The following is a 287,467-nucleotide window of genomic DNA, read 5'->3' on the forward strand; positions in this document are numbered from 1 at the left end:
GACGCCAGCTGCAGCGGAGCGCTCAGCCCAACTGCCCTCCCCCGAGCTCGCCCGCTCTCACCGACCCCGGGCCTCCGCCGCCCGCATTGGGCAGAAGGGCAGTCACTCTCCTAAGCGTTTCCCGCGCGGGGGGGGGGGGGGTTGTCAGGCTAAGGAAACCAGTCAGAGGGAGGGTGCGCGAGCGGAGCGGGCTCTCGCCTATGGGCGTTCTCACGACAGTCAGTGCTCGCGCGCTCCCGCCCCGCTCCAGGCCGCGGCGCCGAGCGGAGCCGCTTCTCCCGCCGCGAAGCCGTCCCCGCCCGCCCCAGGCCTCTCGCAGACGGGACCTGCGACGCCCGGGAGCCGGCGGGCGGGGCGGGGACCGCGCGCATGTGACCGAGGCGGGGGAGGGAAGGGGGGGGGCGGCCCCGGCGGGGGCTGTGCCGCGCCGCGGCGGGGCAGTGCGGAGCGGCGGCGGCGGTGGCGGCGGCGCGCCGGGGGATGTGGAGCGGCCAGGCCCCGGGCAGATGATGGCGATACGCGAGCTGAAAGTGTGTCTGCTTGGAGTGAGTAGAGGGGACCGGTGTGCGTGGGGGGTCGCTTCCCTCCTTTCCTTCCCGCCCCGCAGCTGGGGGCTGAGGGAGGTGGGGTGCTCGCTGAAAACCGGGACGCTTCCACACACACGCACCCCCCCCCCCCCCCCCCCCGCCCCGGAGGGGCGCAGCGTCTCCCGGTCCCGGGCGGGGGGGCTCGCCCGCGGTGAATCTCTTCACGCCGAGAGTTGGCAGCCGCGCACCGGCCGGCGGGGGGGGCGGCTCTGGTTTTGCTTTTGTCTTGTTTCTGAACTCTGGAAAAGTGAGAAGGGCGTAGTGGGCTCGGGCTCGGGGGGCGGGCTCGGGGCTCTCTTTGGGGTCGCCTCCCCAGCGCTTCCCGGGCGGGGGCCGCCGCAAGCCGGCCCCAGCCGGCTCTCGCCGGCGGCGGGTCTCCCTCCGGTGCCGGAGCCCCGAAGGGCGTCCGGGAGGGCTGCGCTGCCCGCCGTCCCCGCGGCAGGCTGTGAGGTCCTGTCAGCCGCAGGTCGGGCTTCTCCGAGCCCCCGCGGCGATGGTGGGAGGTGAAGCCGAGGAGGGCGGCAGCGCGCAGCCCGCCCCGAGAGGTTATTTCGGACGGCCACCCGCTTCTGCCGGACGCCTCGGCCCCTTGTCACCGAGGTGGGGTGTCGGCGCTTTGTTTAGCTGCTCGCCTGGGCCCATTCAGAGCTGCTTTTGCTCGGCTCCGTACAGGAACGTCCTTTCTGCCGTTGCTTTTTCTCCTTTTGCTTTTGGGCGAGCCCGTGTGCGCGTTTCACATTTGGAGTAGCAATGTGCTTAGCTTTGCAGTTTGTCTCGGCCAGCCCCCACTCTGACCTGCACGCAGGGAACTTCGCAGCGAAACGCGCTCGCCGAGTTGTTACAAACGCCGCTGGGAGAACAGAGCCATCTCTCTGCACAGCGATGAGCAGAGCATCACTGCTTGGGCTTTTGTTTTGTGTTTTTTTTTTTTAAAAAATCAAACATCTCAAATTACCGGGTGTGAGTTGGGCTGCTTTTAGCTCCGTATCTCCGTAAACATTCAGAAAAGCTGCATGAATGAAGGCGTTCTAGAGTAAATTCCCTTTCATGCAGTACAAGTGAGTTGAACATGTAAAAAACAGAGACACTCCAGTTCTTTCCAATTTCTGTTGACACTTAGGCCAGCAGGAGTGGGTACCTTGCCCTGGAATAAGCACCAGGGCGCTGGAGAGTTCAACCCAAAGTATTTGGCAGTGACCGTTCCTCCTTTCTCAGTTAGAATTCTTGCCTTCAACTTTTAAAATGGCACAGAGACAAAATAAGTGTGGTTTATACAAACGTGAGGAGTCTGTGGTAGAATATGTGGATGTGTCTGTATTTTTTTTCTTTCCCAGCAGAAAGCCCTGTCATCTTATAGAGATGAAGTGTCTTGTGGAATGACATTCCTCTTGCCCATTATTTATTGCTGTTGCTGTTTTGTAACATTAAAACATACTGGAGGTTTTGCAAGGCAATTGTTTACTTCTTTTAAGACAGGAAAAGAAACCTATAAAGCAGCTCTGTGTTACTAGGAGTATGCAATTACTCTGTAGATTCATTAAAATGATAGGGTGCCAGTGGGAAGACATAGGAAGATGTAAGTGTAGTTTTAGTTGCTTAGTAGTTAGTGAGATGTTCCTTCCTGAGTTTTAATAGGGTGTAATCCTAGAAAACCATCTACTTCTGATCACAGACACCTCATTTACCATGCAGGTTGACACTGTTTTCCCAAAAGAGAGGAATCCCTTGTATGATGAATCCCCTCTGTAAGTTCAGACAGATTTCCAGAACAGAGAAACTCCATAATGGTCTGGGTCAACAAGTGCAGGCATTAATCTTCTGATCTGCTTGAAAGCTAGATGGCAACTCAAAAATAAGTTTTCAGACCTACCAAAAGGAATCTTGACAAGTTGCCTTTTCGGTAGGTCCTGGACCTGGTAGGTTAATCTGTATTGTATCTAGTAGATTCCCTGATAATCAGCCAAGTCTGGCGTGTCCAAGTCCCAAGATGAGTTCCAATCCTTGTTATAAATAGGGATAAAATCAGTTTGTAAACCTGTATCCCTTGCCCTGTCCCACTTCTGGACAAAGCCCTAGGCTGCACCTCCAAATCAGACAGGAGGATCAATGATGGTCAATGGCCCTCAGCTGTGCAAAGGGCCTGGGCTTGGGCTCTTTCTGCCAGCTCAGAATTCTCCAATGAGGAAAAATTGCAGCTGGCACAACGTTTGCAAAGCCAGCTTCTCCACAAGCCCTGAAGCCCTACTTGGCTGTAGAGGGTCCAGGTGGGAGGGTGAGGAGGGAGGGGAATAGAGAAACAAGAGCTGTGCTCCATGCTGCCAGCCCTATTAAGCTAGTGCAGTACTCCAGGCCCAGTGTTTGGCCTGGAGCCATTGCAGAAGAGATGGGGAATCAGTTATCCGCTCCTGGATGTAACCCCACATTGCTAGGAGGGAAGCTGGCCGGTAATTTGTAGCATAAATCTAACAAATCTGGGATTTGGGTATCTGCCTTTCACTTCCTTCTCCTCCTCCAGAGTATATTGGTGTTCTTAAAACTCTCTGTGGGTGTGACGGGAGCAATTTGGAGCATCCTGGAGTAGTGCACAACAGGGGGATGGTTGTGGGGTTTGTGGGTGTTGGAGGAGACACCAGAAAGAGAACAGAGAGGAAATCTGGAGCAGCTCAAGTCTCCCTGTGAGTCAGTTTGGAAGGCAGGCTTTGTTGATGGCAGGGCTTTGTTATTCATGAATTTGAGAAGGCAGTGCTCTTTGAGGAGAGATCATTCCAGCTTGCTGGTGGGCTGGCAGGAATGGGATGCCTGCCTAATTGTTCAGGGCCTCACAGCCTTAGGTGTAAGAGCTACGGAGGCACAATTTTAATAGCTCTCTTGAGTATGTTGCCATGCAAGTGGCCTCAAGCCTGCTCCTAAACTACTTCCCCCAGTAAGTTATGGGCAGCGAGGTATCTGCACGGAGAACGTGTTGGTCTTCGTAAGTACAAACTCTTGAGCATCTGCTCTTTTCACCCCAAACTCTTGCTGGTCTCTGGGTCTGGTCTGTTGTTTGTTCATAGCAGTTGTCCCTGTGTTGGAGGCCACCTACTTCTGGGGCTGAGCAAGTTTTAGCGGCAGCTCGGTTTATGTGGTGAAATGAAGTGTAGCTCCCATTTGACTTGTGCAGTGTTTCTGTCCTGAGTGGGCACCCTCTTGAGGGGGTGAAAGAGAGGGGCGGAGGGGGCTGGTGTGTTCCTGAGCCATACTTCAGTGCTGAAATGTGGCCAGGCGTGCAACTGCCAGGTTTCCTAATCTGGCTGTGGCTACTGAGTGCCATGTGCCTTGGCTCCCAACGTTTTCTTTATGCAGGCTGGAGGAGCGATTTACAGCTCTCTGCCAAGTCCTGACATAATTGTGTGTGGCAACCGCAGAAGAGATTGGCAGGTTTAGGACTAAGGCAAAAGTTTCTTGTCTTTGTCACTTCCTGAGGAAACTTTGACAGCCATTTCAGAGAGGCTTTGGGGGGTGGCTTGCTAACTACCATCTAAAGTGACCTCCATTAATCTTTTCCTTTTGTTTTTGTTTATTACATTTTTATGTTGTGACTGTTAATCACAGGACTAAAGGAGTTAGGATTGAAAGAGGCTCAGAGGTCATCCCTTGGCCCTAAAGCTCCTCTTAGAACTTTCCTGACGTACATTTGTCTCGCCTGTTCCTAAAAAACTCATGATGAAGGTTTATGTTCTCCCAGGGTTATGTCTGTATTGGCTTTGTGTGGCAAGGTTTTGGTGGTGGGGGTGGGGGGGGTGAGGTGCGTTATAGGGGTGGCTTCTGTAAGAAGCTGCTGGAAGCTTCCCCTGTGTTCAAGAGAGCCTATACCAGCCGGCTTTAAGATGGATCTGCCGCTGGCCAAGGCCGAGCCCATCAGCAATAGTGGTAATGCCTCTGTGATAACATTTTTAAGAAGGGAAAAAAAAGTTGGGACAGAGGGAAAATGGCAGCTGGAGAGAGGAGTGAGAACATGTGAGAGAAACAACCCTGCAGACCCCCAGGTCAGTGAAGAAGGAGGGGGAGGAGGTGCTCCAGGCGCTGGAGCAGAGATTCCCCTGCAGCCCGTGGGGAAGACCCTGGTGAGGCAGGCTGTCCCCCTGCAGCCCACGGAGGTCCATGGTGGAGCAGATCTCCACCTGCAGCATGTAGAGGACCCTGTGCCGGAGCAGGTGGGTTCTTGAAGGAGGCTGTGACCCTGTGGGAACCCCGCACTGGAGCAGGCTCCTGGCAGGACCTGTGGATCTGTGGAGAGAGGAGGCCATGCTGGAGCAGGTTTTCTGGCAGGACTTGTGATCCCATGGGGGACCCATGCTGGGGCAGTGTGCTCCTGAAGGACTGCATGCCGTGGAAGGGACCCATGCTGGAGCACTTTGTGAAGAACTGCAGCCCGTGGGAAGGACCCACGTTGGAGAAGTTTGTGGAGGACTGTCTCCTGTGGGAGGGACCCCACGCTGGAGCAGTGGAAGAGTGAGGAGTCCTCCCTCTGAGGAGGATGAAGCGGCAGAAAATAACGTGTGATGCGCTGACAGTAAACCCCATTCCCCATCCCCCTGTGCCGCTGGGGGGAGTTGGTAGAGAATCCGGGAGTGAAGTTGTGCTTGGGAAGAAGGGAGGGGTGGAGGGAAGGTGGTCTGAGATTTGGTTTTATTTCTCATTATGCTACTCTGGTTGATTTGTAATAAATTGAGTTAATTTTCCCCAAACTGAGTCTGTTTTGCCCGTGACGGTAATTGGTGAATGATCTTTCCTGTCCAGCTTTGTTATATTTTTTTTCTCCCCTGTCCAGCTGAGGAGGGGGAGTGATAGAACAGCTTTGGTGGGCACCTGGCGTCCAGCCAGGGTCAACCCACCACAATGTCCCAGAGCTTAACTGCTCTTACTGTAGAAAGTTTTTCTCAAACATAGTGCCAACATCTTCCTTGCCTGAGACTTCTTTTCTTCACCCTGCTGTTTGTGTTTCCATTTTCTTGCTTGTAAGAAGTCAGTTGTTGGCATGCATTCTGCTAGCATGTAGTCTGAAAATACTGTCTGAAGTTGGTAAGCCTACATTGGCAGAAGGAGTGACGTTTCCTCTGTGGAGAAGGAGGTTTCCTCAGGAGTTTCTCCACAACTGAATCCCAGTCGCTAGGTATGGAGAACAGTTTATTACCTTGCATGTCATGCACCTCTGTGTGCAGCGTCTGCATGTGCAGGCTGTGGAATTGAGCTCAGAATTGTTTGATATTCAGAGTAATTGGGAGTATGATAATAGTTTTCTCAAGGGGAATATATCTCTGATTTTCTTATCTGCATGTCATGGTAATATAAAGCTCTGGGTTCTGCTGGATGGAGAACAAATTCCTGTAGCAGAGCATATGCATGCGTCAGGCCTTTCAGTGCAAAGCTGAAGTACTCACTCTTCTTTTCTAAGTAGTTATTTTACTGAACACATATAACTGAGACTCTTTTAGTTTGTGTTGGTGTTTATGAAAGACAACAATTTTATTTCTCTTTTGTCTCTAAAATGTTTGTCATTATTAATGCTCTTAGTGCCTGGATGTCCCAACCCAAATAGGAGCACTGCTATTAAAAACAAAAATGCAGCCCTCGAAGGGTTGTACCAGTTAAGGATCTTTCTTCTCACTAGGTATGTGCAAGGGGGTCTACATGTTCAGATGAGCATCCTACTGAAGACAGTAATGATACACAGGTGCAGAAGCTGTGAATGCATCAACAGCTGCAGTGCTGTAACCTAAAATAGAACAAGAGGGACCGAAGTAGTGCAGACAGCAAAGGTGGTCGTGAAAAGAAGAAAATTGTACTGATGCAATAAACGTATGCTTTCTAAAATTTTGTCCACAAAATATCCATCTGAGAGAAGAGAGAGAACAACAGAGGCTGACAAGTGATATTTTTTTCCCCCATGTTAATGGTTTATCATCATCTACTTATTCATTCATGTTTTATTATGTAAACAAGTAGCTATCATGAGACGTTTTTGTGTCATGACTTTGCATGGCTGTATGTCTTGTGGAGTCACTGGTGTGAAGTGCTCATCGTTGCAGTCTTTCATTCAATGGAGCCCTCATTTGTGTGTCTCTCCTAGCCACTTACCTCTTTGCATTGTAGTGAAACATAAAATCACATGTAAAACTGGACAATGACTTTAAGTCCACAGGGAACTGAAAGGCAGCCAGCCAGACTCACAGCTGGCATGACTACATATGCCTCATTTCCTTGGGAAAGGGTTTTTTTTGTATTCTTGGTGAAGAATACTCTGAAGTTTGCACTTAATGTGTGCGCATAGCACTTCCATACTCCATTGCCCTGCTTTGCCATTCGAAAGAACAGTCTACTGAAGGAGACTGGACAGGTGATTTTGTGTTTTTTTTGGAAAATATTGCATAAAAATCCAGTTACATACAAAGTGAGAAATGCCTTTTCTCTTGTATCAATAAACGTGTGTTCAGAAGCCTAAACTAACCTTTTCCTATTAATTTATAAAATACATGTAGATAAACAATTTATCAGAATTTAACAGAGTTCAGGATTTCATATTCACCTTGCCCTTACTGCTTTCCTGATGTATCTACAAAAATTTTTTTATTTACTCATATCTTCCAAAAGTTTTGGGATTGCTTAGGAGAGTGAGCAGACTGCGTTATGACTGGAACATCATGCTAGGAAAAGATGACTGTGGAGGCCACATTCTACTTTCATTTCCAGCAGCACAACCAAACTGGAATTCTGAAGCAGCAGAAGGCAGGACTCGAAGCAGGTTTTACTTTCAGTAGCTGCATTGCCTCTGAAGGGGAAGTTTGTTACTACTACTCAACTGGACAGCAAAAGAATACCCGGTGCCTAGTGCCTGTTGCTGCGTGTGATTGGCTCCGATCTGCTGATAACCAGGCACTGCTTGTAACTTGCTTGTTGAATGAGACCATGCTATGGCTATCACCCAGAAATCATATGCAGGCTGTAGTTTTACTGTCTCTCAGATTGTATTTATCTATTTTGTTTATAGTGTTACCAATTGGGGTTTTTTAGGTTTCCCCCGCGCCTTGCTTCAGTCCCTCTTTCTTAGTATTGGCTGAAAATTTGTGAAACTTCTTGTTTTACAGTAATTTTGAGGAAAAAGTAAATTCATTCTTTCTACCAAAATAGGGATGTTGAATTGGTAATAGACTTTTTTTTTTTTTTTAACTTGGATGAATGCAGTTTTAGCCCTACTCAGTGAAGTAGTGCTGAGGCAGACTATGTGAAGCAACCAGAAACTCTGCATGCAAGAAATGTGTGGGGAAAAGAAAAACCCTCTCATTCTCATCAGGCAATTCCTTTTAATTGGCTTAAGTCAAGCCATGTTAAAAGGCCATTTTTAAATTTACATTTCAAGTATGTTTCCTGAGACTCTGGTTGATGGTATGACTGGTTTTTAAGGTGGTAATTTGCCTTATTGATGGGGTGTGTAGCAGTTAGGGTGCAGTTTGAGGAAGTGGCAAAATAGGCATTAGCTGAGCTGGTCATGAGCAAAGACTTCTGAACCTGCAGGGCTTTTGCATATGGTAGTGTTTATAAATTACAGTGCTGGTAAATTTTGCTAGTGTTGGGTTGTGCCTGAGCTGGGTGTGTGGGTGCTGCAGACTGCAAGTGTACAGACCAGATAGACATATTCTTTCTAAAATTTCTCAAGCTAACTCTTTGTTGAGAGAAGCATTTAGAGGGAGGCTGGAGCCACAGCTCCACTCCCACCTTTTCTTTTGCCTCACTTAGGCTCCTTCTTCCAAATGCCATTTGCCCAGTCTCCAGGGCTGTCAGACCCTCCAGGGACTGTTGTTGATCATGTATCTCCTGGCTGTGTCCCTGTCCAGATGAGATCAGGGCGGGCACCATTTTCTTTGTTACCTACACATTGGTTTTGAGGGGGAAGACAGAGGGGTGTGTTGAAATGGAACATAGCTGGCTTTAGCAGGTTTGCAGTGTTGACCCCACCTTCTCCAGGGTTCAGGTGCTGCCGCAGAAAAGAAGCTGTTGAGAGCAGGGCAACTTGTTTCTCCTCAGCTTCATTGGCTCATCAACCTCTGTTGATGGGGGGGCTGTAGTTTGACTGCCTTGCCATAGTCTCTGCCTCCATCTGGAGGTTTGGGGCTTCCTCTGCTCATGGTTTTCCTCAAGCTGCTTCTGGACCAGCTGAATACCCAACACATGGATGGATGGATACCCAGAGGTACCCCCAAAAGGGTCAGGCAAGGTGGTAGGAAGCTGGGTGGGTTCATCTGGTCTGGTCTACTGGGTCCTGCCATCTAAGGGAGCAAATGGATTTGCCCTGGCTAAATTAGGTAGCGCGTCCATCGGGCATTTCAGTCTTTCTCTGGGTTGACCTCATTCTTTTACAGAGCTCATCTGTAAAGCTGGAAGCACCAGAGATCTCCTTTTCAGGGCAATGACCATTTGCTGTCTCCAGAGCTGGCAGTGCGTGTCAGTTCAAGAAGTATCTGTTCCCTCTTCTGTTCCTCGGTTTCTTTGCCCGTGCCGTGGATGCCGAGTGCTTCCTACTCTGGATCGTGGCTCCAGCTGCTCCCCACCAACTCTGCAGCCCTTTGGGTGAGCCATATCCGTGGCAGCTGACACGGGGGGGGCTGTAGCATGCAGTCCACCTCGGGCATGGCTGAAGCTCTTGGTTGTGGGTTGCGCTGGCATCCCTGGAGCTTTCTGCAGGGGTGGCACAAGACGCAGGTGGGAACAGCTCGTCCTTGGGCAGTGGCCCTGCCTGCTGGGAGAGGAGGAAAAGGAGCGCTTGCCACTTCTGATCTCTCCTGGAGTTTCTTGCTCTGATGGGCTTTCCATTTGAAAGCTACTACGAGCTAGCATGCAGCCTGGTCTTTTCCTTCTAGTTTATATGGCCTGGTATTTCTAAATGCTTAGCCTACTAACCTTTACAGCAGATTTAAGCTGGTTTATTTTTTCCCGTCCACTTCCTTCGGATACTTGGCTGCATTATAAAATATTAAAAAAAATCCTACCTCCATCCAGTGCTAATCACACCGATGGGTTAGATCATCCCACGCTTTTTGGACAGGGCAGAACAAGCCTGCATTGCTCTGCTCCTTGTTGGGGCTTGTCATGCCCCCCACTAACTCACATTCGCAGCATACGCTTGTGTAAATGTAACTCTGTAGCCCCTCACCAGAAGGTGTGTGAGAACTGGCATGGGGCATGGACTCCTGAAGTAAATGAGAATAAAAGATGGTTTTATTCTCATGGAGATGTTTTTCTTCTCTCTACCTACCTTGTAGAGACTGGGCAATAGTGTATGGGTCAAGGTGAATGGAAATTTTTAAAATTCCATCTCGACTTGTAATACACCAGGGAAGCGACATGTTTCAATTTTCTTCTGAAACATCTCATACACCCCTCCCGTGAACACACACAGTTTTGAACACCACTGTAAGAAGACAAATCCAAGCTTTAGAGAGTTACCAGCAGAGATGGATGGGAGGCCAGCTTGGAGCACAGCCCTGTGTAAGCAAATGCCAGTGGTCTGATTTAGTCTCCAGCCTTGCAGGGCTGCTTGTGAAAGCTGAACAACAGGCAGTGGAACAAACGCTTTTTATTTTTGCCTGGCTATTTTTAAACATAAATGCTAGTTAGTGTGTGGTTTTTATGTTTCTTGGAGGAGAGGGTAGAGCAGTTACGGTTTTGCACTTTTTGTTTTGGACACAGCAAGTTCTTATTTGGGCAACATGTGGAAGTACATGTGCAATAAATCCAGCTACTAAATACTTCGTGTTCCCGAGTTATTGTTTCTTCCTTTGTCAGCAGAGCGACAGGATGCTGCAGGCGTCATCGGGTGTCCCGGTTGGACCGGTCAGCCTCTGCTGTGCACAACTGCAGGGGACTATAAAAAAACTGTAAGAGCAATCTTACAAAATGGTAAATATCAGCCTCTTGCAGGAATTCACCTACAGCTAGGGACTCTCTGGTGCAGATTTTCCTCTACTTTAAAGCCTGTTTATAGAGTCAAGTGAGTTAAAGAGGTTCCTAAAATGGGTATAATTTTGAAAAAATAACAGGTTTTTTGTCCGTTTAATTCTGCAGCAAACAAAGCTTAATAGGTGTTGACAAGATCTAATGGTTCATCAGCAGAGCTGTGCTCCAGACTGGTGGGACATACCTCAAGTCATTTACATGTCCTCCCATGCTCGCTGGTGACCCATGAGATACAGCAGGCATTGGCGTAGCTTTAACTTTCTCTATCTTATGCTTGTAATCAGTAGCTGGTACCTTGTCTCCAGGATTGCTGTTGCGTGTATTTTCCAGATGTACTGATTTTTTGCTTGTGACGCTGATGCTGGGGATTCAGTGGCAGAAGAGGAATCCTTAGGTATTCGGTCAACGTCTAGTGGGTGCCAATGCAGAGAAGCTGTAGTAAGGATCACCAGGCTTCCCAAAGAGTGATGTGAAAGCATCCCTGAGAGGACTCCCTTGAATGCGGTGTGGAGTCACACCAAGGCTCAGCTTGGCTCCGAGGTCTTTAATTTGTTTTTAACTATTTGATTTAAGGGAGAGAAAGCACATCATCTCTATGGTTAGTAGTTTAGGAGCTAGAAGCATATTAAAACTGAAAAATTTGAGGTGTTTGTCCATGCACAGTCACAGTTTTAATCTCAAGCAGCTTCTGCCATCTGTGGAAGCAAATACTACATTTGCTTAAGACAGTCTTTGTTAATATAAAAAAAAGCCTCTCACTGACTGACACACACCACTACCAGTCTGTAAAGGCACACTTCCACTTTGTGACTGGGTAAATCTGGTGGTTGGTTAATTCCTGGAGGGATTTAGGCAATGAGAAAGAACAGATTCTCTTTATTGGATAGGAAGTCCATTATCTCTTTTTCTTCTCTTTTTTTCTTTTTTTTTTCCTTATAGCATACTAAATGTAAGTGGGTCTATTTTAAGAGTCATAAAATGAACACTTGGTGATATATCTTGTTAAAGGTGATATGAACAGGAAGCTTTCAACCACATTTAGGCCAGAAGTCCTTCATGGTGCATAATCCATGCTGACTTCAACCTTTGCAATACTATGCAGACAGTCTTACTTTTAGGCTATTCAGTTCTTGAGTGTGCTACAAAAAAGGTGTTTTCTTATGTTATCGCTTAAGTCAGCATTTTTCTTTTTTTGGATGATATCGGTCTTGTGGAAAATTCAAGGAAAGTTGGACTTTGTTTTTGTCTTAGTTTGCTTGAATGTCAACGAAGGAATTAAACAATGTCTTCAACTGTTATGACTCCAGCAGCAGAGTGTAGTTTGTGTGAATAGTCTTCAGAGTCAATTGTTCTGTTCATTAATATTTCCCACCTCCCCACCCTGCCTTGGATATTTTTCTTTATTTTTTTTTCCTGTGGGGTGCACTTGAAAAGAATAAATACATGCCTAGGCATCAGACAGACAGTTGGAGCACAATTTATGTGACAAAAATGGCAGTTGTATAAAACCAGGTAACATAAATGCTGATTCAAGATTATGTTACTGAAACCCCTTTAAGTACATATTTAATTCTAAGCATTGGGGTAATCCCTCTTCAGCAGTGTATCAGGGTACAGGCTAAATTGAATCCCAAGCTTAAAGCTCAGTGTATACTTAATATAGAACTGAATGCAGTCCTGTGTGGAGGACAAAGATAAAAAGTTTATGTAAATTAATTATTTGAGATAACACAGCTCTTGAGTGATTCCTGTTGTTTAACATTAAAAGCAGATAAAGTAGCTCAGTTTTACCTCTGCTTGGTTTTCAGGATGGTGCTTTATTTGACCAGGTAACTAAATTGATGCAGAATTTCATGTCCAGCTTTGCCTTCTCCTTTAGGCTGGTGTGGCGAAAGAAAGAGAATGAACTTTTGGCAGTTATAGAATAAGTCCAATTTTAAAAAGTTTGTCTGAAGGAGAGTGGTGGTAGCCCTACAGCCTATAAAGTTTTTCAGGAATAGTTTAAGTGATGACCAGTAGAAAAAAGGGTGCAAAAGTCAGTGTAGAGGAGATTTGGAGGAACAAAGTGATAAAGAGACTAATGGAGGAGGAAGTGGAGGACTGAAACTGAGAGACCAGCGGAAAGCATTAGAGGAGCATTGTGGCGGACTCGTGGGAGGGAATGAGGAACACGGCAGGGTGGTTAAAGTCAGAGAAGGAGTGAAGGAAAGAGAAGCTGTAAATAAGGAAACAGAAAACCACACAGAGCAAAACAGCAAAGGGAGTAATACATACAAAATAATAAGGTACAGTGAAAAAATCCTGCCACCTCTCCCTTGGTTTTAGCCTTCACTTTTCTTTTTTTCTTTTAAAGCTGTAACTTAGTATTGTTTCATCTATGTTTCAAAACACTTTTGTCCAGGTGAACCTGCAGAATTGTTGATTACATTGCATTAAATTAAGCTGGACCACTTTTGATCCGTCAAGAACACTCTGTTGCAGATCTGGTAACTGAAAGGGAAGGTCTGGTGGGATCTCATGGGCCACTGGAGATGTCATCCAAAATCGCTGTGCCTGTTGTTCTGCCATGTCCAGGGTCTGCAGGAGCTTTGGACTCGGCCCCAAGCGCTCAGGCTGCAACACAGAAAGCGTGTTTAGCACCCAAACAGCCTGTCCTGAGAGGGACTCCGCAGCACCCTCTGTGTGGCTCAGTCTCTTCCTGCTTTGGAGGGAAAGACCAAATCAGCTCTTCCAATAGGCCGCTATTCTTGTCCCTTGAGGAGATGTCCTTAAACGTACTAAACTTCATGGTTTAACATTGCCATTTGAAATGCTCCCAGCGTGTTTCAGCTGAAGATTTGCAAAGTCTGTATGCTTTTGACCATTTCTGGTTTCTGATTTCTAAGTGAAGATGAGAAAAATTGGCCATGTGAATAAAAACTTTCTTCTGTGAGTCAGTTGTAAGTTAGATACTTATTTCCTAGTTATTTTTGTGGCGGAGAGAGGACCGTGCCTTAACAGTAACAGCAACAAAACCTGTTCCTGCCCATTTAAAAGGCTTTTCCCTAAATAGTTGAATTCCCTGATGCTAGTGGTACCCGCTTCAGGAGCTGCTGAGTTTCATTCCTGCTGAAATCAAGAGGAGGTGAAAACATTCAAGAAGTCAACTGCTTAAGGGATACGACCTTGCACTGATGATTTCTTCCATTTATGAGCCTGTTTGGTGCAGATAGCTTTGCTCTCAGTAAGTTCACAGCAGCACATAGTAAATCCACAGATAAAAAATCTCAGCCCTGGGTTTTATTATACCGTGCTGCTTGTTATCGCTTCTGTTTACTTGCATGGGTGACAGAGCAGAAAGCACCAGCTGGGTCCTTCCTATGATGCTGTTTAAAATAAGCGGTGATATTTACTGTATTAGGGAGAACTTCAGATTCAGGCAGTAGGTGAAATGAACAGGAAATCACCATTAATCTAAGCTAATTAAATGTAATCCTTTGGTTAAAAATTTTCTAACACAGATTTAGGTTTATGCAAACCTCTGATTGTCCATTCCCAGTCCTGCATGTCAATTCAGGAAATGAAAGCCCCCAGTTTCAAGGCTTTTAGACCACTCCTTGTTGCTATTTAATGTCCATGTAGATCTATATTATCTATGTGTTACCTACATTTAACTGTAGATAACAAATAATGGCAAATTCCAGTAAATCTCAACTCACCCCCCTTCCCCTGATGCCTTGGGGGAAGGTGCATGTGTTAATGTGTCTGGAAGGCTAATGAAGGCAGGTTTCCAAAGGCTGCAGGTGGGCTGGCAAATTACAAGGGCAGCCTGCATAAAGAAGGTGCCTTTAGCAGCTTGCCAACCTTTAGGCTGCTGATAAAGGAGACTACTTCAGACCTTTGGTGGTCATTGGAGACTGCTGATTTTACAGGTTGTTGTGTCAGCTAAGAGGAACTGATAAGCAGAGGCAGAGCTTTTGGCAATAAAACTGTGGACTAAATCCTTAGCCCCTGTCCCACCCACGTGGCGTTTCCTGAACCGCTCAAGTTGCTGGTGTCTGGCTGCCTTTGGCCAGTGGAGAGGCAAGGAAGAGTTGTTAGGTGACATACCCTGTACTAGGGCTCTGCTAATTTGGAGCAAAGATCCAGGGCCCATGAGGCATGTTCCCATTTGCCAGGAGAAATGTCTTTATATAGCTGCCCCCTGAAACTCTGCTTTCTTCCTCTCTGTCGCCTGTTGCTGCAAGAGAGAAGAGATCAGGCTTTCTTTTCTCCAGGACTGAAGTTTTCGACTGGTGTTTCAGTTGGCACTCATAATGTACGTGGCTTTTTTTCTTCCTCTTTGGTTTGAAATGCAATAATAAGTTGCAGGTGGGGTAGTTACAAATTGGGAGTGGAATGTCTGAACATTGAATTGAGTTGCTTACTGAGCTTGGATGGCAAATTTGAAGGTAATTCAGCCCTTTCATGAATTTTTTAGGCAACTGCTGGACAACTTTTATATTACTGAAATAGTAGACTGAACACCAAGAGCCATTTCCTCAAATGCTGTACCTAGTTGATGTGCATATAGTTGACTGCATAAGAGCCACTGCCTTCATTTAATAAAAGAAAATGACTTTCTTGAGATTTGTAGGCAATCTGTAATATGAAACTATAATGTTTGGATTGGATTGGATTATCAATTCCAGACTGGCTGGAAGATTTTGAATATCTTCTATGTGAGGACAGGTATATCAAATCCTTCCTTCCCTCCCCATTTAGTGACACTAACAAGTATTTTGAAGTTATGGCCACTAATGATAGGATTTGACAAGGGAAGAGGCAGGGTGTTGGGTTATGAACAGAAACTTGTGTCAAACAGCAATTCAGGTCAAAGATTATCTCCTCGTCATAACATTATTTTGAAAGTTTCAGCTGCTACAAATATATGTGGGGAAGGTTCACCTGGAAAAAGAATTTGGTTTGGAAAGAATAACACAGAATTGTTTATCCCATTTTTTGCTGCCAAACTGTACTCAAAAATAACATTTGTCAGGATGCTGTTGCCTAACATGTTTACTGAACTATGAAAGCCTCAGGTTATTTATGTATTTAGTCTGAAAGTTGAATTTAGTTTCTCTGATCACTGCATTGCACAATGATGATGAATGATATTTAGCTGGATTGTTATGCTGGTATGTGTGCATGTGGTCCATAGAGATAACAACCACTGCAATCAATACTTATTATCATTGACAATGTGATATATAGTGACTTGTAAGTTACTTCCTTACACTTACACCTTAATTTTTCAAGTTCAGGGTCAATTATCAGGATTCCTAAGCAGATATTCTTCACGCAGATTTTTACTGTATTTTTAATAGCAATTTATCTGTGGGAAGAGTGGTACATCAAGTGGATTTTTGTAAGTGTATTTATATTTTGAGATAGAGTGGGTAGGAAAAGGATGGCAGCATGCAGATATTAAAAAGTCTTCCAAGTGTGTCCAGAAAATAAATTCTGACTGTTTGAGTTGCCAAAATCAGGTATTGCTGTCAGTAAAATTGCACAGGCGTTAAAGCAGGACTTGCAATTTTTTTGTTTTACTAGGGCTTTATTTAGCTCCTCACTGTTGAGGTTTCATATGCTGGAGAGATCTGTTCTGTTTGTGCTTGGTTCCTGCTTTGTTGGCAGGGGGGATGATGAGTGGTGACCACCACCCACCTGTGGCACCACAGTAGGAATTTTCCCATGGTAAACCAAGGCTCTCGTTTCTCCTTCTCACCTGAAAAATGAAGTGGTAAACATGGAAGTGATCATACTTAAGTGTCTGTGGTGGTGCTTAGGTGGGAAATCAGCAAGCCAGTAATGGGGAGAGGTCATTAAGGTGAACTGAGGTGCTGGGACTGAAGAGGTGGGAGAGTATACCATGGAATGTGAAATAATACACTTTCTTATCACTTACAGGGCATCTGGCAGGGTAGGTTTACCTGCTGGTCTATGTTATGACTTGGTCAGGAGGATCCTATGATTCAGTGATCAGTAGAAGGCAATTAGAGGTATGATTCCTGTTTGGATGGTAGTGACTCTAAGTCCTACAGCTATAGGTGTCCTAAAAATGAACCAAAAAGAAATCCCTCTGCGGTGTACAATGTTGTTGATGCTGTGCTGGTTTGGGTGGGTTTTTTCTTTTTCCTTTCTTGGTTCATTAATTCAGTGGTTTATGTGTGGGATATGGGCATCCCTTTCCAGCTGCCTTTGCTATGTTCATACCACTCGTTGTCACACAGGGCTCCCAAGTTGGTAGCGGCAGTGCGAGGTGCCCGTGCTTCCAAGGGAAGGTGCTCAGGCACTCTTCTTTCCATCTCTTTCTGTCCCACCATCTAGTTCTTGTAACTCCATCATGCAGTCCTCTTTCTCTCCTTACCCAGGGTCTTGGTTCCCAACACACTTGAGCAATTTAGCCAGTGCTCCTTCCTCCTTTCCTCCTGTCTCAGTACAGCCCCGTTGACTGTCTCCTTCTCCCTTAGTACCAGGAGTCACCAGGTGGTGCTATTTCCCAAATAAATGCCCTCCCTTGCATTGCAGCACAGTCCAGCCCTTGTAGGAGGGTGTTATGGTGTCTGATTTTGTGATGGAGCTTTCTTTGGTGGGCAGCTGTGTCAGGTAGTGAGGGGTCTTGCTTCCCACCACGTGTTGAGTCTTGGGTCAGTTTTTTTGAAGCAAAGTTGTTCTCTGTGACTTAAATCAGCCAGTGCCTTGTTTGATGTTGAGGTCCCCAAAAGGACGGACTGCTAGTACACAGCTTGTGACCACACTGTTGTACTCAAAAGCTGCTTTACTGTAGTGTAAAGCACGAGCAAGTCTCACTAAGGATGGCCTCAGGCTTTGCACTGTTGGGTTGCCCCATCCAGTGGGAGGGGTTTTTGCTCATTCATTGGCATGTGCTGTGACCCCAAAGGAGATCTGTGTGTGTGTGTGTGTGATTACTCTCTTGAAAAGTGCTCCTCTTGTTCCTCCTTTCATCCTCTCATCTCATTGAGTCAGCTAGATTGATACCACCTTATTTGCAGCTGCTTTTTATATCATGCTCTTTCCTGAAACTGTAGAGGCAGTTCAAAACAAGGAGTTCAGCATCTTAAGTGAATAGCCAATGCCCCCAAAAGCCACAACTTGAGATGAAGGAATGCAAATAAACTCCAAGTTCCTGTCTTCTTTTTCACCAGGCTAAGCAGTTCTTCCTCCACAGCCATCCATACCACATGCTGTCAAGGGCATAAGAAACTGATTGATTGAGATTCTGCTCTTTGATTTCAATTTAATATCCTCCATTTCTCTCGGCGGTTCAGCTACTGTTCTAAATTTGGTAACTTGTCTGGAGAGGGGAAGGAAATGTGTAAGAAAAGACACAGAGAATTAGCTAGAAATTTGATGTGGGGAAGCAGTTTCTAAATAATAATGATTGAAGGCTGTTATCTTTGCTGTCCACACCCATGCTAGCATGGCGGTGTGGTTAGCTTGCACTTTGTACAGTAAGATGCAGTGATTAAGCAGATACGTTTGAATTAGAGTATGGGTTTGGGTGGGTTTTTTACTGAAATATATGAGCTTTAAAAATTGCTAAGTTGGACATTCCAGAGCTAGGTTGGCTGCAGTGTTAATTTGTTGTTACCATTTTTTAATATATTCGACAGTGTTGCTGTTCTTGAGTCATGTTGCAGGTAGCTGGAGTACTGACCCACAGGCTATGTTTTCTTCATCAATTGCATTTCTGTTTTGCCATGTTTTATTTATTTATTTTTATTCTATTGGAGTTACTTTAAAGAATAGCTTTAAAGGAAGCTTCTTTGTTCTCCCTTTCCCTCCACAGCCCCCTGTCTCATAAACAAAGATCTCTTTATATTCCCATGCCAACTTCACACACAAAAGAGTTGGCAAGTTGTGGAGGAGCGACATGGTTGGTAAGCACTGGGTGAGTAAACATACAGCAGCCACGTGCGCCACTTTGTGTTTTCTTGGGTAGTAGATAGTTTAAGTGACCGCTGATCCTGCCACCCACTGCTAGTGTGGTATAGAACAAGGATTTGTTCCTTACTGCTGATTTAATGCCATGCCAGTCACTGGACTATGTACGAAGGAAAGATAGCTCCCTTTCTGATTAGGTCATCTTTCCAGCATCATCTCGTGCCTTCTTTCAAGGTAATAACGTTCCTTCTCTGGAGTCCACACATTTGGAGAAACCTTTCCACACTTGGAGTCAAATCTTCAGCTGAAGTTAGTGAAATGCCTACTAGCTGCCAAATGAGGGAGAGTACTTTGGGCGAATCGTTTTGAAAACCAAGTGTTGGGGGAAGAAAGAGGAGGGAAGATAGGGCTGGTCCGCTCATCTTGAAGTTCTTCAGTCTGTAGTTGTGATTCTCCATGCCTTCAACTCAGCATGAAAAGCTTGCGATTGGACCCCTAGTTATGATAGCAGAATAATGCCAGATATCTTGGAAACAGTCTAGGACAGACTTTGGTTTCATATAGTATTACATATAGAAATATATGACTGTTTCTAGGAAAGTGAATTTATTGCTAACATTAGTTACTATACAGATAATAGCTGCTCTTCAGTCTCTCTCATTTTGCACATTGCTTTGATAGGATGATAAAGTGCTTTTGGCCATCTACGCTTGCTTTTGTACTTTATAGTTTGATGAGGCCATGGTGTTGTTTGGGGTCTCTGGCCTTATCTCTGAAAAAAAGTAAATAGCTTGAGAGATGATAACTAATATTGAAGTCCAGGGGTGGGGGAGGGCTGGAAATATTCTTTTTTTTTTGTCTGTAAGAGAGGAAAGGATGCAGCAAAATATTCAAGAAAGTGTGCGTTTGTCTCTAAAAGATTACTGGGCTGCGATCTGGTGGAGAGCAATGGACCTGTGACAGTGAATATGGAGAAACTTATTAATTCCAAAGAAGCCTATAAAAATGGCAGGACAAGTAGGACTGCATTCCTTGGCTCCAAGTATGGCAGATATCAGAGCAGCTATGCATGCCTGAGTTTAATTCCACAGGAGGATGTGTGCAGGATGTGTGTGAAAGGAAACCACATGCTGAATAATCACACTCGTAAGGGAGCCAAAACCTGGCAGCAAGCATTTGGCTTTAGTGGCTGGTTGGGAACAGGAGGGGTGGACAGGGCTGCAGATGCATCCAGCTCAGAGGCGAAGCAGATGGGCAGTCACTGTACGTGTTTTGCTAACCCATGTGGACTAAAGGAAAACAAATGGAGAGAAGGGATCAGATGATAAGTCATACATTCAGAGGTGTATTGGGTTTGCACGGCAAGGTTTTGGTAGTGGGGGACTACAGGGGTGGCTTCTGTGAGAAGCTGCTAGAAGCTTCCCCCATGTCTGACAGAGTCAGTGCCAGCCGGCTCCAAGACGGACCTGCCGCTGGCTAAGGCCAAGCCCATCAGTGACAGTGGTAGCATCTCTGGGATAACAGATTTAAGAAGGGAAAAAAGAAAACAGCACAACAGCAACTGCAGCTGGAGAGAGGAATGAGAATATGTAGGAGAAGCAAGCCTGCAGAAACCCAGGTCAGTGAAGAAGGAGGGGGAGGAGGTGCTCCAGGCACTGGAGCAGATATTCTGCTGCAGCCCGTTGGGAAGACCATGGTGAGGCAGGCTGTCCCCCTGCAGCCCATGTTGGTCCATGGTGGAGCAGATCTCCACCTGCAGCCCATGGAGGACCCCATGCTGGAGCAGGTGGATGCCCAAAGGAGGCTGTGACCCTGCGGGAAGCCCGCGCTGGAGCAAGCTCCTGGCAGGACCTGTGGCCCTATGGAGAGAGGAGCCCACGCTGCAGCAGGTTTTCTGGCAGGACTTGTGACCCCGCAGGGAGACCCATGGTGGAGCAGCCTGTGCTTGAAGGACTGCAGCCCATGGAAGGGAACCCTGCGGGAGCAGTTCATTGAAGAACTGCAGCCCATGGGAAGGACTTGCGTTGGAGAAGTTTGTGGAGGACTGTCTCCCGTTGGAGGGACTCCACGCTGGAGCAGGGGAAGAGTGTGGTAAGTCCTGCCCCTGAAGAGGATGAAGCGGCAGAGACAATGTGTGATGAACTGACCCCAACCCCCATTCCTCATCACCCTGTGGTGCTGAGGGGCGAGGAGGTGGAGAAAATCAGCAGTAAAGCTAAGCCTGGGGAGGAGGGAGGGGTAGGGAGAAGGTGTTTTGAGATTTGGGTTTATTTCTCATTACCTTACTCTGATTTGATTGGCAATAAATTAAATTAATTTTCCCAAAGTGAAGTCTGTTTTGCCCATGACAGTAATTGCTGAATGATCTCCCCCTGTCCTTATCTCAACCCATGAGCCTTTTGTTATATTTTCTCTCCCCTGCCCAGCTGAGGAGGGGAGTAATAGAGCGGCTTTGGTGGGCACTTGGCCTCCAGCCAGGGTCAACCCACCACAAGAGGTCAGATAGCATTAAGCCCTGGCCAGCAGATATTTTTCTGTTTTCAAATGGTGATTAGAAATATACAGATGGTATTGAAAATGCATATAAATACCAAACAAACTTGGCACTTGACTTATCTCTTAAGACGCTTAAATGGTTCTTTGTCACTCTACTGTCTGAACACTTTAGAACTATCACTGATTTAAATCCCCATAATGCTGCTACAAGGTAAAATCAAGTAATTATTGTTTTCATTTAACAGCTAGTGAGCTGAGAACGATAGGGCCAAGAATTTCTGTCCCAAATGCAGTCCTTTCAGCAGTAGGAGGAAGGATTGTATTCTGATATAACAGGACTGACCTGGTTGGGGGTAGAAAAATGTCTCTGAGAACAAGCGTAGCACTTCCTACGTGTAGAGGGAATTAGACTTAATCTAATTCTAATGTGTACCAGAGGAAAAAGCCTTATTCTGTAGCTAATTTGTGCTTTACAACACCAGCATTGGCCTGAAATTACACTAGGAATTTGAAATGATGTGTAGGGTGTTTTGCTGTGGGAAGATTGACACAGACTGTCCTAACTTTATGGGAGTAATATACTGACTGACTTAAAATATACCAATATTACCACATATTGAGTTTAAAGAAAGGCATGCAACAAACAGGAATGCAGACAGGGATGTTCTTGTAAGGTTCACACACGGACAGATGACCAAAAGAACTGTGGTGGTTCCTACTGAAGAAGTGAGACACTGCAGAATAATCATCCCCCTCAAAACACAGTTACATTGAGATCTGTGTGTTTGTGCTGGGATCTTGGGGAACTCTGTTCCAATATTCAGTGGGAGTGTTGCTGTTCATTTGGCGAGTACCCTTCACTCAGGAAAGTGCATGATAGCACACTGACACTCCTGAAGGCCAACTCTGGTTCCAGTTTTTCCCTTTCAAAAATTTGCTATGTAACTGAGTACCCTTGAGACCTTTGCAGAAACTCCTTGTAGATCATTGGTAGTATAAGGCCATGCCTGATGTTGTCTGGAGCTCTTGTTACAGAAGTACATTGCCAGGCTCGGTAATGAAGAAAGTCAAACAATTAAAGGTGGTGGTGATGGTGTAGAGAGGAAAAACACAACAGGCATCTTGTTTGGTAGAGGGCCTGTCAAGGAGCTGAAAAATAGTAGTGCCACTTTGGGAAGCAGGTGTGCCCCTGGGTCTGTTCTGTAGCCCTGGAAGAGAGATCCCAGCAAATCAACAGGAAAAGGGTCTTCTCCGAGAATCACGTTGCTCACAAGGCAAATAATCTATTTCTCGTTGTACAAGGCTGTAACGAAAATGGGAATTTACAAAAATTGCTTGTGTCCTGAATGAGATGCGTGTTCTTTTGAGGGCAGAAGTGAGGCTTCAGAGCACCTCCCCCTGGTTCAGGCTGGAGCCTCAGGCAGTTTTCTGTTGGTGAAGCGGCTGAGAGCCAATGTGTCAGTCTGAGAGCTGCTCTTGTATTTGCATCTGTGCACTTATGCGGTGGTGGGATTTGCTCACTTGATACATCTTGCAGATGGAAAAACTGAATACAGCGAGAAGCTATTTGCACTTCTTCCTAGACACCACTCCGCAGTGCATGGCTCCATTTTTGCTGGGACAAGCCTGATGCTTGGCAGGTTCAGTTCAGTCCCAGGGGTGTCTCTGAACCCAGGTCTCCTGAAAGGTATTTCTCCTTGTAGCAGTGTTTTCAGACAAGTAAGTGATACCCAAATACAGGGAAGGACGAAGGATGTGTTTAAGGCTAGCAAAGAGTTTATTGGGTAGAGCAATTCTTAGATGAAAATACTGCCCTTGGAAACTGTGATCAGGAGTCTGTTGTGCATAACTCTTCCTTGTATGTTCCTATGGTTGATAAAAATCCAGAGCCAGTTTCAGATGCTTTTCAAGCTGCCTGCCACAGCCTTCCAGAGCAGCTGTAACTGAATTAGTAAGACATGGAAAGTATTGCAATGCTGCCTGCATCTGATTGTCTGAGTAATGATTAAAATTTTAATGGCAGGCATAGAGGACTAAAGCAGGCTGCAAATTGCAATGCTGTATTTTGTTGTTCAGCTTGTTGCTTTTTTACCTCCATTGGGATTTAAAAGGCAGCTGTAATCCTGTACTCAGCCTTACCACATCACATGCCTTTGGGTTAAGGACTGGCATCTCCGAAAGCATCGAAGCTGCAGGTCAGATATCTCAGTGCTGCATGCCAGACCTTGCCTGAGGAGTGACATTCCTCCTAGATACCAGGCTTGACCAGAGCTGAGAATGCATTTCTGCAAAAGCCCAGCAATACTTTACGGTACAGGCCTAGCAATTTGTTTGATGATAGGTAATAAAATGCTAACCATCTAGCAGCGCTGTGGTGTAATTATGCTGCTGTGAATTTTCAAATTCCATCAAAGCCCTGCTGAGGATAATGGGAATGGGCCAGGGGGATTCAACTATAAATCAAAAACTAAAGCATGGCCAATTCTGACAGTGGAAAGAATGGCTATTTTAATGTGCAGAAGCTGAACTGCCAAGTCAAAACCAGCTGCGCTTTACAGAGCTACTAGAATGAAAGGTCTCTCTGCATTTGCATTTTTTGTTAAGACTCATTGATTATTTTTCTTCCCCTAAAGTTTAAACCATGTCTTTCTACCTCATATTTGCCTGGCCAGCTGCAGAGGTTTTGAGTGCCTTTTTTTTGTATTTAAAATATTAAATGCATTGATGATAAATGACAGTTTTCTCCTTTCTGGCAACTTCATACCAATTCAAATGTTTTCATCTGTATGTCTTAATTACTCCAACAATGATAGTTCTGCACTGGGCAAAGCAAAGACCTCTCCTTCTTTGCTGCAGCACTGGCAGGAGTCAAACTGGTATAACAAAGAGGAGAATTTAGCTTGGGAAATCTTCAGCGTAAACTGGCTCCTCTGTTACTCTTCAGTTAGTAATGAACTGGCCAAGAAGTTTGTCCGGTGGCATGAATATGTGACAGGGAGCCAGGAATTGTTGCTTCTCTTAATCATGAGGAGCAGCCAGCTTCCTCTCTGAGCAGATTCTTTTCCAGGAGAGTGAGACAGCTTTTTGACTGTACCCTTGTTCTGTATGTTCGATCAAGCCCCCCCCCCCCCCCCCCCGCTGTCCCATATCTGAAGGATGACACAAGGCAGCATTATCTCACTGGAAGGTGCTCTGAGAAGATCATTAGTGACCCATATTTGACCATGGTTGTTTCTGGTGCGTGCACTTAGTGCACGTCTTGATGCTAATCTCTCTCGAGAAAGCTTCAAAACAGCTTGCAGGTAGGGTCCAGTCTTGCCTTCTGCCTGGAACCCAGGTTTTCATTGGTGTGAGCAGCTTTGTAATTCCAGCTGTACGCCTGATGAAGCAGTTATGCACGAGGGGCTGCCGGGGGGTTACACTAAATCAACCCTGACTGCAACGGTTGCACTTTTTTCCCTCTTGATCAGGGGTCCTCAGAGGAAGGGCTGAGCTGCCAAATGCTCGTGGTGCCTTTGCACTTAGGGTGGTTAGCAGGTCAGCTTTTGGGGAGCCCCAGTGCAAGCGGGCTCTGAGGGGCAGATGCATTTCCACTGTGAGGTGCAGGGGAGTCCTGCTGAGTTTGGTGGAAGCCACATGAGCCATGAGACCAGTTTCTTGCTTATGGGAAAGGATAAAGACTTGTCATTTCCAAATGTTTCTCATATTATTGTTGAAATAATATCTGCTTGACTTGCTTTTTTCGAGCACTTGGTATTAATACCCTCCAGGTTGCTAGGGCGTGATCATTCTTCCAATATGTACGACAACGCGTGTTAAAGCCAGTGAATTTTAATGAGACCTCTGCCTCTAGATCGTGTCTCAATGAATCTTGGTTATTATGAGAAATGCTTTGGAGAGACAGACATTTTTAATTTGTAAAAAATTTACACAAATTAAAATACCATGGATTAAATCCTGGCTTTGTCTAACCTGATGGGAAAACTTCTGTCCTTCTGAAGGAGCCGTGTGTTGGATCCCTGTTTTATGGAGATTGGTTCTCTGTTACTTTTCAATGCAGATTTTTGTGGCACCCGTCTCCAGGGTATCTCAACCCTCTTCTAAAGCTGAAACGGGAAGTTAGTCATGAGATCTGTGGTGGTTACAAGCCAGATGTTTGGGGATTTTTTTCTTATTTTGCAAGTGGGAGGACAGAAGGCAGTTTCTTCAGTATGTTAATTCTTAGTGTGCCATTTCTTCGTGTGAAGTGCTATCTAGTATTCTCGTTTTATTTGTGTTTCCAAAATCCTAGAGTCATAAAAGGATTTTTGTGTGGTTTATCTAATCTTCCATATATTTAAAAAGGCCTATGTGTTAACATAGCACAGATTCTGCGTAGACAAGAATAAAAAAGCTCTTGCAGCAGTGTGCAATTATGCAATTATGGGGCTGCTGTTTAGTCATCAGTCACAATATGTGTGCGTTTTTTTGTCAATTCAACATTTATTCCTTTTCGGATGTAAAAAGAATTTACATGAAGAGTTTAGTTTGCTCAGCACCATAGGGCTTGACCCATTTGAATCTATTAAAAAGCTATTGTAATATCATGGCTAAAGACTAACATCCTAATCAGGGATGTGTTTACAGGGTAGTATAGTTCCCTTCAGTTTGGAAAAGTGCTTGGAGGACTGGACCCTATGGTTGTGCAAAGACATAAATAAGACATCCAGATTTAAATTAAAGAGATAAATTTTTCTTCATTAGTTTTTTTTCTGCCAGGATAAACGCATCTGGAACAATGGACAGAGGAATATTCCAACTGCCTGTTCATAATGGGAAAATGGTTTTCTTTATTAATACATTGCTCATTGAATTTCTGCTTGCCTTTTTTTTTTTTTTTTTAAATCTCCCTCTATGCTGCTGCAAATCAGCCAGAAGAAATCAGCAGCTCAGTTGTTTTTTTGCCTGTAAATGAGTTGCCAGCATCCTGTAATTCTGCTGGCTTGAAATACAGCCTCATCTCCTTTACAGTAATGTGAGCGGAGAAGAGCCAAGTGGGGTGGTTCTCTGCGAGCAGGAGTGTGGGTGGAAGCACTGTTTTTTGTGGTGTGCTGCTCTCCATTCTGGTGCTCTTAAAATTCTCATTTCTAAATCTGTGGGTAAGGGATTTTAGAAGAATAGAGAATGTCTTTTCAAGGTTAAAGGGTAAAAATCAGGAATTAGTCACGCTTGCATTGGTTCCTTGTATTTATTGGAAACATCTGATATGGCTTCAGTTTCCATATCCATTTTGCTGACCAGTGGGAGATTCTGAAGTTGCAGTTACTTCTTCTGGTGAGCTAATAGTGGTTCATTTACTGTGGATTACATTGCTACTCCTTTCCTTCCTCCCCACCCCTTTTGCTTATCTCAGTACAATGCAGTTTATAACTGGTATTTTGTAAGTGTGCCACAAGGCTTATGAGACGAAAGGAGAAAAGCAAAACATGCAGTTGGTCCCATGAGTGACTCATCAAATGCATCATGAACACCTTGATTCAAAAGAGTTTATTTTATATTTATTCCTTTCTTGCCATTCCTTTCATGGAGTGGTATGCTTTTGATCGTGGTGAGTCAATTAGTGTAGTGCTGAAACCTTTGGATTTCCCATGGATAAGGATTTTGCTGAAGAATTGCAGGACCTGCTCCTTAAAGTGTGACATAACTCCTGAGGACATGTTCTCAGTTTCTGAAACTTGTCCAATCCACTCAGCTCAATACTGTTGTGACCTTTCACATAAGCCAAAATGTTATTCCTTGGTGTATGTTTGATGTTATATGTACACCAACATGGAGTAAAACAAAAAAGAAAAACAGATTAGAGGGTATAAAAAGCTGGCAAAAAGCAGAACTTTAAGAACTGAAAAAATAAGTCATCTGCATGCCTGAATGTTACCCAGGCATGTGGCTCAACCTTTGAAGAAAAAGGAACAAAGCAAGGATGACCATCCCCATCAGATGTTAGAAAAATGGATGTATGCAGAGGAAGACCATATAGCAAAGGACAAAGCAGATGGTAGCAGGAAAGCTTTGTACAGCCTTAGCAAGGAGGTTTAATTTCAATGCATTGCTAGGAAGTGAATGGCTTTTCTACTTCTTTGAAGCAACCATGCTTTCCTTGACTTCTGCAAGATTGACCTGATAGTTCCCTATTGTCAGTAGAAGATAAGGTCTGATTAGCAGTAGAAGACTTCTACTAAGTTTTCAAGTTGTGGTGTAATGTTCATGCACCATGATTTGCTTTGCTTTCAAGCAGGTGAGCATCTTGTTTGATGGGCGCGAGTATGGTGACATGGACTGAAATCTGTTTAAGTAGTTTTAAATCCCATGATGAAATGATAATCACTGCTTTAAGTAGGAAGCTCTTTCTTTTTTACTTCCCTCCACTCCGTGCTCTAATTATACTGCAGTAGCCGGCTGTTTGTATCCTCCAGGCAACAAAACAGAAGCGGGGAGTGCTTGTTTCAACTGATGACTTTGGTTCCAGGCATTAAATTGCCTGTCTCCTGGAAAGCACTGGCAGCTGGCTGCAGCCGTGGTCATCCTAAAGACAGGTTCATTTGTGGTTCAAGTCCATTGGTTTCACTGGAGTTATACCAGCGGTAAATTTGGCCCTCTTGGTAGTCCAAGCAACCTCAGGAGCCAAGTATAAGAATGCCTTTAAGCTTCTTGAGGGCTATTGGTGTGCCTGGCATATGCTTAAGTTGTTGCAAGAGATGCGAGAGCAATAGAAACTTTTAAAGTTCCTTTAACATTAGCATGAAATGTGAAAGCCACAGACTGAAAGATGAAGAGGTAGGAACTTCCAGGAAAATGAGCTAAGCTTTAATCCAGTGCTTGTGGATGTCATGTCCCTGCCAGAGACAGGGCTCCTCTTGCTCAGGAGCTGTAATTGCAGTTGCCCTTTTCAGTGACCTGTCAAGGGAGCTGAAGGAAGTACACGGAACTAAACTAACATGGGAGCTGATGTCTTGTTTCGAACATGGTGGCAGAAACTCTGTCCCCGCAAGAGGGAAATGTAATTCTTCACACCCAGTGGGTGGTAATTCTGGTTTCTCCATGGCGTTTAAAAACTGGAATAATAATTAGATCCACAGAGGACTCTTTTTTTGTTTTGTTTTGTTTTGTTTTTTGTTTTTAATGTGTTCTGCCCTCCTGGTCTAGTAATTATACAGAGATGTCAGCTGGAGTTGATAATGAAGGCAAAATTTGGGAATAGCAACAGGGTGTGTGGCTGCAGTTGATCAAAGGCTACAGGCCTGGTTTTAAACACTGCTCCTCTCTTTGATCTTTTTTTCCTAATTGAACACAGTAGATAAACAACCGTCTGTGTAGCATGAGCATTTATTATGGCTTTTAAACTGACTGAGGACAGCTTTGAATTAAATATGAGAGTTTAAATGATGCTTTTCTAATAAGTGCTGTCTATAAAGACTCGCTTGCAGTGGCAATATAGTTTCACTTAAGTATGGTGAAAGGAAATCTAAATACAGGCATTCTTTTTCTTTCATATTCAAAAAGAAGATGAAATTTTGCAAAATTGATTACACGAAAGGCAAAGGCTTTTTTTTTATATGTAGTTATGTGTGGGCAAAGGCTGCTTTTTTTCTTTTTTTAATATGTAGTTATTGGTGTAGTGCTCTCAATAAACCGTATTCTCTTGCCTTGGCACTTCTTGATAACTTTGTCTAGTCAAGTGTGTTAAAATGTGGATACAAATGGAACTACCAAATGCAATCTGGTAGTTCTGTGGTCACTTCCAATGAAATTAATAGAAAACTTTCCACTGACTTTTTAATGAGTTAGATTGGACCCTGGGCTGTCATTGTTAACGTCTTGCAAAGGTCAACATCTATTTCCTGACATTCCTTTTGTCTCCAAGGATGCTCTTTGCAGTTCTATGGGAGACATAGCAATATTGCTATTCCTCTTCCTTGATGATTCTCTGTATAATTTAAGTTGTTCTGCCATCCAAGGCTTTGTGGAATAACAGAGACAAACTGAAAAATGCTGCATTTTGGGGAAGTTGTTCATATCTTAAATGCCTAAAATAGTATTTCTGCATAATGTCAAGCTTTCCCCTGCTCTCGCCCAGATTATTCTGATTTTTATTCCAGTGCTGTACTGCTGTTATTTTTCCTTACTGATTGGGTGGGGGATAAAATAAAAGACTATTCCTGCAAGTGAAAGCAGCTTGCCACATTGCAGTGCAGAGAGCAGGTTTCGTTGCCTTTAATGTAACGCTGTTTCACCACAGTCCAGTAGCACAACCTGTACAGGGATAACTGCACATCTCTGGGGATCCAAATCTTTGGATTCCTGCCTTTTCAAAACCACCTGAAGCCTCTGCAGAGTTTCTACCCAGCAGCCTCATTTGTCTTGCCATGAAAAGGTTAGTTCCACTAAGTTAGTGCTGTCAGTTTACTAAAAGGTTGGTCTGAGTAAACTGTTTTGGAGTCACGCTTGGTTTGCCCTTGCGACAGGCCTGAATGAAAGTTTCTCTGGCTTGGCTGGGTAACGCACCATGTGTCTGAAAGCACAGGATTTTCTCATGCAAGTGGCTATGCTTGAAGTACTACAGTCCTTGCAACAGGAATTTAAAATCCACCCAAAAAAATACAAGGCTTGGAGAGAAGGGAGTGTTGGGAAGAGGACCAGGGAGTTCCATTCACAGTGCTGACTTTTGAAAAGGATAATCCATGTGCTTGCTTTTCTTTTGAAATGTTTAGCCTGCCCCGCTTGCCACTAGAGAGGATTTACTTTCACAAATTAATATTTGGCTGTTTCTTCAGGTGAAGTATTGATATCTAGGGTCCCCGGAACTCACTGTCATGCTTTCCTTTATTTTCAGGATACGGGGGTTGGGAAATCAAGCATTGTTTGTCGATTTGTCCAGGACCACTTTGATCACAATATTAGTCCTACCATTGGGTAAGTACCATGCATAATACCTTTTTTTGTTCTTCTATGTATTTTTTAACTTGCTGCCTTCTGCTGAGCTCCTTTCTTTTCCTTACTTTCAAGGCTCAGAATACTGTATTTATCTTTTTTTTTTTTTTTTCTCCTGCTCACCAATCTCACTCAACTCTACTCCTTTTTAATGGCTTTCAGCTCATGTTACATGTTTAGAGAGTTTAGGGCAGCCACAGAATCTCCCACTGGCCAGCAGTCTGGGGCTGCCCCAAACCAGATCTGCTTTGCTCTCCCCGTGGGAATATAGAGGGGCCCCAAATTTACTATATTTTAGCATACCCTATTATGGAGAGGCTGACAGAGCTCTGCTATTCTCCTGTGAATGGTGTCTCTTGAAATAGCTTCTTTCCTGGGGCTGTCCAGAGCCATGCTGTATTGACTTGTGTTGTGCATGGCCGTGACTTCCAGCTGTTCTGTTTTGTTTTTTTCTTCACTCATCTTACATCAAGACATTCTTAGATGTCTTACTCAGCTGGTGTCCTTTTGGTTTTGTCTTGTCAAGAGCTTCCCACTTTAGACTGTGTTTTGGTCATAGGACCTTAGGATTAAAATCCCTTTAGTTCCCACTGGTCAATGAGGTATCAAACCTGATCCTTGGAGCTTAAAGAACCGAAACCCCAAAATCCAAACGGCTGTGATCTGCACAATGACCAGGGCACCCCATAGCTGCGTAATGGCAGGAGGACCGTGGGGAGCCCTTAACGTACCTACGTTGTATATCCTGCCAGGCTGGGCTGGAATGTGGGACTGTCTGTTCCCAGGTGTGGACAGAGCATGTCCTAAACCTCCTAGGTTTAGGACACGTCACGTTATCCTGCCTTTCTCGAAATGGGAACAGTGCAATTTAAAGTACGTATAATTAATTCATTCTTGTTCTTTTAAAAACTGCCAAGCTTCCATGTGTCAGACCATCAGAAGCCTGTAAGTCCTGTAGTTTATTTTAATTCCAAATTTTTTTCTTTTAACATCTTAGGGACAAATCTGCCAAGTCCAGTGTTACCTGGAAAATTTTGAAAATTCTTCATCTCTTACGGGAAAGGAAGCTAATATGTACTATTCACAGAGGAGTAATTTGGGTGGGAAAGGCTGATCTGGCTTGTGTGTTAGAGCTGTTTTAAATTATCTGTGAAGGATTGGTATTGATTGCTGTGTGTTGTTCAGAGGGTTAAATGGTATCTTCCAAAACTCTGCCTTTCAATGCATGAAGGAGTGTTAGGTGGAAGTTGCACATTGAAGTTCCAGGACAGTTTTGGGTGCTCCTAGATGTAGTGACTGGAGAAAAATAGACAGAGAGAAAACAAGCATGTAATGAATAACATTACTGACTGAAGGGCACTTGTTTGCAGTGAAGGAATTGATGGGAACTTGAGTGGTTCTTTACTTCTAAATCGGCAGCAGCCTTTTTCCCCAAGTAGCTGCTGTTGCTAAGTAGGTGTTTTCTGCTCAAATGGAAAGAAAAAAATCCCTTTAATTTTTGTAATTCTGATAACAGAGGGAAGATATTTTTCTATTTGAAGATTAAAACGTGAAGGCTAGCTTGCATGCAGGTGATATTACTTGTCTATATAGATAAGGTTTTAATTTTTATTTTCTTCCAAATTAATCAAATGTTTTAAATATACACTCCTTGCAACCTACAGTAGCTGCTGTGGCTCTAAAGTTCCTGGTTTTGAAGATGTAAAGTCTTGCTTAATCCTTTCAGAAGGAGAGTGACAACTGAAAGCACACAGCCTGAAAACAACCAAAGAAAATGCTGCGCTTTTTTGCCTTACTTAATATTTTTATAAGCAGTGCAGCATTGTTAAATTAGAGCAATTTGCAGGTGTCTATAGAGGAGAATTCTGGTATATCATTCTCAGGAAAAGTTTTGATCAATCATATGTCATTTGATGTCATTCAGTGCTTTTGTAATAACAGTGCATGGTATCAAATCCATCTTTATGAGCCAGGAAAAAAGTTGTCACAACAGAAATTGTTCAGCAGTGTCCAGATAGGATGGGGGAAAAAAAGAAAATCTACCAGAGTTTGGCAGTCTCTCCTAGCCAGCTTTCAACTGAAATGCTGTAAGGTAGAAAAAGCCTATAAATTTGTAACCTACTTTCCTGAAAGAAGAAAAATCACACTGTGAAAACCTAGACAAATCACATTTCCTACAAAAAATACAAGAAGCCACAAAGACTTCTTCATCTGAATTGAGAGGGGGAAGAACTTTTTTCCATTTGTGCACCATGTGCATTTTAGCAGGTGCCTTTTCTGTTCCCTGGTGATCCAGTCTCCTAAGTTTAACTGAAAAGTTGCACATTTGTTGCCTGGTATGATGCTGGCTGATGCCTTTTCTCAGGTCCGTATCACCAAGAAGATGGAGCTAGCTAGCAGCAGAAGCATCTGTGTTCCTGAACATCAGAGGCTTTTCCCTTCTTTTAGAATACATATATAGGCATCATATATTTTATCTGAGAAAAGGGAGACTTTCACTTCTCTAGGCATTTTATCAAGGTTTTGGAGTTTCCCCACATGCAGCCTAGCCCGGCAGAATTGGCTAAGCTCTATAGGTTGCGTATTCAGAGTGTCGGTCATGTCACAAATTTCTGCGGCTTCCTTCTTTTCAGAGCATCCTTCATGACTAAAACCGTGCCTTGTGGGAATGAGCTTCACAAATTTCTGATCTGGGACACAGCTGGTCAGGAGCGAGTGAGTATTACTTTGCAATATGTCTTTGTTATCCCAGTCTCTTTTAATGTGTTGTGTCTTAATGCATATTTTTCTAAACCTTTCATCTTCAGAAGACTTTGTAGGTATAAACCTACTGAATCTTTGCAAGGCTCTGCGAAGCAGATGGTCAACAGTCACCAACTATATAGGTTCCAATTTCACAGGTGGGGAAAATACACAGGCAGGCTGACCATGCCACTTACCTAAAAAAAAAAAAAAAGCCTAGTGTGGATTGGCAGCCACTTTCCTCAAAACTTTCCTCGAGTAGTGCCCAAGCAGTCTCCAGCTCCCCTCTGGTTTCATCAGATTTACATGTGACAGCGTTGGAAAGCACTTGACTTCCAGTGTGTGGGCTGGTGAGTGGTCTGAGCTTAGGTGGTGACTCTGGGATTGTTCTGCGTTGGGACATTGTATATGGGCATGGGTTGTGTCTGCTATTATTTTGAAAATTAGCACTGGCAACCTGAACCACTTAGGGTTTTTGTCTTGATTTTTCAAGTGTGTGAAGTGAATTGTTCAAGTTAAGTAGCTTTTCCTTTGGCTTTTCAGTAAAGCCATGATGGAGTTTGTGGGCATTAGTTCACGTTGACTGTATGTAAGCCTGGTTGGTCACTTGTTTCTTTTAAAAGCCTCAATGGCAGTGGTATGCAGTAATAGGCTGTAGAACAGTAGAGTTCTCTTAATATATGCCCACATTTATCTTGAAGTTTGAAAGAAATTGAAAAGCCCATGCACACATTTTAAAATATCTTCAGTCTTTCTTGTGAAATGTCACTGTTCCTGTTCATAGAAAAATGTAGCTATGCTCATGTTAGGTTGGGGTAAAATGAGATGCTCATGTAGGCTGTAACATCAATCCTGATACATCCCACTGTATTCTCCATACCTTTTATGTGAATTGCAGACAATGAATATTTTTGCTCTTAAGTGCAGGAAATGCTTGTGCTTTTATTTACAATGCACAGCATGATGTAAAGTGGCCCTGATGAAATCTGTTGACTCTTAGCAATTCAGCATGTTATTTATGATGGGAAAATGGATCTTAAAAAACATATTTGAAATGTAGCATAATTCCTTCCCTTGAATCTTGTTTGTTCCGTTTCTGCATGGTCTGGAGCTGATAACTGGCTAATTATTGCAAGAGGTAGCAAAGGTTCCATGTTCTTTCCCATGGTTTGAGTTTCCTTGCTTATTCTCTCTCTCTACCCTCCGCTGCCCTGCTCTGTTTTGTTGTTTGGTTTTTTTCTTTTAGCTTTTTAGCACACAAAACTCAGTTCTTGACATTTAGATGTAAGTATTAATCTATTTTCCCACATAGTCTTAAGACTTGCAAAGCTTTTTTTTTTTTTTTTTTTTAAAGTAGGTGAATATTAATAATGTCATATTTACTGAACTAAATGATGCCTCATTTGAGGCAGGAAGTCTGTGACTGAGCTCTGACTCTTGGACACAAAATCCATCCTTCCCATCTAGTGCCTTATGTTTCCTCTCATTTTTTTTGTTAAGCTTGTCATTTTTCAAACATCTGCTTTCCTTTTTCTTGTGTCCAACAATGATGAGCAGTGACTGCCACAAACCTTGTTAAATTGCTCAGAATCTATGACGCGTAAGTATGTTACAGTTTTTCATGTGTAATCATGAATTATAACCTCTTTAGGCCAGGGACCATCTTTTTCTTCTTCTGTGTTTGCACAATGTATTCCTGATCCTTCACTAGGACTCTAGGAAACTGGGGTGATACAGTAACCAAAGTTGATGGGTGTTGAGTGCTAGCTACAGAGGCATGCAAGTTTCCCAAGGTGAGGTCCATAGTGTTCCAGGTTGTTCTCTGTGCTAGAACATCCCCATTTTACAGCTAAACACCTGATGCTTCTCAATAGCTTATTCCCTTTAATTTCTATCTAGGATTTTGGTTACTTTGTCTTGTGTTGCTCCTTCTGATCTGCTATTCAAGAACAAATGTCTCCCCCTGTTAATTTCTTTCTTGTTATCCGCTGAACAACAGTGATGACCCAAAGCTTCCAGCCTACCTCAGCCTCTGGGTCTATTGCCGTTTTTCATAGTGTACTAGTAAATGTCTTCCGAGTGGTGTTTCTGCTTTGAGAGCTGTTGTCCTTCCCTTGTTCTTTGTGATTTTTTTTTTGTTTTGTTTTTTTGTTGGGGCTCTATGTTCCACTGCTGAAATCTGGAGGATTCATCAATGCCCCTACTGTCTATACTGCTGATAACAGTGTTTAGGACTTCCTGCTCTTTCAACATTGCCTTCGTTTGGCTTCGTTCTCCTAAACACAAGGCAAAGTGTAGGACTTGCATATGCTTATTCTGGAGTGGGGGCACTCAGTGCTTCCCCAGGTGTGCCAGCTGTTGCTGTGTCTGCGTGCTGATGTGGAGCCTTCACAGCAGAAGAGCCCCAGGTGAGATTTAACTGAAGCCTTACTTATGCCATGAAAGTTAAGCTCAAACCTTAACCATGGTAGAGCAGGCAGGCAGAAACAACAGCAGCAGCACTTCTGTGCTCTGTGTTCATGAGTTTCTCTGGGCAACAAACTGGGAAACTGCCAGCATGGAGAGTGTAGAGAAACCACTCTTAAATATCTTAGTCCCAAGCCCCTATTTAATCAATGCTCCGTGAGAACCAGCATGCCTCCTGGCTGCCTTCAGTCAGCTGGGAGAAACTGGAAAGTCAGGTGGCTGCTCCTGAAAAGGAGCTGTGTCCTGGGTGCTGTGAGAAGCCAGCTGGAAGCACTCAGCACCCCCTTGAGGCCTTAAACCAGCTTTCAGATAGCCACTTGTAACAGTGTAAGCCTTCTGAAATGCTAGTTGTTGTTGGGTTTAAAAGCTTGTAGGAACACCTGAGTTCTTCTGATTCAGATGGATAATAGATATTTTATTTCTTTTGTGCCAGGAAACTTGGAATTATAGGCAGAGTAGAGAAGGGACCAGAATTGCCATTTTGTGGGAAATACTGAGCAAAGATCACTTCTGCAGAATGACCATAATGCAGCAGAAAATGGAAATCAAAAGCATTTCTATCGTAGCCTTGGTGGGAGCGAATGCTCAGCATGCTTCCTGGAGGTGACACTGGAGACGGGTACGTGGCTCTCCAGCAGCTCTCACTGTGGAAAATTTGCACTGTACTTGATTACAAAAGGAGAGAGCTTCTTCATCCTTCTCCTTGTTTTTTCTTTTCCCTTTTTTGGAGTAGGGAGAACCTTAAACTGGCAGCAGACTTAACAAACTCCCCTGACTTTTCTGTGCCTAAGTACTGGTCTCTGCAGACCCAGTTGCTTTGTGTTGGTGTGCTATCAGACAACCTCGCTTCATTCTGTTTCTCAGAGTCACTTTCCCTCCACCCCACTATTTTCCAAATGGTGCTTTTTTTTCCCTATCTCAGGTTTTGCCCATCAGCTTTAAATTGTTGCTGTGGACTTCAGGACTTAAATGCATGACAATTATGTTATTGCTAGCAAGGATTCCCTCCCCTAAGAAGAGTCTCTTCACAAGTTAGTTAATGATGTTTTTATTAGCATATATTTTTGTTCATGGTGCCCTAAGTAGCTTCTAATTACAATGCTTTGTGTGAATACCTTGGGTGTCTGCCAGCTTTCCATTTCGCTAGCTGGGGAGTATTGTAGCACATAGTTAAGAAGCCTGAGGGCCATGTTTCTAGGCCAGGAAAATTTATCTGTCCTTTTAAAATTTACTGTGTTGAACTCTGGGATTTTAAATTTTGTTTAATAGAAGGACCCTCAATTACTTGAGCCCAATTTAAACCTTGATAGGAATTACCCTGAGCTGTGGGCTTTTTTTTTTTTTCTAACAAGTGCTCCATTTCCAGGAAAAGGCTGACTGATGAGATATCTGCAGTGCTTTATAGCCCCCTCTTTTCTGAGTGACACTGTTGTCCTGGTGATTCAGAGACAGTGTCACAAGGTAGGGGGTGAAAATGCTCCTTGAGAGGAGGACTTGTCCTTGCTGCAGTCTTAACTGGGACGTTTCCCCCTAAGCTGAGCAACTTAATCACGGAGCTTATGGGTGCTTCCTCTGAAACCAGACTATTCTGAGAGGAGTTAACACCAACTATCAGTGACTTGAATTACTTCTGTAGTCAAGACGTGGCCTGAATTTTGCTCTACAGTTTTATATAGGTGACTGTGATGGTAGCCCACAGCTCAGTCAGTGTGGAGGTGGTTCCTTGTATGTGGTGTAAGGATGTCCCTGCAGTGAGCTGCTGCTTGCATGCTGCAATGGTCTGCAAGTGATTTGGTAGTATGTGTGTTTGTGAGAGCACAAGTGCCATTAGAGCTAGTAAGTGAATATGTTCTTTTTAGTGAGTGTAAAGCGTGGTAAGTCATTTAAGAGATGCACGTGGATGTGTGCGGAAGCTTAAAAAAACCAAACCTTGCAGCATGTGTAGCTTGACAGTGGGCCACGGTTTAGGTGTAGGGTCTTCTGCATCCTTTGTTTAATGACTGTCAACTTTAGAAGCGCTAAGCACAGGTCACTTATGTGATGTTGCAAAAGTTTGTTTTCTGCTTATTTAAAATAACTTCAAAAGATTATCCTAAAATGTTGGAATTTTTCCCTCTTTAAGAATTCTTACATATTTGAGAAAAATGCTCATTCTTGGATATCGATCTTCTTCAATTTAACTTGCAAAATAATACTTGTGGTTCGGAGACAGACAGATCTTTCCTGATTTATTCAGCTTGCAAATCCTGAGAACTGGAATCTCAGCCTTCAATCATATAGGGAAAACTACTCGAGGTTATAAAATGCTAAATGGTATCTGATAGTGGCTTTTGTGGATAATGTTTTTCCATTTGCTCTTTGCCAGCTGAGAATGTCAGGAATTTTGTATCCCTCCCTGTGCTGCTGCTTGTACGAGAAGCTTATGTGTCAGGATAATCTGTTTGATGCTTCTGGTTTTTGCCTTTGCTTCTTTCTGCACCCCAATTTTCTGTTTGTTGGCAGCTGCTGCCTCAAAGGTGACAGCAATGGGGCATGTAAATGCCCAGATTTGGGCAAGCAGAGGCTCCCAAGCTGTGGAATAGGTACTGTTCGTGGTGCACAGACCGCTTCAATGAGCTCCTGCAGTGCAGATGCAGCGGTGGCAACCTCTGGTTCTTCCCCTGTGGGTGCTTACCTGATCCACGGAAGCAGTTAAGGCAGCTCTCCGCAACAGGCTGGTAGTAACATGTTTCTGGCACTGGTCTACCATGCTCTTCACCACGAACACCTCAGTGGTTCAGGTTGTAGGTATGGGGGCCAAAGCATGAGGAGGAATGTGCTTCAGGTGGGTTTGGGAACAGGACTGAGGGGGTTTGCTTGTGGCGTGCTTCCTCTGAAACCAGACTGTTCTGAGAGGAGTTAACACCAACTATCAGGTGTGGCAGGAAGGGCCAAGGACAGGAGAACCAGGACACCCAGAATCACCTGCAGAAGGGCTGGGCGTGGACTGCTGAGTGAGGGGACCGAGGTGCAGGAAGGTCCTAGTCTAGAAAGGTGAGCGTGTGTAATAGGAAGGGGGAGGAAGTTGCAGAGCTCCGTCACTGCCCACACATGTAAGCAGTTAGCAGAGAGCCAGAAGCTGTGGCTGTCCTTACCATTAATGGCACTCAGATAAGGACAGGGGTAGGGATCTCTGACCTTGAGAGGAGCCAAGTGGTTTGGTCTTGGCCACTCAGATGCAACGTACGTAGGCAGAGAGCAGCTTCTCAAGAAGGGGAATGAAATCTAGTCAAATGATTACAGCTGTCGGGAAGCAAATCTTGTGCTGCCATGCACCTGAAGGTGCTTGAAAAGGCACCACGTGGAAAAATCTTGGCTGAATTCAGCCCTTAATGCGAGAAGGCGCGCAACACTTGCTGAGCACTGGTCTGATTCTGCTTACTCTGTGCATCCTTACCCTTTCCAGCCACGCTTATAGGCAGAATTATAATCCTTCTGCTGCAAGAACAAGTGATGTTCTTTACAGTCTAGGATAGTAAAAGCAACCCAATAGAGGAGTTGTGGGGGTTTTTTTGTTGTTGGTTTTGGGGTTTTTTTTCCACTTGCCTGTGGAGTTTGGAAGAGACGGCCCGGCTGTGGCAATAAGCCAGTGCTGGGGTGTAGCACTACAGGATGGTGCAAAGAGCTGCTGACATGAACTAGTGTTCCCTGGTGTGCCTGGCAGATTGAATGAATCCAGACTGTCTTCAGTAGCATTTGTCAGCCTCTATATAAATAGGCAGGAGTGGTAGTTTTTTATTTCTGTATTTAATTGGCCTCTCTTTTGCTTTCTACACCAACATTATGTAAGACATGGTTATGAGACTTTCACTACCACAGCTCGGGTGTGATTTGTCTTGTGTTCCCTTGAATTTGTTTTTCTATTCTAAGTGTTGCGATATGGCTACTCTGTGGGTTTTTCTTCTTCCTCATTCTGTACTGTTAGTACAGAGGAGATATGAAAAGCATCACCTACGACCAAATATACCCCTCCATGATGACGTTCACAGGAAGCAGAAAGCCAAATACTACAGAGCTGCTAAATAGGTGGTAAATTCCTTAATGGCTGGTTGGTTCCATTCTTCTGCCCTTTGCAAGGGCAAAGCTTCTGTTGACTTCAGAGAGATGGCCAGATGAGGGGTTGCAGAGTCTCAAAATACTTCTGGAATCAGCAAGAGCAACTCTAGTTAGGCTGAACTTGCATTTGCACCACCTAAGACTGAATTTCTCCTCCGTGCTGCAGGGCTGTACAGCTGTAAAGGTTGGGCAGCTTCTAGTCGGATCCTGAGAGAAAAAGGGGACCTGCTTTCAGAGGAAATTTCATAATTCACTTGTGGCCTCACTTCTTCCTTAATGGCGGAGATGATGAACTGCAAGTACGAAGTGGGTGTGTTGGTGAAGGAGCACGAGTACGAAGGTGCTCTGAACCCACGTAGCATTGCACCAGTACTTAGGCGACTCTGTAGGTATGTAGCATGCTGTGTGGTGTGTTCTAAGGAAGAGAGTCTTAAAAGTCTGCATGAAGCTACACAAGTCATTTTGGTTTTTGGCATGTCTTTGGTAAGATAAGTTTCTTACTTGTATTTCGAATGGCCCTTTCGGCCTGGATGTAGCTGTTGAGTTGGAGAATGTACCCTTACAACTTAACTGTTGCATTGCATGGTTTAGTGACCGCAGCCTTACAAGTTGTTATCAATCCCTACAAAAGCAGAACAGGCCTAATGAGTGATGACGTGGGTCAGTATTTGCAAACAGGCAAACTTTTTGGGGATGCTGAATATGATGCACAGAACTTGTAAACTTCCACAGTAGGTAAGCTGCTAAGGATGGTTTAATCATTATACAAAGATGGGAGGTATTCTCAGTGCCTAGAAGGACATGGTGGAAAATGGAGGGAAACGGTGGGGATGAAATTCAGTAGTATAAATAGCAAGTCCCTGTACCTTTTGACTCCCAACAAAAATGTATGCTGTAAAGTTGTAGGTGATTTATTTGGAAACAGAGGAAGAAAGCCACCTGTGAGTGTATTTACTGGTTAAAGGATGATCATGTGTGTATGATGCAGCCGTGAAAAAGGTGTCACATGTTAGGGGAAGTGGAGTTAAGGCTGTTTTGTCTAGAGTGCTGCATACAAACCTAGTCACCAGCAGCCCGGACAGATGAACTGAAGCTGTACAAGGTGCAGACAAATGTGCTTAGACCCTGCTTTCTCCCCATTACCTTACCTTCAGACTGGAAGAGCCTGGTTTAGCAGACTGGCGAAGTTAAGACTGCAGACTGCTCTATATTCATGCTTGAATTTTAGTAAGTCAAGGTGCAACTAAATTACAAGTAATTTAATAATCGGGAATTCAGAATTTTATTCATCATCAAAACAATATGATGCCTGTAGAAGTATCATGGAAAAAAAACCCGAATGATTTTAGGCTGGACCTTGATCGGCTTTTGAAACGGGTTAGGAGTGTGGTTATTTGTGATGGTGGGAGTTGACAGAGGAACTGTTTCAGGTTTGTGTTTCCCTGTTAGCCCAACGGGATGTGAGCTGCTGCTGGCTGCAGGTAGGGGTGATGTCTGCCAGAGCGCTGCTCTCAGCTGCAGGTTACAGAGGGGCTGACTCCCCAGCAAGTTGGGATTGCGACCTGGGTGTCTGTGTAGAGGAGCTGGGGGTGCCTGCCTGAGCGTTTTAGGTGACCCTTCTCAAGAAGCAGAGTTGTTCTCCTGCCAGATCCCAAACTGTTCCTGGTTCTCCTAATTTTCTTGGAAATTACTGGATACAGAAATACTGAGCTATAAAATCAAGTTTATAGACACTGCAATTTATAATACAGAACGTACTCCCGTGAGATGTAATTTTGCGAGCTGATTTTTTTTGTGTGTCACTTGTTTTGGGCATCTGTCCCACATTTGGTCCTTGGCAGGTGAAAAATGTGCGCCTTGGTATTTCGTATCCATTTAATTAATTTTGCGTGACTCTTTTTCCAGGTAATTAGGCCAGGAAAAGGTTCAAGAAGACTTTGCTTTTGGGCACTGATTTAAAAGAAAAAAAAAAAAAGAAGAAAAAAAAAGAAGGATCAAATAAACATAATTATTTGCATAATATTTTTACAGTATGCTTGTGATATTGGAAAAATCCATGCTCATAAAACACATTTGTTAATATTCTATTATTGGATCATTAAACTTCCTCAGAGTTACAGTTTTTTCAACCCCTCTTGATTCATTCAGTGTTGCAAAGAGTCTTTTCCTGTTTTCTTGTGGACAACAGTCTTTTCTTATGACTAGGACGTAGTGTGTCATCATGTTTGTTTATTAGACTGTAAAAAAAATTGACAATGGGGATTTAATTTTGGTTTTATTTGGTATTTTGTACTGCGATAACTGATAATAGTTGTTACTACTGTGCTTTCAGTGTTATTAAACAATTTCAGGGTACTTCTTTTCCCTCACAGACTGCAGGAAATTGCATTGGGATGCATTGTAATCCCTTGTCCTTCACCTTGTCCAATGTGAAATATGAAATTTCGAGTGTCAGGTTTATTGAAATAGGAATAGAAACTTACATGCCAGATGAAATCTATCACTTGATATTAAAAAAACCCAGATCCTGAAGCTCCATGCCCAAATATGGACAAAACGTCCTCTCCTCTAAAAGGCCTTAGAGCTAAAATATTACTATAGAATCATGAAAGAAGAAATAACTGTCCTGTCAGCTGAGCAAGTAAATAGATTTTCAGTATAGTAGAGTAGGGAGGTCATACTTACTTGTTAACAACAACTACTAAACCCGAGTGCCTTTCAAAGGCAGTTGCCTTTCTGAGCCTAGCTTGCTGTGTTCTTGCCCTCCCTCTTTCCAAGCTTGTGAGGAGTTGGAATATTTAAGTAGATTATTTTGTTTTACATAGCAGAGGAACTGCATTCCTCCCACATGCTGCGCCTCTGATCGCCACTTTTTATGTTTCTTGACACAAGGAGCAAGTCATAGTTTGACGTCATTTGGCATTTCTGTTACTGAAAGGCAACATGCTGTTGAAGTGATTAATTAATCTCCAAAAATGTTTCAAAAGAAGTTTTCTTTGTTTCTGCATATTACCTGCACTGATTTTAAATGATTGTTGCTTCCATTATAGGAAAAAAAAAAAAAGTAAACCTGCTAGTGGCAGTAGACCGTACCAGCAGAGATGTGCACAAAGTAGTTCTGCAAGTGCAGAGCTATTTGAATGTGGTCTAAATTGATGTGAATCTGGCTTCTAGTGGTCCTGTCCTTCCTTCCTCTCAGCCATGCTTTCCCACCCCTTCCTTTCAGCTGAACCTGGGGCTTCTCTGATGCACAACAAGCTGGTTTGGGAATCCAGCTAAAAATTAATCCTACCCCAAAAATGGTAGTTTGCATCCTGGTTCTAGTTTGCATCTGGTTCTACTTGTCCAGGATCCAGTGAGAGAGGTCTGCTTTTTTGTTTGTTTTTTTTAAATTATTAATATTTTTATTTTTACGTTCATGCCCTAACACTGGCAATACTCTTCAGGAAACAGCTATTATGGCAAGTGTTCTTGTCACCTGGTCAAAAGAAAAGGGAGAGAAATTCCCAAGATGATGTACAGGTTCTCAGTGTGCTTTCTGGGCCAGTATTGAAGGAATTTGAAGCATGGGAGTTTAACTGCATGGCTCCTGTGAAGTGTGATTACTGTTATTTGAGAGCTCTTTGTAAATTCATGAATACCATGTAATCTAGATTAAAACCAAACCGTCGTGTGTGTGTAGGGTACGTTGTGGGTTTTTTTCCAGGAGTTTACAGACTGGGGGGAGTGTGCGTACACCATGAAGGGTCAGATCTGCCCTCCACAATTAAGATCCCTGATTTTCAGGCTACTCTAACACAACACACGTGTTGATGAGCAGGTCTTGGAAATTCTTGAAGTTTGTAGGAGAGAACTTCTTGTCACAGGTACTCAGTGAGCCAACTAGGAAAGATGCCCTCCTAGACTTGCGATTTGTGAATAGAGAAGGACTCGTGGGGGATGTGATGGTAAGTGGCTGCCTTGGCCACAGCGATCATGAAATAGTTGAGAGTAATGAGAAAAAAGGACAGCAGAGTTGCTACCCTGGACTTCAGGAGAGCAAACTTGAACCTATTCAGGGAGCTATTTAGCAGAGTGCCTTGGGAATCTGTTTTTGAGGGCTTAGAAGTCCACAAGTGCTGGTCAGTCTTTAAGAACCACCTTTTAAGCACAGGAGCAGGCAATTCCACTGTGTCTAAGTCAAGCAAGAAGGGCAGAAGACCACCTTGGCTGAACAGGGAACTCCTCGTGGACCTCAAGAGGAAAAAGGAACTGTATGATCTCTGGAAGTGAGGTCAGGCTTTGCAGGAAGAGTACAAAGCTGTGGTTTGTTTATGCAGGGAGAAGGCACAAAAGGCCAAAGCTCAATTAGGGTTGAAACTGGACAGTGTTGTTTCAGGTAACAAGAAGGGCTTTTTAAAGTATGTTAATAGCAAGAGGAGGTCTAAAAAAACCATTGGTCTGATACTTGTTGAAGATAGTCATCTGACTAATAGGGATGAAGAAAAAGTGGAGGTATTCAGTGCGGTTTTTGCCTTAGTCTTTAGTGATACTGATAGACCTTGGGCTGCCCAGTCCCCTGAGTTGGAGGACCATGAGTGTGGGAACAGTGACTTTCCATTTGTGGACACCGAAATTATAAGGGACCAGCTGTATCAGTTGAATGTTTGCGAGCCCATGGGGCCTGATGGGTTTCATCCCAGACTTCTGAAGGAGCTAGCGGATGTTATGGCAGGACCCCTCTTTGTCATCTAGCAGAGGTCTTGGGAGTCTGGGGAGGTCCCTGCTGACTGGAAGCTGGCCAGTGTTATTCCAATTTACAAGAAGGGTGTGAGGGAAGACCCAGGGAACTATAGACCTGTGAGTCTAACCTCAGTTTCTGGAAAAATTATAAAGATTATACTGGGTACTGTTGAAAGGCATTTATGCAATCATCAGGCACAGTCAATGTGGGTTTGCAAGGGGAAAGCCCTGTTTAACTAATTTGATACCCTTCTATGATAAGGTCGCCTGCCTAGTGGATGAAAGGGAGGAGGTGGATGTAGTTTTTCTGGATGTTAGTAAGGCTTTTGATAACTGTCCGTCACAGCATCCTTCTGGAGAAGTTGACCAACTGTGGGATGAGTGGGTTTACGGTGCGCTGGGTGAAGAGCTGGCTGAAGGGCAGAGCTCAAAGGGTTGTTTGTAGTGAATGGGGCTGCATCTGGCTGGTGACTGTCACCAGCAGCGCGCCTCAGGGCTCAATTCTAGGGCCAGTCTTGTTCAGGATATTTATCAATGATCTGGATGCAGGAGTTGAGCGGACCATTAGCAAGTTTGCTGGTGATACCAAACTGGGAGGTGCTGTTGACTCTCTTGAGGGACAAGATGCCTTGCAGAGGGATCTAGATAGATTGGATCATTGGGCAGTGATTAATGGGATGAAATTTAACGAGGAAGTGCTGGATTCTGCAACTAGGATGGATTAATGCCAGGTGCAAGTATAAACTGAGAGAGCAGTGGCTGGAGAACAGCCCTGCAGAAAGGGATCTGGGGGTGCTGGTTGGGAGCAGTGAGCCCTGACAGCCAAGAGGGCAAACCGCACCCTGGGGTGCATCAAACACAGCATGACCAGCCGGTCAAAAGAGGGGATCATCCTGCTGTATTCAGCATTGGTGCAGCCTCATCTTGAGCACTGTGTGCAGTGCTGGGCCCCACCATTTAAGAAGGATGTGAAGGTCCTTGAGCACGTCCAGAGGAGGACAACCAAGCCGGTGAGCGGGCTGGAAGGCATGTCCTCCGAGGAGCAGCTGAGGACTTTGGGTTCGTCTCATCTGGAGAGAAGGAGGCTGAGGGGAGACCTCATTGCTCTCTGCAGCTTCCTGAGGAGGGGATGTGGGGAGGGAGGTGCTGAGCTCTTGTCCCTGGGATCCAGGGACAGGATGCATGGGAAAGGTTCAGTGCTGCACCAGGAGAGGTTGAGATTGGATGTCTGGAAGCATTTCTTTACCGAGAGGGTGGTCAAACCCTGGAACGGGCTTCCTAGAGAGGTGGTTGATGCCCCAAGCCTGTCAGTGTTTAAGAGCCATTTGGACAATACCCTTATGTCGTAGTTTAACCCCAGCCAGTAACTAAGCACTCTGCAGCTGCTTACTCCTTGCCTGCCCCTGCAGTGGGATGGGGGAGAGAATTAGGGGGGGTGAGGTGGGGGAGGGGGAGAAGTAAAACTCATGGGTTGAGATAAGAACAGTTTAATAGAACAGAAAGGAAGAAAATAATAATGATAATAATAACAATATTAAAATGACAATAAGAATAAAAATAATTGGAATATACAAAACAAGTGATGCACAATGCAATTGCTCACCACTTGCCAACTGATGCCCAGTTAGTTCCTGAGCGGCGATCCCCCCAGGCCAACTCCCCCTAGTTTGTATACTGGGCATGATGTCACAGGGTATGGCATACCCCTTTGGCCAGTTTGGGTCAGCTGCCCTGGCTGTGTCCCTTCCCAACTTCTTATGCCCCGCCAGCCCTCTTGCTGGCTTGGGTGTGAGAAGCTGAAAAATTCTTGACTTAGTATAAACACTACTTAGCAGCAACTGAAAACATCAGTGTGTTATCAACATTCTTCTCATGCTGAATCCAAAACATAGCACTATACCAGCTACTAGGAAGGCAATTAACTCTATCCCAGCTGAAACCAGGATACCTTAACAACATGCTTTAACTTTTGGTCACCCCCGAAATGGTCAGGCAATTGGACTAGATGATTGTCGTAGGTCCCTTCCAACTGAAATAGTCTATTCTATTCTAAAACACTGGAAATTTCATGATCTGGAAGCCTTACAAATTCTGGAAAGCATTTATTGCAAGTAATAAAGCCACACGCTAAAGGCCTGGAAAGAACTCTTCTATCCAACTCCCTGAGGATGTTAGCTGATCCCTTTTCTTCAGACCATGCTTCTTGACTGAATCTTCTTTCTTTTCTCATCCTCCTTCCTGCTGTTTTCTCCTATTAATGAGCTCTCCCACCTGCCTTGCTCTCCAAAACACTTCAGCACTTGACCATCTGTCACTGCTGCTGTGCATCCTTACTGTCATAAGAGAAAGTATTGACCTTGAGCTGGAGTGTGTGATCTGTGATAAATAGCTTACAAACTGGCAAATGAACCAATATTAAAAATAACTTGATTTATACATTGTATGTGAAACAGCAAGAAATGTGGAGGCTGCTAGGTCTAAATGCTCAGTCTGTAAGTACAGTTCTGAGAAAAAGATGTGTCCAGTAAATCTGCAGAGGTTTGCAACATAACACATGGATCCGTGCATGTTCACTGGGCGGTGGGATTCATACCCTGCCCTAATAATGCATTTGATTTACGAGCTGACCTCAGTTATTAGCTGCAGCTTTAGATGAAGCTTTTGCAGATCACTTTGCAAATGCAAATTTGTAAAATGGCTGCACAAGTGCAGTGAGACTAAATGTATTTTCCAAGAAAGATTATTATTTTGTTTGCTTAAGACTAGGTTTAGTTGAATCAGCAGAAGGGCTTTTTGACTTCCTTTCTCTGTGTAATTATAAGCTGAAATTCTAAATCGGCTGCTTAGTGATGGTAAATTATGAAAATTATGCTGTTCATTGGCAAGCTGTTGTTATAATAAACGTATTTATTGCTTGGGGTTTTTTTTCTTAAAGGATGTTTCCTTTGAAACAAAAAGCTGCAGAGTAACTTAAACTGCAAGAACCCATGTTTTTCAAAATTTCTGTCATAGTATAGGATAAGTAAACATGATGGGTGTTTAGAGTTTTCTGACAAGTTAATTTTATCCAAGTAATTTGCAATGTTTTCTAAAACTCAAGCTGAATCCAGTCTTTTAAAACTACAAAGCAAAATGTTGCAGTTTGCCAGGGGAAGGGGTCTATATGCTATCAGGTTAGGCCTCCAAGTGTCGGGCATCTTCATGTCCAAACTTGTCCTAAGAGTCCATGTCCTGCAATGGAAAAGACACATTGAACCAGTAAGTGCTGATTATGTAAATCCAGTGGGATGAAGAACAGCAGGAGATAAGGGAGCTCTGCCTCCTTGTCATTTAAGGAAAATATGAGGTGGGTGACCACTGAAGAGGTCTGTTCTGTATGGCATGAAAGAAAGTCAGAGGCCCTGCCATGGCAAGTCTTTGTGACCTGACGAAGTGTGTGATAATTCTGATTTATTAATGATATTTTTTGTTGTGGGGATTATGTTTTAACAGTTTCATTCCTTGGCTCCAATGTACTACCGAGGTTCAGCAGCAGCCGTGATAGTTTATGATATCACCAAACAGGTAAGACCTTCTGTACCCTTTTTGTCTGTGTTAAATCCTTTGCTGGGGCCAGAGGTGGAGTTAAAACCCCAGGAGTATTTGTATGTTAGTCCCTGTTCACATCAGTGGGGTTTATATGCTTCAGTAGTTTGTGTAGATTTGGATGGAGGCATCCAACTGCCTTAAAAAATTAAAGTCCTGCTTCTGTGTTATTTCAGTGTCATCTAGACAAAAGGTTGGAGGCTACATTTTGCCAAAGTTTCTTTGCATTTCCTCTGGCTAAGTAGATGGGATAATATCCTGCAGTATCCCCTCCCACCACCACTACCACCTATGTTCTCTGTACATAATTGAACTGTTACTGCAAAAAGCAGCTGGCTGCTTTATCAACTGAACAGAAATGCAGTTGTTCGCATATTACTGATTTTAAAACTTATTATTTTTAACGAAGCATATCATCTCATGTTTGCATTGCAGGACTCACGTCTTAACTTTGAAACCAGTGATGAAATAATAAGTCTCTGACCTTTGTCTCAACATTCTTCATTTGGAATCAAAATTCTTTGTTCAGATCCTAAACTGCTCTTGCTCATTGCTCAGGCAGAGGTGGCTAGGACGTTCTAGCTGAATGCCTCTTCCACTGCTTTTGAAAGAAATCCCTGCTGATAAAGCTGAGTTAGAAGAGGTGTTAATGGATGGACGGTCATGACAGTTCACTAGCATTTTATTCCTTTCCTGCCAACTGAATTATTTACTACTAGGTTGAGAGCGCTGGGTTGGTTCTCCAGTGCATTAGTGTAATGATCTGTGGCTGGTGATGGTGGCCACTGTTGCACAGTGGTACTGTTCTCCTTTGCTAGTTTGCCAAAAAAAGATGAGAAAGAGTGGGTTGATACTTATTTTTAATTTAAGTATCTTACGGTTGATCTTGTAATGCGTTGTAAGAGTAGAATTTTGTTTTGCCAACCTTTCTTCAAGCTTATGTGGAACACCTCTCAGAATAAAGAGGGGAAAATAGCAGAGGAATGTGTATTTCACTTTCTGATGCTTAATATTCAGTGTTGATCATTAAAGCAGAATGGATGTTTTTTTCCCAAATGACAGATAGTGCTCTCCCTTCAGTGATACTGATACAGCCATTGCTGATTTAGACACAACCCCTACGTGCATTTCTGAAGGGGGGGAAAAAATGATTTATAATGTATTTGGGAGCTCACTTTGAGTTTCAGTAATGATTTCAATCATGCATTATAATGGAACAAAAGTGATTCTAATGCTATTAGTTCATTAATGTAAAGAAATAAAAAATTTACTATTAAAAGGTAAGTAGCATCAAAAAGGGTTTGAATTTTGTATTTGGAAGGAAAAAGCCAAGTGAATTGTCACCTGTCTCTGGTTTCATAATGACTAAATCGCAGTTTACCAGATCACAGATTCAGAAATGCTGGTGGGAGGGGGTCACAGTGAAAGCTGCCCTGGATGTTACCAAAAATATGACAGTGGTTGAGATGGTAATCCACTGGGCAGAAGTTGAAATTGGACAAATGAAGCTCACATTGAAAGTGAAGGAACTTAGCTACTAGCCAAGCTTAAAAGAGCTGTGGTTGTTTCTTCATCTCTGAGAATTTAAAAAAAACATTCAGTGCTGCTTTGGAGGAAGGCCAAAGGGGAAGTGTCCAAGTTCAAGAATTAATCTGAGGAAGTCTTCTGACCTGAAGTTTGAAAAGCAGATTACACAGATACAGTAATCTTCTTTTGGTCTTATGATCTATAAAATTATTATTGCATTAATACTGTCAAAGCTGTGTTCCTCTAACTGCAAAAAATAAGCAAATACATCAACAGAGGCTAGGGTGTTAGTATATTTGTTATTTCTCTGACTTAGGATTCATTTCATACTTTGAAGAAATGGGTGAAAGAACTAAAAGAACATGGTCCTGAAAACATTGTGATGGCCATTGCTGGAAACAAATGTGATCTTTCTGATATCAGGTAGTATGTCCATTTTCATTGTTGCTTTGATTGCACTAACTATAGTGTTTCCTTCTTTCAGGTAACCGATTTGTTTGGTTGTTATAATAGTATTTAGTTTTGGTCAGCTGTATTGAGTCTTTCCTAACACCAGTGGTTCTACCAATGTACCACCTCACCAGGAGCAGCACAACTTGAATCATGTACTTTTTTTTTAACCTCTCTTGTACTGCCCTTCCTGTGTATTTGTACAATCTACACCCTTTAGCTGCTGAATCATTGGGAATGGAAAAGTATACTTTTGTTTTCCTTCCATTCGTGTTAAAAGGTGCAGAATGTATTAAACCGATGAGCAAGACCAGCAATGGAAAGCTAGAAGGATGGGCCCGAGGTAGAATAATGTTATTCGTAGAGAAGCTTTGAGAACTTGTGCTTTGCAACAACTGAAACTGTTCCGTAATACTGGGTGTAGAAAGTGTATATTTGGTGTTTTAAGAGCATAACCTCAATTAAAACTTGCATCACCTGCGTGAAGCAAAGAACCTCCTGGGTATAGGAAGAGAGGGTTGAATCTGCCCTCCTGCAGAAGAGCCAAGATGATGCTATTTGAGATGAGAGTGAAGCTAGAGTCACTTTTCTGCTTGTTAGCTCTCTTTTGGCTTTGCACTTATCTGTTCTGCAACTGGAAGCGCATTTTGCTGTACAGTAGCGATCCTTTGTGTCAGTCCATGACTGTTATTTCTTCAACTAGGAGTACAGACTCAATGGCTGTATTTGATGCTTTCCTCTTAGAACCTCATAGGCTCTCATGGTTGTTTAAAGATATGCCCCTGTTGTTTTATAATCATTACTTTGGCCCAGGTTCACCAGAGCCCTGAAGCACATGCGTAACTTCAAGTAAGTGATGCAGTGCTTTATTGCATCAAGGCATATACAAGGATTGGACCTGTGTGGTTTTGGGTTTTTTGTGTGTGTGTGTGTGTGTGAGTCAGCCACGAACCAACACAAAACTGTGAGTCACTGCTTCCTGTAAGACCTGAACAAGCCCTGATGCTAGAAGACTCCTGGTTTCTGTTGGGCTAAGAATCAGGGACACAGACAGTATATTGGCATGTCCTATGTGATGATGTGATATACCTTGTCAACATGGTGAAACTAAGTCCTATAAGACAAAACTAAATGTTTCCAAATATGAAGTAGAAAAAAAAGAATAAAGGATGATTATAAAACAAAAAACCCACTTAGCACAAACTGGAGTTTTCAGTTGCTCTGAGAGTCACTTTAAATTTATTGCTTAAGTGTTCCCAGCAATACAACTGCCTGATTAAATCGAGGGTACTAAGTTGGAGATTGTGACAAATGGCACCAATTACAAATGAATCCATAACCAGCCCTCCTCCTGCTTTTGGTAGTATTTGCCATGGCAGCAAGCTTTTAAATGCTATTCCACTAGAGGCAGGTTAACTTGGGGACACGAAGAAAAACCTGCACCCCAAAAATGTTGTGAGAATACTGAGGTTCCTCACAGAGCAACTGTGATCTTCCCACCATGTTATTCTCAAACACTACCTGTTGTTTACAGATTGCTGATTATCTGTTTCTTGCTCCTGTTCAGCCAGTACAACTCTTCTGTACACAAAATGTTCTGGTGTTTGCATGGTCCTTATTGTCCATTAGATAATGTCTCTTGGGTTTTTTTTGTTTGGGTTTTTTGGGGGGGGCGGGCAGGAGAGACACTGACTTTTTTCTCCCCATAATTATGAATAGTTTTGAGAATTATTTTTTTCATGCCATTATTCTTTCTGCATCCCCCAGCTTTTTTTTGGTTTTGAAGTCGTCCAGTGATGTCCAGCTAAAGAGATTTTGGTGGAGAAATAGAGAGCAGACTATCTTGCATGTGATATGTTTTCACAGTTCTTCCAGAAATCTGATTGTTTATGCAATACATGCAGCTGTATGCATTCTCTGGCTGCTTTGTGTCTTCAATTTTACTTCAGTAAAGATGATTTCAGGTGAAATGTGTCACCAATTTATCAGATTGTTTCCAATGGGTAGAATACACACATGCCTTTGGGCACAGAGAATTTAAAAATGAGATGATGCGAACACACAGGAACAAGCTGCTGTTTGTATGCTTTTTTGGCATCTCTCTTTGGTTTTGTAGAACTTTTCACAGATGTTTTGCTGGATATCAGAGGGACAGCTGCTTTTAAGACCAATGTGAATAGATGCAAAAGAGGACAAGCTGACCCGTTTCAAGTTGATTTGATTCTGCCTTCTCTACAACTGTAGGAGATAGTGTAAGGAAGGAATGAATGGAAGCAATAAGAACTGATTATCTTCCTTTGGGAAGGGACTGGCACTATTTCTCATAATCACTGACCATGTTACCCTTCTCATTTAGCATCTAAAATTTGGTTTTGAGCTGCCAAGATGGATTTGGGATGCGCAGGAATCATGCTTCTTTTCTTAGTGTTGTTAGCCTATTAGGCTACCAGCAGTTTTTGGCACTCTGTTGAAGTAAATTTGTTCTCCACTTTGAAGGAATTTCTGCTGGTAGACAGGGAATTTTGTTTAGTATAAATTATCATCTTTGTTACAGTACTGTCAGCTCTAGTACTGTTGAGTGTTTGGCAAACTTTTAAGTAATAGACTTTTCCTTCCGATATGTGTCCTGTCCTTCTGATAGGTCATTAAAAAGTAGTTTCAAAGACAGGAGCTGAGATTTCAATGTTAAAATGTTGTAAGTGACCAAAGTATTTTTTGAGCATTATAGAAGTCAGTAGTCATAACAGGAAGTGTTTACTTCCCTGAAAACATGGTGCACCTTCTTAACAAATCATGTTCACTGGAAATTGCCAGATTCTTGGTTAAGAGATTGCAGCAGAATTTCATGCTCAGACCTTCCCTCTATGCATCCAGAATACCTCTTTATTCAGTAATTATTCAGAAAATCTCAAGGGAGACTGAATCAATAGAATGATTTGGAAAGGATAAAATGAAATATTTGACATCTTTCAGAATAGGAATCCCTCTAACTTTCCCCGTAGCCCTGGAATAACACTTTCTCAGCACTCCATTGATGGTTCTTGCCTTCTTCCCTCTTCACCCCCGTCTTGTGTGTGTTCACCTCTCAGCTTAGAGTTCAAGCATTTGTGGTTTTTATTTTTGACAAGGTAGCATCTGATCAATGTTGACATCCAGATTATAACTCCACTTGATGTATGCAGCCATGTATGCGGCCTTCTCAGTGCTGGCAGCACTGGATGGCATGATGCTTATTGCCCACGTGCTGTGGACTTTTATAGGCTTCCTTTACAAATGTTATCAGAGAAGGTATTGTGACGCTTCCTTGGAATTCTCACTTGCTGCTGTTTTACCTTTCCCTTGATTCCTGAAGCTTGCTTTCTCATCTAAATTACAGCAAGTTGAAAGTTCTCATTACATAACCCTATGCTCTCAAATTTCTTTCTTTACTGTTGTTTGAATATTATGTTACATAGTTTTAAGTTCCTTTTTTTCTTATCTGCGGGGCCATGTGCAGATGGTGGTACCTTTCATAATAAAGGCCAGGGTGCCATTTCGGAAATAGTAAGGGGAATGCTGCCTTTTCTGCATCTTCTGCGACAAAAAGACATGTAATACAAAGAAGCACATAATGGAAACAAGCTCTGAATCCAGATGCTGGAATTGCAAGCTAATTTTCTGAAAACCATTTGTAGTAAATCAGGCAATTATTTTGCCTCTCTGCATGTTTCCCCTAAGCAGCAGATCTGATTTATTTAAAATATATACCTCCATAAACTAATTGTGAAATTGCATTGCTCTGCTCCCACCTAGGTCCCTTCTGTTAAAGTCCAAGGCACTCATACTAGGAGGAAATTGTGCTAGGAGTCTCTGGATTGGTTCCTCGGAGCTGTGGGGTGAAGGAGTTGGTGCAAATTCTGCATGAGCAACAGACAGCTATAAAGCCATACAAAATACGCCAGTTGACATTTTGAACAACTGGAAGAAAAATAGGGCTGGCACCTTGGTGTTCCAACATGTGCTCCCCTGATTGGGTGTCCCTTGGGTGCCTGTTAGCGTTTTCAGTCTCTGATTCTGAGCTGTTGCTCAAAAATCAGGAATAGCAATGGTTACAGACAGCAGCGGATGCAGGCAGATTCAGCTTTGTCACCTGGCTCAGGCAGATACAAGGTCAGTGTGGGGCTTGCTTTGTGTCTGAAGCAGAGGTCTTTTGCATGTTATAAACTGCATTTACCAGCTTTTGGCATACGAAGTATTGGCTACAAAATGAGGATGTTCTACCAGTGATTTTAAGATGGTGTCACTTTGGTGACATGGCACAGAATGCTGGCCTTTCCCCAGTGAATCTGGCACTCCCAGATTGCTCTTGCCAATGTGCTCCATGGCTTTCATATCTCTTTCAGAATCTCTCGTTTTCTTGCTGCTTGCAAACACTTAGACATACGATGCTCTTACCATTTTCTTCCACAACAGCCATATGCTATTTTGTTTGAACACTTGGTGTGGACAATGCTAGCTGCTGCCTGGATCAGCAGAGTTGTATGGCTTTTCTCTAGTGTTTTAATGCTTTTCTTATTGGGATTGAGTTTAAAAAAAATCAAACAAATGTGGTTGTCATTTAAATTATCTTCCTTTTTTCCATGAAGGCATGGATTCAGCAGCAAGTCCAAGAAATCTGCAGACTGATGATTGGTGAAATTTTGATATTTTGAATATGATGATCTCAATGCCATAATAAGAAGAAAGGCAGTACTACTTTAGCAGGGGAAAAAGAGCATGCTAATGCTTTTCTGATTAAGCTGTGTTTGAGGTCTTTTTTTTTCTTCTGTTTTTTTTTGTTTTGGGACTTTTTTTTAGCCAAAATTAAATTATTTTTTGAAAATTTGGTTTCTTTAATTTGTAATTTTTTTATATTTTTTTTTTTAGAGAGGTTCCTATGAAGGATGCCAAAGAATATGCAGACTCTATAGGTGCAATTGTTGTTGAAACCAGTGCAAAGAATGCTGTTAACATTGAAGAACTTTTTCAAGGAATAAGTAAGTAAATGCTCCCTTTATTTATTTATTTAATTATGATTGTTTGGAGGTCTTCTGAAAATAGCTGTCCGTTTTGGGTCTAAAAACTTCTTTCGCAAGGATATCAAGAAAGCCACTGGGCCAGTAGTATGGTTGCTGGTTTTGCAGCTGTAAACTAAGAATGACATTGAATACACCAGAGCAGAACACAGTAGATATGAGGTAAGCCTATTCCTTCTAAATCTGTATATAAATCCTGACCAGGGTCACATCTTCTGTTTCAGACCAAGCCTGCTGTAGAGGTAATACTGTTGATCTTATGATCATGTTGATAAAAACTTAAATGTTGAGAAATGCGCCTGAAAGGCTATGATAAGTAGAAAATAGTCATTGCAGTGGAATCCGTTTAAAAAAAAAAATATTTTGTCTCCAGGTCTTTTAAACAAGAGGAGGCTGACATTCCTCATGAGGAGAAGAAAAAAGGTCTTGTTCAGTTTGCCTAGCACTAGCGGTTCCACTTTTGGTCTCTGGCTGCAAGTGGGAAGGACCTTGCAGGCTGGAGGGGACCTCAGGAGACCTTCAGTCCAACCTCCTGCTCAGAGCAGACTTGATAGTGAATTCTGACCAGGTTGCTCAGGCCATTGTCTGGCTGGGCCTGAGAGCAGAGGTCCCACAGCCTCCCTCTGGGCAGCTGAGTCCAGTGTTTGAGTAGTCCCTCACAGCGGCATCCCCCTGGCATATCAAGTCAGAACCTCTCCTGATTCAGTTCACGGCCACCATCGCTCGTTGTCCCGGATGCACATCGGCAAAGAGCCTGGCTCCCTCGTCTTAGCGGCCCTCCCCATAGGCACTGACGGGCGGCTTTGTGGTCCTCCAGAGCCCTCTCATCTCCGGGCTGAACAGGCCCCATTTCCTCAGCCTCTCCTCGCAGGGCAGGTGCTCCAGCCCCCTGACTGCCTTGGCGGCCCTCCTCTGGACTCGCGCCAGTTTGTCGACGTTTTCTTGTATCGTGGGGCCCAAAACCAGACGCGTTGCCCAGCTGCGTTAGACTGTATCTAGATGGGGATAACTGCTTCACCTGATCTACTGGCTTGGCTCTTGTTGGTATGAGTTAGGATGCTGCTGACCGTCTCTGCTGCCAGGGCAGGCTGCTGGCTGGTGCTCAGCTTGCTGTCCTCGGGTCCTTTTTAGGAGAGCTGCTTCCCGGGCAGCCAGTCCCCAGCCTGTCTCATAGCAAGGGCCTCTTCCTTTCCACAGACAGGGCTTGGCATTTGTCCTTTCTGAGCCACATAAGGCTCCTGTTGGCCCATTCCTCCCTCTAGCCTAAGGCCCTCTGAACAGCAGCCCTGCACTCAAGGGTATTGAATGCACCTCTGAGCTGGGTATCATCTGAGGGTTGAAGGGGGTGTGTATTTTTTCCTCCTTCAGGCCACTGATAAAAGGTGTTAAGCAAGGTACTCCACTTGTAACTGGCCTACAGGTAGACACATTCTGTTAACCACTGGCCTTTAATCTGATGATCCAGCCAATTTTTCACACAGGTAACAGTCTGCCTATCTAGGCTATAACATCCCAGCTTGGATATACCAGGATGCTGTAGGAGAAAGTATCTAAAGCCTTACTAAAGTCAAGGTAGACAACATCCAATGCTCTCCCTCAATCACAGATCCAGTCATACTATGATTTAGGGCAACTGGGTTGGCTGGACATGGTTTACCCTTGGTAAGTCCATGCTGACTGGTCCTGATCACCTTCTTCACCTTCATGTGCTCAGAAGCAGCTTCAGAGAGAATGTTGCCCTGTGGTTTTTCTAGGAAGCAGAGTGAGGCTAAGCAGTCTGTAGATCCATGGCTTGTTATTGCCCTTTTTGAAGTCAGGTATAACAATCCCCTTTCTTTGGTCATAGGGCACCTCCCTCATTCTCCACAACCTTTCAAAAAGGATAGGAATGATAAAAAAACAGCCTTGCAGTGATATTGGCTTCCTCCCTCTGCATCCTCAGGCTTGTACGGGTTGAGATTTCTTAAGAGCTCCATGACTTGATTCTCTTCCACTGCTGGTGGTTCCTCCTCTCCCTGAATCCTGTTTTGGGGTGGAGAGGCCTAGGAGACAGCACATCCAGAAACTCAACTTTGTTTCCCTAAAGTATTTTATTTCACACATTCATAATCAGCTCATATTATCTACCACACTTTGCTTGAGACGGGACCTGTTCAAGTGTTTGCTTCACTTGCATGGGATGTATTTGGAATGGTTACTGAGAACTGATATTCCTAGAATACGCTACCTTTCTTTTACGTCCTTTAAAAAAAAGGAGGAGTATGTAAAATGGCTGGCTGGAGGAACCAGTTCTTCCTTGTGATAGTTTACTTGATTGTCTGCGTCTGATGGTTGTGAATGTTCTCAAGGAGGAACTCATCCTTGCCACATAATTAGATAATTAGTTTCTGTCTTTGCTAGGCAATGCTGCAGCTGGCAGCATATACTGTCCCTAATAATGGCTATAATAGACGAGGAAAATCAGCTAAATTAAGTTTAGTATGAACTAGATACCCAGGCAAGTGCACTTAATTCCACAGGAAATTATTTCTATATATAGAAATATTTGGTCTCGGTGGATGTACTCGTGACCTTATCAAGTACTCAGCAGAGAGAAAGGAGAGAGTTGGTAGTGTACGTTTATAGAAATATAGTGGAAACCAAGTGAAAAATGCTTAATTAGCAGGAGAATTAATTAGTATGATTGTGACTGGGCAGAGAGTATGGATAACTTTCTGATGTTTTACACCACTTCAGGCTTTGTGCAATTTTCAAAAAAGGTCTGTCTATGCCCAAGTTGCATGGCAGCATTTCTGCCTTTTCAGTGTATGAAGTCCCTCTGTGGCCATGTTTCCTACCCTGTTGTCCAATTTTATTTATGTGGTGCCCTATAAGTCATGCTGCAGCTTCAGTTTTGCTTTCACACTGCCCAAGAGTTCGCACCCTTCTCTTGGTGCTGCTGTAGAAGGGCATGGTGCAGCTCCCCAACCTCTGATGAGGGAGACAGCAACTTCTGTTTACAATGGATTTTGTAGGTAAACTGTATGTGTTGTCTATTTTACAGCCTGGATTTGGAATCATAGTCCAACATGTGTAGAGAATTTCTCCATTAAAAACCTTGACATTGATACCCCAAACAGAAAGGGTAGACTACATTTTAATTTAGCCAAAAAAATTACCTCCTGCTTGCTTATGCTTTTCATTTCCCAGGGGTATTTTAACATAATAATTTTTGCTTCCTAAGGTGTCTAACAACTGTCTCTTTTCCAGGGAAAATGTTGTGAACAGAGTGAAATAGTATAATGGGAAAAAATTACTCAACATAGTGATAGAAAGAAGGCAGAAAATAAAAGGGGAACTGGGATGTTTTGCTGACAGCCAGATAAATCTTGGAAAAATTATAGAGATTATAGACAGATCACTTCATTTGTAAGCTTATTATATTACAGTATTTTTAAAAGATTTTTTTAAAGTAAGTTTCTCTTAGGATTTGAGGATTTGACTGCTTTGAGGAATGTCTTAATAACACAGTCTCAACACAAATCCATTGTCCTTAATTCTTCTCAAGAAAATACAAGATGTGAAAGACTAGAATTGGTAAAAGTTTCTGATTTTTTGAAGATGGAGCAAATCTGGCAGGAGGCTGAGGATGAAGTCTGAGCACAAGAGTCAGCAAAGTCAGTGTTCTCTGCGCTGGAGAGTTTTCACTGAGCTGTGTAATGGGATGCAGCTCCTGGCTGTCGCTGAACCCCTGTGATTTCAGGTGGCAAGCCACTACACCTATCCTGGTTACATTTAGCAGTGCCTGACTGAAGGCTTGCTGTGATTGTGAAACATCACATGGCTGTTTTATTTCTCTGCAAACAAGACAAGAATATTTTTAGTACAGTTGTATATTCCCCACTTGGGCTGAATTTTTCCCAATATCTTTCTTGAAAGGTTTTTGACATAAAAAGGGCTTAAGATTTTAGTGGTTTTTCATGTGTTTCAGTAATTCTTTTTTGATAGCTGAGTGTCTATAGGATCAAATGTTATTAATTTTTTATTCCAAGCCTTATAAGAATCGTAGGCACAGCGGCTCCTTTTTGCTGGTTTATACTTCAGCAGCAGCAAAAATGCCAGGAATGTATTATACCATAGCAGTATAATACAGTATAAAGTTGTACCTGTGCAGGGGGTTGTACCAGTTCTCTATTACCCCTTCTTGGTTGTGGGGCTTTAGTCCACTGACCGCTGCTTGTGCCTGAGAAGGCAGCTTACCTATTAAAACTGGCTGGTTTCAATGACAGGTGCCCCAAGTGTACTGTCATTTAGTAGTGATCACATCCTTGCTTTCACACCGTTCATTGAACGTTTAGTAGCAATCACACCGTTCATTTAACAACTCAAATAAGCCTTTGTTACCTTATTCAAATCTAGTACACGCTCAGCTGTTTCTCTTCAGCCTGCGTGTATTGCCTATCACCTTAGCATGAAGGTGCCCCAGATACAAAAGAGAAGATTACATAGAAGCCATCCTCTATAAATGATAGAGCTGAGACTGTACCTCCCAGGTTAATACCAGTCTGCATCAGTAGGTCCAAAGGTAAACAGGCAGTGGGATAAGTAAACTGCTGAAGAATACCTAGCCAAGTGAAATACGAAATAAACCTGTGCTTAAGCAAAAAAAAAAAAACAACAAGGGCATGCATTACTTTTTTGGAGTCTGGCAAATGTTGGAGGTTGGTGTAAACCAAAGGGGGCAAGATTGAAGCATTCCAGCATCTTTTGTCGAGGGTGAGAGGGAAGTGAGGAATAAGGTTATCATAATTGCTCTACAGAAAGTGTGTAAAGGGTCGTTAGCAAGCTCGGTCTTACTGATGCTAGTACTACCAGAAGGAGAGACAGGCTAGTGTTTAAAAATCCAGATTAGGATGTTCTTCCTAGATGAGACTTCCTAATTAGAGGAGAGAGTTTCTGTCTCAGTATACCACCTTTCATGTGGTAAATGCTCAGTTATAAATGTGTGAAGCTATTGATTTTCTGATGCCTTGCCAGCAGTTCATATATTGAATATTTAACGTAACCCAAATATTTGTTTCCTAGAAATACTGGGAGATTAAAAAAAAAAAAAACAAAACCAACCTCTAGAGTTTACAGTTTAACCAGTTGTATACTGGACAAACTAGAGAGGGATGTGTGAAATGTCTGTCACTGGAAGGGGGAGGGATCCTTTCTAGTGGACATTCGATGTTTGCACTGACTCGAATGGACTTGGATGGGTGGAATTGCAGATGGACAATTTTTGAGCTTTGTGGAAGACAAGTTTGGTGTTTTTTCAACCTGTTACCTGCTGACGTGCAGATATCTGTGAACTACTGTGAAGAGGTCTATGAAAGACACTTTAAGAAAAGCAAGGATGTTTATGTTGCAAAGCAATTCATACATGCCATTTTTAAGGCAGCCCAAGCTCATAACTGAATTTTTGTAGAGGGTATTCACCTACTGTGAAAGGATGGAAAAACCTTGTCCTAACTTACAAGTATTTGAGATTATATTCTTTACAGTTTATGCTCCCTGTATTTCTAGGATTAGTTGTCATCTTGCTTTCAAATTTTAATAAATGAAGGAAAACTTACTGGCCTTACTCTTAAACTTGTGAGGTCCTGGATTTCTTTCCAACCATAGGAGAGCTCTTCAACATAAGCTAGTAAATAAACCAAAACAGCCCAAAGTTAATTACAGCAGGACCTCAAATCAAGGTTGGATCTCTTAGTAATTAAAGTAATTAGGAATTCTGTTGTTTACTTTGCATGTAAGATTTAAATCTTGGTGGGGTTTTTTCTACAGATTTTAATTAAGTGGGCAAAATTTAGTTGTATTGCTGCTTCCCTAGCAAGAACTTCAGTGTAAGCAATCTATGCAATATCTTTTAAAAAAAAAAAAAAGCTGCTTTTTTTTTCTTGCATGGAGATGCTATTAGATATGCACTAGAAGTATTTAAATAATTGCAACTTAACTATGTTTAGTTATGCAATATCCTTTATTGTAAATATGTGCTATCTTGCATGAAAACTTACATCGTGAAGTATACAGCAGTCATCTCTGTCAGTTGGGGAGATCCTGCTTCACTGCAAGTATGGGGGGAGAAAAAGAAACTAGAGACTGACTAGTGGGCCAAGCTTTATAAACTGTGTGAGAGAGATGGGGAACTTCTAAAATACCAATGAAACTGGCTTCAAAGGATGAAAGGATTTGGGGAGATAAGAAGTGTGACTGTTTTAAGTCCTACAGGTGCAGAATGCCAAAACTGTTGGGTAAGACGTGCCTGCCTCATTCTGCCATGCCTTCACAGATTGCTGTGCTTTATTGATGTGATTTGTAGAGAGCAATGCTTTGCAGGGGCTTACCTTGCTGTGATACAGCCAGCAATTTTACGAGGAGGTTCTGGCCATTGTATATCTGTTGTACCACTACTTGAAGAAGTCTGCCTTTTCTCAGGCAAGCCACAGCAGTCGCATCCTCAAGATGCTGTGGTGGCTGTCACACTGCTGCTCTGGAGCCAAGTGAAATGGATTTCACATCCAGCGCTAGCAAAAATCTCCCCTTCCTTCAGTTCCCTAAAAAAAAAATCAGTTGTACATGATTTTCAGACAGAGAACAGATGGGACCAATGTGCAGAAAGCCACTGTGCAGTACTGTGATGTCTGGTCTCTTACCCTTAGCAGAATTGTGGTAGTTGTGTTACGTATTAGGACTGTGTTTCTTTGGGACTTGGACTTCATCGTCTGGATGTGCCAGCTCAGGTTGATCACATCACATCTGTTTTCCTTTCCACTACACACTGAATGAGTATCTGTTCAATCCAGTGTTGTGTTTGTCCCTTTATCAGCATGGTAACCAGTTGGGTTTTTCTGTTACACTCAACTTTAAGGCTGTTTCCAGCTTTTCACGCAGTCTTGTACAGGTCAATAATGAAACTAGTTTAATGTTAAAAAAGCAAACAAAATTAAAAATCCCAACTCCAAGCCTGATTTTTCTGAGCTAATGGATGTCACAGCTTATAACTGGAGCATTGTGTTCAAAAAGGAACAAAGCAGATTTTATTACTGTGATGATGTGTCCTGCTTCTAGCTGCAGCAGAGCAATCTCCATCTGCCTGCCTTCAAGTTCTGCTTGCAGAGCTGTCACCCAGTCCCTGCTGTCTCTCTTGCTTCCCTGCTCCAGTCTTCATTTTTCTCCCTTCCCATTTTGTTTACCTCATCCCACCCTCCCATTTCCCAATCTCTTCGCCTCTGGCACTCTCAGAACCACAATTCCCAGGGTGCCAATTAATCTCTTTACATTAACAAGTCTCAGATTCAATAGCAGGAGTTGGAACTCTAGCAGGCCTTGGAGAAGACTCTGACCTTCATCCTGGACTGCCTCAGCCCAACTCAAATGTGCTAGAAAGGAGGAGATGCAATTGATTTAGTGCTTCCCACCTGTTAACCTGGATGGTTCACTTCAGAACCATGACAATTTCTGTAACCTTACATTTGAGCAGTCTCTTGTGACACTTATTATTTTTACACACTGTGGTGTGTTTGCTGGAATGAGATCATGGAGGACAGCAAGACTTCTGGAAGAATCTATAGAGATGCATGTTTACAAACAGTTTTGGTGTACAAAATCTGTGAAACATGGTCTAAACATTAGTGAAATGAAACCAAAATATATAATCAGATATTTAATTAATACAAGTGAAAAATCTAATTTTTAAATTGCAGTCAGTAGACCTCACTCCATAGAAATATCAGCAATGGGAACCATATGGAACTTTTATACTGTCTCAGTAATAATATATCCCCAAGTTCTTCATTTCACCAGTTCAGCTGCAGAGTTCTTAGATAAATGTATGTGCATCTGTTTTTCTCTGTGCGATTGACCGTTTCAGTTGGAATCCTAAGATGTGTTGGTGGTGGTCTTTGGAAGCTGGCTAGTTGTGTCTTGCTCTGCAAAATGGAGAAAAGACTCTATTTATGGTCTAGTTTGTCATCTTTAAGTTAAGCAACAGAAGATTTCAATCTCTCATGGACCATTGGAGCTGACTCTGTCTTAACAGAGCTGTCTTTGGTTTGAAGAGGAATTGTCTTAATCTTTGTTACTACTTCAGTGGCAGAATTGCAGGGCTGGATGTCAGAGCACTACTGCTCCTTTCTGGCGTCAACTGCATGAAGGAAATAGCATAAACAATGTTGTAGGTTATCTAATACAGGGGGATTTTTTTATTGCTTTGGAACAGAGATTATGTATGCCAGAGAGATATACGTTTTAAATGAGTAGATACTTTCTAAAATTAATTCAGTTTATGACCTCTGTTGATCCTGACTCAGTGCCAGCTATATTTTAGTTGGTGTCAGCAATATGATGCCATGTTTATCACGAGCTGAATGACAAGATGAGATGATCACAGTGTTTTTAGGTAGGAATAGTGATTGAGCTGGTTTAGAAGCAGGAAGTGTAGATGCAGGCTTAGCATTTCACTGCTCATCCTTAGTGTTCTGCTGCTACTTAAACCCTTCTCTGTTACAGCTTCTACTGTGAGACTAGCTGTCAAGGAGGCCCAGGGAGAGAACATTGGTCAAGAAGCTTTCTGACTGATTATTTTTATTCAATTCCCCTGACTGTTGGTAACAAATCACTGTATTATTTGCTGTGGAGCTTGTTCTCAGGTGTTGGTGACCAAGTTTTATGCTCCAAGAGAGTTACTCCTGTCAGCTGCATATCAGGTGGTAAAAGCTGCTTCAGCAGGGATAAGTCTTGTTACTAAAACTGATTTAACTTGATGGTTTAATAAATCTGGTAATAAGAGAAATAATAAGTGAGAGAAAACTCACCTACTAAAAGAAGATATTCTCAAACTTGACTGTTCAAAGGTTTATTTCCTTGCATTGAATTTGGAGGGGGAGGGGGGAAGTGGTGGGTGGTATCCAAACAGCAGAAACATGGCTAGTAAATGACAAACACTACTTAAGTTTAAAGGCCAGAATAACTAATCAGCAGATATTATGTCTAGAGACTTTTTCTCTTTATTATTTGTCATTATCTGTGTGGTTTTTATCATCTTGAGAAATGAAATAAATCAATGTGATTCTTAACAACATATATTGTGTCCTGGTCTGAACTGGACAAAGTGCTCGCTGACCTTGAAGCCTGCAATGTTTTTGCTCTGAAGATAAGTTTGCCTGCTTCTTTGCATATACATCAAGAGTACTGTAGAAAAGACTTGAAGCTCATAAGAAATATGAAACGCTGATGAAAAAAACAAATAGAGGTAACATCATTGCTTAATGCGGACTTTTAAAATCAAAGTTAAGGTAGTTTGCATGTTAAAGCTCTCTTCCAAACTTGCTGTTAGAAGAACCAAACATTTAGAGAGTATTTGCCTAATGGTATCCTATGGAAACTGTGTCTGTAGATTCCAACTGTTTCAGCTACATCGTGCTCTGAGTCAGGTTGACAGGGCTTTGTTTTAGCTGGCACTGAGTTGAAAGCACTTTGGAAATAGTAAGTACCTAATGCAGAAGTTCTCTGCAGGTCTCTACAACGACAGTGTTACCTTCTTGGAAAGCCTCTCACAGATACTACATTCTTAATATTCTCTAGAGTTTTAAGAATCAGTGGATTCTCTTTGTCTCCAGACAAAGCCAATGGAACTAATACAAGTAACAGCTGTCTCTATAACCACCCATTCTGCTTTTCATTTTACTTTGGAAGGGCACTTACAAACATGAAGTCCAAACAGAATGTAAGCAGAGTGTGAAGTTAATATTTTAGTGACCTGAATTGAGTGCAGCATTGTAATGTCAGTGCTTACACATGCTTCAGCCTTCAAGATACCCATTTCTCACTCTGGACCAATTACAGTATCTTTAGCTCAGTAATGTGAGGAATTTCCCCCCTCTTAGCCAGTTGTACAAACACCCAAGATTATCTGCTTCACAAGTAACACTTTTGTTGTATAACATACCTGTTCAGAACTGACTAAGAGAGGTGAGATTTTGATGGGCTTGTCCAAAGGTAATTTAGGGACAAGTTTTACAGATTATATTTTGCTGTTTGATTTCATTGTGATTGGGTTTTACCTAAATGCTTTTAACTCGCCCTGCCACAACCATTCCCCCAAGAAATTTGTAGGACTTGGTCTTCAACATAGGTACATAATTCGTAGAACATTTGGCAAGAGAGAGCTGTGAATAAATGCAGCAAAGGGTGGGGAAATCTAAACTGTAAAATCCACCTGGATTATGATGAGCTGTTCACAGGAACTTTATGCTCTCTGAAAGTGGCATAAAACAAACAAACGTTAAATATTTTAACTCTGTTATTTAACATGGGTAATAGTAAAACCAGGAGCAATTCATAGAAAGTAGATTCAACTTCAGAAAAAATTTCCAGGCAATCCACAAGGTAATGAGAAAGTATGTTAACCATGACTGTGACCTCTCTGAGATACTGATGGAGGGATCGTGCGGTGGTTTTAAAGGAAAAGCCAGGCCCACACCAGAGACAGATGATAGATGGGACCTGGGAAGACCTTGTTTTTCCATTTATAATTCTAATTATTAAGCACATTGTATGTAGTCCATGAGCAGGAAGCCAGTTAGACAAAAGATGCAGCAGTACTGAAAGTGCACACAGGGGAGGGAGTTGGAGTAGTGCCTTCTGCCCCTGGGAGAGATCTCTAGCTCTCCTGTGATGGCTGAAATTCTTTCAGCACTTAAAGTAATCGCCCCATAAGATGATTAAAAGGTCAGGAGAGTTTGGGGGTGGGGGGGTGGTGTTAAGCAATCAGAGCTGTCAACTGGAAAGACACGGGTACCCCTCAAAGAAGGGAGGGATTCAATGAAAAGAACAGATTTGTTTTTCAAGTATAGGCAGCATGTGTTTAGTTACAGTGCTTTGTAAAACTCGAGTGTACAAGGACTAAATGCCATGCAGATTTAGGACAGGCAAGATATTGTTAAACTAGCACCATTCACATTTAAGTGGAATTAGGAGAAAGCCAGGTATTTTCTCGTAGTTGTAAGGTGCTCAGTAAGATAACTTTTTTTAATACATGGATAACATAATTTCAGTGTACTTCATGCATTCTCAATAGCCATATTTCATAAATTTTTTAAAATGTGAAAATCTTCTTTCATAAGCAGGATGCAAGGGAAAAGATTCAAGGTACACAGGAAACAGTTGTTTTCTGGTGAATTTTCACAGATGTAATTCTTATGCAAGCTAAATCATTCTGTTACCTGCATGTGTTGTTTACTACATTATGAAAATTGAATTCACTGTCTCCTTATGTGTTTCAGGTCGGCAAATTCCACCCTTAGATCCTCATGAAAACAGTAACAATGGAGCAATCAAACTTGGAAAGCAGACTTCACAAATGGGTAGGCGATGCTGCTGACCCAACTTGGTCTTTTTAGATTTACTTGAAAAACAGCACCATTTGCTTTTTTCACTGGGAAAGGACTTCATGATCTCAGCGACATCACTCCTTATCTTGAAAGCAGTAATTTCAATAATTCCCATGAGCAATAATGCAAGGACCAGAAGCAGAAAGCTTTACTTCAAAGGGATTTTGTAAAACCTAGTTGGAAAATCCTCTCTAATATCCTGTCATAATTACAATGACGAAATACTCTGATTCTCTGTTTAAACCAATGACTGTTTTTTTGGTTTGTTTTTTTTTTTTTTTAATAAAAAGATCCTTTTATATATAAAATATAGATTTGCTGCAAAAACTTCTCTTACATTGCAAAGTGGACTTGGCATGTTTTTTAGAGTTCTTTCTGTAATAATAGGGTGAAAAAAAACCATAAAGCCTGAATTTTTGCTTACAGTTTCTCTGCCATCTTTCTAGCTGGACTCTGCTTTGGTATTTTTCTAAATCTATAGCTTCATCTCGTACTTTCAGTAAACATCAAGAAGTGGACTCAATTTGATAACCAGAAAAAAATGGATCCAAAGGATGAGCGAGTGCAATTTATACAGGTCAGAATTCAAAATCTGTGTCAGGAGGTGCTGTGTATGTGAAAGGAGGAGTTGTCATGAAGGAGACTGCTGGACCCCGTGCAGTTTGCTCCAGAAAGAAGCAAAGATGCAGCTGCTGTGCTTTGCCTGAATTGATTGCCTTTCCAGCAGGGCATAGGCTTCATTAATTACTAAAATTGTAAAAAGAATATAAATGCCAGCTTAATCTCCACTACTTACCAGGTTTCCTCCAACTCTCTGCCCCAGACCAAAGTTGTCTCTGCTCAAAGATGCCGCTTCCTTCGTTTCTAAAAGAGGGTGTCACAGTGCCCCACTCCTTATGGTCCCACTGCTGCACTCCAAGAAGTCTTCAAGTTGGACAAATGATACTTCTGTACAAAAACAGTTTAAGAGAGCACAATACAGTTTGGGGTTAAAGGCTGGAATCTAATAAAACAAACCAGAATGTTTCTTTACAAATGTAATTCCATGAATTTGTGGAGTAGTCTCCTCACTTGTGTGGGGATGCAGTATGGAAGACCCACTGCATGATACCTTTGAAGCTTGATGCACTTGAAAGTACAGTGTAGGAAAAAAGAATCCTAATAGGTGGTTATGAACTAGAAATAATGTAAAACTGTATGCGTTCTTCATTTCCATCTTTTATGAATGTGCGTGACTGAGATGATAGAATCCAAATTTATCATCTTCATCAGTTTCACTGGAAATCGGAACTAGGGTAAGAAATGCAGGCTTCAAAACCAAAGCCCAGCCTGCGTTCCACAACATTAATTTGCTCTCTTAGGAGGAAAGTTAACCTCACTGCACCTTTGTTGGGGGACTTATGAAAAGCAAACAAAACGGAAGAACAACTTTCCATAATAAATCATGAACAGGCAGGCTAGAGCTGGGTTTCCATGTTTATACATAAAAAGCAGACCTTATTGCCTGGTTGTGAGATTGCTTTAATAAAATGACAGTAATTATTAGGGCTTGGAACAGAGCCAGATGAAATCAATGGGAACATTTCTTTGTCTTCAGAGGGCTTGAAGTAGTTTTAGGTGGGAAATGTCCCACTGGATTTTATCTAAGAATCTAAACTGCATCGTTTTTTTCACATATAATCCATTTCTCAGATATTTTGGACTCCTTTGAAAGTACTCATACTTAAAATACCCCCGGGATAATACACAGACTCAGATAGCTACCATGAGAAAGAATATTTTGGGTAAACTTTCAGTTGTCGCCTGTGCTGAGATATGATCTGTGCTGCTGCTTCATTGCAGCAACTATTTTACAGATGGTCCAGCAAAATTCAGCAATCGTCATTGCTGGTAGTTGGGGAGTGGGACAGGCTCCTTTAAGGAACATTTCATCGCATCCTAGTACAAGCAAGTCTGCCAGTGGTGCCTGTCTCTTTCACCTGGCTGGGGAGGGAGAAGTTAACCTGGCCTTCAGCACTAAAGAAATATCAAACTTATCAACATCACAGATTCATACAATTCATGGGATCTCTGACCCAATGCTGCAAGAGATGTGGTTCTTCCTAAATAAAACCCAGTAAAAGGCTAGACCTATTACCAAGAAAACAAGGTGAGGTCAAACCCACGTTTTTAAAAATGTCATAAATTTTAGTTCAACCTATAATAGTTATGCATAACTGATTTTTAAGCTTTCATAAATTTTTGCAGCATGGTTGGTTGTTTTTTAATGTGACATCTCAAAACTCTTTAAACCCTACGTGAGATGCCTGAAAGCTTTGTAAGACAATTCTACAAATACCTTGTACACTCTAATTTATGCTAGAACTGGCAATTGATGCTGATCTGTTTGGGATATTGTCCTGAACAGCCAGCTCTCACAGCTGCCGTTGAGCTGTATGTGAATCAGAACAGGTTTATGAGTTATATGTTAAAATAGTTTAAAATTGGAAGTTGTTACAGTGGATCTCTGGCAGATTTTAAAATTCAAATGCTGGCTAAGTAGGCTCAAAGATTTTTTTGCATTTGGTGGGCCAAATCTAAATTACCTTATTCTGCTTTTAGTCAAGAAAAATATTTAAATTAATAGGGATTCTGATTGTATAAGTTCTTGAGCTTTGGGTTACAGTGAGTTTCAGTAGGGATGGATCTCTGAAGTCACAGGTGAAAAAAATAACAGGCCACTGTGCTGTGCAGAGCAGCTCACATTTTTGAAGACAAGGCTCTCCTTTGATGATGGGGCTGCCTCTCTGCTCTTTGTCAAAGCTGAAGTGCAGCTTGAGCATGCCTCTTAAATAGGGCAAAAATTGTGATTTCAAATGTAAAATTCATGATTTCCGCTTCCTTTTGTTGCCTGTGTTGCTTGGAAAGTACACCACCCTTCACAAACAGCCATAAGAATGACATACAAAAAAACCCCAAATGTGGAGTCAAAAGTTTCAGCAGCAATCGGAATTCCTCTTACAGTTAATGGCTTGTGAAGAGCTAAATTACTGTACAGGAGCACCTGACTGTAGCTGATTTACTCTAATAATAATAGTAATGATTAATAATAATAATGCTGCAGTTCTAGGTTGGCCAGCTGGTGCTGAATTTGTCCAAGATTTGTTTTCTCAAGAGAGCTGGCAGCAGGACTGAGGCACAGGCTGCACTGCCAAGGATGTTTGGTGGAGCTTGTTTACACCGTGACTCAAGACTGTGACTGTCCAGTTGTGGGTGACTTGCTTTTATGGCTTGTCATGAACTAGTTTAAAAACAAGGTTATGAAGGAACTAGTTTTCATATATGCTCTGCATATGTGTGTATATATAAGTACAGTTTTATATTGTTATGCTGACATGTAGTGTTTTTTCACTATGTCTGGTTCTCGTATACTGCACGTTGTATTCTGTACGTCTATTTTTTTGTTAATGATCATTTCAACTTTATGAACTTAAAGTTACAGATCAAAGGTAGCAAGAAGATGGAGACATGCATAGGTACAATTGTTGACTTGCCATTCTTATGCATGAAAATGGCATATTGTAGAAAAAGTTTGTCTTGCAGACTGAGAAATCTAAAAAAGGCCACTATTATCCAAGAATTATTATCCTCAGAAGTAATAAACTGACACTCCAAAGGAAAAAAAAAACAAAACAAAACAAAAAAAAGTTGATCATTTTTGTTCGTGGTACAGCAGGTTTACCTAAAGTGCTGCAGTGTAACATGGGTATATATCAACACCTAGAAAAGTCACCTGTCATCCCTTCTCTTCCCTAATCCTTCATGGCACGTGGTAATACGCGTGACTAGAAAGACTAGACATGTGAGCACTCTGACTACAATCAGACCTTTTCAGTACAATGATATACGTTTTACTATCCTACCCTTAATTATTTAAACCAGAGTCAGTGATAAATTGTCAATTTAAAACCACCTGCTAAGTACTCTTCCTCTGTTTTGTTTATATAAGGGCTTTGACTGGGCTGGACCCACTCACTTCATGTATGGAATGCTGCAATCTGTTAATACTTTACCTTCTGTTCTACATATTAATTGTATCATACCTAATAATATTTTTTCCCTAAAATGTAGGTTTTGTGTCTTATTTAACCTACAATGATTAACGCTAATAAATGTTTTAAATAACTCTGATTTGGGGATGTCTCTGGTTTCAATAAAGCAGAACAAAATAGGTCCCATTTTTCACTTTGGTTGCTCTTGAAAAAGGGCTGTCTGCAGTCTGTGGATTGCTTACCTGGGATTTAAATGCTGCATGAAACGTGTGGCTGGCCTTTTAGCAGAAACTAAATGCGTTCCTGAGGGATCCTGCAGTGCAGGTGAACTTTCAAAAATCAGAAAAAGATGATCTGAAAATCCCTTTGCTAAGTTACTTGATTTATCCATTAGAAGAGAGGTACCTGAGTGGCCAGTTACCAGCTTGGAAATTCAGAATAGTAGCTGTCAGTAAAAAGTGAGCTTGCAGTTAACCACTTGCTTTGAATAGCAACCATGACTAGGCTCATAAGACACTTTCTCTTTTGTATGTTTTTGTTTCGGCGGTACGTTTAATTTTTTTTTCCTATTTTATGTCCCTCAAACTTGTCTTTAGGAGTTAAGAATTAACATTTCATTAAGAAGCATGCAGTATTTCATACCTCTTGGTGCTGCTGTTTCAAGAGGTCTTTAAACTCACCAGAAGTTTTTTGCACTGGCTGGCTCGTATTTTCAAAGTTGTTATCACAACTATGAGGACTATGAATAAAGGGTTGGGTTCTTAAGGATAAATGGGGTTTTAAGGAAAAACAGGTTTTTGGAGTAAGGCTTTTCTGACTACTATGATAAATTCAACACACACCAGTACACAGGAAGCACAGTAACTCAAATAACAGCACAGAACACCATCTCTTTATGTAAGGAGAAACCAGTATTTCAAAGGGGGTTACACAGGTTCTGAGTTTAGTTACTGCTTGAAGATACCTGGCAGGATCTGTTCGCTGCTTTAAAGCTTTTATAATCACATTTAAAAAAATCATGTATCTTATCTCCAGCTATGCATAAACAAAAATGAACCCAGGTGCCTAACCGTAAACTGGAAAAGGTGATGTATTTAATTCAAGGAAAGCCTAAGTAAGCCCCTCTTCACTATTATCAGTGTGTTGGAAAATCAGAAGTGAACGCTGTTTGTCCTTTCAGTCTGGAAAGAGTTGTGCCCCTTGATGGATCAGTCTTTGTGTTGTCAGTGGGGTGTTTCACATGGCTTGAAAGCATGCTCCTGTAGTGCCTGAGGTTAGTTTAGAGTAGAATTTAGCAATGAGAGGAGAGTAGTACAACTGCCTGGAAAATAAACCTCCTCTGCTTTTCTTTAAAAGACTGATGGTTGTATCTCAGGGTACTTAAGGAAAAGTATTTGACATTTCGGCCTTCAAAATCTTCACAACTGTGGCTTCAGTCTTTCTGCAAAGAGCATCATAGGACACCCTGCTGTGATCTCCTGAGTGCTGTTCTGAAATCAGGACAGCAAGGCTGATGAAATAGTCCGTGTATCCACTCCGTACCTCCACCCCCTCACCTAATCTGTGTTTAGGCTACTACCAGGTTTGTGAAATGCCTCCCTTCCCTGACAGGAGAACAAGCTGTAGGTTTTTGGTTTGTTGTGGGGTTTTTTTTTACCCCTTGATGTTGTTTTACACAAGACTACAGAGTAATTTCCTTAAAAGCATTAAAACTCTCATGGGAGGATAGACTGGCTAAAATTATTTGTACAAATGTCTCCGTTAATTGGCGCAGGTTACTCCCTAAGGACTCTGTGTCAACGATAGGATGCATTCATGTGTAATGGGGTTCTTGACCATTAATAAGGTCCACTTTTGATTACATCTATTTTTTAATAACTGGACCAGGGGTAAATTCATTGCTTGATATAAATGCTTTCTCACTGTCCAAAAGTAAAAGTCTTCACTCAAAACTGTAAAATCAATGGTTGACCGCATTTAGCAGGTTAGATGAGAAGGAATAATAGCATAATGTAGCATAATGCAGCCTTTTTGATGTCTGAAAAATCTATTTCAGTTGGGTTTCTTCTCTTTCAATTAAGAAAAGTCCTTATTGGAAAAATGCGTGTATTTCTAATACTACCAAGTGGGTCTTGATGTAGGTTAGTTTACATTATCACTTGTCACTGCTGTGTATTTTGTGGGAACGCGAGGACAGGCTTGTGCTACTAGCATTCACAATCACTGTGTTTTCAATAGATATGGTGTAGAAGTGTTACTGAAATTGTTTTGTAACACAGTTATGAAAACTTGAAGACAGTACACTGGCAGAACTTGAAGTATAAGAGACCTGTACTAACTTGCATTTAGTGTCACACCAATTAACAAGTTTTTAATAAGTTGTCATTACTCAGTGCAGAAAAGTGTAGCGCTAGGGTGGAAGAGAATTTTGAGGCTGCTGGTTAGGTATTAAACATTTATCAGCTTGGGAAGGATTTCTTTTTTCTGGCTTTTAAATTACTCCAGCCAGAAATCATTTTTATCCCTCAGACTCCCTGAAGTACTAAAAAAAAAAAAAAAAAGCTTTCTTTGAAAAGTACTCACCTTGTTTTCTCAAAACCTCCCTGAGAACCCGAGCTTCATCTTTGCCATCATCTCTCAGAAGTTCTTTGAGACAGACCTTATTTATGATGAAACACTCAACCTTTCTGATTGCCACACTCTGGGAATTCTAGAAAACAAAAATGCATTTTCCCCGAAGTCCATTTAATTCAAATTTATTTTACCTAGTCAGTGCCATTCCTGCTCCCTCCATGACAGTAAAATACATATTTAAATTAGAAGATAAATACCTAACAACTAAATAGCTGTTCCCCTACAGCAAGTAGGGTACTCTAGGGAAATGATCTGTTACGGACTAAGAGAGAGACAATCCCTACGGTTCTGATTACATATTGAGAAGTACCAATCAATAAGGAAGTCAGCTTCCACATCTAGGAGATTCCCTTGAGGAAAATGAACATCACGTTCCTTCCTCTTTGTCAATATAACATGACTTGGGGGCTAAGCGATAGCGTTGCTGTTATTGACTTCAAATAAATAAAAAAATGAATAAGAGGATAGTAACAGTTTCTCTTCACTTGTTTAATAGGGTTGAAATGTAGGTTAAGCACCTTATAAAAAGAAATCCCTGCTTCTTGCCATCTTCAAAGGATCTGGCTGCTTTGCTGACAAATATATGTCAGGAGTTTTCACAGAGGTTCAGCAAGAAAGAGCAACCTGGCTGACACAGTGCATTTCAAAATCTCTTTCCAATATTCTAGCTCTGCAAAAACAGAAGTCATCAGCAAACCTAGAATCACTATCAAGTATCCAAGTTCCTGTCTGTGTTCATCACTCATCACGTGGGACAATTTTGCACTGTAGATATTTACCAAAAAAACATAAAATGTGTAGTAGGAATCTAATAAGAGCCCTCAGAAAGAAGGACGTTCAAAATAAAGACTTAAATTTTCTGTGCTATTTCTTGAGACCGTCAGGAACCCAAGTGAGAATTAAATAGCTTTCCTGGCACCATTCCCTTTAGAGATACCGTTTGTCCTCTGAGTTCTACCACACTCTGTAGGTCATTCCTGGATCTCAGGGAAAATTTGCTTTCAAGGTGGCAACCTGAACTGCCTGCTGGCACCGGACCAGCTCTCCTCCCACGGCACAGCCTTTGACACCACAATGGTTCTCCCCATAGCCTCCATCCGTAAGGAGGGACAGAAGCCATATTAGCAGCTGATGTTTCTTATGGAGGTGACTCTGTTTCTTGGCAGTTTTGAATACAAAGGAGGCTTTTGAGATATGCTGGAAATATGAACTCATAATGATCTAGGAAAGGGCTCTCAACAGATAAGCTTGTTTCCCTCGTGACAGAGATACCAGAAAAGGAAACTTTGTTTTTTTTTTGTAAGTTTAGAACTTGTCATGCTTTAAGCCCTGCCAGCAACTAGGCACCACATAGCCACTTGCTCCTCCCCACCCACAGCAGTGGGATGGGAAGGAGAGTTGGAAAAAAAGTAAAATTCATGGGTTGAGATAAGAATGATTTAATAACTAAAGTAAAATAAACAGTAACACTAACAATAATAATAATAATAAAATATACTGCGACTACTAGTAATGGAAAAGAATATTAAAAAACCCACAAACCAACAAGAGACAAGTGATGCACAAGACAATTGCTCACCACCCGCTGACCGATGCCCGAGCAGTGAGCCGCCCCTCCCAGCCAACCCCACCCAGGTTATGTACTGTGCATGATGTTCTATGGTATGGAATATCCCTTTGGGTAGTTCAGGTCAGCTGTCCTGGCCATGCTCCCTCCCAGTTTCTTGTGTACCTCCTCACTGGCAGAGCATGGGAAACGGGAAAATCCTTAACTTGGGATAAAAGCGACTTAGCAACAACTAAAACATCAGTGTGTTATCAACATTCTTCTCATACTGAATCCAAAACATAACACTATACCAGCTACTAAGAAGCAAATTAACTCTATCCCAGTCAAAACCAGGACAGAACTGAAAAGAAGGGACAAACAAGATGATGATGTCCTACTCTGGAAGATACTCTTCGTGGTGGGTCACAACCCCATCGAGGTGATAGAGAAGGAACAAAAGCCACGTCTGAAATAGAAAATTTGGGTTTAGGATAAAAAGGATATCACATTATAAATGGGCCAAGAGTGCATATACATGCATTTCATGGCACAGCCACCTTAACACCATTGTTACTTGAGAATCCCAGCTAAAAAATGAGCATAAACAAATAGAAGATTAAGACTGCATCAGGTGCCTAGACTCCACCTGTAAAAAAAATGATACCATATCTTTACCTGTGAGTATGCCTGAATTTACATAGTACAAAGTCCACTGAATAAAAGACGATACCCATTCACATAATACATGACACATCAGTTACTGAGTTGGAGCCCTGAACAAAGGGCTTTGGCTAATACATTCCAGTGCACTTACGCAGCCACCCTGCCTGCATGATTCGCTTTTCATGAAGCTAGATTCTGGCTGAATGATGTCTTGGAATGATGGGTAGTTCTGCATGAAAAGTGCAAATTGTTCCAGAGAAGACAAAGGAAGAAAGAATAAGGTTGTGATAAATGTATCCAAGTAGATTTGCATTGACTGATTTAACCGCAGCATGCAGTATGTACTTAAGTACTTGCTGCTGGGAGTAGAAAGGCTTTACAATAAGACAACATCCATCATCGAAAGATAAAAATGGAGGGATTTTTATTTTATTTTTCCCTGGGAGGAAATCAATGCCTTAGAAAATCCACAAGACCTGAGTCATCAAGTCATCGCTGTTAGCGGGCATGTCTTTCAGACACCACGCCTCATCTTGCTGTGAATCACACACCAGTAAAAGATGCATACCACGGCAGAAAATTGCACCCTTCCTTGTGTGACAGACACAGTTTAAAAAATGACAGGGCCTGAAGCAGCTACCAGATGAGAAGGAGAGCCTGAGAAGTCTGTTTGGCATCATACCAGTGACAGCGAGGTGAGGATGTCTGGGAGCTATGGGTTTCAAAGCTCTGGGAAAGTGGTTACTGAGCTATTTGGCAAGGTGGGTCAGCCCATGACTCTGGTCATGCAGGAGAGCCTGCTGTTACTGAGGCTGCCTTCTGACAGGTCTGCTTTTGAAGAAAGCTCCCTTTTTTGGTGAAATGGTGCCCAAATTCCCATGAGATGTCCCCATTTCCTGAGGCGTTTGAGGAAAGTTCTTGTGTTCCCTGCCATTGTCAACCAGCATTGGTAGTTTTCCTTCCCCTTAGCGGGAGCTTGAAGGCATAGCTAAATCCTGGATGTGAGATAATTCCAATGTGTATTTTAAACCAGTCAGCCACAGGCAAGAAATGTGAGTTCAGGAAGTTGTGATTTTCTTTTGGTACCTTCAGGTCATGCTGGAAATGTAAGCAAGCCATGTTTCAAGCTTGGTGGCCTACCTGACTTCATACACAACCACGTCATAGAAAGTGTGTGATGAGGTGATACAAAGATTCTCTGTCAAATTTCACAATCATGTGCAATTTTAAACAGAACCATTACTATAATGTCACAGTTGTCATCTACCTACATCTTTCGTACTCGGAGCTGGTCTATGGAGAGTGAGATTTTGACTGATTATTGACAGAGTATAAATTGCCTCCCTTCTCCCACCAGGGTAAATGCCTCCAGTTTAGGTATCCATCCTCTCTTCAGCTGCCATCCTTCTATGACGCCATTGAATAAAAGCAATTTTGGGTCAGGGCTTTGAGGCCTTGAGGCTTGAGGTTGCCTCGGCATACATTGAATTACCATACTGTCAGGCCTCCAGGGCAACTCCCTCACTTTCATCAGAACTGGCCTCTGTATTGCCTTATACAAAAGTAGGCTTCATTGGTGGTTTTGTGCATTTCTAAGTTTTCCTGTGAGGCAACGGCAAATATTTCATTTCCTTATGATGTCATCTGGTATCTGCTGATGACACAATGAAGGAAAATAATGTTGAGTTCTATTAGCTACCCAACACACACAAAGGCAATGAAGACAGTGAAAACCAAAAATGTGCAGAAATCTGTTTAAGCTCATCTTGGGTAAACTCTATTGTTCTAGTTTCTAGAAAAGGAGTCCAGTAATTGATAGATGTTGCTATGGTCACTCCATCAAGCAAATTACTTGTACTTGTGTTTAAGAATTAATCCATCTATGTTAGCCCAGCTGAAACAATTAGAAGTTGGGTCAGTCATAATGTGGCCAGAAGCCCTTCCATCCTGTCTAGTCTTTTATAAGGAGTCATTACCAAAATTTGCTAGAAAGCAGTCAGTGGCCCAAATACGTCATTCAGAAACCTCTATCCAGTTCACCCTTTAAGAGACAAACATAAGATTTAAAACCTCATTTCATTTTTCAATAAATATAAAGGAAAAATATTGTGAAGAAATATTATGCGTGATGTCACTGGAAAACACAAGCTTTTCCAAACGCATGACAGTTTTTAAGGAAGAGCCCAATTCTCAGATTTAAAATGTGACTTAGTAAAAATGTAATGATGCGGTTCCTTGCTTTGCTGTCCATCAAAGCTATCCAGATCAAGCCTCCTAAGATTTGCTGAAGTTTACATGCCAGACTTGGAAACTCGACTTAGAATGTGAATATTGTCTAAAGAGTGATCTTTCTGGCTTAGCCATCCCTAAGATTGAACATCCAATATTTTCACTTGGTTAAAAGTTGTGTTACTGATACATAAGCCAAAATCGAGCTCAGCTGTTTCTGTCACAATTGTATTGTCTCTTGTATTGGTTTTGTGTGGCAAGGTTTTGCTAGCGGGGAGGGTTACAGGGGTGGCTTCTGTAAGAAGCTGCTGGAAGCTTCCCCTGTGTTCGAGAGAGAGCGAGCCCATACCAGCCGGCTCTAAGACGGACCCGCCGCCGGCCAAGGCCGAGCCAGTGATAGTGGTAATGCCTCTGTGATAAAATTTTTAAGAAGGAAAAAAAAGTTGGGACAGGGAGAAACAGCCGCCGGAGAGAGGAGTGAGAACACGTAAGAGAAACAAGCCTGCGGACACCAAGGTCAGTGAAGAGGGAGGGGGAGGAGATGCTCCAGGCGCCGGAGCGAAGATTCCCCTGCAGCCCGTGGTGAAGACCCTGGTGAGGCAGGCTGTCCCCCTGCAGTCCAGGGAGGTCCACGGTGGAGCAGATCTCCACCTGTAGCCCGTGGAGGACCCCACGCCGGAGCAGGTGGGTTCCTGAAGGAGGCTGTGACCCCGTGGGAACCCCGCGCTGGAGCAGGCTCCTGGCAGGACCTGCGGATCTGTGGAGAGAGGAGCCCACAGAGCAGGTTTTCTGGCAGGACTTGTGACCCCGTGGGGGACCCACGCTGGAGCAGTGTGCTCCTGAAGGACTGCACACCGTGGAAAGGACCTGTGTTGGAGCAGTTCGTGAAGAACTGCAGCCCGTGGGAATGGCCCACGTTGGAGGAGTTCGTGGAGGACTGTCTCCCGTGCGTGGGACCCCACGCTGGAGCAGGGGAAGAGTGTGATCAGCCCTCGTCCTGAGGAGGTGAAGCGGCAGAAAATAACGTGTGATGACCATAAACCCCATCCCTGTCCCCCTGTGCCGCTGGGGGGGCTTGGTGGAGAAATCCAGGAGTGAAGTTGTGCCCGGGAAGAAGGAAGGGGTGGTGGGAAGGTGTTCTGAGATTTCGTTTTATTTCTCATTACCTTGCTCTGGTTGATTTGTAATAAATTGAGTTAATTTGCCCAAATTGAGTCTGTTTTGCCTGTGATGGTAATTAGTGAATGATCTCTCCTGTCCTTATCTCGACGCGCAAGCTTTTTGTTATATTTTTTTCCCTACCCTGTCCAGCTGAGGATGGGGGACTGACAGAACGGCTTTGGTGGGCACCAGGTGTTCAGCCAGGGTTAACCCATCTCATCTCTGAATAGCTAAAAAGAGCAAAATGCAACGATCTCTTTTTTGAGATTATGTGAGTGAAACAGAATTAACCTGGGGACTAGTTTCTGGACAAGAAAGCACAGTTTTTACTAAGCTACTTTGAAAAGCTGAATTTTTTTCTGTTATAGTAATGAAGTGATATGAAATTCTTTCCCTTTCACTGTATGTGTGAGAGAATGTTCATCAGTTAAAGCAAAACACATTTAAATCTTCAGGGTTGAATGCTCGCAAGAATATGACAAAAATTGGTGGAGGTACTCTTGGAGCCATTCATATTCATTCTGAACAAGTACTGGTGCACAGGGGAAATTTCGGATGCCTGGTAAAAAGTGAATGTGGCACACTGTAAAGAATAAATGTGATGGGTTCAGATAATTACCAGCATTACACAGACCCTGGGCAAAATACTAATAATGACGGATATGGGAAACAAATACAAATTCATTCATAGGTAGTCGCTTATGTAATGTTAATCAATATATTTGTAATGGAAAATAGGTGCATTCAAGCAACAAGACAAGACTAAAAGGCAGTTGCTTAAGGTAGTTGTATTGACTTAATACACATGGATTGCTTTAAGTAATTTGATGTAGCCCTGCATGACAATCTGGTAAAAAAATCCCAGTACTATACAAAATCAATTTACCTGTATCAAATGCTCTGCAAACCAATTAGCAGCTACCTCAGCATGTTTCTACTCTCTTCTAATGGGTTATTTAACAGCTTCAAAGGAGCCAACGCAGTTCAATGTCTTTATTAGTGATCTGGAAGAAAACATAAAGTCTTTGCTGATAATTTTGCAAATGACACCAAGATCGCTGGAAAGGAAAGAAGGAAGAGAACAAAACAATGTAAGGGTATTTAACACTGTGCTTCAGATCTTAAGCCAGTGTTTAAAAATAGGCTAAGTCTCAATATGGAAGAGATACTATCCCCTATCTGTCTATGGTGGGACTCTCTGAAGCCTCTGGTGCTGGCCCAGAGAGGGAGGTGAAATGAATAGAAACTACTCTGTGATCCACTATATATTCCCATTTTCCTCATTTCTATTATTTGTCTTACTCAGGGAAGGAAAAAATGCAAGAAATGGCCAGGCACAGGACAAAATCACGTTCCAGGTTTGCAGTGGCTGACTCTGTTTTTCTGTTATTTCTATTTCTATTAAATTGCTATTAATTTCAATTAAATTGCTTTATCTCATACTAGGGACAAATGGGGAGAAAAAACATCTGCCTCATTTGAAGGTGAAAGGAGGGGAAGCTTGCTGCCCTGTCTGTCTGCTAGCCAGTAGGAAGAGAGGGGCAGGAGCAATGTGGATTAGGAGAGAAGGAAGGGAAAAAACCCCCAGCAAAATAGGACAGAAGTAGTTTTGGGGTGATGGAATGGGAGCAGAAGGGTCTCAATGTGCTATAGTGTGTTTCTCTCTGAAAAGCAGAATTGAAGCCAGGAAACTTGTGGAATTAAAATAATGATTGCACAATTAAAGTCTGTATTAAAAGGCATGCTCACAAAATATTTCAAGCGTTTCACTTCATGAATTTAACAGTGAAACATCGAGTTACGTATTTCTCCACAACAGGTATGTAGGCACAGGACCAAAGTAATGGGTGAGTGGGTGCACTCTCCCAACCTTCCCTGTTAGTGCTTGGTGTTGGGGGAGGAAAACAGCAAATATTGACAGTTGTAGGTGGAGAGCCCTGCACAGGGCTGCAGTGCCATTAGCATCGGCCGGGCCTGCTGAAGGGCAGGAGGGACTCGGCTGCCCACAGGGAAGGGGCTCATAGGGAATTGCGCACAGCGTGACAGATTGCTGGCCGATAGCCACACATGGGTTGGGAGCAGAAAGGTTCCCCGTGGGTTAACACAGGTCAGAGCATCTTTTGCTACATGGGGCTTTCTGCAGGCCTTTTTAACCCTTGCAACTTCAAAAATGCTGTCAGGTATTCCAGTGTTGCCTCTGCAAAGTGTCCATACCTGTTTTAAGGTGACCCACCAAAGTACCAGAACAAGGTCTGAAAGACACATCCCTGTTCTTGCACAGTGTATCAATTGCTCGTTGCAATCCAACAGGTCCTCACGGGTATCATTTGTACAATTAAGCTATAAATAATTCAGTGTTTGGCAGTCAAAGATTCCATCAATAATAATATGCAGACTTTTTTTCTTTTTTTCTTCCCCGAATGCAAAGTAAATAAATAATGAAACTGATCTCTCAGGTAGTGTTCAAGCTTGCGTGAAGACACAGAACACGTCTGCAACAAACAAACTGGAGTGGGGAGGTGATTCTAGAAACCTGTGTCCTTCCTCCTAGACATAATGAATTAATCAAGAGCAAAGACCTTTCATGTGTGTATTAGCCCCATATTAGTAACCTTAGCTTCCTGCATCTGTTAGAGGAGCATTTTGAGCACTTGCCTGTTTCCTGCCACAAGGCAAGGGTAACAGAGAAAGAATTTCCAGGAGATGCACACAACCCATGAAAGCAGAGTGGCTGCAGATGCCTACAGGAGCTGTGATTTTGCAAATCTGCAAACTCTGAACTTTATCCATATTAGTATTCCTCTGGATTGCATAAATATGTGCAATTGCAGAGGCAGAGCTTTAGCTGGCATAAGTGCTTGTGATTTAATTGATCGTTCAGAGTGGAGGAAAACCTTTATGCTATTTGGTAACAGACTATGGGGGGGGATGGATAATTCCTCATCAGTCACTATGAAACTGATTGTATCCACTGACAGTCTGAATTTCTCCACATCTCCCCCTCTTTTGCTCTGCCCATTTTCAGGCTCTCAGCTAATTTGATCTTTCAGCAGAGATAAACATTTCATTCTCACATTCATGATACCTGTTTATTTTTGAAGTGATGTTAACATAGTTTTTGCTGTCTCTTGCTGTCTTGCCCTGCTTAATTGATGTAAAAAATAGCTCTCTCAAATGTTCTTCCTTGAGAGAAGTTGCTAATTTTTCCCCAGATACCTTATCCTTGTGTCTGTCTTCAGTCAGTTCTGCTCAATTTTGTAAGAAAAATCTAGCACTGCTTGTTCAGCGTGTTTATTTTCTCTTGTAACCATTGCAAACTAATGTACCCTGGGAAAAGGAGTTGGATTCTTCTCATTTGCAAATACCATTAACAGAATTGTGGACCGAATTCCATACGCAGCTCCAAATTACACACTCAATTAGGGCCTGATCCAATGCTTATTAAAGTCACTGGAAAAATTCCCCGATTTTAATGGACTGTAGCTCAGACCTTGGGGAACGGACATTTCCACTGCAGATGATCAGTTTAATCTTTGGGCACGCTGGAATTTACACAGTGATAGACTCATAGGGCTGGAAAGGACTTCAGAGGTCATATCTCAAGGCAGGATCAGCTAAATTTATGTCTCCCAGCAGCTGTCTAACCTGTTCTTAAAGGTCAGTGACTGGGACTCCATGGATTGCGCTGCCAGGCAATCCTTTTCATTAATTATCCTTACTCTTAAGAAGTTCTTCATATCTGCTCTAAATCAGTTCTTGCACCGATCTACACCTGTTCCTTCCTGTCCTATTCAAAGTAAATGAGAGCAGACTATTTTCTTTCTCTTTGCAATAGCTTTTAATGTATTTGAAGACTATTGCTGAACACGTGAGTCAATCTTGTCTTCCTTCGGCTAAACAACCTCGGTATTTCAATCTGTTCTCATGTTTCAATCTGTCTGTTTTCTGGATCTTAGTCATTACAAGTCCTCTCTTCTGGACTCCCTTCAATGATCCCACACCTTTCCTGAAGGATAGTGCCCAAAACCAGCCACAGCACTTCAGTGCAGGTCATACCAGTGCTTAGTAGAGGGAAAGCACTTCACATGTCATGAATGGTTTCAGTACAGCACTTGTCTTTCACACATCAATATGACATTATTTGCTCCTATTTACCTTGTGACCCAATAGAACTCAACCTGGGCATAATTTGAAAATATAATTTGAGGGCTTCCTGGGACCACTCGAGAGATGCTGAGGGCAGAATTAGCATTGCAGAGCTGCTATGTGTATTAATGGAGCAAATGAAAGTGGAAATCTGAAGCCCCATTGCCAGATGAGTTCTCCAAACTGAGATTGAGAAAGACCATGATGTTGTTTGCAAGAATGTCAAATTGGAAAGGAGATGACCACAGGGCACCATCACGCTGTTTCTGCAGAGTTACTTCTCAGGTTAAGACTGCTATCTAAGACAGTTTTTCTTTTCTGGAGGTGAGTTTCAACTACATAGTTACATTTGTATACTTATGACACATATCTGATTTTTTGCTACATTTTAGCAAAGAGTTTGTGCATTTTTAGAAATGCAATACCAGCAAACAACAACCAACACACACACACACATCCATATTTTGTATATTGAATTGTCTCATTACATCCCTCATGAATGTATACGAACTCTTAAGAACCAATTCTTGAAAACAGTATTAAAAAATCCATTTCCTTAGTAACTTTGTCTTTTATCAAAGGACTAATGTCTTTCCGCACATTTGAAATTGGGTCAGGGATCATTCAGTTCTTTAAATGCTACTTTAAACTACAAAGACAAAACACCATTTTTGTCTTGTTCCTGCATAAGTTAATGGTCTAGGGCATTTTTGTGTTCAGCAGAACAGAATACGTCCAAAATATGAAAAATACATCAGATTTTATGCTATAGCTACTTATGAGAATGCCATTTTGTGTATTGGCTCCTCTCTACTTGAATATTCAACACGCATCGTATGTTTTTATAACAATGTCACTAGGTAAAGAAATACACTGTAATTGAACAAGCTTGAAGACATTCAACTAAGATCTACCTTTCCAATCTGTGGCAACATTTCAATAATGCCATAAGTCTTTAATGATAGTGTGGACTGCAGTTTTACCTTTGATTTACAATATAACAAGTGGGCCTAAAATTGTATATGGAACTCATTAGCAGTCAAGTAAATGATGACTAGATCCTGCTGTATGAACAATTTTGTATTTCAGAAGATGAACAGCAGCACCAAAAGGCCAGGCATTTCCTCAAAGAGAAATTAAAACATAGTCTTACCTTTATACCTTTGCATTTTGCAACATTCACTGACCTTGCGGTGCAGGATGCATGAGACACTTCACTGAGCGAGATCTGGAATTTTCCCATTAACACAACAAGTAACGCAGCACTTGGTCGCTTTTTCTGACAGTCTTAATAATACCAAAAAATTGCAAAGAAGGTCATGATATTGTTTTATTGCAAGACATTTTCAAGTTCAGAATTGGAGGGACTGAATAAACTATCTTCATAATAAACCGTGGAAAACAGTATTATGAAACTGAACCTACTCTGCTACTTCTCAGGTACAGAGAGAGCTTGTTTAATATTTAATAGCAAATAGTTTTGAAAAATGTCAAATCGCCTCCAAACTGAGATTTTATTACAACAATACTGAATTCAGAGCATGACAAACATTAAGATCTACAAACACACAGGACAAATGTTGACCTCAGATTAAGCAAATGTTAGTTATCCTTTTGCAAGCAGTGATGAAGATACTAAAGAAGCTGCTGGAATGACATCATGCTCTAACTGAAATCAGTGAGAGAAGTTCTATTAACCGCAATAGATCCAAGATGTCATTCTTGAGCTGTGCTATGAGTTCTTAAAATGAAATTAATCAGATCTTGGAGAAGGCTGCCAGATACTGCTGATCAACAGCACAGGTGTTGTTTAGTATGAAAAATTACATCAGTCTGGATGAAATAAAAGCATTAGATCAGAAATGACACTAAACACAACAAAACAGATTAATGCATTATTAAGGTTTGCAGTGTGTTCAAACAATAACAAAGACTACACTAAAAAAACATGCTCATACATAATTACCATTAAGCCACCCACTCAGTGTTTATGTACCAACTCTGCCATTACTATAACACAAAATGTGCAGGCTGAAGCTGGACAGGCAAGCACTGAGCCGCACTGCCCGGGGAGGCTGTGAAATCTCTGTCCTCGGAGGTTTTAATGACCCCACAGGACAAAGCCCTGAGTGACCTGGCCTGAATTCAGCTTTGGCCCTGCTTTGAGTTGGAAATTGAACAGTGGCCCTCCTGGGGTCCCCTCCAGCCTCCGTGATGCTCCCTCTGTGAACCAGGGCTTGAAGCTGTGCCCTGTCCTTCATTCCCTGCCTCTCCATATGCTGGTGATAAGGATTAACTCCATCGTCCCTCAGCACCTGCACATCCCCTGATGTCAGTTGTATCTATCATGCAACCATGCCTAAGAAGGTGTTTGCACTGAACACCATGCACAGAAAAACCTGTAAGACCTGTTGTCATATTAAGGAAAGATCTTAACTTCTGGTTCTCCTCAAATTTTCTTACAGAGGGGATGTGTAAAAGAATTAGAAAACAGAGGTATTTCTGTCTTCTAAATCTGCATAGAGGAAGCTTTTTTTAAATCTGTACTCTTGACTGTTTTTTTTTAATGCCATTAAAAAGGGAAAAGACAGAACCTTTTGTGGCATTTACTATTTGGCAGCAGTTCCCCCGTCTTGATTCTTTGCAAGCCAAGACCCAGTTCTTCTGGTACACAATCACCAGGTAATTCTGGAGCTGAATCACTGTTTCTGAGAAGTATACACTATGGCTTAATCTTTGGTGGATTTGTGAACAGAAACAAAGAGTGGAGGTAATAGAGTAAGTGTCCATGTTAACAGAAGAAGAAAAAAACATACCAGGACAGAAAAAACTCCTCTGTCTTCCAGTTTATCTTCCAGATCCCAAGGGTAAGAATGCATAAACAGACTGGAAATGTTGGTTTTGCTAACAAAGCCCAGCAGACCACCAGGCAATAACTGATGTATATAACAAAAATAAAGGATGTAAATGAAGATGCTGTTTCATGTGCTTCATAAAATAAGTCTGTAGCCAGAAAACTGCAGCCAGAGTAGTTGCAGACCTCTAATGACATTTGCACATATATGCCACGTAACTCCACCTATTGAAGCCAATTCCAATCAGGTAACACTGCTCTGAAGTACTTCTCTAGAGTACTCCTCCCTTATTTCCTCTTTAGTCAGTGATGGTATTAAAAGTCACATGGGTGTTTGCTGTCAGCAAGGGAGGCATGGAGGAAAGTGCTAAAGTAGGCAGGTGTGAAGGTGGCAGGCCTGGAGGAGAGGCTGGTAGCTGAAATGGAAGGCGAGGGCTCTGCTGGAGCCAAGGCAGAGCCTGAACCTAAATTATTCCTCCCCTACCGAATGGCCTCAAAACCCTTCCTTTGTGGCTCAGGCCAAGGCATTCACCAAAAAATTATGTGATCCACAAGTCTTACTATGATGAGGAGCTGCTTTTGAAGGTAAAGCATTTTAGTAATTTCAATGTATTTATTATCAGGACATATTTTTCAAATGGGTTATTATGGCCCTATACGTGTTCTCAGCATACCTACACCAGTTCGCAAGAGAGGGAAAAGTAAATGTGTTCAATCTTTCTGACTTCATTTCCATCACCTGTACTCCAGCCCCTCACAAATACGAATTTACGTATCTTGCAGCCAGACGCTTCAGCAGTAGATTTAGGACACAGGAATCATCAAGGTTCAGATGGATTTGGCTATCTGTTTCTTCTTGTTTGTTTGTTACCGGTGTATTCAAATATCCCAAGATGCACCATCTGCTTGAAGTATGCTATCAACGAAAAGGCCTGCAGTGAAAACACCGTGTCTGACAAAAAATGCAAGCAAGAAGGGTGGCAAATACGCCGTGTTCCTGCCTACTAATAAATAACGGCTCCTACCTCTCATTCAGCTTTTGCAGGAGCTCAATCTCTCCCAACACCGACCCCTTGGCAACACCCCGGAGCCTTCACCCGACGGCAGTTCTCCCACTCGAGGAAAGTTTTTGGCCGTTCTCCAGGCCTCTTGGAGAGCCGGGCCCCTCACTCGGCTGCCCGGGAGCTGCCTTTAGGCCCTACCCGAGGCGGGTACCCGCCAGCGGTCGGCAGCTGCCTCCCACCCCTCAAGCCTCTCCCGTCAGCGGCCCGGGCCCGGGCCAGAGCCGCAGGCGGCCATGAGACTATTGGCCCAGCTCGCCCCTCTCCCTCTCACCGCCCAGGCTCGCCCTCGTCCTCCAGCTCCGAGGGCAGGGCGGGCCCCGCGGGTCGCCAGGCCGGCGCTTCCTCACAGCCCCGTGAGCGCCAGGCAGGGGGGGTGGGGTGGGGAGGGAGTGCCGCCAAGAGCGCCCGCCGCAGCCTCCGGACGAGACTACAGCTCCCGGCACGCCCCGCGCCAGCCCCCCCACCCTGCCGCGCGGCGCGGCGGGAGCGGTAGTTCCGCCGGCCGGCTGCGCCTTGCCTCTTCCGGCGGCTCGCGGCCCACGCGTGTTGCTCCCGCCGCCCCTGCCCCACCTGCGTGCGCGGCTGGGGCGCCGCTTCTCCCCGTCCCGCTCCTGCGCCCTGGCGGCTCCAGCGGGGGGGGGGGGTGGTCGTGAAGGCCGGGCCGGGCCGCGGCGGGGGTGGGGGTGTGTGTGTGTCTCGCTCCTGCCGCCGGCGCGGGAGGGGACGGGAGCCGCGCGCGGGCGCATGCGCGCAGGGGTCCCCACCGCCTCCGCCGCCCTCGTGCCCGCGGAGGGGTGGCGTTGCCGGGCGGCCGCCCAGCCAGTCGGGCGGGGAGGGCGGCGAGCGGGCTTCGGGGCGGCAGTGCGCGCGCGGCGGCTAGGCGGCAGCGCCCGCCCTTGGCCCGCGCCCCCCCCCACCCGCCGGCAGCGCCCGCAGCCGCGCGGAGCCAGTGCCCGCCCGCCCGCCGCGAGGGAGCGGCGCCGCCGCCCGGCCTCCCCCTCCCGCCCCTCCTCCTCCCTCCTACCCCCACTCCTCCTCCCGCCGGAGCGAGCGAGCGAGATGGCGGCCGCCGGGGCTCTGGCGAAGCACGAGCAGATCCTGGTGCTCGATCCGCCCACCGACCTCAAATTCAAAGGTGAGGGGGAGCCCGGCGCGGGGCAGGCGGGGGGCAGCGGGACTGCCCGGCCCCGGCGGGGGTCTCCCGTTTCGCCTGGGCCCCGGACCGCCTGCGGGCGCCTCGTCGTTCCCCCCTGCCCCGGGCCGCGGTGCCGGGCCCTGCCCGCCCGGCTCCGTCGGGGGGTGGGTGGGGGCTGGGGGGGGGGCGCCGCCATCTTGGGATCCCGTGGGGACTCGAGAGCCCGTCCGCGGCCCCGGCACCCGCCCGCCAGGCGCGACGCTCGGGGCCCGGCCGCCCCCCCCCCCCCCCCCCTCCCGCCCCTTCCCCCTTCCGGCCCCCGCCGGTGCGCCGGTCCGCTCCCCTTGCCCGCGCGCGTCCCCCCACGGCGTGGCCGGCGCGGCCGCCGTCGTGTCACCCCTTCGCCCGGCAGGCCCGGCCCTGGAGGAGCGGGGCCCGGGGAGGGGACGGGGCTCTGTCATCTCTGTGGGCGCGGGGATCTGCGCGGCTGGCTGTAGCGGGTAGGAGCGGCCCCGAAGCGGGCGCTGCAGCGGGGAGGGGAGCCGGCGGGGAAGACTGGCTTCGGGAGGCTACCCTGCTCCCTGGCCTCTCCACACCCCCACACCCCCCCCCCCGCCCCGGAGGGCCGGCTGTGGGCGCCTGCCAGAGCCCAGCCCCGGCCGCCGCCGCCGCCACCGGCGGCGTCCCCGCGGGCTGCCGCGGGTTTGCGCCGTCGCTCTGGGCCGTGCGAGGAGGCGACCTGCGGGCGCTCGCAGCCCCTCCCCGGCCCGGCGCGTGACTCCCGCCTTTTCCGCCGGCATGTCGCGTCTCGGGCGGGTTCGCGGTGCGTGGGGAGGCGGCGTGTCGGGAGTTTGTGTCCGTGGGACGCTGCGTGCCGACAGGCTGGCTCTGACCGGCCCGAGGTGCTGCTGTTAAAACGGGCCCCCGTTAGCGCTGTTACCCTGCGGGCGCGGGGTGGGGGGGGGGGGTGTCTCTCCTGAAAAATCAGGTAGTTGCGAAAAGGGAGGCTCTCGCGAGGATGCGTGATCCTTGAAAGGCAAGGGCATAAAGCAAAGCGTGAGCGAATAAGTAGTTTTCAGTAGTTTCCTGTGATGTTATTTCATACCCGTAAGGGGCATTGAGAAGAGTCTTGTAACGTTTCAGGTTTGGAATCGGCAATCTTAAGTTTTTTGGTTTTTTTTAAAGTTGTTAATGTTACCTGAACTTACGTTTTAAATCTTGTGACTTGTGTCAGCACATGTACTTCTCTAACCCTATAAATGTTTCTATTTTATTTTCCATTTTTAGTAGACTCATTTTCGTTGTTTTAGAGGGACAGAGTGGAATTTATGATGTTGTAAAAATCTTTAAATGGACAACTAGAGCAAATGAATGTTTATGATGGAGAAGAACACTGTATTCCCTCAAAAGACCTTTGGCTGTCCTGGCTTTTAGAAATAAAGCTTAAGACTGGTTTATCAAAGATCTATAACAAACTCTACTTGTTTTATTGATCCCTCAAATCAATTAAAACCCAAAGTCTGTCTGATCACACATACTAATTTCTTCATAGCTTCAATTTTTAAATTGCACATTCATAGACAGAGACAAAACCATAGCGGGAACTTATCTTTTTCGCTTCTATTTTGCGCTGTTGAAATGCTGCCAGGTCTGGCTGCACTCAGATTTCAATACTGTATTCTTATTGCAAGAACAGGTTGGAGGAAAATGCGTGTTTGTTTGGTTTTTTTTTTTTTAATTAAAAAGCTACCGTGTCTAATTCAAAGCTTTCAAATGTTGAGCTGTCTTCAAGCTGGAAGTAAGCCGTATTTATTTGATATGAAATGAAGTGTTGATACGGGGAATATAGAATAAATACTAGATTAGAAATTCTGTCTGTGTGAAGCCGTTGTCAGTCAGGGATCTTTATTGTGCTGTGTTTCTGTACTTGGAGCATGAAATGTGTATTCTTTAGGCATAAACCTTGGTTTCAGGCTAATGCGTATATTGGGAAAATTTCTGTAAAGCAGACTAGGCAAAAACAAAATCTGAAGCATAATGAGACTGCAGTCTTAATACTCCATGGAAAGCACTCTCTATTACTATATTATTAACAGTAATATACTATAGAAAGAACTATCTATTGCGAGAGTGTCGAGTGCACTCAATAAATATTTTCTAACTGCTTATTATTCTGAGGTGTTTAAAAAGGTTTGTGGGCTGCAAACTAATTCAGTTCTGAAGTACTGCACTGAAGAATACAATATTGGCAGAAGGGAATTCCGAGTGTTAAGTTTTAAAAAGTAATTGGTTAGTAAGAGAATGTATGACTCAGAATAAGTGTAACTTAGTGTAGGAAAATCCTACAACTTTGTTTTAAAAAAAAGTTTGGGTTTTTTTTTTGGCGCATCTAGCTATTCAGAGTTATTTTATCAGGACAATTATCCATTACTATTATTGACTTAATACTATTGATGTGTATGTAACAGAGAGCCACTTTAAGTCTAAACATCTGAACTGGACAAATAGTTATGTTGGTTTTCTTGCCTCAGGAAATTAGAATGGATTTCCTTACTTTTAGGGTAACAGTGAAATATGTTAGTACGCCCCTCTGCAAACAATGATTTCAATTAAAAAGTACATATCTTAAGGAGTTGTTGACAAGGCTTTAAATTCATCATTGCCTGATGAAACTGTCTTTTTTTTTTTTTCTTTTTTTTTTCTTTAGATATACTTTACTCAGTCAGCAAGAATAAGGTCTATGATAATGTTTATCCTGAATTTTATTCCACACGATTCAGGGGGAGGTCTAATGTCCCACGGTGGCTAACACATTACATATTTCCCTTGGTGACCAAAAGATTAGAATCCTGTATTTATAGTACTTTGGATTCCTAGAAATTTCAGTCATTAATAGTGTTTTGGGTCATGGTTAATTGCTTCTATGATAGCTGGGTTTCTTTGGATTCTGGAACCATCAGGAATACCTAAGGAAAACCACAAAACAAATAGCTACCTTTCAGAGTGTTGTGCAAATGTGGCAAGGGGGAAAACTGTACTTAAAAGTGATGAAGCTAAGAGGTGGTTGATACACGACATAATACTGCTTTCAGAGACTCGGTGTGGTGCAGTGAGAATTCGCCTTGTAGTTCTTGTATCCAGGTTTTCAGCCATATTACTCCTGTAGGTTAGCTTTCTTCTGTATTTTAGTCCAACATATTTTGTTTAGCTTCTCATATCTGAAGTTGCTTGGGTTTCTTTAGGGCTGGGTGGGAAGTTGCTTAAAAGCAACTAATTCGGAAGGTGGAACATCTTCTGCTTCTTACTGGGGTCTTTGTCACGTGACTCATGCACATAACCATTGTCTGTAGCTCTAGTTTAGTGAAGATTATGGTAACCTGGAATTGGTTCCTTGTGAGTAAATACATCTTTTTTTAGATTTTTTTGTTTTTTAAATAGTTGTGTAGTTAAATAGCAGCACTTGAAGTTTTCAGTTCAAAGATTTCTAGCATTTTTATGGAAACTTGGTCTTCCCTAAGTCAAAGAAGCGTTTTGCAATTGTAAGTAATGTGTATTTAAGTTGGTCTTAGATGATGGTCCTTTTTAAAAAACCTTCACCAAATTTTTAATCAGTCATAAGACATGCTTCTGCAACACCTAACTGAAAATCAACACTAGTTGATTTGATGAGCCTTGGAAGATTAGCAGACAGTGTTCAGAATTTGAATTTCATGTGATTTAAGGTGTCCGACTAGTAAGACATTATAAAAATGTCTGAATATTCTAAATTAATATCCTTTATTGAAGTTCTTGCTTACGAGTGTGTGAAATCTAGTTACGTTACCTTTGTAAATGTCTCAAAATAATGAGGCACACTTTTCCTTTTTTTTTGTTTGTTTGTTTTTGTTTGTTGTTACCTCAAAGCTAGAAATAAGTCAGCAAGTAAGCAGACTAAAATCAACTTTTGAGCATGTCTGTGTGCAATAAATTTTCCCTTTGATGGTTTGAGTTACTGGGAGAGATCAGTATAATAGATGATATTTAATTTCTGATTAATAATCTGATTCATAAACTGGGATTCTTAGTGTATAAAATCAGCTATCAGCTGGTGTACGTTCAAATGACTCTTTCCAGGTGAGGTAGAGAGCACGTCACTTAAGTGTTATGGCTCATTCTGAAATACAGATTTCGACAACCTTTTAAATAATAAAAAAGTATTGCTGTAGATTATTTTGTAATTGTTACAGTGCTATTGGTAACATTGAAAGCCACAGGCTATGTGTTACTGCAAATGGAGAGGGTGGAATTTAAAGGTAAAAATAGCTCAATGTTAAAAGCATCCCCTGCCCTCAAGGTCTGTTGCCAGAATTGGCCCAGGATATCTTTTAGTGTAGGCAGGGTTTGAAGTCCTCAAGTGTGATCTTACTGCCTTATTTGTGTGTGTCTTGATTATGTCAAATTTTACACCTGTTTTCACTCTAGTCAAAGTTTGAGCAAATATGTGATGTCCCAGCTTTCTAAGATAGGTTAAAAAAAAAAATAATGATTGGGATGCCAGTTTTCTGGTATCTTCATTCAAGAACATTTTTGAAACTAACAATGGGAGTGCAAAGGGAAAAAAATCCTAGTTGTGATTACTAACACAGTTGTGTCTTTTTGATACTTTGAAATGATTCCATTTAAGTTAATATTTTTGCTGGCTGAGTATTTTGTAATGACGAAGATTGAACATCCCATAGAATGACTCAGTATTCAACAAGTAGTCTTTGACTTCTATTTATTATTTTTTTACATCCAAGAAGGATTCCTGGAATTGTTTACCCTTTCTATGTATCTCTGCTTCTATCCATTGTTTCCTGGCTCAAATGTAATAGTTGTTAGTATTTTAGGTTTGGGGGGTTTTTTGGTTGGTTTTGTTTGTTTTGTTTTGTTTTGTTTTCTTGTTTGTTTGGTTTTTTGTTTTGTTTTTTTAAATGATAGGTATTAATGAAAACTGAGACACAAAATGATTGGTGGGAATGTGTTGAGGAAGAGGAAGGAAGATAATTTTTTTTACCAGGTGTTGCTTATGAGCTGATAACACAGATGTCTCTACCATGGTGTTAGACCGCATTTAAAACTAATAAAAAGAGAGTTGTATTGATCTGTGAAGTCAGGTGTATTATAGGTGTTAGTTTATATTTTGGCAGACCTAGTTTGCCAGGTGTTTTAAGATTCAATAATGGAAGATTTTCCTATGATGATAGAGGTATACAGCAGTGAAGATTTGGAGGTTTTGTCCTTTACCTGCAATTTGTAGGACTCTGTTTTACTTAATATTGCATCTTCACTAAACAGAGAAACACCATCCAAACCTCACTGTCTTGTACTTCTGTTGTAGTCATTGGTATAAAAGCTTCACCTTTACACTATGATTAGTATAAAGTGCCTACTCGTTCTGCTTGCTGATAGCCTAAGCAAGTGTTCTAGATCACTGTAATACATAATTATTAATATTGTAAAAAATACTGTACTATACCTGAACACTGTACCATTGTTCAAGGCCAAGATGAAAAGTAGAAGCTTACCATGAACAAGAAGAGCTATTTTATGCATCAGTTAATAAGTCTGAATATTTAGTGCACTGTCTGTCCGTTGTGGTATTATAAGTTGTTCCTGTTTCGGCTTGACTGTGGTTTGTGAATATGTTTTACTTTCTGACCGACTTTGTCTTTGGGAGATGTTTGTTAACCAGGTTTTTGTGACCGTCAGTCACTAGAGGATTTTATTAAATGCACAACTTACAAGCCATAAATTCAAGCTGGAAAAGGCTGCTGGAGAGAGTTTACTGTTTGTAAAATGGGGAGGAAAAAAATCACTAATTAGATAAGTATTACATTTTTCAGTGTGAAAGTTGTCAAATTACAAGGCTTTTATTGTCAGATGAGCTAGATAAGTTTGTATAAGCTAATTTCTTTAAAAAAAACCCAAACCCAAATGACTCTAATAAGATAATTTCTGATGTGCTATTGTTGAAAATAAAAATGCAGAAACACAAGTTAGAATTTTAGTAAATTTGTTTTCCTTAGGGTAGTAAGACTTTATCTGGTGCATAGTGATCTTGGCCTCTTTAGCTTCTCTTGCCTTTTAGTGTTTTTTTTGTATTGTATACAGTTACTTCATTGCATTGTAAATTATTTGGCAATGTAGATGTCATATTTCATTTTATGGTTTGAAAGTATTTAGAAATACATGGTTATGCAAATTAAAATAAATATTTTCAGTTTATTTCTATATGAACAAGATCTTGAGAATTAAGATAGTTTGATAAATATTATCCTGGTGTAGGGCTTCAGGTGTTTGGTTTTTAACAACATGAATAAGGAGGAAAAGAAAAAGAAAAAAATTGTTTGCCTGAATTTTGAAAAGATAGTCATATCAGAATTTTTCCTTCCTTTGTTTCTCAAAATGTGGTCTCACTTGGGGTAATTCGTAATTTGACACTTCAGTGCTTGAATAGGTCTGATGTCAACAGTATGCAAAGCCTTAGAGGAAAGAACAAAGACCTGGAGATACGTAGAATGTGGAATAAAATGCAGCATGAGTGTCCTGGGTAGAATGTGCCAGTCTGATCCGAGACCTCCTTCTCTCTATCTGTGTCTCTTTTTTTTTCATGTCTTCTGTGTGCATCCACCAAACAAAATCTGATCTTGCCACTGGATTTACCAGATGTCATTATATTGTTTCATAGAGTTATAGAATGGTTTGGGTTGGAAGGGACCTTAAAGATCACCTAGTTCCAACCCCCCTCCCATGGGCAGGGACACCTTCCACTAGACCAGGTTGCTCAAAGCCCCATCCAACCTGGCCTTGAACACTTCCAGGGATGGGGCATCCACAGCCTCTCTGGGCAACCTGTGCCAGCACCTCACCACCCTCATCATAAAAAATCTGTTCCTCATGTCCAATCTAAATGTACCCTCTTTCAGTTTAACTCCGTTGCCCCTTGTCCTGTCGCTACAGGCCCTGGTAAAGAGTATGTCTTTCTTACAAGCCCCCTTTATGTATTTAAAGGCCACAATAAGGTCTCCCTGGAGCCTTCTTTTCTCCAAGCTGAACCACCCCAACTGTCTTAGCCTTTCTTCAGAGCCTTCTGTGGAGAATGGAGCCTTCTGAGAGTGGCCCTCCTTTGGACCCCACTCTAACAGGTCCACGTCTGTCTTGTACTGGGGGTCCCAGAGGTGGATGCAGTATTCCAGGTGGGGTCTCTCATGAGAGCGGGGTAGAGGGGAACAATCACCTCCCTTGACCTGATGGCCCCGCTTCTGTTTGTGCAGCCCAGGATATGATTGGCTTTCTGGGCTGCAAGCACCCGTTCCCAGCTCATGTTCTGTTTTTCATCCACCAGTACCCCCAAGTCTTCCTACGCAGGGCTGCCCTCAATGCGTTTGTCCCCTGGTCTGTATTGGTATTGGGGATTGCCTTGACCCAGGTGCAGGACCTTGCACTTGGCCTTGTTGAACTTCATGAGGTTTGCATGGGCCCACCCTTCAAAGCCTGTCAAGGTCCCTCTAGATGGCATCCCATCCCTCAAGCAAATGAACATCACCACTCAGTTTGGTGTCATCTGCAAACTTGCTGAGGGTGTACTCAATCCCACTATGTTATTGATGAAGACGTTGAATAGTATTGGTCCCAGTATGGATCCTTGAGGGATACCACTCGTTACTGGTTTCCACTTGGACATTGAGGCATTGACTGTGACTATTTAGACATGAGCACCCAGCCAATTCCTTATCCATCTAACAGTCCATCTGTCAAACCCCTATCTCTTCAATTTAGAGATAAGAATGGGGCGGGACTATATCAAAGGCCTCACAGAAGTCCAGGTAGATGGCATCCATAGCTCTTCCCTTGTCCACTGATGCAGTTACTCCATTGTAGAAGGCCGCTAGATTAGTCAGGCACGATTTGCCCATGGTAAAGCCATGCTGGCTGTCTCTAACTCCCTGTCTTCTATATGTTTCGATGTATCTTCTAGGAGGTCTGTTCCATGATCTGAATATTGATTATTTGATACAGAGGAATCTGCAAAACTAATAATTAAGTTGCAGATAAAAGAGCTTAGTGGAAAAATGTAAGGTAGAGAAGGGACAAGCTATAAAATAAACTGCAGCACAGCTGTTAGGCTATTGGAAGCTTAATAAGGACATTTCTTAAGGACGGACCAGTGTCATGTTTGAATTTGGTTTAGTATCTTCATTAGTGACCCTGGTATGGGTGGGACTGTGCTGGTAGAGCTCATTGGTAATGGAAAGTTAGGAGGTGTGATGAACGCAAAAAAATTAGTGCATTTGATGTGTCCTAATAACACAACTGCTGCTTTCTCATTTTAGTTGAAAGTGATGAAGGAGTAAAACTAGAGACTAGTACTTAATCACAGATTTATTGCAAGTGTGATGAGTCATGAAACGGGGCAAGTATGAGACTGTAGTTGTGTAGTGAGGAAAGTATTAATGCCAAGGTTTATGGCATTGATGAAGCTTTATCTGAATGGTGCAGAGAAAAAGTTATTAATGTAAGTGAAATGGAATAGCTTGGCTTGTTTATCTTAGCAAAATGAAGACTGAAACGGGATCTGATTGCTATCTATAAATATATTAGAATAAGTAAGCACTGGGGAAAAGAAAAGCTATGTAGGCTAAAGGGTAGGATTGGTACAAAAAGGAACTGGCATCAAGTGGCTGTGAATGTATTTAGATCATTAGAAACTAGTTGAATTTCAAATATGAATCATGTCAGTCTGAACCAACATTCTAAATATTATGTGTGCAAAAATAGTTTTAAATTCATCAGATACCATCTTAGAAAATGGTTTGTTTCCTGTGGACTTCAGAAGGCTTCTCCTAGGTCATGAGGTTACAATGTTCTTGAAAGTTTGGTAGGACAATGGTGGTACCTAATGATGTACTTAAGCTAGAAGCTGGTATGTCATGTTACATTCCAAGACATTAGAATAGCTTGACTGAGATATGTTTAATGTTTTTTTTCTTTGTAAGAAGGGATGTTCATACTTTTAAAAATCATATACATAGGAGTAACTGCTCCATATGTGAAGTAAACTTAGTAATTATAATTCATAGGAGTATGATGTTGATTTAACATGTTAACAGTATGATGTTAATTTGGCCACTAAGTCTAGTAGACCCAGTGAAAGTAAAAACTAGACATCTCCTAGACATGTTGCATGTTGCAGCTCAAGTTAGAGCTCTAGCTGCTTCTGTCCACGTTGGCTGACTGGTCCTGGGAAGCGTGGCTGTGTTAGCTCAGCTCAGTACTCTGATGTGAAGGTAGTGAGGGAATGGAGTTTATGATCTTGTCTGAGTGACAAGACTGTGACTGAATGCAACTTTTGTTTAAACCAGGTGTTTGTTTTCCTGAGTGACTGTGATATGCCGTACTTGGCTTTTGGAGATTTGGGAGATGGAGACCTGTAGTCTGTACTTCCAGAGAATGAAAGGTCGGCCTGAAACTGAAGTGAGCTGTTCATGTTTTTGGGAGGTAGTCCAGATTAGCTAGACCTGTCTGTAGGAAATTTTAATGTCTGATATATAAGCCTGTTCAGACTGGGCTCTGTGTTACATGCTGAGGTTGGACACCATCTAACAGTCAAACACCTGAAACTGTTTTTTTTAAAAGAACTTTCTGGGCTTTTGCCCACTGTGGGAGAAGTGTGAAATTAATTTATTTTTAAAGTGAAGTTGTTACACTGTTGGGATACTACTTGCAAGGAAACTGGTTAAAACCACAAGAGCTCTGGTGTTCTGTTCAATGTTTGAGTCTGGTCGCTGATACCCAGTTCTTGGAGCACACTGGGGAAAAGAGCTAGGTAACAGCTTTTGGTCAGGTATTCTGTGGAAAGACTGATTTTTCTGTGTGCCACTACAGCTGTCATCTGAGATGATTGCAGGGATTCTGATTACTGCTCTGGAGTTTGAAGAGTACCTTGTATGTTGCAATTCAGATCAGAAAGGTGTATCCAGTTGGAAATTTTGTATTTGAGGATGCATGCATATTTTAAGCTGCTGAATATTTGAATATTTTAAAAAGCAGATTGGGGCTTTTCAGCATCACTGAAACCTTTTGTAAGCTATAGCAGGTTAAAATACAAAGCAAGTTTAAAAGGGGAAAAAAAGGGAAAAGTTATTTGTTTATTTAGTTCTGTTGTTCAAATCTGCTATTTGTAATAGTATTCTCTGAAATCTAAGAGCCTCTGTAATTATCAAATTCATTAGTTATCCTACCTTATGCAAGTAAACAGAATAGTTGCTCCAGCAGGCCGGGTTTATAACACAGCCCTTACTGAACTAAATTGTTGATGTTGCATCTGTACTGAAAGATTGCTTGTACATATTACTTAGTTGTTTCAGGACTTTGGGGATAGTTTGCTGGTTTAAATGTTAATGTTCAGCAGTAGTATTTCTACTGTTCCTGTTATTTCAATGGTGAGAGAGCTTTGGGATGAATAATACTTTATCATTAGATTCTTAAGACTTTATCCTAGTAGAATTACGAGCTACCATTTTTAGTCTGCTCTGAATGTGTATTTGGCAAGCATAAATTGCAAGTAAGGAATTCACAACAATGTGGAGGTTAAGTTTAAGTAACAAACGTGCCTCTGATGTTAGTAACATGACAGTTCTTTACTAGTGGCACTCTTTCAATAGGAAAAATGTCAAGAATAGACATATATGACTGAATTGGACTCAGACTGCTAGATTTTAAAGCTTAAGCTAAATACAAATATTAATATATTTGGGTGAAGTTATTCCATGTTATACTATCTTATTAATAGTGGTTTTTTGTTGTTGTTGAGGCTAAAGAAACCATTGTTCATATATAACATCAAATGCAGGACAGTCTCCTTTTAGTCTGTATTTAATCTATAAAGTAGATAATGTTCTCTTTATTAGAATTCATGGTAACGATCTGTGGCTGTACTTCACCCTTAACATAGATGCTTATTGCATTTTTACTGTGTTTTTTGGCCACTAACAACATGTCGGTAACAAGCTGGGATGAATATGAAATTTTGATCCAGAAAAAAAGTAAGAAAAAAATTGTTTGTTTTGTCTGCTTTGAAATGCCAGTGTATTGTATTTCTGTCTTTTTTCTATCAGAACGGCAGGCAAAAGGTTTCAATTCCCATTTTACAGAAGAAGGGAGCCTACAGAGGGTGGAAGCAAGGACAGGTAGCCTGGGAGGAATACAGAGAAATTGTCCAAGCAGCCAGGGAACAGGTTAGGAAGGCCAAAGCCCTGGTAGAATTAAATCTAGTCAGGGATGTCAAGGCCAACAAGAAAAGCTTCTATAGGTATGTCGGTGATAAAAGTAAGACTAGGGAAAATGTGGGTCCTCTCCAGAAGGAAATGGGAGACCTGGTTACCCAGGACATGGAGAAGGCTGAGGTACTCAACAACATTTTGCCTCAGTCTTCACCAGCGAGTAGTCCAGCCACACTGCCCAAATCGCAGAAGGCAAAGTCAGGGACTGGGAGAATGAAGAACCGCCCACTGTAGATCAGGTTCAAGACTGTCTAAGGAACGTGAAGGTGCACAAGTCCATGAGATGCATCCGTGGGTCCTGAGGGAACTGGCGGATGAAGTTGCTGAGCCACTATCCATCATATTTGAGAAGTCATGGCAGTCCGGGGAAGTTCCTACTGACTGGAAAAGGGGAAACATAACTCCTCTTTGTAAAAGGGGAAAAAAGGAAGACCTGGGGAACTACAGGCCAGTCTCACCTGTGTGCTGGGCAAGATCACTGAACAGATTCTCCTGGAAACTGTGTTGTGGTTTAACCCCAGCCAGCAACTAAGCACCACATAGCTGCTCACTCACTTCCCTCACTACCCAGTGGGATGGGGGGAGAGGATCAGGGGAAAAAAAAAAAAAGTATAAACACTACTTAGCAGCAACTGAAAATATCAGTGTGTTCTCAACATTCTTCTTGTGCTAAATCCAAAACACTATACCAGCTACTAGAAAGAAAATTAAATTTATCCCAGCCAAAACCAGGACACTATGCTAAGGCACATGGAAAATAAGGAGGTTGTTGGTGACAGCCAGCATAGCTTCATGGAGGTCAAATCATGCATGACAAATTTGGTGGTCTTCTACGACAGGGTTACTGCATTGGTGGATAAGTGAAGTGCAACTGATGTCATCTACCTGGAGTTGTGCAAAGCATTTGACACTGTCCAGCACAACATCCTTGTCTCTAGATTGGAGAGACATGGACTTGGCGGATGGACCACTCGGTGTATAAGGAATTGGCTGGATGGTCGCACTCAAAGAGTTGTGGTCAATGGCTTAGACGTCCAAGTGGAGAGCAGTGATGAGTGGTGTTCCTCAGGGATTGGTATTGGGACCAGCGCTATTTAACATCTTTGTCGGGGACATGGAACAGTGGGATCGAGTGCACCCGCAGCAAGTTTGCTGACACCACCAGGCTGTGTGGTGGGTGTGGTCAACACACTGGAGGGAAGGGATGCCACCCAGAGTGACCTTGACAGGCTTGAGAGGTGGGCCTGTGTGAACTTCATGAAGTTCAGCAAGGCCAAGTGCAAGGTCCTGCACGTGGGTCGGGGAAATCCCAAGCATGAATACAGGCTGGGCAGAGAGCAGCCTTGCAGAGAAGGACTTGGGGGTGTTGGTTGATGAGAAACTCAACATGACCTGGCAATGTGTTTGCAGCTCAGAAAGCAAACTGTATCCTGGGCTGCATCAAAAGAAGTGTGACCAGCAGGTCGAGGGAGGTGATTCTGCTGTGCTACTCCACTCTCATGAGACCCCACCTGCCGTACTGTGTACAGCTCTGGGGTCCCCAGCATAAGAAGGACATGGATGTCTTGGACCAAGTCCAGAGGAGGGCCATGAAGATGGTCAGAGGGCTGGAGCACATCTCCTGTGAAGACAGGCTGAGAGCTGGAGAAGGCTCCAGGGAGACCTTATAGCAGCCTTCCAGTACCTAAAGGGGGCCTACAAGAAAGCCAGAGAAGGACTTTTTACAAGAGCATGTAGTGATAGGACAAGGGGTAATGGCTTTAAACTGAAATAAGGTAGATTTAGGTTGGATATAAGGAATAAGTTCTTCACTGTGAGGGTGGTGAGGTGCTGGGACAGGTTGCCCAGAGAGGTTGCAGATGCCTCATCCCTTGAAGTGTTCAAGGCCAGGTTGGATGGGGCTTTGAGCAACCTGGTCTAGTGGAAGGTGTGCCTGCCCATGGCAGGGGGGTTGGGACTAGATGATCTTTAAGGTCCCTTCCAGCCCAAACCATTCTATGATTCTATCACCAGCCCCCAGTAAAGCATTCATGCCAGCATCTGCACAAGCACTTCTAGTAAGCTGTATAGCCATATATAAGCTCTGCTTGCCCCTTTGACAGAGGAAGATGAGCTCTTTTAGGATTAAAAAAATGTGCATTGTTTCAGCATTTTTTAGAAGGAAAAATCTTTGATGGATATATCATCAGCATGGATGCTGGCAGCACATCATTGTGGGGAGCTCAGATAAAATTTCATGTTACCCCTTGTAAACAATGTTAGCCTAGAATCAGCCTTAAGAAGCTGTGGACATTGAGGTGTGTCAGCTTTCTTATAAAGCCTTTGTTGCATTCTGATGTTCAGATGCAGGTTGATGACAAAACTAGTAACTATTTCTGAAGTGCCAGGTTATAATAACAAGTGAAAGATTCTGTATTGCTCTAATATATGGATATCTACTTGAGAGCCATGGTTATTTGTAGGTGTTATTAATCTTGCACCTTCATCCACTGATTATTCCTGATCATTCAGACCTATAATGTATTAATCCATGAAACCTAAGATGTTATGCTTCATAAACCATAAATAATTTTAACATAGGTGATCTGTTAGAGTTGGAATCTTTCTTCCAGTTGAAGAAGGTATTTGAATGGTCATGGGTTTGCTATTTCAAGAGGAAGGAATTATGTTCATTGGCAATGCATGTTACAGATTCTCTTCAGATGGTTTTCACAGAGGTCTGCATATTAATTTCTTAAAACTAATTTATGGAAATAAAAAACATTCCTCTCACTTTCTTTTGTGTCAGCTGTGTCACCTATGCCTTTTTCAGAAAGTACTATAAAATCCCATTTGGAGCAATTAAGTGCTTTTTGTACATCTTAAGACAAGTTTTCTTAATCCGACAGTAGTTTTGACTTGCTACAGAACACCAGTGCCTTTCATTTTAGACATCTTTCCTTTAGTACTCTTGGTGGAAGATGATCAGGTCAGGGAATACTTAAGTAAACTGGACATACCTAAGTCCATGGACCCCGATGGAATGTACCCACGAGTGCTGAGGGAACTGGCAGGTGGAGAAACAGGCTGACAGGCACCTTGTGAAGTTCAACAAGAAGTGCAAAGTCCTGCACTTGGGGAGGAACAACCCCCCATGCACCAATACGTGCTGGGGTCTGATCGGATGGAAAGCAGCTTTGCAGAAAAGGCCCTGGAGGTCCTGGTGGACACCAAGTTGACCATGAACCAGCAATACGCCCTTGCAGCAAAGGCGGCCAATGGTGTTCTGGGCTGTATTAGGAGGAGTGTTGCCAGCAGGTCAAGGGAGGTGATCCTTCCCCTCTGCTTAGCCCTTGTGAGGCCACAGCTGAGTGCTAGGTCCAGGTCTGGGCTCCCCACTATGGGAGGCATGGACATACTGGAGAGAATCCAGTGAAGGGCTATAAAGATGATGAAGAGACTGGAGCATCTCTCCTGTGAGGAAAATCTGGGAGAGCTGGGACTGCTCAGTCTGGAGAAGAGAAGGCTTAGGGGGATCTTATCAATATCTACAAATACCTGAAGGGAGGGTGCAAAGAGGACAGAGTCAGGCTCTTTGCAGTGGTGCCTGGTGTCAGGACCAGAGGCAATGGGCACAACCTGAAACACAGGAGGTTACCTCTGAACATCAGGAAATGATTTTTTTTGTTTGTTTGTTTTTTACTATGAGGGTGACCGAGCACTGGCACAGGTTGCCTGGGGAGGCTGTGGAGTCTCCAACCTTGGAGATATTCAGAAGCCATCTAGACATGGCTCTGGGTACCTGGCTGTGGCTGTCCCTGCTTGAGCAGGGGGTTTCACCCAGATGACCTCCAGAGGTCCCTTCCAACCTCAACCATTCTGTGCCTGTTATGTCAAATGATTAAATTAGAAAATTCTTTATTACATCATATGAATGTACATTACATGGGGCTATATTAATTTAACTTATTCTTTCTTTAATCTGTCATTACTTCTAATTCTGGCAGAATGAGTTAATGGAGATCTTACTCTGTTCCTGTCAGGTCTATCGTAAAAGTCAGTGAACTTGTTCTCAAAATATATATATTTGTTCTCAAAATATATATCTCTGGCTTTATAATACTACTGCTAGTTTTTATCCTGCTGACTTTAACTCCTTTCTCCTTCATTAGGGCTCAAATTGTCAAATGCAGTAAATGATTTTTCTTTACCTGCTCAACCTGACTTTATTGTGTGCTGAAAGAAAACTACCCTGCCTGTGTTTGCTTTGATAAAGATGCCTTGAAGTGTTCTGTATGTTTCAAGTGCTCTTGGAATTTCAAAGGTGGCTGAAGCAATGGTCAAAGAACAGCATCCCACTTAAAGCATATAATCCCAATCGTTTTTGAAGTTAACACTGTAACTTGCACATTTTAAGGAGTTTGGATTGCTTTTGCCAGTCTGTGTACTTTTTTAATGTGTACTTGTGTTGTTTTTAGATGTGGCTGAATATATCACTTTACTGTGCCAGTACAGTTTACAGCTTAAATAAACTTTAGTTCTGTGCATGAAATAGAGTGCTTTCTGGCAGTCAGCTTAGGTATTAGGTTTTATAACAGCTACAGTTCAATGTCTTAAGTTGAAGAGGACAATATACTTAACACTTAAGCTGTTTCATGTAAAATGCTGTTGAATTTGTTCAATAATGCATCCTCATTTTTTGTACAACTCTACAAGTTATCTGCCTGTTAATTATCAAAGATTTTATGTAATTTAATAAAAAGATAATTTCTTATCCAATTTTAGGTAGAGGTGATGTTCTGTGATGGGCTCTGTGTGTACATTACGACAGCTTTACTAATTTTGAATGGAGCTTCCCGATACCCAACCCTGTCTGCTTCTCAGAAGTTCTTTATGCTCACTCTGTACTAGCAACAGCTAGAGATAGTGGCAGTGATCTCTCAGCTTTCCCAGGGGAACCACAGGCTGAGGAGGTTTGTCTAAGCTGTTCCTTCCCACTCTAGAAAAGCATTCATGTCATTTTTTTCCTGTATGTTTGGCTGTCCCAGGTGGTCGAAGGGTGACTTTTGGAGCTGAGGAACTGAAGGAGACCTGAATTTGAAGACAAAATGACACTGTTGATCAAAAAGATCTCTGTACAGGTCCTACCTGTCCAGTAGTACATAGTATTTTGATTTTACTGCAGTGTAACTGGCAAGCTTGTGGCAGGCTGGGAAACTTGGCCCCGTGTTTCAGCAGTGGAAACTGGCTCTTCAGAATCTGTGTCATTTCTTTCTGCCCACTAGTTGCTGTAGTCTGAGATGTGTAGTTGCCAGGGGCAACCCCAGCATTAATGTTGCAGTGGCTGCACTGTAAGATTGCCGGAATAGAAATTCAGTCCATAATGATTTTGGAGATCTCTGGTATTTCTGAGGGTGATTAGGCAGGTGTCTTGTCATTCCTTTCTAAGGCCCTTGTAAGTCAAAAAGAAAGGAAAAATCTCGGCATGGATTGTCATTGCTCCATTCAAAACAGTTGGAATAACCTGGCACTCTCACAACATTTATTCTAGGAAGATGCTGTAATTGGCGTCTTCAATTAACACTACTAAGTGCGTTGCTGAACTCCCTGTCCCCTTTAAAGTAGGTCTGACTCCCAGAGGTTTTTAGATTGAAATGATAGGTTTATAAATCTCTTTTCATTAGACATCATAGTTACATCAGTATAGCTTGAGCCTTTCATTAGTTAATTACTACAGCTTCTGAAAATCCTAGTTGCAGATCCAGAAGTCCATTTTCTTAAGTTCTACAAATATAAGACAAAAGATAGCCTTAAGCAGTTTACAGTGGGAGTATTGGGCAAACAACAGTAGATGAATACTCATGAGGTATTTTGTGTGGTGGGTACAGTTAGACATGAGCTTGTCTGAGGTTAAGTGCTCAAATAAAAACCAGCTTTGGCCTGGGTGTCATGCAAGCAGAGAGAGAGAGATGCTCTTTTTGAGAGTATAATGCTGCCCTAGTGAAGCTGCATGTTTTCTGAGATGAAGTTGGCATGCATCTTGGTGCATGTGCAGAATGTCTGTGTCCGTCTTAGCCTGTTCTTTTCCTTGTTCAGTTGCAGTCTGTGCAGCATGACATAAAACGTTTCTCCTTCCTGGTTCTCCGTCTCCCCCTGCCTTCTCTTGTTTTTCTCAAGGAACCATCTTCATTTAGGCTTTTGCACTCAGGCCATTAGTGCCAGCTTGTACTTTATTTCCCCACTCCCCCAAGGGTAGCAGTATTTATGTTTGTGTGAATGGGAACTCCAGAATCCTTCTGCTGTTGCATGGTTTCTTTTTTGAAGGATATGTCGTGCTAGTTTAGATTGTGTGGCTCCTCTGAATGGTAATAGACATTTCTTCTGTGATTTACTATCCTTGTGTCTGCTCCTGGCTGTCCATGCTCAGATCAGCACTGTCTGTTAGTATGCTACTAAACTACCAAAATAGCTGGGTTCTGCAGGAACAGTGAAATTTAGTAATCTTTTCCTTTTGTGCAACAGTTCGTTACCAGCTCTTTGTTGAATCTGATGGTTGCAAGTCTCAAGAGGCTTTATACGGTTTTTCTTTCTTTAAAGCTTATAGAAGCAGGTGAAAGGTAAAGCTGTCAGAAGGGTGCTCTAGACCTTGAAAAAAATTTCAGTCCACTCTGAAAGAAATGTCTGATACTAAAAAAATGTCCCTGAGCTAAAGGCTCTTTTTTGGGAATTATCCAGGAAATGCAAAGGAGATCACTGCATTCATGTACATGGAGAACAAAAGCAGATTTTTTTTTTTTTAATTATCTGTGGTGTTAGAAATTATAGTAAATATCAAAATAATTTGAAGAGTATTTTGAATCCTATCTCTTTATTATGCACTTTGAGAAGGCAGACTTGAGGGGACCTTTCATGTCTCAAAAGAAGCAGAACTTTTTTTTTTTTAAGTTTAAAAAAGAGTTTATCATCAGTTTATAAATTCATTGCTTCTTTGTCTTGAAACAAGCTATTTTTGAATAGTGTAGCTCCTTTTCTAGGTGACTGTGCCTTTCAAAATGAGCCTCTGACCTGAGCCTGTTTTTCCTTTGAGCAGAATTTCCTTAGTAATAGTAGTTGAGAAGATGGAGAAGCAGACCTCCTCAGGTTTTCTAGAGTTGCAGTTAAAAAAAGGCAACCCATGCTTTTGAAAGCCAGATTCAAGGTGCTGTATGCTGCTGGCCACTGCAAAGGCAATGCTTAGATGACTGTTAGTAAAACTCCCAGAATAACTTCCTCAAAAGTGTTTGTGAAGCTCAAAAGAGTAAATGTTTGGTCTTTTCTGAGTGTATTGCTAGTCTTAGATTTAGAGGAGTATTCAGCTGCCTGATTTTACTTCAGCTTGTGGTATGAGTGATGGGAGTTATTTTTGGATCATGCTCTGTAAGTAAGTGCAACTGAATCCTGCAAGAGCCGTGAAGAGGCAAGTGACAGGAAACTTTGAAGTAGTTTTGTAAATTTTCTTGGGGGCTGTGTCAAATTTGCTTGGATTGAGAGGGTGGCTATTTTGTCCACCGTATAAAGCCAGATTAGAAAGTTTCAGACAAGTAATAGCAGTTCCTATATTCTCAAAAGAGCCTCATTGAATGTAAACCTAGCTCATGTGTATCTTCATCTACACCTCAGTATTCTGATTCTCAGTAATTCCCATTTTAGTCCTTTATTGATTTGTATCTTGGTGTTTTGTGTCAAGACTGTTTAGCACTGTCTCAAAATTGAGGATTTGGAATGAGAGCGAGTTACAGAAACAAAGACATCGCTCAGATAGTGAGCCCTCTAGTGTCATAACATGTTTGATACTGGCCAGTACTGTTCCTTCAGAGTAGTCCAGACACTTCTGTGGAATAAGGTGTTCAGAAAAGAATTGGCTTCCTTTGTCTCATGTAGTTAGTGGTTTTGTTGTACCTTACCACTTGTTTATATCACGTATATTTTTAATCCAGTTTAATTTAAAGTTTGCTTTCGTTGTGGTTTTTTAATGGAAAAGTAGTTGTCCTGTTTTCAATACTGATGAAAATTATTTTGTGGTAATTTAATGTGTAATTTTTAAAGAACAATAAAGAAGGTTCTTAAAAGTTAATGTACACATGAAATATTATTGAATAAATTTCATGTTCATATGAGATTCCATTTTCTAAGTTGCATTCTTACAGTGCCTGTGCAGTATTGCTTTCAGGTGTCACAACCGTAAGGGAGATTAACAAGCTCAGGACACTGTGAACCTTACTTGCTTTTTGTGCTGTTGCTGTATGGCATCACACAGAGGTGATCTTTGACGGAAGATGTGCTTTTGCAGCTTGACATTGAAATTATGCTTCTTGTCCACTCCAGTCGTAGAGGCAATTCCTATCCTGATAGTTTAACTTAAACACAGTTTAGAGTATGTGCATAAACAGCGTATCATCTCTTGCCTATTTTGAGTTTAAAAGATGAGGCTGATGTCTGTTTCTGTCAAGTCTGTAGGAGCTCAGAAGCGCAATAGAAGTTGAAATCTCAAGAGCAGCTAGCATATTTCAGTATCACAGTGTTTTCTTTCTTTAAACATTTGAAAGGGTTCCAAAGTTTGTGTTGCTTCTATTCCTAAAGAAAAATCCAGCAAAATTTACTTTTGCATATGACCATTACCTTCTAGGTATTAAAATGTTAAGAATGATTTGGTAAAATTAGCATATGTATATATGAACTTTTTGTGCCAGCAGCTTGAGCCTGTCATACTATTTAAGAGTTATTTGTTCACTGCTGTAATGTATATTATTATAACTAAGGTGATAGAGCATATTTTGCATGTAACAGTTTATATGCTTAACAGAAGTATGATTTAACTTGCTTTTAGAAGTTTGTCGCCATCAAGTTATATTTTAAGAATAATTTGTACTGTATAAACAGATTTCTTTTCCAGAGATACATACATATTTAAAAGAGCAACTCTTTTTACAGGTCCCTTTACAGATGTAGTAACTACAAATCTTAAACTACGAAATCCATCAGATAGAAAAGTATGCTTCAAAGTGAAGACCACAGCACCTCGTCGATACTGTGTGAGGCCAAACAGTGGAATTATTGACCCAGGATCATCTGTAATTGTTTCAGGTAAAAACAGATATATGCAGTTGTAGGTTAGGCGTTTTTAGGCCTTTTATGAAGTTCTCCAATGCTTGATCTTAGAGGCTGTTCAAAGTATGTCAGCTTTTTAAAAAGATTTTTTTAAAAATAAAACCATTACCCTTCATTAGTGCAATGTCAACTTGACATAGAGCTGCAATGATACATGAAAAATCCTCCATACAGAAATACTTGCCATTCGTCACATTTATCTGCAGCTCTCGGGAAGGAGGAAAAGTTGGAAATGGGTAGTGACATTAACAGTACCTTTGCTTCAGACTACTCTATTCATGCTTGTATCTTGAAGTAGGGCACTGCTTGGCTGCTCTGATGTGTTTAAAGCTTAACATTTGACAGTTCATTACATTTTAAAAAAATAAAAAAATTCATTCACAATTGTAGGCTAGTTGTTTTGACCGTAGCATTGGTCCCTGAACTATGTTGTTTCATAATTCTTGCATTTATTACAGTAGTATATGTTAAGTGGCATTCATTAAATTGCTTTTAAAAAATTGTATTTTCTGTTATTTTAGGTGGAGCAGTTTGTTGCCCTTAAATTTGAAAAATCTAGTACATTTCACTATAGAGACACTCCGTCCTTATTCTGTTTTTGGTTTTTTGGGTGAGGGGATTAAAAAAAGAACCCTTACTTTTCAGCAGTGTGAGCCCTGAAGCCAGAGAATACTATTTTTTTCCATGAAACTCCATGTAGGTTTGGCTTACGTACTTCATTCTGACAATCCACAGAATTTTGATAGCTGGACATATAATGGTCTAATCCTATACTGGACTGTACAGTGTCAAAAAGACCAGGTGTTAGTAATCGTGGGAGCAGGTGTTCTCCAGAAAATGGGAAAAGACTGAGTATCAGTCTTCTGATTTGGTAAATGATTTTCGTAGGTCATTCTCCCGATCATTTTGGGGTAGGAATCTCCAGTATAAAGGGGATTCTCAAACCAGTGACTGTGAGAGGTGAGAAACTCTTTATTTCTCTGGACCCACCATATTTCCCAACTTAGAGAGAGGGGAATCCCCTTTTTGTAGGCTGTGGTCTTACAGGTTGTAGACATCACAGGCAGAACAGTTGTCAGCTCCTAGACCTCCTAAGTCAAGGTTTTTGTAGAACCCTTGGAGCAAAGCAAAAGGGAAATAATGGAGCAATCCTCAGAGCGTTTCAGATTCATGTCCTTATACTCTTTGGAAAGTTTAAAAGAAGCTGGAGAACTAGCTTCAGGTGATACGTTCAAATATTGCAGGGAATACCTCAGGAAAACTTTTTATTTATGATTGATTAAAACCTTAGAGTAACCTTCCTTGAAGGAAAGACCAGTTTTCTAATCTAGTATGATCTGTAGAATGTGACCCTTTAAATCTCACTTACCATGGACAGTCCAGCATCTCGTGGATGAAAGATCATTTTACTGAGAATTGGTTCAAGATTCAAGTAGTCAAAAGCCAACTTTATTTTTGTCTTCAACTTTGACTTAACAGCCATTTTGTGTTAACTGTGTGTTTGATCTGGTGTCAGGAATCTTTCCCATGGGTAGTCATACATCACAATCAAGATATTGCTGGACTTTACCTTCAGGGAATTGAATAGATTGAAAGATTCCACTTGCCTATTGTAAAGTGTGTTTTCGTAGTTACAAATCATCATTTTAATGCTTTGAATATTTCAGTTTTTTGAATGAGGCAATACTGGAGCTGTAAACAGTATTTCAGCTTCAGGTTCACCAATAAAGGGAAACAGTGTCATACTGCTTGACTCTTCAGTTTGCATAGCAGGGAATCTTTGATATCCCTTTTTCTGTATTACTGGATTCTCATGCAGTTACGCAGCTACAGTAACCCCAGGATGCTTTCATTGTTTAGTTATAGTGACTCCACAGTGCTTTTCAGAATTAAGTTCTCTTCCTCAAAGCTTCATATTTTTGTTTTTAAGCATATAATTTCTTTTGGGTCACTTGGTAAGATAAGTGCGGAGATGATTTTTCTAGTGACCCACTTTGTTATCTCATCAGTCTCTCAATGGAATGTTCTCAGTGCTGACTCATCTTTTACATAATTAAAAATAGATTTCTGTCACATTGTTGTGCAGAGAGAGATCACTATGGGATACCATGGGCTGAAACTCTGTGTTCAAAACTAAATGTTGAGATAGTGTTAGCTGTCTTCAGCCTGTATAATGCATCATGCTGATTTACAGTCAAGCCAGTTTTTAGATTCATTGTTGGAGATGTGATTTAACAGTCATTTTAAGAAGTCCATGGGCATTTTGTTTATCATTCAATTGTGAATCACTAGGTAACCCTCTTCAGCCATGTTTATACCTTTTTCCCAAAAATACTAATTTGGTAAGACCTGGTTTTCTTTATCTTGGTGCCCTAAATTAACTATTTATTATTGCATCATGTACGGCTTGTCGTTAACTTGTTAAAAACAATTGCTAGTTGTTGATTAATCTTTTCAGAATATAGTGTGTTACTCTTCTTCCTTCACAACTTGTTAGTGTTACTTATTACGGTTCTTCCTTCTGGTTTTCAGCCCCCTTTAAGATGTATTTTGTGGAGATAAAGCCCTCCTGTGTAGAAAACCTAGGCCTATTAACAAGAGGTTTTCTTTCATAACTATTTGTTGCAATTCCCCTAGGAGTGATCACTGGACTACTCAGGGATTCCAAGAGCATGTTGAAAACTGTGGCTTCGTCTGTTCATGAGATTTTCCACGTTTACGTAAAACGGTGAAGAGCTCAAAGAGCTCTTTTGAATTTGTGGATTGTCTTTTTCTGCTGCTTTTCAATTCAATCAGATTTTCAGCTGTTGCGGAGTGCTCAAAGAACATAAAGTTATTTAACTAGTTATCTAAGGATTCTGCCAGCACGTGAAGAAGTTCTGTGAGGATGGAAAGCTGGCTTTGCCATCTTTCAAGTTACTCTATCTGTTCCCTTGGCTTTAGGAAACTGGAGTACTGCATGCTAGTCAGTATTCTGTTGATGGAACAATTCTTAGAGATAAATTGCTGTAGCATCCATACCTGGAAGAAGCATTTAGTTTGATCAGTTATGTTTTGGACCACAGCGAGATGAATGATTAAGGAAACCTGATTTTTAAACCTTTCCAAATAGGATTGTTTGGAAGCATGTCAAATACTGCAATTGCTTTATGTGCTTTATTTGTGAAATATCCGAATCAGATTATTCACATATTCTTTGATTATGCTGTGTATAACATTTAAGGGGGTGAGGGGAGAGAAGGATAATCATCCTGTAGCAAACACCTGCAACTTGTAACTAGTATTTAAGGCCTAAAGTTAGGTGGCAGTGTAATTAAACTTAGGAGTAACTTTTTTTCATGGGTGCTACTGGATTTGGAAAGGCCAAGTTAGTAATTTGATACTGTAGTTAGTATTTTATATACTAATGCAGTTCAATCCTACCATGAAGAATTTACTCTCTGTCAAGGGAAGCATGTTGAACTACACATCCAGTGAAGATTCAGAACTGTGGAAAATAAAACTGTACTGTTGAAAACTGTAGCAGTATTGGAGTCTACAGACTGAATTGGTTTAGAATATATGGGAAGGTTGTTCAGAGCGCACAATCTGTTTTCCTAGCTAAATCAGTATTTCTGCTATAGCTTTTTCATTGCTGTAAAATAGGTAAATATACAGATATCTGTTGACAGGGCTCCATAAATGGAATTCTTGGGGTTTTTTTTAAATCTTTATCTGAAACTACTTCACCTTCTCTTTTAATTTTGTATAAAGACACACTGAACTGGAATTCCCATTCCATGGAATACAAGTGTACGTACACTGTCAAATAGTTTATCTCTACAATTCACTCTGAGTCCTTATCCTCTGGTAGAACAAGTTGCAAGTGTACCCACATACACATATTTAAATATGATTTGTGTGGTCCTGTACTCCCATCTGGAGTACAGCAACTAACTGTCTCTAAAAGGAGACAAGGGGGCTACATGATAGTTTGTTTCAGGGTCTGCTCCAGACAGACAGGATGGTTGGAGGTAGACTCTGCTGGTTGTTTATCCATACCTCTGCTTCAGTAGTCCCCCATCACTACCATAACAAACCTCGTGTATTCAGGTATTTCTGCAAACCCTTATATTATGTCCCTGCATATGCAGCTGTATCCTATAAAAGTTCTAATCTCCTGGTCTCCATTATAGACATCATGTTATTTCAGTCCCTTTGAACTAAAGAAACCACACACAAAATAGTGATGCCAGGGTGACCTGGACAACTGCTATGTGGTGTAAAAACATACAGTCTGCTCCTGGATGGCCTTATACAACTTGGGTGGATGAAGGAACTGTGCTTCTGTAATTAAAGCTTTCATTTAGAAGTATTGTAGTGTGGTAGAAATAATGGAGGCTATAAATACTGTCCGTGATATAATTTTTTTCACTGAGCTTGTGCACACTTCAAAACAATAACTTGAGAAACATGAGTTTCTGTTCTTGGCCAACAGAGTTTTCAACTTCGGAAAGCTGAAAGTACAGTAAAAAGGCTGTCATTAAGAAAGTCTGAACCACTTGCACGCTCTACCTCTGGTACTTTTAGCACAAACTATGTTGTGTCAAAAATGTCTGGTTTCATCCAGAAGGGTTTGTTTGTTTGTTTTTTAAAAATCTGCATTACAGTGTGCTGAAAGCTGAAAACGTGGCAAGAAAATACATAATACAAAATGCAAGGAGTAGGTATTATGAGCTTTATTGTAATATTCCACTTAAAGCTGCCGTTACAGGGAATTTGATTTTTGAATCCCATCCCTCTTTCTTTGCTAGTAAAATGCAGTGGAGGCCCAAAAGTTGCCATATAATTAAAGTGTGTACCTGGATTTTGGAGTACTTCTGGTCCAATGTTAACTGCTAGACTTAGAGTTAAGAATGTTAAAACCTGAGTAAAATGTGTTGTGTAGTTATTACATAACTAATCACTAGAAATTTTTTTTTTAAAAGAGGTCAATTTGAAAGTGTTTTAAAGATTTATTATTAAAGCCCTAGGCAGCTTTACTTCCTATAATAACTGTAGTTTGAAGTATTTTAATAGCTTTGCTCCCAGCTTAGATTAATATACCTTTAGAAGTCAGTTGAACTTTCCCCACTGCTGGTGGTCTACCTAATATAGGTTCTCCTGCCCCCCCCCCCTCCCCCCCCAACTATCATAACATGTGCTACAGTTCTTTAACTTTGCATTCACATAATCATAAAATGTGTTTGTTCCAAAGAAAAGTCCTGTGATGTTTGCTTGAGGGTTTTTTTTTTTTTTGTCTTACAGGATATGTTTGTTCATACTTTATATTAAATGTCTTTTAGCTATAGTAATTACAGAAATAATCATGTCAGCTATGCCAGACTCTGAAAAACTTTAAGATCTTTCCACTCAGTACCTGTTGCTACAGTGTATATCTGCTCTATTTTCAACACTGCCTTTGCATTTTAACTTTCAGTGTGTTCAGTGAGGAGCAAATCTAAAGTAGATGGCATGCTTGTTACAGGGATTAGCTGAAGACTCACAGTTTTATGCTTTATTTTTTCTTCTGAACAGTAATGCTGCAGCCTTTTGACTATGACCCAAATGAGAAGAGTAAACACAAGTTTATGGTACAAACAACCTATGCACCACCAAATATTTCAGATATGGAAGCAGTGGTAAGTAAAAATGGGATATAATGACTGTTGGTTTTTTTTTTCTCTTAAAAAATCAGGCTTAAGTGTAAATGAATCATGTTTTTGCAGTTTATTTTTGGAGAATTGGGTTTTCCCTGAAGAAGTATGCCTTCCATATGCGATTCAAGGTTTTTAATATTAAATACAAGCTCAGTTCTTAGAACTCCCCTAGTGGACTGGTTGAATGGAAATAGTAGTGAATCTAAGGTAAGGTCAGTTCAGTGTTAAAATATGGGCGTGTTGTACCTTATATGCAGCTAAACTGAAAGGGATAAACAGATTGTATTTGAAGGAATCGAGAGTATGTTTAAACAGTAAGTCTGAAGCTGTATGAAATGGGTGCATTTGGCCTGAAGAGTGTTTAAATGAAATGTCAAATAGGTCTATAATGAATTAAAACATTTGGAAGACTAAGATATGTCTCCCTACAAGATACCAAGTGGCTAAACACAGCACAAATGATAGATTTGTTTTCTGTTTTAATAGAACATGTTACAGATTCAGTTCTTGGGCAGGATTGGTCTCATGAAAGATCCAGAAAAAAGATATTTAGGTTTGTGCTTGTTAGTTCAGAAGTAAGGACAGCTGTTTCTGAGGTTACAAGCTGGCAGCAATGGAAAGGAAGCCTTCAGTTGTCAGAACATGCCCTTTAGGGTGTATGTGGACTCCCATAAGCTTGTATATTAACGTGGAAGGGAGTGATGCACAGGCTTCTGTCTCTAGAGGCTGTTTTAAGGAATGCCTGAGTTTACACAGGTACATTCAATGTTCACTCAAGGCAGAGGAAGAGAGGGGAAACAAAGGATAAATACGAGATTTTATAAATCACTGAAATCCACTAGACCTTTGCAGGTTTAGGCTCTGTCCCCTTAAATTAAGGCAAAGACTACTTGTGGCATCATTCTTCACTGGAAACAGTGGAAAACCTTTTAGATTTTGTTAAGCTTTTGAGACATGTAGCTAGAAAGTTAACATCTCTCTTCCCTGTTGGTCTGGTTTACTTTTTCTTAATATGCTCCAATAGCTCTTGGTTATGTGTGGAAGTGAAATGTAACTATTTGTTGAGGATATAAAAATCCACTTCAGAAATACCTTTCAAATAACTGCTTTCTCAGTGTGTTCAAGTATAGAATACTGAAAAACAGATCTTGCAGAAAATCGGTAATTGTAGTTACAAGTTACTGTACAACTAATGCCATTGAAAAAAGGAAAAAAAAAAAAAAGCATGTTATGAAAAGCCTGGATGTTCTAGTCTGTAGGACCTGCAATTCTAAGGTGACTTTGGGGGACCTATCCTTGGAAAAATTGCTGCAGACTTCATTCAGATCAGTCTCTGAGCCTAAAGATTTAAGGCAACTACATGAAATGTATGTTTGGAAAGTAAATTGTCAGTTGAGCAGAGAGATTCCAGCATATTTCACAATTATTTAAGTATATTGATAACCATTAGAATTTAAAATCTTTCTTATAAACAGAGAATTTGAAATTCAAAGAGAATTTGAAAAATTCTCTAGGCCCGAATTGTAATGTATTACTCAGTAAAAGGAGGAAGTAGTTAACAATCAAAATATGAAGAACTGAAGAAATTTATTGTGGAACTAAATGTAGTCACTAGAAGATGTCTTTCAATCTTTTGTTTAAAATGGGTGCTTCCAAGATGGGACATAAGGAGTACATTTACCAAGGAGTGATAGGGCTAGAACTTTATTCTTAAACCGACTCAGATGGTACTTGTTCCTCACTGTATGTCCTCTCCCTATCCCCTACAAACCTCTGGATCTATCCTTGCATTCAATTTACTCATTTCCATCTCCAGACTTAATTAACCATTTTTAGCTTTCATTACTTTGCAGTAGTCAAAGTGAACAAAAAACATTGTTCAGAAGCAAGTCTGAAAATTGCAGCTAGGGTAAGGACAGTATTCAGCTGTATAGGAGGCAAGTACTAAGAGCAAGCTTATGAACTGTTCAGATGTTTGCATGAGCCTGGCGTGTTAAGTAACTATATTAATTGTTGTCTTAGTGGAAAGAAGCAAAACCTGATGAGTTAATGGACTCCAAATTGAGATGTGTGTTTGAAATGCCCAATGAAAATGATAAACTGGTAAGTAAGAAAAGAGTAAGAAACTGTCATACACTGACTAGTAGGATCTCACGGAAATTTGTTTTGAATTTTTTTTTAAACCTATTTGATTTGTTGATCAAATGCATTGTAGGAATTTGTACTAAATTAGACAGGAGAACTGTTCAGTATATAACTTTTCAAGGATTCATAGAATCATAGAACAGCCCAGGTTGAAAGGAACCTTGAAATAAATACCATCTGGTCCAACTTGTCGTCAGAAAGGGAGCAGCCTCTCCAACTGCATTTTAAAAACCTCCAGCAATGGAGTCTAGTGCCAAAAATTACTATCCTTTTGTTATTTTTAGTATTGATTTGCTTTAGCATTTTATTGCTGTCAGATTAAAAAAAAAAATCTTCAATACTGCATACAGTGAAAAGTGAATTGCATCATTTGCTTTTTAAAGTATTAAATGCTTGCAGTTTTTAAAATTCTGTTTCTAATTCAGCTGAATTAGAAAAGGAAGTACTGATTAGAAATTAATACATGCTTTGGGAATCCTAAATGCAGTTTTTAAGGTAGTGGTAAAGACAGATAATCAGACAAAAAAAAATATCCCATTACCTCTTTCATGCTCTTGCCTTCAGACAAAATCTATTCCAGTTGTGTAGGAGATGACAGTTTCATTGTATATGGATTGAAGATGTCTGTTTTGTGTTGCCTGATATTTGGAATAACCCTCATACTTGAAATTCTAATTTATGGAATCTTAATACTGTATATTCTGGGCTGTTCGGGTTTTTTTTTGTTTTGTTTGGATTTTAGGGTTTTTTTTGGTACCGGTTTTAGCATTGTAAATTAGAGTGTTAAAGTAGGATTTCTGTAAACAACCTTATTTACTTTATGGCCTTGACTTTTCTTTTTAGTACTGTCTAGTTTTTATGGTAGTCTATAAGGCATGTTAGGGGAAAGTACCATGAATCCATGTGTGTAAAAACCATCTCAATATTTACATGCATAAAGGGTCTCAGTGAAGGCTCCTAGCTGGCCAGTAGCTGTCTTTGCAACCATTTTTTTAACAGAGTTTTTGGAGTGTAATGTAAAGATGTTTTTCAGACATGATGTCAGTATAATCTTTTGGGGTTTGTTTGGTAAAAGGTAATTTGAGATGCAGCCTTTTACTCAGATGTAAGCTGCCTAAGTGTGTGTTAAATGGTAAAACTGTAAAGGTTAAGCATTTATTATCAAGGCACATAGTTGTTTACTTTCTGTGGTTTTTACTTTCTTATTAAATTACATCTTAGATATTAGAAAAATTATACTTGTTTTTAATTTTATAAAATGTATAATATAGTGAGAGAAATGTAGTGGATTATACAAAACTACCTCCTTTTGCACTTTGTTTAATGTGATGTCTTCATAGTATTGATTGTATATAATATTTGTGTTTTTCTGAGTAGCAGCATAGGGTTGCAAAACCCTGCTTTAGCAGTTGATTTAGTCAGTCCCTTAAACCTGGCAATGAGAAATCTGCCAAATCCTGAGGGTATAAGCCTTACCTGCCACCTTGGGATATACCTACACCAGGACACAAGTATTTCACTCCAGTCAGCAACAACTTTCTTCAGATGCCTACCAGTCATAAGTCAGAAGATTGACATGAAGAAACCAGTCAGTGAGGTCAAACAGCAGAAGAAGGTTTGTTCCAGGGAGATAAGTCTTAGGTCTATAGTGAAGTTTCAGTGCTACTAAACAATTCAGTTAGCTAGCAAACCAATTAAAAAAGCAACAGATCCTGATCTGCTTACTCATGATATAGGTATGTCGACCTGTTTAAATCCAGTTAGGAATACCTGTGTGGAGTGGCAGGATCTGGCTTTTACGCTATCTGTGGCTGCACTGCAAAAAATGTAAAATGCAAGTAGATGCTGTAGATCAAATAACTGCTACTTGCGTAGAAACTAAAGAAATTCTTGCATCTTGTTTTAGTTGCTTTGTTATTACATAGATCTGTTTACCTTTTAATAGGTTTTTTGTTACATTTAGTACTTACCTTGGACTACTTTGGTTATGAAAGATGCAGTATGGTGGTAGTCTAAATGACATAGCTGTGTAGCTAAGCAAGTAGGAATACAGAAGCCTGAGTCTGAATCTGATCTGTTTCTGAGTGTATTGCCATATGAATGCTGTATTTTTACAAATGGTAACCTGGGCTATAGAGTTGAATCCATTGTATTAATTTCTACTGAAGATCATTGTATATTTTGAGCAGAGCTGTGGGAACTGGATTTTTAATTTTATTTTTGGCATTTTCACAGCTTTTTATGTGACTTTTCATTTGTATTCAAAATTATTAATGTGTATTTCAGACATGCTGTGAGATCTAAATTCCATGTTTTTTTAATACCTTAGTTTCCTTCAGTAAGAGGTGCTATATAAGTGCAAAATATTTGTGCCATACATGCTTCATATTAGTTTGTGACACAGCCTGTTTTCTTTTTACTTTGTTTTGTTTATTACTATTGCAGGATTACTTTCTTCCTTTTATTTTTTTCCCCTCAAGTTCAAATGCTGCTTGGTGTATTTTATGCTGTCTCTTGGATACCTGCTGGGTTAGTGTTAAGCAGCTAATGTATTAATTTTTGTCTCAGTAGCATGTAGTACCAAATGTAAACAGTGCAGTCTTCTCTTGCTTTTTAATATTTGAGCTAATCAGAATTGAACTGATAACAGAAGTCTTTGTTCAGATTACTGTAAACATAAACTTCATTGAACTGTATTAGTCGCTGGATTGTTTCAGTTTTAAGCTGTGGATGATTTTTCTCTAGGTAAGTAAAATTCTCAAGTCATTCTTAATATTTGTAGAATGATATAGATGCAAGCAAACCCGCCCCAGTACTGAATACATCTAAGCAGGATGGACCGATGCCAAAACCACATAGTGTTTCACTTAATGATACTGAAACAAGGAAGCTAGTTGAGGAGTGCAAAAGACTTCAAGCAGAGATCATGAAGCTGACGGATGAAAATCGGCACCTGAGAGTAAGTTCTGCTTCCGTGTTTGTATTGGAGGGGCTTCACTCTTCTTGATTGAAAGGTTTGGTTTGTAATTAGGCCAATAGATGTGTATTCCAGAATGTAGATGCAATTGTTAGGAGAGTCAAGATTGATTTCTAATGCGTTTTTACTGTCCTGTATATACTGTATATTTTTAATTTCTCAGTGATTGAGACATTGTGATTGTCATGGATGATAGACTGAAGCTACATAATTTTCTTCTTAAATGAAATGGTCCTATTTAAGGTGGTCTTAGTTACTTAAAGTCTAAATCAGAGATATTGAATTAGTAGCTTTTAATAAAAGTGCTTTATTACTCATTAAGAATGAGTAAATGGATCCAAAGTGGTAACATTCTGTATCACAAATTGTTAGTGAACAAGAACAATTGCTTGGCCAGAGGAGGTAAGGAAACACTACTTTCCAGTACCTTAATATAAAGGTGCCATTTCAGTAACATGTAACTAGTCAATATATAACTTTATGTGACTTTTCTATATATTTGGTTTTGGGTATCTGACAATTTGATCATGGTAGTCTTTTTAAGAACCGTGAAATAATGATGTCTCCACACCTGCAATTCTGATGACATTGGAACATTTGGAGAAACAGTACACAAAGCAGATGTTTCTCCTTAATAGTAAGGAATTACTGCAGATAATTACAGAATATTTAATTCTGACACAGAGTAAGTAAAAGTAGGATTCTTCATTGTGCCTTACAAGAATTTCAGAATCTTTCTTAACTAGAGCACGGAGAGAAACTAGTGGATTACCTGTCCTTATTTGAAATGTTATGGTTTGCTATGTTCATGTTTTGGATTTTGGTGTGGTGTAATGGTGTGGGTTTGGTTTTGGTTTTTTTTTTAAACTTTATTTAAATGTTCACCAGTAAATTTGGCCTTTGAGTTCAGTTTTTACAATTGTAAAGAAGATGTGTTCATAAATTTTTTTCCATCTGTGTTCTTTTTTCCCCCTCAGGATGAAGGCTTGAGGCTCAGAAAGGTAGCACACTCGGATAAATCTGGATCACCCACAGCTTTGGCCCTCAGAGATAATGGCTCTAATTCTCTTCCTTCACTTCTTGTTGTAATTGCAGCCATTTTCATTGGATTCTTTCTAGGGAAGTTCATCTTGTAGAAAGAATGAGTGAGAGAAGCATGCAAAATGCAGCTTCCTTTTTTTTTTTTTTTTTTTTTTTTTTCTCTTGGCCAGAAAAAGATTTGTTTACCTACCACTTCATTGGTAGTATGGCCCAAGAGGCCATTTTTGTGTACAGCATCATAACAGGCTTTGCCTTTAATGATCTCGCACAGTTAGAAAACACAATCTGAAAAGACAAACTGTTCGGCTACTGGACAAAATTGTACATTAAATCATCAATAGCAGGTGTCAGTTGCACATTCAGTCCTTTATGAAAATTCATAATTAAAGAATTGTTCTTTCTTTCTGTGGTTTTAATAAGAATTCAACAATTGTTCAGAGTCTTGTAAATGTTATTTTAATAATCCTTTAAAATTTTATCTGTTGCTGTTACATCTTGAAAAACGATTTATTAGATTGCTAATCCCACTCATTCAGGAATATGACAAGAGGTATTCTGGGGGAAATGGTGCCTCTTACTGTGTAAATTTTCTCCTTACCTTACTTTGCTAATGTCATGGCAGAATTTCTTTCTTATTCCTTGTGAGGCATTGTTGAGAGTTCTTCATCCTTACAATCCTGTCCCATAATATTTAACATTACAAAAGAAATAAAATTGTTAACAGATTTTTCTGCTGGGTAGCCCGTTTGTGTGTGTCATATTTCTAGAAGGGATTCCTAACAAGTTCATTGTTCATGGTAATTTGCTACTTGTAACAAATGGCTATTTTTGAAGTTTATTTGCTTAAGTCTCTGGCTTAGACTGTTGTAATTGAAGCTGGGGGGGGGGGGGGGGGGGGGAAGGTTTCCATTCCATTTGTTTTAAAAAAAATGAACTTTTTTCTGGCTGCTTTCAGCTACAGAGAGGATGGTTGTCAAACTTGTTCTGGGACAGAATGATTTGGATATCCAGCAGGTACAAATACCAGACATGAATGTTTTCAATATATTAACAATTTGCTTGGATTGTGCGGGCGTGTAATAATCAACCTTCTGTTCCATCTTTGGATCTTCTGGGTGTCTTCCAGGAGTCAACATTATTCTTTGATTTCATAAGGGTACTTAATTCACATATACTAATTTACTTTGTTTGTAATACTGTTTTAGCAGATACTCAAAAACGCAAGTTGAATCATTCAGACCATAGTGAATTCCATGATGCCGAAGAGTTGATATTTGCTGAGTGAGCCTCAGTTGCTTGCCTCTTGAAAATGAAAACGATTTTTATGCAACTCTTGGCAGATGTACCTGTGTTAACCATGTATAGCTAAGTTTTAAAGAATGCGTTTTTTGGGGGTCTGAAATGCTTCCCTGCACTTAATCTCATGTCTTGCCTCATCTCCAAATATGTCATAAAAACAAACAGTAGTATTGGAACAAAATATTATCTGTACTTCTGACTAAGTGTAATTCAATACAGGGAATTACTTGTAAACTGAAAAATTGTGGAAGGGGTATACTCCTGTAAGCAAAATTGTGTATGCTCTTGGACAACTTGACTTGATGTGGTGCAGCTAAGTGTGTTAGACCTTGGTATATGCACACCTTATGTAGCTGAGAAAAATGTTCTGGAGAAGATGTACGTTGTTTTGGTTGCCTTTGATTTCTAGTGCTTTTTTAAAAAAAGAAAACTATAATTACATCATGTTCTGTCATTGCTCTCTGTGATAAACTTTTTTTATAAAATCTTGCAAGGAAGATGATGAAGAAAATTCAAATACTGCTTATCTTTTCACTTAGCATGCAAGCACAGGTATTTCCAATTATTTGTTCTGGTGTCTGCATTCAAGTCTACTTCCATCCCAGTGACTGGAAAAAAACTATGTTAAGGTCTTGATTATCTTGGTTGGTTCCACTGGTTCAGAATGGTGTAATTCTCCTGATTTTTTCTCTAACAGAACATTGCCACATCAAACTTTCATAGCCTGTTCCAGACTGATTACATGGAAAATAACAAAAGCAATAGTGTGCAGGATGTAGTTTGCTTCAGACAGAGCAGTCATTCCTGCGCTGGGGGTGGCAGGGAGGTGAGGGAATCCTCTGGAAGATCTTAAAATGTTTGCAGCATAGTGTATGGAGGTTTTGAAGGGTAGCTAGCACTTTTGGGACTTGCGAACAGAAAAAGGAGTCATTGCTCAATGCAGCTGACTCAGGTTTTGATGTCTGGCAGCAGAAATAAAAATAATGATAAAATCAGGTTGAAATAACTTTTTTCATAAATAACAAACAGTTGGTGGTAAAATTTGGTCATGGTTTAAGTAATGTCTTCACTAATGTCACACACTAAAGTGAAAGTGTGCAGCGGTCTCATAACCAGTGTACTTACTAATGGTATAAGAAGACTCTCTTGGTTTCCAGTAATCCCTTCATAGCTGTATATAAAATGTAATGCTAAAACTATTTTGCTCTCAGGAGTCACTTTGGATGAGATCAACTGTATTCAGTGAATTATGTAATATGGATTAAATTGTTTGTCTTTGTTCCTGAAATGGTTAGAACTTGTTGCTTTGTCCGCCTGCTTACTTGTGTATGTAAGCACAGGGAAATACGGTCTCTCCACTGCTCCTAGTGATCTGGTCAGACGATGATGCCCATAAAGTCGTGTGAGGCTAAATGTGTAACTTCACTTAAATATGCATTGCAGGTTGCTCTTCTGGTTTCTCAAAAGGGCAAAATAGAACAAGTATACAGTATCAAAGTAGTATTTTAAAGTTTTTATGAATATAGCACTTTAAAAAAGGGTAGTATGATGGTTCGGGGGCGGGGGGGACCTAGTTAAATAGATATGGTTTCTGTAGTAATTCTGGGCACCAAATTTAACCCACTTAAATAAATGAAGTTCATTTAAGAAAAAGTTGTTGGTATCAATGCACAAGTTATTTGTGCATTTCTACACATTCTCTAAAAGCTGTTGACAAATGCTATTGCCCAGGCTTGCATGTTTCTGCTGCTATGATTGAAGCCAATTTACATGTAAGAAGCAACCAAACACTAGCTTGAAACTTCATTATCCTCTTGGGAGGAGGGAGGGTGGAGGGAGGAAGTGGAAGGTGACATTTTGCCAAAGGGGAAAAGACAAAGTCAATCAGCAAAACTTATCTTTCAGGCCTTCTTCAAAGATACTAAAAGTTGAAGTGTTAATAAACCATTAAAAACATAGTAGTGTCCTTTTTATTTTGGAACTTCTCCCTGACTATGTACGTTCTGTAGACTGCTGATACTGAATAGGTGTATCTAGTCCACCTCGCAGGCGGTGTAACTGGCCTGCATGTAGGTAGTGCTAGTAAATAGTGTGAAGCTGCCTTGGTTGAAGAATCAGTGTTGGAGTGAGGAGCAGATGCCTGAATCCAGGCAACACTGAGGATGCTGATGGTTTGTCCGATTTATAATAGTTGTCGTGACAAAGAGTTTTCTTTTTCCTCTTGGAGTCCCTAGGTATATATGCTTGCCAGGGCAAACACTTGCTTTAGTCTGTGGCAAAAGATGGAGTGAGAGCTATGCAGTTATAGAGCAACCCTAATAAACATTTACTGTAATACTGAAATGCCCTGCTCTTCATGTTTGCAGGTGGAATTGAAATTCTGTAGCTCATCTTTGTAGCCACATTGCTGTGAACACAGTAGTTTACTGCTTCGCTTTTTACGCTCGTTCCTGTTGAATGGCTTTGTAGGCTGTGTCCTGGAAGGCATATCTGCATGCAGTACTGCCCACTGCTGCCAGGGTCTCTCTGTCCTCACTGATCCTGAGCTTCTGTGGCAGCTTTTGGCTGGTGGCATGCTTAAATAAATGTTGGGCAAGAGGAGCACCTAAATACAGGAGGCGGTTTTCCCAAGGGTTTGAGCTCCTGTAGGAAGGACTGAAACCAATGATGATTAAATGAGACAGATTTCTTTGTTTCCTGTCTGAATTTCTTTTACAGGGCCACTTGATAACATAACCAAGTATATGATTGAAGTTGGTCTGTTGTGTTTTTCTTTTTGAATGCAGCTTGCGTACGTTTAAGAAGAATTGCTGATTTTGACAGGGCTGCATAAGCAGAGGTAGTGATGGTGTTGTCACCTTCATTTATTTGCCCTTTAAGTGACAAATGGCTATGTAGAAGTGAGATCTTGTGCAAAACCAAAATAATTGATTCATATCTTTTGTTTGGTTTTCTCATTACTGGTAGATGGTAAGGTCAGTGCCTGTTCCTCATTTGCTGGGACAAGGGTTTATGTGTTTGTGTGGTGAACTGGATCTGGAAACAGCTCTGGATGAAATCTCTTGTTTCATCCCTTGCAAATTATGTTTTAACTAAATCATGGTGTAAGTATCTCCCACCATACTAGAGTGCCATTTTATTTAAGCTTGGTACCAGTTTAAGTAACGTCAGTAGTAACGACTGCCAGCAGGTTATTGAATCCCTGTTTATACAGTAGCTACTTCTGTTGCTGGCAGTGGCGGAATGCTGCTCTTCCCCTCCCTCTTTAGAAAAGATTTAAAGGGTGTTACGGTATCCAGGCACAGAGGTGTGAGACAGCTGCTATTATAGTTAAGCAGTCTGAGTTTGGACACTTGAAATAAATGAAAAATTAATTGAAAGGTGACAGAAATATTTATTCTTACCTTTTAAGCTTGTGTATAAAAAAAAAAGCCTTGTGAGTTGTTTTGTGGTTTTTTTAAAGTTAATTGGTTCATCATCCAAGTTCTGCAAAAAAAAAAGATAAAAAAATGGGTGTAGTCTGGGAGTAATCCAGGATGTTCTTGAAAGTTTTTACTAATGCTGGTGTAGGTTCATGTGCATAGGTGAATTCAGAGAGATTGTCAATGGCGATCAATATCTAGGCTGTTCTCAGAGTGGGTAATAATAAAATAGCAATCTTTGTGACTGTTTCAGCCTGCCTTGTAAGGATGGCTTATCCTGGCTTTAGAGATGGGGAACCTGAGGCACAAGTATTGGGACAGATGATTGGGAGGGAAGGGATGGTTTAGGCACAGCCCCTGTTTCTAGCACATGCTCCATCCTGTTTCTCATCAAGCCTTCTTTGAGCCTTGTCCAAGTCTTCTTTTTGTTGGATTTCCAAAATGCTGCTTCATGTTGCTTGGAAATTTGTCACAGGCTTTTAAAGCACCTTTTTAAGGACTTGGCTGTTGCCTTGTCTGTTAGACAGAAAACATAGCTGTTAAGCGTGTAACAGTGGATTGTGCTCACTGGGTTTATAATGCCTAAAGACAATGGGGGGAGGGGAAGCTGCTAAACATTTGGGCATGTTGTGTTTGTAGTCTTGGAACATAAAAGTGTGTCTGTGCAGCAAAAAAACTTCTGTGGAGCCAGCGTGGTTTGTACTTTTCAAGTAAAAGTAAACAGTCCTAAATCTGTACAACTACCCTGTTAGTGGTGGTATATATTGCTCTACCTGTGGGAGTGGCAAAATGTTTTTCCATTGCTGCTTTGATAGTCTATATAGATTGTACAGACAGCTAAGCTATGATTTTCAGAGGCACTTCTTCAGAAGAGCCAAGCACTTATTTTTGTTTAAAAACCTAAACATGTTTGACTCCTGCAAGAAGAGGTGCTCCAGCAATAGTACTCTTACAGAGGTTAAATCCACTGATGTGTTTTCACTCAAAATTAGTAAATGCTTTGCTGTTATTACTGCTTTTCAGACTGCAGTACACTTCTGCACTGGTATGAGAGCTGGTTTGAGGAATATTAAAAATGAGAATCAAGTATCTTCGTTATGAAGATGGTGCTCTGTTTCTTAATGGTTGAGAGGCATTGCTTTAAATCATTATGCAGGACAGCCTAGTTTATAGAACTGTATTTTGGAAAGGCTTAGGAGGAAGGTCTACGGAAAACAAAACTTGAACCCTGGGTCAAAGAGACAGCCCTCTAGAGCTATAATTAGAGGTACTAAAGAGTGCAGCTTTGATAATGGAGTGGTTCATAGAAGGTGGGAGCTGATGCAGTGGCTAATTTTCCTTGATTGCCTTAATCACCTCAGGTTAGTTTAAAATTTTGAAATTATAAATATGAGACACCTGTCCCACATCTCAGGAGTGGTTGGTGTCAAGTGAAGAAAATAGTATGGTGGGAAGAGGCAGTCATGAGAAGAGCAAGACAGACTGCTTTAGAAGTGGCTTTGTTAATGGCTTTGTCTTCCCAGGACAGCTGGGGTGTCTGTACGTCCTGCCTTCTCCCCAGCGGCTGTGGCCTCCAGGAATGGGAGTTTCTGTCCAGCCTCAGCGTGTAAAGCCTCAAACATGGTGACTGGTCTTGTAAACAGGAGAATGCCAGGAGAAGGTAACCTCAGATTTCCAATGCAGCCTTCAACTTCATGGCACTGCTTTCCAACTTCACTGTCTTGCATAATACCTTGAAATACTTTAGCCCTTGGGCCTCTCATTTCATGTCCAGCTTCAAGAAAATCAGAACAGATTGCTTTCCTGATTAGGTGAAATTACCTCTTCATCCTGCCTCCACAGGAACCAGATTACAATGGCAAAGGAAGGTCAGCGTATTTGTGGAAAAACTTCCTAAAGGGACGTTTATGTGATTGCAGCATCTTTGTGCTGCTTCTCCCTGTGTGAATTTGAAATCTAATTCAAGCCACATTTGATAGAGAGGTTGATGTTTCACAGGTACCAACTACCTCCAATTACAGGAAAATCAGAGCTGCGATGAGACGTGTAAATTGGTGCTCCCATCCAGGGCAAGTCCACAGTGAGCTGGAAGGATACCTGTCCCGCTTCCTGCTGTGTGACCAGTTAGTGCTGGTGTGCTTGCCAAGCTGTCAGCATGGGCATTAGAGCAAACAGCCCGGCAGCGGCCAGTGGTAGCCCAGCACTTGTCAGCAATGTGGGTGAGAGATGAGCATGTTGCAAGGGAGCAGGTTAGCAGGCACGGCAGGGGAGCTCGAGCCATCACCAGGGTAAGCTGATGAGGGGGAGCGGAGCTTGATCTACCCAGGGGCAGGAAGGAGGTGGTGCAAGAAACTGCTGAATAGCAGGGTGAGAAATGCTAAAAATTGGAAGAAAGTATAACCCTGCGTGTATGCATCCTCACTCCTCTATCTGCTCTGCTCAGACACTTAGAAGCACTAATGATTCAATGATAGCGTGTCCAGAGAACGGCAACAAAGCTGGTGAAGGGTCTGGAGCACAAATATTAATGAGGAGCAGCTGCGGGAACTGGGGTTGTTTATCCTGGAGAAAAGGAGGCTGAGGGGAGACCTTATCGCTCTCTACAACTACCTGAAGGGGGGTTGTAGTGAGGTGGGGGGTGGTCTCTTCTCCCAAGTAACAAGCAATAGGGCAAGAGGAAATGGCCTCAGGTTTAGATTGGATATTGGGGAAAATTCCTTCACAGAAAGGGCTATCAAACATTGGAACAGGCTGCCCAGGGAAGTGGTTGAGTCCCCATCCCTGGAGGTATTTAAAAGATGTGTAGATGTGGTGCTTAGGGACGTGTTTTAATGGTGGACTTGGCAGCGTTAGGTTCATGGTTGGACTTGACGATCATGAAGATCTTTTCCAGCCTAAATGATTCTGGGATTGCAAATGGATGGGAGAAGGAGTCTGATGTTCAGAGTAGCCGTAACTGAGCTCAAAGCTTCTCTTAGACCACTGATTTTTTTAAAAAAATGCTAATTGTGATTTTTGTAAGTTCACTTCTAGAGGTATGTAGAACCTCTATGCATTTGTAGAACTAGAGGCATAGAAATGAAGCAACTACTCAAAAGCAAACATTTTCAGCAATGTGACCAATGGCATGTGGACGGGGCCTCCTGATCCCCCTGGCTGCTGCTGTGAGAGTGCAGCAGAGAAAGAGCAATGCATGACCCAGGTCCTCCGGTGCTCTGCTCACAGTGTGGCTCCTTAGCTGAGCCACACAAACCTTAATTCCCCTGTGGGCAGGCATAATAACAGCGTTATGCAAAAGCACTGTGTGTGTCTGTGTACAGTCGTATTTATCTGTGAACACCGATCTTTCTGGGGTGCCCCTATGCTAACAGGTAAACTGGTGGTTACAGTGGGCTGGGTTGCTATAGGACTTTCCATTGTATCATATGTTTGTAATTGCTTCAGTTGCCTCTAACCCACTTTACTCCTTTAACTGCTCCCACTTTTTGAGTTACTTTAAAATTGCTAATTTTGAAGGTGAATGGGTGCAGAAACTCTTCATTCTTGCCAAATGGGAGCCATCTTGTCCAGCTCCCCCCCAAATGCACCCTGAGCCTCTGCAAGTATTAATTTGAGACCTTCAGAGAGAAACAGGAGGCTTAAGTAGGAGGATGCTGACACAAGGTGAATTTCCAACATCCAGAAGTGTTTGCTACTGTTTTTGTGAAGTGCAAAGATACCAGCTGCCAATGCAAAAGCATTTTTAGATTTAAGAAATTTAAATTTAGATCTATAGGAATTAAGGTATTTTTATATGAAGTCCTTCCCTGTCTTATGCCTGATGGCCTTGAAGTCCTGTATGCTCCCTTTCGTGTAGCTATACATTGATTGTTGTCTGCTAGTCCTGTTTGGAATCATGGAAGCTAAAACATTCACTCTTATAACGGTGTGAGCCAATAATAATCTAAGATATAAAATTATTGATAGAATGTCAAAATTTAGTAATTGCTTTTTGCATATATAGTGTATTGGAGAGTTTATGTAGCTCTTAGAACAGTTTTAGTGAATGTGTGATACTCCTCATTAAAAATTTTGGTAATTCCATGAATGAAGTACTTGCATATGAGCTGTGTGTGTATATATATCATTACAGTTTTCAGTTGCTGTTTATATATACATTTTTGGACAGATAGGAGGAGTACATTGAAGCAATGCAAGGCTTACAGTTTAGTAATAATATTTTTCTTCTAGTACTAATTTAAAACATGCAGAAGTGGTTGTTACAGCTTAGACCGTGGAACCATTTCCCCAGTATCCCTTAGGGAGTGCGGAGAAGGGATTCCTGCAGTGTGTACTGTATCGGTTCAAAAAGTTTTGCCCTGATCGTATGGCACTGGGCATGCAGGCGGGGCTGCAGCAAAGGCCACAGGGGCAAAGCTTCATTCTGGTGTTTCTTAATTGTGGAAAGTGTAACTCGGACTTCTGAGTGTAGTTCCCGTGATGGTCTTTTATCGCTACCACTCACACCGATGCTGTGCTCCTCTGGTGAGGAGAGCATGTCGCGTGGAAGGAAATTGCCGTCTTAGCCTGCTTCTCAGGCAAGACTTGTCAAATGTCTTTAAAAGATGTATGTTTTATTTTCTGTATGCTAAAACCATGGGCTCAGTAGAGAGTCTGGCTTGAGGACAAACAGGCCTTTCCTGTTCACTTGCCCAGGCTTTGCTGATCCCTCCTGTCTTTCATGGGAGGCGATGGTGTCCCCTCTTACCTTGCCTCTCCTCCGCTCCGTGGTTACTGCTCCGCCCTCTCACCAGCTCTGAATTAATTGCTGGGAGCAGACCAAGGGACAGCTTGCCTAGCCGCTGCCGCCCTGGGGAGTGGGGACTGAGCCTCGGAGCGTGCCAGGCTTGGCTCTGAGCACTGGTCCCGGGGGCAGCTGGCAGGGGGAGCATCGCTCTGCTGGCTGGCCAAGTCTGTGTGGCCCCACCCTGCCCCGCCCCGCTGGCCCCGCCCTGCCAGCCCCGCCCCACCAAGCTGCCACCGCCCACTCCCACCCGTGAGCTCCGGTGGATGGCTCAGCTGGGTGGCCGAACGCTTGGGAATTTGTCTGCCTCTTGTCTGTGGTGTTGGAATTGTTAATTGTGTTTGCTGGACGGCAGGGTCGTTGCCAGCAGTGCCTTCTGCAGGGCAGCTGATGGAGCTGGTGTCTCCGTATTTATTGCTTTCGTTATCGTTGGGGGTCTTCAGGCTACTGTTTGGTGCTAAGAGAAAAGTGATCCAGTAGTTGGGTGTTCCTTTAAAGAAATTCGTAAGGCATGTGTCTGTCTAGCAAGCATCTGTTCTCTGGGTGAAAGTACGGAGGTCTGATCCTGGGATTTTTTTTGTGTGGGTGGAATCGCAGAATTCAGCAGAGTTAATCTAGGAGAGCTAACAATGCCTAACAACTTCAAGCATAAACTTTTTTCCCAAGCCTTTTTAATTTCTTTATTTGCAGACAGCACTATCCCGCGCAGCCTGCTTTCTCATTTTCCAACAGGCTGTCTTGGAAATGGCAGCAGACAAGGACTGACGTGGTTCCCATGGGAAAAGGATGTTGGGAATTGTGTCTGCCTGCTTTGAGGCAGCGACCACAGGCAATTCCCATTACCAGAAGACATGTAGGAATTAATTATTGTCCTTGGGGCTTGGTAGTGCCATAGCTAGATTCCATCTGATGGACTGGTCCTACAGCCCGGAGCAGACTTACGAAGAATGGGTGGGGGAAAAGGTGCCCAAGAAATAATTGCTCAGGCCAACAGCACTGTTTCCTTAGCTATTGAGGGTACTTGCAGTGTGATTCCTCACAGCCATGTTTCTGTCTGATTCAGCAGTGGAGTGGAAGTTTTGTTCCTTATTATTATTTATTGCTGGCAGGAAATAGCAGTTAAAAAAAGAAAGTGATTGCACTAGAGAAGACTAGAAGGAAAAAATTCTTGGCAAATACTTGTAGTAAGAGTACGGCAGATTATGGAAACTATAAAATTCAGAATAAGTGGTGCTGGGGTTTATTACCTGGCCTTCCCTGTTGTGACAGGAGTTAGTAGAACCTATTTATGCCTGAATTCATCTGTACCCACCACTTTGTGTGGAAGGGAGGCCGCTTCTTCACAGGCTATGGCTACTGCATTCAGAGTACCTTGTAATATAGGGCATGCTTCCTGGAAACCAAGCTCATCTTCCAGGGATTTCCTGAGTCAGTTCTGAAAACTCAGAAATTGGTCAACTCCAAAGCTCTTGGTGGTGGTGGAAGTCTCACTGACTGCATTTCACATCTTCTTTCTGTGCACAAGTGAGGCAGGAGTGAAACGGCACAGCACTGAAGAAAGATGCTTTTGTTATCCTGTGGCTTGCTTTCCTTTCTCAGTTCGTTTCAGGTTTTTCTTCCTTTTAAGAAAAGTGTCCTTTCTCACCCCTCCTGCTCCCTCCCCCAGGTTGTAGCCCTTAAAGCGAGTGAGATGCAGTAGCAGAACGGTAATGCTGGTTTGCTTACATCTTTTATGAAAAACATCTGGTTTCTGCTGAACAACACCTTTTGTCCTGACACAGCTGCTTTGACCATACTCTCCTTGCAAGCCAACACCATTGTTACTCACTGGGCGCTTCCAGCCCCATTTTATTTGGAGAACATGAAACTGTGAAACCTAAATCATCCCAGCTGTACCCATCAGAGCTGTTTCTAGTGACATGTTCTCAAGCAGAAACGTTTTGTGTATAGAGTAAGCAATGAGCTTTGCTGTGCACAAGTTACTTGACAGAGGGATCTTTGGTTATTGCTTTCCAAAACATCTATCATTTTTTACAGGTGGAAAGTCAACAGAACAGAAAACTAACGTATAGGAGGCAAAGAAATCCTTAATTTTTCAGTTAGGCTTTTTTATTTCAATCAATAGTTTAACAAGTGCTTAAACTTCCCTGGCAGTTTAATCTGGAACATAGTTGAGAAGAAAAATATCTTCTATAAGTTTAAAAAAATAAAAAGATTTTTTTTTTAAATCCTGCACTTTAAGCAAGCACACTCCAACTCGAGCAAGACAGACATTATATCTTAAAATATGGACTTCTGTTCATAGAAATGACATTCTACACCAAGGCAGCAGGCACAATATGTAAACGGTATAGAAACAGAGCAAGAACACTTGTTTTGATTTTTCTGATCACTTTTGTCCTATTTCTTAAATAGAACCTGTTAAAACAATTTGCCCAAGAACTTCTTCAGGTTAACACTTCTGTCAGGTGGCTCCTTGAGTAGGATTAATTGTTTCATTTTTTTAAAGCTTCTGCATTTTGGTATAGGAAAAATGACTCAGTTTGTAGGTCTTCCACTGCTAAACCACTTGTGGCTTAGCTTCTTTAGCAGCCAGGGCTGCCAACACATGAGGTCAGATTGGAGAAATAAAATGAATGGAATACATTGTGTCACAAATGCATGTGGTGCTGTGCAGCGGTTAATTTAGTGCATGATGAAACCAGAAGATCAAGGAAACTTAACTCCTCGTTCTGTGCCTGCAACCTAGGAGAAGCCTTGCTGAGAACATGGGTTGGCAAATAAACCATGCACTCTGAAGACTTATATTTTTGTTCAACTTGACTTGTATTGGCTAGCAGAAAAATAAAGAAAAAATATAAGGCACACGGAGGGAAGCTGGTGCAGCATACACTAAGAACCCAGATCATAAAATTATGTTTCTGGTCAACACTACAAATAAACTTGAGGAGTCCCCAGTCAGATCTCTTGTAATGCATTATGAAGGCCTTTTTCAAATACTTCCTTTTTAACTCTCTCTAGATAATAGGGGGGGGAACAGTTCTTGTACAATTTGTACATTGAGTCACATTTGCATTTAGTGTAACCGTAAGCCTTGGAAAACCTAGACATTTGCAAGTCTGTGATTCAAAACAGTTGAGACATGAATGTGCTTTTTAGAGGCAAGAACTAGACAGGGCTTTCTCTTGAAACTGTTGTAATATTTCTGACATAAGGCAATTTACAGAGGAGCCACAAAGCACTAATAAACATTGCCCTGATGAATAGGGAACATCATGCTGCGGAGCAGTTCCTCTGCTCTCTGCTTCAGTCCTGCATCACAAATGTGTGCAGATCTCAGCTGGGACCGAGTTGTGTGTGGCACTTGCATAGGGAAGGGACAGGGTCTGACAACTACTAGCCATTGGTATTTTTCCAGAGATAGGGCCACCTAACGTGGGAATGGTCGATGGTGGTGGAAGAAGCTTGTCTTGTGTGACCTAAGGAATGTCACGCCAGACGCATACTCAGGAATAAAAACTAACGTGAATTCCCGCATGCCGCTAGGTCTCACACAGAAGTCAGAAACGAAGCTAGTATTTAAGGGACTTGTTTGACTGTAATAGCTCAGTACCTCAGTTGAAAATACACTGGTGCCAGTCCACTGAATGCAAAACTCAAGTCTAGCTAGAGAAAACCAAACTCCATCCTGGTTCCTAGCTTCTCTTTCAGAGGCGTCGTGTCTCCTTCTTGACCCACTAGTTAAAACTGTGCTCCTGATGCCTTCCTACCAGCAACTGATCCAGAACTGACTCTTCAAGTAGGTTTGACTGTGTGGAGCAGAAAACCATCAAGAAATGCCAATCAGAGCAGCTGTTGTTCATAGGGCTGGATTAATCATGGTGAGTTGGCTTTCAGCTCCTTCCAGCAGGCTGAAGGAGGATCTGATACGAGATGGATGGATCAGCAGTTTCTCTGGTGGCTACTGAGCTGTCCTGAGCTCCATTCCTGACTCTTAATGAGTCTTACTTTGACTTCTCACCTGTCTGGGGAAAAAAATGTGAAAGATGTGATCTGACCTGGCAGTGAATCTGTGGTACTGTTCCTTCTCCTCTTCCTCCTGCTCTCTCAAAAGCAGGTGAACCAATTTTGTTCCAGCTCTGAGGAAATCCACATCCAAGGCTGATACCTGCTTGGAAAAACTGCTGAGGTGGCACGGACTTTGGGAGGTAGGGAGCCTGAGCATAGCCATTTGCTGCTTGAATGGCTTTTTCCTGCTGTTTTTGCTAGCAAAGTCCATGCTGTCACTATGTTTTCAAAGAATGCTTTTACTATAGCAGACAGTATGGAGAGTCACCTATGTAAAGCTGAAAGACCTTCATTTAAGACATACTTTTCCTATGATGTTGAAAGTAACACATTAAAGGCTTTTTTTCTCACATAGTACTGGACTGGGCAGCTAGAAGCTGCCGATACTGATGAAGAAATGCTATGACCTTACTCCTTGTGTTTCTTACACAGGCTACTGCTCCTCCTGTGAGCCAAAACGCGTGTCTGTCAGTAAAAGCCACAGCCCAAAAGCCGCAAGGTTAAGCTGTGCTCTCAGCTTGCTCCCCATTAAAGCAGGTGAGCACGGTTCATCTAGGAACTTTTACCTCCTTGTTGGCCTTAAGTATCTCCCCTACTGCCTCCAGAACCTGCTGTGATTTGCACCAGTGCACACAAGGGTGTATTTGCCACTGGGGGAAACCCAAGGGTTTCCAGGGCAGGCTCTTGTTGAACGCCGTCGGAGGGCTGTGCCTCTCCGCCTTCCCGGCAGTGTCTCCTAAAGCCAAGCCGATTCACGCTCTTGAAACCATGGTACGTGCATGTCCAGCGAGGCTGCGTTTGTGCAACTCTTGCTCCTCCCTCTGGTAAGTCGGGGCCAGTCTCTCTCCTTCCCTCCCTCGGGTGGACGCGGGTCTGGTTCCAGCTGCTTTCTTGCTCTACTAGGGGCCGTGATGTGCTCGCTGCTGAGACCCTTCACTTGTTCCTGCAGGAGGTCACATCACTCAAAATACGTTGTTGGATTGGGTCGCGGAACATGTTAGACCCCACTTGCTTCTTTACTCTGCCCACCTGGCTGACACAAAATCCCAGGCACAAATGCTGCACGCGGAGTACACGAGGCCTCAGGAATAGGAAAACAAAAGGAGTCCCTGTAGCCGTGTATCAGCAGCTTACCTGTGTGCGTCTGACAGAAAAAACGCTGCTGCTTCTGTCTGGCTTTAAGGGGGGGCTTGGTTGTGACTACTCACTAGATACAAAGGGAGGCCTTGAAGCAATTGCATAGCTAAAGGAAATTGAACGAGAAACTATTAAACCACTGGTTATTTTTACAACTTAATGACTGTAATAATAGCTTAAATTCCTTGGAATATTTTTTATAATTGGAGGTATCAACCGTTTACCACTATCTGAATGGAGGACGGTTGATTTGCTGTTTCTTTTTGTGTTATGAGCTGTGAGATAATGACAAGATAAATCTTTGTGGGTTTCCTCATTAAATACATATCTACATCAGAGCTGTGAAGTCAGAGGGGGAAGCTGCTATCACAGTACTGGCATGACACCAAGACCTTCCCCAGAGCTAAATTCTGATGAGAAATGGGGTGTTGGGGAGAAGAGTACCACAACGGTAAGATGGCAGAGACGACTGAAGCAGGATCATAACGTTCACCCCAGCAGTTAAAAAAAAAACAAAAAATAATAAAAGGGAGACCCCCTCCCTCCCCCCAGAAGTCTGCAGTCCTAAAGTGCAATTACTTTTGTGCAGTCATGTCAGGCCAGGGATCAGACTGGATGAAGTTCAAAGCACAAACATCAAACGAGTGCCGTTCAGGATCCGAGGAGGAGGGGGGAAGTACGGAAAAGAACAACAGTTCTTAGGCATTCAAGTGCATCAAGAAAATAAATGTCCCTTTCTTTCAGAAGAAAAACAACCCCCAGTCTGGTGGAATCCTGGCTTTGTAGTCATGAAAAATATGTTTTTTTCATGTCTAGCTGAGAATGTCCCAATATGACACAGTACAAACAAACACCAAAGCAAGAGCTGGGGCGCTGGGATGTTTTTCCGGTGCCCTGCTGCTATACAGCCTTATTTTATTCTCCTCTGGTGACCCTTCAGATCTGGGTGCTGATGAAGCACACTGAATTAAAGGCATCTGGTAGGAAGTGGCTCTCTTCTCCGGTCGGTCGGGGCTGGACCCGTCGCTTGGTCTCTGGCCATTGTACAGCAAGTACCTGCCCCGGGCATCCTGCTCCATTTTGAAGATTTCGTACTCGGTGTGAGGTAGGCGGATGCCGAGTGCGATGCAGCCGTTGGTGTGGGTGACGTCTTGCTGAACCCCAACTTGCCAGGACCCCTGTGCTCCGCACTCATTCCCGTTGAAGACATTGAGCAGCGAGGCTGTGGATATGTCCATGGGAGTGACCTTCATGTGATTCACTGTGAGAGAGGAAGAGGGGAGCTATTAGCAGAGGGACGAAAACAAAAGACAACATGCGGATTGGGGCATACCTGCGAAATCAGTATTGTCTCTCCTTGATCATTCTTAAATCAATTTTTCATATTGCAGGTGTGGCCAGTGAATCTATTTGCATCATTTTATATCTTTGATGTAATTGCTTCTCGCACAGAACACCCCCCCGCCCCCCGCCAACTCAGTTGAAGAAAACCTGATGGCCACGTATCTCAGCCAGAGATTAAGCAGAGTTTTTCATAAATTCCAGACAATCCTTTACAGATAAAGCCTGGTTGGTTATATTAGGAGATGGGTAAAATTGGAAACAATAGAACTTGACTCATGTTTTATTACCATCTGTATTAATCCGTAAGTAGGGCTGTTTATCATGTATTTTTCATCATTTTTTAACATGTGTTAGCCTGTGAAGCTGATGACATAATTAGTTCCAATTAGAAAATTTGGAAAGTGCCACAGCTGCACTATCTTCCTATATTACCGGTCCTTTTTTGCACGAATTATAAAATATAGCTGAACTATAGAGATATGTTTTTTCTCATCTCTAAACAGTGGCTGCAGCTTGCAGTATCAAACATAGAAATGCTGCAGCTTCTTCAGTTCTAATCTGCCTGTATTTCAAAGGAGCTTGAGGCACACAAAGTTTTATTTTTCAGCCAAGTTTAAAAAGTTGGGAAAAGCCAAACTGAATGAGCCTATGGAAGCTGAACAGAGATTTTTCCTGGAGTGCATCTGACATCAAGAAAAGGGGATCTGAATGGATCGGTGCTGGCCAAAACAGAAGCAAATAACTAGCCCTTATGCCTCCTAACACAGCAAAATTCCACATTTTCTTGCAGGTCATGTTGTAGTAAGATTTGTTGGGAGTTTTATTCTGAGGTTTTATAAACACATTCGACTCAATGGCTCTGTGGTTCACATTATTTGCCCTAGCTGGTGTAAAAGGTAATTTATAGAAATTGAACCTGAAAGTTTTGGTAAAACGAAATTAGTGACCTTGATCTGTAAGGTAATTTGGCATACCATAAACCATGAATTCAAGCAAAAACTAGATTTCATGGACCTGAGCTGGGACATGCTGCATGCAGCTTGAAAGAGCAAAAGCTCTGACAGGCAAGTTCTGCCTCCTATGAAAATCCCAGATTAGTAAATTATTTTGTATAGTTAGATGGTTTCCTAAACTGGAGCCATGCAAGAAGCTTTGTGCTTCTCACATGGTAACTGTAATAAGGAAAAGAGCCCACAGAGCGCTTGGGGCTTCCAGAGGCTCCGCTGGGGCTGGTGCCACGGTGGGATGTCGTGTTTTGGAGATGTTTGGTTGTGTGAGTGGTTAAAGCCACTGAGCTTTTTCTAAGAAGGGTGCTGCAAGGCTGTTTGCACAGGAAGGCTTCTCAGCCGCAGGGACCTGGGTGGCGTGACCACTGAGCGCTGCTTCCTAAAGTATTTGAGGGGTTTTGGTTAGATATGTCTGGTCGTCACTGCGGTGGGATTAATCAGAGCTGTCTTAGGGACATCCTTGCTGTAGGGCCCCTCAGAAGCTGATGAAAAGACATATGCTGCTACGTCTGTCTTTGACACAAAATGATTTACACCACTTCAGACCCGAAATGCCTTCTGAAGGTGCTTTTTTCTCTCTACTGAAGGAGCCTTAGCACAGAGATCTAATCTTGGACACTTTGCTTAGATGCTTGAAGTCTGGCCACTGGACTCCCAAGACTTAGTGATGCGAAATCTTATTTTCTTGTGCTCTACTTAAAGATCTCTGCCTCAAATGAGTATTGCTTCAGTGGCATGAAATGCCATGCACCTGTACGGTTTGGCTGGGTGTTCACACAATGCCTGCAAACTTCCCAAGAAACTATTAACTCCTGAAAATGACAGAAGGAAATCATCAGCAACCAAAACGTTAAGAGCGAACTCTGCTCTGGTCTATAACTACGTGACTGCCTCTGCCCCCCCCATGTAGCAAGCCACTCTACCTTTGAACACAAACTCTGTGCCACCCATCACTTTGGATGAGTGCACTCCCCGGCTGTAGCGTCCCTTGGCATAGATGGTGAAGGTGGGGTGCTTGCAGATGGGGTCGGAGTAGTGGTAGTAGTGACCTTCCCAGGTGTTGTTGTTGTCGTGGAAGATGAAGTGCCGAGTGAGGAAGAGGACCTCCGGTCGCACCTCGCAGCGCTGGCTCACCCACTCTCCATGTAGCCCTATGGTCAGATCTGCCTTCGGGGGTAAGATGGGAGGATGGTGCTCATCCGACCGGTAGATGATTCTGCATGCGATGCACGTGCGGTCGTGGTTCTGAAATGAAGCAGAGAAACCCTCGTTAGACATTATCCACGATACAGGGCAATGAACCAGGCTGTCCGTTTCATGCTGAAGTGACATCAGCTCCACATTTTAAGGACTACGTTGTCATTTCTTATCTTGTTAGTGTTCTGCAGGTTCTTAGCCTTCAAAGCACCTAAAACCTGGCACCGTTTTTTTTTTTACATATAAGACTGCACAGCAGGTGAGCAGTTAAGAGATTAATTCCCTCATCTGCATTTATCTGAAATTAAGATTTTAGTTCAGCTTTTTATAGGATCGAGAAAAGGCTGTCTTCATCCTTCAAATCATACGAGAAGCCAGCAGATGGTAATTTACTGTGGTTGACTTGGCAACTCTTATGTTAGAAGTGAATACATTTGCTGAGCTCTTATTTTGCATCTGTCTTCAGTTGTTAACTTTGGGTACTGTAGAGAGACATGGGTGTCCTAAGGACATTTTTCATTTTGGGCGGCAGCCTGGGAGAACAATAACCAGTGATTTTAAACTTTTTCAGCTTTTCTGAGCTGTAATGCACACCTGTGAAGTGTACCATGCATCCAGCTGCCACCAGACACGGTGAAAGCTTTCTGGCCTGCTCTGGCATGAACGGGGTCCATGGTGCCTGCCAGGCTTCACAGCGGGTCACCGCTGTGGGCTTAGCACCAGCCTCAAGCAGCTGGGTACCCCCAGCCCCATCTGTGGGTGCCGGGGCCGTCTTACAAGGGGCACGCAGGCTCTGAGTCCATGGCAGGAGGGAAGGGAATTTCACGCTGAGGCTTCCACCTCCTGACATCAGAAACTGAAACTACAGTGGAGATCTGTACGTTGTTCCTAAGGCTGTTTCCGCCTCTGCAAGGTTTTGTCTTGTTGGCAAAAGAGTTTGGCCTCTCAGTTTTCAAACTGTATTTTGCATTTTTTCAATGGCAAGAGAGATGGCACCACTAACTTTGCTCTGCTCTGCTAAACCTTGAAGTAAGTTTTATGGACCAGTAGGGGATTATGAAACTAATCTTTTAGCTCACTTCGTTGATGACAGATAATTAGATCAAGCAGAATAAATGCCACCCTGCAAGGTAAAAGCAGTCTTTTCTGTTTTCCTGGTGCCTGTTTTGGGTTGGCGACGTGCTGTTCATTTACATATCGGGACCTGATGTTAGAGGCTTTCTAGTCAGCTGCCGACATGCAGAGGGGCTGCACCCTGAGCTGTAAGCAGGCTTATACTTGGAGTGAAAGGCAAAGATCCCACAGACAGCTTGTACCTTCATATTTCAAGGCCATGCAATCCTTCCTGGAGAGAGGGGGATGCACTGGGTGGGTTACTCACATCTGCCTTGTTCAAGCTGCAAGGTGTTTTCCTGAGGTGCAGTTCAGAGTGTACCGAGTTGAAGCTTCCTACGCAGCCATCAGGGAGACAGATTTATACAACCACTTTTTCTTTGTGCCCCTTTCCAGCCCTCTTTTCTGAGATCTCTGTGAGCTCCCTCCATAACGTAAATGCTTACATTAATCACTTTAAAGTCCACGTGAGCTGCTATGGAGCCAGCATTTCTCCACTCGCTGCCCTCAGCTCACAGCACACGTCAGGGGCAACATTTACACAACCTTCCTTAGTGCCCTGAGTTTGTCTCATGCTATGACCTCAGGCGGCTTCAGGGTCAACATACAACTCTCACAATATATCCCTTTCACACATATTAAATAGGGTTTGTATTTGCCTCCGTGCCCGAGAACAGATGACTGACACCAAAAGTCAGTGAAATCAATGAAAAGTCTGCTATTCTACATCCCTGGGATGTCGAATAATGGTCTATGTGCAAAATGACTATAAATGCTGTAGCTCAGGTTGATCTGAATCAGTGTTGGCCAACAGCCCTGCTCTCAGGAGGAGGTTGGACTTGGTGACCTCCAAGGGGTCTTTCCACCCCAAAACACATGGTCTTCTGGGAATGACATGTCAGCATGTTATCAATGTCGATGCAGTTCTTTCCCACTTATGGACCTTGTTAACTAATGTTAAGGTACATTTTCCAGCTAAATTCTGCAAGTGGACACAAGGGCCATTAGTATCGTAGTGAAAATACGAAGAACATTTACTTGAGTAATTTAACTGCAACTGGTGAAGTTAGGACAGATTTGTGCCATAGTAATTGACAGCAGAGGCTGGTGCAAAACACCTGGTTCTCCTGAACACTGAAAGCACAGATAATGCATAAGGACTGTTGAATCGGGGCTGTTTTCTGAGATTGTAAGTTTCGGCTTGGATTTTCTGATGGCCAAGAGAGGAACCAAGATCCCGTTATGTTTCCTATTTTGCTCTAGGTTTCTTCTGTGACCTTCCTGTGTGACGTGACTTAACCTCATTTCACAGACACAAACACAAACAATTACAGGTCTTCTGCTTGGGACAGGACTGGTAGGAGGCTAAAGACACAGCTGTCAGAAAGCAGACAGAAATTTCAGGGACCTGGCTATGATTAAAAATAAAATAATAATTATTATTATAAAAAAATGTAGGTGTAGCTCTGTTCCTGGAACAAACCTGCAAATGCCAGCTGGCAGAATTCCAGTGTCCACCTTCCTCTTGCCTACAATAAAATCTCACCAGGTTTCATCTGCAAGCTCGTTTGGGACTTATGAAACCAGTCTGCTGAACCTCTAGATCTCTTCAGAAGATGTCAGTCTTTTTCTCCAGAAAGGGGTCTGGTTTGCTGGGTGGTTTGTGGCTCAGGATTACTGGGGGGCAGATGGCTGATAAATGACCAAGAAACAAGTTGGTGCTGGGGAAAGGTGGGGACTGCCTTGGCACATCTCAGGCAGCAGCAGAGCCACCCTGTGTCCCTCGAGCTTCAGCCGTGAATGGGGATGCCGAAAGCTGAGCGTCTGCCCCATCTGAGGCAGCGCTGCTGGTGCCACAAGAGAACCATCGGATGAGGTGTGCGATTTCATTCACTGCCAACCAAAGCACTGAGGAAACACACATTTTTGAAGTGTAATAGAAATAACGCTTTTTCTTCTTGGAGACCAACAGCCAAAAGATGCTGCCGCTGCCTTGCACGGATACCCGCAGTGATCCAGGCCAAGGGGTTGCTCTGTGGAAAATGCTGGTGTAGATATCAAGCACTTGTTGCTCCAGAATGGCTGTTCTGCCATGGGGCAGACTGGCATCGCTGCTCCCTAACACTTTAAGGGCTAATAAACTGCACTGATGACTAACTTTATTGCTGTGATCACCCCACTCACATAAAGTGAAGCAGGACAGCGAGGAAAAGGCAGTGTTGTAAAACTAAACATAGCTTATGCAAGCTGAATTGGTCAATAGTAGGAGATGATTTCTGCTACAGTCCTTTCTCTAATGAAGTGAAGTTGAAAGCTTTTATCTCCCAGAGGAAACCCTGGCAGAGTAGTATGGCAGTTTGGTTTATATTCACAGTTCCCTTTGAGGAGCCTGTCCTCCACAATCAGTTTGTGAGCCAAAGCAATTTAACCTGGGAACCAATGGTTTCTGTTGTCCTTGTTCAAAACCTGAAGAAAACCAAATGGCAACCCAGCCTGTTGTCTTCTTGGTCTCCCCTGGCTGCTTGTGGGATTCCTCTGTTGTTTCTTGGGTCTAGTGGATGGGCAAGAAGGAGATCTGTAATCAATCCTATTTGCAGCAAAATTACTTTTTGACTTTTTTGACCAGGAAAGACTATCAAGCATAAATGTTCTTTTTGCTGTTCTTCTAGCAGTGATTTTAGGTTTCATCTCTCCTCTACAACATTAAAAAACATGGGTATTATAAGTCAAGGCTCTGATGCTGGGCAGAGAGTATGATCATAGTTTGATGTCTTCTCCATCATACTGGGAGTGTAGAAGGTGCAGACCAGTAGTGCCTGCAGCTGCTTAATCCTTTGGCTGTGGCCAGTGGCAGTGGGCAGAATAAGGTCCATGGAGCTCCACAGTGGAAAAAAAAAGTCATAACTACACGCAGCCTCTTTCTCCCTATCAGGGTTAGGTTCACATCTTGAGGCATAAGGAGGAATTACTTCCTCAAACTTGTAAAACTCCTGCAGTGCAACTACGCCAGCTGCCATTATGCTGTGAGTGGAGGTGACTCCTTGGGCAAACTCAAGGAAGGTCCAGGTTAACTCACTGCTAAACTTCACTTTGATTTCTGTGAGTTGTCTGTAACTCATCTGTCTCCTTCACCTCTGTGGTCCTGACCTGCTGTAACTGTATGCAGCGCTTCTAATTCCGAAGACTTTGCACAACTCTGAAGGTCCAGCCAGTTGCACAGCTAAGAAACGTCCAGCTTGCCTGCCTGCCTCCTAGTCACTGATGGCGTGCCCGGACGAAGGGGCTGAGGCGAATGGGCACTTTTTGCAAGGGAGAGGTTGTGCGACAGGGAGAGCTTGGGGCAGTGAGGAGGGAAGCAGCAGTGTCCCTTTCACAGCACCGAGACGTCAGGCTGGCTCAGGCGCCTCACACAGCCGTACCTGCAACACATCGCTTCCCTGAGACCAGCGCTTGAATCCAAGCCCACGCAAACTTTTTTTGCTGTGATACTATCTTTCACAGAGTTATGAACTTCTTAGTGGAAGAATATGCCACATGTAAACTCCCTCAGTACAAATTTTGTCCAAGTAATGGACAAGGGAAATATCTAGTTTATGTTGTTAAACATAAATTGTGCAGTAATTTATGTTTAACAATTGCCTGTATTTTTCACTGTTGCTTTTTTAGGTCAGCTGCTCTTGCCTCTTAATTACACTAGCTGAGGCTTTGCAAATCACTCCCTTTCCATGTGTCTCAGGGAAGGATTATTTTCTAAAAACAGACGTTCAAAGAAAATAGGGAACAGAGGTATAGGACATTCGAGTCCAAACGCGATTAAGTACTCTCTAATAAAAAGCTCATTTAGTCATGACATAAACTAAAAAGCAATAAAATGAGCAGTGGATAGGACGAACATCTGTTCTATGTTTTGATTATCTTAGGTGTACAATGCAATATTTTTAATAGTGGGGTCTTGCTACAAGGACTGGCCCCTGAAATGGCTGCTGCCCTGTGACTGGAAGATCCCTTCCCATGAAGGGTGCCTCCTTGCAGCTCCGCAATGCCAAGTCCATGGTGCCACAACTCCTTGCCCTCCCAGGTGTTTGTTTAAAGCCAATTTCTGCATTAATCTATGAGGCCATGTGGGCTGAAACAAGCCTGAAGCTCTGGCTGGAAACTCGGTTCTTGTAGTTAGGGAGAAAATAGTTTGTGATCTGAAAATTTCCACCAGCATTTTTCCTTATCCCTCCCTCCTGCTGCCTCAGCTGAAGTGGTAACAAGGCCAGAGTGCTCTGGAAGCCAAGCAGGGAGGTTTCTAATTAAAAAAAGCAAACAAGAATGAGGTTCCTTGATCTTTTTCCCAGTTGCTGTGGATAGTCAGAAACATAAACCCTCTCAGCACAGTTTAATTTTCTCTTAAATTCTACGGGATTCTGTGGCTGCCTAGGACTAATTTGCCTCCAATCAATTCATAGTGTTTTTTATGGCCCAGGCCAAAAAAATATCACACAACTGGGATGGTCTCTGAGCGATGGTAATGAGCTTTGAGTAACACCTAGAAAGATCTTTTTGGAAGGTGTTCTAGTTTTTCTTTGAATACCTTTGTATTTCAATGCTGTTGTTACAGAATGAGACATATATGGACCAAACCCTTTTCAAAATGTACAGAAAATCCACCCTTTCCTTATGGTTCAAGCAGAAGCTGAAATCAATGCTTAATATTGAGGAAAGGACCTGCAGGAGGTACTGCAGGTTGTATTTAGGGACAAAACAAACAAGTACTAATAGTAAAGAGGAGGCTGAAAATACAGTTGTTTTTCAACTAAACACCTTGTTCAAACATATTTGTTCTGTCCTCTATTCTTTATATCTTGAAAATGTGTCTGTATTTCAATCCGAAAATTCTAAAACACTACTTGTCTGAAACAGCTGAAATTGTAACTCAACTTTTCTCCTACAGAATAACAATAGATGACTAGTCTGATATTTGGCTATTTACATAAGGGAAAACTTGCATGAAATTACACAGCAGTTTCCCAAAGTAATTTGGGAAATCAGCTCTCATCTTTCTATCTGGAGCCACTACACAGTGGACACATCCTTCCCATACCACAAGCTGGTTAAGAGATTCAGGTATCAGCTCTGCCTCAGCAAGATGGAAAAGCACATGCTCTTCGCAGTTGGCTAGGCTGCCTTTGGATTCCTCCTCGCCCTCCTCTTCCCTGCCCATCAATGCCAACGTCAAACCAAAACCCAACCCAAACCCCTTGGCAGAGCAGTGGCTTCTTTCTGTAATGCCTCCCTTGGGGCTCTGGCTTTTCAACTTTCACCTTTTACTCGAAACCAGATATTCAATGTAGCTACTCTAAGTACACCCTTCCCTCCCTGTCCCCCACACCATTGCCAGTTGGGCCTGGTCTCTCCTCAAGGGCTGGTGCTACTACCACCCTGCTCAGTTACAGTAATAGCATGCTGAAATCACTTATTTCAAATTTCTGTAGCAATATCCTGCCTTATCGTGTCATGTACTGACATTAATAATATTTCTACAACACTCTACTTCTGCGGAGCCCCCATGTCTGTGCTGTGGCTGTAGTGTGGCAAGCTTGTTTGGAAGAGGCAGGTTCTCAGCTTATACAAAACCACCTTTGGCCAACCCTGATTTGCGCTGGTTACTGGTGCGTGGCAAGAAGCAGGTCTCGTTCATGGTTGGAAAAGGAGGACAGGTTGCATCTGTACAGTATCACGAGAAGCAAGGGCTAGCAAAAGCTCCAGCACCCCCCCTGCTCCCTTCTACACTCGCCTATCACCCAGGAAGATGCTCCTGATCAAGCTGTGGAGCCCACATGAGGCAGCCCAGGCTCTGGTTGTTCACAAGGTCAGGTTGCTCTTGCACTGGGGGCTTCCCTTTTAGAGTGGGCAGCTTGTCTTGACGTTGGCTGTGCAGTGTTACTGGATGGGCCATGTAGCAGCGCCTGGGTCTGGCATGTTGCACCCAGCACATCCTCATTGCAGGGCGATGTGTGGTGAGGGACCAGCCATTGGGTTTCCTCAAGTGTGGGCTCAGGCCTGAACTGCATGTGCAGTACAGACCTAACTGGTGGCCCAGAGTCCAACAGTTATAAAAGCTGGGCTAGCAAACCCCCCCCCGCCTCCATGAGGGAATGCACTGAAGTAGAGAGAAAAGGAAAGCCACGCTTAGTAATGATCTCTCCCCCCGTCCTCCCCGAATACCATGTGTCACACGGGCAGGGCTAGATGGGACTGGACCAAGGCATGCCTGGTGAGGATGCTTTAAACCTCACCCCCTGAGAAAACCAGGTGCCAGATTTTAGTGTTAGTAACTGAGCGCTCCCAGGATAAGCACAAATGAACACCCTTGGGAGAACGTCAATGCAAGGACATGCTTCCAACTCAACCAAAAAAGTTGGATGGCTTTGTCTCAGACTGCCAAGGAGCTGAGTCCACAGAAAGGGCGCTTTTATGAATTGCTCGGTGTAGTATCAAGCTCCGCTCCTCCACTGCTCTAGAATACTGCAGACCAAGACAACCCTTTAACAAACAGCTACAATCTCTCTCCACCACAAAAGTGATAATTTGCAGGCTTTCCATGACGTCATGTGAAGCTGAGTTGGCTAATGTGCATTAGGCTGGCTCTGGGGAGTTGACAAGCACGGCTGACACAGTTATAATTCAGCCTGCCAAACGGAATGAAGAATAACAAAGATTTAAAACTTTAATTAAAAATCTTGAAGCAAGTGAAATGCTGGAGAGAGTGGTAACTGCTTTGCAGGGTTGTCAGTTTGGGATTTCTTTTGGTGGGGAACAGAGGAGCTGCAAGCAGGAAGGAGGGTGGAGATATGTTCAGATTTATCTGCAAATGCATACCTTATATTTTAAGATATTGAGGAATGGTTTTTATTAACTGCTCCCATGAAGGGAAAGATAGTGAAGGAATCTGAAGGCACTACCATTACACAATTGTCTGATCTATGATGTTGATTCTGTTGCACAACCCTGCATAAAGCTGAAATAAACACAACCGACATGAAATGCAAAAGTCTTCTTGTTGTTCTTTTCTGATGTAAACTACTTTAGCCTGGGCAAAAGGCAAGAACAAAGAGAAAACCAGCCTTTTTCTCAGATGAATGTGCTTGCATGTCACCTATCCCATTAAAATGATACTAATTTATGATGACATGAATATTTTGGGAAGTATCAACAAAAAAATTCTTGGAAAACCCAAAGGAACAGCTTGAATGTCCATCTTCAGGAACAGAGTATTCCAAAATAAAGCTGCCTTAGGTTTTTATTACACCTTTAAAAAGCAACCTATATAGCCCTATGAACCATGTAGCAATATTACCAGCCAGTCCTCCCTCCCTTCTTACAAAAGATGAAGCAATTGTGGTTAGATGCCCACAACAAGGAAGGTGTCAGTAATTTAGATACATCTGTTGAGTTGATCTGAAGGCCTGTGTTTTATTTTGCTAGGCTAAATAGTGAATTTTGATCCCTGGTACTATATTTGTATTGGGGCAGGCTTTTACTGCAGTTGCAGAACAGACAGTGGTAGTTAAACCAACAAAGACGAATAGGGTTTTAAAAGCAATGCTTAGCTTTTGAAAGTTCACGCAGAGCATGAAAACCAACCTTTTGCTTCAGCCCTTGCCTAGCCCTAATGCTGGTGTAGGCAGTAAGTGCAGAGTGGCCCCATCGACGTAGCACTCTTCTGAAGGGCCACGGCCAGCAGCGCTGCCGAGCGCAGCAAGGACCAGCCTCAGCTAGAAGCTGTTCACTTCTCTTATCTCTGCGGGGCATCACACGCACTGTCATTGTTCATAAACCTGGAATTAACCTATTTGAACATTCTTCTGAATATCCTTTCTTCACTCCCTGTATAATTCCCTAACCAAGAGTCCTTTGCAAGTAATAATGAACAAAACAAACCCTTTGAGTGTTGGCTTAATCTAGAAGTCTAGTGGCACTACTCTGGCAAACAAAGGAGTTTTGTCCTCCAAAATTACACTTCTTGGTTGAGATAATGTTTTGCATAGTTCTCTGAGGCGCTTCATATGTTTAACACCTATTTATTTATTATGTTTGCATTTCCTCCTCAAGTACCTAGCATTCCCCTATAGATGAAGTCACTGAGTTTCAAACAGATGAAGACTCAAATTTCAAAAAGCGCAAAAAAACTTGGCACACGTTGTTCTTTCACCACCTGGCTAAAGGAAAGCCCAAGCACCAGCCTCCGTATATTGAATCTGTATTAGCTGCAAATGCCAGGTGCTGCTGGAAGTCAGCTCCCACAGCAAATAAACTTGTAATAGAGAATCAATCCATTGGAATTGTTTCTTCAAGGGAAAATGATTACTGAAGGTGTGTGGCCAGTGAATGTTTGAGCGTGGCAAAGGCAGAAGGAACGTTATCGTAGCACATTTTAGGCTTCTTGTGATGTTCCAGCCTTATTCCTAAATAATGATCTAGCTAGAATGACCATCATCACAGCCCTTCTCTGATCTTTCCCATTACTCTGTCAGATGATGAAATAGCACAGGGAGTTCTTTGTTTACAAAGCGCTATTACTAAGGCAATTACATGTGAATTGAGTGTCCCAGTATTGCTGTTGTACACATTTCCTGTAGTTTTAGAGCAGATATCTCTGAAAATATCTTCTCCTTCTGCACAGCGAACAAATACTGCATTCAAGCCTTCCTTCATGCTGCGAATGATAGAATGGTTTGGGTTGGAAGGGACCTTAAAGATCATCTAGTTCCAACCCCCCTGCCATGGGCAGGGACACCTTCCACTAGACCAGGTTGCTCAAAGCCCCATCCAACCTGGCCTTGAACACTTCCAGGGATGAGGCATCCGCAACCTCTCTGGGCAACCTGTCCCAGCACCTCACCACCCTCACAGTGAAGAACTTATTCCTTATATCCAATCTAAATCTACCTTATTTCAGTTTAAAGCCATTACCCCTTGTCCTATCACTACATGCCCTTGTAAAAAGTCCCTCTCTGGCTTTCCTGTAGGCCCCCTTTAGGTACTGGAAGGCTGCTACAAGGTCTCCCCAGAGCCTTCTCTTCTCCAGGCTCAACAACCCCAACTCTCTCAGCCTGTCCTCATAGGAGAGGTGCTCCAGCCCCCTCATCATCTTCGTGGCCCTTCTCTGGACTCTCTTGAGCTGGTCCATGTTCTTCTTATAGCGAGGACTCCAGAGCTGGATGCAGTACTACAGGTGGGGTCTCACCAGAGCAGAGCAGAGGGGCAGAACCACCTCCCTCAACCTGCTGGCCATGCTTCTTTTGATGCAGCCCAGGATACATTTGCTTTCTGGGCGAGTTTATCAAGTTCCTCTGCATACAGTCCCTGTATGCTATTGTAAATAAGGTGTGATTTATGACCAATCAGCCAGGCTCCTTGGTGGTGTCCTAATCAGGAATATTTTGTATAATACGCACGATGATGGCCAAGCAGTTCCCCTGCCCAGCCAGCCCCTTCCACCCATGTGCTCTCATGCTGGCTAGAGCTGCTGCATGTGCAATAGCTTGAATCCCTTGATAAACTCGCACTGTCGAGAGACATCAAAGATGTTCAGCCCCTTTCATCAGCAAGTCCTAATTGATATCTTGAGCAACACTAGAGGACTGCTAAGATAGATCTATACAGTGACCTATTCATCAGCTGCACTCAGGAACTTCCATGTATTTTACAGGAGGAATTTGTTTAAGGTATGCTCTTATCTAAGAGAATTCATAAAGCCTTAAGAGATGACATATTATATATGTTTAAAAGCTCCCTGATTTTATATGAACACTTGAGATACGGTAATCTGTGAATTTATTGAGATTTGTAGCTCAGCATAAAGCTGTCTGGTTTTTGGACAGCCCTTTTGATTTACCATCCTGTGGTGAAATCACTGCAGGAATTTGGAGAAAGTCCAATTCTATTTGTTTAAAGACCTGATCATGTGGATTTGGCATTCCTAACATATCCAGCAATCATTTGCTTTTAATTACCATTCATTTCAACCACGTAAGTAATGAATGTGGCTACCACATCCAACTTACAGGCTGTGTAAACTCTTGAGCTGGGTGGAACTTTCTTCTATATAGAGGCTTAACTATAACTTAAAATGTGAATCCTCTTAACTTATTTTAGGCAGGTCTTTATAAGTTTAACATAAAAATAAATAAAAAGGAAATGAAAAAAGCCTTAAATGAAAGATTCCACACAATACACCTGATTCACTTCAGAAGCAATTTCCTGGCCTCCCCAACCTCTTGGTATGCCTGTAAAAACCTTAAAAAACCAAGTTGATTTAACGTTTCTATTTATTCATGGTGTCCAGTTTCCAGAGGAGTCTGTGACTTGTAGTTTTAAACTCAATTTAGCATTTAAACTCATTTTCAGCTGGGTCCCAGTGGAGCAACAATTAGAAAAGGGAAAGAGTTCAAAGAAGAAGGGTTATAACCTTTCAACGGTATGTTTGCCTGGAATTTAAAAAAAAAAAAAAAAAAAAAGCATCTCTATTACTATTCTTCCTACATTTGGCAAACACTAGGTCAGACAGCCCGGTTGAGAACCTGCTGGTATAGAAAACTTCACGGTTAGGTACAAACCAAGACCCAGGAGTCTGTCATGGCAGCCAAGGCAAAGGTTCATTTTTCAGGGGTATTGTTATTTATATTGTGCTGAAAGCCTGATAACAGCAGGCCCAACTTCTCTTCAGAAAAAAGAAATCTCAGATTTAATAATCTGAGCAAGAGGAACCTACCAAAAAACACAGAGAGAAGCTGTGCTGTTGCACACTTAAAACTTGAGTTAATCCTACGTATCTCTTGCTGTTGAAGGCTCCAGCTGAGACTGGTGTCCCAGCGATCCGGACGCTGTACACATACATTGTGGGAGCCACGCAGACCATGCAGGCAACAGCTGGAGGAGGAACAGAGGTAATGTAACCTGTCAGAAGTTGTAACTGGCCAAACTGGGAGTCAAGCCGTGGCCTGCAAGTCAGGACCTGGGGCCCCCATTTATTAAACTACAGTGGTTTCACCAGGGAGACCTGCAATCTGCAAGTATTTTTGGTGTACTCAAAGTTAACCTGAGCGTTCTATAGTAACAGCACTTTTTGTAGCCAATAGTACTGTTGTGAATGGGCTTCCAGTGTCATAAATTCAGCCTCTGCCAAGACCTGGCTACCAAAATAATATTTGGAAGCACTGTACTTCATGACTACCACCGCTAACTATTTGGCTCGTTTGCTTTTCCTCTCCCCCAGTTCCTGTAAATAGCCAACGTGGAAGCCTCCCCTGGGATGCGCCCTCCAGGCTCTCCCCAGTGGGAGGGCACGGGTACCCCCGCACAGGACCTGCCCCGCTGGGCACCGGGCACTGCGGGATGACGGTGTGCAGGGCAACTCCAGCAAGCAGCCTGAGGCTGCTCTTACCTTCCACATAGAGAGGTCACCTGCTCAGGTCAGAATGGATCGGCTCATGCCTGAAATAATGTGCTTTGTGAACATAAAGCAGAGCTGCAGTGCTCTCACAGTTTATTTAGCTAACCTGGCTCAAGAAGGAGACGTCTGAGGCAAGACTTGATCCTTTAAATTTGAGCATTATATTTTAGAGGCATTATATTTTAGAGGGAAAAAGTGATGCTATAGTAGCAGAAGAGACAGGCAGGAAAATCATTACCAGTGTGTCCTTAAAATTACAGCAGACCTGGACAGAAGTCTTATTTTTATAAAGCTGGTTGATAGTGCACCTGATCATTCTGACTGTAATGAAATTACTACAAGGTAGAAGTGTAAACATTTACTATGCTATCTATCAGCCCATAATAAGACAACTAGATTTGACCAGAAAAAATTAATCAGCTAGGGTGAATTAAATCAAGATTTTGTCTCTGTTTCACATGGTCAGAAAAAGATCTACAATATTTTCTAGAACAGATACAACATATAGCCGGTGTCAGATAATTTGTACCTACAGATACCAGCAAGGAAGAGATTTAGGAAAGAACCCTCACTCCGAAACAAGCAAAAAGTCGATGTTCTTGTTTGAATTAATTAAAGAAAAGCAGAATTTTGATGAGTAACATGCATGGTTCATCTGCTGCTGCTGAAACGCTCCATTTTGGGAAGATATGTTTAAAAAGAAAACACAAATTTGTCCTTGGTCACTTGAAGAGAGCATAAGAATGACAGAAATGACATCAGCTTTCATACAGAGACATGGTTGACTGTGGATTAAAATTATCCCTAGGCCAGGCTATTAAAATGATTAAAGGCAGATCACGTAAGGTCCTGAACTATTTAAATTTGATGTTCACAGGAGGCAGATGAACCCAGGGCAGACGTTTTGAATGGAAGGGAAAGCCAAGGCTTTCTCTTCAAAACTCTCCCTTCCCCTGTTGTGTTTCTTGCTATTGCTGATAAGCTGTCACTGATTTTTGGATCGGCTGTGATGAGATGATTAAAAATGGTAATAACCCATTAGCTGGAAGTGATGCCATGGCAGCGCCCAGCTGGAGCGCACTGACGGCAGTGGCACCCGGCAATGTGGTTCCAATCGCCGCCTGCCTTTGAAACGTCACCAGGAAAGATCTATGGACAGTCCTCCTGCTACAGGCCATCAGTGTCTACTCCTCCCGTTTGATTTTTATTTAGCTTACTACGGTTTGATCAGTTCCCAATGAACCTGAGGGCACTTTGAGGCCCCTTGGAAAACTGAATTACCAAATGGAATTAGAGCCCCATTCACAATTCACCTGTTTTTCATTTCATTAATGCGCGTGCCTGCATCTGGATCCACGACCCGCACAGCCCATCAGTTTTTTTCCCCTTCATGCTGCCCCTTTCATGTGTCTGCCTTCCAATTTCCTCTTTTTCTCTTCAGGTTATGGATCACCCAACTTCCACATGCTGATACAATTTGATTTCCTTTCTCCCTGGCATTCCCGCAGCTATACAAGCATCCGCTGATGCCTGTTTCTCTTCTCCTTTCTCAGTCTTGTATGACACTTTCTTCTCAGCTGCTAGCCTACAGCCCTGGTCCCAGCCAGCCCTTCCCACCTCTGCATACAAATCTTTGATTCTGTCTTCAGGGTGGCCTTTACGGACCCTAGCTCGTCAAACTACTTCTGCATATTTGATGCAGTCACATAAACCACAGCGAAGTTACTATTCTCACAAAATACGTTCTGTGACCTTTTGTTAATTGGCTGCATCATCTATCAGGCTGCAACAGACCTCTTATTTTAGAAGCACATCTGCATTTTAGGTTACACTAGTGCACTGACTCAAAAGAGCTGAACAGTGTGGGCTTTGTCACTAGTATCTTAAAAAGAGGGCACATACACACGCACGTACCTTGGCATTTTGAAGAGGAGGTTGGTAACTAGATGGCCGATAGTACCTCCTCTGAGTAGCGTCAGTATGAATGTCTCCAAGAAATAGCTCCTCCACGAGGTGGTCTAAATTGTGGTGCAGGTACTGCTTCTCCACACGGATCAGCTGGAGTTCGTGCATGGCAAAATTCAGAGCTTTGGTGCATTCACGGCCGTTCTCTTCTCTCAGCAAATCGTAGCTGACATCCTGCTCCCAGGGACTATCTTCTGGTATAAATCCAGGACACGTATGGTTCACCAACTCACTTAATTTTTTGGCTACTGCTTCGTTATGGCATATGATCTGTATGTTGCGTAGTTGATAATCAGCTTCAGTACCCCCTCGGATGATCCAGGATGCTTGGCGGAGACGTATTTTGCCACGTATAACTAAGGTGTAGATAGGGTTTGTGCAGCGATTGCCACCGTAATAAAACTGATAGGCCTTAAATGTATTATTGTGGTAGAACCTGTAAGATCTGGTGATGAACTCTGGGCCTGCTCTAACTTCGCAGCTGTGGGAAGACAGAAAGCGATAGAAACAAAATTTTAGCAAGGTGGCACTTCTTGCACTGCAGGTAATAAGAATGAGCAAACCCACGTGGGTCCACAGAGACACTTGTGTGCTAATGTCCCTTTGGCATGAATGGGAGGAAATAGGAACTAGGCATCTGTGGCCTGCCAGTTAACCAACAATTTCCTCTGCTGTTAATGCTGTTATTAATACACTGCTTCATGGTGATCAAAGGGCTTTATCTTTGCAGGTTTAAATACTTCGAGCCATGTTTTGCTTTTTCTTTTTGTCTAGGGACCACCATGTGACTCAATTCTTCTCTGAAAAAAGTAGCAGCTTATTAAACATCTATTCTTCTCTTTTGCATGGTAGATTTAGCAAAAGGACATCAGAAAGTGAAATGCCAAATGTCCGCAGAACAGTGCAAAGAACTGGCTTCTATGCTGCTGTAGAAGCTTCTTAGCAGAGGTCCACCAGCTCTGGTCTGCAGAGGACATGCAGGATCATGTCCTTAGCTTTTCCACACACTTTCAACAGGGGTGGCATTTAATGCAAACTTCTGACCATTAATGCAAAACTTCTATTTGGCTTGAATTTGGACCATGCAATATTCAGGTTTTGGGGTGGGTGGGTGGTGTTTGTTGTTGTTTTTTTTTTTTTCTAAAAGTGTAAATGGCAGTTCAATTCCACTTCCTGTAGAAAGTCATTTTGTGCCTTCAAACTTGTCCCCCTTGTCACATCCATGCTGCTTAACGTAAATATACTCCTTTCCGTTAAAACCCCCCAGTCTTTCCTACTACAAGTCACTTCAAATAAGCATGTGAATATTGTCTGCTGAGACACAGAAAGCAAAATAGCTCTCTGAATTACAAGTTATCATGCGTAGAGGGTAATAGAACTGGTGAAATACAGCTTCTTAATTCCTTTGCTAATAAAACCTGTGCTAGACACATGCTCTGAAAACAAGGACCCATTCAATGGATCTAATGCACATAGTCAAAGATAGTACAATATTATGTTTGAATAAGCATCCATTTTGGCAACTTGTTGGGCTCCTTCCTATTCAAAGAGAGATTTAAAGATATTTCACAGCATGCTGTTTAAAATCCAGACTATAAATTGATTCATCAAGACAGCTTTATAGCATGCTATTCTCATGTACATAACGCTGCTCCTTCTCCTTTTATGCATACACATATAGAAAGCATCTGTAATTTTGAGCATCACCATATTAAAGAAAACACTTCCCTGCTGCTTAAAGTGGGAATATTCATCCTTCCCTCTCTGCTTCCTTCCCCTCTTCTCTTCCACATATATCACTCAAGCATCCTGTTTTATCTTTCCTTACCCAGTAGAGACCCAGTGTCCCTCAATATTAGGAGGCATCTGCACAGTGATCCGGGCTCCATTGTGAAGGTGTTTCAGCATATGATGACACTGTGACTCCTTAAAGGCCCTCCAGGCACTCTTCTCCAAGGACCGAGGGTGGGACCTGCTGTCCGGGTGAAGAAGAGCAGAACCTTCTCCCAGCCCTGTGATAGAAAAGTGTAAATTATCATGAGAACTTGCTGAGAAGGGCTTCAGCACAATAAAGGAGGTCGTGAACATCTTGTGTTGAACGACACTTGATCGCATTGTTACGTGTCTGGGAAAGTACTGTTTACATTTCTTTTCTCATCTGGAAAATAAAAAAATGGGAAGCTCTTCCTCTCTGTCAGCCCACTAATAATCCAATAAATAAATTTGCTTTATGAAATACACTGGGGAAAAGGGCTTGAACCAAAGTGTTGCGTTTCCACACTCAGGAGATGGGGCTCTGAACCTGAATTTTATAGACACCTCTGTAATCTCCGGTCAGGACAATCAAAAACTTGGACCTTGAAACTTTTAGAAAGTTGCATCCAGATCCGGACACAAACTTTGTGGTTTCAGCCCACCTCTAATTTGAACGCTTCTATAATAAACTTGCAAATAAAGACTACTCTTTAAAGCCAAGAGAAAACAGATATTAAAAGCAAAGCCTCTGCACACAGGAAGCCTCTGTGATGACTGAGGTGGTCAATTAAAGGCAGATTCTGCTATTTTTATTTTAAAGGAGAAAAGGAATTTCAAAAGCTAATTTTATCTCCAGCACACAGTAATTTTGGTTTCTAGTAATGTATACATACAAACCCAACCAGCGCACTCTCTACACAATATTAATTGAACAAAATGAATATGTAGCTTCAGAAGGCATGCATCTTTACCCTTTTAGGCACAGCCTGCTCTTAGATATGTTGGAAAACATGGATCAAAAGAAAAACACACATCTAGAGGGTAAGAGGTGACAAACATGAACCTTACATAATGGGTTGGAAACTGTATTACTTTGCCAGAAGGAATTTAAGAACCAGCAGGCTATTAAACAAATACGGGGTGGGGTGGAGGGTCTGGTTTTGTGCCTGGGAAGTCGGGGCAGCCGTCTCGGGAGAGGGATGTCTCGCTAACACATGCTCCCAGGGGCAGGGTCTGGGATTCACCCCCATCTCTTCTGGTGCTCTCTTGGCTGACGTGGCTCAGGAACGGGCTGTTGTGGATCTCCCAACACCACAACCCTACACCACACCAAGCCGCCCAACACAAGATCCTATGTTTTATTTCCCAGGCCCCATCTAACACTCAGGCACATGCTTGGGCAGCACACAGCATCGCTACAGAAATTACAAGAAAGTCAGCATTACTTGTTTTTAGGTAGACACTGTTTCAAACCTTTGCACTTCCCTATCACGAGAAAGAAAACAGTGTCAGTGATTCATTATGCTGGCTAGGTCTTAGATCTTCCAGAAGAAATTTGGGTAACATGTAGGAAAACAGCACTGCTAAAAATAGAAATACATGTCAACCATTTAAAAATAGCAATTCCTAAGCTAAACAAAGGCAAGGACTTATGCAGTAGGCAGGGTAAAGAACTGATCAGAAAGAATACAATAAATACCTGAATGTAAACAGGGGTCACCACTGAATGATCCCAAGATTTAATGAGATCAGTGAATACAACCTCACAAAGCCTTTACTGGAAAATCTGGCAGCTTTGTTGCAGGTTACAAACAATTCTTCGATGTGAAGGAGAATTTACAGCCTTACTTTCCAAAAGGTAATAAATACTAGAGATGCTTTGATATTTGAGCACACCATCTGAGATGCCCTTAAAGGAGCCTATTTTCAGGGAGTCAGAAGGCTTCTCCAGTATTTCCACATTGCTTAGCAGAGTCACTCACATTAGTGTCACACAACCCCTGTTCTGCAGCCAGAAACTGTACGGCCGCTTCAGAAATGGTAGGGCCATGGCAGGGTGATGCTCTGCTTGAGCCGACTCTGTCTTTGGATAGGCAGAATTTACCAGATAGGGTCCATGCTTCATGTATGCGGCAGCACAGCAGCTCCGTACTGTGCCGTGTCGGCAGCCCATTGCACCTGGAGCAGGACTCAACGCTCTCAAAAACTTGGGCTTATTTGGTTTATCTGAAACCTTGTGGGTATGGGGTGGGTATCATAGGCCTTCACACCACCAGGAGAACAAGTGCAGCCAGGTACAGGTGAGCTTACTCGTATATTTATTTTTGTCCTTATGAATCACAGCTGGTGAGAGCTTGCCTTCTAACACCCTTCTCCATCTCTAAGTCTCTACACACTCAAAAAGCCCACATTACTTCAGCATCCAACTCTGAAATGGAGTGAGCACTCCTGTCCATGGGCTCAGAGTATCTTTTGGGTCAGAAGTGACACTTCCTGCAAGGTACCTGGTAGAGGCTGTAGCCATCAGTACCAACTTGCAACAGAAACATAGCTGTTGGGTTGTCTCCTGCAGACAAATTATCTTGCACTCCGAAAATTTACATTTCCACTTGAAGTTGCTAAGTGTTTGAAATCTGCCATCAAGAAGAGGTTTTGAAATGGTTCAAGTGACTATTTCCAAGGCATATTTATTATACCACTTGCTTTTAAGCAGCTGTATACTGCCTAGCTCATGTCATATGATTTATGAATACAGACAGACTTAAAAATGAATGATTTATTCGTTTAAACATATTTGGGCATTTAATTTCTCCAAGAAAAAATCCTTCTGTGGGAGGATACCATCTTGTATATGCACATCTCAAAGGACAAAATGCAGTAACCACATTATACGTTCCCAATTATTCCCTGGAGGAAATAATGAAATGAAGGGGTTTTTGAAGAGGAGTCAAACTTTATGTGGTATTATACAGCGTCTTTTCTTTGCTACAGCTCAAAAGCAATTGGGTCTCCGCTCTCCCTGTCACATGTATGTAGTTCTGTCTGCAACTTGCTAATGATAAACTGTAACGAGCGGAGGGAAGGGAGATTTGCATGGATAGCCTGAGATCTGTGCCAGCGAAGAGGGTATTTGTCTGGGACTCTGTCCATCCAACTGAGACAAATGAGGGCAGAAACAAGTTTAGGTAATCAAGAAAGGCATGAGAACATAAGGAAGGCTGCAGCGACAGCGCAAGGGATGTAGAAAACACACACATGCTAGGCAACATTACATAAATAGGATGCGAATGTCAAAATATGAATTACGGTACAGAATTAAAAGGCAGCGATGGGACCTTGTTGCTGGGGCAAGGAAATACTTAATTTAGCACAGGCTTTTTCCTTACCAAGTAAACATTGCAGTGCTTTTGTATTTACTGGCACACACCCGCACATACAGCTACCATACAAAGGAGCCCTAACTCCTCCTTGTACCGCCCGAAGACAAATGCCCAGACTGGTGACACACTGCCCATGCCAGGCAGTAAGCCGAATGCCGCCTTTCCGCGCTCTTCCTCACAGCAGGTCCCCCAAGGCAGCGCGGCGTCCCCCCACTCCGCTCCCCCCCCCCCCCCCCAGCAGTGCACGAGGTCTTCTGCAAAACGGAGGTCCGGCGGGGATGATGTCACTGATCTTAAAAGATCCATTCAGCCATATTAAATGGGACATGGCTGGAAGGCTCAAGGTTAAAATGTGCTTTTGTGAAACTGGGAAAATAATTTCATGGCTCTTTAAAGCCCGCTTTGGAGCCTAGAAGCAGTTGCGACATAGCTGGAGCCGCTACTTTCATTCAAAGAGATCCAAGTCTGCTATTTTCTACAGCACAGACAGTGCTGTAGGTTTCAGTACCTCCACGCCACTTAAGTATCTCAGACTCTCTCTGACTGACCGATTTTTAATTTTTTTGTGTGTTCTGAAGGAATCTTACCCACTTGTTAAAAAAAAAATTAAAATGAAATCCACCATGTTATTACTCAAAAGCATGACAGACTGCAAACAAAAAGCAGTCTTCGCACGACACTAACAGCACTAATTCTGCAAAGCCTCTGGCTGGCTTTCACTTTAACCACACCAGGACCAGAGGTCATAAGATTGTATCACCCACCCCATGGTGGCTGTTTAGACAAAGAAGCAAGTCCAAAAGGAAAAGGAAAATTCCAGAATGCATCAGAAATGCCAGCTAAAAAAACAAAGGAAAACAAATGCATTTTCTGATGAGTTGATATCCAACTTGTCTTTCGTAATCAAGCCCTAGCAGTGTAGATCGCAGCTTTAGCATCAAACTAATTGAAAATAGCGTAAGAGGTGCCACAGCTAGCCAGGGATCCCTGCCCAGGCCCTCATGGATCGTGCTGTATAGGGGCAGATGCAACATCCACCTGAGTGGGGAGGTGAAGGTCTGCACAGCTGCTGCTTCAGCCAGATGTGGACAGGAGCACGCACCACACCAGACAGAGACTTCGGGCTCTCGGGTTCACCTATAAACCTGTATCTGATGTGGGAACAACCATTCAAGATAAAAAATAATTGTTAAGGGAAGGTAGGTTACTTTCAAGTTCTTCAAAGCTTTCTGCACGTAGCTGGGAGTAAAACACAAATCTTAAAAAGGGCAATTTGCTGGCAGCCTGTTACCCAAACGCATTTCAAAAATGGCTATGACAAAGCTCTCGGCCAACATATCTGCAAAAACATGTAAGCTGCTAGAAAAATTGTTTCAGTTTCCTGAAAAACAGTACGCAAATCATGTACAATTGCAACACAGATAATGATAAGTAGAGTTGTGCTTGAACACAAATTCTTATAATTTAATTCATCCCTAAACACCCCGGCCAAATTCTGTTCTCAGCTATGCCAGATTGCAAAAGTATAAAACAAGTAATCTTAAATCTTAAACCTGCTTAGATTTAATCAGTTTAATGAACATCTCTACCAGAATCTAAACCATGGCTTCAAACGTGTCCAAGGGTAGCACTTCAAACTAGACCCAAAGCTACTTCTAGGTGTTCAGCAGGTTCACCTTCTGCTAAATGGGACAATAAATGTTACCTGAAAGTAGGATTCAAACCTGGATTTAGATTGGGATCGCTCAGCAGGAACCACTTCACTTTTTCTTTCATGTATAGCAAAGTAATTCCAGAACAGCACAATTTTATTACGAATTAAAACAACCTCGAGTGATAGTACAAATTCAAAATATGCGATGGCTTCATCTCCAATAGAAACATTTTATGTTTGCTGCGCTTCTGCGGCAAACTCGTTTCAAGTTAGAACTTGTTTGAAACCTGAAAAATCTTACAACAGATAAAGAATAATTGGCTGGATTAAGTTTATAGCTCTCCTTATCTGGGCAGTTGCCCCGCACAATTAAATAAATAGACATTTGGATTACGCTCTTCCTTGATGTGGGATAGGGTTAGATAACACCCATGACAGGCTTTTAGCTACAGCGCAAACTTACGTAATTGCCATGGAGAATATAATGTCCTGTTACCAAGCCGCTGTCTGTGTTTACCAGTGTTTTCCCTGCTCTTCAAACTTCAAAGAGTCCTCGCGGGATTGGGACCTAAATTAGCTACTACAAACAAAAAGGTTGGGAAAGGAAAGCTGGGGTTTATGGCCATGGAAGCAGACAGGACAGTGATTTCCTTTCACATGTATCTGTTGCCTTTCTTGTGCATACTGAGCGTCCAGGTACAGCTTTCAAAGAGACGTGAAACGAACGTTTCGGCGTGGCAGACTTGGAAGAGAGATCTAAAGCATGTTGAGATGGGACAGCTAAAAAGAAACTCCTCCAAGGCAGACAGGCCCAGCACTGAGGTCTCTCTTATCCTACAGCGCGGTCCTTACTCAATGCCCCGTCTTGGAAGAGGTCAGAGAACCAAGCGCCAAGCAGTTACACAGCCGATAACCTCTGCTAAGCTGAAGTTCAGCTCTTAATCGGGATGACTGCTGCTACCCGTGCAAGGTGCAACACCACTGCCTGCAGCATGGGTTTCTATACGAAGCCACGAGGGGTTAAAGCCCCCTCCCCCTCCCCCTCCCGGGTGGCGGGGACTCTGCCACAGGCACAAGTGGGTGCAGCCCTGGGCCCCAAGTGCAATTCAGTATCGCCAGTAGTTTGGTCTCGCCTTCTTCGAAGGGAACGCCTGCCCTCTGTCAGGGACAGACCTCTGCCCTGTCCTCCACCCGCTCCTCAGCACCAGGACTTACCCAGGTGGAACTGCCCCTGATGCCGACGGGACTCGTGTCCAAGTAAAGACGATGCTAAACAAGCTCACCGTGTATAACCCGACCCTCTATCAGCCCTGCTTAAAGCATCATGTCGGTAATAAAATACAAAACTTGCATAGAATAGCTGAAGGTACTGGCCTTCAGCGTGGTCAAGGCTAGTTTGGGGCCTCATCACCGGTCAGCCTACCTCCTACAGAGCCCCGAAACTGTCCTTACTGCTCACACCACCTACACTGTGCCACTGCTAGCCCACAGTCAAGCTGCAGAGATGAGTGAAATCAAACGTACACTGATGAAATTGTGAAAAACGTTGAGCGCACCTCCTAACTCTCCCTGCAAACTCTACAAATCTGATACTAAGCAATGTCTTCCCCTCTTTCTCTCTGGATTGTCTTCCAGATTTCCAAAAGCAGTATCTCACTGAGGGAACAGATCACACATGCCTCTAGCACATAGCACAGTATTTTTCCATTTTATGGATACGGGTATTTACATCTTCTGATACATTTACTTATCATTTTCCTGAACAGGTTTTGAAATAAACCACTTCTATGTAACTAATTTAAGCAATATTGCTAGAGAACTTTTAAAAGCATAAACAGTTTTGCTCTGAAATCCTAGCAGTCTTGTCTTCATCATCTTTATTAGCAAGTACTATTTCCATGATTGTTATCAACAAATTGTTTTAAAGTTTCTAATTCATTACTCTAACAGTAACAATCAGAAATACGCTAAAGTTTCTTCTTAGCATCTGTATTTGTAAAAAAAAAAAAAAGTTTACATGTACAAAAGAAATTAGCCAAATTTGTTTTGAATCCACTTGAACATAGCTTTTATTAATCAGGTTTTCTGGAGCTGAATGATCTTAGCATTTGACATCTGAAACTTCTATGGCTTTTTGTCTAAGCAAAGAAAACAGTGATAATGGACAACTTCCAGCTGCAAAACTTTTTTTTTAATTTTTTTTTTTTTTTTTTTGACACTGTACAGGTTTTATCTTGATTAACGAAGACAAGTTTTTCCCAAATTTCCAAAATTCAGTGATGTTAAAATAGGCATTTCTTAAGGTAATGAAAGCAGAAGCTTTAGCCTTATAGGACATTTTATAAAGCTTTAAGCCCTAAAAATCCTCAACCACCCTCCCACACTCACTCACTTTTAACCCTTAAATTACCATTGCAATAGAAAACATCACGTGCCGTAAAGAGGCTTAACACTGCGATCCCCTGGGATTGCCGGTTATTCTTACATATTACCAGTCCAGGCTAGCTGCTGACTGAAGGATGCGCCTATTGACTGTGGCACAGAGGGAAAAGCTCTAGGCCAAGTTAAAAGTAAATACGTTTAGACGGGCTACATTTCAGTGCGTTACATGCCGCTGATGCAATTTTCAGGTTTGTAAGAGGGCAGTAGTTTCCCAACACTTGAAGCTCAGACCCAAACTGGGCACTAGCACATTACAGAGGTGTTTATACACAAGGCTCTGAGCTGTATCCTTCTACAAGAACTTAGTTTTGTGTTACATGGTGAACTATAACTGCAGATGGAAGAAATGGATGATTTTCCTCCTTCATCCTCTTTTGGCAGCTGCTGTTTTGATCTGATCACTGGCCCCGGTTTGTTTCCTGCTCCAGCCAGGGTTCAGCTCTGCTCTGTAATTCCAAGCAGATGAGCCAGGGAGTCCAACCCTGTAATTACACCTCCTCTCTTTACCCTCTAACTTAAAACCTCCCATTTCGACTTTTACATCTCAGATCACAGAGTTTTAAAGAACACCTCTGGCATCCTGGCAGGTCTGGCTCAGCTAAACACATCTCTACACTCTCTGGATTTCATAGCTGAGCTGCGAGAAGGGCATAAAACCCCCTCCTGGGGAACAGGGTCTCCTGCTCGCTCTTTCTCAAAACAAAATACACAATCGGAAACCCATGCTCTTTATTATTTATTAAATACCATCTGTGCGCTTAGCACTTGTACAAACACAGAGAGAGAAAGTCCCTGCTCCACAAAATCGACCCCGGGAATAGCTCTGAAATCCTTCCCCCAGCTCACAGGTCTCACACTGAATCCATGTAGGTCACTTGCATTGTAACAGTTTAAAAAAAATTCCTCTTTTAAGCAGTAAGCTTGAGATCCCAAGAAATTTAACTGAAGAAGGCTGGATGCTACAAAGTACTTCAGGAACAGCAACACTCTTCAAAACGATGCTGTAACCGAGTAGGTCGAGTCACTCTTTCAGAAGAGTATCGCGCCCAGATTTTTCAAATCTGGCTGCCAAATGTTGGACGTACCTAAGCAGCTCATTAAACAGCCTCTTTTTCAGAACTTGCTCTTGAAGAGCACTGGCTTTCTGGCAAGATGGCTCATCTGTTGAAGAGCCGAAACACGGATTTACAGGCTGAACTCGTAAGTCTGAGTTTAGATACGCTGGCTCTTCTTGCTAAAATTTTGCCTACGGTGTTGTTTCGGAGAAACGTCAGTCCGGGGCTCAGCTGAGAGAGGACTTGCGGGTAACGACACCCAGAACCCCTGCGCTCCCCGGCAAAACGTTTTGAGCTGGGTGCTAGACCCGCTGCCGGCACCCGCCGCTGCCCGAGGCTTCCCGGCTAACACCGCCGCGGCAAGACCCGCGCGGGTGGACGGCGGGTCCGGCGGGCCGTCCTGGCCGAGCTGCCCGGGCTTTGGCGGAGCCAGCCCTTCGCCCGGAGGCCAGCAAGGCGTCCCCGTGCGCGCTGCCCGGGCCAGCCGGCCCGTCCCCGCGGGAACGGCCGCCCACCCCGCTCCGGAGCGGGGCGCGTCCTGCGCGCCTTCACCTACCACCGCCCGCACCCGCACGGCACGCAAAGGGGTGCCGCTAACCGGGGGGTGGGGGGGGGGGGGTGGGGGTGTCAGGCGGAGCGAACAAGGTCTCTCTGCCCGCCTCGCCATCCGCGGGGACCCTTCCTCAGCCAGACTCCCCCACCCCGGCCCGGCACCCACCCGTGACCCTCCGCCCCCACCGGCGAGGTTACGGCCCCACCCCCGCAGCCCAGCCGGCTTCCCGGGCGCGCCACGAGTAGTCACCCAGCGGGCGGAGACCACCCCCCCCCCGGCGGCCGCCCCGGCGCCGGACTCACCGTGCAGCAGCAGGGCTGGGAACAGGTACCTCATCAGGCTACCGTACGGGGCGGACATCTCCCCGCCGGGCAGCGCCCCTTCCCCGCTCCTTCGCTCCGGCCGCCACCTCCCGCCGCGCCGCCCGCGCCTCAGCGCCGCCGCGGGCAGCCCACGGCCCGGCGCTGGGGAGCAGGCGGCTGGCGGGGCCGGGGGACCGCCGGGGGACCGCCGGGGTCCCTCCGGGGCCGGGGACCGCCGCCGCTCCCGCTCCTCAGGGCCGCCGCCTCGCACACCGCCGCCCCGGCAGGGCTCCGGCTCCGGCTCCGCCGCCGCTCGCTGCCCGGAGCCGCCCGCCCCGCCGCCGCCGCCGTTGCCGCTGCGTCCCCCACCGTCTCGGCGGAGCGCGGCGGCGGCTCCGCTTCATATTTCCCCTTCCAGCAGGAGGAGGAGGAGGAGGGGTCGGGAGGTGGGGACTCCTCCCGGGGCGGGGAGGGGGCGGCCTCGCTGCGCGGGCAGCACTCCGGCGGCGGGGGAAGGGCAGGGAAGGGGCGGCAGGGGCCTGGCGTGGGGAGGGAAGGGAAGAAGAAGAAGAAGGAGAAGGAGAAGGGAAGGGGCGGCCGGGGCCCGGCGGGCGCCTCCGCGGTGCGCGGCGGCGGGAGGCAGCGGGTGGCGGGCGGGGGACGGCAGGCAGGCGGTGGGTTGTGGGAGCGGGCGGCGAGTGGGATGTGCCCGCGGGGGGCTGGGGGACGCCTGAGGAAGACGTGCGGGGGTGGTCGGTCCTTCCTCGGCGGCGGGGGGGAGCGCCCCGAGCGGGGGCGGGGAGCGGGACTTGGCCGCTGCGCCCGTCGGCGGGGGCGGGGGCGAAGGCTGGCGTGCGCCCTCGCCTCGGAAAGAAGCCTTTCCACGTAAATGGGGCATTTTAAAGGCTAAAAGCGGATGCCAATGTTGCCGCCTTTGGTGCTGCGCCCTCCTGCACCCTCTTCCTCATGTCTGTTGTTGATTAGGTTTGGGTTTTAGTCTTAGGTCTTAGGCCCTGGCCGTGCAAACACGCGTGGGGTTAACGTCGTACGTGGGAGAGACTTGCGTGTCTGTGTTTAAGCTTTGGTTTGTAATGTCCTCTGGACAGGGACATCACGTTTTCTAGGTTGTACTTGGACTCGTGGGCTCAGCTGTAGGGCCTCGTGGCAGCGAATGTGTAACAAACGGGAGGAAATTCTGAGAAGATGAACATAAGCGAGTTTTGAACAGCTTAACGAAGCTAAAGTGTTTACACGCTGCATGCTTAAAAAGAAATACTGACAGTGATGACTCCTTCCAAATCCTTTAAGCGGGAAGAATAAATTTACTCTTCCACACTCATATAGGGAGGAAACTTAGACAGAAACAAGTGGTGAGTCACAATTAGAGCTCCGGTGCCTTGGATTCTCAGGGTTATGCTTGTGCCTCCACACAAATGTTTTTCAAGCCAGAAAGGAAGGTTTCCAGAGCACTTGGTGGCGGTCTGTACAAGCCTGTAGTGGTCAGGTACCCTCTCAGTGACCTGGAGAGAGATGCGCAGAGAAGAGCAGCAGCATTCAAGAAACAGGCGTCCGTGAACATCAGCAGGTAATGCTGGGTAAGGCTGTAAAAACACCCTTACCCAGTGTTGCTTGCTCATCTTCAACCCATTCCTATAGTTGACACGGAGGGGTGTGTGGAGGGAGGGGATTCTTACCACAGACACAGTACATTTGGAAAAATTGTTTGGGAAGCACTGTGTATCCACCTGGCTGTTTTCAGGACTAATCCAGGACAAAATTCTGATTTTGCCACTTGCCGCTATCCTACAGCGGCAGAGACACCCAAGTAGTTTTTCTTTACCCGCAGGTTCTGTAAGTGAAACAGATCCAGTGAGCAAGGAAAACAACAACATTTGCTTAAATACAGTACAAGCGTCTGTATTTCTGAGTCTTGAGGACCCATGATGGACTTCAGATCCATGTGTGATGGCTACCTCTCCTAAGAAAAGTTCCTGCCAGGGTGATCAGTGAGATAATGCCAGGCGTGCAGAGGGGTGACATAAGGAGAAGTGAAAGGCAGCGCATGTGGGAAAGCGGATTGCCCTGTTGTTGGCCAGGAGTGCCAGGCTATTATGACGGGCAATGCCAGATTAAAGCATCTCACGGGTTTGGCGGGCATACAGATAATATGGCATGTAGGAAGGCTCTTAACGTAAGTCACCTGCTATTTACCTGAGTGTAAAAGGTAGGCCAGCATCACCGTGAGCAGTAATGAAGGACTAGCAGTTGTGAACTGTGGTTGTACAAAAGCAGCGGCATCCAAAAGGAGGGGCTTTTTCTGTAGAAGCAACCGTGCCCAGATTGAGCAACATAATTATCTGCAAAAAGATGAGACTGAGGATCACCCGCAAAAAGTCATTTATCCCAAAGTCAATTATCCCAGAAGCTCATGGTTTCTCCCCTGGGAAGTGACAGCCCCCCACGGCAGCATCGCTAACAGCTTTTCATAAGAGGAAAGGGCAATGACTTTACTGCTCCATTGGCCAACTTGGTAAATGAGGCTCCACTTGTGATTTACTATCAGTGCAGCTTCAGATGTGGTAATGAAATAAAATGAAATCAATACCCAATGGGTTCAGACACGGGAGAACTTTCCAAAAACAGCACAGACTGTACTTTGTCTTTTACTCGTCTTTTTTTATTTTGTGTATTATTTTAAGGATATGTGTAAGGATAAGGATTTTTTCAGACTGATGCACAGTATTTTGTTTTTTGATATCCCCAGTCCTACTTGTTTCATGACTGTGCCCCTGTTCAGAATGCGCTGTAATGGGAAGCAGTGACAAATAACAGCTTTTTGCACTTTGATCTAAGCAGCGTGTCACATCAGTGCTCATTAGAAATTGTATTAAGCAACCCAACCATGACTTTCTGAACTTGGGCTCCTGGGGCAGGGTATATAACTAATGTAGGTATAATGTAAAATCATTTACAAAGGCACCTCTAGGCCATATTCTCAAAAATATCATAGGGGCCAAAGCATTTCAAAAAGGAAGTCGTCAGCAGAAGTTTGCACAGTAAGGAGCCTTTTTGGAAAAAAAACCCAAACTGATGGGAAATGTAATTTGTGGCTGGGGCCCCTTGCAAAAAGTATTAAAATAGGAAGAAAACTAACTTGTTGGACTTGTTGTGTGACACTTCAAAGATCTAGGCACATCAGCATAGCGCTTGTCTAGCTAAAGTGCCGGCTGGTTGGCTGGCTGCCAATGCCAGTCTGGTGGTGAAAGATATGTAAAAGAGTGAGGGGATGGGAAAGAATGGAGGCAGCAAGCATGTGGGACACTTTATGCTGTGGAGAAGAATGGGATGGGGCAGCACTCCTGGACTCGGTAATGCTTTGGCAGTGCCACAACTATGATTTGCTAATGGCTGTATTATGTTTTTAAAAAAGACAGTATGTTCTCTTGAATAAGTCAAAGGAGCGGGATGTAAAGATTTATTAGAAAGGAGTGGAGTGACTAATTCACAAAGAATCAAACACCTGTCAGATTTCTGTTTGTGAATTGCCTGTGACAAAATTCATCAAAATAAGTGAAGATTTGGAGAGAAGTTTTCCTACATGTCCAGCTTGAGTTAGAATCCGCAAGACGAGCCTGGAGCCTGTCTGATACACAGAAACACACACTATGTGACTTCTTATTTTGGCTTCAGCTGTTTGAGGGGGAAGTTAAACTGTTCTATGATGTAAAACAAATGGCAATTAGTTTGTTTCTTCTTTCAGTTTGGACTGAAAATGCTATAGTTTATGGGGTATAGCAGGTTTTATCAGTTACTCCATCTCTCATTTTTATGTTTTTAGAACAAGGTGTTTAAGCTGCTGATTTTTTTCTTCTTCTTTGTTAAAAAAATGTAACTGAAAGAGCGTTTGGTGATATTTCCTAGATGTTTGGCTCCCAAATTGTGCAGAATATTTCACCTTCCCCTACCAGAGACTTGATCTTCAATGCAGCCACTGAAGCCAGTGGAGTTTTATGATTATTTTAAGGGATGCTGAATCTGGGTTTAGTTTTCTCAAGCATGTACCTGTGGTAATGCTCACCTGCAAACTGTGGCTCTGAGATGGTGCAGGTTACCACAGAGATCTATCCTTTATTGCTCCTACTTGTTTAGGCAGACAGCTAGTCTGAGAAGTATGTTTTGGAAATTAATTTATTTTAGTCATCAAAGACAAAATGCACGTGTTGAAAGTCTGCTACCTGGTAATGGGCATAGAAAATATAGACCAAACATAGTAAAAATGAAGGTCTTGTGGCTGTTGTCAAGATAGGCTCTTTTCCCTCTATTTTTTTCAGATACACACAGAGATATGCATGTGTGTGCGCGCGCGCGCGCGCACACACACACACACACAGAGCCCGTCTGTGGGAACAGACTTGCTGGTTTCACAAAAATGTGGTTATCTGAAATAGTTTTTTTAGTTTCCCTAGAACGGTTTGAAAAGTAGGTGGGAATAAATGTATAAAATGACACGAGGAGTAGACTCTGCAGAACTCAGGCCATTCCAGACAAAGAAATCAAAGAAAGATGCAAAGAACTCAAACAAAGCAAATGGCTTTCTGTAAAATAAGCTGTCTCCTTCTTGTTTCTCCCCTTGTTTCTGGCATTTTAAATGTGCTTGTGATTTGATTGCTCAGAGCCAAGGAGGAACTTCTCTGTGTAGAATTACTTTACTACGAGCACGGACAATTTCACGGTGCTGTTGCTGCAACCAGAGCTTTGGGGCTGGGTCCAGCTCCCAGTGGGCTTGGCGGGGGTCTTGCCATTGACTGTAGCGAGGGCTGGATCGGGCCCCAGATGAGGCTGCTGGAAAGGCGAGCTGGAACAGCTAGTGCTTGTTGTACACTGACGGCATTTATTTGGAAGCACGGCAAACAGGGGCCGAAGGTGTTTCTTCATCCAGCGTGCGTACGAGCAGCCGTCCTAACCCTCTCCAGCACTGCTGATTTCATTCATTCATGGCACTCAAATACCGTGAAAATGAGTGTGGTGAAAATGCCTTCATACGTGTTGTTTATGCCTTCTGTTGTTTGCACAGTGGCTTTCTGAAGTTGTGACTTAAAAAAACCAAACTGCCCTACACAGCCAAACCAGCAGATTGGAAATCTGTTGCAGTCTGGGCAAAAATGCCCTCCATATATCTTCTTGCTCTGCAGTGCTGTGCAACCGATCGGAGTAATGACGGTTTCCATCGCTGAAGACAAAAGAAAACTTCTAAAAAATTTAAACACATGTACAGTGCTGTTCATTACTGCTTTTATTTTCTCTGAGTGAAATTAAACTCTGATTTTGATTAATTTCTCAGAGAAAATATAAATTCTGGCAATTTTTTATAAACTATCCAAAGAAGCAGGTTTCATTTCCAAACTGAAAAATGGATTAACGTGACCTGCCAAGCTTGTGTGAGAGTCTCAAGTAGCAGCTGATGCACCTGGGAGCTACTTTCTTAGTTTATATTCTTCTTGTAGTCCCTTTGGGGCCAATGCTTCTCCAGGTTAATAACATCCTTGGGGAAATGAGGTTTTCATCCCTTGCAGAGCGCTGTCTGTGGTCTTCCTTCCACTTGGCAAACTTCTGGAGCAGAGGAAACGCACAGGGAGAGACCAAGAGTGGGAAATTGAACCTATTCCAGTCAGTCCTGATGAAGGGGGAGATGTACCTAGTGAGGAGAGGAGGAAGCTCTCCTGCCCTTCTGCCCAGAGCTGACCTGAGTGGTTAGCTGGACTGGGTGGACTCGGTATTGCCTTGAGGGAGCAGGTGGGAGATCTTCTTTCACGGTTTTGTTCAGTGTTTGTATGTGGTGATAGGTCTTTTGTAATGGGCCTTAGATACACAAATGGCCAAACACAAGTTGAAAGTATCACCCGTCTCACAGTGCCTCTGGGTTTTTGTCGTGGCCCTTTGGCTGGCTGGTATCCTGTCTCATTCTCATACTAAGGTTTTTTTACTTCTCAGTGTGATTTTACAGCAGCCACTTTCAATCTTGATCTCAAATCACAGGTATTAGTCTTGGAGGTCAGCAGATATCTCAGACATACCCACATGTAGGCATTTTTTCTTCATTCACTACAAAGTTGACTCGTGTTCAAAACATTCACTGAATTTTAGACTCAGGGTCCTGGCTCTCAAAACCACTTGTATGTTCAAGCACAAGTGCATTTTATCAAAGCTCCTTCCCAAAGGGGGCTAACCAGCATCTTTCAGCAAAAGGATACCACTTCCACGTGCTTTCAAACAATGACAAATTCAAAGTGTCATCATGGCCACTGAGGGCACAGTTGGCTACAAAAAAACCCATAGAAGCATGTTTCCCCACTTAGTTTGAAAATAAGGAGGAGGAAAAAAATCAAACAACAAGAAGTCTTGTAGAGTCACCATTTCCAGTCTTGGCAGCCGGCGTGGAAGGGAGGCCAGGGGCAAGCCTCTGCTCTGGCCTGTTATTCAACACTAGTGCAAGTCACTTGGTTTCTCAGGGCCTCAGTTTCCCCAGCTGTGGAAAAAGAGTACAAATCTGTGGATAACTTCATGGACTAGAAGCAATGCATGTACAGTATGAACTGTAACTTAAGGTGGGAGTTCACCCACAGCTAGAATGCCATTAATGTGGCTTTAAATAAGATATATCACAGAATCACAGAATTTTCGAGGTTGGAAGAGACCTCTGGAGATCATCTGGGCCAACTTCCTGCTCAGGCAGGACCACCTAGAGCCATAATGCCCAGGACTGTGTCCAGATGGCTCTTGAATATCTCCAGGGTGGGAGATTCCACAACCTATACAGGGCAACATGTATATACATCATCTCAGAGTATTCCCATTATCAGCTGCAGTAAGCGTTGAGTTCCTTCCATCGTTTCCACCTATTTACCAATGTAAAATGGATGTTATACACATATATTTGTATAGGTGGTGTATGTACATATGCAATACATATATATGCATGAAATACATACATTTTATGTATGCATAAAATCTTTGAAGCATCTGGATAGTGCCTTATCCAAGCACATGCTTTTCAAGTCCATATGCAGCCAGCCAGCTTGCTGACAGCCTGAATGAAACTGCAGTCTTCCCAGACAATTCTGTCTGCAGCTGTAAGGTGTTCTCTAGGCTACTTAAAAGCTGCCAGGTTCTGTAGGAAAACTGCTTATCTGCTGAGAAAATATTACCAGCAGCTTCTTGGAGAGAAGCTCCGAGTTTCTCGGAGCAGTGGCTAAATTACAGTTGTAGGTAATAAAAAAGAGAAGAAGAAAAGACAAGACACCAAGCAGCTGAATTCTGGCTCGTTTCTTTCCTCTCTTGTTTCTGTGCTTGGTACAAGAAGTAGGAGTGTAACAGCTGGGGGGTGGCGTAAGACATCTCTGTGTTTTCTGCGGCTGATGCTGTCTAGGCTCTAGAAAATAGCTAGTGAGTAACCGCCCAGAGTAACAGAGAGCTGCTCTGTCCTTTTTCGCGCCTTTGACTATTACAGACAAGGGCACGGAGCAGTCACACGGTCTCTGTGTCCGGAGAATACCTAATATCTCCCCTCCTGCCTTTTATCTTTTTGGTCTGGACAAAGTTACAATTAACTTGTGTCGAACAGCAGGCAGAGGTACCTTCTCTTCCTGCCACGGGAGGAATTAATGGCAGCGCGAGAAGCCCTTTATCCCTGTCCCGTCCACCGGCTGTGGCCTGGGGGGCTCTGTCAGCCCCTTCCCCAGCCCTCCTCTCAGCCCCTTTCCTTTGCACCGCTGCCTGTCCTCGCACCAGCAAGGAATGCCTTCGTGGGGAGGGTTACAAAAAACGCCTGGCAAAAGGGATGTACTTGCACCCGCGATGCCTTGCGCTGATGCTCTGGGAGGAAAAGAGAGAGCAGAGGTGTGGACCATGGAGAAGGCAGCCAAGATGTGCTGGCCCTCGCACCACTCTTCCTCCATCAGACGCACACACGCACAAATAAACACCCCACACGCAGTTGACCCGGGAAACTGTTTTTTCCCGTCAGAATAATCACAGCTACTCCAGTTACAACCACACGTGTGTGCAGCTTACTCCCGGCATATAATTCGGTGATCTTAAAGCTATCAAGCTACTAAACATATCCCCATCAGCCTGCTCCTTAATTACTGAACTGTTCCCCATCACATTACAGAAAGAAAAAGTACATTTGGTAGCAGTTGTCGGATGTGAAGGAGTCTACACACGGAGCTCTCTGCTCATCATGCAAGTGTGGTAAACTCCTTGAGGTATTCTTAAAGGAGCATTTTGCAGAGGTTGCCTCCGTTGTGAATCAAGGGGCAGACAGCTGCTGCTGCTGCTTTCACTTTGGTCTCTACTCTCCCAGGTCTGGGGGAAAGTGATGGGATGAGAGCAAGCGGCCGGTCGGTGACTCTGCATTGATGCACGCATGGGGAGCAGAATTTTCTTCTGAGCATTGTCCTGTGTGAAATGGGAGCAAGCTGCCTGCAATGAGTGGAGCTGTTTGGAAGGAAAACAAAGGGGTGAAGTTCATACAAATTCCTCAGGTCATACCAAATACGCCTCATGGATTTTCATTTTTCCATGGGGGGCACAGAGAGACCCAAGCAGTGGATAGGAGCTAACATTTCACTCGCAGAGTATAAAACAGAGTGCCTTTCTGTAGCTACTGTCTATTTTGATCTTTGTATATTGTGAATGTAGATGGTAGCCTGGCTGCTGTTTTCTGACGATGCCACCACAACAGGGTCCGCATTCCTGTGGGCTAACACCTCCAAGGAATACAGGGGAAAGGGAAGAGGAGTAGAGGCAGCTGGGTGTAAAGGGCCCTCTGCAACACGCTCCACCACTCACAGACACTCTCTTCCCTTGAACATCAAGACTGGGAAATCAAGAACTCGAGAGAAGTGCAATTTAATTGCTCACACACTTTCATGGTCACCCATTACCAAACAGTTGCTACTCATCTCATTCCTGTCTGACATGAGTCTGTAGCTATTTATGAGCTCCCAAACTTTCTTTTACTTATTCTTGGTTGTGGTCATCTTGACGGTACTGGAGTTTGCTCTGAAGAGCTGTGTGTTCCTTATTCACTCATGAAATGTCCGAGATGTAAGCACTGGCAATGCTTTATGGCATGGTAGGCAGGATAACTTGTATCCCGGGAACAGAGAGATGCACAGTGGTCCTTAAATAAAGGGTGGCAATTAGCCTACTTTTTACCAGCTCTGATGATGATGAAAATATTTATACCTTTACTTGCTTTTTCAATTTTCAGGCACACCTCTACCACCAAGTACGTTGTTCCAGGTTTTGTCCAGGTTTATACAGTTCAGTAGTTTTCTACTCCAGTTAGTGGGAGTTTCACCTTCGGTTTCAACAGAAGTGGGGTAGGTTGCAGCGCTAGTGACAAATCCTTTATAGTTCAGTCTGAAAGCAAGTGCAAACAACTAAAAGAAGAAATGTCTTAATAAAGATAATTTGCATGTTGAAACTTACATTGCGTAAATGTGCCATTAATATCATTAATATCTTCCTGGAGATAAGATGCAATGAACTTCTTTGAAGATGAATTGCTCAACTCACCCCTGGCATGACTTCAGTGGAATCTCACCCACTTCTGACAGTGATTTATTTTGTCTGGAGCACTTTCTTCTGGGAGTCCAAGATGTCTATCTTTTCAAATCCATACAATCTAACATCAGAGGACTCAGAAGCAGGACTCTCAAGTTCCAGTACTAGCTCAGCCATGAACTAGCACTATGCTGGTTATCTCATTTAATTTCTGTGGGCCTTGGCTTAATCATAAATCTCACAGGCATACTTATTTCTTGCAAAATTTTTCAGAATCTCACTTTGAAAGGTGTACTCATGAAAAATTTAAATTACCACAAATTAAATGCTTCTAAAATAATTTGCAAGTAGAGAAGGAGATTCATTCCCACTGAAAGGAAAGGAGGAGATGTTCCCCGAGGCTGTTGTAGAAATTTTTGATCGCGCCTAATATGATAGAATAGCAAAGAAATATTCTTGGGTTGGTTGTTTGCAACAGAAAGGAGGCCCTGTCCTCAACTTTCTCTGTTGTTGTATTGGTGTTTGTCTGTGTATTCAAAAGTTAAAAGTGTTCACTTTGATTGTAGGAGAAGTGGCAATGGCTCAGGCTTGAGCATGGGTTGTGATGGGCTGCATTCAAAATTTGTCACATTTGACTTGGAACAAAAAATTGTCTGTACAAATGTTAGTTTAAGAAATCAATGCCAACATTTTACTCTTTTATGTTAAGTGAACAACTGTGTTTCTTTAACCCACTTTTGTGCCTCCTTGATGTTGTCTAGGAGCTGTTTTGGTCTGAAATGGCTTTAAGTGTTCATTTTCAAAGTCCTAAGTTTTAATGCATGCTTTGTATCTTGCCTCCAAGAAGGTATGAGTGATAAGAGTGGGAATGGAGGCACATTTCCACGGTCTAAACTTCAAGGAAATTTGCCAGTATTGCAGCAATGGAACACAGGCTTTAAGAGTGGATGGAGCCCTTATTGGTCCTCTGCTTTGCTACCTCCATGATTTTTTCACACCTGGACTTTATGTTATAAGAGTTCGGGGTCCTTTTTCTCTCTGTGATAACACCAAGGGACCCCTGATTTAGCCTGACCTCTCGTGTAGTGGAAGGCTTTTCATTAACAGCACAGTCACTTGTTGCTGAAGTTGAAGAAACCATGACTTATCTAAACAGCCTCAGACATTTGAACAGAGCAGAGACAATTCGAAACTCATAGGCAAAAAATATTTTATTATAATAATATAGGGAAGTAACACCCTCAGAGATATGGTGACAGTTAACACTTTAGAGAGATGTGCTAACAGGAAAAGTTTTATAAGCTTTTTGTGAAGAAATACTGATCTGGTGATGAAGGACACTTGGCAAGTAGTTGCAGCTGAAGAAACACTAAGCAGAATGGGGTACAGATTATCATACCAACTACATTATATTCTCCTGTTACTATTTCTCTTCTGCATATGAATATTAGTGTTAAAATACTTAAGCTATATCTTAAGGATGTGTCTGTTCATATATATGTTTGTATATATATACACACACACACATATATATATATGTATCTATGCCAAATCCTTTTATGTCTAAACTGTAGATTGTGTCACAAGATTAAACAGCTTGGTTTTGTAAAACTAAAATAAAACATCTGTTTGGAAAGGCCCTGGCATTGTAAGAAATTTTTGCAGGCTGTATCTGCATTCAGTTTTTATAATTATTTCAGCTCAAATAATCTCATCACATACATTCAGAAACTGAAGCTAAAGGATCTGTTGAACTTAAGCAAATGCTTCTCCTGAATTGCAGTTGTTAAGTTTGCATAATGTTCTCTATGGTGATCTGTTGTTTTCACGGGCTCATAATTTTCTGAGCTGTCTTAGCTGGGTCCCTACTTTAAGGTGAACTATGTTTTTCAAAGACTACAGCAAGAAATGATTAGTTTTTCACCACTTCTGTGAAAGGCAAGAGGAAAAGTTCACCTTACTTACCAGAAAATGCCTGCTGTGAACCTTGTGAAGAGGCCTGGGGCTAAAACAGGGTATCTGGGAATCAGAGTCCTTCTTGCATAAGGGAACCACGCATCTTTAAAAAACATGTATTAAACATACAGAAAAAGATGACTCCATCTGAGGTGTCCAAAATTAGTGAGCATTTAAAAAGTAATCTACGTGATTTATCCCAAGTCCTACAGTCAGGTCTTGGTACCCAGCTTTCTGAGATGCACTACATTGTCCACAAGGCATGGTTGCTTCTCAGACGGAAACAATTCCAGATTCTGTTCAGTTCTGTTTCCTGGTGAGCAGAGGATATATTTACCCATCTGGGGCAATCACTTTATGATCTACCAGGGAAAACCACTTTGTAATTGCCATACTTTCATACTAGTGTTGATACAGATTGACTGCCTGATGTACTGATCGGCAGTAATTGAATAGCACAGCGGGTGGAGGTCTGCTTCTCCTCTGGAAATCAGGTCACATCATGTTACACCATAATTTCTCAGTCTTTTCTGGATTCCCCTCAGATTTGAATGCTTGTTCTGAGAGCAGGGCGAGGACAGAGAAAACCGTTGTCTTTTCATCAACATAGCAAAATCTGTGCCAGAGCAAAGAAATGCAGGCTCTGAAAAAGAAAGTTTTTTCACTCTATCTGCCTGAGTAGAAATGAAAGCAGGAAAATAGCTAATTGTAGTTGTGAAAAATTTCACATTTTTCCAGCTATCATTGTCCTTTAGTAAACGCACAAACTGGGAAGCGTGACAGACCCAGTTCTGTGGGTGTTTCAGAGTGGAGCAGGCTGGGTGGCGATGCAGTGTGCCTTTGCTTTTGCAAATAGGCTCAGTCAGGCTGAGGGATTCTTCGTAGCTATTTCCACTCAGTGTGACTCATTTTGCACACTGTTGTACCCTACCTTTGGGCCTTGGAAAGAAGGTAATTGATAAGCAGCTCTGAGCTCTTAGTGTAGCTTCTCGGAGTAAGGCTATACAGGCTTCCACACAAGTCTCTAGGTGCAATGACATTGGACCAGGTCCTGGATCTTTTAGATGTATAGATATAGAGGAAACAAAAATGAATAGAAGCTTTTAGAAGAGCAGAGACCTAAATGTATACCACATTGGTCTATACGTGCAGGTGGGGGTCCTTTAACATCATTATGCATCCAAATAATTGCACTAGGCTTCTGATGCTTGCCCTCCTACCTCTACACTCATGTCCCCTCAACCACGCAGACTAAACAATCAGTGTACAGAATTGCTGTTTTTTAATTTTAGGCCCCCTTCTTTCCCATATGCTTTGTGTTTTGGTTAGGCAACTGGCTAAGACTTTAGAGACTGCTTATTAGTATCCATGTGGATGTAATTTAACTGTCTTTTATTCCAGTCATGCTTTTATTTGAAATTTTAAAAGATAGCGGTACAATACTAAAAAGAAACAAAGAAAAAAAAAATTAACACATGATTCCTTTCAGAAAAGACACATTACTCCATGAAATGGTGGACTGCTGTGCAAAATAAATCAGGCTATTAAAGAATAAGAATTAAAAAGGAGAACCAATAAATAAAAACAATATCAGTGTCCAGCAAATACTAATGTACTGGCTAGACACCACAGACAAAGTTTAGGTTCCATTCTTGCATGTGTTTATGTTCTTGAATAATCTTATATATATGGGGATCTGTCTATACCTGTGTCTGGAGGACACGGCTCTGTGTGAACAACCCTGCTATGTGGAATGAACTGATGCATCCATTTCACTGTTAGAGCCATAGGTAAGTGGCACTAAAGCATTGAATTAAATTAAATGAGATTAAAATGTTCTCATAATAACCTGAAGGAGTAGGTAAGCATTATCATGTACATACAGGCAAAGATGAGGCACACTGTATATTTTCAAGTATGTACTCTGTAGGTCAGGCAGCTAAATTTATTTTGACTGAGGTCTCTTTCCTGTCTTTGTTAAGTGTATTGGATCCAACAGCGTAATATACAGGATTTTGATGCGGAATGAAGCAAGGTCCCATAGCCACATAGTTTATTTCTGATGAAATCTCATCTTATATATTTGTAAACATTACTATTTCCTTTCTGGAAGCTCCTACCTTATGCATAATTTCATCAATTTCTAGCATAACCGCTTCTGACATAACGCATACTTGGGCATGCAGCACACGCACGTGGAGCATTTGCAGAGGCCAGTATCGGCTGCGCTCTCACGGAAGGATGGATTTGCTGGATTTGCCTTTACTTACAGGGCTTTTGGGCTGCCGGGAGGCCAGTGTGCTATGTGATGGTGGAAGGAGCAGATCTGTGCCTCTGCCCAGGGGAGGAGCAGTTCCCCCAGGGCACCCTCCTGGGCGGCCCTGCTGGGGGGCTGCCTGCCCCTCGTAGGGCTGCTGGCATCCCTGGGGCCAGCACCAACCTGCCCTCACAGTACGGGCTGGGAAGCTCAGCCCAACCTTCCCAGAGGTGGGGGTCTGTAATTTAAAAAACAGGCGCTGAAAGAACCGAGCTGGATTTTCTGCTTTGGGATGCTTGTTCCCACCTGTGGGAGAGCAGCCGCTTCTTCTGGCCAGCACGAGCCGCTCTCTGGGCACCCAGGGACCCTGAGCAGGGAACTGACCTGCCCCCAAAATCGCCACTGCTCGGCCCAGTCACTTTTTCGCCTGAGGAGATGGTGCCTACATCAGCGTCCGGGGCGTTAGGAAGGACTGGCCAAGGGTTAGGTGGTATCCCAAGGGCCGTACTCCTTGGGAAGAGATGGGAGGGATGCAGGGTGCCGTGAGTCCGGGACTGCGGCCGGTTCCAGGTGAAACAGACTTGCAGCCAAGGCCAGGGTTGTTGTCTGACTGTTTCTGCTCTAGGACATTATATGTGTGATGGGTGAAGTGCAGACAGATTTAGGTTTGGTACTTTGGCTATTTAAATGGAAAAATTTTCCATCATTTGAGTAGCATTTTGAACAATTTTTGGTTGACATCTTTGTTCTCTCATCAGTTTTCCAGAGTTGAGTATAGAAAGGTAAAAATATTGATTGTATTTTGTTATCTCTTTTTATGACCTTTTTCTTCCCGGTGCAAAGAAAAACTTAAACAAAGATAACAGAGAGAGGATGGGGAGTTTTCTTGTGCTTTTAAAGTAGCAAATGTCAAAGCTTTAAAAAAAAAATATAAAGAAATAAGTTGGGTTTGTTTAAAAACACAAACATCAAAACTCTCTGTTTACAAAAATCACATTTTTGTGATTTTTGTGATAGAAGAAAACCTTCTTTAATTGAAAAAATGCCCGCCGTCCCGCTGACTGAATTATACAATGGTTTGGTGGCAGTTCCAGAAATGAAACCAGAAAATCTAGTTGTTCGTGTCAAGCAGGCCACATTGCCCCATTCTTTCCCAAGCAGAGCCAATTCTTAGTACAGGATGTCTCACTAGTGTGGAAGGCCTATTTTGAGAGTCTTTGGAAAAGTTGAAGTTTGGGATGAGTCCAGGATAAGTGTTACTGACCCTTTTTAGACTGAATATTTATTATGCAAGCCCAGAGGATTTTTAGTTTGACCCTGTCAAATTTAGCAACCAGGGTTGTCGTTGGATGTTCTGTTGTTGCTGCATTAGTGGTTATGCTTTCAGTGTGTATAAATAAATTAAAAAATACCTATTTTGAACAAATGGGGGAATGTTTGCATGTAAGTAAACAAGGCAAAAAGTTCATGGGCCCTGAATTTTTAATTACAGTTAGACAAGCTTGAAAATATCATAGTTCATCCTGACAAATATATTTACCCATTTCTTCCATAACATCTAAATTTGCTCTGCAATAAGTTGGGTTTGTTTTTTTTTTAATTATTTTTCTTTAACCTGGAGGACAAGATAATCCAACGTAGCTCTTGAAATATCAAACAGGCATTTATACAGGACATCAGTAAAGCAGGATTTTTTTTTTTTTTTTTTCCCCACTGAAATATTTCTCTATCTTTAAACTTACAGGTTGGGTTCAGCCCAACCTATCCTTTGGTCATCTGATATGTCATGACAATTAAGTGCCCAAAGCACGGGGAATCACATATTCTGTGGATTGATTTATCCGTTTATCCATTTTTTACACACCTTCTGTACATGGCCCTGTAAATACCAAAGACCATCATCAAGCATGTGGAGTTCCCCTTGACTTCAGTATGGGTGCAGTTCCTCCTCGATGGCTGCGATGTTCCTCAGATGAGTCCACAGAAGACTTATCTCCAGAAAGGACCTCTTGTGTGGTAAAGGTGAAGGACAGAAGGGTTGGAAGAAGGGTGTCTAAGGCAAGCCGTTGTTCTCACAGAAAGAGGGTTGACAGGTAACTTGGATATGAGGTGGTTGAGATGCTAGCAAAAATCTGTCACTAGAAGTAGTTTTCAGCATCAGAGATGGAAAATGGGAATGTAGGAATAGCAGTGCTGCTCAGACCAGGCACCCGCCTAACCTAGGGTCCTCTCTCTAATGTCGGTGAGCCGTGGATGACTAGGTAAAAGAAGAACAGGGCTTAGTGCTTAGTGAGTGGTACTTGCCTGGCATGCTCTCCTGCCAGCCAGTGTTTGGGGGCTCATTTCCCCCTGAGGTGGAAGTTGCATCTGTAAAATGCAGCAGTCCCCTGCGAACCTTGGTTTTGTGAATTTGTCTAGTTGCTTTTTGAAACCGCTGGTACCCACAGCATCCCGAGGCAAAGTACTCCAGAGCTTAATGACACGTGGTGTGAAGAGCCTCTGCCTTCCCCTTGTTTTCCACCTTCTCGCTACGCCCCAGGTTCCTGCCCTGTGGGGACAGTGCTCCCACTGTGCCCAGCTTGCTACCCCCGGGACACATGTGTGTGAGTTATGGACCTCTGTCATACCCCCCGCTCGGTCATTTCATTTCCAGCCTATTCTGGTCAGTGGTTCCTGGGGGGGGAGGCTGTCCCACACCTTTGATCGTCCTCGTGACCCTTCCGTGAACCTTCCCCAGGTCAAATATACCCTCGCTGGGGTCAGAGGAGCAAAACTGCACAGGGTATTCAAGGTGCAAGCACGTGAGAAATACACGCAGTGGCGTAATAATAACAACTCTTTTCCGTCTTTTTTTTTTTAAAAAAAATCTGTTTGATTTTCCTTACTGATGGCTTCTTGATACCAAATCTGTATTTGTGTGAAAATAGCCACAAAAAGGATTGTACTCTAGAGGGGTAATTGTCTTGGAGGCCATCATTTTGTGTCTGGAGAGCTAGACTAGACCAGCCTAGCTGAACAGTTGTAATACCAAAAAAAAAAAGTTTGTTTTAAGAAAAACAGGATAGGATGATTTTTTTAAAAAAATCCAGAATGAAAAGAAACATTTTTAGGGCAATACACCCAAATTTTCTTTTCCCACTTTTGTTTGAAAAAGTTTTGTGTGAAAGTTATCTTTATTTTTCTTTCTTCATTTTTTAAAGAAATATTGTATTTGTTTGGAGACAATTCAGGAAGTTTCAGGCCATGGATCTTACATTCAGACCTTGCAAAAGGCTTTGAACTAATGAAATAAAATGAATCTGGAAGATCAAAATGCGTGCTTGCAGTGGGAGATTGTTCTGGGCGAATCCTTGGACTTCTTTGAGTATGTCAACAAAGCGGTCAGTGGATAAAGAAAAATGAGTTGGTAAAATTTATTTAGGCTTTGAAAGACCTTTGACAGAAGCTATTAAAAAATTAAGTAGTAACTGGCTAAAAGTCAAAGAGTTGTTATTAATGAAAACGTGGGAAGGAATCAATTTCCATCGGTGATCAGGTTTCATTATTGCAAAATGCTAAGAGCGGGGTCTGACAAGTTTCCGTATTGGGGCCAGTGTTTGGTGTATACAGTCATAAGCTGGAGATGACGGTGAGCCCAGAGGCAGTAAGACAGCAGAAGGCCCCCAAATAATTTAGGTTAGTCAAGGTGAAAGAAGTAGATAGGAAGACAAAGACTGGCAAAAATTTGGTGAACCTTAGGAAATGTAGATAAATGAATTACTCATAGCAAATGAAGTTCGGTATTGCTAAATGCAATTTATAAATGCAGTAATAGTTATAAAAACAATGGATAAATGCAGTGCAAATGTACAGAAGTGTTCTGCACACTGTAGACAGTCCTATGTCACAGGAATTCAAGAAAAAAAGTGAAAAATCTCTGCCCAGCATGTAGCTACTAATCTGCTACAACTAGCATATGCAGTAGGGAAAGTCCTACCCACACAAGAAACAGAAACTATTCAGGTAGGCAAATCACTCCTTTTAAATTTAAGAAGTCCCTGAACCACACAGGTTTGAAAGACAAAACATTAATAAAGAACATAATTTTGAAGATGTTGCTTCCCTTTGCAAAATTATAGTCTTGGTAACTGCTATAAAAGTGTTCTGACTGGCCAAAACCCTGACTTTGACTAAATTAGGTTAATTATCATTATAAGTTATTTGAAGATTATAAAGATAACTATCTTTTGGTGTACCGATACTACCAGTAAGTTTGAGAAAGTTCTCACGTCACAGGCTTAATTTACTGTAGACTCATGGAATTGTTTTTATTTTGTGACTGACCAGTATAGCAATATAATCCTGCTTCTTGTTGAGTTAGGGGATAAAGCACATTTAAAGTTTGTTTTTCCTCAATATGCAACCTTGTGTATTTCTGCCTTCTACAAACATGTGAGCTAGTAAAACCCAATATCATAAATATCCAGAAAAAGCAAACATGAAAGAACAAAAACCAGCTGGGAAGCATTTGTTTAGAAAGTTGATCAAATATTTGCAGACCTTTTTTTTTTTTTTCAGTATTCACTCTCCTCTCCTCTGTAGGCATGGAGGTAGCTTTACTTCTTTAGGTAGGCAATACTTTTCACCTAGAGAATTCCAACCCCTTTTAAAGACAACGAGCAACACATAAATTTCAATTGCATCACTGCCGTCTGAACTGAACTTGCCTTTGGTGTGAAGTAGGCACGGCATACCAATTCAAAGCAATCCCCCCTTAGTTTTGATAGTGTGCCAATATTGTATCAAAGGGGCAACATAAATGGTAGAAATGGAATTAATTTGACCAGCAGACTTGATTCAACACTGTCATTGCAATGAAGAGTGTCCTAGGTCTTTTTGTGGCTGCTAACAGCAAGGGGCAGCATTTCAGCCAGACCCTCTGAGTGATTCACTGGGTCAGGGAGGGGATGGGGAGAAGGTGCGGAGGGCTGTGGCGCTCGCATTGGAAGTTTGTCAGAAGTCCTGCAGTGTCGTACAGACCCCTTCCAGCCTTTTTTTAATGTGAAAGGAGGTATGTAAAGTATCAGAAGGCAGTCACTGTGGGTCGTACGTGGGGCACTCAGTGAGCTGTTGTCTGTCTCTCTTTTCTTTCTTTTTCTTTCTTCTGGTCAGGTAGATTTGCTGCAGCTCAAATCAAATGGATTCCATTTGTCAGTTTTCAGGGTTGATGCTGTATCTCGCCTTACATCTTGACTTTTCACTCTGTGCTTTTTGCTCTGCAGCTGCTCACAGTTCTTTACTGTAAGTTGTCACAGATGTAGACTTTGACTCACATGCTTGCAAAGTGAATCAGTGGCAACATCTGTTCCCCCAGAGGGATGGGTGCACCAGCCCCAAACCACCCACAGCGCAGTGCCTATGGAAGTTGGCATTTCCTGGCTCACCGTCTGGCAAGCATGTTCATTAAGGGCGGGGGGGGGGTGGGGGGGATGATCAATCCGTGCTTTGTGCTTTTGTGCATAGGTGTGATGATCTCCCCTGTATTCAGGAAGACAGGGTCAGAGACAGAGTCTTGTGGCGTTACTATTAACATGCATCTGAAAGTTCCAGTTCAATCCAAGGTTCCCTGTATGGTGATTGCAGTCAGAGATGGCATTTGTTTTGTGTGGCAGATGTTCCAACATCCTGTAAGGAACTGTTATTAAAACAGAAAACATTTTGTGGGATACATTTTCCTCTCTGTTGCTTCAGTGGACATGCATGTACGCACCTGAAGCTGACCTGTATGGATGTTCCATGCAGAACTGAACCTGGATCCAAACAAGAGGTCACGGTACTTAAGAGGTGGCTTGATGGGAACTCGATTGCAGGAGTAGGGCTTGCAATCAGAAGTGGGGTCGTCAGCCTGGAAGTGCACTGGGAAGTGAGGTCATGAGTGGAAAAATTTGAAAAACTGCCCAAAGAGCTGTGTTTAGTGCACAGTCGCCTGTGGCCTCTCCTACATGCTCCCATCGCTCTGTCCTTAACGCTTCTACAGAGGATTAAAAAGCCCCTTCCTGATCCATGAGAATAGTCACTTGAATCCCATTTCTTTGGTACAGTTCAAAACACTTGCCAGCAGGCTAACAACAATCTCCTTTGTCAACGTCAGGAAAAACCTGGGAACTTTGTGATCAAGGACTATTTCTCATTTTCATGAAAGCAACAGGAAAGGATTGAGCCACAGGGGAGATATTTAGAGTCAAAGAATAGAACTTGCCTCAGCAAAGCTATAGTGCATATACACACACCAACCAGCGGAGCTTAGAAATCACAAAGTCTTGTAGCACCAGACCAGCTTCTCTGTGAGAATGATCATGCATAAGAAATGAGACTTAATAGCTATTTGTAATTTTAGAAAGGCTGTTTGTTTATATGTGCCATTCTCATGAATACAGAAGGCGGCTATTTTTTCTCAGTCTAAATAAAGAGAAAGTCAAATAATCTCTCATATTTTCCTTTGGAACTGTGTTAATAGAGAAACTAACATAAAGCATGTAAAAAAGGTGGTGAGATGTTTAATTAATATTAAAGCATTAGAAAGGGAGATGGTGCATTGTTCTATGTAAGCAACATAATAATTTTATATGATAGTCAGTCCTTTTACTGCACAATATTTATGGCCATATAGTTTATGTTCTATTAGGAACATTTTCCTGAATGTGCAATAAGATCCTTATCTGTACATACTAACAATGTCCTTTTATAAGGAGACCTTAGAGAGGGTTTCGTGATCTTCAGGAGAGGCAAATGAGATGCAGGATTTCCTTAGAACTGCATTTGATCTATAAACAAAGTTCCTTTCCATATCTCTGAAAGTTTAAATGCTACCTCTTAAGCAAGAAACAATAGAAGTATCTCAGAGTTCGCCAGGTTTGAATAATTATTTTAATTGAAAGTGTTGGGTTGTGTTCCCATTCCTACACTGAAATGTCTTGCAGGCACAGAGAAGAGGAATTATTTGTGGAATGCAGCATCAGCCAAGTCTCAACACACACGCTGGGAGGAATTGGCGTAGGCTCACCTGGTTTTGCATGCAGGGGAGTGTTGAAGTGTAGGAGTTTGGACTGGTTTTCTTTTTAATTCTTTTCATTAATGTTACAGAACAGCAGATCCAAATTGCCCATTACCTGCTTGCTTTTCACATTTTTCTATGTTGGAATAACTGTGGCTGTCAGTGGGACTTACCTTGTTGCAGGCAGCATTGGACAATTTTTTCTCTTCTCTTCTCTTCTCTTCTCTTCTCTTCTCTTCTCTTCTCTTCTCTTCTCTTCTCTTCTCTTCTCTTCTCTTCTCTTCTCTTCTCTTCTCTTCTCTTCTCTTCTCTTCTCTTCTCCCTTCCCTTCCCTTCCCTTCCCTTCCCTTCCCTTCCCTTCCCTTCCCTTCCCTTCCCTTCCCTTCCCTTCCCTTCCCTTCCCTTCCCTTCCCTTCCCTTCCCTTCCCTTCCCTTCCCTTCCCTTCCCTTCCCTTCCCTTCCCTTCCCTTCCCTTCCCTTCCCTTCCCTTCCCTTCCCTTCCCTTCCCTTCCCTTCCCTTCCCTTCCCTTCCCTTCCCTTTCCCTTCCCTTCCCTTCCCTTCCCTTCCCTTCCCTTCCCTTCCCTTCCCTTCCCTTCTCCCCCATTTTCCCTTTCCCTCTTTCACCTGTCTTACAATAAGCATATTGTCTTCTACTGAGACATGCTTGGCACACCTTTTCCTGTTGCAGCTATTTGCTTTTGTGGCCTGGAGTTCTTGCAGCATCTGAGCAAGTGAGATCTAGCAATTGCAATTGATTGAATGTATCATTACGGCTATGTGAAGAATTGATTTTTTTTTCTCTGGTGACTGGGTTAAAAAAAAAATCAAGATTTTGGTTTGGATTAAAATGAATCTAGACTTTTTTCCATTTTTTTTCTCCCCAAGGGAGAATCAAAACTCCCCAAACTACATTTTATGTTGAATGAAACATTCTGTTCAACCCAAAATGAAACATTTCATTTTCCAAGGATTTGCAAGAAAAGCAAAGGAAATGAAGAGATAGATTCACAAAACTGGAAAACGAAAAGGAGGAGTTGGACACTTTTAACCTATTGCCAGAGAACTCTTCTGTTTTGTCACTTTTCAACTTTGTATAAATATTTATTGGAACACAGAAATGAGCCCAGAGGAGCATTCCAACTTGCATGCTACCTACACCTTCTCCTGTATCTATTTCCCTTGAAGATTTTAAAAATTATTTAACAAAAAGTAGACCAGAAAGCAGCACCTTCACTCCAGTCCCTGTTCTGAAGCACAGCAGTGGTAAAGGCGAAGGGTGAGTTTACGCACGCCTTCTTTGCACGGCATAGCCTTTAACCACTTCTGACATGTACAACTTATTTTTCCTGTGATACCAAGCCGTTGAATCAGAAAGCAGTGAATTTTAAGTCAGATCTCTGTAGTACACATCCAAGCTGTCAGGTTTTAGTGGGGCTCCCTCAGTCACTTCTGCTGAAGCTGTTCTACCCTGTATGGGATTTTTAGGAACTGAGACAACTAGAGCAAGTCAATGTGACTCCCTACCCCAAAAGGTAGGATATTCAACTGAAAGCTGGGAAACCTGCAGTTTAGTCATTTCTTAAGTTCTTTAATTACTAATGAAACTAGTTAACAAGGCAGATTGAGACAGATAACCTGCCCTGAATACGAACAGTGTTGATACTATGGGTGAACTTCTGGGAGCTGAGGGCTATTGGTTACATCTTCTCTGGCAGAGGAAGGAAACCGGTGTTTTCTCACATCCACCTTCATTCTCCAACTGCTATAATACTAGTTAAAAGAATACCACAACTAATGCTTTCTTGAGTCTGGCTTTTTAAACTTTTCTTCAGGCTGAAATGATTCAGTGAATTTGAGTAGTCTGCCCTTTGCTACATGTATTATTACATGGCAGATATTCCACCAAATAAAAAATGTCCTTGAACATATGTCAATTTACAGTACGAGTCCAGAGTAAACAGCAGGCTGAATGAAGCCTTTAAGGTGAAATTCACCTTTTCTTTCAGAAAGCTCTAGAAATCAAGATTATACATGGCATTTCTCTCTACACAAATAGAGCTATAGCAGAGTGGTTTATAGGCAGCAAAGGACTTTGAATTGTAGATTTAAAGAGTAGATACCATATCCTCTAGGTATAGTTTTGTGCTTGGTCTAAGCCCTTCACTGAGTAAGCTATGTTGAAGTTGCTTTCAGAGTTTGGGCGTCTATGCAGAGAATGTTAAATAAGAGTAAGAGCAAACAGCCACTTCAGATTGCTTTACCAATGAGGAAGAGCTGAGAGAGGCCTGGTTTAGAACTGAATGGCTTTTCCAGAATTGTACCTTTCTGTGGCAGCATCTTCACGAACATGGAAACTTCCCATGTTTTCCTGATATGGACAAGGAAAAAGGCTGCAACCAAGCCAGTTGCTCTGCACAGAAGTAAGCTACTCATCCTTTAAACTGTGGAGGCTTGCGGGCTATTTCCAGTTCAGTTTTAAGAGTGCATTCGCGACAAGAGCTCACGTTGCATTTTTGTAGAAAATTATACTTGTACATGGGGGTTTGTGTATGTAGATGGAGAACTTTTATTGGCAACCTCAACTTACGCTGAGAAAGTCTAATGTAAGTTGAGCAAGCTGCAGTAATAGCAGTCAAGTTCTAGCATTCATAGCTTCAGGGTAAGTGAAGGGAGAGAGCAAGAAATGAGCCTTTCGTTCCAATTTTTGGTTTGAGCTAGAAGATGAAAAGTAATTTTGGAAAGGTGAAAAAGTTTCATTTTGTCCATAAAAATTCAGAAAATTTAGACAAAAGTGAAAAGGGAGAAGCAAGCCCTAACCCAAGTGCTCCATACAAGATCTCCACTGAATTTTCAGTTTGTTAGCTGAATTGAGGACACTGGAATGGACTTTTACTAGAGTGGTGACCCTAAGTGAAAATTTTTCCTGTTTTGCAAGGACTCAACATTGGGACTTTTTTGTGGCATTAAAATACAAAATGTCAGTATTTTTCAGAACAGGTAGAGAAGACAATGCTTTTCTCCACACTTTACCACTGTGGCTGAGTAAGCGGATACATATAATTCACTTTGTTTGATATAACTGCATATGTTTACAAAATATTAATATTCATGCTAAAACCCACATACCTGTATGTAATTATGTATAAAAAGAAAAATAATTTAAGATTGATCAAAACCTTTCATTTGACTCAAAGTCAAATATTCAGTTTCCTTTGTGGGATTTTAAACTCTTTTAAAAAACTCTTTAAAGTAATTGGACAATTTTAAAGAAAAAAAATACCATTTTGAAACAGGAAAGGGAAAGAATACTGAAAATATCAAGTGAAACACTTTGCCCTGTCATTCATCTAAGATCTCACTGCCAAAACTATTAATTAAATTTAACCTATCCTTCCCTTGCCCCCTTGCAAAGTGTTTTTCAGCAATTAAATACCCACTGAGAATAAAGAACCTAATCTACCCTAGAGTCCTTATGCTATACTCCTTTCTCTAGTTCACATATGCTGTATTTGCTATTATTTGCATGCTCAAATAACTGCCCTGATACTCGCTTACCCATTGAGTTGAGCAAAGGAATGTACTAGATGTATTCTTCAAATGTTTAAACAGAAAAATCTAAGATAAAAATATACAAAGACTGCTGCAGAATCTTAACAGCTGTCCTAATAAATTTCCAAAAGTGCAGGGAGCAATGTTAGTTTAACCACTGATAATGTCACGCTATCCCGCTTTCAGTGACCTGCCTCTGATGGGTCTTTCTTTTCTGCCTCCTCATGGATGACCACACTGGTTCTGCTGAACTTCAAGTTTAGGTCCGTGTGTTTGCAGAGGAAATTGGATTATTTTTTGCACATTTGTATGCTTGTTTTGTTTTCTTCTGTCAAAAGCATTTTTTACCTGAGAAAGAAGGAGTTAATAAAAATAGGCTTTCTGCTCTTGAAATGTCAGCCACAGCTTCTCATCACCCCATGAAAAGCCCTCTTGTTTCCTTGCTCAGCTCCTCCTGAACTTCAAACAGTCCTATAATCCCTCTGACCTTAGAAGGTCAAAGATATATAAAAAGTATCATTCTTTGTGTAAAAGCACCTTAATCATTCTTACCTCACCCTTTATTCTCTTTTGAGGGCCCTGTGATATTTTAATTCAAGAACCACCTTCTAGCATTAACATATATAATTTCAACTCTTTTCTTCAGCCGGTAATAGAGGAGAAATCCTTTCTGTCCCTGCTTTTGCTGACTCCCTGAGTAGAGGCATCTAATTTATTTTAATAATTCACTTAATTGCATAATTTAAAATACTAGTGTTCACTTAAAATACACATGTGTATGTCCAATTGTACTATAAATACTGTTTAATTAAAATACTTTAATGAACAGAGGTAGATTTTTAAGTATGCTGCTCTCCATTTCTATGAATTTGGCAGGACTTGAAAGTTCTCGGACTGAATTCTGATGTCAATGCAAATCTGGAGTTTAATTTAGGTCAATGAAAAAAAAAACCTCTGGACTTTCACCTGAAGATAGAATTCATTTCCCTTGAAGAGCTGCATCCCGCAGCGGTGGGGGAAAGGGAATAGGCGAAATGAAAACCCAGCTAGAAGCGAAGCGACTTGCCGGCAAACTTATTTAACTGTGTGGAGCCTGTCAAAGGTCAGGGCGAGACCGCCGCAGGAAACACAAGATGGAAACAGCGCTGGCCATGGGAGAGTGAGGGGAGAGGTGGGAAGAAGCTGTTGTGGCAGGCGTAGAGGCATGGCTTTGCGCGGGAGAGGTTTAGCCTGCCCGTGAGGGGAGAGCTCCCGTCTCCTCCGGTCCTGCCTGTGACAGCAGCTCGATGTGCGCTGATGTCCACAGGCAGCGACCCGGCTTTTCAGCGGGCACATGCCAAGGGCACTGCTGCAGCAGCCCTCGGTTCCCAGCAGGGCCTGGGAAGAGCGGCACCAAGGAAGTCGGTGAGAACTGGGCAGGTGATGAAGTTGTTTTGAGCCCGGCTCGTGCTTTCTCAGCTACCCATACGTGATGCTTTTGGAGGAGCAACTTTTTTGAACCCAAATACCTGTGCGCTGGTGCTCTGGTTTGCTTTTTTTTTTTTTTTTTTTCCCCCCTCTTTTTTTCCTTTTTTTGAAGTAGGATTGTTTGCCAGTGGATTGGCAGGACAGTTTTTAACTCTAGTTTCATGAGCAATGTTAAGACTAGCAGGTTTGATCGCATATTTGGTCAGAAGATGTCTGTGACAAGATGCTTGGAAAGGGAATGCACAGAAGGCTTTCTGAACGGGGTGCTTCAAAGGAAAACCACAAGCTACAGAACTGTCACAGTGTCATGGCTGGGGAAAAAACCCAAAGTGGTTTAGTCTACCTTTTGTATTAATTTTATTTTTTTCTGTGTAAACAGCCTTGCACTAAAAGAATATAAGTAGCAACTGGTTGCTGTGTTGATGTGCTAGGGAGGTTATACTGCTGTGTCCAGACCTGTCCATCTTTTTCTGTCCCTGCTTTTTTAGGACTGGAAACCAGTTCTGGGGACAGATGGGGGCAAGGGCACAGCCCTGAAATTTGGGTATCATCTGACACGGCTATTCTCAGCTTCCTTCAGCCTTCCTGGCATTATTTCAAACCTGGCATAGAGCACTTGCTGATCTCCTTAAATCTTGGGAGCAGGACAGTGAGGTGATGAGAGAAGGACCACTCAAAATACATGAAAAATCCAGGGAAAAATGTCCATTTTTAATGTGCTGTGTTCCCCCGGAGGGGGAGGCAAAATGCCTCTTGCTGATTGTTGTTTCCCACTGGCTACAGAAAGGCTGTTTCTGACACTTGTGTGGTTTCTTGGTATTTCTATCTTCTCTCGTCTCTTGCCCTTGCCAGGAAGCAAGGGGAGCTGCAGCAGCTCTGACTTTCCACCAGTAAATTCTGTAATCCGAGAATGAACCAAAATCATGGCTTGATGCTGGGAGGGCAAGGGTGCACTACAGACAAAATGTTATCTTGGCTGATAGAATGAACTGATGAGCCATTGGGTTGTTCATGCCGGGGGGAAGCACGTTGTAAGCCAGAGGACCGGATGGATAATGGGAGGAAATATTCTTGTATCTGCGAGAGAGTTACATCGCTGTAAAATTCTCCTGCTTCTAAACATGGGATCCTGCTGTCAAATTTATCTCAGACCATCGGCCCATGACCCCGTCACACACTTGTCTTCTCAGTCTTTTGGCACTGCCGCCTGTGCAGCATGGCAGCGTTTTTGAGCCGTTGGTGGTGGGTGCCCTAAGCTCAGACCCACGGCTCCCTTTCCTCCCAAGCTTCACTGTTAGCCCTTTTTTCCCTGTGGCATGGTGAGGCCCAGCCTCCTTCCTGCGGTGAGTGCCTCTTCTCTTTTCCAGTATCAAAACTCAAAAATCCCACCACCATGACAAAAGAGAGCTCTTTACCTGGGTCCTCGCAAGGGTGCAGTGTTGTGCCCCTTGGCCGTCTCTATGGGTGTTTTTATCTTATGTCTTCTGAAGCTTCAGCTGCTTTTGTCCTGAAAGAGTTTAGGCACCTCTCTACCCCCCAGGGTTGTGATCCATTTTACCTCCTACCTTCTGCACTAAACCTGGGTTTTATCTACCCCCATTACGCCCTGTTTTGGCTGCTGAGCCAACTGATTGTAGAGGAGGGGCTTTTCCCAGTCCTTTTCTCATATATGAGGACTCAAAATCACATCACGGGAGGTGTGTATTTACTGTTCTTGGTCAACAGCTATTTCTTTATCCAAGCCATGAGTGGCTTGGTGTCCTAATCCTGCTAAAGGTACCACCTGAGCTGGCCCCCAGCCATTACGAATCCCCACCTGGCTCAGACGTCTGATACTGGGCATGAACTTCTCTAACTTACCTCCCAGAATTTGAGAGAGGTGGGTCAATAGTTCAAGCCTGATTTGTGATCCCAGCCCAGCTTGGAAAACCATTGAAATCAAACCTCCCTTATGGTAGAATGGACAGAACTCTCCTCCAGAGACTTGTTGAGAAAAGTATGTAGTTGCCTGCAGGTTTATTGGGGGGGGTGGGGGAAGCATAAAAATTAACCTAGGAAGTGTCAGGCCAGGTGCTTTACCTGGTGTTACGGGTTTCAGGGTATTGGCAAGCTCTGATGTTAATGGATGTCCCAGGTTTCCTGCTGGGACACAGAGAATCAGGGCATTTATATTTTAGCAAAGAGCATTTCCAGATACATGTGTGAAGGAAGGAATTGAAATTGCAAGGGCTTGCATGAAAGTTAAAGAATCTCTTGTTTATATCTTTGGGAACAATGCATAGTTTATTCTGGGTACTTCAATGTGCAGAAAGGGTTCTGTCTAAGCCCCCTTGCTTCGGTGGAACCTCTGACACACTGCCTGCCTTCTCCTTGCTCAAATTCTTCCCAACTCCAAGAAGTGTGAACACAGCCTGAGACACGTGCCACATACTGAGCTCCTACCTGTTTCTGGTGAACATGAGGAGGAGTTCAAGGGAAGGATTTGAGGCACGATGGTCATGAAACCCCTTTGCTTTCTTTTCACTCTTTTATAGCTGGAGCGAAGCTAATAAGCCTGCCTGTGAGAAAGGCATTTCATGTGTTACAAAGCAGCTGGCTGGAGGAAGTTGACAGTCCATCGGTATCCGGGAAGAGATTGATTTCCTTCTTTATAAACATCTCAGAATAAGGCTATAGAAGTAATAAAATATTAAACCTCCACCCATTTAGTTTCTTGAGCGCTCTGTCAGGAGAGAAATGAGGGAGAAAGTCAAAGAATCATCAGTGTGCCAGTGCATACAGATTGGATTATTTCCCCAGAAAAGAAAGAAAAAAGTCAGTCTGTGGGTATCTTTTAAAGGTAAGGAGGAAAACCACATAACTTCTTGCTGTTAGATTCACGAACATCCACCCAGCCCTACTTCCTTCACTCAAAAGGCCAACAACTTTCTGGATCACAGTGCTTCACAGATATTAGGAGATGATTAAAGGAAGGATGTAGTACAGGCTCTAGAACTTATTAAAAGTTGCCTGTGACTTTGAGAAGGCATATCTTTGTGCAGCCTGGAGAACAATCTGTGCATAGTATCTGCCTTGTTCTTTCCGGTTTTCCTGAGATTAGTCAGAATAATTTTACACCTATTTTTTGAGTACCCTGTGCGTGGGAAACTTATTCTGAATAGTCAGGACTCTACCAATAGCAGCTGAAGCTAATTTTGCTTGAGTAGCTTTGAGCTGATTCTGAGTTGGGTGGTATGGAAGAGGACAATGCTTTCCCACCAGTCCCATCCCCAGTTTACAGTGCTGTCTAATTTAAGCTGTTTGGGTGTGTTGTAGCACCCAGACTTCCAAAGAGCTTGGGCGTGCAGACAGGAAGCATCCCACCTTCTCCACCCGATGCCACTGGAAAGAGCCAGCAGATCCAGCCAGGGTGTGGTCAGCGGACCTGTATTTGTCAGTGGGGTTGGGCTTCTCTTGCTCAAGAAGGAGTAGTTCGGGTGGAGAACAGGGACCTTCTGTTCAGGAGAGGCAGACAAAAGGAAGGGCAGTGCCCTCGTGGCTGCTTGGTGACCAGCCACTCAGTGATATGGCCAAATACTCAGCTGTGTGACAGGGACCATATGCTGTGCAAGATGGGACCAATAACCATAAGAGTCCATCTTGGTCAACACACTTGTTGGACTATGAAGATCAGGATGGAAGTGGGAAGGAGAGGTAAGGTAACACAGGAGAGTATCACAAAAGATATGATGAGAATGGAAGGGTAACATGAGACTTGCACACTTGAATGGTTAGCACTGCCTTGGGCTGATGCTGTCCATTGCCAGAGCGGGAAATGCTTTTTGTAACAAAACATAGAAAAACATATCTTTTACTTGGAGGGGGCAAGGTAGGTCCAGGATACCTACTGATAGTTCAAGGCCTCTACTGGATTCAAATGCTTAAGTACAAGAATGTAAAAAGAAATGCGCACAATGTCAGCCCCCAAAATCTCCCCAAAAGGGAGAGAATTTTTGGTGTGGAGATGGGGTGACTTAGCAATAAATGTAGGCTGGATATTGGTAGTCATCCCAGATGACTCAGGAGCTGGTCTGCCATGTTCCTCTGCCCTGGGAGGTAAAATGCAGACAGTAGGATATGGGTAATCAGGCCCCCTGACAGGAGTCAAACTGGAATCAGGTTTGGAGATGGGATGAAGGTACTGCAGTCAATTAGAATCTGGGAAACAGGCTGCACTTAGCCAGAAGGTCAGGCCAAGAAGGTCCGGCCAAGAAGGTCCTCAGAGGCTTAACCACAAGATTAGGGACTATAAACTGCAGAGCAGATTCTGGGATAGCAGATGAGATAAGGTTTAAGCAACGTAAGACAAGCAGGTCAGGATTAGGAGGAAGAAAATTAGCAAAGGTCAAATCAGAAGCCTGTGAAGAAGGGTCAAGAGCTAAGTAGGGAATTACAAGTGAGGTTCAAAGGCCAAAGCAAAGACTGAGCAAACAAGGAGTGCCCTATGCTGAAAGCATATATATCCCCCATGGCGGACTCTACCTGCTAACTAGGACCAGAAACTGATTTTGTGCCAGGTCTCAAATTCTTACAGGGACCAAACTAGGAGGCTGCACTTGTCTTTCTTCAAAGAAAGGAGATTTCTTTCTCACAAACAGAATCCTCTGAGATTCTTCTTTTTGTAGACTCTATGAAGATAACTAGCTTTAAAAAGAAAAAGATCTGAGACACATGATGGTAGTTCCTTCTCTTTGCTTGAGGCAAATATTCAAAATAATTTCCAGCGTCCAAACCCTTCTAATCTAGACCTTCCAAGTCATCCAAGGGTTGTGGTCTAACTGCAGGAATTGCTGAATGACTTCTGTGGTCTGCATGCCATAGGCTGTGATCACAGCAGTTCCTCTTGTCACTAAGTGTCAGGATGCTTTGGAGAATGTTACACCTTATGGCACTCACAAGGGCTCCTTACCCATTGCTGTTGCTTATTCCAGTTAGTCTTCTCTTTCATCTGGGTTAAAAACTGGCAAGCAGAGACAAGAGGGTAAAGTCATTGCCATTTTTCTTGGCCTCAGCAGGCTACAGACCCATATTATTGACTGCAATAAAATGATGCTGGAAAGGAATTGAGTATTTTGGTGCAGAGTACTTGAATGAGCTTCAAAATCTTGTGTGTTCCAGCTGAAAGATCAACATCATTTTGGTTTGAAAATGCTGAGACTGCTCTGGACGGCTGCTCCGTTATGACTTCATTAGTGTGGCACAGATTCTTGTCTCCGTTGCCCTGGTTTTACTCTGAAGTAGCTCTGTCAGCTCACTGGAGGTATATCAGACTTAACTCAAGCTGAGAGGAGAATCAGGCCACAAATGTCCTATGCCTAACTCTTTCAGACAGGAAGGAACTTCTGGTTTGGATCCCTTTGGGTTAAGAGAGGAAAAAAAAAAAGAAAAAAATGCTTTTAAAACCTCAAAAACAAACATAACCTTTCTTTCCCCTCAGCAGCAGGTTTTGCTTATGAAGTGATAGTATGTGACTCTATTTAGCGTGCTGCAGCTGCCCCACAATGATACAGTACATTTTCTATTTTCCTTCTGGGAAAGAGCCGGCTCCCAGCAATGATGTGTGGACACAGTTCAGTTAGCTGCTGAACCAGGAAACGGTGGGTTTGCAGAGCTGACGCACTTCGGCTACCTCTACCATCTTCCATCCTCTGACGGCAGAGACAAAGTTCATCAAGGCAGACATGACCTAGAAGGATGTTTATGCAATAAAACAATGAAGTATTTGTTTCAGGCAGCTCTGATGACACTGAAATGATATCACTAGAAAAGCATCTTTTCCAATGGTAATTGCAGCCTACTGCTAGATCTAGATCTTGGCAGAATTTTATTGGTCTTACTGCCTACATGACCCAATGTGGGTGTAGTGCAAAACATCAGGCTAAAGCAGAGATGATGAGAATGGCAGAGCATCGACATGGCTTGGGTAAGGTCTCACCGCAGAGCAATGGCAGAGGTGGGAGTTTGTTCTGGGTTTCCTAATTCACAACACCTGAGGTTTTCTTTGTACGTGAAATCGTGATTACAGCGTACAGGTCTGGTGGTTTGCCAGAGGAAGACAGAATATATCAGTTCTTCAGTGTGAACTCTCTGCTTGTGGTTGCAGCTGAAGATGTTGACACAGATTTCTATGTGAGAACCTGACTCAAAGGCTCTCGGACTCAAGGATTTTTGATTCCGTACACAGGTTGGAGGAAGACTTTTTGAACTGCTACTTGTCTTGCCAAAACAAGTGAGATGAGTAGATTATTAGTATAAATGGTGGATTATTAGTCTTAATTGGTTGTGATCAACTAATGGTAGATCTGCTAATTGAAGATGCCAACCAATTATTCTTAAGGAAAACTACTATCTCTGCAACTTTTTGTCCCCATTGATCTAGGAGAATTTGAGGCTACTGATCTTCATGAGATGGTACAAGGCTCAAGTCACTCCCAGCCTTCTGTCTGATGAATGGGAGTTGTTGCCTGGATGTTGGTTTTATTCAGATGTTTGGTTTAAACCATTCTATGATGTTATCTATACACACTCAGAGGCTTTAGTAGTAGAGGCATCTACAAACCAGTCAGTATACTACTTGGCAGGCTGTGCTATAGCTTGTGCAAGCCGGCGCTTTACTACACAACACAATAGGCTGGATTCATCAAAGTGATAGCAGGGTCAAAAGGGTAGAGTTGCCAAGACATAAGTCACTGTAGTTCAGAGGTAATTTTAGTTTTATTTCACTTTTGATTAACGTTTAAACTTTGATTAAGAGTTTCCGTGGGAGAACAGTAGAGCTGTTGAATAGACGTTTAAGTCCAAACTAATAATACAAAACAATTAAAAAAAAGTCCCCCTAAACCCCTCAGCAGAACTTTTCCCAACAGAAGTCCTTCATGTCAAAATTAAACAGGCTGTTCCCCTTCCATCTCTGTCGTTCTGCGAATGAGGACCGTCTGTAAATAAAACTAACATGTTGCCCATCTGTTATGCACAGCTAAAGGAAATTTAAAGACAATACTACTAGAACTCCCAAAGGTACCATCTAACCCCATAACTAATTTATTTTCACAGCTCAGATCAAAGCTCCCACAGTCATGTGATTGTTAGGCCACTGCCCTCCGAAAAAGTCCTCAGGCTCATTAGTTCCCTTTGCTGCATTTCCCTCCCCTGTCCCCGGGGTTGCATTTCACATCACTTATGCTGTGGCCGTTCACTCCATCCTCTCTAGATGAGCAGGGTTTTACTTTTCCTGGATGGTGCTGAGATCCCCTGTTGCCCTGTGGAGGGTGTTGGGTCACAGTGTGAGTGGTGGACTGTCAGAAACACCTCGAACTTGAAGAAGTAAATTTTCACTCCAAAGTGGGGCTGCGTTTCTGGCCTTTAGTCTTACCGAATGGGCTGCTGATGTGTGCGTAATGCTGCTGAGATGGCTCACCAGTAACCTTGACTTAGGTCTACCAGCTTTGGGAGGCTTTTTGAAAATGCTGGTGCCATTCATATTTCTAGATAAAGGAAGGAGGGCTTAGGCTTTCTCTCTGGACCATGCCTTGGCCCAGGCGACCAGCTCTTGTGCAGTGGATTAAGCATGATGGCATGATGCTATTGCACATGGGAGACTCACACCTGTTGCAATGTTTTTAAAGCTGGCCAGAGCAGGGTTATGTGTTATGTTGGGTTATGTGTCACATGCGTCAAGCCACAAAAATGTGGAAAACAGGCTGCATGGCAGGGCAGACAAGTGTCAGCTGAGATATACTCATGATGGTCCAAGGCCAGTGCAGTATCAGCAACCAAGAAATTGGCTTTCCAGTTGTAAATGGGAGCCCTGCAGCTGCTCTGTACAGATGGACAACTTAGGGTTCACCACCAGATGCAGATTAATGCAGAGAAGCCACACAAAAGCAGTCTTCTCCTTTCTGATTAAATGGTCACTGCTGATTTTCCTCATGAAATGAGGAATGTTGCTTCATCTATATGGCAACCATGTGTAACAGCTGTCATACTTCTCCCAAGTAGGACTTTTTGCAAACTGGTCCTTTAAATTTGGCAGAGCAAAACATCTGTGGTTCTAACACAGGTGCTTTCTGACTTGATCTTCCTATCAGCTTGTAAGCTTTAAGTCTTTTTTTTTTTTCATTCTTTTCCTTTAAAGCATTGCTAAGAAAACACTACCTGTGATAACTTTGATAAAAATACTCTCTGTAGCAGTCTTGAGTCCTCTGAGAAGCAGATTGCATACCCATTGCAGACATCTTGCAGAGCTCTGGCAATGAGAAAGTGTGGCCATGGCCTGAGATGTATGGTAAAACAAGCCATGTTTCATGTAGCCTGTTAAAGCAGGAGAGGTTGAGGAGAATGGCCACACTCAGATGTATTTTGGCACTTACTTCTATTTCCCTATTGTTAGCCACTTTTAAGCCTCTGGGGATTGAGGATTTGATTTGGTGGACTAGGAAAATCTGTTTTGAATTGCCATACAATGTATGTATGTCTAAGCAGTGAGATGAACATTAGGGCTGTTTGTAGTGCAGATCAGCATACATCATACTAGCTCTCAAAATGCTAGGAATGGGACTACTTATTTTTGAAAAAGCTCTGCTATACCCTCATCTACATCCTAATTATTTACACATATACAGGAGCAGAGCAGTTTCTTAACATTATATACTTAAGGCACTAGCTAAGTATCTAAAGATCTCATTACTTTAAAAATCTTATTGCTTTATGTGGTGGGTTGACCCTGGCTGGAGACCAGGTGCCCACCAAAGCCGCTCTATCATTCCCCTGCCCAGCTGGACAGGGGAAAGTAAATATAACAAAAGGCTTGTGGGTTAAGATAAGGACAGGGAGAGATCACTCACCAGTTACTGTCATGGGCAAAACAGACTCGGGGAAAAAAATTAATTTATTACCAGTCAAATCAGAGTAGGATAATGAGAACTTAAATCAGAGTCAAATCAGAGTAGGATAATGAGATCTTAAAAACATCTTCCTCCCAACCCTGCCTTCCTCCCGGGCACAACCCCACTCCCGAGTTCTGTCAGTTCATCACACCTTGTCTCTGCTGCTCCTTCCTCCTCAGGGGGAGGACTCCTCACACTCTTTTCCTGTTCCAGAGTGGGGTCCCTCCCATGGGAGACAGTCCTCCATGAACTTCTCCAACATGAGTCCTTCGCACAGGCTGCAGTTCTTCACGAACTGCTCCAGCGTGGGTCCCTTCCATGGGCTGCAGTCCCTCAGGCACAGACGGCTCCAGCGTGGGTCCCCTGCAGGGTCACAAGTCCTGCCAGAAAACCTGCTCCAGCGTGGGATCCTCTCTCCACGGGGCCATGGGTCCTGCCAGGAGCCTGGTCCAGCATGGGCTTCCCACAGGGTCACAGCCTCCTTTGGGCATCCACCTGCTCCAGCATGGGGTCCTCAGTATTTGGGTATCATTGTGAAAGCTTTGTATTCACAATATAAAAAAATAATTAAAAATCAAACTTATTGGTCAAATGGCTAAGAGCTAGGTTGTCAAACAATTAAATGCTCTGGTGTTGTCACGGTGATGTGGCCTCGTCAGAAATACTGTGTTCATTTCAGTCATCCAGTCTTAAGAATGGTTTTAGAGTTTATTCTAGAAAAGAGGTAAATGCCTCTGGAGATGCAGATATAGACAGGTCTTGAAGATAAGGCTGTGGACTAGCTGGGGTGATTCCTCTGATTTGGTTCAACAGTGGTATTTTCTTTGTCTCTAGCATGTTAAATATTTAGGCAATGACTGTTTCATTTCCTGAACTTGCATTCATCTTGTTTAAAGATGCACTTAACTGATGTTTAATGAAGTATCACGGATAGTCTTGAATTTAATGAGTTGCCATGTCAGATTTCATTTAAATCCTTTGATTTTTGTCTTAGGTTTATAGCCTAAAGCTCTGTGTTTCATTTTGACCAGAATTACTGCTCTAGCTATTGGCATTGGATTGCCTGTATTTACGTACTTACAAAATAAAGATTGAGCCAAACTAAATTAAAACTTAATAATAATAAAACCCCCTCAGAAAACGAAAACAACAACTGAGCTCCATACTTCACCTCCTCAGAAATCCTAAACCACAACATATCAGCAAAAAGTACCTTTTTTGCTTTATTACTCAAGGCATGTTTATGTATTTTGGGCCCGAAATGAATGGGCCCTTCTTAAATACGACATCTGTGTATTTTAAAGCAAACTAAACCTTTCTGTGGGGATTATGCTAAATTGACACCCACGGAGATTACAGACTCATCTTTTCATGTGGACAGGATGTCACCCCACATGTTTGTTTTTGTATGCATGTGTAACCCATGCTCCTGCAGTACCTAAAATAGCTGGTTTGCTGGGGTGGACTGAGGGAGAACGCAGCCCATGTTGCTGGAGCTCGAAGTGTGCTGGTATTTGCATGCATGCCTTTGCATGCATGCCTTTGCACGTAACCAGCCATGGGCATATGCGCATGTTACACGCCATAGGTATATGTGGCCCTGTTGTCATGATATGTGGCTGCAAGTATCCTGTGGCTACATCAACATGTGAACTGGAATGCCATGCTTGTGCGTATAAAAAGCAAGTGCAGGGCTATGGTATTCCGCTAGAAGCCATGAGGCCTTTTGATAAGAAAGAGGAAAACAGAAGAGGCATGTGCCACCCTGGCTGCTAAAAGATTGATCATGGAATAAAACATCCCTTTTTCTATGTGACTGACATTTTCTTTTAAAAAATGTTTCTGCTTGAACAGAAATTTTGCAACTGAGAATAAGTTTGAAAAAATGCTTGAGATGATTACTTTTTTTTTCACTAAAAAATTCTTGGATGTGTGGTGGTGTTTCATATTTCTAGGGCAGGGAAACTTGTGATTCTGACCTTTTACGCTTTTATTCTGTTTGGTATTGTCCTTATTTTGCAGCTCTGTATATACAGGTATGTAAACAGAGTGGTCACCAGTATGCATGCAGAATGGCACAGATGAGCAGCAACTCCAGAGTTCACAATGTGAAATTCCAGTCCCCAAGACCGCTCTTCATTTTATATTATACTGTATTATCTGAGAAACAGAAGCAGGCATGTAATTAGATATAGCTGTGACAAAGATGAGCAATCCATACAAGAGAGATCATAAACCTGGATCTTCTCCTAAATTAAATTTCTAATGAGAAAGGTGTTTACAAGCTCGATGCTGATTTAACAAAGTGAGTTTGTAAGTGTATTTTTGGTTCCTTGTGTGAGACCTTTTAAAGTACTCTTTAACAGGCAAACAGCAGCTACTGCAACCATATTCTGAAGAAGCAGATGCTCAGGTGTGCTCTTGTCAGATAGAAGCAGCCTGTGAAGTTAATAATTGGTGCATGTAGCTATTCATGCCATTTCATTGTAAGATATATTAGTTGCTCTTTTCTTTACCTTTGATGTAATCTCTTGAGAAAAAAGATCTGCTGGAGGGATTGGCACTACAAATTCTCCTGGCTAAACCAAGAGCCATGTTAAAGTTGTAATCAAGTGTTTCACCCCTCCCCAGACTCTGCTTAAGTAAGTAGCTCATGGGAGAGGTTTATTCCCCATTTATAGTGAGTTCAAGTGGGACAAAGGATTTGCGTGGCCAAGGATTAAGAGGAAAAGACCAAGGTAGTCTTTCTAGCATTGTGTCCCTCTCTAAACCAAAATCCAAAATGGTATACAAAATACTTCTCTTCTTGCACTTCAGTAAATCATGAAGTTATTTCCCCAGTTTTCCTTTACCTCAGCACAGGGCATTTTACTTCCAAAGTAGAAAATGTTATTTATATACTTCTGTATTTTTTCCACCTTTAAAGTTTTTCCAAGGATTACAAAATAAGCAAACCATACAAAAGTAGTTTGAGAAAGTGCACTAAACCTCCTCTCGTTAATGAAGGAGAGGTGATTGAAATTAAGCATAGATGTGTCTGCGGCTTACTCTTTCAGGGCTGATAATGAGATTTAAAAAAAAAAAAAGATAAGTAAATGCTCTGTAATTAGGCACCTGTTATGTTCTGTCATGATCAGTGCTATATGGGACAAAAATGCCAAATGCCAGTGACATTTTGCACAGTTTTGAGAAGAGAGCATTTCTCCTCACTCTTTGCTTAAGAAATACAATGAGGCTGGCTTTGGCTTGCTAATAGATATTTTTAAATCAGTTTGGGAAAAGTTATTCCATGAGGTAAAAATCCTGTTTGAAGTCGAAGCTGTTCATCTGAAGAAACATCCGTCACAAGACATGAAAAGAATGATTTCTTTGTAACTGGGAAATCAATGAGACATCTGTTTTAATGTACAGCCAAGAAATAATGCAGCTAGTTCAAAAGGGAATCATAAAGAAGGCTGCTTTTTGTGTCTTCTCTCCAGAGTGTGTAGGATGGGATTCAGCAAGGTATTTTGCATGAGCAGGACTTCTCTAGTTTGTGTCCTTAACTATGTGGCTGAGGCAGATCTTCTGAGGTTGCTGACTTCTAGGGCTAGATGAGCTATGGGGATTCGTGTTTACTGGCCTCTCAAAAGAACCCCATTTGGGGCTGGATTTTGCCCCTGTTTTCCAGGCACAGATTGCTGGAACGGCTGATCCTGCCCTGCTCTCCATGGGGAGCAGGAGCTGGAGGCTGCGCAGCCCTGGGATGCCTGGCAGGAGGTCGAAGCACTGGTACGCAGCGGGCTTGCTCCACATGTGTGGACATCTCTGCATGTGGTGTGATTGCATCTGTCTGTCCTGCTTGCTTCCTTTCTCTCCTCTGGAGCCCCTGGAAACCTTGCTGGGTGCCTGCCTCTTGTCTTTCATGTGCATATGCAATGAATTTGGGGTTTCCCTTGCAGGCTATTCTTTGCAGTCCCTTTAGCTTTCCTGAGTGGTAATGGTGTGGGAAGCAGCAGAAAGAGGTTTAATAAGAGTATACATGTCCTTATACTGGAAGGACCCTCCCCACAAAACCTAGATACCCTGAATGAGACCTAACCCCTTATTTGTAAGGTTTTTTGAGGACAAAAAGAAATTAAACATTGAGGACTCAATTACATCGAGGCATATCAGACTGGTACCGTTTTATAGCTCCCTGGTGCATACATACTGTGTAAGATAGAAGACCAAGAGGAACCCCCAAGCATTAGGTAACAGGCTTGTTAGAGCCCCACTGGAGTGTGTAGTATGGAGTCTCCTCACAGCAAAATAGGGCTCGCAGACTTTATTTTTCCAAAAGGAGGAAAGAATCGCAAGAGGATACGCAGCTCTGGCAATGTTTGAAATCTGAGATCAATGGTCGCCCTGGAAACAGCATGTTGAAAGTCTGAAAAACCTCCTGGCAGTGAGTGGGTGGAGTGAAAACAATCCTTGGGGTTGTGTGTGCCATTCCAACAAGTTGTGCTCGGCAGGAGGGAAGACAGCTACTGAGGGGACACACGCACGATGTTCTCGGGGGAGCCATCTTATCGCTCCTTCACATAGAAAGCTGCTGAAAACGATTTTGTTTAGGACATTCTTTCCCTTGGGAAAGTGTCAGCAAAACGAGTGCATTTTTGTTCCTGTCAGCACAGTCCTGTGGAAAAAAGTCTGTGGAGAGATGCACAGAACAATAAAACAAATAGTCAAAGATGGGAGAGCTGCACCCTACCAAAGGCAGCAGAAAATCCTTGCTGTTCCCACCACATAAGATGTTGGCATTGCAAATTCCAGCCTGTCTGGTTACAGAACGGGGTCCCAAACCTCCCTGTGCCCCAATGTCATGTTTACCTGTACTGGGGAATGTTACAATCTGGCGTTTATGGACTGACTGTTGAAGCAAACCCATGGAGGCCATGACCGGGAGCTGTATGGCCGTTCCTCATGTGCACATGGCTCAGTGGTCTGACTTCAGCGCTAGCTGCTACCTACCGGACAACTCGTAATGATACTTCCCTCGTGCTCTGTTCAGGCTTCAGTGAGATGTAGTTCAGGGGGTTCCTGAGCCAGCGATGGGTGTCTCGACATCTGACAGGTCATGAAATACTTTTCTTCCATGAATTGGTCTAATTATGTCTTTTAACAATGTAAACTTTGGCACCCACAATACTGTCTGACAATGATTCCCCAGTTTAAGCATATGATGCCTTAAAAGATAACCTCCCTTTCTCTACTTTGAAACTGCCACCTGATAACTTCTTCTGATACCTTTATTTCCTATATTATTGGAAATAATGAAATCTTTGCTCATATCTTCCTTGCCACTTGTAATTTCATCATTTTTCTCTTTTCCGAGATGAATAGTCCTAGTCTTTTAAATCATTTTTGTACAGACATTGCTTCATGCTTTTTGTCATCCTTGTTGGCTTTTTGTGGACCTTTTCTAGCTTTGTTATGTCCATTTTGTGATGGTGAGATGAAAACTGTATTCAGTATTCAACATGTAAGTGCACATAGACTCATGCAAGTGTATAACAATAAGTTTAGCTTTGATGTCTACTCCTTACCTAACAATTCCTTGCATTTGATTTGCTTTTTTGATGGCTACGGGGCAGTCAGGTGAATGGAATTATCTAGTATGCCCCTAAAATCTTGTCTGTAAATGGCAATACTAAAGGTTAAGTTAGGATTTGTTTTGCCCTTGTGCATTTGTTTACACCAAATTTCTTTTGACATTCTGTCACTCAGCCAGTTTTATGAAACCCTTGTGCAGCTCCTTACTGTCAGTCTCGTCTTTCCTGAGTGTCTTTGAAACTGCTGTAGTCTTGTCCCTTTTTACAGGGGCATGAATATGCTGGTAGATATGCTGAACAGCATGGACAGAGCCTCTGGAAGGACACTGAGAAACTGATTGTTTATTCCTGCATTGTGCCTCCTGCCTTTGAATCAGTTACTTTTTCATGGGAGTACGTCTTTTCTTACCTTGCTTATCCAGTCCAGACACTCAACTTTTTAAGAGCCTTTGGTGAGAGACTTTTTGGAAATCCAAAATGACCAGATCAGTTTGATCTCCCCCGGTCCACACACTTGTCGAGTCCTTCCAGGAGCTACAACGACATAGTGATGTGACTTCCTTTTACAAAAGCTGCATGGACTCTTCCCAGCATATCGCGTTTATTTCTGTGCCCCCCTAATTCTATTCTTTTTAATAATTTTTACCAATTTGCATGTGCCGCTGTGTACAGGAGGTCCCATGGCATTAACATTTAGCAACGTTCCTTTTGAGCACTGGTAACAGGAAACTCCATGGATGACATAGTGGAAATCACGTTATTAGGCAAAGGAAGCCAGTGTGTTTCAATGTGTGTAAAGCAAATCAAGCTTTCCCACTTTTTAAGCTTGATTCACTGTTGATATTAGATAGGGTGTGGGAGGACAATACTATGATATTCCTGGTTTTGTTGTATTGGTTCTTCAGCAGCCTTGCTGGAGTTAAGACCTAAAGCACTGAAGACTGGAGTCCTGTGTTACTTGTGAATACATCCTATTGAGTCTTTCTTTTTCTTTTTCTTTTTTTTTTTTTTTTTTTTTGGTGAAACATGTAAATAGTCTTTAGGCTTTAATGGAAGTAAAGACTGGTAATGAGGCCAGTGCTGAAATATTAGCTGAGAAATGTAAGGCTTGAGGGGCTGTGGTGGGTTGACCCTGGTTGGATGCCAGGTGCCCACCAAAGCCGCTCTATCACTCCCCCTCCTCAGCTGGACGGGGGAGAGAAAATATAACAAAAGGCTCGTGGGTCAAGATAAGGGCAGTTTAATAAAATGATAGCAAAGGTCGCGCACGAAAGCAAAGAAAAAACAAATGATGTTACTCTCTACTTCCCATCAGCAGGCCATGTCTAGCCACTTCTCGGGAAGCAGGGCTCCAGTACACGTAGTGGTTGCTCTGGAAGACAAAAATGCCCCCGCTTCCGTCTCCCTTCACTTAGCTTTTATATCTGAGCTGACGTCATATGGTATGGAATATCTGTTTGGTTAGTTTAGGTCAGCTGTCCTGGTTATGTCCCGTCCCAAGAGCTTGCCCTGCCCCAGCCTGCCATTGAGGGGAGGGCAAAAATGTTGGAGAGACAGCCTTGATGCTGTGCCAGCACTGCTCAGCAGTAGCCAAAACACTGGTGTGCTATCAACACCTTTCTAGCTACTGATGCAGAGCACAGTGCTATGAGGGCTGCTATAGGGAGTACTAACTCCATCTCAGCCAGACCCAATACAATCTCTACCCCTTATTCCATACCATTTGTGTCCTGCTCAGGTCCCACATAATTTAATACAGATATCTTCTAACCATACTATTGTATTTAATTCTCTTTACTGAAACCCTTTCTTACCAACACTTACAACTGAAACTACATACTTAAACCACTTTTATACCCAACGTACAGATTTATACATTCTTATTAATTACTATCCCCTGTCCTTTAAGAGATAGATATTCCATGGGCTTCTTCCACTCCTTCAGATGTTCACACACAGGTTATGACTTGGGCCCCATCCATCAAGATGAATGGTCAGGACAGGAGAAGCAGTATGTTCGATTGTTGGGCACCAACACCGGCTTGGTTTGGGTCACCGATGCACTTGCCTGGTTCCTTGCGAAGTTCACTCCTCTGCAGTTCAGGTCATTCCTGCTACATTACTTCCTGCAACATACAACTCACATCACAGATTATTTTTCCCCCAAGGTTAAATGTCCTTGAGGCACACACTGGGTCTCCCCATCCTTCCGCATTACCCACCAAGTACACCCAGGTCCTTGAGCAAAGACAATCCCACGAATGGGTTTGCCTTTTCCCATGGGAGATGCAATCCACACTGCCTTCCCCAGCCACTTCCCCATGTGCACTACGGGGACCTTATCTCCTCCCACAGTATGTAGGGGTTTTGTTTGGGCAGGAGCAGGACGGTTAGCAGATCCTCTAGAGTTAACTAGCCAAGTGGCTTCTGCTAAATTTGCATCCCAATGCTTCCATGTCCCATTGCCTAGCGCTCTCAACATAGTCTTCAACAGTCCATTATATCTCTTAATTTTTCCAGATGCCTGCGGGTGGTAGGGTATGTGGTACACCCACTCAATGCCATGTTTCTTTGCCCAGGAGCTTATGAGGTTATTTTGGAAATGAGTCCCATTGTCTGATTCAATTCTTTCTGGGGTACCGTGTCGCCATAAAATTTGCCTTTCGAGGCCTAAGATGGTGTTTTGGGCAGTGGCATGGTTTACAGGATATGTTTCTAGCCAACCAGTAGTTGCTTCCACCATGGTGAGTACGTAGCACTTGCCTTGGCGTGTTCGTGGCAGTGGTCCAATGTAGTCAATTTGCCAGGTCGCCATATTGAAAGCCCAACCACCACCCTCTGTTCCAGGGAGACTTTACTCTGGTGGCTATTTTGATTGCAGCACATGTTTCACATTCATGAGTGACCTGTGTGATGGCCTCCATGGTCAGGTCCACCCCTCGATCACGAGCCCACCTATATGTTGCATCTCTCCCTAGATGTCCCGATGTCTCATGGGCCCATTGAGCTACAAATAGCTCACCCTTACGCTCCCAGTCCAGGTCCACCTGAGCTATATCTATTTTGGCAGCCTTGTCTACCTGTTCATTATTTCGATGTTCTTCAGTGGCACGGCTTTTGGGCACGTGAGCATCTACATGATGTACCTTTAGAGTCATGTGTTCTACACGGGCAGCAATGTCCTGCCACAATGCTGCTGCCCAAATGGGTTTACCCCTGCGTTGCCAATTGGTCTTCTTCCACTGCTGTAGCCACCCCCATAGGGCATTAGCCACCATCCAGGAGTCGGTATAGAGGTAGAGTACCGGCCACTTTTCTCGTTCAGCAATGTCTAGAGCTAGTTGGATGGCTTTCACTTCTGCAAACTGACTTGACTCGCCTTCTCCTTCAGTGGCCTCAATGACTTGTTGTGTGGGACTCCACACAGCAGCTTTCCACTTCCGATGGTTCCCTACCACACGACAGGATCCATCAGTAAACAAAGCATAACACCTTTCATCTTCTGATAACTCATTATATGGTGGTGCCTCTTGGGCACGAGTCACCTCCTCAGGTGATGCTCCAAAATCTCTGCCTTCTGGCCATTCCATGATCTCTTCCAGAATTCCTGGGCGGTTAGATTTCCCCAGTCGAGCCTGTTGCGTGATCAATGCTATCCACTTACTCCATGTAGCGCTGGTTGCATGATGTGTAGAGGGGATGTTTCCTTTGAACATCCAGTGTAGCATGGGCAATCGTGGTGCCAAGAGGAGATATGTTTCTGTACCAACAACTTCTGAAGCGGCTCGAACCCCCTCATATGCTGCTAATATCTCTTTTTCAGTTGGGGTATAGTGAGCTTCTGATCCTCGGTACCCCCGACTCCAAAACCCTAATGGTTGACCTTGGGTTTCTCCTGGTGTTTTCTGCCACAGGCTCCAGGTGAGACCATGTTCCCCAGCTGCAGTGTAGAGTACATTTTGTACATCTGGTCCTGTTCGGACGGGCCCAAGAGCTACTGCACGAGCTATTTCCTGTCTGATATGCTCAAAGGCTTGTTGTTGTTCAGGGCCCCATTCAAAATAGTTCTTTTTCCGCGTTACTCGATAGAGAGGGCTCACAAGCTGACTATAACCTGGAATATGCATTCTCCAGAACCCCACAAGGCCTAGGAAAGCTTGTGTTTCTTTCTTGTTAGCTGGTGGAGACATAGTTGCTATCTTGTTAACCACATCCATAGGGACATGACGGCGACCATCCTGCCATTTTATTCCCAAGAACTGAATCTCCTCTGCAGGTCCCTTGACCTTACTTTTCTTTATGGCGAAACCAGCTTTCAGAAGAATCTGAATTATTCTTTTTCCCTTCTCAAACACTTCTTCTGCCTCGTTGCCCCACACGATGATGTCATCTATGTATTGTAAATGTTCAGGGGCATCGCCTTGTTCCAGTGCCATTTGGATTAATCCGTGACAAATGGTAGGGCTGTGCTTCCACCCCTGGGGCAGCCGATTCCAGGTGTATTGGACACCTCTCCATGTGAAAGCAAACTGTGGCCTGCACTCTGCTGCCAAAGGAATGGAGAAAAATGCATTGGCAATATCAATTGTAGCATACCATGTGGCTGCCTTTGATGCCAGTTCATATTGGAGCTCTAACATGTCTGGTACAGCAACACTCAATGGCGGTGTCACTTCATTCAGGCCGCAATAATCTACTGTTAACCTCCATCCTCCATCAGACTTCTGCACTGGCCATATAGGACTATTAAAAGGTGAATGAGTCTTGCTGATGACTCCTTGGCTCTCTAGGTGATGAATCAGCTCATGGATGGGAGCCAGGGAGTCTCGGTTTGTCCGGTATTGCCGACGGTGCACTGTCCTGGTAGAGATAGGCACCTGCTGTTCTTCAACTTGCAGCAATCCCACAGTAAAGGGATCTTCCGAGAGGCCAGGCAGGGTAGATAGCTGTTTGATCTTCTCTGCATTTACAGTGGCTACGCCAAAAGCCCACCAGTACCCCTTTGGGTCCTTGAAGTACCCTCTCTTGAGGTAGTCTATGCCAAGGATACAAGGGGCCTCTGGACCGGTCACAATGGGGTGCTTTTCCCACTTGTCCCCTGTCAAGCTCACTTCAGCCTCCAGTATAGTCAATTCTTGGCATCCCCCTGTCACTCCAGAGATCCAGATGGACTCTGTGCCCCTGTATCCTGATGGCATCAGTGTACACTGTGCACCGGTGTCTACCAAAGCCTTATACTTCTGTGGGTCTGATGTGCCAGGCCATCGAATCCACGCAGTCCAGTATATCCGATCATCCCTTTCCTTCTCCTGGCCGAAGGCAGGGACCCTCTATTGCTGTTCCTCATCAGAATATTCACTGTCCGATCCTTGCGGTACCAGACCAGAAGTCCCCTCACCAGAATCAAGGGAGGTGGTTTCAGTTCTTCTATGCCTGGAGGATCGCTGAGTACTTTCTTGGGCCTCTACAGCAACTACGCTGACAGCCTTCTTCTTGGGTGACCCCTTCTTAACAGCTGTCTTCCCTCTCAGTTCACGTACGCGGGCTTCCAGCTTAAAGGTGGGTTCACCATCCCACTTCCTCATGTCCTCCCCTTGGTCACGCAGGAAGAACCAGAGTGTACCACGTGGCATACGCCTTGGGCTCCCTTTCCCTCTGACCAGGGCAGGGGAGGACTGATTTCTTGGAGCATCCCTAACAGCCAAGGCACTGTCCTGTAGGGATGAGGAGACACAGAGATTTTCCTCAAAGTTTTGGAGCCAAGACGACACTTTCTCCACAGTTGGTGTTTCCATATCTGGACAATACATTGCTGCCAAGCTGTTAGAATACGACGCTGGGGCACCTTGAATCACCTTTCGCCACATGGCCCGTGTGCACAGGACATCCTCTGGGTCTTTGGAAACTTCCTCGTCATCTAGATCACTGTAGATGACTTCCACCACTGCTAACTCTCTCAGGTACTGAATGCCTTCATCTGCAGTAGTCCACTTTTCTGATGAATTTACAAGATCTTTCTTGAATGGATATCTTGCCCTCACACTTGAGAGGAGCCGGCTCCAGAGACTGCAAATTGCTGCCTCTTTTCCAATTCCTCTTTCAATTCCCCAGTTTCTAGCGAGGGATCCCAGCTGTTGCGCTTCCTTGCCTTCCAGTTGCTGACTATCAGCCCCATTATCCCAGCATCTGAGCAGCCAGGCAGCAATCCGCTCACCTGGCTGACGGCTGTAATCTTTCCGTAAGTCCCGAAGTTCTGAGGACGTCAGGGGCCGGGTAGTTTCTGCTTCTTGTTTAAGTTCCCTCACTCCTTCCTCCAATTTCTTTATTGAAGGACCAGCTTCTAAATCAAGCCTTTCCTCTTCTTCTTCTTCTCTCACTAATCGATGGTATGGGCCCGTTGATCTCCTTGTCCACTGTTTCCGTTTCACTATTGGGGCAATTACTGTAGTTGTTGTTGTTTGGGTCCCTATCTGGAGTATCGTGCCCTTAGATGCAGTCTGGGTCCCTGCCTCAACCATGGTCCTCTGAGAGTGTTGAACTGTGGCTCGGTAGGCATAGGCCAGGCCCCAGTACAGTGCGAGAAGCTGCTGGTTTTCATTGGGATAGGCAAGGCACCCTTCTATCAGGTGACGTGTCAGTTTGCCAGGGTTACTTGCCTGTTCGGATGTAAAATCCCAGATTATGGGAGGTGATAACTGTCCTAGGAATCTGCCCAAATCCTTCCATATACCCTGCCACCCAGGGACTGGTCGCTTGAGGGCACATTTCAATATTGCCTCACCTAAAACTTTCCTCCTCTTATACCAGGACGAGACCAGGTTCCACAATACCCATAATATGCCACCAGTATTAATTATTAGTATTAAACAGCTCACATAAGGGTGAACAAGGACCTCGGGAGCCTGCATAATAAAACCATTCACATCAATGCCTGGTAGGGCGAGGGAGATGTGTTCCCTCATCTCCTCCACCAGATAGCTCCCACAACACAGCAAAGCCGTCACTGCCAGGACAAAGCACATAGACACTATTTGTATTAGCACGTTCCCGCGTTCCTTCATTCTCCCCAGAAGATAGCTCCCACAGCACAACAAAGCCATCAATGCCAGGACAAAGCACACAGCCATTATTTGCATTAACATGTTCCCAAACTCAGCAAGGTAGAGATAAGCAAGCAGCTAACAAGCTCTGTGACCTGCACAGGAGCTTGCCACTTAATAACTAGCTATAGAACACTTAATGCAAAACTGCCGTTGTCGTGCCCCACGTTGGGCGCCAAAAAAGGACTGTGGTGGGTTGACCCTGGTTGGATGCCAGGTGCCCACCAAAGCCGCTCTATCACTTCCCCTCCTCAGCTGGACGGGGGAGAGAAAATATAACAAAAGGCTCGTGGGTCAAGATAAGGGCAGTTTAATAAAATGATAGCAAAGGTCGCGCGCGAAAGCAAAGAAAAAACAAATGATGTTACTCTCTACTTCCCATCAGCAGGCCATGTCTAGCCACTTCTCGGGAAGCAGGGCTCCAGTACGCGTAGTGGTTGCTCTGGAAGACAAAAATGCCCCCGCTTCCGTCTCCCTTCACTTAGCTTTTATATCTGAGCTGACGTCATATGGTATGGAATATCTGTTTGGTTAGTTTAGGTCAGCTGTCCTGGTTATGTCCCGTCCCAAGAGCTTGCCCTGCCCCAGCCTGCCATTGAGGGGAGGGCAAAAATGTTGGAGAGACAGCCTTGATGCTGTGCCAGCACTGCTCAGCAGTAGCCAAAACACTGGTGTGCTATCAACACCTTTCTAGCTACTGATGCAGAGCACAGTGCTATGAGGGCTGCTATAGGGAGTACTAACTCCATCTCAGCCAGACCCAATACAGGTGCGATTCAAGTCTTGCAGAATGAAATTCCAAATTCTAATGTTCACTGAGTTGTTTCCTGCAAAGACTTCCTAAAGATATAGAAAAAAACTCTACAAATTTAAAACCGGTTACTGTTCTTTTTTCACTATTTCCATACCCTGTGATGATTAAAAAGTAGCATCTTGCCTTGATTTGCCATCTTTTTTGAAAAAAAGAAATGTTTAACCAAAGTAAATAAAATTTCCCCAGACTTATGGACTCCCTTAAAACATAATCTTTACTTGGCTTTGCTTTTTCTGTGGACCTGGGTAAAATATAGACTACACTAAGAAAAGTCTGTTTATTTGATACGTCAGAGAATTCCTTGACATGTGTAAAAATGGTCTCTGTGCCAAGGATGCACAAGTCTATGTGAAGATGAAATAAGGAGAAAAAAAATTAAGCTAAGTTGAGTGCTTTAAACTACTGAGAAAGAATGATGTGCATAGGAACATTAGCACTGTATTTGATATATCAGTTTGTGCTCTGAACATTACAGATAGGTGCAATGCAATCTATTTTCCTGCTATTGATTATTCATTGCTTGGTGAATCTGTCAGCTAGGAAAGATAGAGTAAATCTGATACTAAATTTACAATACACAGAAAACACCCTGCTTTCACACTTTATGGAAATATACATATCAAGCCTTTTTTTTTATTTATGCATACAACTAATCCCACTGAATTCAAAATACCTCGTGTGAGTAAAGCTATATATATATATATATCTGTATGCACATTTGCAGACTCCAGATTTAAGTGCTGACTTTGTTCTATGGAACCTAGTATTTTTGTATGTGTCCTGTTTGTGTTGTTTCTTTTTTTTAACAAATCATAATCTATGATTTGTATTCTGAGAGTGCCTATATTTGCATTACCCCACAGCACATTTTATTGACTGCAGTGGTTGCTTTAAAGAAAGCGGATGTTCCCTTATTTTTCAGCAGAATTTGGCTTAGATGGAGCATCTGGTTTTCAGTGAAGCCATTTTCCTACCTGGTTTTGCAGCTGAGCTGACAAAGGTGTAAGAAAGTTGGGTGCAAAATGATACAATGGGTCAGAGGCTCAAAGAGGATTAAAGTTGTGAGCCTTTTGACCCTGGAGTCCTTTGTTTAAGCCTTAGCTGGTAAAATGTATCTGAAACCCTTCAAACTGAGGGGAATCTGAAATACAGATTTGAACATAGGTCTGGATGACTTTGATTAGGTCTCTGGAACTGTCTCTAAGCCAATAGATTCTGCTCCCTGCTCTGCATGGGGGTGACTTATCTATACCAAGTTCAAACATACCTCTTCTGAAAGCACCAGGTTTTACTTTACAACCAAAACACCCATGGGAAAAAGTAAAGGTAAACTTAACTTGCCTTTTCTCAGGGCTTCTTGGCAGAGACCTCAGAAAGCAATTTTTTTCTACAGAAATATTCTCACCTGCCTCCCTAATTTATAGGGTTAATAGGTTGTGTTAACTCTTTGTGGGGAGTACGACACCTTCATGTTTGCTGATGGCATGTTTCACTAGGATAATGTTGGTATCCTTTTCCATGGCAAAACTAGAACTCTTTTTATTCAATAGGAAAGATCTGCAGAACTAAATAGTAGTTAAACTAGTAGGATTCTGCTCAAATTTCTTTTTTCCTTTTAAATTTAGAAAAAAGTGGAAGAAAACCCCTCTAACTGTAAAAAACAAGGAGACATGAAAACAACTTACAGTAAGATTCAGTTTCTGGATTAATCTTCGTAGGCTTTTAGAGTCATTAAGCATCCTTTACATTTTAGTAGTACAAATTCAAATTTCTGATATAATCTGTGGAGGTGCATGCAACTTCTTAGTTTTGAAACCTGAATGTTTCACTTGAACACTTAAAAAATCATAGAATCACACAATGGTTGGGGTTGGAAGGGACTTCTAAAGATCGTCTAGTCCAACCCCCTTGCTGTAGGCAGGAACATCTTCCACTAGACCAGGTTGCTCAAAGCCCCATCCAACCTGGCCTTGAACACTTCCAGGAATGGGGCATCCACAACTTCTCTGGGCAACCTGTTCCAGGGTCTCACCACCCTCACAGTAAAAAATTTCCTCATTATATCTAACATAAATCTACCCTCTTCTAATTTAAAACCATTACCTCTTGACCTATCATTACAGGCCCTGGTAAAAAGTCCTTCTCCATCTTTCTCCTAAACCCCTTTAAGTATCGAAAGGCTGCAATAGTTGGTTCCTTTTTAGTCATATCCAAACTTTGCACAGGCGTTTATAATCTTTGCTTCCGTGGGAGTAGCTGTTTTCCCTGCTGCAGACTTTGCTGTCACAAATGCTATACAAGCAATAAGGTATGGTGCCATGTGCTCCCTAAACACTACAAAAGCAAAAAGGTATGTTGCCCTCCACTCTTTGTCATCTCTTGTTGGATGGTAGCGCATGCACATAACATGACAGCACTTTCCAAGTTCTCAAATGAACCCTTGCATATGGGTTCATTTTCAGCCCATGTGTTTATTTGTAGGAGTGGGGCCTCCTAAGGAGCTTGCTAGTAATTCCTTTTGGCCTTTGTTGGATAGGAAAACATTTGCAACAAATGAACTTTTATTCTTGGAAAACATACTTTGCCATCTTTAGTCTGTCCTGTTCTTGCTTTGTATACCCCTCTGACTCTATAGGGAAGATGTCTTTCTGGTTGGTGGAAAAGAATATTAATAAATGAATGATCTATAAATAAACAAATGGAGACTGCTGAAAGAGGAGTGAAGTTGTTTAAATGAGTAGGACACCAAAGTAGCATAATTGTTTCCGGGAATAATCCCCTATTACAAAACATTTAACTTTTTCCACATTTCAACTTCTGGGTACAATTGTCCTTTAACACAAATTTTAGTTCAGAATACAGCATGAACTCATGTGGCTTCATCTAAAGTGCTGTGGAATTCAATCGCTTCATGATTTTTCTTTTTGCAAATTATTTATTGCCATGTGGGCACTATAGAAATGCATTTTGAATTTATTTACTCAAACTGAAATTAAAAAGTGGAAAATTCCTCCTAGCACAGTCTAGCACTGGGGCTTCACAGAGACAGTCTTGATCGTGTTGAATCAATGTCTTGTCGATTCTTTTAAAATAAATTCAGGTGGCTGACCTAGTATGCATGTAATTCTGACTGAAGTTAGTCACTTTGAAAGATTAGTGATTATATAATTGAGACTGCAAGTTGTAAGAAAAATTCTTGGCATGAAATGCAGAAAACCAGCTTTATAGATTACATGCCTCCCTTACACATACTGTGCCACATAAGAAAAAATCAGTTCTGTCCATATTAATTTGGCCTGAGGTAGGCCTCAGTTTGGCAGCTTACTCAATCTAATTTGCCAGCTTTATAACATGCTGGGTTTAGTTATCTATTTCTCAGTGTGCAGGAGGCTAGGATGACTGTTTATTAGGAAGAATACAAAAGTACTGGACTAGAATGGACTTTCTGAGTTGCCAAGTAAGTGCATCTTGCAAGGAATTATTATAGGTTTGGGGTTAGGGTTAGAATACTGTTTCTCTATGGTTTTAGAAACATACTTTTAATCTACAGCTTAGATGTATTTATGACTATTTTATACCTTTTGCTCTCATGCTGATCTTGTCTTGCAGCTTAAGCAACTTTTATCATTATCAGCATTTGATGTTCCCTGCTGTTTTTTACAGATAGCATTTATATCTGCTCTCAATGTCCTTTTTGTAGGATTTATAAGTCAAATTGGTTTAGCCTTATCCAGCCTAGCAAACCATACCTGTTCCAGTTTGTGTTTTCATGCATGACTGGGACTGTATGATATTACAGAGGTGGTTTCATAAGTGTCGTATAATGAAATCTGTATTCCTGCTGGAGAGGGAAATAATTTTGCCTCCATATATATCAGGAACACATTTTTCTTTCACAGTGACATCATAGGTGTGGTTCTTGCTCCTCCTGTTACTGACTGAATTCTTTTTTCTGCTCCTCATCAAACTAATGAAATCCCAGCCTATGACAAAAAATCTTATGGATTTCTAACTGCCTGGCCTTACACTTGGCACTGCTGAATGCCAACTGATTTTCAGAGCTCTGTGCCTCAAGGTCATCTGGTTCTTCTCAATGTCCAGACAGAGAAACTAGGAATTGCCTTCCCCCTGTCCCCCCCACCCCAAAAAGTGCCAGCAGCTTCAGTAGTAGTGGTGGGTATCCAGTGGACCTACCATTACAGTCATTGGCAGCTTCTAGCAGCGTGTCAAGCCACACGTTATCTACTTAAATATGTGTATGGCAAGTGGTGCACAAGTCACACTTTTTAGGTACGCCACTCTTTGACATTCTGGCTGTCCTCTTGATTAATAGGTACATCCTTCTCACAGTGCTTTTTAAGCCAGAGGCATGAACGAAAATATATAGTTTCTTGAAGAACTCCAAGACAACCTCCCCCCCAAGACCAATTGTTTTGCTGTCAGCACGTCCTTCCCTGTAGTCAGTTTCTTACCATCTTACAATTGTTGAATTCAATTCCCATTTTCTACAGCATAGTCTTTTCCCATATGACACTGTAGAAAGAACTTTAATGAAGTCCAGATATACAAAAACTGGTTCATTTCTCTCTTTTGAAAGTCTATTATTCTGAAAAGTTCAACCTTTGGTAAACCCATCTTACCTTATACCCCCAATTTTCCACTTTCTTCCCTGTCTTTAATTTCTTTCTTTCCTTCAAAATGTGTGTTAAAACCACGGATGAGGTTTTGTAGTTCAAGGCCTTTAATTATCCAAATCATTTTTCCTCTTTTCTTATAGACAAGGTTCTCGGACTGGTATTTGCCAAAAAAGTAGAGCTAGCATGTCTTATTTTGAATTAGATGACAAATAGAACAAAAAAGCAAAATAAACACAGAATCACAAAGCAGAATAATGCCCCAGTCCAGGAACCAGGAATAGACAAGCTCATTCTGGTCTTAGGAGGGAACTTGAGAGACGCTCACATCACCAAATATTCCTATAATAATCAATATGCAGACATATATTTATTAAATTAAGGCCTAACAAATCTGTGCAAACCTTATATGATAAAGCAAACAAAGACTGAGTAGGAAGACATTGATTGTGGAGCCTGGGAGATGACATCCTTCAGAAAATGTCTTGCTGATATCAATGCAATTTAATTTGCCGCAGCTCAGAAAGCACTCATTAGACCTGAGTAATTGTTATCTGCATAGTCTGGGGATCTATATGTCCTCTTGTATGTGCCCTTAATATTTCCACCCTCTTTTGAACCCATTGGCCAGTTTCAACCAAACTTGAAAAAATCAGTAATAATTGGAAAGCTTTTACATCTGTGGAAGTTTGGACAGGTGGAGGAGAGAGAAATGTTAGCATTGACACTTAGGGAGAGGCCAGAATATAAGCACTGGTACCATAGTTACAGATGTCTTGAAATCCCCAATGTTGGGAAGAGTTCCAAGTGGACCTTGCATCTGTATTGGACAATGAGGAATCAAAAGATAAGATCATGTATTGCTAGTCTTTCTGCCCATGAAACAACTAGTTTAAAACTGCTGATAGGACCCGGCTTTTGCTTTTAGCTTTTGGCATTCCCTATCCTGTGCAGATACTCCTGTCAAGTGACCACGTTTGAGAAAGGCCCTATTCAGAGTCATGGGATTGAAGGCTTTTGCCCAGTAAGTATCTCAAGGTTTTCTGACATGGCTGATAGTACCACAAGGTTTTCCAGATGGTAGCTGAGCTATGATAAAAAAAAAGATCCTCTTATGGCTTTCAGATCTCAGGTTCCTCTGTCTTTGCTTGATACTGTCTGGAACATTCATCTGGATAATTTAATTCTGCTGTTCCTCCGTGCACAGCTGTGTGGTAGAACAGTTGCTCTGGAATAAACAAAATCATGAATGTCTTTGTCTTTATCAGCTGCCAGGTTATTCCTCCATGTTTGTGTGGTTAAATTGTCTGATTTTTATTGCTTCCTAGTTAGAATATGCAAGACATTGAAAAAAACCCCTTTTCTTTATTGTAATCCAGAGATGGTATTTTTTTCTTCTTATTCTTCCTGGAGAGGGATAGATTTTACACTCCTGTTGTCTGTGCCTACAGCACTTATTCTTGAGCATTTGGTATCTTGTTTCTTTACCTAGCAAGCCACGTTCCATGTTATCAGACATTTGGCAGGAGTGTGGGCTACCCATAAGTTTCTTATCTTCCTTCTCATTCATTTTTCTTAATTTGTGTTCAGCTTAAATTTTTCTTTATTGTAGTCAAAACCTCCATAATAACTGTGATTTGTGGCTGGGAGATCTCCGCCATTACTTTAGAATGAATAAGCCTGTAGAACTGTTTTTCTGATTGGAGGTAGGAACATAGAGGAATGATTGGGTTAACCAAGGGGATAATTGGAAAATGGTCTTAGAGAAATGGCCTGAGGGAATGGGATTGAATTCATTAGCTTCGAATGCAGTAGTATAGTAGTAGTTGCTATTACAAATCCAGGGTAGTATAGATAAGCAAGAGCTACACAAACAGGGTAAGAGCAACTGGTTAGATAGCAGTTCTCGCAGAAAAGTGTCTAAGAGTTGGTTTGTGTCACAATTTGAATAGAAAGTCATGATTGCCATGTTTTTTCAAAAAAGACAGACTTTGTACTTTGATATGTAAACTAGTTTTTGCTTGCAAGAGGTATGAAGAAAGTTCCTGCTCTGTTCCAAAATGGTTAGGATTCAGCTGGAGTACTGTGTCTGGTTTTGGGCATTTCACCTGAACCAAAATGATAGGGGTTGAGAAAAAAAAGGAAAAAAAATGACTGAATTAAAAAAATTACTATAATATAGGAACTACAGAAAAATGTTCAAACACTGGGGTTACTTAGCTTAAAGAAATGGAGACTGAGAGGAGATACAGGATTACAGTTTTCAAGTGTTTAAGTGACTAGTGCAAAAGAGAAAGGAGTAACTTTTTCTCCAGGTCTCTGGTGAATAGTGGCGAGCTACAAAGGGTTTAAAACTGCAGCAACAAAGGTGCAGGCTAAATATTAGAAAAACTTTCTAAAAGAAAGGACAGTGAAGTACTAGAATTAATTGCCTAGGGAGCACTAGAATAAAGTCTGGAGCAAGAGTAGCTCAGACAAATGTCAGTAAGGAATGACGCCAAGAGGGTCTCAGGAACAGACGGTGAACCCAATTATCTCCTGAGGTCCCTTTCATGACTGTTTTCTCAGTCATTGTGGCTCTGCTGCCTTATAAATCATTACTAGCTTTTAACATAGCCGTCTATTAGTTGTTGGAGTTCAGAAAAGGAGTATAATCTCAAAAAGCATGTTATGAGCTGAGTACAAAATGCATTTCAATGTTGAAGCGCACATAACAGTTGTGTGGCATCTTCTGACTGATTTGCACATGACTTACAGTATTTGCGATTTGTTTACAGATCAAGGTATCATTTTCAGCTTTTTGAGCAGCTGGGGAAAGCCCCAGAAAATACCGCTTCTCATTCCCCTGAGACCACAAGCAGGGTTTGAGGACTAGCAATACTTTGATTGCCGATTGATGTGTTAAACAAGACAGTTGGCAGAAGAATCTTCTAAAATTTGCCTTTTATTCAGTGACTTCTGACTAGGTCATCATTTAATATCAACAATCAGGAAAATATTTTGGTCCTTCTCCAGATATGGGGATATTGCAGAAGAAGAAACCAGCAGGCTCTGGCTTTGACCTTGAGATCCAGATGAAGTTTACCTCTCTGATATATTTTTGTTCTGTCTGAATTAGACTTGCAGTGAGAAAAACACTGCTATATTTGTCTTTATTTTAAGTCATCAAGCATAACTGCTTATATTGCTTTTGTCTGATGAGGATGTGGCTCCAAATCTACATGTATTAACAGAATCAATAAATACTGTAGAATAGCTACATGAATGTAGTACTATTCCTACATGGCAGGATGATCAGCTTTTAGTAGCTTAAAATGCACTGCTCTTGCTGTGTTAAATTTCCAGTGGCTGTAGATATTTCCTCCCTGTTGTGAAAATTGCCATTGTCCTGCATGAGAACAAAAGTCTCTGGGCTTGAGTCAGCTCTGACGTGCCCTGGGGTAGGCGAAACTCATTTCAGTTCACAAAACAAAGTTGAAAGGGGATAGGCAAAGCAATGCTGCTCGCTTCTGAATACGAGTAACTTTTTAGAGCTCGCATGCCCTTTGACTGTGTACAATTGTTGGAAGGGAGAGTGTGTTAGCGGATGGCTTGTTTATACGGGTTTTAGTGGAAAAGCATTTGTTTATAGCAGCCGCGCTATAAACTCTGGAGGAACCTTGGCTGTAGCAATCAGCCAGACCCAACAGCGCGTTGCCATGTTGCGGTCGAACAATCTCACAAAGCTGGCTAGTAGAATGATCCTTTCCATCTTCCCATTCTCCACCCGTGCACTGATATATGGTATTTCTCTTCTAGCCCCTTACAGATTTTTTTCACTTTTTCTGGGTTATTTCTGTGCCGAGGGGCATTGCAGGCACTGCCAGCACCCCTGTGAGTTATTTGCTTCCTGTTGTGCTCTCTTAACATCTCACGACACATTCATTCAGTAAATCCTTTGATCCCCTTTCACCTTCCCTTTATACTGATGTATCTACTAAGACTTCCTAAGGCTCTTTTTTTTCCCCTAGTAAAAAAGACCATAACCCCTTTCCTACTGGAGTCAGCAGTTTTATTTCCATAGGGCTGAAACAGTCCGCACACGGAGCAGGCACATCTGGAGGGACGTGCAGGGAACTGCCTAAAGCCATGAGGTAGGACTCCAGAGAAACAGCAGTGACTTGGGCTGGTGGGCTCCAAGGGGAAAGGTCTGACAAGCATTTAGGATAACACACCGCCTTACGGTATGCTTGGCAAAGACCTGGCTGGGTTTCTGTGAGGATGTTGTCTGTTCTCTCTGTCTCCATGGGCTGGAGAGATGTTAAATCACTGTTGATTAGCTGTGTTACGTACAAGCTGGAAATAGTTGCAGGGTGGATTAGTTTTATTGCGAGGTCCTAAAAAGTGGGTACTAGTAGGAAAGGATTAGCGATGTTCTGAGCTAAGGACTGGGGAAGCAGGTAGGTGCAGAGTGGAGATTTAGGATTGGGGGACAGCAGAAAGAGTGGTTTCTAGACAAAAGCATATAAAACAAGCAGCAAAGTTAGGAGCAAAACCAAATCCTCAAGTTTAAGGCTTTAAAGAGAAACGTATGCAAGCTGGTACGGGTGTTTTTAATAGTACTTAGGTGCTTTACCAAACCTGTTAACTTTAGTACAAAGTAGTAGCTGAAATGCTTTATAACCAGATGTTTGTGATTAGAGGGGGAGTCCTTGGGCTAAAGGGTGGGGTGAGTTTGGGCACACCACTAGGTTTTAGTAAGATGGAAAGTAACTTTGGAGCCTTAGAGAAACCGTGATGGGTTACAGGGTGGGTGGCTCCCTGTTGTGGGTTTTATTATTTTTTCAGAGCAGGCACATCTCGGTTTTGAGATGTGATGTAAAGAGAAGCCTAAACCTGGCTTAGGCTTTAGACATATTTAGGTAGGGCTGGGAGATGTAAAGAAGGCAGAGTCTGACAGATCTGTGTGAAGGGTGCTTATCTGTCTATAAAATGGGTGGGTTGCTTGTTACTGCAGCACTGTTTTTAGGGGGAAAAAAAAAGTTGCTTTTGCCTTATTCTTTTGAAGTCTGCTGTTGCACCCTTGCCTTTCACTCTGACCTTCTCGCTTGTGAGAATTGCTGAATGACCTTCTCCACACAGTAAGCACATGCTCCTGGCCATTAGCTCAAGGCTTCTTGTGACCTGGCAGTGCTCTGCCTGTCACTGCCACGTGTTTAGCTCTCCCACCGTCTAAAAAGAGAACTAAAAACCCATCTTAGCTCTGCTAAAGGGTCAGCCTCCATTTTCTATGTTTCCTTATACTTCAAACATGCTTTGCCCATCATGCCTCACAAGAGGAGCAGCTGCAGCTCTTCCATTACCTGGAACGTATAATCAGGAGCAGGGCTCTTCAGTGAGAGGCTGAATGGTGCTTGAAGCAGATCTCTGTCACAGGGTCCTTGGCTTTGACCATGTTGCATTGTTGATTTGTACGCTGCCTTTCCCTTCTGCAGCCGGTTCTCAGGAGGGCACTATGGGACCTGTGACATTATCCTTTCCTTGTAGTCTGCCTTGGTCTATCTACCATGTCAGGCAGCAGGGCTTAGGGAGCACACGTGCCCTGCAGATTACAACCAGCTGCTACATCCGAAGGGGCATCATCTAGAAGGGTCTAGGTAAAGTGAAAGTCTCACTGCCCTTTAAAAATGCTTCTGCCCTCCCACTCTACTTCATTTATTCCGTGTTCTGGTTGTCTTGTTATAAACCTGGGTCGTGAGCTCTTTAGTCTAGGAAATACACCCTTATCCTGTGGTTGGAGATGCATTTTCCTGCTCATTTTGTTCTTCAGTGGGGTGCATGGTTGTCATTTTTGTACAAAAACGATACTGCAGCAGCACTGGTTAAAAAGAGAGGAAAATTTGCTACCAATCAAGTAGTTTATTTAAAGTCTGTTGTTGTGATCCTTGGATATCTGCCTGTTCTTATTTCCTGACACAATTGTGAAGATGTTTGAAATCCCTTCTTCCTGATAGGAACTAAACTGTCAATATGTAAGGAATGAAGGCTTTTATATGTTTCCAGTGTCACAGTGGGAGCAGCTGAGTCATAAATGTTCTTGAAAATCTCATCCTGTTCGGAGACTTCATTGCAAAATGTGGCTGACAAGTGAAATGGCGTTTCCCATGTGATTGACCTTTTGCGGACGAAGATTCATTTAAGCAATGCTATGTTCCTATCAACTAGCAAAACCACCTTTTGCTATGCAAGACCACAAATGTTTCTTTTCATGATCCTATTTCTATAGGTAGGGTTTGCTTGGAAATGATGTCATACAAGCACTTATGCAGAGAAAGTTCTTGCCTCTCTGTCTGAGCAGCCTGCCCTTGCTCGCTTCCTTGACAAGTTTGCACTCGACTCATGTTCTTAAGCCTTCCATTGTCATCAACCCCCCAATCCTCTGCCTCTGCGGGGAGAGGCAGTGCGTGCATTCAGCGATCATTTTGAAGATGAATGTGTTGGATAGTTTTGATTACTAATTTGCTATTTTAAGTCCACATTGTGCTTTCATGGCTCTTATGGGATTTTTCTCTCACAGTAAGGGACAAAGATCTAAGGGGTGCCTGTTTAGTTTTTCTCATCCTGTAACAATATAAAATGTCATCTTGGCCTAAGTAGATACACGTGTCACCAGCCCCATGGCAGTGTACTGAATAAAAGCATTACCCTTCATACAAATACTTGAATATTTAAGTGGACTTAAGGGAAAGGAACTGATAAATGAAATCCTTCTAGAATATGAAACTAGTCTGCTATTGCCTCACGCTCAGTTTTAAAGTAAAAACCTCTTAAAATGTCTGCTCTTAATTTTTTAATGCTTATTTTTAAGCTCAGCACAATTAAGAGATTCCTATTTCCAAGCTGGTATATATGACAAGTTTAGAGCAAAAAGACAATTATATGTCATCTTAAATCCAAGTATTTTTTCCCACCAATCCAATTAGTTTTTCATTAGATGTCTTAATCTAAATATAATATCTCATTCTGAATTCAATGAATTTAGCTGTTTCCTCCTCCGACTATGAAGTATTTTTGTGGTTTTTATGTGCCTCTGCTCTCATCTAGACACCATAAGCTTGCAGAGAGGTGAACTGTTCATTGTTCTGTATTTAAGGTACTACCATGCTATTAAACTCAATACCTTTTTGCTTGTTGCTTATTAAAATGATTAAAAAATGGTGATTTGTAATAATGCTGTGTACTTACATGGAAAACACTTACATTGAAGCTAGGTCCTACCACTCATAAGTTGGGAAGTACTTTACGTGCAGTACTTGTTCACTAAAAACCTTGTCTGGTGTAAAAATTGAGTCTGTGGTTTGCTTTAATGGAATCGAGACTATCTGTAGTCTTGAAGTTATGCATGGACTTACATGCTTGCTGAGTAAGTGCCAAGGGCACTACTTGGTAGCCTTACATCTTCACTGTAAGGGCGTCAGTACCCAGCCATAAACTGGGATCTGATCCTCCAGTCGCCTCACGCCTGAGGTCCATCTTACAACTCTGAGCAGTCTAGCTGAAGCTAGAACATTACTTAGGTTGTCATTACTTGGAGGATGACTCTCTGATGGCCCCAATCCTTTCAACACTTCCACATGTGCTTAATTTGGGATTACTGATGAGTTTACAATGAAGCACATATTGTAAGAGCTGGCAGGATTTGATGTTCCTAATTTGTTGCTACTAAGAGAGATTTCTTAATATACCTATTGTATTTTAATTTAAGATGATTTTTTTTCAGTAATCAAGACATGTTTACTACAATCAGCGAACATTTTCTGGAACTAGGACACTACTTTTTAGCAGAAACCAGTATGCCTGCAAGAGCTCGTACTATTTATTTTCCTACAACCAACATGTATTTCAAGAACCCTCATCGTACTGAAGGTTTCAACTCAAGCTAGTGCACCAGGATGAACCTCAGAGGCATAATTTAAGAGACAGAGCAACTGAATATCCCATGAGCTGTACTTATTATCCCACTTTAACATGAACCGTTCCCGAAAACAGCTCTTTGACCATCTTGATGAAGTTTGATTAGCTTGATGTGTGTCCTTTTTTACCTAATACTTGCTAACCTCTAGCTTAAGTAGAGAAACAACCTGGTGTATTTTGGACTCTGACAAAGTTTAAATTTAGAGGCATTAATGCTTCAGCCTTTTTAGGATGAATGGGGGGGGGTGGTGTCTGTGCTATTGTTTTTGCATGTCACTTTTTATTTTGGCAGATGTAGCCACATACTATTTCCCCAATTCTCTACCTTGTAAAGCTATTGCCTCTACCAGATGAAGGCCTGTCCCTTGACATGGCACCCACTCTGCAGAAATGTTGAGAAACATATAGCTGAGAAAACTCTTGAATTCATATTTTGTTTTAAAAGCAGCCCTGTAATTTTTGCAGATGGCGATGCTGGGCAGAATTCTCCCCTATTGTGTTTCTTCTGTAGTTGCTGCAACGAAGTCTGAGTAATTCAGCCTCTTGTCATGTGTTATGTCCCACGTTGCCAGAAAGAGTGGCGATGACATGATGATTGTGGTACATGATTAAATGGGGTGTGCTATGATCACTATAATTTATTGGAAAAAAAAAAGAACTGAGAGAAAAAGCATGGCTGGCTTAAATGGAGGATGCTAATGTGTCATGTTGGGAGATCTGTACAGCAGTCCTATTGGTTGGGGTATTTTGGGTCTGCAAAGGCATTGATTATGTGGGCTTTTCTTTTTTTTTTCATTCCTCTTATTTTTTACTTTTGCTGTGTGGTCCCATGCATATCCCACCTTCAAGTCCTAAACCTCAGTCGCTGTCGAAGGATCTTCGTAGGGAAGCCAGTGTCTGACACTGTTTGGTTCCTGCCGTCATCTGATTTGTACCCTTGGAGTGATGGGAGGGATGGGAGAACTGCGGTGCCTGTGTCAGCTGCTGCTCTCCTGCAGTCCTGTCCTGCCATGCTGGCTCACCGCTGCTTTGCTGTGGACTGTAGTTTCCACCTGCCTGGGGATGGTTCTGCCGAGCTAGTAGAGACCGAGTTGTTTTTACAAAGTGGAGCTACAGAGAGCCTGGACGTCTTACTGAAAGGTTTCCCTGTGCTTCATCCCCCCAGCTTGCAATAAAATAATTTTTTTTTTCTCTACAAAAATTCACTTACAGGTTTTTTTGTGGGTTTTTTTTGGTATGTTCAGCCATCTCAGTGAGAACTTAATTTTGTTTCTCTGCCTCTTCTTCTCCTAAAACTGTAGGTAGTGAAAACTGCTGGATTAACAATGCTGGAGAAAAAAGTTCACAGGAAAACAACACCATGGAAAAAAAGCTGTAATCTCCATGTGTTATAGTGTGATACTGCACCTGGGGGTCCCAAACCTCCTTGGTTCCTTACACAGCCCCTTATGCATGCCATAAGGTTTGGTGCTTTGCATCCATTAGTATATCCACCTTCACAGTCACTGTGAAGAGAGGAAAGCTTTACTGTGAATTCCCAGACTGCAAACAGACCTTGTGGCATGCCTACAGGAGCTGTTAAACTCAGCCTGACCTATGGCAAGGGGAAGGGTGTAATGAAGGAGGGTCGTATGGCTCAGCCTTCTGTGGGTGGCAGCCACAGCTGCGTGAGAAGAGCAATGTGGGAATGAGGCAACAATCAGTAGAGATGCTGGTGTGGGGTGAGAGGTATCCAGACATTCCACTATGGCTCCATTTGTGCTTTCCATTCATTGCTGGGCAGGGATTGTGTGTGTGAGCGTTTCAGGGTGCGGGCAGGGGAGCTGCAGGTGAATAGGCTTCGTCTGGAGGCACTATGGGGTAGCCTTGAATACATCCTGATGTACAGATGAGCTCGTTTGGGCTTCTGCTGATATGGGGATACATGTCACAGTGTAAACGTGTCCTAACTGTGATTTTGTCACTCTGGAAATCTGCAACAGAGCAGACTTGAATTTTTAGACTGGAGTCTCCCAAGTTCTAGGCTGATGGTTTTGTTAGCTGACTACTTCTAAATCACCAACACCTACTAAATCAATACATGCTCCACTGAAAAGCACTGATTTTGGCAGCAAAAAAACCCAAAAAAGATGTGTAGAAAAGATACCACTGCATGTCTCCTCAAGAATGACTTGAAGCGTTGGAAGGAATTAGCTACAGTTTCTTCAAAGCAGATCCATGTGTTGATCCACACCACACCAGCCTTTTAAACATCCTTAGCTTTGCTCAAACATTTGCACCATGGAGGGAAAATCTTTGGGTTATTTCAAAGGTTACCTGATATGTTCTGTTTATAAAGTCTACTTACTGAATCACCAAAACTGGTTGGTTGCTTCAGGCTGATCAGATCCAGGCATTGCTACCTGGTAAATATGGTGAAGAGATGTTTCAGTGTGGCTACTGGCCTTTGGATTTGTTGTATTCTCATACTACCCCTTCTGTAAGAGCTAGGGACCAGATAATTCTTGCTTTACAGTGTGTTTCTGCATGTTTTAGAGGTGATGCAGTGGGTAGAATTTCAAATCATAGAAAAAATAAACCAAAGTAAACATCCATGAAAACATAGCTTAAAAACACATACAAAAATAATTCTTTGATAATTTCTTTCTGGTACTTCAAGGTAGTTGCTGGTGAAGAGTGCGTCCAATTGCTAGCATGAATGCCTTTTTTTTATTGCTTGCCTATGTATTCAGGGTTTTAAAGTCTTGCATATATGATTTAGTAATATCTCTACTAGTTAATAAAATCTCTACCCTTTGTTTTCGAAAGTGTAGAGACGACCCTGAAATGATGGCTCTATGATCATCTGTGATCTAGTTTTTCCAGACTGAAACTTCAGCCTCCATGATAAAGACCTTTGTGGCCACCAAATTTTCTGTGGACTATGGGGCACTTAACATGGGATTTACCCCAGTTCCTCAAACCAGCGCTGCCCTCTGCATCCTCTGCCGGACAATGGAATGGTGTTGCCACGAGGTGCTTCTGCAGCCACCGGGAGGAGATGGTGGGAAGGTGATGGGGAGAGGACCTCCACCTCAGTCTCCCCATCCAGCCTCCTGGTGCTGGGTTGCTGAGCCAAGAGCAGTGACGGTAGTTTGTGCACTGCAGTGTGTGCGCTCTCTTCGATTCCGGAATATACCGGATTAAATATTTACCATGCTGCTCAGTGCATAAGCCGTGGCTATGTGTGCTCTGGCCCTCCCTCCATCACCCCCCCATGATATGTCATCACCTCTGGTAAACATGTATCATCCAAAATGAGGGGCACATCTTTTCACTTTACTATTAGTAGACAGAAGCTTTCTAGAGCAATTAAGGTGTTTCTTTATTCTTTATATTCTTCATTATTTATTTTCAGTGTGTTCTTACTGATAAATAGATATATTTTTGTGGCCATGTTGTGAAATTTATTTTTAAAATAATACAGAAAAAAGCCCCTTTTGATAAAAGTTAGACTTGTGATTGGAGCATCTAAAATGTTCTTTAAAATGTGTCACAGGTCTGCTTGATTGCATTACAATGCTTACTCTGGGCACGTTGTTTGTCACAGTGGTAACTCATGCCACTGCACTGTTAAATTCTGGAAAAAACTGAATGAACTCTTCCCAGCAGGAGATGCATTGGTCAAATACATTGTATTTATAAGAAAAAGCAACATTTTAAGTTAAAAGTTGAAGTTAAAAATGAGAAAATTGCACATCCTTCAAGGATGGTTTTTTTTTTGTGGGGGCCAGATTTTAGGAATATCATATAAAAATCTAGGAGATTCACAGCAAAACCAGTAAAACATGAAGTCTTTTTAACTGTACCAGGGTGGAACATGGTATCTAACAGGAATACATTTGTCTGAAACCTTCACCATGAACAAGAAGACAAAGTAAGAGCTGTGGTACACATGTTTATACAGCAAACTTGGAGAAGGGCTGTGCTGATCATGCAGAGGACAAGTTGGTATGGCTGAGCTGGAGGAATTAGCTGGGGTTTCCATCTTCTGCCGAACTCTGCATTTTTTTGTTTCAGTTTTAAATGTGAAGTTTTTTATCTCAGTGTAGTTGTAATTTGTTGCTTATTTTATGTGAATCCCTTTCTTCTGCCATGCTTAGCAGAGCAATAGCATGAAAGAGAGCGAGTTTTCCCTACAGTAATAAAGTAAGTCATAGATAATTTTTGTTTATTTTTTGGCAATTAAGAGGGAGATCTTGTTGTTCTCATGTTTTACTGGGGTGCCCCCAAAGCCCCAGTGATGGTAGGTACTGCATGAAACACGTGCACCAAGAAACGTTTGTTTTATTTCAATGTAGTTCCTCTGTATTCTGGAGCAAACATTCAGCTCTCTTCTCTAAACCACATTAAAAAAAAAAACCAAAATCCCCTTGACCCCCCGCAAACAAAAGCAGTTTTCCTTCTCAGAAGAGCATCTGTTATGTAGCAACATCTGAATTTCCATAAATAATCCCAGATTTCCCCTGCACAAAGATATAAACAATTGTTACGCGCTCAAGCCTCCCCCGGCTTCCCTGCCTCTCTGGGAGGAGAGCGGGAGAGGAGGTGCTGGTGGGGGGGTCTGCAATGGCACCCGCGTCGGGGTGGAGGTGGGCCAGGGCAGGGCTGGCTGCTGGGCCCCCACGTCGAGGTGAAAGTCTGCCATGTGGACTGGAGATCCTGCCTGGCGTGGCCATGGGTTGGATAGGGTAATTCGGGGATGGGGGATGCCACCCTCCCCCTGACCCGAGACATGAGATTGATGTCTCCAGTGGGAGCCCACCACAAAGCTACTCGGGACTGGAGGCTTCCCACCAGTCCCAGCTCTGCATTTCTTTAATATAATATTTCTGCGGGGGTGAGGGAGCGGGGGAGGAGCTAACATCTTCTGAAAATTCTTCCTTTTATTCATAGGCTGGGAGGTTGGTTTGTTTGGGGTTTTTGTTGAGCACTCTATTAGCAGGTAATTAAAAAGAGTATCAACTGAGCAACAAAGGATAATGGCACGAAGAGAAATGAGCAGTTCTAGAGGCAGCAACTGCTTCATAAACTCATGAAATTAATGAAGTTCTGCTTTGGGCTCCCTGCTGTAGTGATAGTGTACTCTTAACACATGAATATACAACTTGAGAAACAACTTCCCTTAAGAGGTTTGTTTGTTCCCCTTGCCAGAACGTTGGGGTTTGGGTTTTTTCTGCTGGGCTAAAGTTGCTGACAAATTAAACCATGCCTTCAGCTAGCTTAATTCCCCCCCCCCCCCCCCCCCCAAATGATTGTTATTTTTTAATTGCAAAATGTTAGAATGCTTAAATGTCTTCAGTGACTCGGTAAACAAGGACGCCACTTTTTCCATTAAGGTCTTGGGATGGCTATTTAATATATCTTATACATAGACAAGAAAATCAATTTATCTGGGCTAAGTTGCCATTTCACAGTGAAACTCATCTTTCCTTGCATTGACCGTGTCCTATGATTATTTCTTTTCCATTCTGGCTCAGGTGATTGCTCCAGACATCTTTTCTATGCTTTGAAAATCTTGCAAAAATTAATTTTGTTATTAGTGTCAGTATCATTCCTTGACTCTTTAGCGGATCCCTCGCCTGCTGACAGCTCTGGTCTTTTGGGGGCTACAGTACTGATCTTCCTACTTACTTCCACTGGCACCAATTTTCTTTTATACATGCATTATTGTGCACTGAATACAGCCTCAATAAGCATGCAGTTCAGGATTTGCAGTTGGTTTGCTTGAGGAATAGCAGGAAATAATCCTGAAGTTAAGGGCTGGATGAAGGGCTGGTGAAGGCTGGGTGAAAATCCTTTCATACGTATGAAAATCTTGCCGTTAAGTCCAAGCCCTGTAAGGGAAATGTGTACAGAGAATGACACTTTGCATCCTAACATGGTAGAGCAATGTCATCCTGCCGTCAGCTGCTGAAGTTGATTTGACTTGAATTCAACAGAACCTTAGAAATGCTTTTATACTGCCGCATTGATATTTTTGTATCATCTTAAAAAGCTTCATATACTGACTCTTGGTAGTTTCTTTTTCTTTACAATTTCATGACAATGAAATAATTGGCTGTTACATGCAAAAAGAAAGCAAGATTATCTTAACCAGAGTAGTTTAGCCCCTTTCAATACTCTCTATCTGCTTTTAAAATTTATGTACCCATACATAAATTAAATCAAAATTATAAATCCATGTAAACTGAAGTTACCCAAGCTCAGCAAGGAAGTTTTGACTTTCTATGCTAGCCTTTGTTCTTGCCAATGTGAATGACTGCTCATAAAAACTAATTCATTTGCACTGGTACCTGAAATGCATCTGTGAATAGGACCCCTAGTCTCCTCTTAGCCAGACCAGCCTTTTATCTGTTGGGTCCTGTTGCTTCTCTAAATATTTCTCTTTAATCTGAAGAACTTATTTTTCTAGAGGAAGAGATTTCTGGGGAGGGATTCAGGAGTTGCCGGTGCTCAGCGGGACTTGGAGTGCTTGCAGTGTGCAGGATCAGTAGCACTGGGTGAGGAGCTCTCTGAGGCTGTGAGTTAAGATGGAAGGAAAAGATTATGAAGCCTTCCCTTACCCCAGGCCTTGAGCAACAATACTTCTCATTGTGCACCATTCCAGAGGGTGGTGGGATGTGGTCCAGTGGCTATCCTTCTGCTCCTGTTGTTAAAGCTCACCAAGAAGCAGTTTGCTAAGAAAAGTATTGTCTGAAAAAAATGACATATTGTTAGAAATAATATTATATTAATATAATTGGCCACCTTCTTTGTTGCTTAGTTGTTTCTTCTCCTGCCCTGACCCCCAAAAGTGAATATGATCTTAAAGATGAGCACTGTCTATCTTCAGCAGCACCTGTGGCTTCAGTCTGCTTATTTTGATTTTTGCATGCTATCAGTTGCTGAGGTTTTGGTGTGCCTTATGAATGTATGAAGTGAATTTCAAGGTTTTGGCTTGGACATGTGAATGGCCTGAGATCTAGTTACTCCTCTCTGATGCTGCTGCTATGGGAAGGGGCACAGATGACCAAGTGAGTGCCCTTTCCACAGACGGCAAGTCTTCTGGCTGTTTGTCATTTTCTTCACCAAGTTTTATAACCTTTGTGTTGAGCTTCAAAGTCTTATCCTTTCTCAGGGCCCCGCAGAGGGACATGGCTGGCTGTTGTCTTCACATCAGGAACCGTACCCGGAGTCTTCTTCTTGAGTGTCCTAGTCTTCCATGGTGGTGGAAGCCAGAAGTTTTGTGATGCAAAAGATGTATTGATGGAGCCTGCTCCGAATGTCTCATGTACAGTATCTAAAGCAGTAAAGAGGTAGAGGTGGTTCATGTGCGCACCTGAACGTAGGAGGTGTACATGTGTACCTGTGCCACTGTGCCAATGCCTTCCTCTGAACATCCTGCAAGGGGTGTGTGTGTGTGTGTGTGACCCATCAGAGTGATACAAATATACCAGTTTGGGAAGATTCTTGGTCAAGAAGGTTTCTTTATTAAGGGAAAAGAGAAAAGATGGGTGGAAGACAGTCCATGCCCACCCCAGCCCTGCTAGCTCATCCAGGGGGCTGAGCTTTGGTGAGCCGTGGGGGCTGACCTGTTTGCTGAAAGGTAAATCCTGGCACATGTAAAGGTTGAATGCTCTTTTGTCAGCAGAAGTGCTGCAGCCAGCGGCTTGTGCATTGTAACAGCTCAAGCTCTGGTCCGCCTCCGCTACCGGGAGTGCTGGGGCTTTCACGTGGCATGTGCAGGTGTCCCATGGGGGTTCCAAACACAGAGTGCCCCATGAACATGCTGGCATCAGTGCTTGCTTGGGGAAGAGGCTGGGGGCAGAAAAAGTGCCCGTGAACCCTCACTTCGCAGCCAGTGCCATCAGCTGTCCCTTGTTGGGTACAGGCGTGCGAGCAAAAGCCTCGTGAGCTGGAGGGCATTAAGGGACTGCCGGCTGCTGTGCGGAGGATGGGATACTGTACAGCTGGAAGGGAGGAAACTGTAACGCAGAAGGAAAGGGATGGAGGTGGACTACGGCACTAAACCACACAGAATGCAAATCCTCAAGTGCAGGCTTGGCTGCAGCAAAGGTGTATCTTAATCTTCGTCCAATACTTGAGGCCACCCAGAACAGACTCTTTCATGAGGTTTGAAAGTGTTCCACTGCTTTATTATGAATGAAAAAAAATACTGTTGTGCTCAAACACACCCTCGTCTTACAGGACATATGTGCTATTCATTTATGCTGATGGGGGGAAATATTTGTCTATTTTGCTTTGAAAACAGATGCTGAGATTGGGTGATAGAGGTCCTTTTTGTAGCTGTGACTTTCTAACTGAAAACTGAAGTTGTGATAAACTTTCTGGGAGAATCTTTTCTGAAAAGCCTCCCATCTACATTTTCTTTTCTGTGCCTTCCCCAAAACAGACTTGGTTTGCTTGGCTAGGATTCAGCTCAGCTTTTGATTTTTTTATGGCATTTACATGAATTCTGCACTTGTGAGTTTCATTCACACAGCTTAAGAGAAAATGGTAGTTTTCTCAGGGTATCAAGCTCAGCTACTGGGGCAATATCATACATATTTATTTATCTACCCAAGGTTGTCTTCTAGATTTTGCTGTCTTGGAAATAATTTGGTTTCAAGGTTTCTTTTCTGTAACAATACCAGACTATCTCTCCCTTTTGTGCTGCCTTTCGAAGATCCTCAGACAAAGGTTTGCACAGACCCCCTAATTACCACATGCTGACTGCAGGACTTGCAAGATTGGCTTTTTCTAACGGGTAGGGTTTTCTCTGCTCTGCTGACCAGCTGTAGTTGGTGTGCAATTGCAGAGCCTAAGCCAGTGCCATCTCCTGCAGTGGAGACAAAAATATGTAAGACATCTGTGTCAATAAAATGCCCTGACAGGAATTCTTCCATTGCTCTCTGCGACTGAAGTGACACTGGCAAAAATCACAGCTGGATCAGGATACATGTGCGGGATTTTGTCTGTCTGGGTTGGATCCACCTTGGCCCTGTTCTCAGTGGACGCAAATACTGTAGCAGCTTCACTGAGTTTGGTGGAGCAAATATTTAGAAATAGAGTTGCTTTAAGTTCTCTGAGGTGCTGCTAAATCTCGTCTTGCAAAAATTTGCTGTTTACCAGAATCCTGAGTAACTTTAAGGTTCCCAGGAGCTCTCTCGCCTCTTCTGCAATGAAGACCTTTGCAGACAAAGATGCCCACTGAATTTCTGCCAAGAACAACTTTCCTACCTCCAATACGTGTGCAGCAGGGAGGAGAGGGCACCTGGAGCGCTGGTGCTCCTGCCTCTGGCTGAGGTACCGGCAGAGTTGTGCTCATTTGTCTCTGACTTAGTGTGCCTGAGATCAACGAAGGGGAATGTCTGAATATCTGAGGCTCTTATATCTGGTCCCTGTTTGCCTTCTAGGCACATATCAGGTTCAAGGGGGAATAAACCCTCCTTTCCTCATAGGCAGTACCCCATTTCCCACATAACCCACTTCCTACACATCCACCGCTGGGCTCATTGTTCCGGGTTTTGCTCAGCAGGAAAAAGGAGCGTATGCAGAAACACTCGCAGGTGCTCAGAGCCAGCCTTGCCACAGAGGCCGGCTTCTTGTGGCAGGTCAGGCAGTTCGTGTTACCGAGCATGGTTGAAGTCTCCCAGTAAGGCCGTGGCTGGTGGCACAGGCAGACTCTGCATGTTTTCACTCTTGTTCTTTGGTAAGGATGGCCACACAGGTTGCATCCTGTGCTCTGTAAAGCTCAAAGGGTCAGTTTATTTTTTCTTTCTACTTACATGTAGTTCATTTTCCAGAAGTTTCTGCTTCTCTCCCGCAGCACTGGAGTGGTTACCAAGAGCTAGCGCCTTGACTGCTCTACTCCTGTGGTCCCAAAGGCTTCGCAGTTTGCATTAGGGTGATTCACTGTTCAGCAGCAAACACAGAAGCTACGAGTGAAAGACAGTAAGAGGATGAGCTCTTTTGGCTACCAGAAATCTGGGTGATCACTGAGCAGTGAATTAGTGCTGAAGCAGCAAGTTTCAGGTTTCTCAGATCTCAGAACCTTTGGTATGTGCCATGGCCATATTTATGCAAGTATTGCAGCTTGTTGCACCTTCTGTGCAAAAAGATGTGGCTGTGCCTAGTTATTGCAATGCCATTTCTAAATGTTAGGGGTGCTGAAATTCTGGCAAACATGCAACTTAGTGATTATAAGTCTCCTTCAAAATGATGTGCAAGAAAATAAAGAACAACAGGCAATTTGCTGTCTCCTGTGCAGAGGAGGTGGGAGAGCAGCTGAATATGTTATCCTGCTTCTCCACGTGATCTAGTTCAGAGCTGACACACATTGCTACAACCCACTGCTTCCAGGAGAGAGGAAAACATCTCACCAGAGAGATTTCTGTTCCTGTATGTGTGGCCCAGCACAGATGCCCTTTGTGACTTTGGGGTCTGACCAAGGGCAGTGCAGGGGTCCCTGTCTGTGCCAGTCAGGGCAGCGTCCACCCTCAGCACATACTAAATGCCTTTGCAACTGCATGTGGCTGCACCTTGGTTATGTGATGTGGGAGTCAACAGGCTGCTCGAGGGAGTGCTAAGACATGGGCTACAGACTCCCCTACCTCTGTCTCCCAGGTAAATTGATGCTTGATCCCTCATGTAGGACCATTGTGGTCAGTCTGACATCTGCTTGCTGTGTCCCCAGGTTTTATTATAACTTCATAACCCAACAGCCTGTGATACTACAAACAGTTTGTAACTGTTTTGTACTTTGTGCTGCTTGCACCTGTGCAGACTGGATTTAAAAGGCTGACAGGCACCCCGTGCATGCCCTCTGTCCACCCTCTGTCCCTGTGAATGACTGCACAGTCTGAATAACCCTGGTAGACAATTGAGCCTGATTTGAATTTGATTCTGTTACCATAAATTCCATGAATTATCACAGCACAAGAGAAGAAATTATGCCTAGGTTTGGCTAGATTTAGCCGCTAGATTTGGAGATGGAGTAAGACCTTTCAAAACCCAGACAATCTATCCCAGTCCCTCCTACCTCCTGTTGTAAGTAAACAAGTTGGTTCTGTATGCTGATAAATCTTCCTCAAATCTGGGATATCTTTTGGCTGCATCTCTCCCTTCGCTGGAAATAACGCATCCCCCACCCCTCTGTCCCCTCCGCCCCACTCAAATTCTTCAGCTGCAGCAGGGCAAGCAGCCAGCTCCTTTTCTGAGCATCTCTTGTCTGAGGCTCCATCCAGATGCTTCAGGAGAGAGGCCTGATCAAAGCAGCCAGTGCTCCGATTGAGCCTGTTTGCAGGGAGCTGTGGAATGGTCCTGTACTCCCCAGAAAATGCTGCAGCTCTCTGACAGGCTGCCTTGATGAGGCTGGGCTGAGCTGCCCAGACAACCTCAGCAATGATGTGGTTGTCCCCCCACATCTAGGGTGGCACAAAGGACAGAAAGGGATAAATGCAGACATTTGGTTGGCAATGTGAATGGTGGGAAGGGTTTCATTTCACTGCGGCAAGGCTGATTTCTGAATCCTTTCTTTGATATTATTTACCCCTCCCTCTTTTTTTTTTTTTAACTCCAGCAAGTTGATGACCTTACTCAGCATTTCCTTGGCTGAATGATACATATAATTTCATGATGAATATGGCAGTAATAGTAATTATGAACTCCACAGGAGAAGTTACATTGACAAATGCAAAATTTTGCCAGCTTGTGTTTAGTAAAGGTTATATTTACCACAAAACACCACAGTGTATATCGCAGCCTATAAACTCTTGAGCACTTTGAACTGTTACCCGCATACAGTGCTGACAGTTCTTTGAAAGGCTTAATATAAAACTGTTCAGCCAGCTGAAGTAGGATGTACTTGTTCACACTGTAACCCATACATATGGCATTTAGAGTCATACTTTTCTTTGTACTGTATATATCATCATCTACAATCACTGCTACATTTTTTATTTCAGACAGCTTTAATACTGCGTGTGAAGTGAGTCTGACAGTAGGGTTACAAGAAGCTCCCCATCCCCAAAACTGCATTACCGCAAGTAGCTTAAAATGCTCACATGCTTGGCAGGGTGAGCAGAGACACCCCAGACAGCCTGAAGCCCAATTGCAGGACAGTTAAAGCTGCCAGAGCCAGACCTGGTGGCTGGTGCTGTTTAGGATGGGCACGGGCATTTTGCTGTTTGGATAGTCCCTGCATCACTAGGTGGCTACAGTTTGGCATCTCTGTTGCCCCCACTGCTTTAGATAGAAGGCTTCCTGCTCCGGGATTGCAAACCTGGCTACCTGCATAAACACTGGATTAACACACACGTGCCCAAGTCATTGACAGTGACTGTGGAATGGGATGGGAATCCAAAATTACAGATGCTTTCTCAGATGCTAAACTGTTGCTCCACCTAACAAAAAAATGCTGATGGTCCCATTTCAGCACCTCTGATGTGTGACAGTGCAGCAGGCAAGCAGCTAAAAGCCCAGGTTCTTACCACAACCCCATGTGGGCTATGTGACTGTCCTGGGCCTGCCAAGTGTGATGGGAAATTGGGTGAATATGCTCCATCAGGAGAGCTCTACATAGACAAAAAAAAGTGGCAAAATCATCACAAATGTGTAAATTCCCATTTTTCTGGGTGACATGGTGAAAATTTACATTAATTCCTCTTTGGTCTCAGCAGACTTAATCATGCCTCCTAATTTGGGCTGAAAGTGTTCCAGATAAGGTGTTTGTGTGTCCTGCTTACCTGGTCATGATTTATCCTCATGTCACATTGATGACCCAAAGGTGGAGTTATTGTAAAACATGAAGTGTTTTTCCTCATAATTTAGAAAAATAGAGTTGGAAAAATGAATTTCATCAAAAATGAAAAAGGAATTCAAGACTGAACTGTGATTATTTTGTTTCCCTTCCAGCTTTCTGTTATGAAACACATTTACTATTTGTGAACTGCTCTAGTAAAGGGCAAGTCATGTAATTCCCAGAGAAGGATGATCTCAGGATGTGAAAGACTCTAAAGTGAAGCCAGATGAAAAATGAAGATTTGGGTGATCTGCTTTTATATTTCTCTCCAACTTGCCAGTGTTTGTGAAATATGTCTAGGTGCTGCCTGCGCCTGTGTGTTTTCTGAACCAGGGCCATGGCAGAAGTAGCAAACCTGCAACAGAAACCTTGCCTAAGCATATATGTGATTACATGACATGTTAGAAATTTTTAAGCAGATTTTGAGCCTTATGTCCGATGTTGTCTTCCTCTGTGTTTTTTTTAAAATATTATGACAACCTGGATTAAAAATACCAGGGTCACAAGTGATGGTCTGCCAGTTACATCTCCTACTGCTAGCACTTCTGCTCACTTTGCATTTTGTTAAGTATTGGGAAATGCACCACAGCTTCTCTGAGTGAGGAACTTTGCTGGTCTATTTGAAAGTTTTGTGTGCATGTGAGATGGATATTGCTGAATGCAGCCTATGAGATATATACCATAGCAGACCTCTTGACTTAAAACTGGTCTCCAGGTAACTTTGAAGAACCGATGGGCTACACTCGTGTCCCCTTGTTGCTAGAAGTGCTAGGTCTTTAGAAAGTTGGAGCATTCCCAGTATTAACGCATTTCTATTCTTTCATGTAACTTCATGTTGAAGTGACAAATTTGGAGATGAAAAAGTAGTTATGAATTTTGATATACTTTCCTTTACATTATCTATGGTTCTCCAATGTTCTGTCAGCTGCAAAGTATTTGCAGGTGCTACTGCTCTTTAGCCCAAGACCATCTCATAGCAACATATGCCTCCATAACCCTGCAGATCAGTTATGGTGTTTGTTCCGTAGAGGTGTTTCCGCAGATCTCCTCTGTCAGGCTCAGAGGGCAGCAGGACTGTTTACTCTCTAGCTTTAAGCTGCCACACTCAAATGACACTCACCCTATGTTCTTTATATTGTGTGCCTGTAAAGTGACAGTTTGATTTTAAGCTAGTGGTGTTGATTTGAGATTTTGGCTGCACTGGATACTTCCTCCTTTGGCTGTTGCCTTCACAGATATCACAGGAAAATAGAATTTTCATTATCATGTATTGACTCAAGGGGTGACAGGACCTTTGCTGCTAGATGAAACATGCTCTATCTTGAAATTTGTATCATTCTCCTTTATAAGTATTAATGTCGGGGGGGGGGGGGGAGGGGTACTATTCCAAACTTGTTTAGTTTGACAGGTGTTGGATTTTTAAAATTTTTTTTAATCTTTTTTTTCCCTCACCTGTTTTTTTGTGGTCTTTTTCCTTTCAGATATTTATATCCCCACCCAGGAAAGCACCAAAGTCCATCTGCGCATCATTTTCTGCTCACAAAGGTTCTTAAACGTAGCAGGCAGGTGCCTAGATCCTGCTGAGGTCTCAGTAACCTACTGGCATGCTTAAGCTTTTGTTTGTGTGTGTTCTTAAACAGCAATGTCTATTTAACTTTTCTGAGAGAACTCCCCTTTTGTTAATAAATTGTTTTATTCAGTAGATGAAATCACGTACCCTCTGGTGGATGATGAAGTGGCATTATAAATGACTGGTGAGATCTGAACCTTCTTGCTCTGCTTTACTGCTTCCATCAGTACGAAGTAAGCGAAGCAGCCAGGCCCTGGTGACCCAGCCCGGTGCCTGGCGCAGAGGGCGGCCGGCGCAGCACAGTTCACATCCCTGCAGCTCATCTCTTCTCCCACGAAGGCAGGATAGTCCTGTCCCGACTGCTTGTTGTGGTCATCCCTGGCTCACTGCAATCTCCAGAATGATGCTGGAAAATTCCCTCTGGGAGGGTTGGCTGGGTTGGGTCCAGTTATTACATCCACACTGGAGCAAGGGATTGCAAGGGTGGTGGATGGCCCTCCGGGAAGGAGTATTTGGTACTCAGGTTGGATTCTGGATCCTGAGACAGGTTGTTCAACCTTCAGCACAAGACATTTGTGGTTTTAAAAGATTTTTTTTTAAAAATCCAGCTCTAAATTTTGTAGCTCCTATTTAACTTTGTTAGAATATGATTACATGAGTAAAATACTGAATTCTTACTGAGCAAAATCTAATTAAAAGCATTAGAAGATTTTGTATAAGCATTATAAGAAAGAGATGAGTGAGGATAAATTTACAATTACTGTGTTCCCATGCTAGTTTCACAGTCCCATTCATCCTGCTATTGCCTTCTTAGGCAATATTTCAGCACAAATAAAAGCCTCTGCAGTTTGACTAAACTTGCTAGGCCCACCCTGTCTAAGGCATGAGTATGGTAGTGCAAAGGATGCAGACATGCTTCTGCATGTCTGCAGAGAGATAAGGCTTGTGTTGTGCAAAAGGAAGCAAATAACAACTTGCTTCTGAGTGTAAACTGGAGCAGCTGCCTAGCCAGTTTAACTGGTTACAAACAGTGGGCCCATGTGGTAGCATTCAGCGTGAAATCCCCTGCCTGACTTTCTTAGTAGGCTTTAGGAGGTAGTGTTTGGGAGCTGAGGCTAGATGAGGTGGGATCCAGAGGCAAAGCTGCAAGTACTCCAGGCAAGATAGACATGAGATGGAGATTGCTTTCACATTTTGAGTGCAATTTAGCCCTAGGGTTCAAGAAAACGGTTTGTGCCATGTTTGGAGTGAGTGACCCGGCTGCTTCCCCCCTGCCCGAGGGTGAGGGTGCCATCCTGCATGCTGGGGCTTTGCAGGAGCAAGGTCCCTGCAGCAGCGGGCTCCAGCTGCCAGGGCTGCAGGGTGGATCTGTGGGGGGGGGAGCGGGGGCTGACCTGCGACGGGAGGGAGAGAGGGTCTTGGCTATGTTGTCGCTGCCTGTATCCCCGTCTCGCTGCGCTTCATCCAGAAATCTCATTTATCCGAAGATACGGATGTTGTCCATGTGGTATAAATGGTTAACTTTCAGCACGTGAATAAACTGGAGAAGACAGCTTACGAGCTGGGGAAAGGCAGGGTTTGGAGGTGGCTGTGGGGTGGGGGTGGGGGGTTGCACAGCAACACTGGCCTTATCCTGTCCCCTGAGACAGTCATTTGGGGTTGTTAATGGAGAAATACAGGTGCTTGCTCTTCTGCACCTGACAGCTACGACCTGGGGTGCTGCCACTGGATGGTGGCTCTGAAGGGCCCTTTTCTCTGTACACAGTGTACGTCGTCTGTCAGTGAGAAACCAGTGAGAAACCTCATCACTTGGTAAGTATACTGATCCTGGTGTCTTTCAGGTGTTCATACTCACCACTGCCTGACTGATGGGGGAAAAAATGGAAATACCTCTCACACATTTTAAATCTGAACTGCTAAATGACATCTGATGTTCCGGGCTATTTGTCCCGTAGGACACAAAAGTGACTGGTCATCCCTGGCCTCTTTAAAATAACCTAGAGCTTTGGGAGGGAGGGGAGGGAGTGCCTGGAGGAAGGCTGGGTGGTTTGATAAGCACTGGCTTCCCACCACATCAACAGGAGGTGTGCCTTCCTTTGGAGGGGATGGTATTTCTATGCTCGCCAGCTCCTGGCTTTGGCTTTTACTGCTGTCACCTGTGCTGTGGAAGGGTGCAAGGAGCGGGAGACATGTAAGGCGTTTGTAGTGTCTCTCTGAGAGCTGCAGAATAGGGCAGAGAATGAGGAGCTGCTCTGGGCCACTCATGGTCTACAAGTCGGCAGCGTGAGAGCCGAGGTGTTCTCTCACTGCCACTTCTGCTCAGTGTCTCACGCAGTGGGAGGGCTCACTCTGAAATATCGTGCTGTGGGAACGCAGGACCTTGCCACAGGCACCTGCTGGGTGTTAAAAAAATGGGTGCTTCTTACAGGGCGCGACTTCTGAAAGCTGCTTCTCCCCCTGCCCTGTTGATCCAGTTTTGCTCTACTGGCTAGTGCAGGATCAAGAGGAGAAGCAGGAGCACAAGGGGGAGAAGGCAGAGACTTTTTCCTATGGGTGGTGATTTAATGCATGAAAACCATTTGATAACCCCTTCCCTGTGGCACCAGGGAAAGCTTCTCTTGTGACCGTCTCCCCAACCTCCTCTACTAAAAACTTTTGTTTTTTCTGCACTATATTAAGCAACATGTATTTAACCAAGCCTTGCTAATGCCTGAGCCAGAACTGGGGCAGGGAGTTTTCCAGAAAAAAAATGGGAAACCCTTCCTAACATAATTATTGCTCATGTGAAGTGCGAGCTGTCTCGGGGAGGGGGGGAGGCAGGAGAGCATGAACAGCAGCAATATGGTCTTTAGCAGGTGTCGGGGAGAGCAGAATCTAATGAGAATCATAGAAACACTTGAAAGCTTTTTAACTCCATACAGGATTTTCAGGAGCTGTTGATAGGAAAGAGTAGTGACCCAACTGACAGTTAAAGAGATGAAAGGAAGCCTGTCGGATTAAATAAGATTTAGGAAATAAAAGGATTAGTGCTAGACAAAAGCTAGATTTAGGGGTTTATTTAACCAGTGCAGTGTGGCATGATGGGATGTGGGGCATCAGAAAGAAGATGAAAGACAAAATAAAAAGACGAATGCGGGAGGTAGTAGGGAGATGAGGAATGAGTACAACATCTCCAAAAACCCTTCACAAATCTTCTTATAATTGAAAATGCCACCAAAAAAAGTAGTTTTCATTAGCAATCCTGGCTTCTTTACATAGTAACAAGAAGCGTTACAATGACAAGAAATCTTCTGTGATGGGGCTGTCAGCTCAAATCCCTGCTGCAGGAGAGAAAAGCCTACGTTGTCAGCCTACTTGCACTTACAGATTAGATGTCTGATGAGGTAAAATCAGATTTATGTAAAACTATCACTATATTAGATTCATAATTCATCGTGCTCTCAAGTAGGGGCTGCTGAAGGACCATTCTTGTTTAAGAGATCTCCGTTTGGAGGTCTCTACTGAAGTTGATGGTAGTCATAGAAATTAGGGGTATGCAGGTGTTGGTGGAGCCACGAGCATAGAACTCCTGCAGGCAGCATCTGTTGCAGGGACATTTCATCCTGTAGCTGAAAAAACAGGACTGAGAGCTTTCCAGAGCTCAACTTCTTAACTTCTGGCTGAATCATCTGTAGGTGACCATTTGCACTACTAGGGAGCTATAGAAAAAAAGGATACAGTAAAGAATGTGACTCGAATGGATCTGTTGTTCACTTAGCGACTCCTCCAAAGTCTGCTGAAGACAGTAGAGTGGCTACCAGTGGGTTTGGCTCAGACCTTAAGACAGCGTAGTCAGGTAACTGTGGATGCTCTTGGCTTCTTGCAAGTGCTATGTGGAGAAAACACCATGTCCTCTGTTCCAAAGATGCTGTTACTCCAAAACTCCAGGATAGTTATGGACCTCTCTAGTGTGTTAGAGGCTATAAGAGGAAGAACAAATGTATCTTTTTCCCCCCCTCCAAGTCTCCCAAGTGAGATTGGGTTCTTTTCTTGTCTAGGTGCAAAAGGAAATGTATTTTGTGGCCTCATTTTAGCAATAGGAAGATTTTTTTACAATAATAGATGGTTATGACTGGACTAGGAAGGTTTATAATGCTTGGCAGATATTCAAATTAAAGTAATCCAGATTTCTTCTGCCAGTGTTTCTGGAAAGATGTTAGCATAAAAATGCTTTTTCAGACAATGTTTTCTTTTCACTTGTTATGTTATTATACAGGAATGCTAACAGGGTTAGCAAATAGCTAATAGGGTTAACAAAAAAATTAAAAAGTTAGGAAATGCCTTCATTTAAGTTTCTTGAGAACCTGTTATATGGTACTTCGTGGTTTGGTCCCTAGCATGGCTGAGAGTAGTTTCTTCACTGAACTCTGACCTGAATAAGAAATCTAGATGCAAATAATAGATTTAAATTTTATTTTGGATTGCTTTGTATCTTTTATACTGCTCTCTGTAAAGAGATGTGTGCTCCAGGTGGTTGGCTTTGGATGGAAATGGAAGTGTGACTGAAAATTTACAGAGTGCCTAAGAGACATTTTATTCATTCAGTAAAATGACCTTCAATATACTGACTAAATAAGAAAATCTTAATCATTTTTTTTCATCTAAATTACCCCTTTCGTTTCTTTTATTATTGGTTTTGTCCAGTTGAATGAAAGCAGTTAAAAGTTGTTTCTGTTAATAAGCTGGTCACCACATTATTAATACAAAAGTAATATGGTCCCCATGCAGACATGATTTTCAAAGGTACTTAGACGTCTGCTTGGATTTTCCAAAACACCTAGCTGGATGAAGTGTCTAATAACTCATGATGTCAGGGAGCATAAGTCAGCATCTGTAAGTGCTTAGGTACCCTTGAAATTGGGGTTTTCAAAGTTTGCTTTAAATAACTTGCCTGCAGCCCTGGCCTCCTTGACTGTGCCTTCCCACTTCCAAGCAAATGCAGTCAAGTCCAAGGGGCAGAAGTGTCACTCTTCGGACCACCCTACAGCATAAGTCCTTCCTGGCCTCCGAGCTCTGCAGCCTTGATCGTGCCATGTCCTTACTCGTGAGGGCTTGAATTTACAGCCCGAACAAATGTCCTATAACAGTAGGCTTTGTTCATATGCACTTCAGGAGGAGGGTGGGTTTGCTGGTTTGGTTGATTTATTCCAACCCCCCCCCCCCTCTTTTTTAAAAATCACAATGTATACCCACCAAATCCTGTTGCAGGGCACCCAGGTGACACCCAGGAGATACTTGTGGACTTCCTTTTGCCACCAGCAGTTATCCTTTCCCAGAGCGGATAACTTGGCTAAGTTTAAGCAGGTTTTCATGAGCATAGTAAATGCCAGGAAATTCTGGTGCAGGTTATTTAATATCTTCCCCTTTCAGAGCTTCTCAGCCTTCTTCCAGGACATGAGGATGGTACTGCAGGTGTCTGCCTGTCTAACAGAGATAACTGGAACTTCACAATGGCTCATTTTTCAGTGGGTGTGTTGGTTGCCATTGGGGTTTCTGTTTGTTTTTGAATCTGAAATCAATTCTCTGTCATAGGAAATGTTTTTTTGGATGAGCAACGTTTGGAAAATGTGTTTTAAAAAGGAGAAAATGAGGGTATTAATAAAGGGAAGTTTGGGGTTATCATATTAAACAGTGCCACTATACTGCCTATAGGTAGTACACAGATGATTGCTTTAACTGTTATTTCAGAAAATCCTGGAACACTAATTTTTACATAAATGCATGTTTATGATAATTTATTCCAAACTTTGAAAAGGTTCCATCGTTACTTTCTTTTAAAGTTACACTTAATTTGAGTGTGCTTCTGCACTGCTGGCTTCTCTCATTTCTGTCTCTCTTTCAATTAGAGTGGAAGAAATACTGAAATATTGTTGTGGTGGACTTGAAATTCCTCAACCAGAACATACCAGTGGTTTGGGGAGAACAGAAACCCCTTTTGTCCTGAGCCACAACAGAATACTTTTCTGTTGTCCAAATGTCTCCCTGGCGACAGCCTTCACATGTAAACAATTTTTTCTCACTAGCAACAGGGGCTTACCTGGCAATTCCTGCTCTGTGTCCTCCTACCAACTCCCCTGGCCCACTGCTGCTGCTAATGCAAGCTCAGAGGAGCTCACACCCCGCTCAGACACTGTCCAATATCTTTCAGCCCCAAAATGAAATTGGCAGAGCAAGTAACAGACTGTTCCATGCTAATCACATAGTATAAATAGCCACAAAATAAGACGGCTAAGGAAAATGCATGTGTTTTTTCTTCCCTCTAGTTTATTTGTTCTCCAAACACACTTTTTCTCCAGGTGATATATGTGGTTTAAGCTTAGAAAACTTTTGATGTCAGCTTGGGGAACTATAGGGTGTAAACTGTATGACTTCAGACTCGATGATCTTAAAGGTCTTTTCCAACCTAAATGATTCTATGATTCTATTCCTGCCTGCTTTTATTAGTAGACATTATATATGAAAATTATCTTTTCTTTTCTTTTTTTTTTTTTTTTTTTTTTTTTTTTTACGCTGCCATGAGCAGCAGCGAAGTGGAATACTGAGTGAAATCCTAGCTCAGATGGGCTGGCTCTCTATGTAAAGTCATCAGATGAAGCTTGTTGAACTCAGACCCTCTCTTACATGAGGTCATCGTGTTGATTGTCTCAGGCCTCTGGTCACTTTCGATGTGATCTGCAATATTTCTGTGACCTCAGCCTAGGGATAAGCTGTGGCTCTGGACTCAGCAGCAGTTAAACATGACTGTAAACAAAGTGGAGATCTCCTTTGTGCCAGGCGAGGTCACTTTCAAGTGTACCCACGAACTCATAGAAAATTGATATCTTTGGTTTATTGCAAATATGTAATGGTACCAAAAGCAGCAGTATTCAAGGCAAAATAATATTTAGTGCTTACCAGCTCACATACCTTGACTCTGTGATTTCAGTCTGCGGAACAGAACAGACACTGGTGGAAGGTTTTGAATGTATTGTCAGCTTCATTTCTTACAGATTAAGGGGATTCTGCACTACCCATTTCAGCCCTTCATTTTCATTTTTTTTCCTTGACTAAGTCACTGAAGTCAACTTTACGGGGCATTAGATCATGTATCAAATGCATGTATATAACTGGATAGACACATTTTTTTTTTTGTCCTTGTGGGTATTCCTTCCTTGTGGGAAGGAAGTTACGTGTAAACTACCAGCAGCTCTTAAAGGACTGAAATATTCAGCTGCTGCGTTTTGGGGAGCAGATGGTTTGTCTACAACTACTGAAGGATGGTATCCTATGTTTTATATTTTCAAGCCAAGGGAAAGGGAAAATGTAAGCTTAGTAAAAGATGGTGGCATTGAAGGGATTGCTTAAATGTTCCTAAGTACTGTCATCAGTAAATTACACCAAGTCAAGCTTCTGTGGTGGTGCAGAGGAAGGAGGAATGAATTTTGTAAAGACAGAGAGACTTAGAAACTGCTTTAGTAGTCAACTGGAACAGTCAACCCTATTCCTTGGCCTAAGTCTAAGCTGAACATAAAGCCGTAAACTCTGGAGAGGCTTAGTTTACTTCTTTGTGTCTCTGTGTGCTGTGGGGAGCTGAGCAGCACGTTCTAGCACTGCTTTGATGTTTAGCAGTTGGGTTTATTTTTTAGCATTTTAGTTAAGCTTCACAAAGTCATGAAGATTCCCTCTGGGACTGCAGTTGTTGAAGAGTAAACTTAAAAGCAGGGCTCAAGCCGAAACCTGCTGAAGCTGCTTCCCTGTGCATCCACCCTAGGAGAAAAGACCTTTTGGGGAGCAATTCTTCCAAATGATAATGAAAAGTTATGAAGCTGTCAGTGCAACCCCTGAAAATCAAGAGTTTTGAAATGGTAATGTGTTCATTGTAACAGGTAATGGGAACATTACATCTGGTCTTCTTCAGGATGAGTCACACACTTTTCCTCTTTTCTAATTCTACAGAGACTTGGCACCTCTGTGTGATGAAATCCATATACTGGCTGTGGTTACAGGGCTGAGCAAAAACACAGAGCAGATGAAGAGATACAGGTCAGTATCTGCATCTATAGCTGTTTGCCAAGATGACAGGGATCCAGAGGAATGTTTGAATATTATCCAGAAATTGTCATTCCTGAATATACATCCACTGAGATGACCCTAGAGAATACACACCTGGTTTTTACTTAACCAATTGCAGAAGAGATACCAGCTCAAGAGTCATGAGACACTGGAAAATTTTCAGACAGGTCAGTGCTGTTGCTAAAATATCCTGGGATGTGGGGTACAATGGGCTGTATTTTTAATTTTCTTCAAAAAGAAAAAAGACTCTGCCCTAAGAAAGAGGGCAGAAAATGTACAAAATTACTTCAGCTTTAGCATTTTGATGAACAGGCCACTTCTTGTTTTTCTTCCACTTGCTTGTTTTTGTTTTTACCTTACATAAGCAATAGATAATTTTTAGAAGTGATTTCTGCAATGAGTGGTATTCCCTGCAGCCAGAAGGCCTTTTATCTGGAAGATGGTGCTTATGGAGAGGAACCCTCTCTGGTTTCTGAGACTTAACAGTGCAAGACTGTGTCCTCCATACTGACTGACTTTAAACTGGGAGGCGATAAAACTGTGTGTACTGAGCAAAAGTATTTCTACTCAGATGCCTGGGAATGTTTCACTTCCTGGGACCTGTTATGGTAAAAAAGTATTTGATGTTTAGTCTAAATTTTTTGCCTTTCTTAGTGTTGTCATTATTTCTAGCTCTTGTTCTTTTACTATCCTAACTTGTTATTCTTCTGCTAGCTGTTTATTTCTAACAGATGCTTGTAGCCAGTTAACATATGTCCCCTCAGACATTGCTCAGCTAAGCTGTACACACAGCAGCTACTCCTTTAATTTTTTTTCTCCAGCTGAACCCCCTTTTCAGCTACTTAACATTTTCTTTGGTTTCTCATGTCTTCTAATGTCTACATTTCTGCAGAGCTGACTAAAGTATCCTGGGAGTGGCAACTTGGTTTTTTAAAAAAAACAGGAATAAATAAATAAATAAATAAACACACAATCTTTTTTTAATTAAAGCTGTTTATTATTTTCAGTGCTGTAACTTGCAAGGCCTCATTGTTCTGGAAGGCTGCATAACAAAACAAGAGGCCAAGCTCTGTGGATCTATTGCTTCGGCATGAAACTTCTTCAAAAAGGAAAAAAAACCCAACAAAACAAAACCAACAGCTAACTCTACAGACAGAATAGCCATTGCCAAAATTGTCTTGGTATCTGCTGGTATTCGACAGGTGCAATACCTCTCTCTTTTCTCAGTTGTTTATTCCATCTCTTCTGCTGTCTTTGCTAAACGAGTTTTCCATTAATTAATTCAGTAATTGCATGTATACTTGGGCTTCCCTCCACAGTTTGGCTGCGGCTTTGTTTCACGTTTAGTTTAAACCTCACAGTAGCTGGCAGCTTCTTGTTAAAACCAGTTGGCGATGAACACCACTGCACTTGAAGTGCTGCGTGTGCTGAGGCGGACAGATCGTCTCCAGCCTGGGTCTGTGTGCAGCCATACAAAGCCAGCGCTGGTCTCATGCCTGGAGACTTGTGGGGAAAGTCCAAGGAAGACGTGGCATGGTGCAACCATGGAAGGAGCAGCCAGCCACCTTGTCCCACCGAGACTTGGAGCACCGGGAGGGCTCCACTTCTTGCAGATGGGGATGGGAACGGTGGCTGTCCTTTTGGGATGGCAACAATACCAGCAAGAGCTGCTTCCCTAAGCGGCTGGTGTCCATCCTGTGGCACTGTGGGCCGTCAACCCGGTGGCCTGGGAGGTCTGCTGAGATGGAACAAGCACTGGGGCTGCAGTTCTTTGTGCAGCCTCGGAAGTGCTGCAAGCAGTCATGGCTGGGTGAGCCTAGCCAAGGACTGGGAAGGGTGTCTATGCAAAAGGTGCAGTTGAGCTGTAGCCACGTGGGACTGACTTCAGTTTCTTCCTCTTGTGGCCGTGTTCATCTGTGAAAATGGTAACATGGAGATTTGAGGAAGAGCAGACCATAGATGAAAGCAACAAAGGGTCTTAAAGGGCCTTTAAAAGAAAGTATGGATAAGTATCCAATGTAGTGGAAAACACTTACCTAGGTAAGACACTTTCCAAGAACAAATGAGGGATGGTTTCTTCTGTCACTGACATCAGTTGCACATATGTGGATAAACATCACAGTCAGCAGCAGCCTTGCTGTAATCCACAGGGCCGCTGCAGGAACAAAATTCTTGGGTGACACTTCCAAGCAGTCAGTTAGGTTTTGTTCTCCGAAAGTACCTAGATGAAGGATCTGTGATCCCCCAAGTGTAGGAATTGTGTAGTCTCCGTGTATAACATACTTTTCCAAGAGCTTAAAGGTTGCTATTGAGCAGCTCCTGTTACCTGTAATTATTTCCTCCAATGGGAAGAGCAAGGTGGGCATTCGCACCCAAGTAGCGCTGCTATTTCAGCATTAACTTGGGAAAGGCACAGGACAATATTGAGAAGCAAAGCTGCAATTTTCTCCAGCATTTTGCTGGCTCCCTTCATTGCACGTCTGGGAGAAGTAAACAAGATCTGATACATTTATATTGAAAACAGTTTTGGCAAAGTTAGAATCTCTCAACTGCAGATGCTGGAAGTAGACATGATGCTTCACATTTCTGGTCTACTGCATATGCAGGGCTCTATCTGCCTTCAGTCCCAGCGCTGCTTCAGCCCTCAGATCATTAGGTTCATTTTGTTCAGCCTTCAGCAATGTGGCTTCCAGATGTGTTTTCCGGTATTTCGTTTATAACTGTGAGGAATCTACAGCATCCAGTCACCCCTGTGTCTGTCTGTTTTTTCCTGGCATTGAAGTTCTTTGAACAGGACATTCCTATTAACATCAACAGTCAAAAAACGAAGTAAAACCAAAAAATGCTGTCAGGTTTTCATTCTCACTGGGAAGATCTTTAAGGTAGAACTTCAACACACACTTTTGTAGAAGTATTTGCTGGTAAAGCTTTGGGGTTTTTTGTTTGCCACTACGCTGAAACAGGTTTCAGCTGACATCTTACATTCATATGCAGTGTGCCTTTTCAGTCTTCAGCTTTGTGAGTATTGGTATCAGTGTTGTAGCTATGATAGTTTTGGGATGTAAATGGTTTATTTTATTATACCAACTTATGAAGTTGAGGGGAAAAAAGAGCTGGAGGAAGGCTTGTATGCCTGAAAGCTTCTCTGCTTTCTCCAGCTACAGGGACTTGAAAGATATTATCTCTCTTACAAATCTTGCTTTCCTTTGTAAGCATGTGGTTGGGTAATTATCTTTAACTGTTGCTTGGATAAATGGTTTCTAAAGAATTTGGGCACACAAAGTAGCCTTTGCTAAATTGTCTAATGACGATTTCTTAAAAGACGTGATTTTCTCTCCGAGTTTATTTCACAGACACACAAAAATGCTTTTTGCCATATGTATTTCTAGGCCACTTTTTGAAGCACATGGAATGATTTGGTCTTATAAATTTTCACATGCATAGCAAAAAATGCAGGCACTTGTTTTTGTCTAATTCATTTTGAAAAGGTGTCACTATGACTTCAAAGTGCCTGGTAAATCTAGATCAGAAAGGCAATGAATTTGAAATATTAAATCATGCATCTCAGAGCACTGGGGAAAATGAAAAAGGGATGCTGACTAAAAGATCAGAAGAACATAGCTCAAGCAGGACTGTGGCAGTTTGAGTCACTTTCTTCTTTAAATTGATTTTATTTCACAGGATCTTCCTATACCTCCTGCCGCAATGAGAAAATAGCTTCAGCACACTTTGCTTTTGCAGGCTTTGCATTTGCAGACTCACCAGCTGGATCCTGAAAGAGGTTCATGAACTTCACAGCAAGCAGCTAGTTTGATCTTGCCTGTGCATAGTTTTAAAAATTGCAGTATCTAACAACTGGTTTGTACTCTAAAGTGTAGGGTATACCACCTCTTCCAGAAGTATTGCTGTTAATGATGATAACTTTGCATATTTTCCATATCCGTATCCCAGTATTTGAATCCTGATTATGCCTCAGCCTCTCCAGCTTTTGGAACAGTGTGCTTCTCGTTTTAATCCTGTGCTTCACAGAGAAACACTGTGGATATTTAGCTATGTTTTATTGCACCAACTGCAGGGTGCAGGACAGAATGAGGGAAGGCCGCATCCAGTCTTCTCAGAATATACCATATTTTATATACTTCCATCAGATCCCAGACTGCCTGTCACCTTTCTAATGTTAGTGATTCCAGGCTTTACAAACTTGCTTGACAGGAGAAGCTCTGCCTCTTGGCTAATCCTACCTCTACCCTGCAATGCCCTCACTGAGGTGGCTATTCCTCCCCTTCCCTATGAAGCCCAACATTTCCTTTGCTCTTGGCTGCTATTGAATGAGAATCTTTCTCCAAGCTCCCTGCCACATCTCACACTCTCTCTCCTTGAACTGAAACGGTTGTCAGGACCCTGTCAGGTATAAGAACAGGTTATATTTATTTTTTTGCATTTCAGGAGGGTGCTTTTTCTGTTTTACGTTTGGTTTTACCACTGCGTTTCTGGTTTTCTTGACCTCTGGCCTGGACCATGGCCTAAATAACCAAATCATCTGTCAGTACTGGCTGGTTCCTTCCCCACCAGTGCACCATTTCAAGGCCCTGGCTGATGACTGCTGCATAGAGAATTCATTACTTGATCCTACCCTTTGTTTTCTAGCCTGTTTCTGATCTGGCAGCAATTCTCTGCCTTCCCCCCATAAGTACGTAACTGTTGTATGGCTCTTTGAAAAGACATTTCAGTTGTGTCTCCACTGCATGCCAGGGCAGAACCCCAGTCATCTTTAGGAGGATAACTTTTTAGGCCTGCCAGTGTGACCACTGATATGACGTGTTGTCTTCAAAAAGGCTGGCAATTCAACAGTTGTAGTTTCAGACTTGCCCAGTGCTCAGCTGAAAAACATGTACAAAAGCTTGCTAAAAAACCAAATAAATAAAGAAATTGGTTTAGGGTTAAAAAGCAATGCTGCATGAAGTATTACATTTCCCTAGGAAATACTGACCCCCAATTCTGAAGCGTTTCATGATTTAAAAGATTGGGATATGCCATGGCAGAGCCTCATGAGGTTTCTAGTTTTGTAGCCCCAAGTCATTATTCTGCCACATGGGTAAAGTTAAAAAGGCTGACTTAACCTTCTTTGAGGCAACATAACCACCACTCTGGATCTAAGCATTTTCATTCTTATATTATTTTGTTTATTTTTTTTGTGTGTGTGAAAAGACTGAACTGTCTGTAGTGGGGAAGGGAAAGGAGAGAGGGTTTTGTGTTTGGTTTTCTTTGACCAGCTTCTAGTTAAGCTTTAAAGTACTGTTAAAATCTAATGTACTCTCCAAGGCCTTGTTCTGTGTATTATAATCTCTAATCATCTATGCTGCAGTTTTCACAGAAGTGCTAAAACCATTTTACCACCACTTCCCTGGCAAGACTATTCAGAGAGCCTTTCAAAGAATGAAACTTTTCATGAACTACAAATCCAAGACATTTGTGAGGCCTTTACAAAAACTTGGCATTTAAATTACTGTGTTAAGTCCAAGAGTAATTTTCAGATCTGCAGTATATAAAATCAGTCCTCTAGCTCCTTGTAAATATCAGCGCAGAAAAAGGACTGTGAAAAGTCAATTGTCTGTAGCATAATTAGTAGAAGAAATTAAATGGGTATTAAGGGCCTGAGAACAGGTTTGCAGAGGAGAATAGGTCTCCACACTTTTGTTTTTTCTTCCAGAATTGTATACTATATTGAAAACTGGTCTCTCTTACTACAAATTTGTATGGTTTTGGATATTATTGTTTTAATACAGTTATCCACTCTACAATAAAAAAGACTTTAATTCAGGACAAATGTGACTCCATGTAGAACAAAGCATGTTATTTTACTCATTTTCTAAACCAAAATTTTCAAGTTCACAATTTGCAAAGGACAAAAGTGGAGTAAAGGAAGGTACGTACTTTTCCAAAGTGAAAACCATTTCACCAGTAAAATGGAAGTTTCACAGATTTTTTTCCCCATTTCCTCATGAGGAAGACCAGTACAATCAGGCCTTAATGAAGAAATACAAAGATATAGTTGGGTTTTTTTTAACATTTAGAACTGGCCTTAATTTTCATGTTAGAACTTGATCTGGAACTTGTGATGTTTTTCACCTCACTCCCTTTCCCCCACCCTTCTTTTAAATGTGAAAAATAGAGATGGAATCCATTTCTGATTGCATTTGACTGTGACAGAAGTCTTGAATAGTATAACTCTACCTGGTGAAAATGAGTGTATATGAGACTGAAGCTAAGGCCTGAATGTTTTTATTGGACAGGTAGATGCCACGGGAAGAATGCATACAAACAAAGTGCAGAACACTGCTGTCACTCCAGTTTTTGGGTGGAACAAACATGCTTTTACCTTAGTGAACTTAGAAAAATATCAACAAAGCCTTTGCTTTTCAAATCCCATGAATTTCCCTCGATCTATGGGACTGTGTAAATGCCACAGAAATCTCATTCTTGACATTTGAGTGATACCAGATAAGAGATCTGAGCCCCTTCTTTACCAAAGTTTCTCTGAGAATCAGACAGATTGATCTCAATCATACTCATGCAGGCAGTGAAGTCAATGCTAAAATTACAGTAAGTCCCCAGGGAGAGAGGGAAGGTACTGAATGCTTACGAATTAGTTTTGGGGTCTGGACTTGGCAGGCGTGAACCATTTGCCAGTTAATGGCTTTAGGAATTTGTTCTGAGATTGTTTCTAAATCTTGTCCTGTAATCACAATCCATGACAATAAATCATTACATAAATATCTAACACCTCACATGTACACATAAATTTTTTTTTCTCCTAACACTTCCAGGTGTGGGGAACATTTGTGTGGTTATGCTCTGTGCTTTACTGAGGGGAGAAGAGGAGCTCAGTGAATTTGGCCTTGCACAGGAGCCTGTGGCAAAGCAGGAGGCTGAGTCCTGTTCCTGCGTCCCAATTTGGTGGTGTAGTCTCATGATGACTGCGCACCTCTGTAGGTACTTTCCATGCCTTGTGCCTACAGTGGGAATTAGTCTGAAAATTTGAATGCTGTAGTTATCTAAGGTAAGATCACTGAGGAAGAAATTTTTTTTGCCTGCACCTTGTTTGATGGAGGTAGTTGCACAACTCTCAGACTTCCATATAGATGTCAATAGACAGCTTGACGTGCATCAATTTAGAGACCAGCACACCTGCTTACTCAACAACTGCCTCAGAGATTGAGTGAGTCTTGGCAGTTTTACTTTGCTGTTCTTCCATGGATGAGAAGTGTGAGAGATGCCACTGTACAGATCTGACAGTAAAGAATGAAGCAGCATCTTTCCTCAGCAGCAAAATGTGAGCAGTTGCGGTAACTTACAGACATTTTAATCCCTTGCTGTTAATTTTGTTCTGGAACAAAAGGATGAAAGATCTTGTGTTTCCTAGAGGCCATAAACCAGATTGCCAAAGAAGAAAGTTATCCACAGCAGACAATAACAATAATTTAGTTGATACCAACTTTTATCTGTTTTGTGCTTTGCAAGCTTCTATCGTAGAAAGTTTCTGAAACTTCATAAGATTTCAGAAGAGCAGTAGCAATTTAAATTGTGGTGTAGTATCATGACAGCTCTGGAGACAGCTCTTACTCCTATAAAAAACATGGCAGGATATTAATCATTCTTTCAAACTAGAGCTGAGTACTTCAGACCAGTGGTATTAACCTTTGAAGGGTGAATGTTGACAGGTGTTTTCCCAGTTCCCATTCCTTGTCTCCAATGCAGCAGTCTCTCCCCTAAAACACCGTATTAGCGAAGCCAGCTGTAAACATGTCATGAGCATATAGTAACACCACATTACATGGAACGTTTCAGAGCCTGAGCACATCTCAATTTACCATACAAGGGTCTCACGAGACAGCACGAGCAGCTTTACCATGCTAATTTCTCTTGTTTCTGTGGATTTTTTCAGCAACCTGAAATAGTAGATCACTTACGTGAAATATATGTCTGAAATATTTTGGATTTTTCTTAACTCCACATCTTTGTCTGGCTGCAGCATTTTTAGTTTTCTACCAGGACATATTTCCACAGGGTGAAGCACCTGTTGGGCCCAGGAGGTGAACCAGGAATGAGCATAAACCACCAACAAGGCCGAGCTTACCAGGTTTGCCTGCAAGGGCAAAGACATTTCTAACTGCTGTATATCTGCAAACCTGAAGACTTAAAGCTCCTATGTTATGTTTTCATATTTACCTAAAGTAATAGCTACGCGACCTTTCACAAGGAGATGTGAGCTTGCTCTGTCTTTGCTCTGAGCTGACTAGAAACCATATAGCAAACTAACATGGCACTAGGCCTAAACTAATATGCCCTGCTTCTCAGCTGAACTTTACTAGCTTGGGCTTGGTGCCCTGCTAACCGCAGCTGTGGGTTTCTTGTCAGTTTGGGAGTACAAATAGAGCAAGCTCAAATGTCTCTACAGGTAATGCTGTAGGGTTTTAGTGCTGATGAGTAGTGCTAGCAGTAGAAGTTTGAATGTTTCTTTTTTTCTGTCCTCAAAACAAGCCACAAGGTGAGTTGTATGTCCTTACACTTACAGTCCCTCCATCAACAAGTCTGACATATTTTTTAGTTTTTTGTCATCTTTGTTTTACTGTTAGAAAGTCATCCTTTATGCTATGAAGGAGTATTTTCTTTTGCACTCCTTTTGTAGTTGGAGAGAGAGTGATTTTTCTAGCTCCTTTAAAAAAAAAAAAGCAAGCAACCAAACAAGACAACTGTACAAGACTAACAAAGAGTAGCTGAGAAAAGACTTGGAAATTTGTGTGGAAGAAACAGATGTTTCTTGGAAATGTCTTCAAATTATTTAATCTACATCTCTGATCTGGAAATTGGCTTGCCTCTAAGAACAGCTTGTTGGGAATTTTCCTTGTGAAAACATATTGCTGGAAAATGCCTGTTTGTTAAAACCAAACCCAGCATTTAGCAAAAGACAAAGTGCTTTGGGGATAATGGTCCTTCTCTGGGTTCTGGTTCAATCCAGTTGGAATGAATCTGGGTGGAAAACTTCAGCAAAGGTGACTGCTGGCCTGCTGTGAGGAGGCTATCAAACTTTCTGGAGTACGTCTTCTTTGTTTATCATCTTCACGCTGTTTGGTTTTGTAATTACAGGGTCCGTAGTTCATGGCACTTAGGAGTAAGGGGGTATTTTGCCTGCTGAACTACTAGCTTAAGTGGGTTCTCTTCACCCCTCTTTCACTTTCCACCTCTTATTTCACACCCAAACACTTGCTACTGTTGAAATGGGTGCTTACCTCTTACTGATGAATTTGAGTTTGACAAACTTTTTTTTTTACCTGCAAAATTTGGGGTGAGAGCTTAGCAGTTCTTTCCTCCTATTCAGAATTGTTCAAGTATTTTGACTAAGCTTTCTAGCTTTGAAAAAGGTGGAGGCATTGAAAAAATAACTAGTTACACTATTTTCTCAGACTTTAGCTAAAACTAGACAGAAGAAGAGCATGTGGAAATGGAAATCAGTTAACAAAATGTTTCCTCATCAAAAGCTCTGTTTCATTTATTTCTCTATTTTTTTGCAGAGATTTGATTAATGTGCTATCAAGGTATGTAAATTTGTCATTTTACATAACTGCTATCAGTTTACAGACAACCATGTAATTGCAAAAAAAGGGCTCCAAAATGCATTGACCTTATTACTAAGGGCATATTCAGATAACTTTTTTCTAGCTCCCAAAAAAGCAGATAAAATTTCATGTTTCCCACCTTCACACTTCTCTGTAAAGTCATGGAATCCTATGGGTTTGCTTGGGGCAGAATCCAATCCTGAATCTGGAGATATGGTGTGAGTGGTATGGCAGTTGGATATCATTGTGCACTAAATCAGTGAGAGAGGGGAACTGAGAATTTTGTGATGCTGTCCAATGCCTCTGTGTTGATGCCCTCCATGCTATTTTGGAGGATAAATTCATATGGCATATCAGAGGGTAGTGCAACCAGCCTACCTTCTCCTTGGCTGTAGAGTGGTGGCTATTTTCCAGAATGAGGTAATTTTGCCTTTGAGCAAATAGATGTAGTTTACTACTGGGAGTGCCATTTTGTTTGCCTTGCATATTTTTTATTTTTTTGCTGGTAGCCAGGGTTTCATGCCACTGGAATGGCAGGATGGCATCTGGAAGGTCATGTTTTCTGCTCATAGAGATGGTATAAGGATTTTGCAATGAAGGTCTCTGGAATTCCTAACACCTGTTTTTTATAATCCTATAGAGAAAATGATGAATGTGTTTTATTGCTCATCCTTCAGGGGTAGGTGGGGGCCCACACACCAGTGGGGAAAAAGCTTATCGCAAGAGATGAGAAAATGATTCCTTTATCTATGAAGCAACAAAAATGTGTCTTGTAACAATGCAAGGTTATACTTTCCAGGTAAGTCAACACTTACAAAATAAGGTGGTTCCACTTTTCTGCTTCTTCTAGATAGACATCTTGTATTTTGAATGTGCTTCATTAAAGCTGATGGAAAAGTGATGTCAAAATTCAAATTATTTTTTTTATCTAGAGGCAGTTTTCTAAATTCTCTGTTTTTTCTACGTGATTTTTACATTAGTCAGCCATGGAAAATAATTTGATGGGGGTGGACAGAGAGGAGGAAGAAGAGGCTTTTCCTCACTTTTTTCTGTGATTTTGTTGTGGTGGTGTAGTGCACCATATAAGCAGGCCACCCATTTGTCTCCCTTGAAGGAGTTTACAGAGCTTCTGCTATTTGCTAAATTCACATAACCCTCTGCTCCACTGTAGTTGCCTCCATAGCAATGGAAGATGATACCACAAATAATTTATTATTTCAAATGAAGGAAGGAAGTAAATGAGCAGATAGAGCTGGCTTTTTTTCTTCATCATCTATTATTTCTGATTCAGTAAAACATTAAGGGGAACATGACCTGGTTATTAGATAGAGGACAGAAGCAGCAACATATACCAGAAATGAACTGATAACCAGGTTCTTCACAGTCTGCTCAGAAGTGATTCTTCCTTCTACAACATACACTCCCCCCCCCCTTCTCAGTTTGAGCATGCTCCCTGGGCAAGATAGAGGACTGAGTTTAAAAAAGAAGACTAAAAACTTAAGATTGATTTAAAAATCCATGAGCCTTAAGGGAAACATTCATAAAGGTGTGATGCCAGCAGTCTTGTCCCTACTTACAGTGCTGAGACAGTCGCAGGGCTGGGATTGTGGCCTTTAGCTTTGTCTCGTAAGCCTTACAATCCCATCATGTGTCAATGCTCTCATGATGCAAGTGAAGTTGATTAAAAGTGACTGGGTACGAAAAGTTTCATCTTTGTGGAAAAACTGCAGCACTCAAAGTTTGGTTTTCTTTGTTCCCCACTGGAACAAAACAGACACTTAAAACTGCTCCTGCAGGAAAGCTCTGAATTAGCCTAATCTGGGTCTTGAAAACTCTCAATGAGTTTAAACCAGGTCTTGAATCTGGGATTTCTTCACTCTAAAGAGGGTCCTGATAACTTGGTTTGGGTAGCAGGGGGTGGTCTTGCTCTTTCTTGAAGAATGGTAACTTCTGGGATTTGCCTCTGTGAATGTGCTCCTTCATACAGGAGGGATTTTTTTTATTAAGAGATATTTGACCTCTCTCAAGTCATTACTTGGGACACTTTAATAAAGAGCAAAGTACATGCCAGACTTGCTCAATAGTTTCTTTGTTCTGAAAATAACTGTAAAATGTCTAATAATTGACCAAACCTATATGAAGCACTGTGTTACAAGGTCAGGGTAATGGATGTAGTAGGTACATGAACCTGGGAGATGTTTTTTCTATCTACCTTCCCCTTTGATCACAGGTGTGTTCTGTCATTCCACTTCAGTAACCAGATTAGCCACTATAATGAAAAATGGCTTGAAATTTGATATAAAAGACCTGGTGTCCAGGCCAAAATGAAAGGAGGAGGGAGAGAAGTAGTTATAAATTATGCTGTCTTCATATTGTGACACTGGCGGCATAACTTTCTACAAAGGAGATAATCTTTCCTCATTATTCAGCTGGCCAATGAGGTGCACAATTCTTGCCAGAAGCAGGAAAAGTCACTACGAAGAATGTGTCAAGTTATAGTTTGCCAAATTAAACATCAGCAAAAAGAAGAATATCTGCTATCTTGATCTGCAGTATGGTGACAGCTGGGTCACCTCTGTAGGCAGAGAATCTAGATTCACAAATATTGAATGTGGTGAATGGGTTAGCTAAATGACCTTGAGAAGATGTATTCTCCCAAAATACCTGTTAAAAAGTTGTAGTTGATTGCAGGTTTGGGTTTTATCACATGCAGAAATAAATATTATAGTATTATTAAATGCACAGGAGCAGTGGGTATGGAGAATACTGACTGAACAATTAACAGCATGAGTTCTGATATTCTCTGCAGTGTGTGGTGGGTTTTTTGTTGTTTTTTTTTGTTTTGATTTGTTTTTTGTTTTGTTGTTGTTGTTGCTTGTTTTGGTTTTTTCCCTGGAGTTGAGATGCTGTGGTTAGCCTGGCATTTTGGGGTTTCAGAAATCCTCTGGAACTTATACTCACTGCTGTGGCTCTTCCAGTTGTGACTGTATGCAGTGACTCCATATTAAAATAAGAAAGCATTGCTGGAAATCTAAAGGAAACTTCTTGAAGCCCAAGGGTAGATTGAGGAGCTAAATTGTAGTGGTTGAGATTGCCAAATTAAGTTTGAAAACATTTCTAGATGTCATTGGTAATGCTTTTCAAAGTGAATTTTTTTAGGTGGAGTGACTTTGAAATAATGGATAAATGAAAGAAGTTCCAATGTAAGAAAAGATGACAAGACACTTTCCTCTTTGGCTGTATTTTGTGGGTTGGCATTGGGGCCTAAATTATAGTGCGCACTGTAAATCTCAAGGCAAACGCTGGGATCAGTGTGATTTACTTAACTGCAAACTGTCAAACTCTCCCACCTTTATATACAGTACAGGCTTTGCATATTCAGAGAAACCAGCTAGCTGCAATTCACTGTTTGCAGAAAGCAATGGTAAATCAACTTTTCAGCAAGACTAGTATATAAATCAATGAACAGTATATTCCTTTGAGACTGTCAAACCTGCACAGGAAAGCGACTCTAAAACCAGATTAATAGGGATCCTGATTTATGGGTGAATCAAACAGCCAAAGTCTATTTTCAGAGATCTGAAATACTAGATTTATGCAACTTATCTAGGTGACAATCTTATGGCTTTCCACTGGTGCTGTTTATTCATTTTTTTTTGGTAGATATATGGGAGCTCAAAGTATGCATTGCTATGTGTATGCATACTTATGTTCTATACTTGTAGGGGGTTACTGCTATTCAGCTGTAATATGCAATACCATACCTAATACTGTAGAGTCTCTGCATGGGTGCTCCTTTCCTTCCCTTCATCCTCTTGCTGTGGTTTGTATCTCTGGTATCTGCTGTCGTTCACGCTTGAACGTTGAACCTGGAACCCTTACAAAGAAGCAGGTGACCCAGGTCTTCAGCTGGACTAAGGAAACTGTACCACTGCAGTCAGCAAACTTTATTTCCCCTCATTGATGTGGCTCGCAGTACAAGGTGTATTGTTATTGCTGTGTTGTCACCTGCCTGGCTGGCTGTCATCGCTGGCTATTTCATTGTCCTGTGCTTCCTGCTGATCAGTTAGTGGAGAGCTGCACCAGGACTGAAAACAACGTGAACCGTGTGGAGGCAAACTAAAAAACCCAAATTTGTGAACATACCTCATGAATTAAAATACACTGCATGTAATTGGCTGTCTGTAGTCAAAGATGTGGAGGTGGTTGCAGAGTTTCAGCTGGGGTGGAAAGACTTTTACAACTGTAATATGGATCTGAATGTGATTTTAAAAGTGGGGGGGGGGGGGGGGGGGAGTAATATCCTGCCCTTAGCTGGACAGCAGTAGTGAGCTCCCTCATTTTCTAGGGACTGAATCACAGAAAAGATAACTTCATATTCGTAACACCACATGCTAGATATTCCTAAGTTCTATGTTAAGTAATCCTGTTCATGATTTCTCCAGTGCTTAGCTTCTCTCTGAAAAACTACCAAACTGGAGCATCAGAGGTGGGGGATGAGCATGGGCTGTGTGAGTAGCTACCCCCCAGGAGGTGAGTGGGCCTCCATCTTTGCCCTGAGGTGGAAGTTGTGTGCAGTGGAAGTGCACTGCAGCACCCTGCTCAGCTCATTTATATAGCAGTGGCCTTACTGGTAATGTTTTTCAAGACAGGAGTATCAGCAGGTGATGCCTGTCACTTCTTACAGAACAGGAGCTGGCTATATATAACCACAAGCATCTCTGCTTAAAAAAAAAAAAAAAGTCAAGACCAAACATTTGTTCCATGGTACACAAAATTATCAACTAATACAAACACTGAAGCAAGAGGACAGTATAACGGTATGTCCTTGATGCCAATAATTCAGTTGTTTGAATTGTGCATTAAATGAACCAACAACTTAATGAATTATTAGAAGCAGCGTATCTCTAAAACTTAAGACACCTTTTGCCAAGATTGCAAAGATAAGATTAGCCATAAATTTCAGTGCAAGCAGACTGTAGCATATTAAATATGAGAAAGTTATTAACTGTTAAATTTAAAGACCTTTTTCCTTCCACAGCAGGTAAATCAAAAGACTGCAAAACTTTTGAGAAAAGAAGAAAAATGACTCATGTTTTTTTCTACATAGATGTAGCCAAACTTGGAGGTAGTTTGTCTTTTAATTTATTCCAGTGCATTTTTGCTACTACTTAGCAAATATGCTTGTTTGACCTGAAGCTGGTGTGTGGCTCTGTGTTATTAGCTAGAAATTCTGATTTGGGACTTTGCCACCTTAATATCTACTTAACTAGACCTGGGCTGCAGGTTGAGTTCCCTTGTCTAGACCCACAGTCTCCATCTCCCAGGGGCTGCTTTTTTACAGTAGCCTCCATACCTGGCATGTCTATTTCCTTCTTGATCTTCAGAAACCTAAATTTATCTCATCTTTCTCTTCTGTCATCATTTCTCATCTCCCCAGATTTTTATTTATTTTTATTTTTAGCTGCCAAGGTTTTGCTTTTCCTCAGGAAGCTTTCTGAGCCTGCTTTTTAATAGATATAACCACTGTTTTTTTCTGAGAAGAAGCGTGCAAGCTGGTAAATCAAACTTACTAGGGCACATCACTGGAAGACATACAGTAGAGGCTGACTTCTTTCCTCAGGGCCAGATGCTGGCTCTATAGGTTGTCAGCAGGAAGAAAGAGCTGCTGCACCTGGGTGAAGCACCTGTAATCAGTGGGCTGAGTCTTTAATTGGTATTTTCAACTTAAATGTTATCTGACTTAGAGCTGCCTAAATCTAGGTGAGGTGTTCACAAGGCAGTTTGAATGTAAGATCTTTTGCTCTTGTGCCTCAGTCTTGAGGGGATGACTTCTGTCCTGCTAATGTGATGCTGGATACAGGGTTTAATCCTTTATCATTGCCTTATAAAAAGTCTCCCTCAGTTCAGTTGGACTGTGCGTTAAACTGAGGGCTGCCTGGCTGGAGTAAAGACCCTGAAGGATTTGACTCTTCCCCTCCCTTTCCTACCATGCTTTTATTTCCTTGCCCTGTTAGAAAGTGTCCCTCATTCCTGGCTGAAGGGAGGTGGGAGGAAAGTGATGGGAAAAGCCTGGAGCTAGGCAGAGGTAAAAAAACTAGATAGCCCTTCTCAGGAGTGGTAGAGTCTTTAGAGAGTATAACTAACCTGTGAAAATTAAGAGCGTGTTTTAAAGATGTCTTCCTCCAAATTCTGCCTGGTTGTCATGATTTATTAGAAGCACCCTTCCTCATCTTCAGATTAATCTTTACAATTGCTTTCCTGTCTAGCTTTTCTTCCTCTGCTATACTCTCTGTGACTCTCACCACCCTGACAATCCCTTCTTTTACTTATTTGGCTCTCAGAGGGATGGGCTATCTTTGTTGTAAAGCCAAAATGTAAATGTCTTGCTGCTGCTTTGATTTCTTGGCTTGGAGTACTAAACCTGGGTAGGAAAGGATGCAGTGTGTATGCCACATTTGTTTTGAACCATCTAACGGTGGTTTAAAATACAGATCACTGATATAAGCCATATCATACATGGGGAAATGTGAGCACGGGGGTATTAATAAAGCCTTTGATTTTTTTCTTGATGATGTACAACTGCATCTAGCACCTACCTAGCATCTAAAATTGCACTTTTCTGTGGCCTCATTCTAACTTGTGTAAAATCTTACACCTTGTATGCAAAATTCTTATATTTTGTACGTTGGAGGGTGAACTGGCTGGAATACAATTGCTCTGCCATTATCATACATGAAAGGACACCACCACTGTATGCATGTGTCAGAGTTGCTGTTTGCTCAGGCCTGTTGTGGAAGAAATAAGTGTGCTTAGGCAAACTTGCACGTTTCAAACTGTTGAGTTGGTGGTTGTCTAACAGCATTAGGAAGCTCATTGAATAGCTTGCGATAGCCTTTGAAAATCCGGGCCAGCCTTGAATGCTGGCAAGTGTCCCTAGATTATTTATGGCACTCGGTTTTTAACTTCATCTGATAGAAAAAGGAAGAAGTCTGAATAAATGTGACACTCCCTTATTACTGTAACTTGGAAATTAATTTATGGCTCACTGTAAAATCTTTCATAGTCCCTGTATTGAATGCCAAAATCTTCAAAGGACAGCCTAGTAAGGTCATATTTTTTTTAAGGAACTTTAATTATGTGACATCCAGCTAAACTCCTAGCAGGATTTCCAAGACTCTTAGGTACCAGATTCCCAATGGAGTGCACTGGGGAGGAGGGATCTGGACTGGTTTTAGAAGAACTTTTTCTCTGACTATTTGATTCTGTGGTATTAGTAAGCAGAGAGCTTAGTAGCCTTATGGTGCTGGACTTGGTGCGAACACGAGAGGAAGGAGCCTTCCTTTGCCGTTGCAGTAGTCAGGACAGGCAGGGAGTGGGTGAAAAAAGGCACAAAAAAGGAAGCAGGTTGCCCAGGTAGTGGCTGATGCTCTAGTAGAGCCTGGTTCACTTCTCCACTGCCATGACATTGGTCACTGATGGGTCTAGAGGCTCTGCAGACCCTCTGCAACCTCAGCCCAGCTCATGGGGGCTGTGAAGGAATGATGTCTTTTGGAATTGTTTGCTGTGATTATTTAAGGAAAAAAAAGGGGCTGTAAATTGCTTTTTCCTCTTCAGTGCCTAGCAGTTCAGTTGGGCTGATAAAAAAGCTAGGCTGCTCTGTTTCCTTGGTCTGCGCCCGGCAGACAGACACTGTGGTGATCTGCAGCCACCCTGCTTGCTTTCCTGCCCTCTGTGACCATCACCCAGCAGAGAAGCTGCCTGTTGTAGGCGCTGGGGCTCGCAGCACCCTCTCCGAGCTTCAAGGAGCTGCACTTGGCGCATTGTTTCGGGCCTGACGTGCCTGTGCCACGCAAATGACTACAGCTGTTGCCTCTTGGCTTCCAATTTCAAAGCCTCCAGCCCTCCTGGAAAGGGCAGTCACTCTCTTGCTTTGGGAGGCTCTACCATTCCCCAGGAGCTCTGGAGGTCAGGCTTTCATCCGGATGCCTTGACAGATCAGACTGCCTCCCCCACCTTTCTCTTCTGTCCTTTTTTTCCTGGGGATTGTAGAAGGCCATAAAATGCTTTGATAATTAAGCAGGGAAAATTTCCACAACCCATAAAACATAAAAGGTAATACTAAGCCCAATTTAGCTTTCAAATGCCTTTCAAATAACCTGTATTTAACACATGGTAAAGGTGCTTGGTTGGTCCTCTTGAACAAACAAATCTCTGAGCCTGGTTTTTAGCGTTGTGTGTCCAGACTGGCTGTAGCCATTCCAAGAGCATTCCTTGGTTCAGGTTTCCATCGTAAACTGCAATGTGGGAACCGGTGGAGGTAAAATAAAGAGCTGACCTGAAACTTTGCCCAAACCACAGACTGGACATAAATTGTTCTTTTGAAATTTGAAATAATTTTTTCTTCTTTGTATAATCTTTCTCAGCCAAGACTCTGAGAAACTTGGTAAAGGCTGGCACTTGCAGCAGACTGGAAGAGTTTGGAGAATAGCCTGAATTGTGTTTGGAGATGACGGGCAGCTTTTGGTAGAAACTGTCAGAATAGTTTGCTTGGAAATTACAAGAAAGCATTCAAAGAAGTCATCAGTGGTACCTGCTGGGCTCTTCAAAACTTTGAATGCAGAACAAATTCACAGAAACTGAGCATGGAGTCCTTCAAATTTAAACCACCTCGTTTTGCATACCTCTGTCATGAGTGGAAATGGCCATCTGAGATACTCTTTTATGGCTAGCCTATAACTGAATTGCAAGTTACTCTTAATTTTTTTTGGCCCATCACATTTTATGGGTAAGGTAACTTGTTTGGTCCGTTCAGCTTTATGCTGGCCCATTCTTGGCATGTGCTCACATGCCTGCACAGCAAGGAGCCACTATGAGCACCTGTGGTCCCTGGGTCAATGTACAAAGGGGCGCAGCAGAAGCCAATGAAGCCCTCAAGAGGCAGAAATAGACCCAAGCATTTGGCCATCTCCTTCCATATGCTGAGCAGCAGAAAAAAACCAGCATGTCTAAAAAACTCCTTTTTGCAGCTCCAGACAGAGTCTTTGTGGTCAGGAGGAAATTTGCTTTGCAGTGGGAATATCACTGCCAGGCTGGGATACTGTGGGCAGAGGGGATCAAATGGCAATTTTAATCTTTATTTTCTGAGGCAGGCACTATGTTTTTATAAACTAGCAATTGCCAGCCTTGGGTTGGGGAATGTGGGGGTGTGGTAAGAAGATGAGAGTAATGGAGGAACACAGGTCTGAGGTAGGGAAACCAGATTAGGGGTTTAGGGAGAAAGGGGATATGGGGTCAGGAATTCTGGATATTGAGATGGAAAGACCTTGATGTTGACAAACTGTAAGTCTTCAGCAGTCAATGACCAATATAGTTGCAGGTCCCTGTATTTTTGTTTTTCTAACTAAGTAAAATCAGGAAATAATGGAAATTTTGCAACTGTTCAAATCAAATTAGAATTTTTCTTCCATGATAATCTTAACGAGAAATCTCTCACGGTAGCCCTTGTGATAACTTGTTCCTGTGCTGTCTAGTTAGATGTTTGCAAGGCCAAATTCAGGTGCAAGTGTTAGTTGCTTTATGTTGTTTGAGATCTGGTATTGTTGGAGTTTTTTACAGTACTTTCAAAGCTAACTTGTTTCAGTTTTCTTGTTGCAGAGCTGGCAGCAGGCATTCTCAGTGGAGGCCAACATTGTTTGCAAGGTAGAGTTTCACTCCCTCTGATTTAGGCTGACTAATCTGCCTACAGTAATCACCCATGCTGTAACATCCTGGCCTGATAATTCAAAGGCAAAATGCAATTGCCTCTGCCTTTAAAGTTCATTTTGTTATTTTAGGAAGGGTTATAGCACTGTCAGGATCAGCCCTTGCAAGCTTACTGAGTTAATGTTGTGTAAATTCCAGAAAGAGTGCACTTAATGGAAAGCCTAATTAACTCAGCTTTTAGTTGGACGATAATGACTGGACAAGATTGATATGCGAGTCGGACATTCATTTCCTGAAGCACTTCTAAAATTCCTATTCTGAGTAACCAACTTGTGCTATTTTCCTGAAATCAACCAAAGCAGTCTCTGACAAGTGCTAAATAATTACTATGATAGCTGCACCCATTCCTTTCTTTTTCTAAGAGGCAGGTACCATATTTCTGTGAACTAGCAACTGCCAGCCAAATCTCTGGCTGTCCTTCAGTAAACCGTCAGACATTTTCAGCAGTGAATTGCAAGAGAGATGAAGCTCTGGAAGGGCTTCACACTAGGGAAAACTTGTGTGTGTGTGACTGATTGCTTTATTTTTTATTTTTTTAAATGAAAGATTAGCAGAAATAAGGCTTGTGCTTCAGGAGCATGCCGAATGACTGTAACCCAAGGAAAACCTAATGTCCCAAACCAGCAAAGCCAGCCAGCCCAGCTGGGTGATGCTTCTTACATGTATGCTCATGCACAGCCATTTTGCCAGGGAGACTTTTCTTTTTAAGATTACTAAGTGACTTTGGGGGGAAAAATGCATTGCAGATGTTTGGGGTTTTTTTAATTAAAAAAAAGAGAAGCTTTTTGCTGCAGTATGTTGAGGGACTGGAGGTTAAGACCTTTTACATCCTCTAATATAAGTTATTGCTTCATCTTAAAATGAACTTCATATGCTTCCAATGATCCTAGGTTACTTCCTCTAGACAGAAATCAGCATGGTGTCTAATATTCTAAGTGCGGGTAATTAAATGTAGGGCCAGGCATAACACACTGAAAATTCAGTCCTAGTTAACTTTAAGGAGCAAGATGGTAAAGAATTTAATTGAATATAATATATTTCAAAAGGTTTGGAAATGAGTGTTGGATAAAAAGGAAATTGCAGTAAAATTGCATAAATTTTCTTTAAAGTTTTGTTAATAACGCCCCACAGGTATAGTAGCTTAACTATACCTGTGCTCTTATATGGTGTACTTTGAGGTTTCACCCTCATATGGGAAGTAACCTAAGTTATATTGTCACTGTTTTATATAGGTACTTTTCTCCTTGCACTGAAGACGCTGCCAAGATTTCCCTGGATTTGTACGATATTAAAATAAGACTATCTTCTCTTAGGTAGTTGGAAAATGTTGAGGTATTGTAGTGCTAATTTCAACAGAAATGTTGGTCCCAGACTCGGCTCTGTTGGGCTATCATCTGTGTAAGTAGCTTGATGGATATTTACAGAAGATGTAGCTTCAGCCCAGGGAGGGTGATCTGTGATTTCTCCTGTCCTTGGTGGAAAATGAGATTGCCCAAGAAGTTGATTCAAAATGTCTAAAATAAACCTGTGTTGTTAATATCACCTTCTGGAGAAGTATCTCTCCATTAGGCATAGAGGCTTAGTTTCCATTTCCATCACCTCAGCCCCCACTCCTGATTTCTGTCCTCCAGCAATGTACAGGGCAGAGGTGGAGCTTACTAACAAATCAATAATAACTTAGAAAAGGCAGGTATAATTGCCAATACATAGGTTTTCTAATGTTACGAATTTTCATGAAGTGTCAGAAATGTGTTTATTATGTCTATCAGAAACATTATGTATCTGCTTTGCTGATACATGGACAAAAAAAATGTATGGCTCGGATGTCACTTTATACTTTTCTACTGAGTGCTTTCATCTGCTGAGAGCATAAACAGAGGGTCATTCAACAGAATTTCACTATCACTCAGCTTTGATTAAAATCTTTGCTTACATTCTTTTTTTTAAACAGGTTTTTTATCAATGGAAAATCTTGCAGAACTTTACAAATGACATACCACAGTACCATATTACAATGTACATTAAAATATCGCTGTCTTTCTAATTACCATGCAGTCAGGCATCTTTCCCTAATTTGCTAATAGAATTATAAAAGTGAAGATATTCTTTAACATAAAATTTAAATTAGGGGGATGATTTGGAAAAAAAAAATAAAGACTAGAGAAGGATGTTGTTAATTAAGCTTCCTTATGATACTTACAAATGTATTCTTTAAAATAGGGCTCATTAATGTCTGTGCTGTAACCAACTTTTCATTTCATAAGCTCTTGAGTTAGAGATTTACCAGAGTGAAAATGTTGAGTAGCTGATAATTGGAGCATAAGGAATTGGCTGCTGCCATGGGTCTGATCTCGTTTCGGGTCTGATCTCGTCTCGGCTCTGCTCCATGGTTCGAGAGAGATTCTATGTTTATGGCATGCTCAAGACATGGTAACGATACAAGCTGTGCTCTGAGCAAGAGAAATGTTAAGAAATCTATCTTCTGCCTGAGAATAGAACATGTTTGATTTGTGAGGGAAACCCAAGTCAAGATGCATGTGATAATGGAGATTAATTGACTAAATGGTATGCCAATAAGGATAAACAGTTACAGATTTGAAGCTGGACTGCTGTTGTTCCAAGAGCACTCTAAAGCTGAGACTACTGCACTGCAGAAGCGTATTACTGCAACAACGTAGAAAGAAAACATATCATTATCAGTTCAAATAAATCCTCTGGGTGGAGGAATATTTCTAAGCATTTTTCAAGTGATGTTATCTCCCAGGCTCTCATCTCTTCTAGGAAAACTGGCTGAAGCGTTGAGATATGTAGCCTGGGAGCTACATATCTCAGACCAGGGATTTGAAAAGTTGATAGCTGTGCTGTCTATCCATGCAGAGCAGAGGGGCTGCTTGGTGGGCTGAATTTGTGGGTTCCTCTTTGGTCCCCATTTGAACAAAGCTCCTTTTAAGACAGCATGTTTTGGACAAGGAAGAGCAGTAAGAACTTTGGGGTTTGCTCCAGTGAGATGCAAGTGCTTTGGAAATGCTATGTGTTTTATAGGGTCCTTAGAGATTTTGGGAAAGGGCAATAAAAAGTCACTAAAAGCTTAGATGAAATCCATGAAGAGCAAAAAGATTCAAGCTTCAGAGACATTTAGAGGATAACTTTAAACTTGGAATTGGGTTTTGAAACCTAAGTATATTTGGGTGCATTTAAGTCACCAGAGGGTTCCCCCCTTTTTTTTTCTTCAACTTTGCAACATCCTAGCTTTGGTGGTGGACAGCTAGAAATAATACAACTGGAGATAACGGCAATATGTTAACATACTCATTACAAACCCATGAACTGATGGATTTCCTGTTGTGAAGCATTCCTTGAGATTCACCTCAGCAAGACAGATTTCTTTGTGGGTTTTTGGGGTTTTTTTGAAGGGATAGAAATCATAAATGCTACAAACAGTTTAGGCAGTCTGAAATGGCTAGAAAGCCTCTTGAAAACAATTCTGGTCAGCCTACAACTACAGGACAAAGTGTCCGACTCATCAGCTTAAAATACCAGCAGGTCTTATTTTTTTTATGTCTCTTGTTTTCTTGGCTGAAGTGGCAAGACGTTGGAGTGCTGGGGCACACCCAACCTGAGTCCTTATTTTGCTTCAGCCAAAATCTAGACCCTTATCAGTATCACTCAGGTCACCATCCTCCTACTTGATCCCCACTGGAGGGAAACTTGACCATATATGAGTCTGGGAACTAAACCTGTTTTGATAAAGCTGTGTTGAGGAAATGGTTGGTGGTGTGTTGTTTGTTTTCGTGTGCTTCTATGCACAGCAAAGCCCTTCCATATTGAGGCTTTACCCTGTTTTTCAGTTATCTTCTTCACTGATGCCAATGCAGATTTTAGAATGCTGGGAAACTATGATTAGCATCCTTCACCCATTGTGTTCACCTGGCTTGATAGCCCTGCACTGTGGATGACTAGTGATGCTGAGGCATCTCTTTTTCCTGAAAGAAAACTTACATGCAACAGTGTAGTCAATAGCAAATGATCAATCAGTCTTATGTAGTTAGAAACTCCAAGTCTGTAAGAACTAGTGGTGGTTTATACCCCAAAAAGCTGAGTGTTCAGCTGAAATGTCCTGTCTAACATACTTTTTGAATTTACTCTTTCTGGTTGTTTAGAAGTGCGATTTATTGTGTGTGTTCAGTTTTAAAAAAAAAGTAATGAATTTCAGTAAGCTCATTGTGTCATGCAGCATCTACTGTAAAATAGGCATAACTACTTATTTTTGTTAGCTGTAGCTATATTTCTCTCAATTCTATTGAAAGGCTTTACAGTTGTGTTTGACGGGAACTTGTAAAAGCACATGGCTTGCTAACTATGCCACTTTTTTTTTTCTCTGACTCTCCTTTTTGTTTCAGTTCCAGTAAACTCAGCCATTCTGAGCTTTCCGTGAACAAGGATTGCAAAATTGGGTGCTTGTTAATAGAGATCTCGCAAATAACAAAATGGATTTTAACCTTTCCTAATGTTTTGAGAAAAAGTGGATGTGAGTTTTGATTCAGACCCATAAGTATCAAGAAGGGGAGCATACATGGGTATGGGATAACTGGCGTTCTCATCAGCTTTGTGCTGAAAGTATTCCAAGTGACTATGGGCTTTGTATCTATCCAGTTTCATCCCCAAAGAATGAGTTTTGAATTCTGAGGTCTGAGCTGAAAACATAATGGAAAGCTTAAGAGAAGCTTGGTATGTAAAACAAATTCTTCACTAATTTTTCTCTGCTGGGGGGGTGGGGAAGAAGAAGAAGGAACTAAAGATTCCAAGATGATCATGCAACACTTCAGAAGACAATTGAAATCCTGGCTTCAATGAAATCCTTCAAAAAAACCATTCTGGCTTCAGGGCATCTCTTCCCATATTTTGTTATGAAACTGGAAACTTAATGTAGCCTTTAATTGATCCTGGTAATACTTCCCTGAAGAAGCCTGGATAATGCTACACAATTACTTAAAATTTCAGGTATTAACCTGCAGTGGTTCACTTCAAAAAGAGTGAACAATGCTGAATTGCCAGCCTTGCTCTGCAAAATCTCCTTCATTAACAAAACAAACCTCAAGGTAACCTGATGGAAGTTTTTGTAAGGCTCCTCTTAGTCTTCTTTTTATAGAAGTCAGTAGAACTAATGATAGAAACTGTCTGCAGTTAACCCTAAGATCATATGATAATTCAGGTTGCTCTCAACTACAATCTCCTGCTTGAAGCCAGGTCAGCTCTGGGATCATTCCAGGTGACTCAGGAATATGGTCCTGGAAACCTCCAAGGGCAGAGATTGCATGTTATAGTGGGGTTTTGGGGGGATGGGGGTATTTTTACCTGTTGAGCAGGCACATTGCCTTAGAGTGCACCTAAAAGAACTGCCGAGTATGATGCATAAACAACTGGAAACGGTCCAGACTCCCAGCTCCTGAGGTAGAGGGAGCTGACCATAGCTTTTTGCTCTTGAAGGCTCTGTAATTGCAGCCTTGGGGCCATGCACCAGCCTGGGTCATCCTCTTGACCGATACAGCTCCTTAACATCAGTGGAGTGGCACACAGTGGCCTTACTGTTTTAGGATTATTATTCTTTATTTTCCTCTGGTCAGGCCTGTATTGTGTGCAATGCACTTGAGAGAAAATTGCTCGGGAAATGAAGCATGGAAATGTCCTCTTCAAATGCAGTGGTAAGTGTGAGGCAAGAAGGGTGTTGATGAGTGCAGACACATCTGTGCCACCTGCGGCTGCTGCAGCCTGGGATGGGTGCTGCGGGTCAGGGGGGGCACCTGAGGAGGGGGACCTGTCCCAAGGGCCGCAGCATCTCACTGTGGCACTTCTGGTTTCCCTTCAGCATGGGCTGAACGCATATTTGTACTGTTCCTGGAAGTGTTTGGAGCTCCTCACTGTTTCCCCAAACACAAGAAATTATAAAAGTGATTAGTCAGGGACATATAATAAACTGTTTGAAATCTGTGACGTGTTTGATTTCTTCTTTTATCAAAGCTGTATTCATATGTTGGTAATTGCTGTGAAGCCCACATCATATGATCACATCATCCCCAGCTTTTGCTAAAAAATAGAAGTCTCTTTCTTGAAAGCCATGATAACATATTCTCAGCATGACTTGATCTATACCTGCTTTTTCAGGACTAAAAAATTAACACTTTCAGATTCAAATGCCAGCATGAACGCCTTGCCTCTTTCAGTAAGGCATGTTTTGCTTTTGCTTTTTTCTTTAAAATACCCTAAACAAAGTTACTTCTAACTGTTCAGTCTACTTCTGTTTATGCAGCTTGGAGTATATGTGATCTATGGAGCAGAACAAATGCAAAGGTAACAGCTGAACTCTTGGGCTAGTATTTAAAGGTGGCAATGAATAATCTGTAAAGTAAGATGAATTTCTTAGACATTCTGCTTTTGGTGTAATTTGAATTTTTGTGGTCTCTTATTGCCAGCCTGAACTGAATCATTTGAGACTTGCCTGACACTTTTCTGGCAGATATGCATCTGAAAATTTTTCATTGTTTTGATATTTCTCTTGACATTTTCTTGCTAGTCAGCATTGGATTTTTACAGAGGAGGAATCTTGCTCCATAACAAGGTGGGGTACCACTTAGTTTAAGTGGTAGTGGTGAGATACTGCTCTTGGGTTATATCTACAACATCCATAGTGAACATGCTCCATTCTGTACAGTTCTGAGAATGACCCTGAGATTATTGCTTTCTGGGCCAATCTGCTGCTGCTTTAAGCAAAATGCTTTACAGGAAAGCTGAGGATAGCTCACCTGGTGTGTGTAGCTGTGGGTTGAAATGCCAGAGGCTATTAGCACCATAATGGCTCTCTAGATGTCCTCTGGTAGATGGTCCCTTCACAGTTCTGGAAAAAACCTTCTGACCAAGCATTTATTTTTGCTCCTGCATTTGTTGCCTGGATGGGAAGTATGCCTGTCCCCAGGCATAGCCCTTGCAGACGACTCAAACCAGTGTCCAAGTAGTTATTGAAAAAACTTACAGGGAATGCATTCATTCATACACTGAATAAATGCATCAGACAACATTGTAGTTTCTGTTCAATAACAGACACAGCTGTGGCTTTCATTCAGCAGTTTCTGGCAGATGCTGGAGTATACCATAAATTGTTATTCAATAGAGAAGTATTTGGCATATGAATTAAGGTGAGCAATTTTATAGCATTATCCAAAATGGATTTCCTAGAGCATGACATACTCCCTTAGGAACATTTCCAAAAAGGCGGCTGCAAATTTTCCCTTAGTAAATTTTATCTGTGGTGGGGTCTGTTCATATTCAGAGATTTTTATCTTCACAAGCAACTTCAAAACCCTATTAAAAAATCCAGCTGTTTACATAGATAAGACTCTGGAACAGTCCAAATTATACTATGAGATTAATTTGCATTTAGATTGTGCCTTTCCAATGGCTCTGAAAGATGTTACAAACACAGATTAAGTTCCACACTAGGACTGTAGAAACCTCTATTGCAACATTTTGGGGTTGGCAAAATTAGAGATGCCATGACCTGTGAGCCCTTCCTTCTAAGCCAAGATGCCCTGCAACTCAAGTGGTAGAAATTCTTTCCCTTCTAAAACGAAAGTAATTATTGCTGATTAAAATGAATTGGGTTTTGCATTATGTTGCTCTGGTGGACATTTTGTTGAAAAGTTGACATCACTTGTGTTGCCAGCAAATATAAATCTACCATAACTGACTGTGAGGCTTTTCTGTGTTTGTAATTTAATGTGAAGAGATGAAGTTTAAGTGATAACTTATGGCTAGTATTTTTCCACACTGGTATTTACTTTATCACTAAACCAGTGTCAAGGCACTTCCTGTAGTAATACTCCAGTATTTTTTTGTAGCACTTTTTTTTTTAAATATAGTGTGTGCAATGCAATACATTGCTATGAGAAACCATTACTACTGTGGTCTCTTTTGGGAAACTCCATTTGTTAAGCTGTAAAAAGGAGATGCAGAACAAGTCATTTGACAATTAATGGAGTGGCTGGGATTAAAAAAAAAGGCAAAAAAAAAAAAGCTATAGAAACACTTAAGAAAACTGGTTTAATCATACTCCTGTCTTACCTGAAAGTGGAAGTATATAATATTTGGAGAGTCTGTATACAATTTCTAAGAGCATCTGTAACTTCATATGTGTATTAGGCCGAAGTCAGGCTTGGTGTTTTCCCAATGCCTGCTCAACATGGCCTAAGCCATGTGAAATGCTGTCAGCCAAATGTGGGAACTGGAAAGATAGTGGGTGAAATATATGGTTGGAAGGGCTTGGTTGCTGTTTGATTATATCCTATTTTAATTTCTTCTCAGCCTTTCCACTCCCCCGTTTCAGTAACTCTTTCAGGGATACCTTGTGTGGTCCTGTTTCCTCCATGCGATTGTTTGGAAAAGGACTTTTACTTGTACCTGACCAGAATCACCAAGCAGAGAGCTGAAAATGTGCCATGTCCCTGCACTGACCAACAATGCAACAGGTCTGGGTCACATGCAGGGACCCATCAGTGTTAAAAAAGCCCTGCCACACAAATGTTAGTGAAAACCAGTTCTTTAGCATAAATACTGTTACACTGGGTCAGTGGAAAGATTTAGTGAAGACTAGTGTCCTCTCCCTGATGATGGCCAGTGTGAGGTGCCCAGGGAAGAACATACTGGTAAGAGGGTTACCCAGCAGCACTGCCCTGTGTTTATTTTCACAGCTTCTGGCAATCTGTTGCTGAAGTCCTTCTTGGGCTGGAGGCTCCTTTATCATTGTGCTTAAGCATTTTTTTGTGGACTTCTCATCTGCATGTTGGTCTGATTGCTCTTGGGACCCTTTTGCTTTTAGTCCCCATAATACTTCATGGCAAAGAGTTCCACAATTCTGTCATCTCCTGTGTGAACAGGGACTTCAGCAGCTTGTGTTAAATCTGTTGCTTGATGGTGTCATGTGGAGTTTAACATTTCTCTGTTCTCATTTTTCATGCCCTTCAGAAATTGCAGATCCTTCATATCTGTCACTTACTGTCTCTTTTTCTAGGCTGAAGAGATCTGGCTTGCTTCATTTTTTTCCCTCATGGAGAAATTATTCTATACTTCCTCCTATTCTCTTGCTTTTTTTTCTGTACCTTTTCTGTTCTAATATATCTCCTTTCAGTGACCAGTTCTGTCAGCATCAATCAAGGCACAGATCCACCACAAGTTTATATTGCTAGAAACGCACTGATAGTGATATTTTATATCTCTAATTTCTCTGTTCTTTTCCTATAAGTTTGGTAGCTTCTAGTAAGTTAATATCCTTAAAAGTTTACTTTTGTTACATATTCCTGGTTTCTTTCCTAGATCTTTCTTGAATGATAATTAGCATAGAGCCTGTTATTCTGCCTGTATAGTTAAGGTTATTCTTACTGACACATGTTACTTTATGTTTAATGGTGTGGATTACTATCTGACACCTTATTTTTCAGTCATGCAGTGATCATTCTGTAAGTCTCTGCAACACATTTTCATTTATATGATGCTGAGGAATTTTATCTTATGAATAACATTTACTCACTATTCAGCCTCTGCTATAGATCTCTTATTGAGAAGCAGACATCACAGAGCAGATCCTTCTTCTTTGAAAGCAGCTGTTCATTTCAGCTTTTCTTTCTTTTAAAAAAAGTTACTTATTAGATTCTCTCAGTAGTTAATGTTTCTCCTTTTTCCTTGACATCTTAGCTTCTTTATGTGCCTTAATCTATTAAAGGCTTTTTGTGAATTCAAATATAATATATAAAATTAATTATCCTATTCACACATTTGTTGGTGTCTTCAAAGAACTGCAATGCATCTAGGAAGTATGACAGCCCTCTAAAAACTACTTGTTTCTTCTCTGTTATGAGGTATTTATGGGTATATCTACTGCTAAAATTCCAACCAATCTGCCTGATATAGAAACCTAACTAATGGTCTACAGCATCCTGTATGTCCTTGCTCCTGAGACCTGTTTAATAAGTTTTGTCATCTATGCAGCCTTCCATTTTTGGGGGGCTGGGAGCCCTTTGAAGCCATTGCAGTGATGAATCACATACTTAGGATTTTGTATATTAGTTCCTCTAGGGCTGCTGAGTGAATGGCATCTGGTCTTAGAGGTTTGCTACTGTTTTATTGACCTACTCTAATCCCCTGCCAGTGGCACTTCTGTTGGAGATTTCAAACTTGCTTCACACATGAAACCTCTCTGAGCTTTTTCCCCTTATAAACACCAACTCAGATAATTCATTTAGCTTTTCTGATACAGCCTTGAGCTCTCCATTTACACCTCTGTCATGTATTAGTCACACCAACTTTGACAAAGCTCTTGTTGCTTCTGCGTTTGCAAGACTTTTGTGATTAATTGGGATGCCTGTAGCAAGTTATTCTTCAAAATGTTTTCTGATTTATTATGTTTTTGCATTTAACACACAAACTTATGTACCCTTTTTATTTGCTTCACTTGGACATGACCTCCACTTCTGAATAATGTCTTTCTACTTGTAAGATCCTCCTTTAGTCTGACATTTAACAATGCTAGGGTGTTTTTTTGTCCTGTTTGAAACTTTTAAAGAGGTGGTACACATTTACTCTGAAACACTAGTAAAATATTTTCAGTCTCCTAGCTGACTTCAGGTGCTTTACCCTTTTAGCAACTTATCTTGTTTTCCTTTTACTTACCTCTCCCACTTTTATGTAGTTTTTAAGTAATACTGAAGTAGGTTTTTTTTTTCTTCCCCCTTATTCCTACAAGGTTCTTGAATTTGATTGTTGTCGCTAGCAATCACGGAGGACCTTTGCAATAATCTTTGAACTGAGTCCTGTGGAGTGCTTGGAACTAGGTTAAGAAATGCTTCTCCTTCTGTCAGGTCTCTCACTGGTTACTCCATGAGGCAGTCATTTATACCATGTAAAAAATAAACCAATTGGCTTTTTGTTTCGCAACCCACTGTGCCACTTCTTTGGTTTGCATGGGAGTAGCTAAAATCTCCCGTGATTATTGCCCAGTGTTTGCCCTCATGGCTTTTGTAATCAGCCTTAAAATGTCTCGGGCACCTTTTAATCCATGTGGGCCCTGTGGCTGAGGCATCTGCTTTTTCATTTGCCTATACACTCATTCCAAATTTACAATATTTCATTCTTCCATCAGTGTGACTGCATTGGTCACATCTGGGTGATTTCTGTTCAGATCCCACTGATTTTTTTTTTCCTTCTGTCAAAATTTGGAGGTGATTTGGAAGTGATTTTAGTCCAGGTCTGGCTGTCTAATTTCATACATTAAGTTTAAATGAGTCTTTATTTACTTAGACTGTTTTTCATGGTTTCCTCCCTGGATTTCATTGCTTTTATCCCATACCTTCTTGTGGTGAGCTTTGGCAGAAGGATGTTATAACGGTCCTGAACTATTATGGAAATTGCACACCTTAGGGAGACCTAGTTAACCAGATGAGGATCTGCAGCTAGCTGGAGAAGGGAAGAAGGTAGAGATACTGCTTGGAAGAAAGAAAAGGGGAGGAAGTTTAGCAGCTCCCCTCCCACCTTCTCCAATCATCCATTGAGGATGAGGTGAATTCCCAGGCCTCAGAGCATAAGAGGTCTGTAAAAATTACAGGAGAAGAAGGGACTGGGAATGGTCTGCCTTGAAAAGAATTCCTTACTTAATGGTTTTATGTGGTTTTAATCCCATAACCTAAAAGGAAAAGGGGCTCCAGGGACTGGTTTGCCTACGTGTTTAGGGAGTGAGAAAATATGAATGCCTCAGTGGGGAGAGCAGCCATGAGAGGGCACAGCAGCCCAGGAAAAACACTTATAACAACCTATTACTAAAAAACTGTTCTGTTTTTTGGTTGTTTGTTGTTTGGTTTTTTTGTAGTATCAAATGGGGCAATTGTTTCGGACTCAGTAAAACTTCTCAGATATTTTTTTTTTATGGCATGTTTTATCTTTTTGGAGTATTCACTGAAATGAGCAGGTCCACCAGGATATGTCAAGTTCTGGTGGGCTCCTGGGTTGCTTCTTGCCAGCTTGACCTCCTGGCTTCCTCATCAGCCACCTGGCTGATGACAGGAAATGGAAGAGCTCCAGAGAATCCAGAGCTTCAGTTTCCAGGGATAAGCAGCTTCTGCATTTTAATGATGAAATTGCTTCCATATACCTGCTTCTCCTTGGTCTGCTGTGGATGATCTTCGGTTTCCCAAGGTGCATGGCTCCTTAACCCACCTCTGGCAGCTCAAGAAATCTTGGAGGGCTTCAGAAAACTGACATGGGATTCCCCTTTCCTGGGGGGCTTCAACATTTCATTCTCCTGTTCCATTGTCAAGCCAAAACTCCAAGATCACTTTTTAATTTCCCACTGAATAGAGATCTTGGGGTCTGGCACCCCTCATAGCCAGTTCTGCTAAGGATTCAAGAGGAAAACATTCTGGCTGGCATATTTGAGGTTTGGAAAGCTTCTAGGATGTAGGGAGAAGCATTGCATCTGAAATCAGTACAATATAGGCCTGCCAACTGCGTATGTGTGCCGCTGCTGCTGTGGGTCATTATGGCAGGACACTGATACAGCCTGAACTGGGAAAGGCTGAGGGCTCTGAGTACTGCTTGTTTTCCACTGTTCATTTGCACTGATAAACTAGAGAGAAAGATCTGCCCATTGCTGGGGAATATATTACTCATCACTAAAAAGAAAAAGAGAGGTTTCTTTCCTAACACATCACTAAAAAGAAAAAGAGAGGTTTCTTTCCTAACACATCACTAAAGAAAAAGAGAGGTTTCCTTCCTATTATCTTCTAATCTGCATGCAAAAGTATAGCCATCTGCCTCCAGCAGCATCCCCCCACCCCAGTGCATACAAAAGCTGCAGAATCAGAGCAGTTGCAATGAGAATGTTTTGTTCCACAGTCTCACAAGGTTATCCCATGATTACAAAGCATGTTAATTGTGTTTTAAAAATTGTTATAAAGTGGACTTTTAAGGGCATGGGGGTTTTCCTAAGTCACCAGACTAGCTTACAATGTCATTAGAAGTCAGTGCTAATATCTGTTGGTGGCAGTGGATGCAGTAACGATCTTTCCTCTGCTGGCTACTTCTTAGCTGAAATGTGCTGATACAGGAAAAAGATTGACACAAAGAGGAAAAAGCTCTCTTGAATATGCAAAATTTCATTCTATTTTGTGTGCATGTTTTCTTTTTTCCTTTTCTTTTGTAGTCAGGTAAATGTGGTATGGGAATGCATATGGAAAAACATCTGTCCTAAAGAGGCACAATCAATTGGAATTGATGCTTCAGTCAGTGACTGCACAGTAATTTGTCTGTGTTAGAAATAACCCCTGAAGTTCTTATGATTGGAAAAGTTTGGGGAAGAAACTGAAGTTTGTTCTCTTAGGCAGTTTACAACCTTGTATTTATTTGACAACACTATTTAGTTGCTCTTTCTTCAGTTAAATCAGATGCTTTCTCCATCTGTTGTGAATATGGGCCTTCCATACATGGAAAAAGAAATGAGTAAGTGTGTATGAGACTACACTATATATATGTATATGTAGTGTAAAAACAAAACAAAAAAAAGCCATCCCTGCCAAATTTTGTAGTTTTAGGAGTGGGCAGAATTCTTGAGACCAAGCTTCAGCTGTGGTTTGTAACTAAGCTTGATTGAACACAACTTGATTTCATGTATTATCTCCAAAATCTGCCACTCTGAAAGGAAGCGTGAATGGACTGAGAAAACTGGTGTTTGCAAAAAGTACATTTAAGGCACAGAGTTTTTTCATCCTTTAATTTTCCTTCCTCCCTTTCTCTAATTGTGCAAGTCCACAATTCCCAATGATAATGATAAACTCATAGAAGCGGTTATGCTGTGGGTAGAGTAACACTTCCCACTATTTTGGAATTTGAGCTATTTCTATGAGAAATAATATATTAAAATCAAGGTGTGTGTGATAGCTTTACAGTGTCTTGGATCTATTTTCCCTTTGATATTAGCTGAGCTTTGAGAGGGTTAACAAAAACTTGAAATAAATGTTAATTTTAAAGGTGTTTTTTTGTTCCCATGGGGCTTTTTTGGGGTGTGTGTCAGATGCTTTCAGTACTTTTAAAATAAAACACGTTGGTTTTGAGCAGCGGAGAGTTCATTTTGGAGATATTAAAAGTGATGGTCAGGCAGGAACAATTGTGGGTGTTAAAAGTGTTTTTAAAATTATAACCATAAGAATAGTGATTTCCTATTAAAAAAAATCCATTTATCACAATATGTTTTGAAAGGAATACTTGAATCTTTTTTGTTAGCATATCCCTTCAGAAAGGACCATATCTTCTGTTTCAGCACCATGCAAAAAGCAAGTTTTACACTTTCATGGCATATGTTACTTCCTAACATTGGTCTGACGTGTTCTTCCCTCCTTAATTCTGTTTGTGATAAACTTGTCTTTTAAAATAAGCTCTTCAACTCTCAAAACTATGAAGTGACACTTCTTCTGCAGGTCGCTGTGTTCACGGACAGCCAGGCCCCTGAGGTCAGTAGTACAAGCACTGGCAGACCCTGAGTCACCCTTCTGAACTGAATGGAGATGTTCCAGTGGTCAGTAATAATTGTTTTTAAATTTTTTTTTTTAAAGCTATTAGGAAGGCTAATATAGGTGAACAGTATGCAGGATTTTTTTTTAATGTGTTCTACCCCTTCTGTTCCCCACTTTTTTTTCTGAATGTTGTCAACACTTTTTTTTGTTCTTTAAAAATGTGTTTGCTATTATAAGTTAATCATGGAAAAATGTACATGAAGAATTCTTTAGAGAATATGTAAAATATGAAAACCAAGACACTTTTATTCTGTGAGCTGTGAGCTGAACGTACACTTTCCTTCTGTGATCATCCTCATTTCACTCATGAAATCAACTATTGGCTTGAAAAATTGCTATTACAAACCTGAGTTTAATTTTCTGGGTGCACTCCATTTTCCTCCTGTTTCACTCGAAGTACGTGTATAAAATGAGCTCAGGAAGTATAGGTATGCCACTGAGGAGAACCAATTGGATTAATATTTGAATCTGCTATTGAAAACGTTAGCTTACTTCAAGTGGTGAGTGATGCTGTGTGGGTAAGATGACTATTGACATCTTTCTCTGGTAACACTCCCTTCCTGCCCTCTATTTGTTTTTCTGGTTGAGAAGAGAAATAATGAGTTTCAGAGGGGAAATCAGTCTGCCTGGGTCTGAGAGATTACTGTAACGCTATGAAGAATGGCAGTACCAGACTGGACCTAAGCTCCATCTTGCCCAATGCTGTCTCTATCAGTGATGATGTGTAGGCACACTAGGACAAGTAGGCACTGCGCAAATATCTTATCTCTGCTTCCCACACACCCCCCCCCCCACACCCCCCATCCAATCCCATCCTCTATTTTCAGCTCGGGGACCTACTGATCCTGTCATGGTTTGTCTGTTCAGTAGCTCTGTACGGATCTTTTTAGCACCTTCTTCCCATCAACTTGTACAAACTTTTTGCATTTGCAATGTCCTTTGACAAGGACAGGCTTACCCTAGTTGCATGGTAAGCATGGAAATGATGGAAAAGCCATCTCCTGTCTATTTTGAACTTGGTTTCTACTAGCTTCATCTGAGTGCATGTGTTGCTTGTGGCTGTGCAGACAGTGGACTCTTGATCTCCCTTCACTCTCTCCATGCTTTTTTGTGACTTTGCAGGCCTTGGCTGTAGGTGCTCTAAGTTCTCCCTCTTCCAGAGCGAAGAGGCTCAGACTCCTCACTTGTTCATCATAGGGAAGCCCTTCCACACCTCTCATCAGCCTCCTTGCACCTCTGAACCTTTTGCAATTGAAATGCTATTCTCCTACTCTCCAAAAGGACTGCAAGCAATTTGAATGGTAAGTGTCAACCAAGGATTTTGATACAACAGCACCGAAAAGACTTTGTTCTGTTCTCTCTTCTGATTTTTCCTGATATTGTCACTTTACTTTTATGGAACCATTTATCATGACACCAAGGTCTTGCTCCAGAATGCTAACTGTTATTTCAGAAGCCACTGCTGTCTATGCAGATCTAGGCTTGTCTTTCCCCACATGCATCACTTTACAGTTATACACAATGAATTTCAGTTGCTGTTTTATTGCCCTGTCATTCAGTCTCGTTAGACCCTTCTGTAATTCTTCACAGTCTGTTTATGTTCCTATTCTTCTGCATAACTTGGTGTCATCAGCAGTCTCTACCTCATGCCTCATCCCTTTTCCTAACAATGTCTGTGTATATTAGCTCATTTCTCAGCACCAGTGCCAGTAAAACTGGACTGGTGACCTCCCTCTGTTGTGAGAACTGACCACTGACTCATACCCCGTTTCCTATCTATTAATTAATTTATTCATGCAACGACTCCCCTTGTCCTATAGTCACTTAGCTTCCTGTTACCCCCAGCCAAGAGACCATAGAAATCTTGGTCTGTAGCTTCCTTTCCGTGAACCTGCATGTCACCTCCCAAGTGTCCATCTGTTGCCGGTGTCACCGATGCCCAGGCAGATCACCACCGCACACCCTTTCACCAGGCTTCCTCAGACCCTGCTTAGGTTTCCGGTGAAATCCACCACCTTTCTTCTTGTAAGACAAGCTCCCCTGCAGTCCTCTTCAGGGTCATGCACCCTGTTGTTTATTTGTCTGATGATTGAATCTTCCACTGCTACAACCTGCTTCTTCCTATCTGGTCTTTGATCTTCGCCTCGCTTTAACTTCCTTTGAAGAAATCTGTCCTTGGACTTAAGAATGTAGCTTCCAGGAATTTTCTGTCTGGTGAAGCTTTGTTTTGAAGTGGGAGAGGAAGGCCTCTTATGCTTCCTCTAGAGACCCTTCCCAAGAGCCAGGTGCTGCTCATGAGCACTCATTGAGCTCTTGATGCCAGGGCTGGCAGCGGGCAAACTGAGATATGCTGCTTTGCAGGCATATGTTGATGAGAGGGATTAAGACCTACGCAGAATATTTTTATAAAACCATAAGATAAAAGGAGAAACTGATCTCCAGACTTGGGAAATTCATGCTTTCACATAGTTCTTCTGGACTCAGTTTCACTGTCTAGAAAGCAAATCTTCCCATATTGTGTATAGGAGACGTTCAAAGGTTGTGGTACTCCATTTGTACCCACAGCCTGCTAATTTTCACCCAGCTTTAGCAACAGTTCCAGTCTGTGTACACCAGTGTGTGTGGCCTTTGAAACATAAAGGACTGTGATGTATCTTGTCATTTCAGAAGAAACCTACCTGCTTCCAGGTATAAAAAGAATGAGCAGCTTACAAATGGGATCTTTTCTTTCCTTTCCTTTTTGCACTAAACTTCCAAGGAGAACCTGATAGCATTGCTTCATAGGGGTTGGCTGAAATACATGTTGCAAACAACTCTTGAGTCTCAGCTGAGTTATGCAGATTTTTTTAGAGCAGTGAAGAACAAATTGATTATTAAAATAGTACCTGAAAAAGCTTAATTTTCTTTTCTTTTTTTTTTTCTAGAGGAAATCCATCACTTCTGTGTTTGTGTGTCAGATTGATATATATGACTGGGCAAATGTATGAAAGCCTAAGAGATGCCAGCAAATAGCTGGTGGCTTTACACTACCTGGTCGGAACTGCTGCTGATATGCAGCAGTGGTGATTTACAGCTTAGTTTGGATCTCTGGTGTAATCTTTCTATGAAATGAAAACTAGAAGTCAAGTAAAAAAAATATTGAGGAGATGTCTTTAATATCATGATTAAATTATTCAGCAGGTGAGTGTAAGATTTGCAGTGCAGTATTTTTGAAATGATAAATCAGTGAATGCTCTCTGATGCCCTGTGGGGGAGGTGGGGAAGAAGGAGGGCAGCCAGGCAGTTTGAAATGAAGCACGCATGCATGCTTCGTTGTCAGCAAAGATACTTGGAGAGTTAAATATCTGAGATGGAGTTCAACTGTAGTTGGCTTAACAGGAAGCAACCGCGCTTCTTATGAAGGCTGAAATAAAATCTAAACCATACCCCGATGCAGCTCTGAGTACTGAGAGGATGGCCTCCAGGACCTTTTTCCCTAGTGTGCTGATGAGTGGCTGTGACTGTCAATGCCCTTTGTGGCTTGGGGAGCGACTATCAGTAGCTGCCTACTCTTTTTGGAGCACACTGTGGGAGCCTTAGGGTCCTGCAGCCTGGAAAACTTAGTGTTTTGTTTGTGTGGGGGTGGTTTTTTTGTTTGTTTGTTTCGGGGTTTTTTTCTCCTCGGTTGCAGGGCTGGCTTTGAAAGACAGTTTCTTTTGTGCAGGGTCTGGTTGAAGACCCTAACCTACTCAGCTGTGCTGTGGATTGTACAGGTGGGAAGAAGCAGGGAAGGGCAAGCAAGGGGAAGAAGCTGCCGGCTGGGTGCCACCCTGAATGGCCTCGTTGTTCTCCAGCTCTCTGGACCTAATTAAGCAACTCCATTTCTACAGGCGATGGCAAAGTCTAATGGCAGCAAAGAGAAGATCACTAACACATGGGGCAGGCCTGTGATGTGGCTTTCTGGAATGAGAGATTGCAGTTGCGAGAGGAGGAGGGAAAGGATGAGAAGGAGTGCGAGGAGCGGAGGGAAGGAGGTCCCTCCGCAGAGAAAGAAGTGGCAGACACAGGAAGGAGTTTTGTTTCCTCCCAGGAATGCTGGGAAGAGCTGGGGAGAGTTTGATTTCAAAGTCCAACAATGCAGCTATGGCATTTGTTTCCAATTCAGCAGGAATGAGCGTATGGTTTGAACAATTCTTTCGAGGTTCCTGGCAGGGGGAATATAACTCATCTCAGCTGGCTGTTTTAGGAGATCAAATGACACAAAAATTTTCAGTCAAAGCTTAGGGTATCCTTCTGGCAGCCAGAGACCATGCACATCTTCACAGATTTGCTATTTGCTCTAATGTGGACCAAGAGCTGTGTGCTGTGTAGAAAACTGCTTGCTTACAAAACAATCTTATTATTGCCAGATGTTGGCTCCCTGCCCACTTTTGCATAATTCAGGCTTTTCTTTGCTCAAGATGTTACAATTTAAAGGTGCTTTAGAAGTTTTATTTTAAAAGCCTTGATAATACTTTTTTCCTTCTTCTTTTTTCCCCTTGCTTGGAGTGGCTCTTCTGTCAGCACATGCTGCAATCCGGTGTATGTGGTATATGTTAACATGTTCAACCAAGAACAGCAAAACTCCTTCTTAGCTCTGCCTCTGGGTTGATTCAAACAAGAATAAAAATATCCATAAGGCCATGCTGTCTGCATCCTGGTGACTCACACATACCAAATACGATGCACATCTTTGTTTCAAATGCTGTCCTACATAGATAATATAGCTTTTGCTTTTTTAATTATTATTTTTTTTAATTTGAAACTGTAGGTAACTGATTATTGTAAGTGTCCAAAGACTGATAACAGATGCTTAAGCCAGGCAAGTGATATACCTCTCTAAGCAAACTTCTTGTGGCTACTGGTGCTTTGCTTGTAGACTTCATCCTTTATCAACAGACCAAATAACTGTCAAAGAAGTGTCAAAATAAGCCTGTGACATATTCCTTATTGAATCTGGAGTGGGTTACCCAAAGCACCAACGAGTAAAAACTATTTTTACAAGATTAGCCTAGCAGGTTACTGGCTGAGTTAGAAATGGGGTGCTTCAGTTCTGCCTCTGAACTTTTTGCTTTACTTGCTTCAGAGACAGGAGTTGCATGGCTTGCCTAATTGCAGTCTGGACACCTAAAATGTGCAGATCTAGGTGAGGCAGATTCTCAAGGCTCCCTTTATTGCCAGCGAAGAGAGGACAACTTCAAGTGCCAGGTCATCCCATTTGAAGGGAGGCAGGCCAAATGGGAAAACCTTCTCCAGAGGCCTCTGTAGGGTGCTATAGGAGGAACCAAGGCAGCCTACTTACAGCTGAGCTTCTTGGTAGCCCATGCCATGCACATGCTTGACACAGTTGTTTGTGCCTAGCTAATGACTTCAGTTGTCCATTTACCTGGAGGACAGACCATGGTCCATCATTTCTTTTATTATACAGTGTACTTGTACTTCCTATTCTATAGCCAGGAAGTTCAACAGTGCTTAGAAAATTGTAGCAACTTAAAGGAAATCAGGCAAAAATCAACACCGTGCATCTGAGAGTCTCCTCTAGTTCTACACCAACATCAGGATAATACAAGTTTGAAAAGGGTAACTGTAAGCCCATTATTTCACCCTGTCTTTAGAGAAGCAATATTGCAAATCACAGGATAATCCTACCAGAAGTGCAGTTATGTGAGCTGGTGGTAAAATATTCTCCCCACACTACCCTTCATATTTAGGGTTTTGAATGAGCAATTCTCACTGGGAAATCAGTTCCAATGTATTTTACCATGCAAGTTCACAATTTTCCAGTGACATCTAAAACACTTTAAAAAAACAAACAAACCAACAAAAACCCAAACAAAACCAAACCCCCTCTTATGCTTAGAATAAACACCATTGTAAGTAATAGAATAAACAAATGATGGAAATAGTTGTAAGAAAAAATAAATTATAATAAGAAGCTATTGTCATTTGGGGACTGAGAGCTAGATTATATTTTACTTATCTAGTGTATTTCTTTCTTTGATTTTACTCAATGGATAGGATTTATTTCACAAAACAGTGGCCTGAAAACATCACAGTGATTACAGCAATGTGAGTGATATGCGCATCTTGGACAAATAGCTGAAATACATAGAAAAATCTGCTATTTTTTTCTTTGAGATGGTTGTGAGCTAGGAGAATCTGTTTACCCAAAATGGAACTTTTGTTCTGTGCTGTCCTATTGCTGTGCACATTATCAGCGTCTCTGAAGGCCACAGTTTGTGGCTAGCAGTAAGGACTACACACTTAACTCATTTCTGAGCATTTTTTTTATTGTATGTGAAAGCATAATTTTTATCTCTGTTGGAGTCTCATCTGTAGCATAAGAGTTTAAAATGTTTCTCCTGATTCTGAGTCTGAATTCCTCGGCCAATATTAATTATGCACTGTGCTGGGACTTGTATGATCAGATGCTGCCCTTTATTTGCCAGTGGGGGTAAAGACTCACTGTG

At 42.5% G+C, this 287,467-nt stretch overlaps 3 protein-coding genes and 1 long non-coding RNA gene across 6 annotated transcripts; 2 read left to right on the forward strand and 2 right to left on the reverse strand.

Moving 5' to 3' along the window:
- Window positions 1-427: 427 nt before the first annotated feature.
- Window positions 428-70,191, forward strand: RAB31 (RAB31, member RAS oncogene family). Of its 2 annotated transcripts, XR_007509749.1 has the most exons (8): window positions 428-545; window positions 29,869-29,948; window positions 32,600-32,681; window positions 47,484-47,555; window positions 49,420-49,526; window positions 54,459-54,568; window positions 63,140-63,881; window positions 65,914-70,191. XR_007509749.1 is itself a non-coding variant. In XM_049830265.1 (7 exons), the coding sequence occupies exons 1-7, from the start codon at window positions 507-509 to the stop codon at window positions 66,009-66,011; spliced, it is 588 nt and encodes a 195-aa protein (XP_049686222.1). In that variant the 5' UTR covers window positions 428-506; the 3' UTR covers window positions 66,012-70,191. The 2 variants fall into 2 exon arrangements, 1 of the variants encoding a protein (XP_049686222.1); XM_049830265.1 differs by lacking the exon at window positions 63,140-63,881.
- Window positions 62,444-86,671, reverse strand: LOC126051246 (uncharacterized). Its single transcript, XR_007509756.1, has 3 exons — window positions 86,314-86,671; window positions 66,818-66,969; window positions 62,444-62,559 (listed from the first exon to the last, which is right to left on the reverse strand). It is a non-coding gene; the product is annotated as an uncharacterized LOC126051246 (long non-coding RNA).
- Window positions 86,672-87,329: 658 nt separating this feature from the next.
- On the forward strand, window positions 87,330-120,482 carry VAPA (VAMP associated protein A). The gene is made up of 6 exons (XM_049830259.1): window positions 87,330-87,487; window positions 107,740-107,892; window positions 113,473-113,576; window positions 115,617-115,697; window positions 118,522-118,698; window positions 119,694-120,482. Exons 1-6 carry the CDS (start codon window positions 87,412-87,414, stop codon window positions 119,850-119,852), a joined length of 750 nt encoding a protein of 249 aa, XP_049686216.1. The 5' UTR covers window positions 87,330-87,411; the 3' UTR covers window positions 119,853-120,482.
- A 10,738-nt stretch (window positions 120,483-131,220) lies between these two features.
- Window positions 131,221-163,993, reverse strand: APCDD1 (APC down-regulated 1). 2 transcript variants are annotated; one of them, XM_049830257.1, is made up of 5 exons: window positions 163,677-163,993; window positions 154,364-154,547; window positions 152,485-153,016; window positions 137,741-138,062; window positions 131,222-135,727 (listed from the first exon to the last, which is right to left on the reverse strand). In XM_049830257.1, the coding sequence occupies exons 1-5, from the start codon at window positions 163,732-163,734 to the stop codon at window positions 135,279-135,281; spliced, it is 1,545 nt and encodes a 514-aa protein (XP_049686214.1). In that variant the 5' UTR covers window positions 163,735-163,993; the 3' UTR covers window positions 131,222-135,278. The 2 variants fall into 2 exon arrangements, with proteins under 2 accessions (XP_049686213.1, XP_049686214.1); XM_049830256.1 differs by lacking the exon at window positions 163,677-163,993 and having other exon boundaries at window positions 131,221-135,727; window positions 154,364-154,623.
- Between the last annotated feature and the right edge of the window lie 123,474 nt (window positions 163,994-287,467).

Source organism: Accipiter gentilis, chromosome 27 (assembly GCF_929443795.1).
Source record: "Accipiter gentilis chromosome 27, bAccGen1.1, whole genome shotgun sequence".
Classification (NCBI taxonomy): domain Eukaryota; kingdom Metazoa; phylum Chordata; class Aves; order Accipitriformes; family Accipitridae; genus Astur; species Astur gentilis.

Coding starts and splice junctions, on each gene's coding strand:
- RAB31 (XM_049830265.1), top strand. CDS start 507: ATGATGGCGATACGCGAGCTGAAAGTGTGTCTGCTTGGA. Junction 32,682..47,483: donor ACACAGCTGGTCAGGAGCGA/GTGAGTATTACT, acceptor ATGTTTTAACAG/TTTCATTCCTTGGCTCCAAT. Junction 49,527..54,458: donor TGTGATCTTTCTGATATCAG/GTAGTATGTCCA, acceptor TTTTTTTTTTAG/AGAGGTTCCTATGAAGGATG.
- VAPA (XM_049830259.1), top strand. CDS start 87,412: ATGGCGGCCGCCGGGGCTCTGGCGAAGCACGAGCAGATCCTGGTGCTC. Junction 107,893..113,472: donor ATCATCTGTAATTGTTTCAG/GTAAAAACAGAT, acceptor TCTTCTGAACAG/TAATGCTGCAGCCTTTTGAC. Junction 118,699..119,693: donor ATGAAAATCGGCACCTGAGA/GTAAGTTCTGCT, acceptor TTTCCCCCTCAG/GATGAAGGCTTGAGGCTCAG.
- APCDD1 (XM_049830256.1), bottom strand. CDS start 154,623: ATGTTCACGACCTCCTTTATTGTGCTGAAGCCCTTCTCAGCAAGTTCT. Junction 138,063..152,484: donor CTCCTCTTCAAAATGCCAAG/GTACGTGCGTGT, acceptor GCTTCATTTCAG/AACCACGACCGCACGTGCAT. Junction 135,728..137,740: donor CACAGAGTTTGTGTTCAAAG/GTAGAGTGGCTT, acceptor CCTCTCTCACAG/TGAATCACATGAAGGTCACT.